Source organism: Papilio machaon, chromosome 14, assembly GCF_912999745.1.
Source record: "Papilio machaon chromosome 14, ilPapMach1.1, whole genome shotgun sequence".
NCBI classification, from domain to species: domain Eukaryota; kingdom Metazoa; phylum Arthropoda; class Insecta; order Lepidoptera; family Papilionidae; genus Papilio; species Papilio machaon.
Genome location: NC_059999.1, coordinates 3,262,538 through 3,550,895, shown reverse-complemented (window position 1 = coordinate 3,550,895; position 288,358 = coordinate 3,262,538). Strand labels below are relative to the sequence as shown.

General features: G+C 33.0%; 8 protein-coding genes across 14 annotated transcripts; 4 read left to right on the top strand and 4 right to left on the bottom strand.

Annotated features, from left to right (window-relative positions):
• The first annotated feature begins 67,113 nt into the window (after positions 1–67,113).
• LOC106719883 (proteasome subunit alpha type-3) lies at positions 67,114–69,950 on the top strand. The gene is made up of 5 exons (XM_014514355.2): positions 67,114–67,289; positions 67,457–67,663; positions 68,199–68,447; positions 69,092–69,204; positions 69,737–69,950. Exons 1-5 carry the CDS (start codon positions 67,269–67,271, stop codon positions 69,912–69,914), a joined length of 768 nt encoding a protein of 255 aa, XP_014369841.2. The 5' UTR covers positions 67,114–67,268; the 3' UTR covers positions 69,915–69,950.
• A 1,056-nt stretch (positions 69,951–71,006) lies between these two features.
• LOC106720010 (apoptosis-stimulating of p53 protein 1) lies at positions 71,007–261,487 on the bottom strand. 6 transcript variants are annotated; one of them, XM_014514538.2, is made up of 18 exons: positions 261,225–261,487; positions 226,199–226,253; positions 217,812–217,965; positions 211,887–211,976; positions 180,347–180,405; positions 104,357–104,503; positions 99,275–99,401; positions 82,714–82,886; positions 75,978–76,186; positions 75,026–75,200; positions 74,119–74,940; positions 73,643–74,008; positions 72,899–73,534; positions 72,716–72,798; positions 72,427–72,542; positions 72,113–72,214; positions 71,656–71,858; positions 71,009–71,319 (listed from the first exon to the last, which is right to left on the bottom strand). In XM_014514538.2, exons 2-18 carry the CDS (start codon positions 226,205–226,207, stop codon positions 71,287–71,289), a joined length of 3,504 nt encoding a protein of 1,167 aa, XP_014370024.2. In that variant the 5' UTR covers positions 226,208–226,253; positions 261,225–261,487; the 3' UTR covers positions 71,009–71,286. The 6 variants fall into 6 exon arrangements, with proteins under 6 accessions (XP_014370021.2, XP_014370022.2, XP_014370023.2 ...); XM_014514537.2 differs by lacking the exons at positions 180,347–180,405; positions 211,887–211,976; positions 217,812–217,965; positions 226,199–226,253; positions 261,225–261,487 and adding exons at positions 164,545–165,037; positions 168,217–168,328 and having other exon boundaries at positions 71,008–71,319; XM_014514539.2 differs by lacking the exons at positions 211,887–211,976; positions 217,812–217,965; positions 226,199–226,253; positions 261,225–261,487 and adding an exon at positions 208,865–209,271 and having other exon boundaries at positions 71,011–71,319.
• A 3,238-nt stretch (positions 261,488–264,725) lies between these two features.
• On the bottom strand, positions 264,726–266,905 carry LOC106719950 (inositol-tetrakisphosphate 1-kinase). 2 transcript variants are annotated; one of them, XM_014514443.2, is made up of 6 exons: positions 266,835–266,905; positions 266,517–266,643; positions 266,326–266,424; positions 266,107–266,204; positions 265,477–265,776; positions 264,726–265,209 (listed from the first exon to the last, which is right to left on the bottom strand). In XM_014514443.2, the coding sequence occupies exons 2-6, from the start codon at positions 266,640–266,642 to the stop codon at positions 264,726–264,728; spliced, it is 1,107 nt and encodes a 368-aa protein (XP_014369929.2). In that variant the 5' UTR covers position 266,643; positions 266,835–266,905. The 2 variants fall into 2 exon arrangements, with proteins under 2 accessions (XP_014369929.2, XP_014369927.2); XM_014514441.2 differs by lacking the exon at positions 266,835–266,905 and having other exon boundaries at positions 266,517–266,766.
• Positions 266,906–267,393: 488 nt separating this feature from the next.
• On the top strand, positions 267,394–269,096 carry LOC106719790. The gene is made up of 5 exons (XM_045680959.1): positions 267,394–267,542; positions 267,620–267,885; positions 268,265–268,396; positions 268,469–268,902; positions 268,940–269,096. The coding sequence occupies exons 1-4, from the start codon at positions 267,425–267,427 to the stop codon at positions 268,886–268,888; spliced, it is 936 nt and encodes a 311-aa protein (XP_045536915.1). The 5' UTR covers positions 267,394–267,424; the 3' UTR covers positions 268,889–268,902; positions 268,940–269,096.
• Positions 269,097–269,593: 497 nt separating this feature from the next.
• On the top strand, positions 269,594–280,899 carry LOC106719825 (CLK4-associating serine/arginine rich protein). Its single transcript, XM_045680909.1, has 17 exons — positions 269,594–269,791; positions 274,010–274,084; positions 274,162–274,259; positions 274,476–274,654; positions 274,849–275,010; positions 275,141–275,247; positions 275,561–275,733; positions 276,168–276,334; positions 276,429–276,525; positions 276,693–277,037; positions 277,337–277,378; positions 277,518–277,637; positions 277,882–277,948; positions 278,464–278,536; positions 279,091–279,196; positions 279,528–279,608; positions 280,131–280,899. The coding sequence occupies exons 1-17, from the start codon at positions 269,768–269,770 to the stop codon at positions 280,684–280,686; spliced, it is 2,472 nt and encodes an 823-aa protein (XP_045536865.1). The 5' UTR covers positions 269,594–269,767; the 3' UTR covers positions 280,687–280,899.
• On the top strand, positions 270,282–271,253 carry LOC106716176 (putative nuclease HARBI1). The gene is made up of 3 exons (XM_045680911.1): positions 270,282–270,567; positions 270,655–270,787; positions 270,989–271,253. Exons 1-3 carry the CDS (start codon positions 270,443–270,445, stop codon positions 271,151–271,153), a joined length of 423 nt encoding a protein of 140 aa, XP_045536867.1. The 5' UTR covers positions 270,282–270,442; the 3' UTR covers positions 271,154–271,253.
• Positions 271,943–273,433, bottom strand: LOC123721641. The gene is made up of 5 exons (XM_045680910.1): positions 273,356–273,433; positions 273,060–273,265; positions 272,786–272,971; positions 272,453–272,597; positions 271,943–272,177 (listed from the first exon to the last, which is right to left on the bottom strand). The coding sequence occupies exons 2-5, from the start codon at positions 273,255–273,257 to the stop codon at positions 271,996–271,998; spliced, it is 711 nt and encodes a 236-aa protein (XP_045536866.1). The 5' UTR covers positions 273,258–273,265; positions 273,356–273,433; the 3' UTR covers positions 271,943–271,995.
• A 1,965-nt stretch (positions 280,900–282,864) lies between the features above and the next one.
• On the bottom strand, positions 282,865–285,548 carry LOC106719966 (homeobox protein DBX1-B). Its single transcript, XM_014514462.2, has 3 exons — positions 285,299–285,548; positions 283,396–283,613; positions 282,865–283,168 (listed from the first exon to the last, which is right to left on the bottom strand). The coding sequence occupies exons 1-3, from the start codon at positions 285,546–285,548 to the stop codon at positions 283,013–283,015; spliced, it is 624 nt and encodes a 207-aa protein (XP_014369948.2). The 3' UTR covers positions 282,865–283,012.
• Positions 285,549–288,358: the final 2,810 nt, after the last annotated feature.

The following is a 288,358-nucleotide window of genomic DNA, read 5'->3' as shown; positions in this document are numbered from 1 at the left end:
ATACAACCTTTATATGTTTGAAATTACGCACCCGCGAGTTAAATATGAACAAGCACTACGAGAATTGTTTAAAGAGTACTTTTAAAACAAGTTCACCGTTAGTTCACTGTCTTATTTTGTCATGGAAATGTAATTTAACGTACTAAAGTCAAATTGAAACATATAATTATGTTGGTAGTAAAATAATGCAGGTGTAACACCAAATCTCTTAGATTAACAGCCTCTTTCTTGGTCTATTATCACATCATTGTTTATTTTGTTGATACAAACCTTATTTCTTTCACACCTGCCATTTTATATTTTTCTATTGTTATCACACAAATGTATCCGGTTGTTGGGGCACATGCTAATTAAAATGTGTTAGAAATGACACACAGGAACGACGCGCGACGTTTTTTATTTTCGGTCTTCGTCCGCAAAAAATAGAATTGCCTAAAACAATCATATGAAAAAAAGTCACGTCTCAGATTAGAATCTTTGTGTACAGGAATAAATTTGTCGTCATCTCTTCGAGTATTTGATTGAAAGATTAAAAGGCGAGGGAGTGTCGCAAGTGGTGCATTTTAAACTAAGAACTTGCAAAGTTTGCGAGAGAACATTACGTTGCACTCGCGTACCTGAGCAAAGTGCAAGATTTCAAACATTCTATTATTAAACTGTCTTTTATAAAGTAAGCGTGAATAGAATTTAGGTTATGGGACCGAACTTGGCTAGATATAGCAGATAAAATTTTATGCACGCGTTTCTTGAATATTTTAAAATAGAATTAACTTCCAAAAGACTAGATGTAAGCTTTAAGATCTTTTAAATTTATTTTCCACATTATTAAAACGCAAAATTATTCAGATGCAAGTAAACTTACTTAGTTATAGATTAAAATAAATAGATGAATGCAAGAAACTAAGTTTTATAAAAAAATACATAGGAATTGAAAACCTCGTTCTTTTTGAAGTCGGCTAAAAATACATAATTATAATTTGCAATCCCCTCAACAAATTTCTGTATTTTTACACCGTGATTTTGAATTAAAATAGAAAAAACATAACTTATTTAAACATAAGGTATGTTAGGTATTACTTACCTTTATTGCCAAACTTAATAAGCGATCGATTTCCTTTTGTATTGCATTTAATGGTAGTCCAGAAAAAGCAGATACTGTAAGCCACATCAAAAGTTTCAAATTAGCATGAGTGAACACGTTTGAGGGATAATAAAGTAGAGGTAGTTGTCGACTAGTATACCTTAGGGGCTAATTCTGCTTGGCGAGTAATGATTATGAGTCTGACGCCGGCCGCAGTATGCAAATGACCATAGCCCTTAGCATGCCATAGAGGCGGACCAGCTGCCGCTTCTGTACAATATTATTTTCGTAAATAACAAGTTTCGAATATAAAATGCAATACACACAAGACAAATTCGCTTCTTTAAACAATAACTATAATTTTCTGTAACTGATAACTGAAGTAAGAAATCTATACATATAAAAGAAAGTCGTGTTAGTTACACTATTTATAACTCAAGAACGGCTGAATCGATTTGACTGAAAATTGGTGGGCAGGTAGCTTAGAACCAGGAAACGGACATAGGATAATTTTTACCCCGTTTTCTATTTTTTTATTCCGCGCGGACGGAGTCGCGGGTAAAAGCTAGTTATTAATAAATACGTAATAGCATTAATATATTAAATCTACTGACTTTTTGTATAATTGTACTGGCATCGTTTTATTAAAGTAAAAGAAAATATAGTTAATTAATTAAATGACTAATTTATGTTGAACGTAAAACGTATCTTTTAGAAAGATTAACTAAGAATAGAAAGCTTCTTTCAGAAGTTAATCGCCTTTTCTTAATAAGCGTTCCTCTGAGATCCAACAAAGGAATGACAAATAATTCGTTTATTCTAGCTTTTGTAAATGGCTTTTAAGGCAATGTAAATAGGAAATATTTAATTGAATTTTTGTTTCATTAAGATATAAAATGAGAATTATAGCACAATTTCTGAAATGACATTGTTTGTGATGTTTAAAATTAAAAAAAATCGTTTAAAATTCCTCAAGATTTTTGGTCATTCAAATATATCTCTGATTGTATGTTTACTTACCTACTTTTATCAAAATTTCGCAACCTATTAGCCATTGAACAATTATTATGTATGTAATTTCGATAGATTTGAGATTGAAGGATGCTTAATTACTGGAAAGAGAACATTTTCAGTTGAAAATTGTGTCAAGTTATCGGAGAATCTGTAGAAGGACAAGTTAGATACAGAAAGAACAATTTAACCATAAACATTTTATTGCTACGAAACAAAAAAAAATTGTTTAAACCAGTCATTTGAATATGTAGGAATGTTTTTTAATGTAAATGAAAGTCAAAACAAATTTAATAAAAAGCAATCACGCTGCGACAATTATTTAAATTTGAACATAATGGGATTCACCGCCTCAAAATTCTTATCATAATTGAATATCCTCTAATGTAATGGAACGCATTACATACAACATTAAGCAGGGCTACATGCAAACATAATTTCGGTCAGCACGGGCGTGGCAATCGCTGTGGCCGCCATGATTTAAGTGACCGTTTTACATTTACGGCTTTTATCACGATTTTGTTGTATAAATTGAGACATTCCGTGGTATAATACCTTTTTTTACCGATTGTACACTAAGTTTTCGACGACTACATTACTTTCAGACAGGTTTGAGAATTAACTGCACTTTAACACGATTTTATAACATGGAATATAATAAATTTATACATTATTAAAGATTCTTGAAGACAAATATTGTTGTCCCCAATAGTTAGGACAATAATGGTCACGAGTATTCGCATTCGAAGAATTACAGTAGTTAAGTAGTAAGATGGATTCAATTTTGTATAGTTTTTTTTTTAATTTACTCATATCCTAACATAGAGAGCGTCTTAGAGGTTAAGCACTTGACTTCTAATCTGCAGGTCCTCGGTTCGAATTCCATACGTATATTTGTACATGCAACCTGGAAATATCTGCGAAAAAATGTAAAGATATGTCAACCAACACGCAATGGGCGAACGTGACCGGCCTAGTCACCCATAGGGTAGGCTCCGAGCCTGTCATTACAGACGTCCAATGAGCTGATAATATTAACTATCCCTTTACGTATACGTCCATGTTAAAGCTAATATCTCCTCAATAAAACTCTCAGCTGAAAACTGAAAGCTAAACGAATGCGAACGAAACGTAACTCAATGTTTAATTAATTGAATTGTCCAAATTACTCAAACAATTCCAGGTATACGACGAAACAAAACAAAATCCATTGGGAAATCGCCACAGAGCGTGAAATTGCCAAAAAACTTCGAAATCCATCACGAATCAAATGACACTTTGAAATTGTAAAGCTAACTGAAGAACGAATTGGATGGACTGGGAAAACAATTAGCGGGAGCAAGCGATGCGAAAAATTGGAATAATCAACGGATGCCGTGTTGAATAACGTTTCAAATTTAATAAATGTAATTTTTCAAAAGCGCCCCACTTTATAGCACTCCAGCGGAGCTTGCCCATACTTGCGCGTTAAAAACGGACCTGCCTGTAAACAATTTTTGTTCGCAAAAATAAACGATTGAGTGATCCAATCATTTTATACGTTTTTCTCTTTTTAAAGTGCCCATTCAAACTGATGTTTTCAGAATATAAATAGAATTCTGTTTATCTATACATCTCTATTTTTAGTTAGAAATGAGACATATACATAACTTGACAAAAAACCCTTTATGATGTGAAGATATGTAACAATTTTAAGAACTTCAGTACTAAAAATTCTAGTCATTCAACAAAACACTTGGCTAGACGGTTGCAAATTAATATTTCATAGCTCAATTTTACAATCAATATATCCGAATTTCGTATCAAAGCTAAGTATTATTAAAACTTATGCTATTAACTTCTAACGAATACTTACACCGAGCGATTAACATTTTAAAGGACAAAGTTACCGATAGCTATTCGCTGAAAGCCCGGAAATTGAGCATAACGCAACCATTAATATTTCAACAACTTCCTAACGATTAAAATCGTTTAATATTCCGGACGAATGTCTATCTTAATAGAATACAATATAGTCTAAATTTCCAAAGACGGATATAACGTTTTGAAAACCAATATAACTAATTGCAAACAGGTAAAGGTAGCTACGAATATAAAAATACATATAATAAGCTGTTAGGACAGTATGAATACAATTCTGAATTTGTTTGACGATTTTATTAACTGCAGAATTAAAAAATAAAACTAGTAATAAATTATGTTACTCTGGGATAGTGTAGTTTCCCAACAGTGAAAGAATTTTTCACATCGGTTCAGTAGTTTGGAAGCTTAAACACAAACGAACAATAAAATCTTACCTCTTTAATATATTAGTAGAGATTTTCCATTTTCTAACATGAAATGTTTCATGTTTTTTTTTTAAAGATTGCATTACTCAATATATAAAATTGGTAAAACAAAATAGAATGGATAATATTTTGAAACACTTAGTCTAACGTTAATTTTGTTTTGTTAATAAAAACACTAACTTTCTTAGTAGTAGAGCTAGGAGAATTATATTGAGACAATTTTGTGGTTAGACAAAGGAACAAGGGAACATAATGATGTGACCACCGACAACCAACAACATGAATAACAATAGGGATGTATCTATAAAAGAATTGGAACCTACGAAGACAGACCTAGTCAGAAAAAACGCGAGAAGTCATACACATCCCTTCTTAACATTCATATTTTTTGTAGCCGTGGTCCCATTCTAATTAGCTTACAAAAGAAGCAATAAAATTAATTACTCACAAGGGATTCTTCACTTTGTTATTTAATCAAATAGATTTATATTTTTATAAGAGTGAAGATTCATTAAAATAACATTAAGAAACATTTTAAGAACTACAATATTAAAATGCATTTTTATAAAAGTTGAACACAAAACTTACATCAATTACAGCGCCATCTGTTCTAGAAAGGCGTGCCAGCACTTTAAAATATGCGTAAATATTATTTATTTTATTCAATGCTCGTAATTTATGCATTCTTTAATAAAATAAAAGAATAAAAAATTAGGAAATTTGCCGAAAAATATATTAAATTACTTAAATCTATCATCATCATCATCATCAGCTCACTATACGTCCCCACTGAGGGGCTCGGAGCCTACCCTAAGTTTGGAGTGACTAGGCCATAGTCAACCATGCTGGCCCAGTGCGGGTTGGTTGACTTCACACATTTCTTTGAATATCTTCTCAGATATGTGCAGGTTGCATCACGATGTTTTCCTTCACCGTAAATCTATGCAATATTAAAATTAGTTTCATTAATTTTCATTTCTTTATTTTTCCAAAAAATAAATAATATCTTAGATAACTTAAACTTGTTGAAATCTTGTCGTGATATAATTCTACTAATAAATATTTGTATGCGACAAAAATAGTCAATAAATTGAAGTGTGTTTTTATCATTAATTTAATTTCATACGTTTGGTAAAATTTAACCATACACTCGTTTACACGGCACTGACCGTTACTATAAAATGAAAAATTTTATCCTCCCAAACGAGAACGTAAAAAGACGCAAGCCGAGAAAATGAATTGCTTGAAACTGCTTGAATTGAAGAAGAAAAAGTAAAAACAAAATTATATAGACTGACTCTTCGTAATAAAACAAACTGAAAAGAAAAACATGAAGGAATCGCAGAAAACCAAGTTAGATACTTAATAAAGCCAGAAACAGAATAGCGTCAACCACTTCAACATCCACTAATTTAATATTTATTAATTTATCAAGCACTTAGTAATTAAAGCGGCAGTGGTACACAAACAAAGAAAGTTCCCGGGAGAGACTACATCGAAGTCAACTACGACTTGACCCCAAGTTTAATTATAAACTGAACGCTCAAGTTCCGAGGACAATCGCAAACTTGGAATCATGATGCTGGTGTCAGTCTACATAGTTTTCGAGATACGTCTGTATTTATTGATGTTTTGGGTATTTTAACATGAAAAGTTTAAATATTTTCAGGCGCTTTACTACTATCATTGGTTTTGTCTCAATTCCTCGTTCTCTCTTAGTTCTTTTAGATGTTCTATACTCAAATGTAGTAAACTTTATTTTTTAACTATTAACTTTAGTGACTTTAAAATAAAAATACATACGTTACGATGAGGATTATTTTCTGAAATTCGCTACTCAAAATAGATTCTATAAGAAGATAAGATAGTGTTAGGACTGTTGAGGGTAGCCACACAAATGTTAGGACTGTTGAGGGTAGCCACACAAAAAAAAGGATTTATAAGGAAGCGTGCGCTGCTGCTCGAGGCAGTCTCTTTCCATCCGTCATTGCGGAACGTCTGACATTTTTGTTTATTTACGTTCGGTTTGAGTTTATCCTATTGCGAGGATTATTTAGAAGTAGAGTTAAATTCACTATTTCGCTATTAATTTATTTCTTTTAAAATACTTTTGCATCAAATATCTAACATCAGAAGTGGGATAGGATCCGCGTGATTCTGTCCACTTTGCTCACTCTGTGTTTGTGTTTGCATTTTCGTGAAAATAAATGCAAAGAGAAAAATGTCAGATCGTTACCGTGATCATAATAATCGTCGTCGTCGTAGTAGTAGTAAGTTGAGTCGATATCAAAGTCGTGCCAGTGTTCGCGAAACATGGGTAGCGTGGACCAAGCCATGTATTTTGCATGGGAATATGTGGGTAGTGAGGCGAACGCGCTGTCTGTGTATTTCACAGCAGACGGGATTGTGGGACGATCTATTCAATTTATACTGCGGTAAGATCGAACCAATATTTTTATATTTCAAATTTTGATGCCAATTAAGACATCTGACTTTTTAATTGATGTAAAAATGTGTTCTTTACTTAAGACTGAAATTGAATACCTCGATCAGTTCATTTGTGAGGGTCAGGTAAGGCCGAGTCGTGATAAGATTAAAAACCTTTGCCTGAGTCAGATGGATGTCATTATGTCGTAATAGCCATTGATGCCATTTATGAGTGTGAGACGTTTTTGTATCAGGAGATGATGCTTTTAGGGTATCTTCAGGACTGACAAACTGCGGGTTGTCATTAATATCATGTAGAGGACTGACTGCGGGACGCTTGTCCTACATGGTGCCACGGTGAGGAGAATCTGTGCTGTTTGATGATCCGATGTAGTTGTTACTGGATCTGTGGCTGTTTGATGATCCGATGTAGTTGTTACTGGATCTGTGGCTGTTTGATGATCCGATGTAGTTGTTACTGGATCTGTGGCTGTTTGATGATCCGATGTAGTTGTTACTGGATCTGTGGCTGTTTGATGATCCGATGTAGTTGTTACTGGATCTGTGGCTGTTTGATGATCCGATGTAGTTGTTACTGGATCTATGCTGTTTGATGATCCGATGCAGTTGTTACTGGATCTGCACTGTTTGATGATCCGATGTAGTTGTTACTGGATCTGTGCTGTTTGATGATCCGATGCAGTTGTTACTGGATCTGCACTGTTTGATGATCCGATGTAGTTGTTACTGGATCTGTGCTGTTTGATGATCCGATGTAGATGCTACTGGATCACTGTAACCCAATACACTGAGGCAAGTTTAATCTATAAGGCCTGTGGCAGTGTGGTCCCTGAAACGCGCACCTGAGCGGTGCCTGTCTACAATCAGCGCCAGTGCAGCGCCTGTCGCGAGCAGCGCGCCCGCATTGTGCTTGCCAACGAGCTGGTATCGAAAGAATCCATTCCATTGTTACAGACGAATTCCAGTGTTGAAGATGCTGGAAGAACGAGCCCGAGGACGGTCTCATGTCAGGAGAAGCCGTGTTAGGACTGTTGAGGGTAGCCACACAAATGTTAGGAGTGTTGAGGGTAGCCACACAAAAAAAAGGATTTATAAGGAAGCGTGCGCTGCTGCTCGAGGCAGTCTCTTTCCATCCGTCATTGCGGAACATCTGACATTTTTGTTTATTTACGTTCGGTTTGAGTTTATCCTATTGCGAGGATTATTTAGAAGTAGAGTTAAATTCACTATTTCGCTATTAATTTATTTCTTTTAAAATACTTTTGCATCAAATATCTAACAATAGATATTATATTTGGTTACACTAAAGTTAAAAAATAGACCAAGTATTGTGTAAAACTATGTAACTGCTAGCTAATAAGGTTATAGGGAAGGTTGTATATAATACTAAAATATATTAAGATTTTTTCGTTACACTTCCAGAAAAATAGTACGATATAACTTCAGTGATGTTTAGATAGGGCGGGCATTTTAATTTACCTATCAGATAAGGAATTTTAATTAAAACAGCGCTATTGTAACAGCAGAGACACTATAAAAATCATAACGTAAAACGACGGGAAATAATTTTTAATTAAAACTCATTTTTCTCAAAAATTAAGTTGACTCATAATTTCTCTACTAAATGAATACATTTGCTGTTATTTCATCTTTTTTCTGAGAAAAAATAATTTGAATCTGTATATTTTTTAATCCTCGTAACATATTGCGTCTTTGACACAGTATTATTAAAAATACTGTTACGAGTACAACAATGGACGTATTCACCAAAGGGGACCTTTGTCCTGCATTGGCCTATATACAAGAGGCTATCATCGCGTTTTTATTAGAACTGTAGTACTCGATTGTTATTCCCTGCCAACAATGTTCTAAAGCGGAACTCATCTAGGTATTGTGTTGCATGGCCTATAATAAAAATTCCCGGTCTAGCAGTGAACGAGGAACAACGTGTTTAAAGCTTAAAATGCAGACGACCTAAATCCGACACAATGGGCCGATGTTTTCGGGAACACAATGCTCCGCCATCGCTCACTCCCGGCGCAGTTTGTTCAGGTGTTCGCGACTTTTGAGCTGCGAAAATTCTAGTTTAAAAATTTCAGTTCGAGACCCTCCGGCTTTTGTGTGATAAGAATAAGTTCATAAACCTAAAGCGCTTTCTTCCATCATTTTATGGTTCGCTACACGAAATTCCATATTTCTTTTTAACTTTAACCCATTGTGAACTGAACCAGCGAGCTTAAGTCCACACCTATCTCTCTTTCATAAAGAACTTCATATTTTTCATATTTTATGCTCTCATTCTGTTGTATTTTTTGTTTATTTATCACGAAATCTTTCAAAGTCCCACATAATTCAAACGTACTTGTATTTTATCACAAAATAAATTTTAGAGATACAAATTGAATTATATTCTTTATTAGATAGCTTGCTACATTAGTTCATTTACTCGAAATAGAAAAGCTTATACGTTCTCTTAAGAAACATTTGGAAAAGTGCATAGTGTACGTATCTTTTCAATTTATCTTAAGTATAGAGTTCCGTTCAATTTCTGCCTCTAACAAAGACTTTGTAGACAACAGTAACAGTAAATAGAGAGGAATATGGAGGAGAGAATGTATCCGCTTTTATTGAAGCTAACGTTAAAATTTGCTTTTAATGTCTCTTTGTCAATGTTTGCTGTTTCTGTTGTTTTGCGTTCGTAAGACATACTAGTATTTTTATCTTTCCGTTTATATACTAATTAAAACTTGCTAAACAATTTGTGAAAATGAACACATCAAAATATTCTTGTAAATTTGATTTGGAAAAAAACACTTTTTTTTACAACTTGAATTAGATTTTTTATACTGTAAATGATTCTAATCGCTTAAAATTAATCATCGTAGAATTCGGTAAAACCAGAGGTCCGATGTTTTTACCGCACGTTACCTAAATTAAAACACGTAATTTTGATACAATCTAAAGTTATAATTTTGTTTAATGTCTAAATTTTTGAATTTTAATTTAGTTATACCTTTGTAAGGTTTCAATTAAACATATTTTGTTAAATCTATCAAATACATTTAGATAATCATTATTATGTGACACAACATAATATCCGAGCTTCATGTAAACCTCATTCTATGATGATTTTTTTATGTTGAAATATTTATGTTTTCACGAAAATAATTTCGTGTCGAGTAAATATTTCTCAGCAGCTAAGATCTTAATTCAGGATAGTCCCTTACGGCAACGAGGCGACGTGTAGTTGCTTTATTCAAAAAGCTTTCGTCGAGACAGTCGACATATTAATATCTAGATTCGCATACGTAGTAATTCAGTGGTTAAAGCGATTATCTGTCGTTAAGCATAAATTCCCGACAGAATAGTTCGTGTTAATGAAGTTCTCCGTAACAGGTGTTACGTGCTTTGAAATGATAAACTCTCGATGAAGTCCTCTTATTTAGAATCAAATGTGCGAATGGAAATTGAACTGCGAATACAACGTTTTAATTAAGTTTCCTGATAGTTTAATGAAGTGATTGAAAAGATTGCTTCTTCTATTAACATTGAAAAAAAATTAAAAACGAAGACAAATTAAAGCTAACACTTTACATGCTTATTAAACGAACCTTAATAGTAAGCAGGAACCTTTGGAATTTAAGTTTTTCATGTAAGGAAATAAGGTCAAAGAAGAGTGATTTATACGGAGTAATCTTACTAATATTATAAATGTGAATGTTTGGATGGATGGATGTTTGGATGGATGGATGGATGGATGTTTGTTTGAAGGTGTCTCCAGAATGGCTTAACGGATCTCGAAGAAATTTGGCATAGTTGTAGATGATAGTGTTTAAGAACACATAGGCTACTTATTATGTTTTTTTCTTAATCCCACGCGGACGTAGTCGCTGGTCAAATTTATCTTTTATAGTGTTGCCATCATATTATATACGTTAATAAATAAACGAATAACATTGCACAGATTTAAATAATGAAATGTATATAAGATACACACAAAGACGTATGTATGTACGTATATATAAGCATACATATGTAATATTGAACAGTGGGGTTGTTCGGAGTGCTCTCAAAACTTGAGAGCCGGTCATTTGGTCGTCAAAAGCACCGCCGGACGCAATGGCCTTACGGCATGCGCAAGTGCTTCGTTTGAATATACTATTTTAAGGGAATAAAATACGCTTCCATTTTATTTTACGGCATACGGTAAAGATTTTTTTTCCAATAATACATTTACTTTCTGTATCCGAAATAAATTTGATATAATCAAAGGAACTGCTGTTATCTTTACTTCTTTTTAAGAGACTGGATTTTTCTGGTATTTGAGTTTGATGCTTATTGCTATTTAATAACAATAGTTCCTTGTATGTCTATTTGAAAAGCCAGCAATGTAATGTGTACTTAATAGTTGCAGTGCAAACATTAAAAACAACTAATCGATTATTTCAACTGTAGGTATTTAAACAAATGGTCGGGTAATGTATGTTCAGTTGTATTGACCTAAGTAAACACCAGTATATTCTCAATAAATCAAGACAAAAGACAATTAAGGTAAGGCCGGGATCGATACAATTGTGTAAATAAAAGTTATAACAAGGAATGAGGGACAGTCTCTCTAGGGAACGAAAGGGATTGAACAACTTGTAGCAGGAGTGTACAAGTAACGAACACAAATGTATATTCGTATATACATCACGTGTACGAAATATGATTACATACAATCACATTATGTCTGTCTGCAAGGCCGCGTTTGTTTCGAGTAACATGCGGAACGGGTCAACCGATTTTAAAGGGACTTGGAGGGAAAATGCACGCGGGCACATTATACGTTTTTTTCTTAATTCTGCGTTGACGAAGTCGCAGGCGAAAGCTAGTTCTAAAATAAAAAAATTGATTTATGTTATAGCAAGGTTATTTGTCTTACGAAAAAAGCAAACTAATTAATGTTAATAACTGGCATAACATTATCTAATAATTTAAAGTAATATTTTATTTTTTACCTTTCATATGAAATAAACCAAAAAGGTATCCACGATTGAAAATTTTAGGATTAAACGTTGTCCGACTCTCCCTCCTGTTGTATCACCCTCTTTACAATATACTAATGGACATAAATTAAGTAATTAGTCTAACTGTAAAATCAATGTTTGTGTACCTTGACCAGACAAAATCAATGATTAAAGGGAAATTCTTCTCTCATTAATATCTTAATGGAAATTGAAAAAAGTGTAATTTAAAAAGACTTTAGGATTCTTGTAAATTGGTAATATTACTCGTAATTACACTTAGTTAAATTCAATTTTTTATTTATTTCTAACTTAAATATAACTAAAACAGTATTGCAGCGATAACTTATTTTAAAACGTAGTTGTAAAACTTTACTACGGAGATAAAAAAAAAAAAATTTCACAGCATTTTTATTACATTACTTTTGAAGAACGTAAATACGTTTGTAAGCGTCGTAACAATGTTACGTTGTGTATTAATTTTGTTATCCATGGCCAGGGGTAGCTACACAGTCATTTATTGGTTCCTACATCTGGCATCGAGTGTAGCCGTGACGTATAAAGCGTCGCTGAAAAATTTCATTAGGCAGCTACAACAGAGAAACAACGACCCTTTGTCCTATATATTGACTGAGATTGATTGTCAGTCGGCATGTGCTAAACGAGTTGCACGACGAAATAAAAGCAAATGTTCGCAACCCCTGTCGCCGTCCGTCACGGACACAAATCGTTTTATTGAACTCCGCTTCGACCATATTAACTCTAAGTGACACGAATTTATTTGGCACAACGTTAACTCATTCAACGCAATTTAAAGAGAACGAATGATTGCTTACATTCCTATAATATGTATTACTTAGATACCAGTATTATCTTAGATATTCAAGTTGAAACGATAGTATGTCACATTGCATATTTAAATCAATGTAAAATATTATTTCTCTTTAACAATACCTTTATAACAACGTGTTCTTGAATGTGACTTGTCACAAAAATAAAAAAGTAACGTTTAATTTTTTCTTCTGTGTATTACAATATTTTTAAAAGGCCAATAGAAAAGGTTTCATTTATAAATCATTTTTCGTAAAACATTAAATATTTTGAAGTCCTTCATAAAAAGAAGCTAAGGTAATTCTTCAGAGACGAGGTCTGGAATTAAAATGAATATTTAAACAAATGAAGTAAGTCTGTGAATACCAAAAAAATATCTAGCAACGAATTTAGAAACATTTTCAACGTATTCAGATGTTCGAGTCCGTCCCTGGGCCCCTCGAGTGCTACAAGTCCGCATTTTCAACGAAATACAAGCTCATATTTATTTAAAACGATATCATTAGGTATGTTCTTAGCTTACTTCTAAGATAACAAGCATTGTTGAAAGTCTCTTGAGCCCCCGACCCTTTCTCACTTTGACAAGTCACCCGTGAAGATTGCTTAGATCCCTAGCGACTGGTCCTTAACTTGAATCAGCCTTATCGCCAAGATAGGATTAATTGCGGAAATACCGGAGATAACGGCGGAGTTATAACTACCTAGCACTGAGCTTTACTGGTATCCTTCAAATAACGAACCTTTATTGTAATTTCGTAGGTAATCGTTCTCACTATATCAATATCTGCTATAACCCATAACTATAATTTACATTTTTAAATCAAATATGTAAAGGAGTTTTTTTAGACCTACACTGGAAAAATCAACTGTTTTTCTTGGTGCGAAAGTAATCTAAATATCTATTAAGATGTTTGAATATTTCAGTTACAAAGTAACCAACAAGTAATTATATAGATTTTATTTTTACTCTACTTTATGTTTTTTTATGTATGTGGGTGTATTAGGCCTATAGCCTAAACGACTGGACCGATTCGGACCTGTGAGGTGTTATTCGATTCCTGTTCTTCCGTGAAGTGTCATATTAAATCAGCACAAAACAGATACCGTAGATGTGAGAAATGATTATCCTATATAATTGTGAAAAAAACGAAATTAAAATTCAGTTCATTAAGTTTAAATTAAAACATTTTAAGTAAATCTTACTAATCTTACTATAATATTATAAATGCGATTGTTTAGATGGATGGATGGATATTTGTTTGAAGGTATCTCCAGAACGGCTCAACGGGTCTTGATGAAATTTGGCACAGATGTAAAACATAATCTGGATAAACACATAAGCTACTTATTACGTTTTATTTGTTTCCGCACGGACGGAGTCACGGGCGACCGCTAGTAGGTACAGCATTGAATTAATAAATGTATTTAAAACAGAATTATTATCCATATCTTCCAGAGAAAAAATACACCAATGCTTTGAAATACTTATAATTATAGAGGTCGATTTCGTAGTGAATGGTCAACAATGTGAAATGGAATTTGTTCAGTTTGTAGAATGGAGTTCGATCGGTACCATACAATGTTTGGTAAACACATAGAACTTATTATTATAGCTGGTAATCGTACACAATTTGCGAATGATTTTTAGTTATTTAGGAATAGTAGCAAATTAACTTGTTAATTATGAACAAAGATACAATACAATTCGAGATATCTTACTTTTATTAGTACATTGATGTGTTTGCGCTTTTCGAATAATTTTATATTTAAAAAAAATAGATTTAGTTTAATGCTAGGAATAAGATTTAATGGACATTTCTACAAACAATAAAACAATGGGAATAATTATCACAAAATGTATTCCAAGTTATTCTTTGGTAGTAGCATAAAATTACACATATAAATCATCAAAGGTAGTTTATTTTGCTGTGTAATGATGCTAGAAACATTTGGTATAAGCAAAATTTGCAATTCTCAACGCAAACATTTGTGAAAACGCATCTAGTTATCATGAGGCGAGTCAACTTCACGATATTAAAATCGGGTCCGCTCTTTCTTAGTAGTTACTGCGGGTTGCATACTCTGTGCAAATGTTAACTTTGCTAATAAAATTAACTCCGCAAAGGGCATTTACACGCTACTTCATTCCATGTTATGTCTTTGGTTAACTGCGCTTAGTAGCTGGTAAATTGAACTACATGTATAGCTTCACCATTATACAATACTTGACTAGGGGGCGCCTCAATCGTCTGTTATATTACGTAGGTTTATCTTTAAGTAAGCTAAGAAATTACTTTTTTTTTATAAAACATGGCTAGATTTTTTCTAGCTATGTGGCCTCTAGAGTTAACTAGGGGGCGGGTATCAATGTATTTGTATAGTATAAGAATACTTCAAGAACGTTTTGTTCCATTGTTATTTAATAATACATGTCAACATAAGTTACTTTGAGCTTCTTCGACTCTTTCGACAACGGACATCTGTCCCAAAACAACATGCACTATAAATAAAAGAGCAATTAATAAGCAAAGATGAAACTGAACGAATGAACACAAGAGAAAAGAATACCTTCTCTCCCCGAGGAACGTCTAATGCGTCCCGCAAAATTCCATCCGCAGTAAAGTCTCGGAAATGACGGGAGAGAATTTGCATGGCTGATTGCCGTCCGCTGCTCAATCAAGGACATTTAACAAAATTAACTAATTGAGTGAACGTCCCGTCCCCTCGCCTGCTACAACTTGCCGACGATAAATTGACTCAACAACAGCGACGGCGCCGTGTATCGGGAGAATCTAATAAGCGATAATAAGGTGATTCCGTGCGGTTCGCTATGTTTTAATTTTGTTTACTGCGGTTCATTTTGGAGAAATTTAGGATAATAATGTTATTAGCTCCAGTATGATACTTTTATTGGAATTAAATATCTCGGTAAGAAAGGCTAAGGAAGGCCTTCCAGATGAAGTTAAGGTATTTTAGAGACAACAATAACTAGACTTCTGGAATACGTGAGTAAGATCAGCAGTGAGTTATTAAGGCTTGGCAAAGCGAGGACTTCTTCATGTCTATTGAGAACTTGTTTCAACTATTAATATTAATTGAAAAAGTGTCACTTTATTTCTTTTACCTTAGATGAGTTAAAATACAACAAGAGATAGTAATTTTTGTAAAGTGTTGAAAACGAATCGACGCCTACAAGTTAAAAGCTATCACAAAAGCTTTGACATAATGGAGTGCGAAGTTTCCAAGAGTCGAAGGAATTTGTAACTCAATCGGCTAATTAGAGTTTGTTTTGTAAGAAGCGGGGAGAGTCGGGTAATTAATAGACTTGCTTACGAGAATGCTTTCTACGGAATTGGATATAAGTATTATCACTTATCTTTTCCTTTGTTAGAAAATCCTTTTACAATCTGTGTGAATACTTTTAAAAACACTTCTTTCGAACCTTTTGACTGAGAGTTACTAATTAACAGCATAGTTTAATTATCTAATTAAATAAAAGAATAGAGGTAAGACTACTTTAGCAAACAGCGAACCTCAAATATGCATAATAATAATGGAACGGAAGAAGTGAGTGCGTGTTGCTCTACGGAAACTACAAAGGTTTTTAGAAAAATAAATATAAATTTAAGTGATATTATAGACTTAAATAAGTTTAGAATATTTTAAATAATATTAAACTGTAATTACATTGAAGAAAGATATAAAATCATGTTTCTCCACTTACAGGAACAATTTACAGGCCTTGTTCGCTCGTAAGGATGTCAAGACCATTATTGATAGATTCCAGATGATCGTCTTTCTTTTTGTAGTGGTTCACTTGACCCGTGGAAGCAAAAAGTGGAATCACAAGGCTCGACCTTTTGTCGGTAAATCGTAGTAAAAGATTTATTTTCCTAAAGCGAGATTGCCATGTCCAAGATAAATGTCGACTTGATATTGAAAATGATATTAAACCTTTTTTCTTTTGCCTTTACTTAATGCAAGAACTTTTTTTCAGACTATAGGATATGCATGCAAATTCTAAAATCGTTAGACACTGTATTGTTTTTTTTAATAATTATTGTAGAGTGTAGTACTAGTACGTGATACATGTAAAATGAGCTTTTAATAACGGTTCGTTAACATTTGCCAAGAAAATTATTCAGCAGTTAACATCAAAGAAGTGTTATTTAATTACAGCCCAAGTCTTTGAGTGGTATTGTTGACACGTGGCTTTTGATCTTAACCGAAATTACGACAACCTTAATTATAATTAAGTACCTATTTGATTTTATTAATTTAATGTTACCTCAACAAGTTTAATTAATGAACATAGGAAAAATAACTGTCGGCTCCTTTCGTTCGGTGTTACAAAAAGATTTTCTTCGTTTTTAAATATCTACTATAATCGTTACAAAATATTCCTATTTGTTTACATGTTTCTTTCGAACTGTAGCATTTCTTGCTATTACCACACTTTATCACTTTGTTAATTAGTCGTAGAGTTACAGGATTCAAACTAAGCGCTGCACGTTGCTATGCACGAAATGCAAATCTCCGGCTAGAAAGTTCGGAAATAATCTCTGTTATCCGGGCCTCGGAATCTCAATAAAGGCACAGTGTGATGGGACAGACGACACGTTTTGTTCTTATTTCCCACGCGCCTCTTAACAACGGCTAGCTTAGTGACTTTCGAGTATTACCATGATCCTAATTTGCCTAAATATTGCTGTAATTTTACTGATCAAGTACAGGTTTCGTAGTAATAGAGGACCATTTCTTTTAATCTTGAGATCTAATACTTCGTACGTAGTACAGTTAAATGTTCAGTATTGTATTTAAATTTTTATGAAATTTAGAATACGTAAGATGTTTATGTTATTTTCCTACTATCAACTATAGATACTTTTTTATATTAACATAACCTGAATGAAGTCCATTACCGTTGTGAGATGCCCTGGCAATTCATTTCAATGAAAGAATTCATCGAGAAGTTTCAATAAATCGAATTATTCGAGTAGCGTGCGGCACGGGGCGGCACAGCGCGGCACGGTGCGGCACGGGGCGCGGACCGGGGGCACTCGGCACAGGAAACCGTTTTATTTGCTCCGCGAAGCATTTTGATGACATTTTTCTTTTCCTTTTAATGTGTTTCGCATTCGAGACGTTCCCTGTCCGTCCGGACGCATTCAATGATCGATTGACGCATTCACTTTGAAACAAATCGAATCCTATTTATAACTTCCTATTTTTAGTCTATTTTAGACAAATTAATGGCGATGTCTACAAACACGTCAAAAATATCATTAGTTTTTTTTTTAAGAAAGACTGTACTTATATATTTTTTTATAACCAAAAATACTCAGTTACAGAATTGGCTGAGTTTTGATAATTATTTAAAATATTAACTATCTAACTTTAAAAGTTTCTTTATCAGTAGAAATTACTTAGGAATATACTGCGCATAAAATATGTATTGAATTAAAAGTGAAATGGAAAATAATTCGCATTTTAGAAAGCTCTACTCGACTCTGGATAGCGCGGAGTGAGGAGCAATGACTTGTGTAGTGGCAATAGCAGTCCGTCAACAGAACATCAAATACGCGATCCGCGAGATTACCGTATCCAAAAAATAAGGATATAAATTAAACGCTTGGTAAGGACACTCGTCACAGCAAATGTACTGAATGGGAATAATGGAGAATACTCGACGGGCCTGCCTCTAGAAAGGAGTGCTTATTTCTGTTTTTATATTTCATTATTGGCTCTCTCATCTCATATTGCACTCCATTCGGATTCATAGAGGCCGCTATAAAAGATTGAAACGTGAGAGGGGCATTTCAATGGAGTAATTGCAAGTGCACTTTTTTTAATTCAATTCCTGTCGGCCACGCTAAAGCTGGAATGCACTTCATTGATATCACTATAAAGTAATGAGTTTTTTTTTATTTAAATCGTTTGCTAAAATATATTTTTTTTATATTGACAAACAAAGTTTTGGATGTTTTTATAATATTCGTTCTTAATGATGTAATAGACATTTTTTATTTTAATTAAAAACGCAACGCTTGCAAAGGCCTCAGTTAAGTAAAACCAATATTTGAGATAAATATCAAATTAAATGAAAAAGATGTTATATTTACTTTTAATATCCTACTAAAATTAAATCCTGTAGACCAAAATATTTATTTTTAATACGATATAGAATTTGTGTTAATAATACACTCGTCATTTATAAACAGATAATAAACTGCAGTTTGTAGCGATAAGTAGCGCCATATAACACAAGATTAAACAGTACTTTTTCCAGGAGATGACGAAGAAAATGAGCAATTACTCGACGTCGGTTGCTGGAGTTTCACTAATGAAATTTACAGTATACCGAATTGCAAAGTCGGTAGAGACTTGTTGGATTCAAATTTTCAATTTTATATAGGATATGTGATAAAATTTTGTATTGTAAATGATTTTTGAATTTATTGTTATGATCTTTTCTTATCACTTAAGGCTTAAAATCTTTTAAAGTTTCTATTAAATGCGCCAGTACATTGAAAACAGTTTAAAGTTTAAAGAGTACCTTTTATATATTTGTAAATTATAGTAATACAAAAAATAAATAATAAACTACGTAATAGGTTAGTGTTTATACTTATACAAAGTATTACCTTTTAATTATTTTTTTATTTGATGAAAATTATTTTATTATATGTTGCACCTCTCCATGCAGTTTTCGTCTCTACATCTATATACCGAAGTATAGAGTATACAACTCAGGCGCACGGAAAATTATCGCCGAAATACAATTAAATTGTAACGTAATTTATTTTAATTTTAATCTACGTCTACCCGCCGTATCTTCGGCGAGGCATTTGGACCCTAATATCTGACGTTAATATTCATTTCGCAAGAGAACGCGTATATTATTATAACGGAGGTAAGCTACTTAGTAAACTGTAATTATAAGTGACTAGTGCTATTAAGATTAAACTTTACTACTTTTGATATTGAAATTTAGAAGGCAAATTTAATTATAACACTTTATCAAGTAATGAAAATGTAATATCAATTAAATTTTCTACTTTATGGTTAGTTTAAAATTTTCATCTCGTTTATCAATGTTGCAGTTTTGTTAGTAACATCAAAGAAACGTAAATTAACAAACATAAAAAATCACGTTGAAAATTTTAGCTACAAATAAAAGTAAGTAACCGAAATAATCTCAAGCTCAAATGTTACGTTCAAAGTGAAAATTGCACGTCTACGAAAGTAAATGAAAATGATTTGTGACAATTTCATTAGAGTGACCTTGTCTAGACGTTCAAGTGGCCGCTGACTTTCTTATGAATGTATACTGTACCAACAAAATTAAGAAATTGCGATGCCGAATGAGAAAGCAAATAAGCTTATAATGCGGCGTTGCTCTACAAGAATTTCATTACGATGACAATGTCGGGAACTTCAATTTTCTTGCGAGATAACGAGCGTTGTTGAGATTGTTTCAAGCTTCCAAGTTGAGGCCACTTTGACCCGCGGCCCGTAAACATCGCCGACATTCTCATTAGATTCTATAAAGGAAAACACTAACATTTATGCGAATAAATTGAAAGAATAAACAAACAACGCCAAACGATACGGAAAATCTGTTTAAAAGCATTCTTATGATTTTATAATTTATTTTTAAGAAACTAAGGAGAGTTGATAAAGACAATTTGTTCTGCTTGTCTCCTTGATTGCTCACCTTATCCTCACTAGACCGATTACTTAAAAAAGACTAGTTTTTAACTTTATGTAGCTACAATTTAGTAGAAGAAAGGTAAATAAAAAATGGATTCAACTGAAGGAGAGATTTCTGTCAGCAAATATGAAAAGGAACAACAAATAAAGTTAAACTTTTTTTTTATAAAAATAAGCAATAATGCGTCACTTAAGTTTCATATTATTAATGTCGCTTATTGGAATAATGTGGTATAATATATTACATGAGATAATAAGGTATTGCTTGAAGCACAAGCAATGCCTCGCGTTAATTGCGTAAGTTCACCCGCATATTGATTACAATGGTTGATTCATTGTCCGAACAAATTGGCTTTAACACTCAAACCGCTTGAATTAAAGTACACACAGCTAGGTGAATGATGTCAGTAGGTACGTATGGATTGTGCATAGGACCAATATTGGAAAAGCACTCGACTATGCGCTAACGAGATGCCAGTCTAATGAACTTGAAATCCTGCGCTTCCATTTTGTATAATGGGCACAAACATGAAACTGTAAATAGGTGAACTATTCTATTGAACAATTTTGAATAACAAAACACAAAACATTTATTATAATCAAATACAATTTAACATTGTTAGGTCCAAAACCTAAATAATTATAACTACGACATAACTAAATTAAAGTTAACATTTTATTTATATTAAATATACAACAATAAAAATTATCGATAAATCTTAGCTTCATACCACTTCTCAGATCAAAGATCCAATGAGGAATTTTTAGAATTATGCGTATGTAAAATCAGCAGATTATGTTCAAATGCATCAAAATCATATCTATTTCATTTTAGTAGCTTCACGTTTTATCATTTGTGATGAGGCGCGACCGATGTGCTTTTCGTTACTGTATAAACCCCAAATACGTTTGTGGGAATGAGTAGATATTTGTAAATCGGATTAAGTGGGCAAATATCCGTGCCGGCCAAACCTATTGACGGTACGCCAATATTTTATGAGTTTATTCGCACCAGTTCAACTTAGTGTAGCGTAACTCGAAGCTCAGATTTACAATGATCCTATAAACGAAACGTTATTTTGTTCAAATATTATTTCGCTTTATTATATTCCCGCTTATCTTCATGCCAGTTTTTATTTTTTTTATCAATGTCCATATCCAACAATATTAAGATATTCTTTGCAAATTAAATAATATTCTAATGATTGAACAATTTTTTTAAAGAATTAAAATAATAATTTAATGAATTATGAAAGTATAATTTGAAAAAAAAAGTAAATTTGAATTTGTTTCTATTTGGAAGTTTGAACGTAGTTAGATTGTATACAAAAATTTTATACAAAGGCTATACAGTAAGCAAAATAAACTAGAGTCGGTTAACCGCTTATTAGAACTTGTTACACCAAATGGTTGTTATTTTTCTCTAAATATAAAAAGTTGTTTTGTTAATAAAAGCATCTATAAAAAATTTAAATAAGTGGTAATTAAATGAACACGTCATATGAATATAGTACAGTCAGTCTCTCTTGTTTTTTTAATAACAATTTTTTTTAGAATGTTCCCAACTTATATAGATTTGTGAACAGATATAGTTAAGTACATTATCTCGTCGAAATTCAACGAACGTAAGTACGCTGTACAACACTTCGCCCCAGACGAATGAAATGGGGTTTTATTTTACAGAATTCCGAAGCGAAAATTGCGAAATTTTTCCGCTCATGAGAAAAGTTTCAATGTTATAGTAAAAGTTAGAAGGAGCGCTTGTGAACCAACACGCCGCTATTATTTGGTTACTTGGTCTTGTATGACAATTGGCTACTTACATTCTATAGAGATTATACTAATGTTACCGTAGTAAACTTTAACGTGCGCTTTTAAAAGTTTGTCTTTCGTTTTTCATACCGCATTTAGTTATTCAGTTTTCTTTTTCTCTCAAAGGAAGAACTTGCGTGAATTTAGGATTAAATAATTGAACTTTTTTTACTTTTACTTCGGCAAAAAAACAAATTGTTAAATTAATGCAAATTTTGCTATTTTATAATTACAGGTAAAGTATACTCAGCAAGATAAAAATGTAATATAAAATAAATTTGTCAACATTATTTTTAATCATGGTTGTGTTGAAAAAGATGAAAGTTATTATACTTTAAAATAAATAGAACTGGAGAGAAACATATGGTGTTAGTATTAGCAGAAACGTAATCATAATATCCACAGTTGTATTATGAAACGCAACAAAAATAAAATAAGCATTCTAACTGCATGAGAACCATTAAAACAGTTATTACAATTTTGTTCAGGACTTAAATTGATTTAAGTCGTAATAAAGTGAAACAGTTTAAATGTGACTTGAGTATATTCGTCATTCATTCATTACCATTTCAAATGGCATCTCACTTAAGATTATGTGATGTTTTAATAGGTCAGAATTAGCATATGAACGGTCGGGTCACCACTTTGCTGAAGGATTATGTGTTAATAGTATCTTAGATGTTAATATCTCATGAAGGGTTAAGCCTGTATGTTAGTAATGGATTATTCAAGACGTGGCCGAGGTACAAACGGCCGAGGTCTCAGCGCGTTCTAATTGAGTTTTGATTGCTAGATTTAATACGGGTACACGCTTGATTGCATGTCACCCAGCTTATGTTCTTCTAACACTAATATCGCTGTTATAATATTAATTTATGGACTACAAAAGACGTAGAGAGTATTTAAACTGAATTCTTTTTAAGTTATTTAAATTACTAAATTAAATGTTAGAAATATATTCTACCATCCCCGCCTTTAAAGTAAACAGCTTATTTAAAACTAAAGTTTTAGATTAACTCAGATTGAGATTTAGTTTTCAATTTTATTTAAATGCGAAACTTTTTTTTATAAGTTTCATTAGTTCTTGTTTATTTTAGTTGAAAAAGCAAAGCAAATACAATAAATACGAAGATAAATCGATGAGCTTTTAGAGCATCGAACTCGACAATATGCCGTCATTCTGTTTTACGATCAGGGGTGAGAATAAAAATGTCTCCAACAACAAAATGCGGTAATTTCATGCCGCCATAGTTTTCGGGCGACCTTTCGTTTGAAAATTCAAATATGGAAATAAGTAAGAATAGGGTTAAATTAAAGCGTCAACTGCTATGAAATATTTTCAGAAAAAAATTGGTATACAAAATTTGTTAGAGTTAAACACCATAAAAACTAGATAGTTTGAGTTCTATAGGCATTTAAAACTCGAGTATTTTTAGTTTAAGCAAAGCAATGCAATAATCATGGAATATTAAATATTAAACAAGAAATTTGAAACAGATTCCAGTTTTGATACTCCAGTTGTATTTTAAAAGCCTATTTAGCGGTTCGTAATGACTTTTCATTCGGTGGCCAACTGTAAAAGGTTGAATGGGTATAAATTTAGATCGAGTACAAGTCATAGACGCTATGAATATAACTTTATTTTTATAAAAATAATGTTAACCGTTACAATTTTCATCGTGGTCAAGTACGTTTTTCGCTATTCGTCGTTTCAAGCATTCATAAATAATATAAACGTTACAGTGATATTTTGATGAGAGCACTTACTATTTAATATGAATTTACTTAAACATTAAAAATGTCTTAAATTTATTTATGCGAAAAATAAATAACATAAACAATGTATAACTACATTAACTTTTTTAAGAGTAATTTACTAGTAAAACAGTTACAGTGAAAATCGCTTACTCTAAAAATGTTACCGTGTAGATTTCTAATACTAAATCACACTAAGTGATGCTTTTAGTGACCATTGAATAACTCTGTGTATGGCCATTAACGAAAAAACTACAATACATTTCATAACACATTTTTACCTCTATAGAAACTTTGTCATTAAAATCTTTTATGTTGTTTCGCTTATAACAAAACCCAATCATCGAAATGCAAAGTCCAAGTAGCCATGGTCAGGTACTCGTGTTGAGAGCGGTATTATGAACCGTCTGCTCACTCCTAACTCTTGTTCACTCTCCAAATTGAAATTCAAGAAAATGCTGCCACTTAAAGCAACGTTGTCCTTTTTCGTAGCGATTGTTCTGTACTCAACACGGCTCTGTGAAACTCCGGTATTGTTGATATGAAAATCTTAAATAACAATATAAAAAGGCATCTGATCATAAAATTGATAATTTTATTAAATTTAATTTTGTAATGGTTGTCATTCAATGAAGTCATTAGCATTTTGTTTTTCATTGAAAAACAAAAGAAATTAATGTCATAATGAAAATGTCATGTAAATAGAACGTGTTTTGTTTTGTAGAAAAAATTGGACAGAAATCGAGCAAACCGAAACATGTTTTTATTGCTTCTTTTAGCAATATTTTTATAAAACTCATGAATACGAAATTGATTTACAGAAAAAACATACAACTCAACGATACTCGTATCAAAACATAATTGTAATTTATACAATGAATTTTAGGATATTTTAAGTCTGAAAAAAAATTGCCCCAAGCCCGTGGACTACGCTTATTTTGGCCGTATGAACGAGATTAAATGAGAAATAAAACATAAATTATTCAGCAAAGGCGGGAGCACACGTTTCATCTTTCACATTGAATAAATATTTGAAGGGAAAGACTCGTTTAACCTTATTTCATAAATTAACAACGTAGATTATGCTTAGAGAATATACTCTGAGGGTTGATAGAACCAAGTATACCTTTCATCTTGTGTCAGTAACAAAAGAAATAATCTTAGTGTACGTACGAATCTATTTGAAAATAATTTAACAGACGAATTATTTTATACCTAATAAAATTTCAATTGATAATTTAACACATATGGTATTTTAAGTTGAAATTCGGAAAGTATGAATAGGAATTATGTCTTAATAACTTATATCTCGTACAATATATGTAGTCAGTAGCCATAATTATTAGCTATAGAAGCAAATCTACAGTTCTAATTTCAACAGTCTCAGTATCGCATAGTTGCTGATTTTTTGCTCTCAACTCCGGTATTTCGTGCTACGTTACTCAAACATTGATGTCCCAGTAAATATTTTCCTCCCCGCAGATGGTTGTTGACACGACCTCACTGTCGGCGGACTCAAATCAGTTTGCTCGTACGCCCTAGAGGTGAAGATGGACCGAGAATGTAAAAGTTTTATAAAAGAAAATTACGTAGAGATGACTAGAATAATTGAAGCTATCTTTAGTTTTAAATTTGAAAAAATTAAACTGATATTAACAAAACAAAAAAATCCCAAATATAACGCAAACAAATACACGATCGCAAGACGAGACAATGGCCAAAGTAGTACTGAATCTTACCACGGTTTGTACTAACTGTAACTAACTAATAAATGATCATTCAAACGAAGAAAAAAAGAGACAAATTAATTTAAAATAATATTTAATTAAGAACTTCCTATAATATCTGGCGATCTCTTGTGTCGAAGGCCAAGACCCACTTTGGGTCGCTGCGCCAGCGGAGCAAGTATATAGGTAATATATAACTTCTAAATTAAATAATTACAAAGTTAGATAATAAATTGGGGCTATACAACGAATAATTGTAAAACAACAACAGTGTTTAGTTTAATCAAGACCCCGATTGCCTTTACTAACCTCGTCTGAATAAACTTTGGCGGCAATTCAATTAATGCCGGGATAACAACAATAACAGTTTTCGGTAATTATGTTTGCAGTACAAACTCCTGCAGGCAAGCCTTCGCGCCATAGGAATTTACATAAACAAATGTAAATGCAATAGTTTAATTCTTGCATAAAAGCTATATTTAAGATGCATACATTGATAAGTATATGATCGTTACCGAAATCGACCTGGAAGACATCCCAGTCTGTAATTATTAGGTTAATAAGAGCTTTGTAACGCTCCAATGTGCTAGAACAGCTAATCCCTTAATCCGTCCCAATTCAATGTTAAATACAACTAAGAGCTTGTGCTATTTAGTAAGTACTATGTAAAATCAAAAAGCACCAAATAAGAAGGTGAAAATGAAATTTAAAGATGGGAAATTAAACAATAGAATACGAAAATCTATTTAATTTAAGTAAATCTACAAAATTAAATTACATTACGAATAAAATTACATTAAATTGACATTGGAATTAATAATATTTTCCACTAAAAGTTTATATTTGTGTTAATTCATCAGAGCTGGTTACATTTCCGTTATTAAAATAAATGAAAATATTATGAGGCATCCTCTTTTATCTCTAAAGTCGTAGCCATTTCACCATAGCAAATACGTGCTTTGAGTTGCATGGCACCATTTCCACAGCTCTTAAATGGATACGTGCCCACGTGTAAGTCACTCTCCTTCGCTTTAATTCTTGCTGTCAAGATAGCAGGCGATCCTGAGAAAATTTCCCCTTTGTAACATCCATACTAATATTATAAATGCGAAAGTAACTCTGTCTGTCTGTCTCGCTTTCACGCCAAAACTACTGAACCGATTTAAATGAAATTTGGTACACAGATAGTCTAGAGCCTAAGAGAAGACACAGGCTACATTTTAACGCGATAAAGGGGTTGAAAGTTGGGGTGAAATTTTGCATGGAAGTATCGCCTACTATCGTTTACTGAACCGATTTAAATGAAATTTGGAATACAGATAGTCTAGATCTAGATCTTTGTTCTGTTCTCTGTTCTGTTCTTTATTCTGTTCTCTGTTCTGGTCTCTGTTCTGTTCTTAGTTCTGTTCTCTGTTCTGTTCTTTGTTCTATTCTTTGTTCTGTTCTCTGTTCTGTTCTTTGTTCTGTTCTTTATTCTGTTCTTTGTTCTGTTCTTTGTTCTGTTCTTTGTTCTGTTCTGTTCTCTGTTCTGTTCTTTGTTCTGTTTTGTTCTTTGTTCTGTTCTTTGTTCTGTTTTGTTCTTTGTTCTGTTCTTTTGTCTGTTTTGTTCTCTGTTCTGTTCTGTCCTGTTCTCTGTTTTGTTGTTTGTTTGAAGATATCTCCGGAACATTCTATTATGACATTCTGCTCAGATGTAGAACATAGTATGAAAAACATATAAGCTACTAATAAGTTTTTTTTTTAATTCCGCGTGGAGGGAGTCGCGGGCGACAGCTAGTCTTAGATAAATGAAAAACTCCGTTCACTGTGACCGGAATCACATTGTTGGGAACAACTGAGATACGAATTCTGTAACTAATTTAAAATGCTTTTAGTTTTTCTTAAGATTAAATTAATTACTGTACCAATTTACAATTATACCTTTTACATTGAATGAGTTAGTTCAAATTTACCATGAAAAGTAGCTGGTCTAAAATCAGGGTTAATACTACATTGATAGTTTTCTGCAAGATTGAATCTACAATGGAAAAACTAAAGTAAGATTATAAGAGAACCAAGTGTCGAAAGGTCATAGAATGAGTCTACATGGAAAACTACGTAGTGTGGTTAGTCATCAAATCGCGATCCTATCGATAGGTTTACATTCATGGGAGTCAACTGTATATAACAGGTATATTGTGCACAGTTCCAATCTGACGAATAGAGTTACATACCTTATGAGATCTCTTAAGCGATGTAACTTTTTTCGTGTGATAAGTCAATCTCTTCGTAAACAAATCAAATACTAAACCACTATTAAAGATCTAGATGCACATTTTTGTAAATAAGCAGTTGATAAGATTCTAAGTAGTGTGCACAGGACGGGGCTGGGGCAGCTAATTACACGAGCATGTGTATCACACGGCGAGGCGTGTACATGATACGGGCATTAAGTGTCCCCCATTGTCTGGAGGGTTGTCTGTCTCGTGCATCAAGAGCTCGCCTTTTTATTGCTTATTCTTTGTGCTCTTTGTCATCCAAGTACGAAACGTGGGCGACTTCATTAAAGCTAAGAAAGTTTTACCATGTTTGAAAATTATCCTTAAAGTAAACAACGATTTATGAGTCGGTAGTAAATTTTGTATCATAAGTATATATATACTTATAGTTTAAGACCTTTCATAACCCTTGCGTAAATCCGTGAAACCTTAGAATATAGTGAATATAGTGTTAGAACAGATTAAATTTCCATTGCTTTTTCTGCTTTTATATGTATTACTACATACAGTGTCCTTGATAATTAGATACGGCTCCATAAACATTGGGCAGAGCTTTATTAAAATAACAAAGCTTCTACTCTCGATCAAGTGGGTACAAACGAATGTCAGAAATCAATACGATTCGTATTCACCTTTGGCGCCATTGTAATAGTTATCCCACGCGCAGTTCCAATTTTAATTGAGAGGAGTCTGTATTGGGGACCGAATGACGTAGACTGAAATAATGACTTGCGAAATACTAATTTAAAACACGGCTCTTAGTCCGATAATTTTCTGCCACTACAAAGTAATAACTCTTTTAATTTGATCTTACATTAGTAATAGTTGGTATATGAAAGAAACATCATTGTAATAAGGCATTTCCATCTTGCTTCCATGAGTAATTTCATGACGTCATGTATATCAAAGCAGAGGACATAACATCTCTTCATAAATTCTGAATTCAATGTACGGCGATGATTTGAACTCTCCACAGTTCCGCATTCACTAAGATACAGATTCGAAATTAATTCTCAGAGCAATTCTGGATATTCAGGAATGGGATGAGGCTTAAATTGGATATGCATTGTGAATATCGAAGTGGGTCTTTGCAACCCTAAGACTATGACCAATGATGGAATATATCTTGCAGATTTTTTCACCAAATTAATCATACAGATATCTGAATTGCAGCAGTAGACGTAGACGGAGAAGTTCTTTTACTTGATAATACTTATATTATTGTAACTAAGTTGCTTTTAGTTAACCAACCAAAGATATTGAAGATTACGTTTGAAACTTTCGGATTTATAAATTACTGGTACAAAGATTAGCTTTGTACCAGTAATTTATAAATCCAAAAGTTTCAAAAGAAACAAAACATGCATCACTGGTAGATTTCTATAAAACTTCATAGGGTGAACGTGCGTGTAAAAGAGTGCATGAGTGCCCACTCTTTTTACTTACGCTTTTTGAAATTACCTAGTGGTGGGGTGCGCATTGAACCAATGACGTCATTCTGCGTGCGTAAGGTTGCAAGTGGGCAAAAACAAGTGAATCTTAAACATGGCGTCGTTTTGATAAAAGAAAGTTTGCATATTGATTACGAATAAATTAGTTGCTTTGTTCTTTTTAATGTAACATTAACAGCCCCGAAAGAAAACTTGCTTTAGAATTGAAAGAACAATGATAAGATTTTTTAAAATTCTGGAATGCATATTTGACGTTAAGAACCAAGAATTGCGAGCTAATGCTCCGCTGCACGATGTGAAACTTTTACTGCGCGTTGCTTTTATAAAGACTTAAATTTCAATTTCATCGGATCACCGCGAGCGTTGCCAGAGGAGGCCAGACGAGGCCAGACAATGCCAGGTCGCGTGCTGAAGCTAATTTTTCACCGGAGGGATTTAATCTGAAGATTAAGTTGGTTTCAGGTTTTCATCGACCATACCAACATACGTTATAAGTGAACGGTTTATTCTAAAGCCTTTTCTTTAAACATTGCAAGTTATTCAGTATTTATCTTGAAAGAATTCCTCTTGTTAAACAGATTAGCAAATATTATATAGACATTCTAATATCTAAAATTTACAATGGCTTTATAGAATTAGTGAAATTCTTAAATACGTGATAGTTTGATTTTAAAGGTAATAGAAAGGCCATTAAGTGACCATGGCTATTGACCATTGACGTCATAATATTGATATCATAACATTTATTAAATCAAGCATTTTTACCAGTTGAAAAAAATACATCACAAATATTTTCTATCACTTTATAAATTTAAAACAATAATTCATTCATTCAACTAACGTAAACAATTTTTACTTTTTAATATAACATTTTTTTCAGCAGGCTTTCGCTGAAACAATTTACAGTTTCATCCGGTATCGTGGAATATACGTGAACGGGTTTCGGCCACGATGTATTTGGTTGAATATTTCATATCTGAATGTGCAAACGACTACTTTATGGTAAGTAGCACTTACTAGCATAAATAGAACTTATACGTGGAAATAAGTTATCAAATCATACATCGTATGTTCGTTTCCATAACACTATCGACTATTCCTTTGCAAAATACTCACATCCGTAACCCAAAGGGCTAATTCATCCACAGAGTTGATTTTCGTCAGTATTTTTTTTTTTTTTTTGTATAAAATAAACGAACGACTCTCAAGTATATGAAAAGAATATTGTTGTAAAAAAATCTGACAGTATCTTAACTGTTAGTAAATTAAAAAAAATATATATTAAACAGCTACTTACCACACTGTAGCCGTAAGCTTGATCAGGAACTTTGCTTGAACTACAGCCAACTTTAACTTCTTGGCGATGAAGAATAGTTCCATTATGCTTGTGACTGATTCGTTATTTATTGGCCTATTTTATAAACCCCTAGTACCCGTTTTAGACGTCTTTGCATTTTACATAAATAATTTCTATATGAATAGAGGCACCAATCACCGAGCATGCCTGGTTGTCATTTCCAGGTACGCCATTTTACATAGCAACAATCGTTGCATTTATCTGCTATTTTGAAGTCAGAGACTAGATTCATTTTTAGAATCGTACCTTGCTATATATTTCACGTTTTCAAGGTTTATGTTTATTTTTTAACTAACTGTGGCTCGCGACTCCGTCCGCGTGGAATTAACGAAAACATAATAAGTAGTCTATATGTTCTTCCAGTCTGTGATCTACATCTATGCCACATATCATCAAGATCCGTTGAGTCATTTATATACAAAATTGTTTTTTTTTTGTTTTCATAAGTTTATAATAGCCAAAACATACACAAAAACCGTGTTAGTATCGCTTCTCATTTCCAAATAAATTTTAATAAATCAAATGTATCTATTTCTTAAAGTTAAATTTATGAAAGTTTTTTTACGAGTAAAGTCGCCAAATAATATCGGTGCGGAAAAACTACGTAGTATTTTCAATAAAGTAACAATGGATGCTTAACGAGAGCTAGTTTTCATTGGCGTTATTGCTTTTGTGCAGCGACACGGACAGATTACACGAATCGCGAACGCTGCGGGTTTCTACTGTTGAAAAACTTGTACAAAATTATATTTCCCACTCTCTCATTCGATTCGTAAAAACGGAGACAACTATATGTTTTAATACAAGTATTACGACAGTGCAAATTGACGGTTAAACTACAACAGTCATACAGCAATACTTCATCACATTTTCCAGATATAAAGCAATCAAATTAATATCAAAAGCGCTCGCTATTGGAAAACAATACGAATCATTTTATGCACGGTTGAAGATCGGTGTTTTAAAGTTTTTTTTTTACTAAACAAACATTGTTTTAATGATTAAATTTTGTTGTATCTGTCTGTGCTAGATATAAAAAATCATGAGCTTTTTGCCCAATGATTTCATAACCAACTAGCTGTCACCCGCAACTCCGTCCGCGCGGAATTAAAAAAAAACCTTTATTAGTAGCTCATGTGTTCTTCCAGACTATGGCCTACATCTATGATAAATTTCATTAAGGTATGTTGAGCAGTTTCGGAGATATCTTCAAAGAAACATCCATCCATCCGCATTTATAATATTAGTAAGTAGTCTATCGATAAGTCATTTGATTAATATTCTCACATTTTATGTTGGTACTAATGTCTTTGTTAACAATAATTTCTTAATAATAAGTTACATATAATTTAATCCAAAACATATCTAAGCATATTTTATATTTTAGAATTTCATAGCTAACGTTATCACGTACCTGAATAATACATTGCCGTGTCAGAAATCGCCGTATGTTATTTATTATACTGTAACGAATTTTTATAGCTAATAGCCGGTTTATAAAAGCGTTAAAAGCTATTTTTTCACTAGAATAACGAGGTTTTAGTGCGCGTTGTAATATTTTTATTGATTCTCAACAGAACGAAACAAGGAATCGTTCGGTTTTGATGTCCGATTATAACGTTGATGGCGTTGTTTTATGAAGACGTTAATATATTTTTGTTGATACTAAATCGATTCGGCGTATGGTATGTTATGATTAATTTCGTTCTTCCTTATTTTCTTCCTGGATTATCTTTTACTAGCTGTCGTCCGTAACTCCGTCCGCGCGGAATTTTAAGTAGCCTATGTGTTCTTCCACACTATGTGCTACATCTGTGTCAAATTTCATCAAGATCCGTTGAGCTCGTTCCTTAGGTACCTTCAAACAAACATCCATCCATCCATCCATCTGAACATTGCATTTGTAATATTAGTAAGATATTAATGTTTCTATGAGGATATTACTCAAAACAATGATTTTAAAATATGGTTGGAAGTAGAATTTTTGTTTGAAGCAAAATATTAAAGCATTTTAAAAGGAGTCATAGCGATCTCCCCTCGGCGGTGTAACCAGGTATTTGATAAAGCAAAATGTTATTCGGGGCGCGGGGCCATCAAAAGAGTCTCGCGTTCGCAAAGCGCATCGGGTGCCTCGCGCCGTTGCCCTGTATTTGCATTATCTAGATTCGGACAGCTCGCTTTCATCTCACGTTTTGGATATTTCAAATACAATTTGCGATAGAAGAATTCGTTGGAAATTTTTCCATGTGCGGTTCCGTTTGCATTTCCGGATGAGATTTTGCTTTTGTACAGAATGGAATTCATTTTTTACAATTCGTTCAGGCTTAAATCACAAAATCCTTTAGTATTTTTTAGATTTTTAATTATGCAAATTTTACAGGATTCTTACAAAGCAACAACACACAAACATTAAAAATATATCTAATTAAAGAAAATTAAGAGTCACAAATTCATGGAAAACGTTTTGTTATTAGGACGATAGTAAATTTGTGTTTTATCGCTATCTCAAAGATGATCCCATCGCTTGTTGCCCTGAAAAACACCTCGCTTCATTACAACGGGTCATGATCGGATTTATAAAAATGATATTTTTGAGTTCAATTGCAAATTAATGAAATTGACAATCAACCTATTTCAATGCACATAAATCTGTGCCAAAAACTAAGTTCAGTTTAGCTTCGTTAAATAAAGTACGCTAACATATCTGTCTAAACGGATTACATTGATCAAACAATCACAAAACTTAACACGTTCAATTCTCACGACTCGCGGCAAGTTCACTTTTATACGAAAATGTCGTATGACATGAAACATATTAACTTTAACACACGAAAAATAGCAAGGTATCTTGAACTAGCTGTTCCCTGGTCGATACACTTGGCAAAGTTTAGGTGAAAACAACTCGCTTGGTTCTATTGCACTGCTGGGCCACGCAAAGCGTACACCTGATGCTCATAAGAGAACAGAATAATTGAAATTGTGTTGATACAAGCGAGCCGTTAATAATAATGCAGCGGCGATGTCGCGACATTTTAATGTATTATGCAGAACCGCTGCTACGTGTTAATGGTCCACGATGAGCCCTGGACATAAATTTGGGGCTTTTATCCCATTTTTGCGCCGTTTTGCAGAGCAATTTGTTAAGGCCGTGCATACGTTTAACTTTATTACTTCAAAGACCCCTCACACGGGTTAAGTGGAATATTTAAGTTTTACACTTTATCATTATTTATACAATTTTATGTTACGTTAATTAAGCACCTTTATTCAAATTTCGTTTCGTATTACGCGTTTCTTTATAGATTTTGCTAAATGCTTGCATACCGCCATTTTGCGTCAAGATACTATGTATTGTATTATATATGGCATCAAGATAGTATTTATAAATAATATGCACAAATAACAGACCATTTCGACTACCTACATATTTCGATTGAACTTTCTAACTTAAAAACTCGTTTGTTTACAAAATTGTGTCACAGTCGTGTGAACTACACAATAATAAATTACATGTCGTGTAGATTTCGACCACCAGATTTATAGCTTACTAATTCTGTCGCTGAAAAAAAATGTACCAAAACGTCCTAACCAATCACGAATATATCATAATTGTATTCTGTACATTAGGTGAATTCAGTGTAAATTCTGTATTGCTGTTTCTTTTCTCTCGAATGGAATTTACAACAACTTTGTAAGTATTTGTACCCAGAATTGACGCCTATTATCAATTTATTATTACAAATCTGTCTACAAAAATAGAAAACAAATTCATAATAAACCTTAGTATGAATTTACTATGCCCATAAATTTAAATGTACTTTCATTATGATGGACCATTGTTATTTTATAGGACGGGACATTATTCTAAGTGATTTCCCGTCTTTACTACTCCGTCCGCAATAAACGAATAATAGTTGTACATACTAATAATACAAGATCGCACATCTTTTTATTAAAGCGTGGTATAAAACTATTTGTTTTATGTCAGAAAAACTATTACCCTAATAAAAATTGCTATGAATCGATGTCCATATTCGAATGAATGTGAAATCGAATTCGAATGAACAGGGAAATGAGCCTACGCCAGTGTTTTGGAAAGAGCATCGATTCCCTAGTCAAAGCCAAGGCTTCGAGAATAAAGATTTACCTGATGATACGACGACTTACTCTTTAAGAAGAAGAGTATGACATTTCTGAAGTAGTTTCCTACGTCCACAATACCTTTTAATTCAAACACGCCTAGCAGTTATTACGGGTGTGAATACAGATGAACTGTAGAGTCAGAGGTGTAAATTATCATTTTCAATTACTCGAGCACAATAACGTCTTCCATCAAAAATGATCGTTCGCTTCGAGACCAGCATCGAACAAACCGTATAAAATTTACTACTTGTTTTGTCGAAAGGATGTGTTACGCCGTTTTTAGTGTCGATTTTACGATAAATAGAACCATTTGTTCTCGCCTATTACGGCTTGACGACGCATAGAATGGCCACTCGAGATTGTGTGCGAGTGGCTCTATAGCCAACGGATGTACTGCAGCTCGAGCATATCCCGTTATTGTTTCAGTGACACAAACAAACAATACCACAATCAATACAGCTATAAGTTACTCGTCTATACTAATACTATTTCAAATATTTCACATCGATATTATGAACATGGTGTACTTATTCGACAATCTTTAATTTTTCAGACCGCATTCTCATTTATCCATTAAACTGTTGTTTAACTCACTAGCTAACTTCCAATATCGAATCATATACTGACTGAGTTACTGATAATGAATTATTAGAAAAGAGTGACTATTTAAAACGTAATCTTACGAATGTTATAAATACGAATGTTTGGATGGATGGATGTATGAATGTTTGTTTTAAGGTATCTCCAGAACTGCTCAACGAATCTGGATAAAATTTGGCACGGATATAAAACATAGTCTAAACGTAGCCAGTAGACTAAGTAAGTAATAAGTAAATTAAGTTTTGTTTTTAATTCCGAACGGAGTCGCGAACTACAGCTAGTTTACACTAAAGACAAAAATTTTATAACACCTACTATCTACAACTACAAGCCTATTACTTCTAGCGGAACAATGTTGCATATCGCATAAACGCATAAAAATACGCCGCAATATATTAAAAATGTGTTTGCTTATAGTACGTTTACAAATCTATATACATTTTTACAGTGAATATTGAATACAAATAAAAATCTAATTGATCCCAGCACTCAATCTAACCCCGCAGAGCTTAAAGCTCGCATGTAAATGTTTGTGCCGACGCTACCGTGTTTTATACGATATCTGTTTTTATGGTGGTTCACGTAAATATGATCTAAAATTCGACACTTGTTTATAAATATGTATATTGATTTTCTGTTACTATTTAAAAAAATAAGAAAATTATGTAATAGTTATAATGCGTTTACAATTTAAAAATGTAAAATATCGTTTATCTAAGGTTTTTTTTATAGGGGTTCTTTTTATTTCATCTTTTCTATATAATTTTATTAACAGGTCTGTACAAATGCAACCTTCCCTAGACCCATTCTTATCACGAAAGGTAACGGACACATTTAGATTAGACGATGGGACAAAACAATATTCAAGAGAAAAACTTATTATTGGCGGTACCTGAAAAATAATAAAGTAGAAGGTGAAAAAGTATCAAAAATTAAGAAATATTGTACAACTCCGTGGAATCTAATGTTATAAATGCGAATGTTTGGATGGATGGATGTTTGTTTGAAAGTATCTCCAGAACGGCTCAATGGATCTCGATGAAATTTAGCGTAGACGTAGATCGTAGTCTGGAAGAACGCATAGACTACTTGTTATGTTTTTTTTTTAATTACGCGCGGACGGAGCCGCGGGCCACTACTAGTTAGTTCATAAAAGTGAAAATGTAAAACTTTACCATAAATTAAGTTCTTTTGAACTTTTAAAAAATACAGCGAATATTAAAAAAAATATTATTAAGTAACAATTATAATGCTTATCAATTAGTTAAAAAAGAAATCCTACACTTTGCAATGACAATTAAGTAGCTAGTTGGCAAAGCCTATAATAATTACGGCAAAGCCAGTCCAACGGCGAGTGGATATGATGTGATTTGAGCTCAGTAAATTGTCGTACCTAATAAATGGCCACCAATTTATTCCCTGTCGCCTTTATCACGCTTTTCTGTGTTAATTGAGACATTTGCACAGTAATGACTGCCTGTTATATTTGGAAGGTCGCGCGTAGAACGAACGAATTGATATTTTCCTTGCAAAATTTGAAAATTTTTAAGAAAAATCTTTGTCATTATGCCTTGTATAATTAAATTAATTGTGTGATCTCGAATCGGTAAATAAACAAGCTCAAATTAAAAATTAATTAATCATATTTTTAAATAAGTTTATTGAGAATTGATTTTCTTCAATCCAATACCAATATGTTGACACGTTGCTGAAATACGAGTACGTTAGTTTGTGTGACAGCAAATGTTGTTTACAAAAAAAGTCCCAAAGGATTGGTTAACTGAACCAAAACAAAGTATCAATCGAAGTATATTGTAGACAGTAACTTTGAAGAACAAGAAACCAGTGGATTTAAGGTAATATGTGACTTCTTATTTCAACATCTTTCGTGCCTTTTTATTTATCTTTATTTCATGCGGTAAGATACACACGATGTTTATAAGAAAAAATACAATCTCATTTTGAACTTCATATCAAAAAATTACAATTATGTGCAGCAATATTTTTATAATGTTTATCTGTGAAACAAACGACGATTAGTTCATTAACATCAGTTCAATGTTTTTATATTAATATTTTCCTTTTTTTTTACACGTCAGGTCAGTAAAAGGTCTAAACGAACGTTCAAACGTTTATTTTCATTTCGTGCTTGCCCCTTTTTCACCCTCGTCTTTCACTGATACATCGTTGAAGGGTGAACGCAATACACCTACTCTTTGCTTTTTTATTGAAACAAAGGAATTTTTAACAGGTTCGAGCAGAAATTTACTGCGTAATTTTATTTTGCACTTTTTACATTTTCAGTGATGCTAAAAATATTATGACAAATGTGTTTGATAGCTGTTATAAATATTTAGTGGATAATTTCAAAACACTAACTGTTCTTTTTTTATTTTTAATGAAAAAAAATATTCTTATAATAATATAAACACTTCAATAATCCAACTCGAAGCTATAAAATTAAATAAAAGGGAACTGTATTTGTTTATTATTCTATTTACTGAAAGCCTTTGTAAAAAGATGATTGTGTCTTGAAGGCGCCGTTCGCCTTAAACATCCACTTGAGCCGAGCCTGCAGCGGGATAGGGATTCAATTTAAATCCCTCTAGAGATCTTATTATTACAGTAAGGTGTCGAGAGCTAAGTAACCGTGGCATCTCGCAATGCCTCTAGACAGGCCGATAAATTAGACAAATCCGATTTGCACGTGCACGAGGGGGAAGGGTGAACGGTAAAAGGAGGGGGAACTCGTTACGGAGTTTTGGTTATCGTATCTCTTTAGACAAAAGACATCAATCATAGCAATGCAATTATCTCGCGATCCCTTCCCCTAATCAACATTTCACATCTTCAATTTCGTAAGATATATAATTTTAAAAATGTCGTCTGGAAAAAGTGTTATGTATTTTTTATTTAGTTTTTAGTGGTTTTTAAATTATGTAGAATAAAAAATTAAATGAAACACTTAAATTTTAGAATCGTTATTTTTGTTATATAAAACTTTGATAAAATGAGACCCAATAATGTGTAATTCTGATTAAACTTTAAACACAAGTTCCTAAAATCGTTAAGTAAAGTGTAAGTTACATCATAAAAGGAGCAATAATTCATAGAGTTAATCATCTGTTGCGCTCATCAGTAATACAGTGAACGGATGGAAGGTAAGCGAGTGAAAATATAAGGAAAAATAAAAGGGAAAGCGTAGGTAAGCGATGCAGAACACGTCCATAAGAGTCGGCTGATTTCTGCGTCACGTACGGAAAAAAGAGAACTTTTATTACTTCCGAGTGCCGTAATTGTTATGGAGAAGTAGGCGCTCTTACTCAACTTTGCCTTTACTAAGTAGTAACGTTAGTTAATGAAACGACAGTAGTAATGTTTCTTTTATTTTCCACTACCAATATAAAACAGACGTATAATAAAGCCGGGATCAGTGAATTTCATTAGATCGGATTCCATTAGGGGACAGGAAATTGTTTTCTTTTAGCTGTGATTGAGCTTTAAGTCGATACTGAATTGTATTTTAGCCGAAACACATGTACACAATATATTGCCGTCCCTATCACTCTCTTTGATAAAAGCAGAGTTAACAATATGTTGTGTACAGGTGCTTTGGTAGTGGAATTTAATGTAATGTACATATAATTTTTAAGTCTATAAAGCTTTTACAACTAAGAGATCTAAGATTTAGGTCATGGGCGAAGCTAATTACTTTTACGACGAAATTAAACTCATTGTAATAAATGAGATTAACGTAAACGTAATTTTTACCGAATTTTTTATCGTCAACATAAATATTCATATAAGGCAGACTTAATAAATACGTTGTTGCGGAGCGACTAGCCATTATGTGGTTTACGAGGCACGGCACGCTTGACCTAACCTCAACAATCTTTGATTGAGCAATTTTCTCCGACAACCACTCTTTACGCGATAACTTCGTTAGATTAACACGTTAGTACTTTAACATAACACGCTATACCTGTTCTTTTTTTAAAGATCAGACGTTAATAAACACTATTACTTGCTAACAATGGAGGTTATATCAAAATTCCATAAAATAAAAGATAATAAGTTTATGTAATCACTTTATAGTTTTTAGGGTTGTCGATAAATATTTCTTCTACTATTTATTTACATTTTGTGGTCTTGTGGACTTTGAAAGTGTATAAATTAAGTATTTTTGTGCCTACTACTACATTTTTATAATAAGTAAAACGGATTTTACAGTCTGAATCTTTATAGTCTGAAAATCTTGAAATTAAATTGAAGAACTAATACAACGTAGACAAGCCGCAAGTTGACGCATATCCTACGCCATTTCGCGGAGTAAGAATGTAAACTATGCTCTTTAAACGTAAACTTTTATACGTACGGAATTCAATCACGTGCAGTACGTTGAAGTGAATGTAGGATTACCAAAAATCCAAAAAAAAATCAGGATACACTGTTAAATTACTATCACAGAGTTATAACAATATATTGTTACGTTTACCATAATCCCTTTCATTGTTTTTAATAACCAACTGCTCGACGTCGTTAGTGTTTCCGCCTTCATAAGGCAACTGCTACAATAAAGCTATCCTACGTTTGTGGACCTCATGTTTCCATGTCCAACACCTTTAAGTACATGTCTGTATGTTTGTGATTTTTATGTATTATAATTTAATATTGTATTGTTAATTAAAAATCCGTTCGTGATAATATTGTTGATTGATATTTTTCTCATTGATATTTTAGTTTATAATTTTTCTCCACACCACACGTGTTTATGGTCACCCTACATACACACAGAAGAGTTCGGCACCGCGACGGCAAACTTAGGAAAGTTCAAACGGACCAAATGCGCTTGCACTAGTCGATTCCCTCTGCGGGTAACGGAATTTCCGATCAGGCTCAGGACGCGGACGGGATGCGCCTCCCAACTTCAATACGGTTTGTTTATTTTCTTCATATTGCCAGTGTTTGTTTCAACACTTGTCCGCCTTAGAAAATATGTGATAGATGCGAACGAGTGATGTAATACATTGTACGTTTCGTTTTATTATTATCTGACAAATAAAAAGTCATCGTAAAGCAGTGACTACATAACACCAAGGCGAAGTACACCGCACAGAGAATTTATGTTTTTATTTGTTGTAATTATAGCAGCAAACAGTAATATCGTAATTGCGACGGAGCGGCGTAATGCATTTTTGTTCGCGTTCGCCTCGGAGCGGGCCTCTTCAGACATCTTTTGGAGGTTTTGTAAAAAAGTCGTCATATTCGGCGCGGCGCGCTTGAGATAAAATCCGCTACGTCGTCGTCTCGAGTGGTCACTGACCCCTCCACTTGGCTGAATATGCATCCACTTAGAATATAAAAAATTGATCGTTTTCTACTGCAACCCTTAAATTGGTTCTATTGTTTTGCTTTATTTGTTCGTAAAATTATGAAATTTAATGATTGACAGATTTTATACCGCGAGGAGCGTCTTGTGAATCTTATCATGAAATCCACCCTTTAATTAATGCATAACTTTAAGCAAGTACTATTAAAAAACCGGTCACCTTAGACAATTATAATTTGGACAACTGAAATTAAATAATTAAAACCTTAGGGAATATGTATCACTTAAGTATATTTGATATATAATACTTTATGAATGATGATGATTCTTCAATTAAAAAAAAAAATATTTCTCGAAAATGACTAGTTAAAATGTTTTTTCGGTGTCGATACTTTTTTTTCTATTTATAAAATAGCAAAAATTCAAGTTGTAAAGTACAGACGAGCACGAAAAGATAATTTATTTTTTATTTAAATGAAATATCCTCGTCATCCCAAAAGCAAGTTATGATAGGGAATTAACTTAATTTTTAGTTTAATTAAGTAATGTTCCAAATTTGAATTGAAACTTACTATTCATTAAAGTATGCATATGAAAGTAAAAGTTTTGCTCTCTTTTTGCTCTTTATAATACAGGCGAAAATATTATTATTGATAAGAAGATATTTTGATACGTAATAAAATACGTAACATAGAAAAACCAATATGAGAAAAATATCCTAACATTTTTAAACGAAATTCCGACCAAAGAAAAGAAATATTCAGCAAGTTTAGTCACTCGAAACATTCCTAATAAATTATTCTGAGATCAACAGGCCTGAATTTGACCTACAATCGGCCTTTTTCGTTCATAAAGAATCCGCTTAAGACTCTTACAGTAGATCTCAAGGGTTTCGCAGTGATCATGCTGATTTTGCCTATTTAATAATCGATTATTGCCCAAGGGTAAGGCCGGATTACCATATCAAAAGAACGCATGATCCCATGTTCAACGTCAATTTAGTCAAACATTCCCTGGATCAAAAGGCGCGAGGCGCAAGGATTTTTATAACGTTTAATATTTCAAAGAAATATCTTGAATTTGTATCAAAATTGTAAACTACGAATCGCACAACTTATGGTCTCTCCTATTGGCACTTATTTTGAGGTTATGTAATTTTTCCGCACACTGCTCATTATTTTTGGTACGTACAATTCAATAAAACATAGAAATTCCAATCATTAGTTTTATACATTAAGGGTGACGGTATGCATATCTGACCTTGCTCAAAATAGCTACATATTTAACAAATCATTAGTTTATTGAACATACAAAATAGTTCTCCGAAATAAATGAACACTACTCTGGACGTCACGTATACACAAAATTTGTTTTCAACAAGATTGTATTTATTACAGGTCGTAGGTGCTTTAATTATTTTTTTACAAAAGTCTTTATAATATAATACATATTGTCGTTGATGGTTTCATATAATATCTAATAGCAGAATGTTATATTAAATTCGGCAAGGTACCACAGAATATTGTTAGAGGTGCTTCAATATTATGATGTGTTCCGCAAGGGTTATCCACATCCTTTGTGCGTCAGAAATTTTAGGCTGTGAGCCTTGTAAGCGGCAGAGCGGCCGGATGCGTCAACCGCTAACTATTATATCGCAGAGCTCTACACGGCTAATCCCCGTGGATTATTTTAGATGGAAGGATCTCGTATAATCCACCTAAACTAAATCCAACAGAATTTACCTTAATATAAATTGCATTACTTACATCAGACGTTTGTTATACAATTTTGTAATACAAGAAAGTGTAGACCCAAATTTTAAATTAGTACTATAATTTTGTTTTCATTTAAGGCTTCTTATTATGGGTTACTTATAATAAATAAAACTATACAAGTTAATTAGTTTTTCTTACGTGCCTTAAAGTAATTTAAAAGAAAATTAATAACCTTATGTCAATATCTATAGCTCTCAATTCCGCTCAACTGCAAACTACACTTTCAGAATAGATACTAGTGTTCTCGATAGGAAAATTTGAATAATATATACAATTCGCATTATGCACCATTATTGAAAATACAAGACCGAATATGAAAACGATCTTCAATTGCCGTTCTATAAACGTAGACAAGAGGGGTTACAATATAACGAGCATTGTTCACGAAGCTGGCTCGGAACGCTAACGCGCCATCCTCGAGTCTTCTAACAATTTCTTTCCTATTAAAATTCTTCACCCAACTTTCTCAGACATCGTCTTTTAAATATAACTTATTCAAATCTGTCGCTAAACCAACACCTAATGGCTTTACAATTACATAAAATTCCGCAAAATTTCGCACACAAAATTATACCAGCCCCGAACGTTGCAATCCTTTTAACAGTTGATTATAATTTGCATAATGAAACCATTTCAATTCAACGAACAGTATAATTGCGAAAAATTTGACTCGCCTTAATTAACACACTAATTAAGTATTTATGGATGGAGATTTATGTGCGAACTTCTTTTATATAGCTACTCGTATATAAAACAAAGACACTGCAGGTAAAAAATAAATCCACTGAATTGTTACAAGATACGAAAGATATATCAAGCATGCTTTGATTCTCTGTTGGAGATAATAATAACACAATCATCGAAGAATACAATAGTTACACACGGTTTTATGAATTAAAGACTATGATTTTTTGTTTTATCGATAAATTTTTAAGCCCAATCAAGTCCTATTTAATCGAGCTCCGTTTACATTTGACTTGAACCACATTTTTCTTCAAAATCTATCAAGCTAAAAATGAACAATACTTTGAACTGACTCCTGAACTGTAGGCCTCCCACTTTTCATAAGTACCTAGAGCAAAACTCAAATCAAAATAAGCTATTAAAATAATGGCACAAACAAAGCGACCGCGTAGGGTAAGGTGTATTGTCTATTACCGCTACACGTACCTCTAAAAAGAGATTGGTATGAAAATTTATATTCATAAACGTAGTAAGACGTTACAGGGGACGTTGAATTTTGTAATATTATCGAGGGAGGCTCCCTCTCAGGTAATCGACTGACAAATGTCTTAGATATTTTACCGACTTCATTTCGCGCATGCCGGGAATAGTACGCGTTTTCTAGCATAACATTTGTATTTTTTCGCGTACCACGTCATATATCTTGATTTATATAGTCTCAATCTTCACCGTTATACAATTTATCACTATGTTTTATATAACAGTTCTAGAATTTTTGCATCTGTTAGGAATAAAATATAAGGTTAAGAAGTGACGTTTGTGTAATTGATTGTTTCCCAAAGGATAAAGACTATAAATAACTTTGTTTAATATAAAAATTATATACTGTATTCGCTATGTATTTGTCGTATATGTCATATAATACATAAGTTGTCTCCTTTTTGATATAGATTGTCATGTATTTTAGAATGTAATTTAATTAATACTTCATACGGATATCTTTAAATTTAATACTTTTTAAGAGGGAAAAGTGTTGAAATTCAAAAGTAATATTAAGTCTCGTACACGGGGTGTCAATAAGGTACAAAATTAGGAGCAAAATTAGACGTCCCAGACGAGACGTGGCTAGAATTGACAATACGGCGGGGTGCAGAACATAATAAATATCCTTCCCTCCGTAGATAACTTTGTAGATATGACACTTATTTGTAATCACCTTTATGATCTTCAGGGTTGTTTTTTCAATTTGAACGTTATTACTTGGATGATTTATAGAAAATATAATTAGCCTTAGTTAATTCGATTAAAACGTAACTTATATGTAAAAATCTTCTAATATCAATAAAGACATGTCTATTAAATGTACGACTTCTACGACTATCAATTTATTATCTTATCGAAATATACATACAAGTATTTCGATGATTTACGCACATTAATAATGTTACGTCTTGCAATTTAATTTAATTACGAATTTAATTTTGAATAGAAATGAGAATTTTCTACATTTATTATGTATTTTCATTTTCTCGAGACAACTGAAACATTTTGACATTTTATAATCGGACAATGACCTGTCTGAACATTAAACTTTTACGGAGCGACGACGTCATTCTCAAAAAGATTTCGTATTACACAAAGTAAACGCTAGTTAGATAAATAAACAAGATCCTGCATCTCCCCGGGGCAATGTACACAAAACACGAGATTTGACAAAATATAAGGAAAGCTTCGGGAAACAAAAACATTTTTCTTACTGTAACCTCGTGTTTACAGCAAGTGTTTGCCGTCCTCGGGCCCAGATGTTATTCGCCATAAGCCTCTCTTATTAGGGATTCCGTATGTACAACCGCAGGACTACTAGTATCTACAGAGTATTTTTGTCTCAACGACTTTATTAATATCAACCTTTCAGACACAAAAAATCATAATGCCTCTCTCTGTTTTGTTAGGGGAAAACACGGTATTAACGTTTTTTTTTTTTTGTTAATTAACTTTATTTTTAAGTTATGGTAATGCCTTAATTTTTTTAAAAGACGCATATTATGTTTTTGGGTTGAGAATCACAAATAAAGCTGTACTAATATCTCAATAAAGTATATTTCAAAGACTTCAATTTTCTACAAACTATTACAGCCTATGAATAAATATTTTTATTAAGATTATCCTTGATTAGAGGATTAATACATGAAGTGTACTTCTTTAATGTGAAGTAGAATCTCTCTTCTCTTGATAAAAGCAAAGTATTGTTTGAATAGTCTAATAACTTCTTTAAAAATATTGCTATCATATATTCATGATAATCGCCTAAACCCCCATCATCATTAACACTGACGTTTCCTGTTTGGCATTATTATTATTAGTCTTTATTCATTTTCATAACGATGTACTTCCGTTCATATGAATTTATGAATTATAAATTATCTAGTGACAATCACAATCCAAACATCGTAAAACGAAACATGTTACGACGGTATATTTTCGTGTGTTCTCTGCCAGTGACATCGGCTGCCGTATTTTTAGAAGCAAAATATGTTAGTATTTGATAAGTATCACATTTTATTTAATATTATAGGAATTTTGTACTACGTTTGACGGTATTAATAATCATTTACTTAAATCTTAAATTTATTAAGAGAGCGGGCTTTTCATTTAGAGCATTAAGAGGACAGAAACAGACGTACATGTATGCGTAGATGTATGAATGTAGAAGAGGTGTCAGTACTGAGGCACATTAATGTTCTTAACTACAAAGTATATATTTATTCATTATTTGCAGGGTAAATACGTGATTAAAGTAATAACACGGTTCAAAACTACAAACCATTCTTGAAAGTACAAGTTGATCATGAAGTACTAAAAAACGGATCATCAACATTGACTTACCATTGTGTCGTGTTGAAGGCTCTAGGTGTTTTTGGTGTACATAAATAAAATATTATTCGTTGTCTGTGTGAGCATAGGGTGATTTTTTTCACGTATGCTTGTTGTTTAATATGAATTTATACCTCTTCAGTTGTTACCTAAAATAACCTACACGGCTTTATCAATTCTAAACTGTGAGGTGTCATTAGATTCATATTTCCCTTCAGAGTGTCATAGAATGCTATAAATCAGAATATATCATTCATACGAGTAAATGTTCTCTGTTATATCATTTCGTTATCCTTTTCAGATAAAATTACGTTGGTTACATTGGGATGAGACTTTAAAGAGGAAGACGCAAGCCATCAACTTTGTTATGGGAAACATTTGCGAGAAACAACTTGCAAAAGACATTCTGATCATGTTTAAAGACTTGGGCAAAGATTGTAAAATCAAACACGTAAGGCAATATAGCATATTAGCGGTGCATTTATTTTAACATTTAAAAAAATATTTTAAAGCTTTATACTATCGTATTCCTATTTCTACATCAATTCTGCAGTATAGCAGGTTAGGTTCGGACCCCACCATGTACCAATATGTTTTTCGATTTTCAAATTTCATATGTAATTTTATTCGACATTCTTACGTTGAAGGAAAACGTCGCAGACCTGCACATATATTTGTAGAAATTCTAAGTGTGTGTGAAGTCCATCAAACCATACTAGGCCTGCATTATTGACTAAGGCCAAATCACCCCAAATTATTTATCTCCTTAGAGATAACAACATGTTTTATGTAGGGATTTTGGACTCAGAAAAGAATGGTAAATAAACTTTAGCGATGTTAGGTTATACTCAACATAGCACTTCTAAAGTAAAAATATGCTGGTTCGCGTGGGATGAATCAGCGAAGAAGTTCTCGCGAGCCATCAACATTGTTATAAAGAACGTTTGCTAGAAACATTTCGCAAAGGAAATTCTCACGATGGGCAAAGGTTGAGGTAAAGATTGCAAAGCGGTGAAGAGTAGGGGTAACGAAAGAGGAGATACTATCTTTAATTTTATTATCAACTAACATTTTAAACCAAAATTCGTTACCAATTAAACAACAAATTAACAAATCTCCCATCTTTTCTCGTATTTAAGTAGATAAATACCAATACGAACAGAAAACTTGTAGTGAATTCGACTTTAATTTTATCCAGTACTACGAAGCTGAAATAGGTATGGAAGCGAAAAAATCGAGAATATATTTTACATCCGGTCAGGTGTCGTGGAAATCCTGAGGGAAATCTAACTTTCCCGGAGGCGCAGACAGCAATCGATTCTATTCAAATTTATGACAGAGAATAACGGGCTGCGTATATCATTTGAAGGGGATAAAACTGTTTCCATATACAAACCATGTTTTGGTATATTTTTTTAGTACAATAATCCTCGAATTCTAGAGTACTTACTAACATTTTGAAACGAATGAGTGCCTCTATGATAATTATTTTTCGCTTTGGTTTGTAACGTACAAACAACGTTGTAACATAACATTATTTTCTCAATACGTAGATATTATCGATTATTTTAAGATTGAATATACATAAGTGCGGCCATACTGCTCCAAGCTGATGGTTACGACAGGTTCAAGGATCATTGTTGGGCGATCTGCAGTTGACATTCGCCACATGCGGACCGCAGCAGTCGTCAATAATTTTTTGTAAAATTTTGCAAGCTAAGAATTTTTAAAAACATCTAATTAGTAATATTCCTATTTATTGCAGATTAAAATACTTATTTACTTATCTTACATAAGAATATAATATACTTTAAATTATATATGTTGAAAATATTTTCCGAAATATTACTCTTATTAATATTATACATTCGAATGTTTAGATGGATGGATGTTTTTTTGAAGGTATCTCCAGAACGGCTCAACGGATCTCGATTTAATATTCATATAAATGTAGATCATAGTCTGGAAGACCACAAAGGCTACTAAGTTTTTTTTTTTAATTCTGCGCAGCCAGAGTCGCGGGTAACAGCTACTTCTGAATAATATAAAAATCTCAAACAGAAATATAAACAAAAGTATTTTCGTAGTATCATAACAAAAAGCAAAACAAAATCAAACATTTAAATTGATTGGTGAATATTTTTCACGATCTTTATTGAATTTCACAACTCTATGCGAATAATATTTCGCCAACCCTATCAATAGCTGTCTGCAACTGGCAGGTTCGGCGTCGACTTCTCACGAATTCTCACCCTTATTTTATTGCCTACCGTCCAAGATTAAACTTTCTCCAACCTTTAAGAATCTATTCAGTAAAACACCCTTTAATAACCTTCTCTAAATATTTGACATAAAATCGAGTATATATTAAAATGGGAAACTTTTTTTCTTTCAGGATGTTTTAAGTCAGGATTATAATGAAATGTTTTTTATTATAATGGTGAGGTTCCATTGGCATAATGACTGTGTAACAACAATATTATCATCACTCATTCTATTATTAAAAAAACAATAAACAGCAAATGTTCAATGTTCTTACTCAGGTGTTATTAGGTCGAATTATTATTTTTTTTTTTAATTAATCATTTGGATGAGTTTTTTTCGTACTCATTATATTTAGATTAGACTTTGAAAGTATTGTTTGTGCATTGTGAAAAAAGTGAAAATATTAATAACCTTATTGTGTACACTTTGCCCCTCTATGAAAATTAATTTCCAAACTTTTCTTGTTATAATACAAGTAAGATACATTTTCTAAAAGAATTCACTCTTAGATTATTTTTAAGGGAACTGAATAAATTTTTCTTGAGGGTAACTAGCATAAAGAAAGAAGTATGGAGGGAGAGCCGCAGGCAACAAATCTCCATTTTACGGGATTAAAGCACCTCGCTGTTTTATATAATAGAGCCGGTATAAAGAAGGCTGAATATTTTACTCGCAGCAACTAAGGTTTCACCTTTTGCAAGTAATGGTATCGCATCAGTCACTGTTTAACTTGTTGCTTCCTCATGATGGATACGCGTGAGAAATGTTTACGTATTTTACACCCGATGACTTCGTTTAAATTCGGTAATATTTTATTGTAATCTAATTTTATTTATATTACAGTTTTTAACAACAGAATATTACCACTATATTCCTAACAGGAAAAATAAACATTAATCTTAGAATCATCAAATTTACTTCGTAACAGTGAAAGCGCCTGATAGAAAATATTTGCAATTTCTCGTTGTTGCATCTTAACATTTTAAAATCAAAAGGTCATGCATCAAACAACTGTAAAAAACGTGTGTTGGATTGATATTATAGGTATTAATTGTAGTGTTAAAAAATGCTAATTCGTAACTTCTTGTAAATAAATAATAAGTATTTGGTTTACTATTAAAAACGTAATATTCAGTATCATAGGAATAAACTAAAACACAAACACAGGTTGTATGGAAAAACAAAAAAGATTTAAAAGCCGAGATGAAATGCCCGCGCAATTTCTTGTATAAATTTTTAATATAACTTACGGAAGTGGCATCAAAGTTCACGGATGTTGTAAATTTTATTTGATCTTTGTTGTTACGGAAAAATGAATTACCTCTAACTTTTCCTCTTTCTTAAGTTATGAAAGGAATACGGTAACTAAAATGAACAAGAAATAACGTACAAAGTCCAAACGCTTAAGCTTCTCACAACATAACTTTCCTAAACATTATTCTTAACATAAATCTTTAAACGAATTTTTGGGTAAAATTATCGATGATCTTGTTTTATTTACTAGTCCACTTGTATAAATACTAAATGGAAATTATTTGAATTGCAATCAGTTCCAATTTTTTGTGGCAGTTTTCTTAAGCTTTAAATGCGAATGTTTAGATTGATGGATGGATGGATGTTTGTTTGAAGGTATCTCCGAAACGGCTCAACGGATCTTGATGAAATTTAGCACAGATGTAGAACATAGTCTGGAAGAACACAAAGGCTAGATATTAAGTTTTTTTTAATGTCGCGCGGACAGAGTCGCGGGCAACAGCTAGTATGTAATAAAATCATAATGAAAACTGAGGTACCTATTTATTGTAAAATAAATTTGTAAAAATTCGGTGTTTAAATTGTTTCATTCGACCTACATTCCGATTGTTTGCCAAAGAACTTCATGTCCTAATATGTACTAGTAATTTCTTTACTCTTAATAAATTAAATTACTTTGATATACATATTCGTTAACTTTAAAGTATCAATTACATGACGTTCAGAAATTTGGTGCAAGCGGCTTAAGAGTCTGTTAGGGTACAAAGTGGCGGTAAGTAATTAAACTGAACTTAATTAAAATCCCTATAATGCTGCAAGTAAGCCCCACGAACAACGGACATTGACCAACTTTGGCTACAAACCGACAAACTCCATGTAGCCAACTTCGTTCATAATTCCCTTTGTGGAAGAATCCAGTTTGCGTTCGCGCTTAAGATAATAAAATTGGTCAAGTGTAAACTTTTGCTTTTATTGTTTCGACGTTTTATATACTTTCTTCTCTGCATTTTAATTAAAAAAGTACAAGAAAACAAGGTGCTTTATAACATTTTTACTTTTACTAACGTTGACTTCTTTAGCGGTTATCTTTTTTCCATGAAAATTGTTTCTTAAAGTCTACTTCACTGGTTAGCAAAGTACATATTAAATAAATATTTACTTCCTTACTAATATTATAAATGCGAAAGTAACTCTGTCTGTTTTACTTTCACGCCTAAACCACTGAACCGATTTTAATGAAATTTGGTACGCAGATAGTCTAGAGCCTCAGAAAGGACATAGGCTATTTTAAAGCGAAAAAAGGGTTGTAATTGATTGAAAGTGGGAGTGGAAATTTATATGGAACTATCGTCATTTTTACAGATAGAAGTTAATTTGATATAAATAAATATGCCATTCAAAGCTTGCAGAAATTTTACCCTCAAGGATGTAAAATAACAATAGGGGATAGTGGATGAAAGTTTGTATAGGAATATGTGAATGTTTTCTAAGCTTAGTATGTTTTGTTGAAACTTTTATAATTTTAAGTAAAAAATTAGCCTAAGTCATTAATTAAAAATGCCACCCAAAGACAGTATTTCACGAGAATGAAGTCGCGGACACAGCTAGTATAGCATCATATGATTACTGCGCCACTATTTTAGTTGTTGATACTTCGATCATAGACACCATAACTGAAGAAATATTTTTTTAATAGATTATTACATATCTATACTCACTTGTTTATGCAGTCATCATCATCACAGCATCATAATATAAAACAACTACAAACAAACAAACAAAGTCTTCGAATAGTTGAAATACAAAACACAATCAATTTAGTGTCGGTGTGAGACAATAAACCGCGTACATTCGCCGTATAATTCTATTAAGGCTGACTTTCTCATCCTTACTAAATAGGTCATGAGTTTGAATTGCTAGTCTGAGAAAACAATAAAAGGGCAATAAAATGCTTTGCCAAATCTGTACTACGTCCATCCAGCGTTCTATTTAGAACACAATAAGGTACCGTTTTCCGTGCATTGCAACTAAAATTGTTTGAAAGCACAAGAGAAAACCTTTTAAGTAGGCATCCATTACACGTTCGTAATACTCTTACATATTTTAATTTATATTTTTATATCAACACAGATAAGCTTTTATCAAATTACGTGATAGATCTACAGTTAAAAGAAAAACGCAACAAGAAATTAGTCTAGTTACACGTTTCTATAAGAGCATCACTCAATAATAATGGCGAATTAATAGGTTAATCTTACTAATATTATAAATGCGAATGTTTAAATGGATGGATGGATGTTTGAGGTATCTCCGTAACGGTTCAACGGATCTTGATGAAATTTGGCACCGATGAAGAGCATAGTCTGAAAGAATACATCGGCTACTTATTACGTATTTTTTTAATTCCGCGCGGACGGAGTCGCGGGACAGCTAGTTTAAAATATTAATAAGAAATGATATCAATATTATTAATATCAGGGCTATTAATTCAGATCAAACAGCTAATAATATTAAAATGTTATGTAAACTGGTTAATATGTGTATTAAACAAAACCAGTAACAAAAAAATATTTTAATATCTACTAATATAATTGCGAATCAATTAACTTAACCGCTTATATTTTGCACCGATCGAGACAAGCTGGCAAACACTGATATTAGTTTTCTGTGTAAGCAATTTTTGTAAGTGTCCCCTGTTATTCCTACGTAATTCCGGGCAGGCCCCGTCGCCCGAACGTTGATGCCACGTGTTACTCGTTTATTGAATTCTAATAAAAACGTGTAGGGAGCTTATAAATCGTACAGTCAACAGCAATATACAATATGTACAGCCGAGGACAATAATATTTCGAAATGTAATTTATATTTTTATAGCCTTTGCTCTGTGAAATTGTTTTTGTCTGGCTATTGTGTTACAATAATGATTACCAACTTGATTAATAAAATATGAAAAAATAATATCTATATTTCTGTTTTTTAACTGATTACATTTGTCACATGAAAATAATTTTACAAATTATTGTCGTTACATTTCCGCACTAATATTTTTTTAATAAATCGATGATCACAACTTTGAATTATTCGATGAATAATTTTAACACAGAAACGTTGCCCAAAATTATAAATTGTATTATCAAAAAGCTTAACAGATAAAAATAAATAGTATCTTACAAAAGAGTGGTAGTCACCGGCGGCGGGTTGTATTTGAGTTAGTAGCGGTAGATTCAGTCTATTCGTGCGGGGGCAGGATAAATTTATTTTATGAACTAATTTTCCAGCGACAACATTCCTTATATGTCTGGGAGTCGCCTCGGGCAGAGTACGCATTTTTTTGGACACAAGCCCACGCCCTGTGTTTAATGAAAACTCCGTACCGCAATATGCCGCGAGGGACCGCTTTCACTGATTGTGGAATTTTTTTCATACTTCGCATGAATATTTTTATGTGAGTTTTCGTGGTTTACTAACGATGTCTGTCTGTATTTGCTTTGAAATTATATTTTTTTTATTTTTTATATTAATTATAAGATTTCATATAATTTGCTTTATAATTATTACAGTTATTCATATATTAGCACTTTTACTGAAATACGCGATTGGTGACATTTTTTAATATTATAATGCGCCCACTGCTCATAGACATCCACAAATGCAGATTCGTTGCCTATCTTTAATCGAAGGAATAAGGGTCGCACAGAAAGTCTGCGTGGTCGTGGTATTGCACCGGGTGAGCTGGCACATTAGTGCAACAGTTGTTTTTGTTAATAACGTCTACCACTGTTCTGGAATATATGAGAATCACGGTCTTGAAAAAAATAACAAATTTACCGACGGAAAATCAACCCTACGTGCAACAGTAAATGATCTTAGACTTGAAAAAGAAGATTATTAAACTAAAGTCAGGATTCAAAAGTAATACAGATGTAACAAATCAAAATATCCAATCTTTTGATTGGTTAACTGTGTGTTTCTGAGGCCTAAATGACCGTTTAAAACACAAAGTTATCTCTGTTTTTTCAATGATTATGATAGGGATGACGATATGTTTTATACAGAGTTTTTGGTCTCAGAAACTAAAGGTTAGTCACGGAAATGTCTTTCCAAACTCATATTTTGTTATTATGCTTAACCCATTAAAACTTAAACCAATACTAGTGAAGGATATCAAAGATTATATCGAGCTGTAATATCAAATATAAAATAAAATTTTATTGAAGCCAGACTGCAACTGCTGTAGACAATGGGAATCGTAAAAGTTTTATTTTATCAATATTACCATAATGTCCACAAAGCTATTCCGTGCCATCGACTCTTGAAGAATACATGCTTGCTACTTACAATTAGAATACATTTTATTTTATAGAACAAAATAAAACAACAACACTGGCCAAATAAATATTATTTCAAAATATGAAAATTTCACAACACATTAATAAATATAGAAATGAAAAATAAATAGAACTATTAAGGACTGAATGCATGTTAAATAACATAAATAGTGAATGATCTATGCGTTAGTTCTGAAGCGCTTTTGTGATTTACAAATATTAAAATATTGTAGTAGTGCAAAGGAAGCTTAACAGTGCCACAAGGTGAGCGCAGGAATTTGCAATAAGCTCTACCTTTGTCCCGGTAAAGCGTTCCGCGCCGTCCTTTATTTCGCAAGTTCCTTGCATTTCATTCACTGTGTACGACACCAAATATGAGAACCGAAACGATTTACTCTTTATTTAAATAAATAAAATTTTAAGGCTAAGTATTCTACAGCAAGAAAATCATAAAACTATAACTTTCAATACGCAGGGACTATTTCTAATTTATTAAAGTATGTCTATTAGAAAACAATTTAGTAATCACTTTTTTATATACGAATGTGCTAGTAAAGGATAATTTTATGTATACGATCAAATAAGCAACTAAGCAGGTTCCCTCTTAAAGTTTTTAATTGTTCCATCATTCTAAAGGTCTTTATTAAGAGTGGCGCAGTTCATTATTTCCCTACGGTTTTCCTCGGCCGTCACGGCTCGTTACTCATGTAAAAACTTCACTCTTTCACGATCAATATCGGCAAATGATTTAACTTTGAAGCGGCCGTCTCTAATCGCCAAGTTTAGATCCCTGTTCAAACGCTTTGTTAGTCGAGAAATCGCTTCAAAATTCGATTAGAGTCAGAGTATAAAACGTTCTGAAGGATTAATAGAACATATTTAATTAAAACGAGGTTGGACGACGTTTCCAATTTGTAAAAAAAAAAAACTCAACTGTGTTGTCTTACTTTTCCTGAAATATTTTATTGTATAACAATTATTCTCTATATAATATTTCAAAAGCAGTTACAATTTAACTTCGGGATAGAGACGACAAATCGACCTTTACAATATCGTTTTCCGATGAAAATGGAAACTTTGGTTCCATATAACTTGGAAAGTATTTTCAGGGTTTAGAAAAATAATTGGATTGGTATATTGAAGGAAACCAATTACAAACCGCAAGAGAAGCCATTCCGATTTACTCAACAACGGCAATTACGACAAACTTTATTCGTATTAAATTGGTTTAGCCAAAATATACCCTTTCTAAACGATACGCCTCTAACGAAATCCAATACTTTGCCGAATTATCCAGAAAAACGTTACAATCCGGTTCTGACATATGAATTATTTACGACAATTCTATTAAGTTATGTTATTCAGGCGCATTAAGGAAATATGAATATTCTTATATATTTATGATACCATGAAATAATTTATATGACTAACAATAAAATTATCTGATTTTAGTGTCGATAATAGTAAATCTACTTTGTTGAAGTCCACCTATTCAATATCCTTACAGCATTTCTATTTGAACCTACTAAGTATTTTTTCTTTCATAATTGTACTTGAAACAATAGATTGGAACAATAAGCCGGCGTCATTATTTCCTGCCCATAGTGGTGTTTGTGCCCTGAATGAAATATCATAGAGAAAGCTTTGACAAAACCAGCGACTGTCTTTAGTTAGACGTCACAGAAAAAGCTACATTTGTAGTTATATTGGCTTTATTTTTTGATCGCATGTAACGTTTATGATTAAACATTTAAAAAAAAATTTAAGATTAGTGTACTGTGTACTGCGACCAGTACATGTTTTATATTTATACATGTATGTATTTCCCGACTTTTCCTTAACATCTCGAGTGTATAATGATGCCTTAAAATCGCTTTCCGAGCTCCAGAAACTTACGTATTAGCTGGAAACTTTTTCCTCGCAACGCACACGGTTGGCTTGCCGCTAATGGTTGACTGTTTCTTACAAACTTTTAGCGGAACGAAAAAAAATAAGTTCATTCGTGTCGCTAAAGACCCCGTCCGAAGTTTAAATCCTCTTTTTTCATAATTCCAGACGAAGTAATCCTTAAACTTATTAAAGTGTAAGACAATAAGTATGTGGTGCTAGGAACTCATATATTAGGGTGGGAAGGAGCCGGATGGTTAGGGAGGGACGCGCCGAACCAATATTAGCTTACCGCCGTACGTGTGAGACGGGAAAGGAATAAGAATCAAGCATTTCTACAAAGGTGGAGGGATGCCCACGAAAACAATAAGTTACTATCTTCGTTAAAGAAAACACTGAAACGCGTTTTACTTCTGTATGATTGAATGTGTACAACTTAAAACAGTAATGTGCATGCCACCACACATCTTATTTACATATTGTTCACTATTTCAATAGAAAATTAATAAGAAAAAAAAGATAAACAAAATGCAAAATACATACGTATTATAATTAAATTCAACTTATTTGTACCTAGACGAATTCATAATAATTTGGAGCAGAGTAATACGCCACGAAAACCCCAATATTAATCATAATTCAGAGCTGTCTAATCAAAGTTCCCGCAATCACAAATGTAAAGTAATGTTGGTTTACTCACTTTGCCGAGAGGGTATTAAGTTTGGCGTGTCTCTCATTTCTGCACAACTATACCCATAAATTTCTTTTATACTCATCATTTTTATAATCTACCGAGAAAATAGTTCGTGACATAAATTTACAACGAAAATAACAATGAAGTGTAAAATGAAAAACGTAAGATCCCTTGAAACCCGCTATCATCGATAATCGAAGTCTTAACTTCTACATATAAACATGTTTTCTGAATATTATGACATTAATCGTTGGTTTCCGAAACCAAAATCCTTCTATAAAACGTATTGTTACCTCTGGTTTGTCAAAGATAATGAGAGGGATGACCATAATATGCTTTAAAACGGAATTTTGGTCTCAAAAACCACCGATTAATGAAACGATGAAGGTTTAAAGATATGTCATATAATATACGTACTGGAGAGTGGTTGTACTTAACCCTATTACTTCCATTCCATCCATCATGGGGCCTACTCTATTGACACGAAAGTCAACACTTAACCTGCCATGAAAAGCTGGTATAACATGGGACACGTTTCACGTCGATTTAATGTTTTATTATTATTTATATTTATATTTAAGCGTGATTCAAAATAACCACTATATAACTAACTTCATTTTAAAATAATAAGGATACAGTGGGAACACATTTTGTCTGGTTAATTCGCGAGACATTTTTTCCAAATTAGATCTAGAATATTCCATAAAATAAGTTTTTTAATGGAAATAAAATGAACGAAACATAAAACACGTTTACGATAGAACAAAAGATATTTTATATGTATAAAGCGTAAAAATTGTTGTAAAAGTATATTGTGAATAAAAAAATACAACGTATTAAAATAAAGTAACTTTATTACTATATTACATGTAAACCCAGCACGAAATAAGATTTATGGACGTTTTAACCCCTACGTAACCGCGCGTCGCACTTGATGACTCATGTCAATCTTAAAATTGTCTCTCGTGAGTTTTCAGTGACGCATATTTTTTACTTTATAAGGTTACAAACGAGCAAGCGGCCACCTGAATTCGCCGAAATGGCGAAGCGTCCGCTACCCATAGACATCCGTAAGTGCAGATGCGTTGCCTACCTTTCATCGACGGTGTAGGAGACGCTCAGAAAGAAAATATTTCCCTTACCAATCCTCATCAAATCCACCTTCCCTTCCCATCCTTTCCTTCCCATCCTTTCCTTATAGGAAAAGTGTGGGAAGGGATAGAGCACTTAAATTAGACCTCCGGAACGCACACTCATCAGACGAAACATAGAATTACTTCCACTTCACGCTTGTCTTCTGTGTGGTTCTGGTATTACACCGGGTGAGCCCACCAATTCATGCAACAGATTTTGTTGCTGGCGTCTACCACTGTTATTATTCATACATATTAATAAAACTGGAGCGTATATATGTAATATCTATTTGTGTTGTATATAAGTCGCTAATATTGAAAAAAAAATATTTGTAAAATTTTTGTCTGTCTGTCGCATAACGTGATTTGACGGGAAGGTAGCTGATACATGCTGGAATTATAGGCTATTTTATTTTCGGCGCAGACGAAGAGGTCGCCTTCGAACTAGTCAATATATAAATTTATAGGCTATTTCTTTTTCGTAGCAATGGATAAACAAATATTACAAAAACAATGATCCAATTAGTTCTAAAACAAACTAATGAGTGCGGATACATATTCAGTGTTCGTAGATAATGAAAAACAAAGACACGGAACACAATAATTCTGAAGTCGCGGCGAGCTAACTCCACCATTCATTTACAAAGTAAACCCCAAGTCGAACCCTCGAAACTCATTAAAAGTAAATCCGGGTGCATTTTCTAAAGACGTTGAATTAAAGCTTCTCTTAAAGAAATTTTCTTAAAACTGCAAGCGGTAAGCGTGGCTCATTTGCCACCATTGAGGCGGTTCTCTATAGTTCAATGCGCTACCTTCCGTTTAAATAAATCTTGAGATTGAATTGTAAGGCATTCAGTGGAATGGAGATTGAACGGACTCTTGTTGCCATTTTCTAAGTTAACGTTTTGCCTACTAAATTGCTTCCTTACCCCACGTAGTAAAAAAGGGTGATAAATTTCAATCTTCATTTCAGGATTACGGCATTTCATTCGTAATTCTAGTTCTTAAAGTCTTTTCCATAGATTTTATATTAATTATAAAAGCTTTTATTTGATTTTTAAAATAAAAATTCAGACTCTTTATTCAATGGCAAAAAACAGTGTAGTCAGATTATAAAGTTATTCTGCATATTGCATGCAACATTGCCAGTTATATAAGAGAATGAAAATTCTCTATTCAAATCACGCGCTTCATTTTATCCCGAGCTTTAGCAGACAAACAAAGATTTCAATAATTTAGCGAAGTGCTAGTGGCTGTTGTAATCCTCTGACAGTAACACAAGCGCAGAGGGGCGCGGGCGCTCTGCCTGTTTATTTAATAACATTGTACCGTTCCGATAAGAGCGACTATTGTATGAAGTAAAGACATAGTCGAAGTACTAGAGTAATAATTTCATTTTATACTAAACACAAACTGGTTTTTCTATGTTTCTTCATGTTGTGTACGTTTTTGTCTTGTATTCTTTGGTTGTTAATCTACAAATGCTGGTTATTTATTGGATAAAAAAATAGATTCATGTATAATTTTAGTTCTTACAATCACATTTTTTGTATATTTGGATATGTGACTAAGTAATGACTTATGCTACAAATGTGATCAAACCATTTTCTTTTCCAAATGGAATTGAAACTTTACAAATTAATTAAACAAAAGATCCATAACAATCGTTAGTAATAACTTTAAGAACTTTTGAAATTTCTTTAAATGTTTTCGAAGGAAAAATTTAATCAGTATACAGTCTGTGCCAAGTCTATAAGTTATAAAGTCTTTGTCGTCTCCCCAATTCTCTGAATGGGAACTGCTTGGCAAACATAGATATTAGTTTTCTATGAAAGTACTCATCTTGAGTGTATTCTGTTATATTTCATTTGAGTAAATGCATAATTATATAAGCCTAATACAAATCTGACTCGATCAAACTTTGTGTTAAGTAGAACTCAAAGTTACCGAGCAAATCGCAAGATGAAATACCGTCCTAAATATCTAAACATCTTGATGTTCGGTGTATTGGAAAATGGCCGACCTTAAAAATTAATGGATGTTTTATTGCGAGGCGTGTTAAATTGTGCGTAAACGCGTTGAAAACTTTCTTTAACACTCAAATCAATCTTGGATATTTTATGTTCTGCGTATTATTATGTTTTAGGGCTATATTTATTTATGAAATAGCAAACTATAAAACTAATTATCTCTTAGGGTATTGCTTATGAAAATGTCTTTCATGAATACCATTTCTTTTTTTAAACACATATTAAACTTAGAAGCTTAAATTTACCAAGACAAAGTTTCTCGGAAAAATGTAATGACAAAGACATAAAAATATAGAGTGTTTTTCACATGCTTATAGTTTTTTACACATATCTTGCTCTTTGATCTATTTTTTTTCGTAAAAATTGGACAAAGAAGTAAGAAAAACGTGTGTGTCGCGAAAAGCGAACTTTCCTTTCCATTATTCTCTTTAGACGGCAGCGAGATGAGGCAATTTAAGTTCCGGTAATTTTCAGAATTATTTCCTTTCAAAAGTATGAACATAGAATTTTCAACAAATTTATATGTGTGTCATAGTTGCGAATGAAGATTTCTTTTGAAATTTTAAAAAATTCTAAAAACATTTAATAGTAACAAACACTATTTGTTACTGGGGTTGAAAAGATACTGGCATGTTGTTGTAAATTAGAGGTCATTAAACCGTAGGTTCTAATTAAAAAGTTAAAGTTAAAAATATGAAAGCAATAATCTAAAGGAAACAGGAATATTCCTCAGATCCTCAGGCTCACAGAGCACATTCGTTGCATGCGCAAACTGGACAGCAACACGTCAGCGGTTGCGGAACACGCCCTTACCTCCAACTCTCATTACATTAGGTTTGACCGAGTGAAAGTCTTGGCTCGTGACAAAAACTTCGTGTCACGTAAGTTACTCGAAGCCATTGAAATCCGACGTCGACCTAATTTTAATAGAGATAAGGGTTGGTCTCTGTCTCCGGCGTGGGAACCCGTGTTGCTGAGACCGAAGCAGAAGAACAACGAAGATGGTGTTGAATACGTGTCGGACATCGTCAGTACGTTTTGCGCCCCGTTTAATGTTAACAACAACAGTGACTCGTCAATTTTGAACTCGTCGACATCGCCGTCGCCGACGCACGCAACGGCCACCGCGCCCCCCGCGCCCGCCGCCCCCTCGAGCCGCGCGCTACGCGCTATGGCCCGCAGTGCGAGACGCGACGCGACCGCGAAGTCCTCGAATTGAACACTCGCCCTGAAGATGGACCCCCGATGGGTCCGAAACTAGTCGGTGCCGCCACCGGACGATCAAAACGTGAGTTAAGCCGTTCTTAATTAATTAATTATTCCTCAGATATTAAAGTTTACTGCGTTTATTAAACATTATACGGACTATACTAGGCTTTATTATTTGCTGCAAGATACTCATTTTAGGCTGATAGCATTAATATTAAATAATATAATGTCCATTTTCTCTCAAGCCATTTAAAATTAGGCATCAACCCACTATTTTCATTATCTTAAACATACTATCTTACCTGTGAAACAACATTCCATTTAAAGACTTTTTCTTTTCATTTAAATTTGAATCAAAAATGTTGTCAACAATTTTCAATGTAAAATTACATTGTCCTTTCTTTTTTTCGCGAGATTTTAGTTATGCTACGAAGTCAGGCCATTATTTGAACGGGCATAATTCCACTACGTAGATAAAGGAAAAAAAATGAAGGGTCGCGTTAATTAGGATGTCAGCTACGCAAATAATAATCCCAGTGAGGCTCATTTTGTATTCTGGTCCCGGCTTGTGATTATATATTTTTTTTTATTTCAATTGTTTTTATTTGCTTAAAAAGGTACAATTTTACAATTCACAAACATGTTTTCTTCTCAATGATTTTTTCAACGTAAATCAATTGAGAATTCAAAGTTATACAGTTTACTAGATTACTAGCTTTTTTACGGTGTCTGCACTGTAGTAACACTATATTACAACAACAATGCCTCCCTTTCGTTTTTATACAATACGAGTGTCATTTTAATAAGTTGGTGGCAATGAAAATATCAAATATTTACGATTTTTGTTGAAAAATATTTCTTGAATCTTGTACAATTTTCTAGGAAATAAAAGAACTATCTTAAAACATTTCCGGCGATCATACTTACAGATACATCTTCTCCCAGGAAATAGAATATTTGATGTGATACGAACCTAACCTGCATTTTAACTTCAAAAAGATTTTTTAAATAAAATAGTACATTCAGTTTGCTTCCATTAAGTTTAATTTCGTTAAAAAAATACTCCTCATTTCCTTTCGTTTTAAATAGTGAAAGATACTAAAAAAATTACATCTGTAGATAATTATTTTTCTTCGTATGATTTTTTTTTTTTGTTAAAATATTATTTTTTAAATTGGATCCTAAAACCATGAACGTTGAAAATTCCGTAAAGAAAACTCACCATTATTAAAGAAATATGATATTAAATTTATAAAAAATATTTTACTAATATTATAAATGCGAATGTATGAATGGATGGATGTAAGGTTGGATGTTTGTTAGAAGTTATATCCAGAACGACTCAACGGATCTTGTTGAAAATTGTCATAGATATAGAACATAGTCTGAAAAAACACTTAGGCTACTAATTAAGTTTTATAGAAATACAAAGTGAAAATATATGAAAAACATTTTAACGTAGCAAAAATGTAAAAGGAAAATCGCTTTCTTGGTTTTACGTAATGAACATATGAAGAAAAGTAAATGGTGTGTTGAAAAACATTTACATTTAATTTTCTATTCATACATATACTATCTGTTCAAATAGTACGAGTAAAATGTAAACTACGACACACAACTCCACGCTTTTGGAAATTTCAATTTATAATGTTGGTACCTTCTCACTTTGAAGCGCCTTCTTTGAATCGAGGCACCTTTCTTTTGTAGCTCTCTCGTCGGGTTCACGAAAGGTCGCCCGAAATTTCTGTGAAACTAAAGGCGCGGTAAAGGAAACAAAACGCCCTTGAGCTCTCGCAAGCATAATTATCACGCTTCTGACCTGAGACACGTTTCTTGTTTGTAGATTCTATTACAGAATAAGATTTTCTTATCCTAGATTTGTATCTAGCAATGTGCAATGTGCATGTATTTAATAAACTTGTGTCTAATTGTTGAGAGGTTTACAACTAACAATGATTTTTTTAGGTTATTATGGCGGAAAATATATATTTCATTTGGCGAATTCATTTCTCCGTTTCATCTAATAGTAAAAGCTCATTTAGTCTTATTTATCTACTTCAGATAAATACTTGAACCCTTACAAGAGCCTGAGCGCGTTGTGTTTACCTACATTCTAATATAGAATGTTTACTAAATAAGACATTGGTTGGTATCCTTTATTAGACCCAATTTCCACTTAGCAGCTAGTCGCGACTCCTCCATTTGAATAGAGTCGCGTGTGTCATTTCCATTGGCGTGGCGCGACGGTTATACACAATGACAGCTGCGCCAGAATCGAGCGGTTTGTTGATGTGGAAATAGACTCTAAATTAATGGTTTTATATCTCGAAATATTAACATTTCGTACCATATAAATAAAAACACGTTTTTTTCAAGATCGTCATGATTTCTATTTATTCTGTTCTGCCTTTTATTACTCAGTTCTATTTATTTCTTTTGCGTAGTTGTACCCTTTGTGAACCTTTATACCTTGCAGTTCGTTGTTGTGCCGAGCTACAAAAGATCACTAGAAATTTTTGATAAACATAAAATACGTTGATACAAAGAATAGTTGTTTTAGTTTTTTCTGTCAAGAGCGAATTCTATATTACAAATATCAAAGAAAAATACGTTTATTTCAAGTAAGTTAATTTTGATAGCTGAATAAAATACTAAAAAAACAGTTTGAAGATGAAATCAAAATTTATATTGTATTTCTACCTAACTTAATATTTTCTTAGGTTTGCAGCGGAATTATATATTTATTTCATATTACATCAAAACTTTGACGACATTTATTTAACTCAATTTGTAACATGATGGTAGACATAGTTAAGGTTTAAATATTATAGTAACTGGTATAATATTAAGGGAATTTGTATAACGTTGTTAATATAACGTTGATAAATTAATTTTCGTAATTATCGTTGAGCAAACATATCTTATCATACTAATATTATAATTATAAATCCGAATGTTTAGATGGATGGATGGATGTTTGTTTGAAGGTATCTCCAAAATTAATCAACGGATCTTAATGAAATTTGGTAAATATGTAAAACATAGTCTGGAAGAACACATAAGCTAGTAATTAAATTATTTTTTATTCAGCGCGGACGGAGTCGCGGGCGACAGCTAGTTATAAATAAAAATGAAAATCGGATATACTTTTCCAAAATTTTGCACACACAATGTCATTGTTACAAAAAGTATTCAGTGAGGTTAGTACATTTTGTTAAAAAAAAAAACAACTGAACGATCTCAAACTGAAGGACAAGAACTGAAGGATCTCTACGTGAAGCCGGAGGTAAAAAGTCATCATACATGATAGCTCTCGCCTCGTCGTTTAATGAAATAAAACGTACTTTTGCATAATCCCCTTCAGTTTTCCTCTAATTGGATAAAAATTTGGCAAAACTTTTAGTTGTCTCCGTCTGCATTATTTTTCCCAGTATAATTCCAGTACGCAGACAAAAAAAAACTGAATGCCACGTTAATTAGGATGTCAGCTTTGCAAATAATAATCCCAGTGAGACTCATTACGTATGAGATCTCTCCACGACCAAAAATTTATATTTTCATTTTTAGGCTATGTAATTTTTAAGACTACTTGTAAATATTCCATATAATCATAAGCCATGTTAAGTATTCATACCCACACATTAATATTATATACATCATCATTCAAAAATGATTCCGAAAAGGTTAAAGTTCCACGAAATAGACTACAAGACTAACTGTGGGTTTCTAATACCAAAATCTCCGTTTAAAATATTTATTATTATATCTGTTTTTTCAAAGATAATGATATGTTTTATTCAGAGATTTTGACCTCAAAAACCGACGGTAAGGAATATTTTTTTAGACAAACGATAACTGAATTCTCGTTTCTAAAATAGAAACAATGCAATTTTATAAGAGATGTCTTAAATTTGATTTTTATGGAGGAGTATGAGACACAATAACGGATGACTATGGCATCAAGTTAAATTATCTGTGAGCACCATCGATAATTCTTTAATTTTTAAATATAAGCATACGGCTTGAAACGTAAAGTGCACTCACGGTTATATTCGTGTCATACAGAATTTTTAAATCTCGCTGTCATATACTTCGAAATGCAAAAGATTTTTAGCGACTGGATTTTGTATAAATTAACACCATTTATATCTACTCTCAAAAATATGTATAAAAGAATTATCAGTAATTTGATGTAAATTATATGCGACAACAACTTGTGCTAAATCTATCTATATATATAAAAGAAATTGTGTTAGTTACACCATTTATAACTCAAGAACGGCTGAATCGATTTTACTGAAAATTGGTGGGCAGGTATCTTAGAACCAGGAATAGGACATAGGATAATTTTTACCCCATTTTCTTTTTTTTTATTCCGCGCGGACGGAGTCGCGGGTGAAAGCTAGTAAATAATAATATCGCTTAATTCCTGATTTTGCAATTTAACTGCTGACAATAGGGAGTATTTTCAACATTCCCTCTTTTCAACGTTCTTTTGTAGAGTTATGCCACGACAGACATTATTTGAACGCATATACTGTGGCATAGACAAAGAAAAAAGTCGCGTTAATTAGGATGTCGGCTAGGCAAATGACAATCCCTCAAAGCTCATTTTGTATGCGCCTATGAAAGCTGACTGTCTACCAAAATTATGTTGATGTTTTAAGCGGATGCAATCAGACTTAAATTAACTTAACGTCACTCCCGTATCCAATTTATTATTAACGAGGCACCGTTTTAAAATTTAATTTGAATTATTTAAATTATAAATCTGAAAAATGAAATATTTTATGGCAAAATTAATGGTATACTTTTTTTTAGAACAAAGAGTATTTATTTAAAAAAAAATTAGATTGACATTTTGTCTGCAAAAGCAGAGCGTCAGTGAAAATTTGAAGAGTCGGGCGGTGTGGATTCCGCGATAATAAAGTTGTCGCAGTTTTTGGGCGTTAGAGCGCGGGTAGCGAAAATGTGTAAACACGGCCGTAAATTTCTTTTGACATGGTAATCTGCCGTTCGCCGCCTGAAACGTCGCCCCTGGAGCATTCTATTATATATACTTACCTTCATACATACCGCCTAACTTTTATAGTTCAGTAAGCTAAAAGTTTTTTTTTTTAATTTTACCTGTGAATGTTACTCTAAAGAAAGACGTAAATAAGGCATAAAGTTTCTTATGATGAAAATGTTTAGAGGATGCGATCTTGTTTTTGAAAATTTGTTTTGAAATTACTTTGTTTAAAGTGAATAACGTGCTTTATTGCCTCTTTTAATAAAAAAGCAATATAGCATCTATTTTCTTTACTTTATGCTTACTCATAGCAAAATCCAATATCACGTTAAACTCAGTGTCTACTCTTTACCAGAGAAAGCGCTTTAGTTTTACGAAGGAAAAAACGCATTCGTATTCAAGTCAACATTTACTCTCCGTGGAAAATTTCTCGATTCCAAGAAAATAAAACAGTTAGGCAATAAAAGTAGTACTGATCTGGCATTGATTTCTATTCCGGAATGCACGAATCTTAAATATCATTAGAGATCAATCAATTCATCTTTTAAAATGATTCAATTATTTATTTCATTGGTTCACTTTAATGCTGTATGATTTATTATATAACACAACGCATTTATTAAATAACATATTACATTGGTTCAAAGTTGAAATGGTTCATATTATGTTTCCATCCTTGTCCAGCTTTACTCAAAATAGTTAGTATAACAATATTGAATCGGTATTAGAATGTAATTAGAACAATATAGGTTTAATATTAATAATCGATATGTACATGCAAGGACATTTACTTACATACTATACTATACGTATTTACACAAATGCTATCACGGTTTATATACCAACTTTAAAAACAAACAAAATTGTAACATTTTGTAAATCACAACATAATAAAACAAAATAACATCATTTTTTGGGTAGTTTTCTTTAATTCCGCATGGCGTTAGTGTCGAAGTTATCAGACTTGCAAGAAATGCTGCAATATGTGCTGTCTAAAAGAAGTATTAAGCATAGTTGGAAAGGACTAAAAAATCTGATAAATTATCTCTATTTTAATTGCTTACTTTAATTTTAGTTTACTAATATCTTATTTAAAACGATACATAGATAAAATTTTATATTCCCTCTTTCAATCTGTATCGCAAGATGACAAGCAACAAGCCAAGCAAAATCATTCTGTCATTGTAATTTTTTTTGCCGAACCGCGGTTAAGTTTCTAACTTATAATTAAGACTTAACAAAACAAGTGTTAATAACTACTACTTAGAAACGTTTTATTAGTTAAATTATTACAACAAATTATTCAAATTAACAATGAGTTCCATTGGAACAGGGGTAAGCACTAAATTCTACTCCAAGAAAGTTCTTGCTATTAACCCATCATTCAGTGTGAAATAACACTTTTCTAACTCAAGATTCTATATTATATGCATTTCCAAAACGATTTTTTTTATACCTAAAGCTAAAGAAAAAATGCTTAATCATTTTAACTTTGTTTTCAGTACGATCTTTCTGCATCACAATTCTCACCTGACGGTCGAGTTTTTCAAGTTGAATACGCCGCTAAAGCAGTAGAGAACTCTGGCACAGTCATCGGACTTCGAGGTAAAGATGGAGTCGTGTTTGCCGTTGAGAAGTTGGTGACATCAAAATTGTATGAACCGGGTGCCAACAAAAGAATTTTTCATGTTGATGAACATGTAGGAATGGTAAGTTCATAATTCTATTATTATTATGTTCCTGTTTTATTCTCAATTTTGTGATGCAAGCAATGATTGTCAGCCCTTTTTATATGTAGGGTGAAAAGTTAGATTATATCACACTTGTAGCAATAAAAAATCCCATGATGATTGAGAGCAGTGTTCGTTAAAATGTGGTCCTAAGATTTACATATAGAACACAACTGTGAAGAGCAGATCTTCAAATCTGTTTTTGATTACTTAAAAAGATAAATAGTACACAATGATAATTGAACAATTCTAAATAATTTAATATAATGCTTGGTTTAAATTTTGCCAGTACAGTAGGAGAGTAGCGCTCCAAATTAGTGCTGACATGTAGCTGGCATAATTTAAACACTAACTGGTGTCAATAAGCCCGTACAGTCCATGCCAGGCCAGAACTACTGTCCTGTTTTACTAGCATAATGTAAACTTAGTATGAAAAAAATAATAAATTGATGTGTATTACATTTTTTATTTTAATGTAGTTCATGTATTTAAGTGTTAATTTTACTGTTTTCAGGCTGTTGCTGGCTTAATCTCTGATGCAAGACAAATTGTTGAGACAGCACGCACCGAAGCATCTAACTACAGATCACAGTATGGCATACAAGTGCCACTCAAATACCTTAATGAGCGTGTCTCAATGTACATGCATGCATACACTTTGTACAGTGCTGTCCGTCCTTATGGCTGCTCGGTGGTTATGGGTTCATGGTCAGAACACGAAGGTCCGCAGATGTACATGTTAGATCCCAGTGGTGTATCATTTGTAAGTATCTCTAACTGTAGAATTCCACTCCAAATACATGTTGCTAACATTCTAATTTTTTATAATACAAGACTGTAACAGTAGATGGTTAGGTTATTTTGAAATTTTGCCTAAATTTTTCCCACGTTCAGAGTAACTTATGATAGCTGATAAAAATTAGATGATTGTAGAAATAATTGTTATGAAATCTAATGTGAAGTGGAAACAATTTTCCATTTTATGTGTGCGTACCGGAGTCCTAATTTTAGTCTCCTTTCCCTTCTCAAAAGTATGGTAAAGGGAAGTGGATTTGACAGGGGAAATACACATAGTAAGGCGATATAATCATTCTGTATATCCCCTCCTCTGTTGATTTAAGGTAGGCATAGCATCAGCAATTGTGGATGTGTATAGGCAGCAGTCACTTTGCTATGTAGGCATATTCAGGAGACTGCTTGTTAGCCACCTAATGATGTCCAAAAAATAGAAAACATTTTTTGTATATCACTGTATTTATCAAAGATCTGCAATATTACCTTGATTAAACAAGTGTATATTTAAATAGAAATTTGGTACATATACTGTACTATATTATAATATGTTATAAAATATATAAAAAACCATTTGATGTTTAATATGTTTGTCATTTTTATTTCTAATTTCAGTCATACTTTGGATGTGCTGTGGGCAAAGCGAAACAAGCCGCTAAAACTGAAATTGAAAAGCTTAAACTTGCTGACATGACTGTTAAAGAGCTGGTGAAGGAAGCAGCAAGAATGTAAGTATGAACTACTTCTTCAAATGATGAAAGATTAAAATTGTTGGAAATCTCGATCCTACCTATATGTTTTGGCTAACAATGTCATAGATTTCGATTTGTTCTCTCTGTATTCAATTTTGGAACCTACATATACAGCTCTTGCAACCATATTGAAAAAAAAGCAGTTTTCTGTATTTTTTAATTTTATATATCTTTTATCGCAATTTAGACTCTTTCTCACTGTCAGATTTTTCTGAAATTTGTAACAGTTTAAATGACAGATAACATTTTTGCACAACCTGATGTTGGTATTAAATAATGTTTCCGGAGCTGAGTATGGTACACTATGATACTTGCAAGATGGCCGCCATTACAAAATGGCGGATGAGATTGACGTATTTTAATACAACCCTCTTACATGATGGGCATCAAATAAAAAGATAGAACAATGTAGTAAAATCCAATTCAAAGACTTAAAATGAATTGGCTTTCAAAATATCTTTTTCTATAAGTAAGTACTTGTTTTATGCATATTTTTGTTTCGTTTTAGCATTTATTTAGTCCATGATGAGTTAAAAGACAAGCAGTTTGAATTAGAGCTGTCGTGGGTATCTAAGGACACTAGAGGCCGTCACCAGCTGGTGCCTCGTGAGGTGGCCTCGGAAGCAGAGAACCAAGCTAAACAGGCCCTGGCTGATATTGAGGATTCTGATGATGGTGAAATGTGAGACAATCTGTTAGTTAATAAATTTTTATGATCAGTATGTCTTTGCATTTTGTATCTCAATGGATTGATTTGTTAATCTCGTCTATAAGATATGGTGAAATAAAACATATTCTTTTTTAATTTTTTTATTAAAAAAAACATCACTATCAAAACGGAAATAGTTTTTTTTTCAACATATATTATTATGGTGTTCATAGATTGGGTGTAGCGCCATCTATGTAATATTCCTAGAATTATCACAATAAAACATTGACAAGAAACAAACTCTATATACCGCCATCTATTTAAAGTATTTACTACTATAACTGTAAACTGACAGATTTGATGCGATTTGAGAAAAAATATCTGCAATTTATAACCTTATGATTATAAATTACATGGTACAAGTACTTTGATACAGTATTTATGTCCAATAGTTTATAATCATTGTAGCTGTAATCTTATAGCACCACTAACTTATCTGGACCCAGGGTTGCCAGGTCGTCACCTGGCAGTCCAACCTACTAGCCGGACAGACCATCCAGTTTGGCTGGACATTTGGGTAGAAAGGTCGGATACCCCATGTTATGGCAAATGTAAAAAGCCTAACAAAAGCTGGGCAACCGTTTATTTTGGCCGGACACGCAATCAAAAAGCCTACCTATGTCCGGCTTTATCCGGACGCCTGGCAACGGTATCTGGACCAGTAACGGGGCTGTTATCGCGGTAAGTTATTTTAACAGATGTAGAGCCCACATCTGTTCCACGAATGGACCACCTCGACCACGACCACCCAAAAGACAGGCGTGAAGGGAGTCATTTGATTGAAACAAGATTTAATTTCTTCACTTTGGAGGTTATTCTTATCCAGAGTAAGCATAAAAACAGGTGAAAAGTATAAAATAAAACCTTGTTCCAATGGTATAAAGCTTAATTTTATTTGAGGTATTAAAAAATCAACTGCTCACCGTCTGGTCTTTCTGAACCCATGAATCTTAATTCTTAAAAAAATCTTTAAAGAATAAAATTACATCACCCGAGTCGTTTAATTTTCTGTCATGTAAAATGGAAAGGGATGTTGGTGAAAAATAAAAGTGCTACCTTATTATGTATCATTTTGTATTGTCAACGTGTATTTCACAATATTTGCAAACGTCCTAAGCATAATATACAAACTGTTTTACCAATTACTAAAATGACTCGCGTATTTATAAAATGTACAATATAATCTCATTCGTTTGGACTTATTTTAAATATATACAAAATATTAGATTTCATAAAAGTGTATACAATATCTTTAATTAGATTAGAGTGATATAAATACATAAAAAATAATAATCGCTACTGTATTTACAACTTGATTACTTAAGAATTAATTAGGCCTTGTATCTCCGTTATTCCTGCTGGCCGGTTACTCTTGGATATAACTGAAACAATAATACCATTAAATAAACATTAATATACACACAAACTTATTCAAAATGCACTTTATACCCAAGCAATGGGCACGAGATTAAACTATTATGCACATATATAAATAAAGCACAGGGAAGGCGTTAGGTTAGAGCGTGATTAGGCGCCCGCCCGGGGCGATGGACATAAGAGGGCGCCACAGGTCTGAGAATTACATATTGTCATATAATCCTGTTAACCCGACCTCCAAAGACGAGAGCGTCGTAGAAATCTTTCCCAAAAGGGACGAAAACCATATATCAGTCATACCTACAAATGTACACATTGAACAACACAGAGATGGCACTCACCCCGAGCAGGTTCCGCGGCACGTAGCCCTCGCGGCCGCTGTCGTCGCGGCACCACCACCACTCGCGCTCGCTGTCGTCTCCCTTGCGCAGGACGTGCAGCCGCGCGCCCGACTCGAACGTCAGCTCGTCACCTCGCGCCGCGCTGTACGAGAACACCGCGTACACCAGCCCGTTGTTCATTATGCCCAGCTTCTCTTGGACGCCTGCAATTATTTACAATCAAATTAAGTTATATCTTGCACTCCCCCGCTTCCTACTACGCTCCGTTTCACCTAAAATTGTGATCTGCGCAGCCACTTGCGAGAAGTTAAGAGCCGCCAAGATATTTGAAAAGACCTATACGATATTGGAGGTTCTATTTTTTTTTTCAGTGTATTTTTTTTAGATTCCTACGCAATCTAAGCAAAAATTCTTCTCACATCACAATACTTCATAGTTTATTCGAGATTCTACTTACTGTAAAGATATTCCGAACACCCATCGAAGCCCTCTTCGTCCTCCTCACATTTCTCGGCCGCTGTTTCTTGATCTGACAGAGTTGTTGCAAATATGCAAGCGCCTGGAAAAAATTAAACGAATTCTCTAATTAATAACAAGTAGAATAAATTATAGCAAATATAAGACGTCTAAAATAAATGTCCAAGAGCGTATTACGTATAAAATCTCCGCGTAGTTCGTATTTTGTTAGTGCAACATTGTCAAATTTTAGGTCCTACTAAATAAAATCCACTTCTCTGGTTCACAAAGGAATATAATAAAGTGTGTACGTACCATTATCGACGAGGAAGCGCACCATGGGCAGGTTGTTGCAGGAGGCGGCGCAGTGCAGCGGCGTCCAGCCGTCAGAGTCCTGCGCGTTCACGTCACACCCCAACTCCACCAGGAACCTGCCGTACAGGGATAATTACACCATGTTTCGTTTTGGTAAAGCGCTTTGTAAGAACTGGCACAATACAGTCCTCACATGTATATGCCTAGCGCTTTTACGTTCCGGCAGCAGGTTGCAGTAAATTTAGAAAGTTTTAGTTATATTGCAAATAAATTTCAAATTGTTACTTACTTGACTATTTCGAAATGTCCCGCACATATGGCGTTGTGTAGAGCAGTGATACCTTCGTCGTTGGCAGCGCTTGCATTTTGCACCTGAAATATTTTCAAGTATTATATTTGAATTATTAATTTTTATTTGAAAAAAAAAATATGATTGAAACATATTTTTTTAATTGAAAAATAATAAATATACCTGTGTCGCAGTTTTCTTAACCAATTCTAATTCACCTTCCAAACTGGCGTCCAAGAGAAGAGCGAGTGGGTCGAAGCTGACCCGCCTCGTGAGCGGCGCCTTGCCGCCTTGCTTCAGGTTGCCTTTCTTTGACCGCCTCAGCACATTCTCAGCTCTCTGAGAATCCTGACCGTTCAAATCCACAGAATTTATTTGTTCCGCGATATCCGACACACCGTTGTCTTTGCTATCCTCTTGTCTTTCATTAGAACTCAATGATATGTTGTTATTCAGTGATCTATCGACTTCATCCTTTTTCGTTTTATCTTTTGAGCCGTTCTGCATTTCATTGCTGTCTAGTGTTAAATGATCCATTTCGGGGAAGAGAAATGCCGGTGGCATTTCAATGCGTCGGTTAATACTGACGCTGATGCCATTCTTGGCGTTGTTGAGGTTTCTAAGCTTGGGTTGTTCGCTTAACGGAGGTTTCCTGATGGTGAGGGGACGCGCTTTGATGATCATTTCATTTCCGCCACTGCCGTTACTAGAATCCTTTTGGTTTAGCGCGGGTTCGCTGTCATTTGATGATTCTTGACCATGCAATTGAATATTATTCTCAGGAGTTTGGTCGTTGTTTGCCGATTGTCTTGGCGGAGTCTGAAAACCGTAAAATTGAAATATAATTTCCACTTTTCTTTATTTCTGTATTTTCCATAACAAAATTTTCGCAAATATGGACATAAAGAATAGATGAAGAACAGATACCTTGATGGTGGGTTTGGGAGGTAGTGCGGGCTTGGGGGACTTGTCGGCCCCGCTGACGTCGGGCGTAGCGAGCGGCGTGCTCGCGCTTTGTGGCGGCGACAACAAGAGGCTTTGCGAGGACGCGCTTGCGTTCTGACCGCTCATGTTCGCGGTAGAGCTACTCGAGAGCCCCGACGCCGTGTTCCTAACGATCTGGGGTTGGGAAGTCACCATGTTACTAGCTACGTGATTCGGTACAGTAATGCTTTGGGTCTGAACAATTTGCGGTTGAACGGGTTGGATCTTTGTCGAGGATGTCTGGTAAATGGGTGATGGCTTCCCGCTCGAGACCTGAACCGATGTGGGTGCTACGCTCGATACGGGTTTCTGGAAAATGATGGTGTTATGTACAGGCGACGTGATTATGATACGATAATGATAAGAGCAATGTAAATGATATCAATGAATGAATAAAGTGAATTTAAACGAGAGCTTACCCCGAATCCTAGGGAACTGCCGGCGACGGTCGAAATCGGCGAACTTCCCTTTACGCCCTGTTGATTCTTTCCCGAATTCGTTTTCGAACCTTCATTGCTTTGATTGTTCTGACTTAACCTAGAGTTTTGAGGATATGCATGGTTTTCCTTCCCTTCCTGGTTCCTGTTAGAAGAGTCAGATTTTTGTAATTGATATGTATGTTCTTGTTGATATGTGGTTTCCGTTTGACTTAGAGGCGTGGCCAAGCTTTTGTTGACGACCGATAAGGGCGTCGAATGCACCGTCATGTGATTAATATTTGCGTTTTGATTTTTAGCATCTTGCACATCGACCACTTTGCCGTTCATTTCTGGTTTTACTTTGCCGTTACCCTGTGGAAATTTAGTGTTGTAAGGTAACGTTTGGTATTTAGGATCCGATTTGCTCGCAGCGAATTCGGGGGGAAATTCTTGTTCGTTGATTTTTATTTCTTTTCCCGTTTGGTTGCTGTTTGAACTGCTGGTGCTGTTCGGACTGTATTGTGGTTGTTTCGAGTATTCGGGGTATTTTAAAAGGAGGTCGTACATCGGTTTCTGATCGTAGTTTGCGATGCCTTGTTGGACGAAGTTAGGGTCATGTTTATCCTGAAACTGTGCTTGCGCGGGGTACTGACTGTCCTGTCCGGGTACGGGGTGAGGATAGCCGCCGTTGAACAGAGGATTCATCATTTGTTTTTGGTGTAAGTAGTGGGCTTCATGCTGCGTGAGGTGGCTTTGTATATTATCACTTTGAGTAAGCTGTTTTAATGGCACGTTATTTTGTATCACGTTTTGCTTCAAAGCCTGAAAAATTAATTTTTATTTTAAACTTGCTGCTGTTCGTTATTCTCTTTCTACTACATATAGATAGTCCCTTTTTCGTAATTACCTGGAAGTTATTGTTATGGTTAAGGCTCTGCGCGTGGGGCACGTGGTTGTAGGGCTCGACGGCGGCCACGTTGCCGCGCGCCGGTTGGTTCTTTGGTTGTCCGCCCGCCCCAGCCGCACCGCCCGCCCCGGCCGGGTAGCTCGGTAGCTGCTGCATTGGTGTTGGGTTATTCGTTCTGGAAATATTATTTAAATTCTGTTTAAATATAAATCAATTAGTTTAACACCAGGTTAAAATATAAAAAAAATACACGAAAACTGTAACGGGAACCGTACATTTTTCCCAACTACTACTTCAAACCGTATTCTACCTCTGTGGCAATGTTTATTGTGTGCTTGTATGCATTATGTTCCCGTTTGATAGATTTTTCTCTTTTCTCATAAACTCATCAACTAAATGAATACGGTTTTGAAAGCTAGTACAATATATACGCAGGAGTTACGATTATTTATTAATGTGAATTCCGCGAAGTAATTCGGGACGTTGCATATGCTTAACAGAACTTTAATGGCGGTTTGCGTTCATTCAAGCTCAGTGTTTCGCTGTAGTTGGAATGAAACGCGGCATCGGTGCGAGAGTTTCCGAGTGCACTTGTAACAGCTTATTCCCAAGCTTTAGTGTTGACGTTAATTTTAGTCACGTAATGGATTTTCACCGTAGCACTAAATATATTGAATTCACAAGCGGAATTTACTTGCTGAGAGCAACATTAAATTATTTAACGTCAAGTTATGCAAAATTGAATATACAGAGGATTAAAGTTTAATATTTGTATTGAATAATATCGGGACACTGTAACCAGAATTGCTGAAATATTAATAACTGCATGTATATCATAGAAAAATTAAAGTATTCCTACAAATAAGTTTATATGCAGTCCTACGTATAACGAACATCCCTTTTTTATTATTATGCAAATACACTTATAGCTGTAGTAAAAAATGTTGTTTACCTCTGGTGTTGCGGCTGCTGCGGCTGAGGCGGACGAGGCTGACGGTGCGCCGCGGCGAGTTGCCGGTTGAGCGCGCGCTTGCGCAGCAATCGCGCCTGCAACTCCGCCACGCGCCGGTCAATACTGCGCATCTCTTCCTGCCGCGCGCCCAGCGCCGCGCGCTGCGCCGACAGCCGACCGTTCTGCTGCTCATTCAGCTTGTTACGGTACTACAATATATTTACAAAATTAATACAGGTTGAAATACAAAACACTCGACATGACAAAAAATGAAAAAACGATGGCAAAGATTACGAAAAAAAATAAGAAGCTTGAAAATGTCAGGCAAGTACCTAAATATTTACTAAACTTGATAAATAGTTTTCCCTTCCATAAACGTAAATAAATTGAACACTATTCGTTACCTAAGTAAACTCCGGAGTCCCTATAGAAAGTAAGAAGGAGGACAGGGAGATAAACACTAAACTACCGTTTTATTAATATAATGCGATAGTTTGTAACATATAACGTAAGATAAACAAATTCACGATATACAAGTTTGAGAAAACAAGCTGTGTTTATAACACAAACATTGGGTTCCACTATAAAACACGAGTTCAAGTGAAACTTGCTACTTGGACGGTGATGTACACAAATAGTCTAGCATGAATCTTCAATTATGATAAAAATTTTACACGAAATTAATATTGTGATAATGACCGCTTGATTGAAAACATTAAGCGTGGGTTACTGAGACCAAAATCTCCCTTTTAAACATATTGTCATCTCTATTATGACAAAGATAATGACAGGGATAACGGTATGTTTTATACAGAGATTTTGGTCTCAGAAAGCAATGGTTATCATACAAAAATAGTTTGTTTAAATGATGACATTAAATCAAATATAAATAAAACAAATCATATTTCGCTGACCACTCATCCCTTTGATACGAGTTTCTAAATCCGCACCAAATGATGCGGTCGACCCAATAAATTTGCAGTACAATAGAGTGTGAAATTCGTAGCGAATCAGTCGGCTCTTCACAAATACGGTCGCATTGCACTTCGTAATCAACACGCCGAGCACAACAGAGCCGCTATCGAACTCCCATTATTACGTACCCGATATAACTGACCACGAAACGTTCTAGTGCTAAATCAATTCCAACTGAATGACTTTTTCCACGTCAATGAATTTTCTGCTCGATATTAAGAACAACTTTTTCTGTATCCTGCGTATGTGAAGGACAAAAACGAATATTGAAATGAAGTAAATACTGGCTTCTTTAAATTATATTAACTGTTGTGTGATTTTGTAAGTCTGTAACTTGTCTCGTAAATACGCTAATGTTATTAAATTCCAGAACTTCGATCACCGGTCTCAAGGAGTTATTCCGGTACTACTTAGGTTTAAACTATGATTGTGACATTACTACTGTATACAGAAAAGAAAATGTTGAGTGAATAAGAAATCTAAAGAGTGTTAACACAAATGTATATCATCCCAACATAATTGTTATCTACTAATTTTGTGCTGAAAGGATATTTGCATTTTTTTAAATAACTTTGGCTATTTATTCGAAGTCCGAATTGATTTCGATTATTACTAATGTGGAAGTTAGAATATGATCACGAGAGTGTTTAAATTATGTATCAAAATAGCTTAACTAATTGTTATATTAAGTATCTATAACATTGGTACGGTAAACTGAGGATAGGTGTAATTTACACAGCTAAGCTTCAAAGTAATTAATGTGGGTTAGGAATACCTTACGACTCTTATGGGATTACACGTTACCTCAAAATTCCCCTCTTGACATTTCCATGTCGTGTTAAAACATTATCAAATTATATTAGGAACTACACACATAAATGAGATACATTTATTTAACAAAAAAGATTTCTTTTTAAATTCGAATTTATTCTCTGTAACTGTACAGTAATATTACATGTGTTTTGACAGTAACAACTTTTTGACTTATTTATTTCAGCCAGAAATATTATTACGTGCCTAGGCGAAGGCAACATTTAATATCTTATACTACGATAAATATTTCACGAAATATTAATATTAAACGAATTAATATTCTACATACTTGTCGCAAACGATATCTACAATTCGGCTTGCGTTTCTTATACCTGAAGCACCAAGAGTTCATTATGTCCTAGTAACATTTCACTAGATATTTTAGTAACACATCACCGTTTAATAATAGTCCGATCGTTATGTATTTGTTTATGAAACACCCACGTTTAATAACTGTCTAAGGACATCTCAAGCATGTAAGCTAGTCCGGAGTCGGGACACTAACTGAATTGTCAAACAGTCTGTTTCAAAACGCTGGCAGACATAAAATTAGTTCAGTGACGTGGTACTCAGTGCGAATATCGTCAGGTGTTAATTGTAGGGATGATTTGATATTTCTTATCTTGTTGAAAGCAATTTCAGTTATGATAGTTAACTGCTATTGATTGACTACAATATTTTTAGAATCTGTACAATTTCTTTGCTATAGTAACCATTTTTAACTAACTTAATAAAATTGGATCAAAACTGTGACTCACAACTATCTATAATTCATCTGCTCGGTATGATGTGTGTTCATGTGGCAATGAAAATTTTCATGCCAATTAATTACAGAGTTCTTGTACTAAAAAAATGTAAGAATTTAGGACTTCTGGTTTTTGGTATTTAAATTACATGTTTAATGATGTCATAGTTATAATGTAATAGGTCCCCTTGAAAATGGCAGTGTATCAAGTCCATACGAGTTTGACCTTACTCCCGCAACCCACTTGGCTAGAGTCGTAGTAATACGACGGATGAAATGCCGACAGATTGGAGCTAGGCGTTTGAACAAATTTATCATCACGGCGTCAATCTTCGGATAAATTGAAGTTTATTTAGTTAAGTCTTTACAATATTAAGTTAGAAATTAAGTTTACATTGATTGTGTAATTAAGTAATAACACTTAAAAAAAAAACAATTTCAAACAAAATGCACTCAAAAGTAACATAAAAAAAATTCAAACAAAATGCACTAAAAAGAAACAAAATAATGTCATGAAAACTCTCTAAACTCTAGTAGTTAGTAGTAGGGGCTCAGTTTTCCGCAACTCCACGACAAGCGCGTATTTTGCGTGTCTCTAAACTCTAAAGAAAGTTCTCTTCTTTCTTGTAACATGTCTATATTGTATAATAATTGTTATTTCGCAGTCGGTGTCGGCCGAAGTAAATAGGTGACATTTTATATTTGAGATGTATTAGACATACTTACGTTTATGTCCCTTACTTAGGCCGAAACCGACTCCAAAATAACAATAATTATACAATATAGACATGTTACAAGAAAGAAGAGAACTTTCTTTAGAGTTTAGAGACACGCAAAATACGCGCTTGTCGTGGAGTTGCGGAAAACTGAGCCCCTACTACTAACTACTAGAGTTTAGAGAGTTTTCATGACATTATTTTGTTTCTTTTTAGTGCATTTTGTTTGAATTTTTTTTATGTTACTTTTGAGTGCATTTTGTTTGAAATTGTTTTTTTATGTTACTTTTGAATGCATTTTGTTTGAAATTGGTTTTTTTAGGTTACTTTTGAGTGCATTTTGTTTGAGATTGTTTTTTTTTGAAGTCGGCTATTTTTTTTTCTTAAAATTTTTGTTTTATTTCACAATTTTTAGTGAATTTGAAGTTCAATTACAAATTTCCTTAATACGTATAAGGACATAAATAAGACAAATAAAGAAAAGGACTTTCCTATTTAATATGTGTGTACTTCAATTCAAAAACTAATTTAGAATACACCAGATAACCACTTATCCTTTAAACAATGAAATAATTATCAAAATCGGTATACAAATTGAAAATTAACGAACTAATACATCGTAGCGTGCCTTTGTACTCTTTCAGAGTGCCGGCGGGCGCGGGTGCTAGCGCGGGCGCGTGTAAATCAAAATGTATGCAGACGCCATTTGCGTTCACAGTGCTCCCGCGAGCTGCGCGTCTTCATGAGGCGGGCGCGGGCGCGCGTGGCGCGGGAGTTTCTAATGGCTCAGTCCGCCCGTATCGTTCACAGTGATATAGCGTCTGTTAGGCGACTACGCGTGTGGTTCTAAACCATTTTGATTCACCCGCCGAAGCGTCGTCAATCGTCATGGATATCAATACTGAAGAATTTATATCTGCAGTACAACATCGCACTGCTATTTGGCAAAGCAAACATCTGCAACATTTAATAGTAATAAATCAGCTTAAAATACATAAAATTCTCCAAAATTTTCTCTTCCTTTATTTAAATCGTGTGCGCCAAACTTCATATATTGAAATTTCCATTTCAAGTATGAATTTTCCATTAATAAAAACAAATCTTCATCCATGTCTTCTAAATACGTAGCAAAGTTTGAGAACGACCTATCACATGTGCAATGACACTCCTAGCTCGATCGCCACTGTGAATACGCAGACGCCAAGACCCGAGCGCCCGCGCCCGCCGCCGCACCCGCTAGTGCAGTCTGAAGAGTACCTTTAATTTTGTCCAGCCGCGCGCCGCAGTAGCATTTTTCGAATGCGCGTAGTTTTTAATAATTTAATATCTTCCAAACTATTGATCAGAATTACATAGTTTAAAGGCTAATGTAATCTGCATTTAATACTCTAGCCATCAAACATATTTATTTGGATAAGGATTCATATCGAATATAATATAATAGCGCCGTAAGCTTACGACGCTGTTTTTCGTGTGCAATTTAATCGAAGTTTGTTCATAATAACATGGTTTTTGTGAGACATCCATAGATGATAGATATATGCCACCTGAGACTTTTATTTAGCAAATTTAAGGATCTATAATTACTCGATACATCATTTTAATGTAGGTCATATAGTTTGACCTACGTAAGCCCAGAAAGCAAATTTGTGCTATTCATTGTAACGCGATGTAGCATTTTTCGTTTCCGCGTAATTTTATTCTTACGATATCTCCTAAACTATTAGACAGAATGATATAGTTTCAATTGCAAATATAATCTACATTAAATTCTCTTGATAATGAACATATTTATTTACATAAGGGTTAATACTGAACTTGAATAATAGCGTCGGAAATAGGGCATGAATTTAATTAATGTTTCGAAAGAAAAAAATGGTTATTGTGAGAAAACTATAAAAGATAGATATATGCTATCGCGGACTTTTATTTAGCACATTTAAAGAGCTACAATTCGCCATACATCATTTTTATGTAGGTCCTATAGTTTAGCCTACGTAAGCGCTGAAAACAAAAATGTCCCTAAATTCCGCAACAAATTTTGAAGCTATATTCAAAATCTACTAGTCTTCTAGTTATTTAAAAAAAAAAACAAAAAAATGGGACCCACCTGCAAGCACTTCCTTTCGATTAAAATAATTTTTATCAAAATCGGACCACCAGGGGCCGAGTTTCGCGGTAACACACATAAAAAAAAAAAAAAAAAAAAAAAATACAGTCGAATTGATAACCTCCTTCTTTTTGAAGTCGGCTAAAAACTGAGCGATGTGAAAATAATGCCTGATACTTCAAGCCTCTTTAAATAAAATTCAGAGACGTAGTGAGGTTTTTCTTTATTAAAATTGGTTTTACAAATCAAACGTAGTACTCGTAATACAATAGTGGGTACTCAGAGCTCTTAGCCGTAATTTTTTATACCTGCGACGAGCGGACGACTAAAAGGTCAACGTTAATTTATCCTGTTCCACTTTTATTGTGAATCAAATTAAAATGGTACCGTGATAACTCAGTAACCGTCTTTGATTATTACTGTCATTGTGAGTATGAAAATAAATTGTTTGAATCGTTTTGTAAATTTTAGATCTAAACCGGGAAAACGAAAGTCGCCGACCAAATCATGAATGCTTTTTTTCCGTTTTACTTATTAATTTAGTAGCTATGATTTAAGAGTAGCTTTATAAAACAAGTTTATGTAGTGCTTTCTATGAAATCTGATTCATAGTATCAGAGTAAATCTTGATTCCTTACGTTCCGACATTGACAAGGGCTCGCAATTTGGAAAGGGATTCCATATAAGTTTATTTGCAATAGCAGAGTGCCGAGAGAATCTCGACTTAACTTGATTGTTTATTCTTGAATAAAACGTCCGTTTCAAAGATTCCAATACATTGTTAAAAAGGTTTTTGATTGTTAGCCTACTTAACAAATCTATTCACCATTAAACGGACTCTGGTCAAGAATATTAATGCACTATTTATGATATTTTATCTCTTTCTTATTTAAACTATGAGTAGAACTATTTTGTAACTAAAAAATAGAAAAAAAAAAAACAGAATTAAGTCAATGTTAAAATATGTTAAAGCTCGGCTCACTTCTAACTACTACATTGTAACATGATGTATCAACAACTACGATAACCCTGGAAGAACGCAAATACTTGAATTTAGCATATTTGCTAAAAAATCTTTACATCATATCAGTAATTGTCACGTTTGGAGGGTGTCTGGTAGAAGAGGAAAACTACCAAACAAAGCCAAAATATAGTTTAAGTATATCATTTAAGGCAGTTATTTACAAAGTGTTCCTTCCTAGGTGATCCCCAAAACAGCTTACATTCTAAAATGGATCTATCAGAAAAAAAAAATGGGAATCTTGTGTTTACAGTGTGCTCTGTAATTCTGATAGTATTGCCTTGTGCAAACTTTTGTTTACGTTTGTCCGTTAATCCATAGAGGAATTATTGTATTGTGCATATAGTTTATCTCACCATAAGTTCGCGTCGCAGCTTGTCGAGCTCGTGCGCAGCGGGCGGCGGCGGCTGCGCGCGGCCGCGCCTTAGCTCCTCCAGCTGCCGCGTTAGCTCTTCCACCTTGGCCACCGCCACTGACAGCTCCTTCTCCTTCTCATTGAACAGCGCACGGATCGACTCGAGGTCGCTGTCTGCACAAACACACAACGCACCATTACTACATGTTTCCACTGAAGAGACACATATTGTCAATGTAACAGGATTGTAAGGCGACTAAGCAATACTTAGTTGATAATGAAAAGATCTTGCACAATCATATTTTTAGTATCCGTCAGCATTGTTTGGTATATAGCATCTATAGTCCATATACGTTTTTAGAAATAGTATTGAAATAAATATTAAAGTTAATTTTATGTAAATAAAGTAAAGAGTATTGGTATGAAATCAGATGTCGGCTACTTACAGAAGATCGACATAAACAACACTCAACTTAACTTTATAATCACAAATGTATTATATAATAAACACTATCTACTATCTTATTCCTTAATAAAACTTAATTAACAATTTAATTAAAAATTGCTTCAGCGACATTAACGCAACAATAAAATTTAAATGGCACTGCAAAGAAAGACGCAGATACAGTTTCTCAGAAATTATAAACTACCCACCAAGATTATATTTTTTCGGGTTATTTATTAGTCAAAAAGTTAAGATTGAAAAATTATTAACAAGTAAAATCCGATAACGATATAAACTTTAAAACTTAACATGCCATAATTTTTTTTAAATAAAAGCAAAACTTTTTACCACATCTATAATTGTTTTAAACTTGTACTCGTTAGAAATTAATATTTTGTAACAACTAATATAAAGTTGTATGAATTTTATCATAAAGAAAAAAACTCTGATTATCAAAGGGACTGTACACTTGAAAAAACAATGACTGTATTAACTTTGAAGAGAATAATCAAAAAGCGCTGCAGCGCCTTACATTTTATAAAAGCAAAGTCGTCATTTGTAAAATAGTCGCAATGCATTAAGCAAAGAAAGCGTTATTTCACAGTTTGAACGAGCAGCTGAGACCAATTTAAAAGCTCCGAGGGAAATACCTCCGACCTTTCAATTACTGAAGACAATAAAGAGAGCTTTATCTATATGAGGAGACGAGCTTCCGTTCGTGCCTTAAGGCTCAATCTAAACCCCATCGCGTTACTCGTTGGATACTCGTCGATGTATACTCGTTATTTAACGCCCGAAATCGGTCTAAAGTTCGATTTGATCGATAACTCTCTAATCGATTATCAAGTTTTTCTATTATGTTTGTGATTCTTCGATCTATTTTTAGATCGATTAAATTTGTAATTTTTTAATACATGGATGATCATATAAAAATATTGTCAATATCATTTTTTCAGTAACAATTATAGTTATTTGAAATCGTTCCAAAATGTAATAACAAGAAGAGATAGTGTATGAGTACATACATTATGATATTTATATTGCAGTCTATCGTATTACTTTTTTAAGGTATAAAACGAAAAAATAAATGAGAGAAAATGGCTCAAGTATTTTGATAGGGATTTTGTACGCGGATGTACCACGATCTCTGTGACCCTTACAAATTGATTTAACTTAGCGTCCTTAAGGAAATTTTCTTTCACATTCTTTACTTGAAATATACGTCTTGAGTGTAGTCTATTTTTAAGATCCGTAAGAAAAGTGAAACTTACCTAAGAAAGTTTAACTTTTTCACCATTTTGTTCTAAAAATATTTTTAAAAAAACTTTTGGAAAGAATTTAGAAGCACAAATGAAGACGTAAAAGGACAGAAGATCTTACCTTTTATTTAAGTTAATTATTCTACACTCAATATCATATTTAACACAATTTCAAAATACTTAAACAATACAGAACAATGTGTTTAGTATAGGAGAAAAATTTGTAGTTTAACGATCAAACAACTTTTTCTACTACCACAAAATTCACAGAATTATTATGCCTGCCTTTAGTTTTTATTAAATTAAACGTATATAAGTAACGTATACCAAGAAGTATTTATTTAAACTAAATAATTTAATTGAATATATCGGTAACGTTTTTCAAATTGACCTTAAAATACCCGATATTGAAATAGGCGAAGGTTGTTGCATGCGCAATGCCGGAAATTTTATCTTGAAAGTAATAAAGCGAAGCATTTATTTTCCGTGTTTTTCTTTACAGTATGCACAAAAACTTTACTGTATTTTCCTGATTTTTTTTTTTTTTTTTTTTTTATTTATTTATATTAAACAGGGTACAAAATACAAAGTTATATTAAAAGTGTCTATAAACCCATAGTGGGTTTGTCCAGACACTTTGGTACTACGCTATGAAATATAACTGAAGGTATAAGTTTAGATTAATTTTTTAAACAACAACTAAGTGAGATCGCTCATACCGTCATATACAGGGTGCACAACGGGTAATAATTATATAACTCTCAGGATTTAAGATAGTAGTCTTTAAGTATGTTTTTTAAATTTTTGTAGTTTATGTTATTTTTAATTTCAGAAGGTAAATTATTTATTAATGTTGGAATTATATATTCTGATGTACGCATACCATAGACATTGATATGTTCTGGAATTGAAAATTTTTTATTTGTTATACTCCTAGTTGTAAGTTTATGATTAATTGGATGCTGAATTTCAGTCCGAAAATATTGTTCTACTAACAAGTTATATTCTACTTTTTTATGTACTGGAATTACTTTACAATGTTTAAATAGTTTTATAGGGTCTTTAGAATAATTCTGTTTTATTTTCGCTGGTGTTATTAGTTTTAAAATTTTATATTGTATATTATATATTTGATTTAGGTATGTTTTATAAGTTCGTCCATAGCTACTTAATCCGTATGATATTATACTTTCTACAAACGCCATATACATAGTGATTAGAACATTGTAAGGTATTCTATCTTTTATTATATAAAATTTAGCCATGATTGCCCTTAGCTTATCACATGTCTTATTTATATGTCGCGACCAACTAAACCTATCATCTATAACCAGGCCAAGATATTTATGCTCATGGACCTGCTCAAGAGGCACACAATTAGATGTGCACTTTCCACTGTGGAGACACGTGTGACTGTGTGCTAAAATTTTAATAATTTTATTCGGAGAGCACCGATTGTGGCTCGAATGCACATGCATAAATTTAGTTTTGTCAGCATTGAGTACTAAACCAGCATCATGCGACCATTTACAAAGCGCTTCAAAATCCGATTGTATCTGGCGTTCAGCCACCGCGATGTCTCTGTCAGCAGCCATCAGACATGTATCATCCGCAAACTGGTACACAGTGCAATGTTTAATGACCATGGTGATGTCGTTGACGTAGGTCAGATAATGAAGCGGACCGATAACAGAACCTTGTGCTGTTCCTAACGTAACAGGTACACTATCGCTGTACGACGTTCCCACTTTTACTTGGTAGCTGCGATCATTAAGATAATTTTTACACCACTGTAGCAGTTTTCCTCTTATGCCATTATTATCTAGCTTCTCAATTAACAGATCATGTTTAAGCATATCGAAGGCTTTGCTATAGTCAATAAATATTAATATGACATGTTTTTTTGAATTAAGGCAAGCATTAATATCATCGGTGAATTTAGATAATAAGAGAGTAGTACTTTTTCCAGCTTGAAACCCATATTGCTTCTCAGATAAAACTTTGTGAGATCTGTAGAAATGTTGGATTGTTCCGGTTATATGCTTTTCAACGATTTTATCAACTACTGGTAATATGGTAATGGGACGATATTTATCGTAATGCAGAGTACTGCCTCCTTTGTGGATAGGTCGTACGATACCAGTTTTTAATTCTTTGGGATAAACCCCCGTTTGGATACTGACGTTAACCAATCGCGTTATCACATGTACAATTTTATCCGACAAATTCATGATGTCGACTGCTCGAAGTCCGTCCACTCCTGGGGCTTTTCTAGGGTTAAGATTTTTAATTATGTTCCTAATATCTCCGACCTTAGCTTTCTTAAAGAAAATTGATTTGTCAAGAGGCCTTACATACTCGGATTCGTTTAAGATTTTAATATTACATTTTGGAATTAACCCTTGTACATTATTTTTAAACTCTTGGGCGAATTTATCAGCGATATTTTTATTCGTACCATCTTTTCTAAATGCTTTAGTTATTACGTCATCAACTGTATTGTTTATTTTTCCAGTCATATTGTTTATTATTTCCCATAATTTACGAGTATTTGATTTACAATTGTTTATTTGATTTATATAATACGCATTTCTGGTTCTTTGTACTATTTTATTAGTTTTATTTCTGATTTTTTTATATTTAACTCTAATTTCTTTATTTGTCGGGTCTTTAACGCAGCGTAAGAAGCACTCATCTCGCTTTCGACAAAGATTAATTATATTTTTATTTACCCAGCCATAGACATTTCGTTTAGATCTACTTAATTTTTGTTTGTATTCAGCTTTATTATAACAATTAATGAAATTATCTTTCATATATTTATATATTTCATTAGGACAATTCATGGTTTGTATGGGATTCCAATCAACCTCATTAACGTATTTGTTAAATATTTTGTTATCAATTCGTTTTATGTAAACCGGAGCATCCTGTATATGCGTATCTGAGCATAGTGCGACCGTCGTTAATCTGTGGTCGGCCAACACTATGCCGAGCACCGCGGCATACGCGTTTCCTAAGCGGGATCTCACGAATATATGATCAATACAACTTTTTGTAACTTTAGTTTTATATTTTTCTATCCTTGTATAATCTGATATCCCGCATAGGAGACCGTGTCCACTCATAACATTCATGTATGATTTTTTAACAGAATTTTGAAGTTTTAGATCAATATTTATATCACCCAACAATACAAGATCTGTGTTATTGTAATTTTCAAGTAACATATCTAATTCAAATACAAATTGATGTTTGTTAGTGTTAGGCGGTCTATACACTGCACACAACGTTAACGGCACTGATGAGATAACAACTTTACCTAACAAACATTCAAAATGGCGAGTTATTACATTGATATGCGTAAACGTATAATAATTTTTTATATATAATATTATTCCACCGCCTTTTTGTTTATTTCTTAATACCGTATACATTGTGTAACCATTTATGTTGTAAAGAGATTTTATGTTATCACTAATGTTTGCTTCTGTAATTATAAGAATGTCGATGTCCGTGCCAGTTTCGCTAATAATCTGTTCTACCCGCCAAAAATATTTTATCATTGATCGAATATTTACATGTGTTATTGTTATTTTATTTTTACTAAACGGTAACCGTCTTTTATATTCAGAGAAATTTACACAATCAAAAATTTCTATAATATTATTATCGACAGAAAAACTATCCATCACATACAAGAAAAATAAAAATTATCTATGGAGTTCCAAGGGCCAGTACGAAAGATTATTAAATATTTTTAGACAAAAGTGTTTGTATATCTTTAACGGTTCTTAATCTGTATATTTTTGAATTTTCATTTTTTCGTGCTAGCACTTTGCCCTCCTTAAACCAGATATATTTGTAACTATCTTTAAGTTCTTGTTTAGTCTGCCATAATAAGTGTTTATAATACGGTGTAAGTGGTTCACGTACAATTATTTTTTCGGCTGCCGGCGGTCCCGTCAGACCTGGTACTATGTCCGCTGCGGTGATGATGGTCTCGCGTGTTGCTGTGAGGAAACGTTGGCGAATAACGTCATCCCGTAGCCTGACGAGGACCGGTCTGGGGCCTGGTCTACGCAACGCAGGTCGTTTAATGGATATAATGTCATGTTTAGGCGCCTTAAATTTTTCAGCAATATTTTGAATAACTTCGTTTAGTTTTAAGTCACTTAAGTCCGGGATTCCGACAATCTCAACTGTATCCCCAAGGTGGTGTTGTTCAATTTCGGTAAATTTTTGTTCGAGGGCTTCGAATTTTGTTTCTAGATAGATATTTCTATTTTCTATATTTTTCTGTTTCCTCTCCACTTCTTTCATCTTAGTTGAGATTGTATTAAGCGACTCAGTGAATTCATCAATTTTTTCACTGCAGTACTGCACCGCGCTGCTCAGCGATTGCAACTCGCGTGAAATGGTGTTACAAACTTCCTTTTTGATGTCTTCCACTAATTTTTTTATATTTATTGACGCTTCCGGTGTTTGGATATGTTCCTCTTCGTCTTCTTCGTCGTCTTGTAACATACCATAAGATTTTCTACGTGAGCAATTTACATTGCAATCGGTACATGCCCATTCCAGATTTTCTGCGGCTTTAAGGGCATTTAACTGCTTTGCACTTAGACCCGTACATTGTGTTACGGCGTGTACAACTTTTTGGCATCTACTACATTCCAAAATAGGGCTCTTTTTGGTCAAAATTTTACTACAACCAGCACATTTAGCCATAATAATAAAATGAGGGTATTTGCGGGACACTCACTTAGCGCGGTGGGCTTATCTAACGGCGATCGCGCGAGTACAGATACTACGATTAAAATACGGAATTTCGTTTTGTTGACTTTTTTCACATACTAATGTTATAAAGAGGAATGATTTCTATTTTCGTCGTGTTTGAAACGAAATAATAACAAATAGAAGATACGTTTATAAATATACAATTTATAGAACAAAAGTTGACGAAACAATTTTCACTTTAAGAATAATAGAAAACGAGGTATGAGAAGAAATACAAAGGTAAATGAAAGTTGATAGTAAAAGCTAAAATATAGTAGAAGTTATTGATTTTGTGTGGAGAGGTGAGTCATCGTGTGGTTTGAAGGCTGGCACGGGCAATAGTCGATACAATCGCCCATGTGATTGTCCTCTGACACGAAAGCTTCGAATTCATTGTTCAAACATAACGATACTAATATTGTACTATACTAACCTATAAACTGATAAGTTAAATAATCTCTTATAAAAAAGAGACATTTTTTATAAATGATATTGCCAAGCAGTTGAAATTGTCTTTGGATATTTTTTACTACAAAACAAAAAACTATTAGTGTTACTTGTGTGTGTCTTACAAAATGTTAATGTCAATTGTGATGCTAATCATAATGTTGGTCTGAACACATCTTACTTCTTACTAATATTATAAAAGCGAATATTTAGATGAATGTATGGATGGATATTTTTTCCGTGATCCCCTGATATCAGGGGTAAGGGGTAATCAAGGTCAGAGACTTTGTTACTTTTCATTTTAATACAGTTTGGTTTTCACTACTTAGTTTATGTTTTTAATTGTGTGCTAAGTAATGGCGCAAGCATTGTGTTATTACAATGTGCGGCATTCTCTCTGTGTATGTAATCATACACACAAGGAACCGCACTAGCATGGATATAGACGTAGAACACAGTCTGGAAGAACACATAGACTACAATTTTTTTTAATTCGCATGGACGGAGTCCCGGGCGACAGCTAGTTAAAAATAAATCTAATGTAATCAAATTTGCAAGCAGTTTTATTTTAGTATGATCCTAATGACGGAGGTATACATTTGTTTCAATCCAGCGCTTTCACTAAGTAATTGGGTACTCGAATGTCTGATGAAATCGAATGCCCAAATCCTTCACGAGGCGAAAATATCATCCAGATGTCGAAATCACTTTGAGTAAGAAAATCTTCATTATGAGAAAGTAGACAATTTGTTACTATAATTCAAGTTCACGAGAACCAAATCTGTCATTATTTACAACTAGCTTTTACCCGCGACTCCGTCAGCGCGGAATAAAAAAAAAAAAGAAAACGGGGTAAAAATTATGCTATGTCCGTTTCCTGGTTCTAAGCTACCTGCCCACCAATTTTCAGTCAAATCGATTCAGCCGTTCTTGAGTTATAAGTGGTGTAACTAACACAACTTTCTTTTATATATATAGATTTGAGAATTACAGTTTAAGGAAAAGAGCAGCACACGGAGCACAACAGACAATAACCGGAATAGTTTTAAATTAATGAATTAAGAAAATAAAACAAATAATAGGAAAATTTTACACATTTTTCTATAAATCGAGCAAGATACAGAGATGGACTCAAATGATCCAATACAATATTGTAAAAATAATTACAATTCAAAGGATATTCACCTACGTAACGTTTTGCTCTAAATGTTATTGTAGATTGACCTATCACTCGTCATTGTTTTAACGTCGTTTATTTGATTACAAAAATTACGCAGTGGTCATACAAATGGTGTTTAATTTAACCTCCCACTATTCGTTCTATAACTGGGTCATATTCTCAGATCAAGATCGTTCTATTTCGAGTGCAGACAAGTGACATTGGACCTACAGTATCATTTGTATTTGCGGTTTATTCTTTACGTATACTGAAATTGTGGATAGGATATGTGTGATATAACATTGTTTACGTTCAGTTATGCAATCTATAAACTGAATGTTTTTTTTTGTGTTAATACACCACTATTTTTTTTTTTATATATTTTGCACTGTTTGTTTTAGGAACATGAGAAAATAAAACATGCTTCTCTATTTTTAAAACATTCAAAAATCTTTATACTACATTGCTTTCGTACTTTTTTCGTTTCGTTGAAATAAAATCTAATATTATCAAATACAAAAGTTTTTAGTTAAATTATTTTAGTATAATTTCTTTAAAAATACATCTTGTACAATTTAGAACGTCGATCTTGTAAATTTTAAGCAAGATACTAAGGATGAAAGGTCAGATGGCCTGAGGATATGGCCTACGCATCGTAAAAGTCGAAACATGTTTTATATATCTAGTGGTCTATGTAGCAATAATACAAGTTCATGATCCTCTTGGTCGGCTATAAAAAAAATCCATAGTCTCCTCATGATCTTTATGAATGAAGTAGTGTATTTCCATGGCGAAAATGTAACTCAAATATATACTCAATAGTAATGACAGATATTTTTATCCAGATAGTATATGCACTCACATTAATTATATAATGTTTTCCAGGAAAAAAATCACATCAGTATACACAGTTTTATTATTAAAATATAACAAATATAGAAAAACATAAAATATATAACTAAGAAATACCTTATTTGAAAAAGAGTAGTGTAGTAATCTGAAGGAAGTTGCACAAAATTGAAAAAAAGTAAATATGTTGGAGGAGGCCTTTGCCGATAGGCAAACAGATAGCTGCAGAAAATAATTTTATTAAACTTTGTGACTATAACATTTTCTTTGTAAGCTAATCTGAATAAAAGGCTATTTTATTTATTTATTTATATACACGGTTTCTGAAAACATGACGATTCAATGCAACTTACCACTATCTAAAGTTATTTAGTTTACGCACTAGAATGGCTTCAAAGTTGATGAATGTTTTCACAATTTTGCAAATATACTAATATACACTGTATAGACAGTTATTGACATGTTACACTTAAACATTTTACGTCTGATCAGTTCATAATGTGGAGGTCGATTGAGTTATTTTAATATTTAACTGTAACCGAGTGATATCCAAATGGAAGCTTTGTTATTTGACCAACCGAATTGCTACGGTCGTTACTTGCCAAATATCCGACTGAAACCGCCCGATAAATTCATACGATACCGCTGTCATCCATTAACTACTCGTATGTACTTTTTATATGTAACGTAAACTGAAAATAAACTTACAAGCATATTTATATGTCCAAATTGTATTCCCAAGTTACGGAAGCTTATCGTCCTTGTATAAAACCCAAAACGTGTTCCAAACTTGAAATCTTTATTTCGACGTATCTTTTTTGTAACGAAAGCTATAAATAATAATCTTTACATCAAATTATTTGCATCGCATATAACAAAAAACTTATTGTTAGCAAGTTATGGAAACAGTTTTGTCAGCACAATTTCATTAACAAATGAAAGTTTCATAAAAAATCCTGCGCTACGCCGTATATAAAGAGGAATGGCGTTTTAAGGAATTAAATTTCCATTGTTCATGTAACCTACCTTTTTTAATTAAGGAAAGCAAATTATTTTTGTAATTTGTGTTAATGAGCGTCTACTGTTAAAAGCATTTTATCTCAGAATGTAAAACTGTAGTCTGACATAGTGAAATATTCGGCAGCAAATATTTTTAGAAATTTTTATACAAGCACTACATCATCACATTAAAAAGTATTAAAACAAAATGTAGGTCGTCAAATCTAGTTCAAAAATTAAGACTTAAAATGCTCTTGTAAACTACACGTGAGTTTAAATAAAAAAATCTGTACATGGAAATTTGTGCCACATTGACTCATTCCTTTCTGTATCTCCACTTTTATTGTATTCCAATTTTGATCATCTAAAGCTAAAAGTCTAATATTAAAATAATGTACTGTTACTTTCGACTTTAATATTCTATCTTGTGGTATTAATAAATCAAACGTATAAAATGAAAAAGAATTTCTTTTCTACTGAGAATGTAGCAGAAAGAATTATGGTTGTGTTTTCATTCTTTTGAATCTCTGAATTTATTATCAACAATGCACAGAAAATATTGTTGAAAGCGAATAAAATTATAATAAATATTGCATAATATTTATCTATTAATAATATAAGTTAACCAAAATATAATAAAAAGACGTACAAAAGTACGAAGAGTAAACAACCAATTAAAAATGTCACAACTTTTCTAAAAAAAATAACTCATGTCTAGGCACCACAGATACCAAATGTTTGGTAGAACTCCTAAACTTTAACATTATAAAAAAGGTGTAAAAAAATTTTCATACTAGATTCTTACACATAAATTAAGAATTCTTGTAATCGAGTCAAATATATATATAAGAAAGAACATTTAAAGTACAGACATTAAACTACAATACTTGTATAACACAGTAAAAGCTTATTTAAACGTATGATTTGTATTCACCTCTTGTTCAGACCCTATTCAGAGATGACGTACAGAATGTTGAAACATGCCAGAATAAAGTATATTAATGTACTCTACACTACATGTTATGTGACTCTGATGATATGAATATAAAAATCTCAACTAATGACATAAAAACACACTTAGTAATGTAGTCTATGTTTCTGATTAAAAGCAAAGCCTCTATATTTAAGATTATATAAATTTACGGTAAAAAAAAAAAATCTTTTTTGTGAATGTGGCCATAGTTTGAAGTTTATTACAATAGTGTTGCTGTGCCACAGGTATCGATCGTACGTCGGCAGCCACTAAATAGTGGATAGAAAAATCGATTACTAGCCTCAAGGACATTGTAATATGGACATGGACATTGCTATTGTGTGTATAATCAATCTATACCTTATCTTATATATAAAATTCTTGTGTCACAGTTTTCGTTTCCGTACTCCTCCGAAACGGCTTGACCGATTCTCATGAAATTTTGTGAGCATATTCAGTAGGTCTGAGAATCGGCCAATATCTATTTTTCATTTTTTTTTAACTGCGCGCGGACGGAGTCGCGGGCGACAGCTAGTTTAATATAAGAACGTATATCGTAAGAACATTAGCTGTACTAACTTATTACTAATGATTTTTACGCTTTTGAAATGTAGTAGAATAAACTACTTTGATAACTTATCCTACATCACATTTTTCTTTCCTTATCTTTTATTCTGTTCTACGGAAGGAAAAGATATTAATTACAATGGATGCATGTTTGGTAACTATTGAAGAGTTATAAAAATATATCGGATAGTTTATAAACGGTGTATTTCTTTTTGGCTGAAGGGATATATTGATTTCTTTATATTTTATTTAACTTCTAGTGAGTTTTCGTAGGACAAAGACGATTACATAATGTATGTATGACATTACGTTTACAAGAAATGTCTAAACCAGGGAGAATGTTGATATGTTATGTCAAATATATTTATAAGTCGAGAAGTTCCAGAAATAAAAACATGTTACAACTCCCGCAATAAATCAACGCAAAGAACACAACGAAACGTTTTGAAAAAAACACGACTTTTAGAAACATTGTGGAATACTAAGTTTTCTAATATTGCTTTAAATACAATTAGTAAGCGTTAACAAATAACTTTAGTGTATACATATAATTACTTTGTTTTGTTTAAATAAATACGTATATATTTATGTTCATAACTTTGGAATTTTTAGAAGGGACTTAATATGTGTTAGCGAGACTGTTTCATACAAATGTGTATAAAAAGACGAACGCTGTTATGTTCGTTTAATAGACATTTAAGCGCTGAGAGTAGATAATAAAACACTATAAATCCATTAATGAAAACAAAGACAGACATAATATAGTCATAGGCGAAATTGCGATAGTTTAAAAACAGATACAACTCAAGTCAATTTCAATAGACAAAGTGCAGCTAAAAATTCTACGAACGACCAGCTCCTAATGGAAATGTCGACTCAGCTGCGTTGAGATTTTCTATTCGACACCGGAGAGAATGCCGCCTAAATGGAAACCTCATCAACTAGCGGCCGAATGTATTGTTTCGTTCGTGATCTCCGAGCTTCGTTCACAAGTGAAAGACAGGCGTACGTGACGTTGCAATTTTTCGAATTTTCCTTTACATTTTGAATACAATCGATGTATCAGATTGGTTTCTTCCGGACAGAGCATTGGATGAATAACTTTAAATTTAATAGTGACTAGAATTTCGACAGCGACGTTAAATAGGCTAAGCAAATTTTATTCATGGCCAGCCAGGATAAGTCCAATAGATATACTTGTCCACTGCTTACCGCGTCTAACAATTAAATTACGTCTTCGTTAATCGACAGTTATTTAAAGAGCAGTAAAGCTACACTGAGCTAAAGCACGTTCTATGTCAAATTTAAAATAAATAAAAAATAAGTTATGAAAATTTCCAATCATTTGAAACTACTATTAATAATTTCAATTATTCAGAACGTTCTCTTTGATCTAAAACAGTAGTATAACTTGCTATGTTCATTTCTGTAGGGAAGTCTACTACGGTTCTTTAGTTTTATTTTCTGATCAATGTATCGGATTATGTAAGAACAAATTTTCGCTTAATCAGAGTAAGTTATGGAAAGTAAAGTTTGATTGTCATTTATTTCCATGGCTTTGAACTGAAAAAAAGTAATCTTTATAATATTAAAAATTATAACAAAATAAGAAAAGTCGAAACACCATACCTTATTTTATCAACATGACATGTAACAGCCTTAAAGAATAGTATATTTAGAAAAATATTTAGCAAATAAAAAGAATTTTAACACTATGTAAAATGAAAACACTTATTCAATAAGAAACCATTTACGTTTAACTTAGGCATTCAAAACATGTAAGAAGTTGGGCGATAAATTATCAGCCGAAACAAATGAACCAAGTTTTAACAAAGAGGTATTTGGAAACGGCTGAAGTTAATAAATTCAGTGTCGGCATCCCAATGATAAAAGGCGTTGAGAAGACGTTTGTTTCCACGTTGATAGGTTAACTGTCTTACATGGTATTTAATTTGTTTTCGATAAATTTTTAGTTGAGCATATAATTTTGCTACCTTGAAAAAATATTTTTGCTTCAGGACGCTGTTTCAAATAAATATTTAATTGCTTATTATTTGCAGAGCGGCTACTTTCAATGAATTTTTTAATAATTTAAGATAATATCTAATTACATTGTTAAGTATTAAACTTTCCTAATTAAAAACGAAATATTGTCGGAAAATCTTAATAAGAAATGAGTCGACTGAAAGATGTCATACTTAATTGAACGCCGCGAGGACTCTTATCGCGTCGATTTTTAATTAAGTTTCTTATTTCCATTCGAAAGGGCCGGCGCCGGCGTCCGTAAATAAGGCATAATGTTGATGGTGATTGGTCACCAGCAATACACCCAGAGCAGGTGTACTTTATTACGCACGTACTAAATTACATTCGGTATTTGAATTTATTCATTCTAAATTAATTTGTTTCTTTTTTTGTAAAAGCTTGAACATTTTGAACCAAGAGTTATTTATTCCCTTTGTCAAATATTAACCTCAATCTGTGGAAAACCGCTAAGAAAATTCAGGTTTTAACGGAAAAAAAAATTTTTTTTCGTCGTTTTATTTTTTTAAACTAATTCATATATAAAATTAATATTATTTATTAAAATATCTATTTTACTGACCATTCCTATTTTTTTTTTGTTTCAAAGTTATCGATATAATATAGCGCATGTTCGCATATTCTCACTCGCATTCTTATAGATATAAGAATATATATATTTAAAACCCCTTATAAATGCGGTGGTAGGTTATCTAACCTACCACTGCATTTACAAGGGGATTTAAAGTGAGATTTTTGGTGTTTCAAACAAAGGAAACTTACACAATACGAAAGAATTTTAAAGGTTAATCTCGACTTGGTACAAAAGGGTTGGTGTTGTAATAAAAAATTAAAATCTGCTATCCAATATAACGGGACTCCTTTTAAATAAATAACGTACCAAATCCTGGTTATCTGTCGACAACTGGTAAATTGGGGATTTCTTTTTGTTGCTATTGTATGAAACATATATTTTATTGATAAATACACATAAGTAAGTTGCACGTTGAGTATGTTATTCTGTCTATTTTATACTATCATTAGTTTACATAAGCATTTATAGATATATATTTTCTACATAACATATAAAAATAATAACGAAATATATTATATAAAAATAGTACACCACCGACTGCAGAATGCCATGATTCAAGCAACCAGTGGTCAAGTCTGCAGACAGGAATTTCCTCTCTGTGCGCACGGTTTCTAAAATAACTGCCATTTGTACCTTACTCTTAATCCAACTATTTAGTGATAGCTTAAGATATTAGTCAAAGCTCTTCTTCACTTCTCTCACTATCAACCCATTCATCGATACTACTATCGGAATTAATTACCATCAATTTGTATGTTATTTTTTTAATAGTTTAACTTGTGAAAAGATCTACAATCTTTTAATTATTTTTGATATTTTCATTGTTTTTGCTCTATTTCCATAAGTTTTTGAACTAATTCTATTCTTCATTTAAAGATAAAGAAAGGTCGCAAAAAAGTTGAATAAAGGAGGATAATAAAGAAGTCTTAAACAAGTTCAAAGTCATTAAACAAAGGAACTTGTTAACAAAAGCGATAAACAAAATGGTTATCCGATAAATTTAACTTGTTTACAACACTACTTGAATCTATACATTATCGATGTTTGTGTTAAACAAGTTCATTCATCTTAAAAAAACATACATCAACCATAAATTTATTTAAAAATATGCAAAAGGAGATTGGACAAAAATTGTCTATGAACCAATAATAATGTCTTAGATATTTTTTTTTTAATAAAACTAAATTTCTTTATCCGTTGGTAATTATGCGCATGCAAAATAACCTTCTTAAATTGGTAGCATAATAATTTTCTAGTAATTCCAATGAACATTGAGCACAAAATACTTGGTGTATAAATAGCGTATTGATAGAGCCCAATGACTCTATTGTATTCATGTAATTTGTACTGATTTTTTTCATGTTATGGTCGACCAACAACATACATATGTATGTAGTGGCAGTTATTAAAATGTCCAATCGTTCCCACAATGTAATTAAAGCTACTGAAGCTTGACCCTTACTCAAAGAAGGAATTAAAAGTTTTTTTTTTTACATTTAATGTGATAATGGTCAGTGACTTTGAATTTTAAGAAAATATAGAATATGTGATTCTGTATTGGATAATTAGAAATAACTGATTGAACTCTGAACGTCATATTAATAGTTAATAACTTCGATTGTTTGCTTATCATTAAATTAATGAACGATGAATCAATGATAAGACAAAAATTTTGTTGCATACGTTTATATTTAATTTTGGAAATAGACGAAATTGAACCTAATACCAACGTACGTAGATGTATATTTGTAGAAGCTAAATGCATATAACTAATGCAACTCACATTGGTATATGTCATAGTGTATGTATGAGCTTGTTGTATACCTCAATAGCTAATCTGGCGCAGCCCGCAGCACCCCAGCATTAATTATCCGATTAACGTCGACAAGTTTCCGAGCAAACGGTATCCGTTTTGCGTTGGATTTTGGGAACTTAAGTCATTATAAACAATATATTTACTAAAAGCAATGTTAGCGACTATGCAGCTGATGCCTTTCAAATAAACAGCTCCAACTTTCTCGCTACTTACGAGAATCGGAAGGTCTTTTGTTTTACTAAGAGCTTATGTTTTCAACGTTTAGTAACGTTCCTAGGTTTGAGGAAGTAACTTACAAGTCTTTATTTACTGCACATTTCTTAATCAATTTTATGTGGCACCTAATAACTAAATATATTTTGATACAAGTATTTAACAATGGAAAAGGACAGTAAGGTAAATTCCAAATTTATACTTAATACCTAATACTCGTATCAATAAAAATAACCTCCCAATATCATGAAAACAATGCAAATGAAAACTTTACAAGACTTATTTGGAGACACACATTGATAAACTAGACGGATAGTTTTGGTATAAATAACAAATTGAACACGCTGTATGACAAATTCATAGATCCATCAGACGAAAATAGTTACAAGATCTCTTAAGTTTATTTTCGTCGACGTGGATATTATTTGTGTATACTCACTGAGAGCGATGTTAGCCTGCTTGTTGCGGTCGAGTTGTCCGCGGAGCGCGCGAAGTCGCCGTAGCTTCTGCTCCTGCGCCTCCACGCGCTCCCGCAGCCGGCGTAGACGCTCACCCTCCACCGCAACCTAACACACAAATATACAAATATATTTTAATAATAATTGATGATAATCATGGCATTTTTAACTCTAGACACAGCAGTTTTGAATATGGAACACCCACTTAAATCAGTTGCCATAATAAGTGAAAAAAAAATCTGCTCAAGACTGTCTTAAAGTTATAATTATCATTTGTTTTTGATATTTTACTCAAAATCACGTTGTCAAAAGTAATTAAATATTTGAGTAAGTTTATGTATATTTACGTGAAAAATATATCAATATTCCGGTCGGTGCTTAATACTCGTAGACGATACGTAAGAATTATTTATCAAATGGACGAAAAGCTCAAAATATTACATAAATTACTTACGAGACAGAATAAGATATAACATTGAATAGAAAGATGAATATAGGAAAGGGAAACTGTCTAGTAACCAATTTTTAACCATTTTGAACGATAGTAGACGATGCGGAGGTGCGCGCTTTGTTGGGGGTTTCATGTCTCGTTTAAAGAATACCCGTGTCAAAGAGCTGACGGTAACATGCGGGAGAGCAAATTGTGCATACTGAATATCCTATTGCTTTGTACATCACTGAAACGTTCAACACTTTTCGTTTCAAAAAGGGAAAATCGTGTTAGGATAAGATCAAAAAGTATAATTTGCAAAACTGATAAGAAATAGTTTGTTAAATTTGAATCGTTTTAACTTAATCACCGCAAGTTACTAACGCCAATAGTATTTTTCTATAAATAAATAAAAAAAGGCGGTTCTAATCATGTTAATTATTTGAATAGTCTCGAATATCCGTTCAACCATCCAAAGGTCATAATAATTTATATTTCAATTTGTATTAAAGTGAAGGAGGGCTCCTTTAAAATGCCCAGTTTTATTTATTTTATAGGCTTATTTACTGCGTGAGAAGAGTTTATTTCTTTTAGTAGGGGCGATAAATATCGCATTAGGCTAACGCAAACTCGGGACTCGGCTAAGAGATTTATTAACACCGGGTTTGAAAATTAAATTTTTCGGCCTTATCTATTTGAAATTTATCCTAAAAATTCCGGGACAATTTTGATGGCGAAATTGTTTGTAGGATTTGGAAATAAATATCAAGTTTATTTTTTTTTTTACTTTAGTTTTTTTCAGCACTTTAGATATAAATAAATTATAGTAAAGTGAAAAAAATTATAATTTGAAAATTGTATTCTCATCAGCCGAGAATAATTTAAAAGGTAATTTTTTTTTTCAAAAGGTTGCATAACAGATTAAAAGATAAAATCTGAGAAAGAATAATTTTACGTAAAGCCTGATAACCTGCCGGCTTGTTAATTTTGAAATAAAGTATGGAAAAAGTAACTTAATTTCACTGCAGTGAAGCTCAGCCTTCGACGGTTGACGTCACGGCTTAGTTCACTGGCGAGGCGCTTCGTTGCCGTTAATTAATTCAAATTAAATGTATTTCCAGACAGTGCTAAGGTCACGTGCATATAAGATATGAATGAGTAAAAAAATGATTCTTGTTTACATCACTGTATTATTCAACAAAATATTCAAATATAAAAATTACATAGTTGCAGTTGATGCTGACTATAAACTGCACACGTTATTGTAAAATCTAGCATTCGACTCAGCTAGTGTTATCATTTATATATACCACGTATAAAGATTTGCAATCTCCCAATTCAAATACGGATTTCACACGTTTCACACAAGAGAGCATAGAGAGCTTTGATACTAGCAAACGGTTTCAAAGATTTGTAATGTACACAAGCTCGCATTGAACCCGCAAAGAGGTTCGAGCACTCAATGTAAAGCCGTCTTTAAAGTACGATGCAGTTTTAACGTTCATAAAAGAACGATTATAAATAAAGTCTTTTGACTGTTGCACTTAAAGTTGTTAAGTGGTCTGTCTTCCTTAGTGTACTTCCTTAGCGCTCAATTAACGGTTCTAAGTACGCCGGCAAACTAAAGGATTATTTAATGGTATTTCACCCGCAAAATGACAAAATGAACGTTCCGTGTAAGGAGGGATTTAATTATTTTACACGTTTACTAGCGCAATGGGAATAATGTGGCTTGTACATATTGCGTGGAATTCCTACATAAATACATATTATGTACTAGCTTTTGCCCGCAACTTCCTCCACGCGGAATTAAAAAGAAAAACTTAGTAGCCCATGTGTTCTTCCGAGATCCGTTTACCGTTCTGGACATACCTCCCAACAAACATCCATCCATCTTTCGCATTTACTTTTAGCTAAATAAATATATTATTTGCTATGTTTAGATAAAATTACTTTCGATTATTCTTTGAGGTTTTTTGTTCTAATGCGATAGAATTACGTTAAAATCTCGTAAGTTCCATATATTTCAACGTTTCAAGAATAAACTTGATATGTTGTATATTTGTAAATGAAATATGTTGCGCGCAGGCGATATGTTTTCATTACCGCTCCCATGTACGCTTTATCCAAACAAATGGTGTGGGTTGTTTCCACTTAGCTTTGCAATGAAACTCGTGTGTAATGTATGCTCGTACTGCCAAATCATGTACTACCCACGCTGTTCTGTGGCCTGTTGTAATTTTCCTTTACTGTACTCTACTGATTCTGGCTTACATGCCTTGATCTTTTTGAGCTTGGTTGAGCATAGTTGTATCGAATGAATTATTGAAAGCAAAAATATCGGTGGCCGAATTCTTTACAAGTTTATTTCTACGAATTCTTGATCCTCGGAGGATTAAAAACAAAATTTGATAGTAGCTAAGACTCTTCAATGATTTTTTAAAAATAGAATTAACTTTCCCCTTGGTGTCAACGGCAACATTCGTGGCTAATGAGTAAGTAATGTTACTTACTAAAATAAAATTAAGTAGGTATATAAAATTCGGATACAATTGAGGATTAATAACCTAAAGATTTTAAAATTTGTATTGAAACTAAATAAAGTGTAGTGTTATATGTTACAATTTCTTAGTAGTAAAATATTATCTTACTAATATTTATTATAAATGCGAATGTTTAGATGGATGGATGGATGTTGGTTTGAAGGTATATCCAGAACGGCTCAACGGATCTTGATGAAATTTGGCATAGATGTAGATCTTAGTCTGAAAGAACACATAGGCTACTTTATATGTTTTTTTAAATCCCGCGTGGTCGGAGTCGCGGGCGACAGCTAGTCTTATACATATTCTAAAACATCGAGAAAACGATTTAGCAAAAAAAGCTATACCCTTACTTGTCAAAATTACACGATAAACATAACCCTCCTGACGGAGTAATCAGTCGGGTAAAATAATTAAAACAACAGATTGTTCTGAATTTCAGTAAGACTATTTTAATATTAACAGAAGGAGTCAATTAAGAAGAGAAAACTAATTCATTAAGCCAAGTTAATATAAAGTTCTCATGAACTCTAAAGTAAGAGAAATTAGCTCTTGTTTTTAAGGCTGTAAGTCTAAAAATCGCTGTTTATTTACTGTACAGATTTATTCCATTGAATATAAAACTTTTTATTCGCATTGAAACTCAATTCCTTTCGTAATACTTAATTAAATTCCTATGATAAGTGTCTTAATTGTATTATTAAATATAAAATGACCATTTTTTATTCCAAACAACATAAATGTGTAACTAGTAATAGATTAATGTCCATAATAAACTATGCTATACGTATTTACAATGACCATTGTTATAAACTCTGGCGACGGACCAACAAATCGACATAAATATTCCTATTGAATACAATCGAACAAACACGTAGTTATTTGGCCTGCTAACTAGTAAACAAAAAAATAATTGTTGTGTTTTTTCGCAAATTCAAAGATAAATTATTTAACGTAATAATGTTTGGCTTTAAAGAAACAAACAAATAAAAATAAATATGTAATATTATCTTTGCGTAGAACTTAGGGTTAGTGGCAATTAAATTCTAGCTAAGACAACCTTTGCCAGTTTATGAAAGTTTACCTACTAAAAACAACTACTGTTTTCTATATATTTTGCGGCACCTGTGACAATATAAATAAGTTGTTTGTATTAAAGGATACAATACCTTCTAAGATGTTTCACGAAGAATGCCTTGGTTAAATCTTTTAGTGCTCGTTAAAGTCTTAAACTGTCGGCTTTAAAAGCATCTTTGCAATAAGTATCTCGAGACCGTTATTAAATTCCCAATCGGACGAGACAGAAGTGGGTCGTCTGGAAAGGATTATTTACAAAGACATATTCAGACTTTAATTATTTGCATACGTTATATTAATGCAACCAAATAGACTTATTAAAAAAATTAATAATTAAGGGACTCTTCCTTAGCTTAAATTTAATATTACAGGAAATCTACACAAAAGGGGTGCTTATGTAAACCTTAAACTTCTCTGAGTGAGTTTGAGCATAATAAATTGTATGTATGTACGAGTACGTAATTACGTCTCAAAAGTTTTTTACAAATTTAATCCCAAGTATCGATTGATGGAGTCGACATGTTTGTATTTTTATGGAATAATTCTACGTAACTTAACTTTGAATTATTTAACTCGAATTTAAAGATAACTTACAAATTAGGGAAAGTGGAAAAACAATTTTAGTGTCCTTTATCCTTATTATCGTAAAGTCTTTGAATGTCAAGTTGAATTATATTTCAAAGTAAATTAAGCAGTGAAACAGTTTAATATTTCCTTTATACTAAATTGTCTTCTGTGTAACAACAATGAAATCGTTATGACGGCTCTAGTATAAGTGAAATATGACTTTAAATTACTAATGTGGTTGTTGGAGTTAAAATTATTGACAAGTAGAACAAGGGCGCAAAGGTGGAACTGTAGATGGTACTATACAACCTTATGTACTAAAATATTTACTAAATTGTATTGTGTTCGAAATATACCTACCACTGGAAACAGACCATTTAACAGTCATAAAGGCATTATTAGACTTACTTCTCTTTATACTAAATCTACTGATTTTGTCGACATACCTGGTGCTGGCGCGCCTCTTGCTGTTTGAGGTACCTCAGGCGCTGCTCCTTTGCGCAGAGCAGCTGGTGCTGCGTGTCGATCTGCTGCTGCTGTCGGAGCGCCATCGCGCGCAGTTCGCCCAGCGTCAGCTCCACCCCTTCCCCCAGCTGGTAAAATAAAACAATAAAACATTAGGCAATCACAAACATTTGGAACATACTTAGCAAATGTTTTATAAAATGTGATTAAATAGGGATTGACGTTTTAACTGTGTGGTTTGGTTATTGACGAGTACGTTAACCAAACATTTTATTGCAAAACCAAACTATGGAAATGTGGAACGCGAGAGTAGATATGTATGTAATATCCAATAGTTCTCTAATTTCAATAACGTTAATTCATATTCTGCCGTACGAAATGGACCTTTTCGCTTTTCAAATACGGTTTATCTTATTAAGTTAGTATCGTTAATGTCAACTTTGATTTCCAATAAAATAGGACAGTGCAGTTTGCTTGTGTTTGTCATTTTAAATATGATGTCTGCTTTATTATGCTTCTTCATTAAATATGTAAATCCGTTTTCCTTTCACTATCTCCAACAATTTTTCGTTCCGTTTGTATGAATATTAATTTATTTTATTGTTTTCGGGCCAGTTTTATACTATTAATAGTTCTAGATTAATGTTTTAATTTTAAGTAATAGAAGTATGTAATCGTAGTTACACTTTGACCAAATAAACAAATTACAATGCTGACCATATATAATATTGGCTCCCTCGCCCATATTTTTTTAATATAACGTAACATCATAAAAATCCACTAATATCATAAATGTGAATGTTTGGATGGATGGATGTTTGTTTGAAGGTATCTCCGGAACGGCTGAACGGATTTTGATGAAATTTGTCATAGATGTAGAGCATAGTTTGGAAGAACACATAAGCTACTAATAAAGATTTTTTTAATTCCATGCGGACAGAGTCGCGGGCGATAGCTATGTTTAAATAATTCACAAATCTCTTTTGTTACGATTGCCCACAATAATAGCATATCAACAATAAAGTTAGAAAACACTTCGTAATATCAACAAATCATATGTAAAAACTTGCCCCGATGTCTTTATCGGAACATTATTATCGTAGAAAACAGATTGTCGAGTCACCTCAATATTGTCAAAAGAAAAACTTTTACAATTTTTCTCCCAACGTAGGCTTACTCAATTGAAACTTTTCCCTTGTAAGGATAAGCAAAGATATATGAAACTGGGGATTCGGAGATTGCTTTTCGATAAATATGCGTTAAATTGCTAATTTGTTGGAGATTTATATCAAAGTTTAAGAACTCAAAGATAGTCGAGATATCAAAGTTACACAGAGTTTAAGTACGCATAGATTTCTTTTGTGAACTTATTTTTCATGAAGTTAATAACTTCCGTTTATATGTCTACTAAAGTTTTAGCTGGGATATCAAAAATATAAAAACCGACATGATGATGATTAATCTAAATCAATGTTTGATTCATCTAATTTATATTTAAAGATGTCAGATTTGATAACATGCCATCAAAATAACATCGTATTGCAGATAATTAGCCTGCTTTAGCATAAAACCAGAGCAAAGTCTTACGGCACCCACGGGTAGGTTCCGTTACGTTCTGAGTTCGTCGCTCGTGGGCGACGGTCTGTGACGTTTTTAATATTACATGTCACAGGCGGAAATTTTTATTTTTAGATTTAGACCGAACAATTGAGTCATTTTATTAAGATTTTGATATTTTTTTTATTCCTATTAACTTTGAACAATAGATTTGTTATACTCACGGAGAGTTATTAAGCTAATGGTTTGAAAATTACTTAATTAAAAATAATAGCGAGTTATTTTTTGTATACATAAACTACACTCCAACAGTTTTTTATAATCGTGTAATATATTTGTATCATATGTAGGTGTGCAAACTAATAACGGTTCTTGATTTGCATACATCAACTCTGTACGCGGCAATAGAACTAAAGCATATAATTACGGTTACGGCTTTAGAATAATTCGCTGCAAACAAGAAGTCCGCAATTCTGTCGAGGATTAGTGTTAGAAGCCGAAAATATGAGTGTCCCGCTGAGATAACTAAGGCTAGAAGTTAAGGCAGTGGCTTAAGTCCATCGCCAGGCTTTGATATTGCATTGCGGATTCTGATTGTTTGAAACTCCCTCTATAACTCAGTGGGGTCGCTCCATTATTTTGGCTCATTCAGCTTGTATTCAGTTGGTTTAAAATAACTTTGTGTAAAATTTAAAAGCTGTTAAAACTGACTTACGTCTGTGATGTTATACTGTAAGGATCTTAGACACACTTTAGACTGTTTCGATTAACGAGATCTTAAAGATAATTGTTTTAAAGAAATTTTTATTGTAAACCAGTTTAAGATCAGTTTTAGAAAAATCTTTGTACAAAATAACATCACAATATTTCATTAATATGAAAAAGAATCTCTATAAATAACATAAGAAAAAAGGACATTCAATTCGATATGACACCTCGAAGGCACGTCACGACTTCAACAAATGGAATGTCTTATTTCAGGTGGCCGAATAAAATTGCCACTTTCGGACCTTTTCGTCGCGGCATATCGGCGGAATTAAAGCCGTCTGCGGTCAAGATTTATAGGCACCGCCACTTGTTGATAGCGCTGCCATTCTTGATGTATTGCCAAAAAAATATCGTACGACCTCTGAATACCGGCCTAGAGTATTTATTGAAATAAAAAATAAAACATACGAGAGGTTTCGTAAATTGAGTCTTCTTTCCAGACCAGAAACAACATTATACAAAATAGAAATGTTAAACATTTCATCTAATGTAATTTCATCATGCTATAATGTCGCTAATGAAATTCCCTAATGGTCCTAAAGTAAAGCAACTAAATCGTAAAACAAGGGGCTTACAGAACATAAAAGTAGATTTATATTCGTCACGAGGTGTGGACATTCCATGGACAGGTGATGGGCTCGGTAGTATTGTAGATTTATATAGGTAGAATACCAAAGGTATTTTAATTTAAATATCTATATACGTAATGCCTAAGTCTAGTCTAGTCATAGTCTAGTCGGAGATTGTAGAAATATTATATAGGCAGAAAAATCTAATATATACATATAAAATTTATGTGTAAGAAGACCAATGATGATATTACATATTAAGTATATATATATATATATAATAGTAATTAGTAATTGATTTAGTTTGTTTAACAATACAATCGTGACACCAACAAGATACACAATCGCTACTCATGGACGTCATCTCGGAAGTACCTACACTAACAAAGATAATTTCAATAATTCCTATTTACCATAAGGAAGAGCTATAGAGAAAACTATAAAAAGACTAGCTTTTACCCGCGACTCCGTCCGCGCGGAATAAAAAATAGAAAACGGGGTAAAAATTATCCTATGTCCGTTTCCTGGTTCTAAGCTACCTGCCCACCAATTTTCAGTCAAATCGATTCAGCCGCTCTTGAGTTATAAATAGTGTAACTAACACGACTTTCTTTTATATATATAGATATCATAAAATAACAAAATCCGGTAAAAGATAACATTACAGTCAAGAAATCAAACAAACGGTGCTAACATTTTCATTAGAAATTACAGAACAATAAGGAACTTATTAAAATTGAATAAAACTTTTCACTTCGTCAAGTTTAAATTGAGTTTTATATTTCAGTCGAGGCTTAGTTCCTGGAAAGTTAAAGTCGATGGTCAATTCAAACGTCGTGGTTACCTTCATTGCTTTATAAGTTTTTTCCACGGAAATATTTCTTTGACTTCGAACGGTAAGCCTTGTTCGCTATTCATGTATTCGTTGCATAATATAAGAAATGAAGTCGACCATAAAGGTTTTGAATAATTTATGCTACGATTTCTGCATTGAACTAAATAAACGGGCATACAAAGCAAATTTATATCTTCATATAAATTCTATTGATTTAAGGATTGCTATGTTAGTTACAGTAAAAATAATAGAGAAGATAATCTCTTATATATTCCCAAGAGGAGAGTAACAAGAGGAAAAAACTTCAAGTTAATTAACAGTAATTTTGTAATCTGCTTCTGGTTCTTCTACCTATAGTCTTGGTAGTATTTGGTGAGCGTATTTGTGTGGATAAAAAACCGCAAAATTAGTTCGCACTAAAAGACTTTTTCGTTGCTTGAACATTTGGAAACATGAACATGAAGAGGTATGAATGAGAATGTTTCACAAAAATAATTTGTCCTCAACGCAATCAAACATAGTTCAAAGTAGAACACCGAGTAACTCATTTAAGTTTCTCTGGGAGTTAGTAAATAGTATGCCTAGTGGCGTAGTGGCATATGTTCGCCATAGTTCTACAACTGGTAATCATTTTGCTCGAGCAAGGGGCGCCTCAAAGGCAAGCTTTCGCAAATTAATTACCCGCTGGAAGTAAATCTGTTTGAGTATTATGCAATATTTAATATTGTCTGAAGTATTTTAAGTATCTCTCAATAGAGATTAGATTGGATCCTTCATATTCTTCTTAATTAATCTTACTAATATTATAAATGCGAAACTTTAGATGGATGGATGGATGTTTGTTTGAAGATAACTCCGGAACAGCTAAACGGATTTTGATTACATTTGGCACAGATGCACATAGTCTGGAAGAACACATAAGCTACTTATGTTTTTTTTTTAAATTCCGCGCAAACAGATTCACTTGCCACAGCTAGCAGCAGCTAGTAATAAATAGCATTAAAATTTTGCCATTCACTGTCTATCGTAGTCGAATTTGTAATTATCGTTTCAGACCTTATATTTGAAAAAGAACTTACATATTTACCATTCACTATTGAAATACGAAAATATGAAACTTTGAAAAGCCGTATGTCATTAAAATTCACATTGCTCGAGAAACCTTATTAAGTAAATCAATTATGGAGTTGACTAATGAACATTTAATTAACGATTAATACGTTATAAGAGTTAATCAAGGAGTTAATTCAAGGTAGAATTTAATAAAACCAACACGAGCCCTGTAAGTGCAGCTATAAAAACACCATTTCGAAAGTAATTAAAGCTATTCAGAGTACAAGAGCTTAACAAAGGAGCCAAAGATAACCGTCTACAAGGCGCTGAATAAAACATGTTATCGTGTGAGCTCATCCTTACGACGGAAATGCGACAATGTCGTGTGAGGTTACCATGAATATTGAAAAAGAAAATAATACTCCTTGAATACAAAATTAAATCTTACTAATATTATAAATGCGAAAGATTACACTGTTAAGGGTCTCTCTTTGGCATAGATGTAGAACATAGTGTGGAAGAACAATTACTACGACTATTTTTTTTAAAACCTGCACGAATGGTGTCGCAGGCAATTGCTAGTATAAATATAATTCTATGATACAAAATGGCTTTAATACAGACTAGAATTATATTTAAACTGACAATGTTATAAAATAATAATATAGGTAAACGTACAATATACAGATACAGTAGGGTAAAGACGGGCAAGACGTTCCTCAAAAATTATTGGAAATGAAAATTATTCTCAGTTTTATAAGTACAAAGTTTTTTCCTGCTACTCCACCAACGCAGAATTAAAAAAAAGAATCAGGGTAAATACCTTCCCTTCACTAATTTTCAGTCATATCGGTTCAGCGGTTCTTGTGTTGTAAACGACTTTCTGTTAAAGATAGCTACCACAATGTTTATAGCATTTATGTAAGAAAAGATAGTGTGTAAAAAGATTTTTTTAGTTTATAATAATTCGTTCGAGAACATACACACTATGTTAATCATGGCTGTGATACATAGTACGGTCGATTTGCTTTATTTGTGCAATCATAAAGCAATTATCTAACATCTAAATTGCTCAATAGATGTAACAATTCATCAAGATGTTAATAACTTAATAGCGGATATTAAGCCGTATTGACTGTCACTCAAATTGTGTAGTGAGAGATAATTGAAATCAGATTTCTATTACGTCACAAGGATTTCGTTAAGATATTTAATTTACGGTAGATTAAGAAATTTGATATCCTAAACAGCTATCACGGTTAATGATTCCTTTTGAACCCTCATCTTTAAAATAGAATTAAATTTGAAACAAATAATATTGTACTTGTCAGAGACGTCAAACAATAACTTTACGATGTTACAAATAATATGACGGGATTAAGTTACCATCTAAGAATCTCTAAACATTTCTATATTTTCCTCATTTTATTTTAGTTATGTTTCCTATGTAATGCTTTACTAACCGTGGGTCTCTGAGACCAAGAACACTGTATAAAACATTGCGACAATTACTTTGTGGTCGAAGTCAAACGTCATCAGATGAACCTATTAATTTATTTCTTTGGTATTATTTAAATAAATAGGTAAAATACTTTTGTTCCATAAAATTATTTAATACAATCTTATGATATAAATTATAAAATTTCAATTATACTAATAATAAAGTATTAATTTATTTTTTGTTATAATTATTTTTTAATTTCAAGTGTTTCGTTATTGTTTAACAAAGCTTTACTGTGAGGAAAAACGGTCAGTATTTTTCGCTGTAATTCGTCTTTGCTAATATTAGGAAAGGTCTCGCACAAATGACCACTAATGGATTACTTTCTTCCATTAACAACACGTTTCAGCTTATTCCGACTAATTTCAACAAAAACGACTAGATTGATGATCATGGGGATTATTTAATTCTTCATTGATTTCAGTTTCATTTATAAGGTGTGTTAATATTTTTTTTCATCAGTAAATTGACCATAGGACATATAAAAAAGCACCCTTTCAACACTATTTTAACACTTTAAAATGTAAATTTTATATTTTCATTGTAACGTTAACTTTTTAATGTGACGTAAATATGATCTTAATAATATTATAAATCCAAATGTTTGGATGGATGTTTTTTCACGAAGACGAAGACGCAGGAATAGGTTAGTTTTAAATAAATAAAAAAATGTTATAATACTTCTAACTATAGTAATAACTTGTTCGTTGTCGTTGAAATAGTTTATGCGAGTGATTCGCGACTTTATTATAGAGCTATAAAAGTAGCGATATGAAGTTTTCTTTATCGCGTGCCATAACATGTTGATGTAATTGCCACGTCGCTGTCGCCTTGACCGAATTACCATTCATTTCCATTGTTTTTACCTTCAACACAATATCCATATTATATATGTTTAACTTTCATTACTTTAATACAGGTGAGTGTGCTCATTGCATTAAGATTACTGATCTCACACTCTATGGTGTACGTGTTTTGTCTTAATATAAATTGAATTTGGATCGTGGTTTAGTTTAAGTTTTCTATTAAATTACCTTAATACAAAGTATCAGCAAGAAATCAATATGTAAATATGAAAAATATGTAAATAAAAACAATTATTAATTTCTAATAAAGTGATGGCATATTCTGATGGATTCCTAACTTTATTAAATTTCCGTCAAGTCTTCAACAACCTTGGGCAAAATTACGTAACTGCATTACCATAAACGTTATCGTTACCACGCCTGTAAATTATCTCGTCAGCTATTTCTCCCTTACCTTAACATATAGGGTGTGAATTTCTTGCTTGAATATTGAAATTTTAGGATCATAAATCTGTACTGTATATTTTCGATTTCTAATATTAAACGCAAAATAACAAAGATTGAATAAACTGGATTTTAAATTTTCTCTCTAAATCAAATTGATGTAATAAATGTATTAAAATAATTACAAGTTTACTACGTATAACGCTTAACCTTCTTGCTTGCCTACGATAAGGCAGAAATCGTAAACATTTCAGGTGTTTTAGCCTTATAAAAATTACGGAAAATATATTTAAAAAATAAATAAATAATAATGTAATTTTACGTAAAACAAAACGTAAAGTTAATAAACACCTGACCTAAGCAAAAATCAACCAGACAGCTTTATAAATATATTTGAAAAGGGTATGAAAACACAAAAAATAGAAAAAAATAAAAATGTTTTATTCTCTCAGAAAACAATTATTTACAGACCCTTTTTGAAGCGGGCAACGCATACGTGGTTTCCTGATACCCTTCCACAACAAAAGCTTTCGACCTTAGCTTCCTACTTCACACCGTTTTGTTCTATATATTCCTTACTCTTTTATCGTCTACTCAAAAATAATTCTTATTCGAAAAGAAATTCAAATAATTGTGTCAACTAAAATAATACACGACACAAACTTTCAATACAGACATTTTATAGGTAAGTAAACTTTACAATTTACCCATAAAAAGCGAGAAAGCGCACTTGCGGTGTTCTTTGACCGCGGGTGCGCCGTTTCCGACATTTTTCCGCACTTACCCTGTAAAACTTGCGCGAGTCAAACACTAAGTGACCGCATTTCTTATTGTGAAAGTGGCCAGAGAAGTTTCTGCCTAAACTTAAAAACTCTCGTAGATTTAAAGTCAAATTAAACGTAATATTGAAATGTTTGCTAAAATTAAAACGCACATTTATTGTTCGCAGATTTTTGGGACTAAGTAGGTACGTCCTTTATTTTATTTGTTAAAAATGTACATGCTAATTAAATTTAAAATTCGAATTAAGACAGAGCAAACAAAAATAGACAACGTATAGCAATTTAAAAATTAATAAAAATCAGATAAAATCTTATCGCTAAACATTTTCATAACAAAACTGGACACTAATTTTATGAAAATACCGGTGACTTTAATTAAACATTATGTGCAAAAGGAGTTTAATTAAAATGTTAATAGGTTTACTATAACGGCGTAGGCGCGTAAGTGCCGAAATGAGAGCTGTTACGATACTATCGGAATATTAACTACGAGCTCGGACAATCTCTTTGCTTTTGTAACAAACTTCAATCTAATTTAGCTGACATTTTCGCATTATAATACGTCCTAAATAACGAAAACAAATGATATCTACACTTTTAACGACATTTTTTGTACCCTCAATTTATTTGAACAAACAGTGATAACAGTATGTCTCAATAAGAGTATTTCGAAAGTAGAATTTCACGGTTAAAAATAACGTTTATTTTGTCTTTGTCGTATCATATACTGATCAAAAGTTATATAATCCCATGTTTCTATTCATATTTTTGAATATTTCGTTGGTTTTTCTAATTCTCTAACTTATTTCTCATACTTATAAATGTTAACTTAACAAAACAAATGACAATATCTTGCATGATTTAAATCATTAGATTAATTATTTAATTGTGAGTTAATTAGTATCAAAGATTAGTCAAGTATTTATATTTCCCATGAGTAACTTAAGAGCTTGGATACTTAACTCAAGCTGAATACAATATACGGACCGCAGAGAATTCGACACTTTGCGTCCCATTGCTTCACTTGTATGAAACCTATTTAGTTTTATTATATTTTTTCTTTCTTTATTTACTGCATAAGAACAAATATTTAATCATATAAAATTACTAACCAAAAAGGTGTTTTATTATTTATAAGAACTGCTTGACAAAGAAGTATGCGAAGGTATATTTTACAGAGAATCTTTTTAGAACGATAAAATTTATAGCACATATAGGCATACAGTGTCTGTATTCAATATTCTTTCGCAGAGTGGGCCAAGGGTCTATAAATCCACTTCACGCCTCTGTTTTGAATGAATAGAATACAAAATAAGTTTTATTCTTTTGTTAAAAGTCTATATTCTTTTCGTTTTCTTTCGTCGCTATTTTTGAAAAATAAGTCAACATTCATTCATTTTTTAATATTTCCATCTAATTATAACCAATAAATTGTTATTTTTAATTGAAAATATGTCCGAAACGTTCATGTTGATGTCATAAATTCAAATCCATTTATTGAGTCACATTTTAACTTTGAGTAGTAAACTTTATATCTAAATATTAATTTTTGTTAGTAAAAGCTCAACTAAATGTAAATGTAAAAGCTTTTAGTAAAAACATAATAGTCCATTTACGAACATTAGATACATTATAAGGTAATTACTAATTAACTTAATCACTTTCCCTAAACAAAACAAATGCAATTTAAAAGCTAAACGTATATAAAACGAAATTGATTGTGATAGTTTGTTTAATATTTGTGTAATCAATTTTACAATATTATTAAGCTGAAGTCTTCTATAGCTTTTAATGTTAAATATAAAGATTTATATCAAAAATAAAAAACTGTTTTTTTGTGATGAAAATGCTTACGACGACAAGACTTTTTATTGATACGAACAAGATAAATTTTACATCAAAAAAAATTGAAGAAGTAAAAAAAAATGTTCAAAAAACTGCACGAAAAAGGTTGGACGTAACCCCGAGGCCGCAACATACTTTAAAGTTATATAAATTTTAAACACATAACTTCATAATATTTTATTAAATGTACTTAATTGTATAAAAAATACATTTATTAACTATTTCTTAGCAATATTCAGTTATGCTATAAATTTATATTGCAATTTAAAAAATGCATTGACGCTGACTGTTATCGAATTTAAGTCGTTAACTTTTACAAGCTATTATAAATTGCTATGCAACCAAAAAAACTCAATTATTACTTTAAAATTCCAATTAAATTTCACAACATTAATGTAACAATAATTTCAACTAACAAATAAATGAGTTCACAAACAGTAATAAGCAAACATTACTTTGTAACGAGCGTACGGCAAACTTTATAACTTAGTTAAGCAGAACTGAGTTGTTACTTGATGCACTGCGTATTTTATTATTATATAGCATACAATATAATATATATAAGCTTAGTAACTAGCAACACATATATTTTAAGTAGATTTTAGTAAGAATTTAACTTAGTTAGAAACTTAAATTTATAAAAGTCAATAAATTTAAATTAATAGGAGTAAGTAACAAAAACTAATAACTAGCGTTATTCTATCAACATTGGTACACAATTTGCTATAGAATCAAAAACAGAAGAGAAATAAATGACTTTATTAAAATGTTATACTTTCAATATTCTCAGGAACGAAAATGCAAAAAAAAAATCGTCAAATTTTGTAATGTTGTTATTAAAGAAAACCTTAAAAATTTCCCTTCTGATTAAAATCTATAAATAGGAATAGATTCATAAAATTTATAATTACAGTAAAAGTTACATTTGTTTGGTTTCTGTTTGCTACAAATTTCATAGAAATTTGCGACTGGTAGCTATTATTAAGCGAGTCTACAGCTGAGCCTACTCAACAGTACAGCAAGTTTGTAAACTAAAATGTTAAATTAACTTATAATTTAAGTAACAAATAATTCAAGTTAAATTATGTACCAAATTTCTTGCTTTGAATTTCATAATTTCTTCGCTTACTTCAGAATGTCATAACTACCGCATTCAGTGTTAAATTCGATTAGTATGGGAACTACCTTGGTACTCAATTAATACTCTGAGTGCGGCTGTTACACACGCATGGCATAAAGATGTAATAATTTGTTAGCAGCAAGCCATACCCTTGATTTCCCAAGATATTGAACAGAGAAATCTAACGAAGCATCAAGTGAATTCTAGTCCCCTAGAGATTCCTATCTCTTTGGTGGCACATTTCGTTAAATAATTAATTTAACCAGGCTTCTTTTGATTACATAAATAAAGATATTTTTAAACTTTATACAGCTTCCAATAAGTTTATGAGCCATATTTCTTACTTATACTTGTCTGTAAACCAACCTTGCGAAATGTTGAATAGAAAAAACATTTCATAACCGGTCATAAATGAACCGATTTCTTTTATTTTATAATTAAATCTGAAAAAATGAAGTAGATGCTTATGAGAAACTTTACAAGTTACAAGTATTTAATTTACGAACACATCGTGAAAACGATGGTGAAAAAGTGTTGTACATAGTTGTTTTGACAGAAAAGTTCAAAGATTGCTTTGAAGATCACTTATATTTGAAGGTCAGTACTTTAATTTTTAAAATTTAGCAAAAGATACTGTCAAAAATCTATTTTAAGAAGACGACTTCTAATAACTGTGAAAATTACTAGTTGTTTTTGCAATATAATATTTTTACGTAATCTTGCGTCAGGAGATAATAAATTAAATTGTTTTTATTGGAACGAAGTTCCTTTTATTTGTATCATATTAGCATACTAAAAGTCGTTGTGTAAAACTTGTACCGAATATCCGACAAACTTACCCGCGTCACTTTTGGAATCTAATAAGCTTGGTAAAGCTCTTGCTACATTTAAATTGTCCTTTTCCTTTGGATGAAGTAGACGATATTATAAAAAAATATCGGTTCTATAAAAGATATAAAATTGTACAAGTTCATAAATAAAGATTATATAATAAGCTTTAAATAGTTTAACTTACATAATACAGTAACTCATATATGCCGATACTGATCACATTTAAGAAATAAAAAATATGCAAATCAACATCGAATAATTATCCCACAAAAAATCCTAATTACTAGTCGTGTACTAAAATTCACACAAAGATATAACGCTCGTAATAATAGTTTCCGCACCTTCTATTAATATAAATCCACAATATCTGATAAATGATCTATATCAATATCGTAGTCTGTGCTTCATAAGAAAATACTGTATAAAGGCAAAAGAATGTACGGAGATTACATCTCTAAAAGACTATAAGTAAAGCTTACTGCATTAACAAGCCACGTCCGAGGGAGTGCTGAAACACAATTCTCTACTCAAACTCTCACATGCTATGTGACCGTAATTTATTACTATGAAATTAGGACGGTTTTCTGACCAGAAAATATATACAGTTGAAGCTATGTTGAAACGACACTTGGAAAAAAAAATCTGGTTTTGTGACGCGACTCAAAATAAAGCCCCATTGTTGTTCGCAATCACGGCAACCTTAATATGGCGACCGACTGAAGAAATTTATGGGTCCCTTATTTTCTACAGGAATTACAATCCCTTTTATGGTTACGGGATTACACCAGCCGTGCTACCTTTTTCTTTATCACTAGACACAAAGTGGTGACAATGTCGTATCACCAATTTTCAGTCGCCATGTTGAGATATCGGATTTTTTCTAAACCGAGTATTAAACAATAAATATATACTCGTAAACTTAATTTGTTTGATTATTTTACAAAACGTACCTTCAAAAAGACCTTCAAAGTTTGAATGATTAAATTTCAAATACATCTATAGTCTATTTATCAAAGTTATATTTAAAACCATATTGTATCTAAATGTTATATTTAGAGCAATCCATAATATTTTTATATATTAATTATTTAACTCTAGTCGTAAAAAAAAATAAGAGCAAGAGTTCATTTTGAAGAATAAACTTATATAACCTGTATAACTAACTTGTTTTCGCATTCTTTATGAAACACGTGTGCGCAATATAAGGTGAAAATTGCGAATGCAATTTTGCAAGAATATTTTTCGAAACATTTAGCTTTATTGAAAACGAAAAAGTTACCGAGTTCTTTGATTCTTGTGGTGTATAAATAAACGTATCAAAGGAGTCAAAGAAATAACTAGAACACGTTTTATTACGTATGGGTACTTACTGAATGCTTTAACTTGAATTTTTATTTTGAACTCTTTCATTCTCCAAGGGAACTAAACTCAGCAATTGATGTTCAGATAATCTGAACCTAAAATACGTGTGAAAACGTATATTATGTTCATATTATCTGAACGTATTTTAACGATTTTACATTATTATTTTTAAAACAAAATACTCACGACTATATATACTCGTATATGTAGACATAAGAAAAACTTGTATCAAAACGTACCTGGAAAAAGAAATTAATTTATCAAATCTTAATAACTTTAGATGGATGGATGGATGTTTGTTTGAAGGTATCTATGTAACGGCTCAACGGATGTTGATGTTTGGCACTGATGTAGAAAATAGTCTGGAAGATCACATAGGCTACTTATTTCATTTTAACTCCGTGCGGACGGAGTTGCGGGCGACAGCTAGTTAATGTCATAAATTAAATACAATTAAGTAAGTTATTTGGTAATTAAAAGATATTTTTTTTAAACTCATAATTAATTCAGAAAAAAAACTGGTTAAAATATAAATGTCAGATTAAAGCCGTTAGGAGGCTTAAAGGAATTGATCAAAACATCTAACAAACCAAGGTAGTCGAAAACAGAATGACCTGCGAATTTTCAATCATTAATTATTCCGTAAATTAATTATGACAATATCGCAAATGAAGGAATATTTTATTATAGGTTGTATGTACACATTCAAATCCTTGAAATATTTGTTTTGGGCCTAAAGCTTTACATTTTACTTTTATGTTTCAAAAGATCTAATCGTTCTGGTGAATTAATAAAAACAATAGCCTTGTTAAAAGTTTTTTCAAACAGTGTAATAAGAATAACATATTTTGCTCGTCGAGATAGAATTTTATTTTGAATTTTATTCATAGCGTTCCTTTCAACGCTACTTTCTTTCAGGCTTTTTTCTTTTACTTTGTCGTATTTTTATGAGCAAAATGTATATAAAGTCGTCTTTAATAACAAGTGGACGAGTCCTACCTTTTCTCGAGGATTAATTATTAACAGTGAGAGCTGACTCCTTTGAACTAAATTAGTAGAGCACGCTTACTGGTTACTTTGGTTCTTTTCCGTTCTGAACGTCCCTAATAAAATGTCAACGAACTATTACAGTTCAATGATTTAAAGTTCACAGTTCCACCATACAGATTTACATGTTTCTTTAGACCGATTTTTTTCTTTGAAGACGTATTTTAATTTCAGAAAGTGAATAGTTTTCACACTAGTCGGAAATGTAAGATGGCGAATAAAATATCCGTGTTAAATTTATTAAAGTTATACCGACGTACTACGTTGAAAACGTGAATTAGTAATGAACAAACATTAATCTAGCCATACGGAATAAACTGCGCCGGTATGAACCTAAAATAATTTAATATACTATGTATTTATGTCGTATATACAAGCAAGTGCACTCTAATATTATTAGAGTATGAGTAATGCGGTAAATTACTTTGATTTTTATTGCTGCAGTGATCTAGAACACATTAGAGAACTGCAGTATAAATTCCGAAGATTTTAACCTGATTTTGCAATATATTTACAATATTAACATTAAAACATTTTCTATATATATTTTTATTAAAAGATATTGCATCTTTTAAATCTTTCTCGAGTTCCTTCATAATACTATTTATAAATAAAATAACAGTAAATCTCTATTTCAAATTTAGAAATTTATTGTGACGAAATCTTTTTAAAAACATACAGTAATTATATTGTTAATTAAAATGCGCTCCTTTACATAAAAACATGCAATTAGAAATTTTACAGTTGCCAAAATACGGAATACGCTAGAATACAACGATTTCGCGCGCCTAGTTTCCATAACAGTTACCTCTAATTAACACATTTGCTTCATTTCTGATGATAATAACGCAGTTAATAACGCTTTGCTAATGCAGGGAATATGCGCTGTGAAAGCTTTTACCCGTAATGGTACTTTGACATCTTTAAATTTTGAAACGGTATTATTAAAACGTTAATTCGACAAATAACAATAAATATATTAAACAAACACCTAAAGGATTTTATCTTTTGATTCGATCTGTTTTGAAATCAAGTAAAAATACTATCATATTGATGTTCTTTAAAACGAGCTTTAACTATTACTGAGTAACTTATAAATTTAACCCTTGTAAAATAGATGCTTTTAAAATAAACAACATTTTCTATTAGAACTCGACAAATAAATAATGAACGAACACGAAGCACCCGCTTTAACTTCATAACTGATTACGATGAACTAACTTAATTCCTTGAGCACAACACTTTAATATTATTATCTTATTTTAGTAGATCTCTTGTATTTACTTTAAAATTAAATTTAAAGTTTGCAAGTCTTAACTTAATTATAAAATGTTGTAGTGTGTGCAAAAGGTGTTAGTGTGATCTTGAATTTCAGCTGTCGGTACACATTTGTATATAAAAACACATTTTTTTTAATGGGGCCATAGGAATACTGTTGTGATACAAGTGCTACGACAGTGGAGACTCGCCGTTATACCGACTGATGACGCAATCAATTTAAGTTTTTTTTTTGAAGGCGTCTTTATTTGGATTTTGTTAGTATAGAAATCTTAAATATAAAGCTAAAAGTAGTTTATTAGAAAACCAATTAACAAAACAGGAATAAATTTAAATTGCTTATAAATTTTAAAGAGTGAAAATTAAGTTGTATAGTTAATAATTGTAGTATAAAATTGGAATAAATTAATTGTTCAATAAATCTTAATCGTATAGCATAACCGACGTCGAGTTCCAGTTACATGGCTTCAGCCCGCGCCGTATTTATAATGGCGATTAATTCAAACAAGAGATTAAAGTAAGATAAGCCGGATCATTTATTTTTGTCCATATTTAAATGACCCCAGGATTATACCTTGTCAGGATTACACAATTTTTTTAAATAAAATTTATACAGACAAAGTAGCTGATGTTTTTAGTGACAATTATCAAACAATGACGCTATTAGGTTACAATAATCAAATTTAAAACACAATGTTGAATAGTCTGTGTTATTTTATTTAAGCATTGTAGCGCTACACGTCGACGTAGCACCGTAGCATCCGTAGCACTTGCAAACTTCATCTAATGAGAACCTTTCGCATGGTTTTACTATTGTATTGATAAATTGATCTAGTTTCTTTTTCATATTTTAATGAAAAAAAAACTGGAATAAGATGAAATAATCTTTGTACAACAAAAATATTTACCTAGTTTGATACTAAAATTTTGTTTTAAACTTTAAATGGCGCATATTTTGTGCATTTGACAGTGTTCTACATTGTTATTTATACCAAACACACTTCGTTTCAAAGTTCTTTATACAAAACGCTTCGAAGGGTGTCACCTGAGTGTACAAGGCCGCGACCCGCAAACATTACATGAACAAAGTAGCCACTACACTCGCGCCCTGTTTTCATTTCATAGCATTCATAAAGAAATGACTAGCGCTTGCTTTGTAAACGACCTTTTTCCAAAGTCAAATGCCAATAAAGAAATACAGAAACTTTTTTAGAATTTCACAATTTGTTTATGTGACTTCAGTAAATTTTCTCAAGGATTCTTGTTCTCAAGCATCTCTTATAAAGGATACTTGAGGTAACATTTAAAATTACATGCTTTATAACAGAAATAAATTTTTCGGTTTACATTCCATAAGTTAATCACAGATATCAACTTTATGTTTTCCTTATTAAGCTTCATAGAGTGCATTTAAATCAAACCCCAAAAACAGAACTATCTGGAATAAAGTTCAAAAGCAGTGAAACTATCCAATAAAACATTCAGACAACTTTTGACGCTAGGAGAGTAGACGCTATAAAAAGAATAAAGCATTATAAAACTTCATTCATACAGAAAACAATTAGCTATGAATTCTTTGAAAACGTGTGAGTAGAGGAAAGCAATGCCTGTCGCGTTTCACAATAGACCGGCCCCGACTCGCCACTCCACGCTGTTTTGTTCAAACTCCATTCTTTTAACAAATATTATAACGCCTTTGTTTCCTCTGATGTAACATTAAAATGAACACTATGAAATGATATTCTTGGGAACTAATTATGATTATTATATCTATTTATAAAGTTACGTATTACTATTTATAAAGAACGTTAATAATTAGACGGCGACAATATTGTATTGTGTATATTATGCGATATTGTTCTCATGTGACTTTTTCTTTGTCTTTTTGATAAAAAATTCTTTAAACCTTAAAATTAAAACTTGTAAACGAGGCCTATGAAAAATCTTGTTGTAAAAATTTATCGATATGACTCATTCCTTTAAAACCAATAAAAGTTTTAAATAATCCAAATTTTAGTCTTTTTAGGTTATCTTATAAAACATTTATGCTGTTAACTTAAAACTGAATATGATTGTTATAAAATTAATGTATATTTCTTACGTTCTGCGAAACACAGTAGCTTAAACATCTTTAAGCGTCTAAAAATAATTGAAAGTCGATGTTCAACGCAGACACCGTGTTCTCTGTGAGTGACGTAATCTTATCTTAAATGCAAAGGAGGTCCACAGACATAGACAGGGGACAAGAAACTGATTATACAAGACTGTCACTATTTCCTACATATAAAAGCCTCTTGTCATTAGTCCGATAACGTATGGTTCAAATACACAATAAAATAAACATTTATACTCATAAAAGATGGGCGAACAGACTGTCTTGCATTTAACTTTCCAAATAATCAAAAGATTTAACATTCAAAAATATACATATATTGTTATTTTTAAACCCTACTGAATCAAACTATGAACTTAAACTACACTGGGATCAATTTGATTATAATAAAGTCATTATAATTGCTGGAGCCGTTGTGAAGGCATTTATTCTCTAATTGCTGAGTTGTGTATGCTATGTGCACACACAACTCAGCACAATGCACACAGCAATGCACACATGTGTTAACCAGGAAAGAAAATCTTGTCACCTAAGGGTTTGCATTAAAATATCAATTATTTCCTTCTAATTATTTCACAATTCAAAGTTCAAACAATATTTTATCGTAAAATACATTTTCACCAAGTCATCTAAATTTAAATATGATTAAGAGTTAGAAATTACGCAATAAGATTTTCAGTTCCATCTGCCAAGTAATTGAAATTTCCACGATGTCTACTTGAAAGTCAACTCAACGTTATGAGATGTAATAATTGTTGTTAATTCATTTGTTCATATTTAACTGACTTTATAATTGATCAAAAATAAACCGACGAAGTCTTCTTGATATCGAGGAAATTACTTCATATCAATTGGTATTTCTGCTATCAATGTGTGATAATAATAATTTGTAGATTCCTAAGCAACTCATAACTCGCCAGCGCTAAAAAATGGATGTAAAATAAAGAAATGAAATCCGAAACAGAAAGAGAGAAATCCTGGTATCTAACTATATCTTAGCCATAGATATTAATAACCATGCCAAAAACAAATAGTCCGAATTTTGAATAACGAGTTACAGCAATCGCCTAAAAACAACCACATAAAAATTTGGTATGCTACAAAAACTGTATTGAAGGTTCGCAAACGTAAATGCGTGCGAAAAATTATATAACTTACGATTTAAGTCTATTCAATTCGTCATGACTGCGTAACTTATATAAAATACACTACCTTTAGATATAAAATATATATTTTTTTTTCGCCACGATATGTACAAACTATCCAAAGCCTATTGTTGGCCTTATAATTCTAATACAATGAAAATAACCGTACGTCACATTTCTAAGAAAGGTTTTTATATCCTCTATTGTGGGTTTAAATTGCTCATTACTGGCTACTGGATTGATATTGATTATTGTGTATCTTTATACATATTAAGTTAAATTCTAGGTAAGGAGGTTTTAAACAAATGTTTTAAAATACACATATATTTATTTAAATAGAATTTAATAAAGTCAATATAGTTAATATTTGTTAATTAATGAACGGCATAATTCATGCGTATTTGTGCAAATAAAATATTAATCAGAGTGAGTTTTACGAAGTGTTTATATAATTAAATTTGTGTAAATGCTGTATTTGCAGCCATTTGAGCCGACTTCTAAAAGAAGGAGGTTATCAATTCGACTGTATTTTTTTATTTCACTCAGTAGTAGTATTTTTGTCGTATGTTTTATTTTTAATCTCTCGTTTAATAAATGGCTTATGATATACGTATAAGTTGAGTACTTACGGTCCCCCGTTTTCTTTAACTTGATATCTTTCGCGTTTATATTTATAACCAAGATTAATTAAAATAGATTATCAGAAAGCAAAAGAGGACGGAAGATTTATGAGGCAAAGATAATATAAGTGGTTGTAGGAAAACTCTTTGCTTAAGAATATTTCAGATCTTTTCATTTTATCACTGATTACGCGAATATAGGGCCCTTAAAAGAGCAATTAAAGATATTTTAGATTTACTTTGATAAATTTTACGAGCGTAACTTGAAAGTTGTTTTAACCAGAATCGAGATCAACAAAAGCTAGCTACCAAATTAAAAATACATTGTGACAAAAGATTATGTTATAATTAAGAAAATATGAATATTTAACTTAATTATTTAAATTCAATAAAATATATAATAAAAAGTATAACAAATACTTTTTGTGATTTCCGTCGTTACTGTCTAGATCTGCTAAGGCTTACATTTGGTGAGGATTTACATCGTTTATGTTTCGTAACCCTGCAACGCGCAGTCTGAAATCAGTTTAATGTCTTGAATAAGTAAGCAGACACAACAACGTAATGTTGCGATGGATTACTTACTTAAGTTAACTTGGGATTTAGTTATAATAGGAAACTTTTTTAAAATACAGTCGTAGACTTTTTTATATAAAAAGATTTTATAAAAGGTACAAAACTGATAAGACAATGGTATATAATAAATGTGGGCTACTGGTCTATCTCAACTATTAGTCCAGTAGATCATAGCAAGACAAAAAATATAAATACGTAAATATAACGTAGTGGAAGATGCTCAGACGCAGTAATATAATCTTACTAATATTATAAATGCGACTGTTTGGATGGATGGATGGATGTTTGTTTGAAGGTATCTTCGGAACGGCTCAACGGAACTTGATGAAATTTGGTACAGATGTATAACATGGTTGCGGACGAAAGCGAAAGCGTGCCCGCAGCCCCTCTATTATGCGTTGGAGGAACAGAGGGGTTTAGTGGGTATGCTTCCCATCTGGAAGAGAATCCCACATAACTACCGCGCCTCCCCCGGGGCGCGGTAATGCATAAGGCATTCCCCTCTGAAAAAAAAAAAAGATGTATAACATGGTCAGGAAGAACACATAGGCTACTTATTAAGTTTTTTTTCTCCGTGCGGACGAAGTCACGGGCGACAGCTAGTATAAGAATAAATGTCAATTACATGATTTTCCTTTTAATAAAAAAAATGATAATTGTGTACCGAATTATGCTGTTCCATTTTATATTATAAGAAGTTTGTACTTGATTTCACAGGGTTTTGTCACTATAAAGTAGTACTCTAATCTAATGAAATGGCCACCCCTGGTATATAAAGTAAACTTTAATCTACATTTATAAACTAAAATTATAGATTAACTATATGGCCAGCTTTATCTCATACTTTATGCAGATTTGGTTAAACTTCAGAACGATAATTGCCGGATGGAAAGGTATAGATTGGATAAACCTACGCAGTGTCAGACCTGTATTTAATGCTAGTTATTTGAAAGTGACTTAAATAGATATCGAAACTGTTAGTGAACACGTATAAATGTTATAATTAGTTAATTTGGAATTGTGACTTCTCTGGAAATGTTACTCTATAAAGATCAGTTAGAAAAATCAAATGAACACAGACCAAAGGATTGTCCTTCAAGGTAGTTGAAGGGCAGATTAATATATTATATAGGTATATTATTTTTACTAATACATCAGGGCATGTTAAAGAGCTTAACATGTATAATGAGAGTCGCAGTTTGACATGCTCGCAATTAGTAATGTATGAATTGCGGCCCGCAGCGACCGCCGGCGCCGCCACGCCGGGGAACTTGGTAAATGATTGAAGCGCACAAACTTAATCCTAGCTGCATTGCATTGTGTACATAATGTAATAAATTTTGTATATGCAAAATTTATACTAAACCTGTTTATATAAATCAAAATCAATGTTTATTCCCTATATAATATTAAACTATATGATAGATGACGTAACATTAATTAGAATGTTGTGAGGATGCCAGAGAATTTTTATAATTACATAATGTGAAAATATAACATACTATTGTTGGTTCAAACAAATATATTAATTTTCAATAATACTTTAAGTAGCATAAAGATTTATATGCGATGTTACCTAAGTCAAGATTTCAATTCTGATGACTCAACAATGAGGTAATTGTATAAAAAATTACGCTAGTATATTTTTAACAGAATTAATTTTAGGCACAATCCTAAAATTGTTACCTTCATCACTACATGTTTATAAACATGAGTTACAAATGTTTACAAATATATTAAAAGCGTGGTAAATCTTCCAAATATTTGTATACACATACACACATTACTTTAAAATACATGATTTTAAATTTTATAGTATCCTTTTAAGACACCCAGGTTACTAAATATAAAATGGTTATCGTTACTTGAAATCTTTAAAGTCCAAAATAAAACTTAATTAATTTACAACCAATACAGGTTTCCTATTAACAGTATTACTATAAGCTCTTACTTAGTTTGATTCAGTAAATTACTTAGAACAAATATCATAGCAATTTAATTAGTACATAATTACCTAATACCAACAATAATAGCAATTGATATCAATTTTGATACCATTTCACTAGACGATAAATCGAAACATTTAAATAATTTACGTTGTATTGAATTTAATTTTTGTTATTTTAGATATCGATACCTTTGCCTTTACGTTGAAAATTAAAAAAAAACTTTTAGGTTACAGTATGTACAGCTATGATTTGATTAGAACCTTGAAACTTTGAACGTTGGTCAAAATTTATATAACTTCTACATCTCCACAATCCAACTCACTTGCATTTGCTGGCATGTGTAAAAAAAAAGAAATATATGTGTATTATACTTAAAATGCAAACAAGTATTATCACCTCTAAATATTTTCTAATAGAGGTTAGTAGTCGTCGTGTTTTAACCACGGCACGGAGATGTTAACTCTGTGTTAGAGGCTATTTTACGGTGTAAACTTGTTTAACGGCCAAACGCCGCACTATAACTTCGTTGTTGTTTCCATTTCCCATCAACTTTAGTTATACGAATTAAAAATAAACTACATTTCAGGGAACGGTTTTTGTATACTATTCGATAGCGCATTGTTACGGCTTAACTAAGGAATAAAATAAAGTAGCAATTTTTTTATAGTTACAGAAGGCGACACACAAATAACGACATCAACTAAGACAAAAAAAAATCTCTGAATTAATTACTGTCTACTTTAGATGGGTTGTATATGTTATTTGTAACTATTTTCGTAAATGCTATGTTAAAAATTTTAGCAAATTGTAATATTTCATCATTTTAGTCGTTAATAATCTGCAGCTTACTAAGGTCATGTAATATTTATAGGGTAGAGGATGGCTGCAGTGAGGGTACGAGTTATACAATATTGGAACACTAAAGCCGAAGAGAATTTCTAAGATGTCTCTGGAATTCATTAGCATACAAATTGAAACGCTGAACAGTGGCGATTGAAATGCTATTCGGAAGAAATTTGATATAAAATCCTACGATCGGTGAAATTCTTATCAAAAATGTTAAAAGGAAATTATTGATTAAAAGAAATGGTTTTTCATACTTTTAATATTCAATTTTTATAATGCGCTGTTTACAATATTTTGATCTTTTAACACGTTTAGAAAGTTATTGAAAATTGACCAATATTTTACATAAAATCGAAAATTGTGATATATTGACTACACTTACCTCTTGTTTGTTTTCCACTTCTCCATCAGTTTCCTTGATACCTAACTGCTGTTGTTCTATTGGTGGTTTTCTTGTATGATTAATCACATCTGGCTCATTTACATTAATATCACAACTTGCATTTTTAGCTACATAGTATTCCATACCAGTTTCATCTTGTGATTTATCATCAGATGTTTTACTTTTAAAACAAGATATCGTTTTTTTATCTTTTTTCGTTTCATCTTTATCTTTACTTTTAGTGTCATCTTTTTCAGAATTGTTTCGGATATTTTCATCCTTCTTATAATCTTTTATTGCCTTCAGCCTTTTCTTTTTACCATTCCATTTAGTAATTCCTGACTTTGATCGGTGACTATCATCACTGCTGCTCACACTATCTAAACAAACTGGATTTACTAATATTTTCGTTGATTTAGTTTTACGTTCAATCTTTCTAAGATTAAGTAGGTTTCCTGATGAATCCATAAATGATGGTACTGTGGTTAAAGATACTGGATTTTCTTTCGTATTGGTACAGTAACTATGTTTGGGTTTAGGTAATAGTTGAATGGTCTTCATAACATCGGTATCGTGATGACGTAATTTACCATTGGTACCGAGTGGGCCCATAGTGACAGGTGGTCCTCCGTTAAACAGTAGTGCCGTCTCCATTGGTTGACATACACAAGCTAACATTTTCAACTGGTCATTTGGACATACTTAAGTCTATTATCACTTACATTTTTGGTGTCATTGATATTATTTTATAAGATTCTACATTAGTGCATATAAATTTTTTACACGGCTGGAAATTAAAAAGAATATCTAATATGGAAATGTAAATTTATAGTAAAATAAAATATCGCACGTCATAATAAACCCTTCCGAGTTGCGTTCTAACAATGACATTATATTTCATCTCCATGACTTAAGATGCATTGTTTCTCGTTGAACGGATATAAGCATCTCATTCATATCCTGATATGTAAAACGGTACGTGATCTGACCCTCGTAAGGAAACTATGGCAACATTTAAATAATATCATTTAGGTTTTGAAATTGCTGTAATAGTCATTATAAAACTATTGTATCGCTCTAGCGTTTTAAATTGAAAAGAATTTTAGCTCACAAAACCTGTCCCAATTGCATGTTTAATCCTATTGATTTATTTTACAAGTCATCATTAAGCTTGTAATTTTGAATTTTGTGGTAATTAATATCGTAACTTCTTAATAGAATATACATTCATATAGTTATTATTTGCAAATATTATACATTTACATATGAAAATATTGTATCGATGGCAACATATTGCACGATATAAGACAATACCTAATCTTCATATAAATAACATTTAGTTTCCTTGTAACATATTTTTTCAACGGATCGCATTCCAATTATTACACAGAGCGGGATAAATTATTTATATTCTAGCAGTTTTGCTTTATTATTACATCTATTGAAAAGTTTCGTTTATTTATAACGATAGTGACTTTCTAATTGAGGTATATTTGTCAAAATTAGGATTGTTTTACAGTTTTTACGACCGAACCTTTTCGTGGGCCCTCTTGATCCCACATCCTTACTTGATGTTGTAAATTTTGTACTAAGTCATTTTCTACGCCATCTATACGTTCCTTTGAAGTAGTACTAAAATTATGAAGGTCGGATTTATCAAGTGTATCCTTTGTACATTAAAGAGTTATACATAGTTCATGTCTTAACACCGCACTCAGAGTCGTAAAATTGTCATTAATGTGTTCTTTAGTTTAGATTTAGTAGTGTCATCTGTAATTTGTTCTAATTTAATTTATGAATTTTAAAAGTTGATGTTCTATATGTCTGCAGATAGATTTTTTAATTCGAATAAATCAGTTATCGATACTGCATCCCTAATGAACGAGATAACGACTTTCAACGGAGCAACGCATATGTGAATGACGGGGTAATGTCTTTGTGAAATATGGAGTATGGATGCACGAGTGGCTGTCTATCGAAGCTTCCCCAATTAGTGCGAGATTTAATTATCAAGCCCCCATTGAGAAGTCACTCGGTGTACAACCTCACCCACCTTGTAACCTCTCTTAAGAGCAACGCGTAAAATCGTTTCAATTAGAATTTCATTAAGTCGTTGGATATATTACAAATGTCTGACCCAATTTTCATCACCACATTTTATAAAACAAATTTCCTCTCACCACGCCTGTCTGAAACGAACTAACGAGGCTTTCTCCGAATGTACACTTTAATTTTTTTTTATGATTTAAAAAAACATTTCAATTTATAAGAACGAAAATCTTTATTAGTATTAGTTTTGTTAGCGCAGTGCAATTCTTCACTTAATTGTGTTATAGGGTTAATATAAATAATAAAATCTGATAAAGCTATAACTGAATCTATTCAAACTACATAAATAATAAAGGTAATGTAACGTTAACTTTTAAAAACTACGTATTAAGATATTCGAACCCAGAACAATTCTTGAATATTTTTATTTTTCGTAACAATCAAAAACATAAAAATGAAAAAGATAAATAAAAGTCCTACGAAAAAGTGACAAGACATTCTCGTAAAGAACCTAATTCTGATGAATGACTAATCAAGATACTTTCGTAGCATCCCTAAGAGATCTCTTGAGACCACAACAAACTTTTGAGCCGCTTTCAGCAGTCGCAAGCACGACTTCTTTGCCCTTTATAAAACAATCTAATACAAACTCACTAATACAGATCTCAAAACGAACTGTACAAAACTTTGTCGTACAAAATTAAGAAGAAAATAATATACGTTTCGTATTCGTCTTTGATTATATATATGTATATATTATCGAAGCATTTCGTACTTCTAACAAGATTTATAATTCAAAAAGTTATAAAAACCTCTAAACCAATAAAGTATACTAATACGAAAAGAATTCCTTAATATTTTCCGAGCGAAGTTGGAATATAGTTGTAAAGGTAGAGGCTGACAATAGAAGCCGGCGGATAATCAAATCAACACCTTCGTCACGCCACAAATCGAATATGAATACAGGAATTCGTTCGAATTCGTGAGATTCCTGTACTTTAGACGTTCGACAACGCAAATATATTGGTCCGGGGGAACTCATCCGACTTTTACTGTAAATTCAATAGAGTGGTAACATTTTTTCCTAGTCAAATGTAACGGAGAATTGGAAATACCTACTGTAGGTAAAAATATACTTACTCAAAGTTAAAAGGTCTGCCTTACCGTGGGTTTCTGAGACCAATACCTCTGTATAAAAAAATCGTCATCTCTGTTCATTATCTTTGACAAAACAGAAATGACACTATGTTTTAAAATGAGATTTTGATCTCAGAAACAGACGATAAGTTATTTAGAATGATAAATATACACTAAGGTTCTCCCATAGTTTCCAATTAACGAATCAGTGCGGCAATAATTTCGTTAATTCCAAATTTGAATTCCAGGAGATTTATGTATTTGTCTGATCGATTGTAGCAGGAAAATCATTGAAATACTTTATACTATCGCATTGTTGGAATATTGTCGATGGGCAGTAATAAACACTAACTACCACTTTTTACACCTAACATCAGACATTTGGCAACATCTTGGCTCAGTAACAACATTCTTTGTCATTAAAAACTTTAATAATTAATTATAACGAATGTTCCATAACATATATATTTCCATTCTAATATTCATATGTAAACATTGTATTGATGTTAAATTTTAAAATGTAACTTTAAGTGAACTAGTTTAGTATTTTTAAAAAATAACGACAAGAAAATGTCTCCATAAATAAGACTATGAATGGACGGTGGAAGAGCAAGAGGACAGCGAAACGACGACGTTATTGCAAAGGAAAATGTGAAGGAAATTTTTAACGTTTTACCGAAGAAAATATTTATTAGTTGTAGGAACAACATATAACTATTTTTTGGTGTAGATAATCTCTTGTATATTTTATTGAAAAATAAAATAATAATATACAAATAATACTTATAAGTTGGTATGAACGTTGAAATAAAAAATACTTTTGTCGTCAATACCGAGAACAAGAAAATCGATACGGACAAACATTTCCGATAGAATTGCAACACGGCACATCACACCAGACTACAGTCAGACAAACTTTTATGGCCAGAGAGAGAGTCGCTGCAATCGCGGTTATTTCATTCAGATAATATTTAAAACAGTATTGAAGAAAAGGCATAGCAAGAAAGAATCCGACGAGGATCTCGTGGCATCTTTTCGATACACAGGCGCTCCCTATGTGGTAGCGAGATATAGTTTCAGTTTTTTTTACCAGGCCAGACGAGTTTACGTCACTATGTATAGAAATCGAATAAAACAACGACAATGAAATCTGATCGAGAGAAACAATTTAATTTCCATGGTTTACAGAAAATGAACCTGTCGTTATCCTTAATAGAACTGCCTGATTTATTTTGTATGCAAATTAAAATTGTAAATATAAATCACTTCATTCACAATATTTATGAGATGAATCCGGACGTATTTTGGCAAAGTATTTTGCTTTCAGGTTGTAAGTAAAAAAAATGTTTTATTTATTTAGAAGATGACAATACTTTTAGCACACTTAAAGTTAAGCTTCGAAGAATATTTTATTCATATTAATAACATATAGATACCAAAAGTAAAGAGTGAGAGTATTTAAAAAGTATATAATGAAAGTATATTACTAATGGGAATCGAAGCCAAATATGCGGCTACGAGAAGACCTTCCAACCGTTAATCTATTGAGCCGTTCTACAATAATCAACCCTATATCATTTTACCCGTCTCCAATTTTAATATGAAAACTAGAAGCTATTCAACCGAAGCTATTCAACCATTTAAAAGGTCCGTTGAAAACTATGACTTATTCCCAAGTCATAAGGGACATTGTATGTTTAGCGTTATTCGACAGCGTTACTGCGCTCTCGTGTTACTTGCTCTGCGACAAGTGTCTCATATGGACTACGAACCCGCAAACTAGACTAACTGGAATTTAAAATATTTGTAAGATCTGCTTACACCGCATAAACATGTCATCATTGACTTATTTTTTTTTAATTCTTCAAGGCGATTATTTATCACTCGTATGAAACAAAAGAATATAAAGACTGTCGTCGTAGGCATTTCGGATCTTTCAAGAATCGAGCGTATCTTTAACACTCAAAGGCCGGTAATGCATCTGTAGTTCTGGTGTTCCGAATGTCAATAGACGTCGGTGATTAATTCACATTAAGAGGTTCGCTGCTTATTTTTCCCACTATTCTAAAATCATAGCTATCTGATAAATCTAAAAATTATAATCTGAATTCAACCTTAATTAACTGAATTCAATTTGAATTTCCGTACATTTACTACGTTAAATAATATCGATATCAAAGTGAGTTGTTTATTACTTGTAATCAATTTCTTCTCAGCTAATACTCGGTTATAAAACCGTGTTCGAAGTAATTACAGATATAAACTAGATCAGACTTAAGAAAGTATTTAATTGGCGGCTATAGGCATATAAATTGCAATCAGCGCTTGGAGTTCCATACTCCTGGTATACTTATTTATATTATTGCTTGACTTTTGCATGTATATTTAATAATTTCCATGATATTTTGCCTTATATACGTGAGTAATCTGAATATTTATAAATAAATAAATGGTTACACGGTTATTGATTCATAAAAAAAAATCTTTTATAATTCTGTGGAAAATAATTAAATTCCGCGTGCAGGCAAAAATTAAAATTCTCAGAATTTTTCTGAAAAATGACCCAATTAATCGTTGTATAAAATAAAATTCATTTAACCGGAAGAATAAATTAAGTTAAGTAAGTATTCTGCTTTTTGAATATGTCCAATACATACGTAACGTAAAAAATCGCAATGATATGTTTACAAATCCTTACTTTAAGAAAAAATAAGCTTGGAAAATAATATTTTTATGCAAAAAAAAATGTAACACGAAAGTGCTGACCGGATTTCATTTTTGCAATACAATGCTTGTCAATAAGTACTTGAAGCTTCAATTACTAAATTGATGAACGATAAATCCAAACAAACTCTATAACCGGATATATCATACAAAATATAAATATATACTGAAGTGGTACGATTAAGTATACTACGTTCAAAATTAAGGCAAAAGGTTGGCCACCTGTTACATTAACCCAAGTGAACTTTAGTGAAATTTAGATTTATTCCATTTAAACTGTCACTCCAGATGACGAACTTAATTGTTATGATAGCAGTAGAATATTTACCTATATAACTAACAAAATCTGGGAATCACTATAGCTAGGCAATTATGGCTTTTAATCATGGCTACATAATAATAAAAAATATTTTTTTCTCACGACAACTTCTTAAAACAAATATAGCATTGTTGTTCTCGAAATCGAATCCTTGACAAAGATCACGTAAAAGCTTTAAAAGGAAGTTCAAGTGGTAACATGTGGCTATCGTATGGATAAAGTTTTTAATGTAAAATGACTACACTTAAGTTATCGATGAACATTATAAGATCTTTCGGTGAACTTGTTCTAAATTTATTGTCGAAAATTCTAACAGTATACTTCAATGTGTTTTGATTTAACGACTATTTTAGTTAATTTTTGAAGATAATTACAAATATAAATTCTTTTTGGAAAAAATATTATCAGCTTCAAATAAATGAAATCGTAGAAAAAGCCTTCTGATTTATCACAGTGAACTGCAAGATTCAGATTAATTTTACCTGAAAAATCCAGTATAACAATGCATCCAGTAATCAACATTAAAGTTTGAGCTTAAAAAAACTTATATTTGTAAATTAACTCAAAAGTAATATTACAATTTAAGACATAATCAAATTTGAAAAATTAATATTTCCAGCCATGTATAAAAGTTAAGTTTAAAAATAAAACGACAAAAACTTCACTTTAACCGTGCGATGTATTGAGTTCGGGGTGCGAACGATCGCACGACCAACCCCTACGGAGTTCCCGGCGCTACTGAACTGATGAACTGGCGCAGACTACGGGCGCCGCTCGTACACAATGAAACCTCAGATGCACCCCCCGCACCGGACCTCTGACATCACAAAAATGCACATATTTCTAGCAAAAAAGACTACAACGGACAAAAGAATGTTAGAGAAGCACTTGTAACGCGACCACTTGAGCCAAAGTTTCTCGACTCTTGCTTTATAATGATACTGTTAATGGGTGACAGGGATTGTTACCTGTCGAAGTTTTTGTGTTAAGCTTACCAATAATTACTAAGCTTTCAAAAAGACACACGACATATGTGTAACATATAAATGTTAGAAAATATAATTAAGCTTGTGTTGTGCCGTGACCAATTTTAAAAACTCAGGCATCAATTTTAACTTTTTCTTTAGTTTTTCATCAATTTGAAATTTAGTATATTTCAGTTCAATAGTAAAGAGGTCCGCGCCAGTTCAATTGATATAGTTGCATACGAGCGTCTCTACTATAATTGAACGATGTAGCAAAACGAATGAACCAATGTTAAATATGATAAAATTGTATGTATAAAGTTCAAAACATTCTCAATTAATATTTTATCACAATAAATCTAAGTACTTCTAAATTAATTCAGTTAAACAGGACTAAAATATCGCTGCCTGTGTTTGATCAGTCTCATTATATGCTAATCATAATAAGAGATCTTTCGTCGAATACAAGGAGGCGTTTACACTTTATTAATTTAACAACTGAGACTTTAATCTTAAAATAACAAATTGGGTTTAATAAACTACAAATATAAATAAACACTTACCTTGACTAAAAACTCTCAATATTTCTTAATTTAAATTTCTTCGATGACGCTTAAGAATGTTATTTATTTAAAATATAGGTCGTTAAAATCGTAAATAGAAAAATAAACAATCGTCAAATAGCAGCCAATACCGTGACTAACTTTCCGTGCAATATGAATTTATGCAACTTCAGAGCGGAGATAGCGGATTCGACGGAAAGGAAGTTTTCATTTCTGTTTGCATAATAAACATACATAGTACGAGTTGTCGGTATTTGTTTGCAATTTTTCAATGTTTACACAACTGCATACGCCAAATGTTTTACGATGAACACTGTTGTAACATCGTGCTTATAAACGTCTATTTACACAGTCGATAACACTGTACAAAACCTATTATTGTCATCTCTTATGTTATAAACTTATTATCGTACAATTATTTCGGCAGTGGAATCCCACGGTAAGTGGTAAACTCAAAATAATGACTGCTTTCTATATCGTTTAAAATTGCCTATTGGTTAACATCAATGATAAAGATTTTTTAAGGTTATTTAATTATTTTGTAACTCCAGACCTTAACAAAAGTAGTACTTTAATGATACTTCGAACTAACAGGATGACTAGTACCTGAGAAGGATGCGCACCTGTCTGTTAATTCTAGTGGTGACAGGAAATTCAACCATAAACAGTAAACAATAGGGTTTAAAATAATCGTCTTCAAATAATACCGGACTGTATCTACGTATACTCAAGAATGTGCTATTGAGAAAAGGGTGGGCCAAGGTAAGAGCTTTATCGATGCATAAAGTATGTTGTTATGAAGTTTGTGGGACGGACCTTTAGGCGCGTTGAAAAAAAGAAGAATTTAACCTTATTCATTGAAGTATTCTCGGCATGTCTTTATTTACACCTGTTGTAAAATTCACGGCCTTCAACGGGCATCAAGGTCGGGCGGCAGATTTTATCAAACCGCTCAGCGGGATTCGCGCTTAAAATAATGTTAATTTAGACAACTCTTTTCTTTACTTTACCGTGCGTTGGATTTCTCGTAACATAAACAGTGCCAAATTACCTGGAAAAAGAAAATAACAAATTAGAACAGAAAATAAAAAGAAAGAAATCATTGTCAATGGGCTGATAACAAATAGATTCTAACGACTGGCAACCTGGTCGTTTACTGTTTAAAAGTAAACACAATTATAATTGAAATTTAAATTTAATTATTATTTACTATAAGGTTTAAAATAATAAGCCGTAATAAAATGTGTTTACGATCATGTGAAATCTATACCTACTAATAATACAAATTTATCTAATGTTGTAATTTCTGACGATATTCTGTAATTCACAATAGTATTTTTAAATTTTTGCATAAAATATTCTAAGTAACGATTTTTACTTTAAAACTCCAACAAGATAAATAAATAGTGGCAGGCGAAAAACTAAAAGGTTTGTTTAAGAAAAAAAAATATCACATTTTTTAGGTTACGTATTTATACGTCTATTTAAATAAGACATTATTGTTGACCAAGATTAGAAAGCGCTAAGAGAATACGGCACTTTGCTTGCACTCTTATATTTTATAACAAGAGAGATATTGATCATCGTAGAGTGCCATTTCCAACTTCAATAGAATTAATGTCAATTCAGTCGCTGCTCTTTTATAGATATTACAAAGAACTACTAGTTGTTCGAGCGATCTGTGGAAATAGGTTTTGTATAGTTCACCTCTTTACTTTTCAACTATCGTCAGTTTGTGTTTGAAGTTAAATCTTTTCACTACTAGCATTTACATTTCAAGCCTAAAGGAGTGTGCCAAGTAACAATTTATTTGTTAAAATATAGATTTGATAGGAATAATAAATCAGATGAAAACATGTATGCAAGAAATTACTGGCTTGTCCGAAGAAATGTCTTGTTATTAAGTGATCAATTTCTTTTCCACTCTTTAAAAGTAACTAAGTATTCGGTTGATGGAAACACATATTACAATATGTTTAAAAGCAAGTACCCGGAAAAAAGACTATACTAAATATATTAACCTTGTAAAACACTACAGCATAAATCTTATTAATTACTTCATGAGAATAAAGTATATAATTTCAAAATTAATTAACATGTCCTGAAGTATTATTAATAATAAATTAATCTCGTTGAACATAATCTCTTCCTAAATTTATTAGTTTTAGTAGGCATAGAAGATTATATGTGTAGAACATTCACTTTTACGTGACTTTCTTTGACTCTATGTGATATTATACGAGTATTTTATCGTGTCATTTAAAACACCTTTAAATAAAAAAGGACACAAATTAGCCCAATTGTTCGATAGTTTTACAGCCTTGAGCTACTTACTTGGCTGTAAATATGAGAGAGCAAGAAGTTTAAAACAAATAAAACAACAAGTTTAAAATAAGTTGGTTATATTAATTTAACAGTGAAAATAGTTTCTGTGCAAATAAACAAATGTTTATTTGAACGTTCTTCACAGTGTTTATCTAAGAGGACAATTCCGGGCCATCAGAAGGACGCAGTGTAGTGAAAATGCGATTTAACTGAACCCTTACGTAACGACGTGCAAATATGGGTACACACAATGTTTGAGATCCTTTCCTTGACAAAACTTAACTGTTTCCTTTTAAATTTAGCTAATGTTACTAGCCATATAAGGTTAATGTGAATTTCTTCATAACTATTAGTGAATTCTATCATTTTGTTTCTCTCATTTTTATGTTGCGACAAAATAAATATACAGATAAGACAAAAACCAATTCACTAATTCTAGGTACACGTGGCCTCGCCATCATGGGTAGAACGAACATAGGGTTTTAGTGGGCATGCTTCCCATCCGGAGGAGAATCTCACATTACTACCGCGACCCCCCCCCCCCCGGGGTGCGAAGTATGCATAAAACATTCTCCTCTGAAAAAAAGGGTAGGCTAGTGCTCCTCAGTGATGACGTTTATGATCTAATAACGAAAATTAAAATTGTAGTAACAATTTTAATTTTCGTTATAAATTTCTAATAATTCTAATATAAATTTTCGTAATATTATAAAATAAATAGGATAAGAAATATCTCAGCTTCTTGATAGTGAAATAAAACGTTATAAATGTAACGAATTCGGAATGAAGACCTGTCGTACAAAGTTACGTCGGCCCCATCGCATCGGTCCATATGTTTCGCTGTCGGATTTTTTGTTACCACGTAATTTGTGAGAACGTAACGAGCCGTTTACGACAAAAAATATTGTCGGCCAAAAATATAATATGATCTATGAAAAAAAAACACCTATTTTGTAGTATATTTTATCTTATTTGATGTTTGAGTACTTTTTATAGATCAATAAATAATCTGTATTCTCAGTATAGATAACATCGTAGTATTTTTATACTTTATTTTATTCTAATGTAGAACCAGACAGCCGTTTCATTGGCAAATTTATTTAGTCACGTATTAAATAAAAATGAACTCTAAAAATTATTACTGCACCGGTTATGAAAATGAATTATGGATAAATAAATCCGATCTTCATCTCTACGTCAGAATAAAATTAAAAAGTAAAGTCCATACTCATATCAAATTAACTACAAAAAACGCCATTGTTATGCTCTACCCGTGACAATCGGGGGTCAAAAGTTTCGGTAACGGGCCACCCAAATGACGGCTTATCGTTTAAACAAAAAAAGAATAAGCCTGTATCTTATGGTTTATCATCTGTTTATCGTCTGTTCACATTTGAATTTCGACTGCCAAAAACTCCTATTTTTTATGCACTCTGAAAAAAACTAAGATGGCAGATGAACTGGCATTAAATGTTTTTGCACAGATCCGTAGTTCGGCCAATTCATTTAATAAAAAGCAAAATACTTTACACGTTTTGAATTTTATGTGACAAACTTTAAAAAAAAAAAACGATGTTTTTTTCTATAAATTATCGAATATATTTTTTCTTAATATTTCTTCAGTCTATGTACCAGTTTTTAATGTACATAAACAAATAGCCGCTTACTTTCTGGAGCAAATATTTCTTTCTTGACTTTAATATAAAAGTTGGAATGCCAGCTAGCCCACATCGCTCCAATACCTAACTGGAAAATAGCGCCCTGAATACTTTTTGTACTAGTTATTAATTTTAGCATGTCACTTAATATTAAGAATTAACTAGTATCCAACCAAGCAGTATTCATCAAATCCACGCTACACATATTCGGTAAAATGTTGTCAAAGGCTGTCTCAGAACTAAAATAACTAAAAAGAGTTTTTCAATCTGTCCGTCCGGGTGGAATGTAAAAAAAAACTTAATAAGTAGCTTATGTGATCTTCCAGACTATGTTCTACATCGATGCTAAATTTCATCCAGATCCGTTGAGCCGTTCTAGAGATACCTTCAAACAAACATCCATCCATCTATCTGAACATTCTCATTTATAATATTAGTAAGATCTTACAGCCGAGAGCAAATAACTGTCAAATATGTGTCTATCAATTTAATTACTATTTGCTTACTAATTAGTAATTAGTAAAGTTTTAATAATATGACTAATCTAAGCGATCCCGTGGTGGAGACATTGTCTTATACTAAATCGACATGGTATGACGCTCTTCTTGGCTAAAACTACTTCTACTGATATTATATTTAACAATCATTTTGTTACTATAACATTAATAATCATATTGACGCCACGTTTCCTACAAATGTGGGCCCAAATTATAAAGTAATTTAGCCGTCTGCTGTTTATTTTAAGTGTATAGTAAATCTTTTTAAAATACTACAGCGGTATTTTCATCGGATACCTCTGTTAGTTATCTAAGACTTCGTCTAAGTGGCTCCAGGGACGTCTACTTTCCATAAAAATTCTGATAAGGGTAAAGGACTATAACAAGAACCTCTTCGAAAGACATGAAATTCCTTGAATTCCTTAACCTTTTACTTACGTCGTAAACTTTGGTATTCGTTAACTTGTTTAACATATTATTCCTAAACACATATATGTAGGAGAACTTCACAGTGTATAAAATATAAATAAATTTATCATATCGTATATATTTGTCACCTTGTGATATAAAAAAATCTCCATTTGTTTCTTGGTATTAAAAACTATTTATTCACATTAATTACAGTTGGAGTAGATAAAATTATTATTATTGATATGGTAACAATGGTATTGTTAAACGTTAAATTTGAAATGTAATTTCAGTGAAGTACTTTTAGCTAATGAGACCGTCACATTATATCGATTCAGTGTAAGATATCTCTTCACCTTTTATCTAATCTTAAAAACCTAATATATTATCTAAAAAGTTCTATAATAATGTCGAAGATTAATAACCATTCATATTATCTCAACGTTCCGTAGCTACGAACTGCTATCGTAATATTACAGTAAGAGTCTGCTTGTAAGATTAGCTAAAGTTGAAGTTACAATTTTGATTTCACGAGTAAAAATTAATGAAGTTAAACGACAACTTTGATAAGGAATATTTGTAGAAATTATTATTTTCTGTTTTATTCTTAAAAACTTTACTTTATTCATATCGGATGACTCGACCCTTTCCTACACGAGGCAACTTAAATCTTCTAAATCCGGTGATTTTAGTCACTCGCAATCTGTTTTTTAAAATCGTCGTGAGAAAATTCAAAACGGCGGAGCAAATCTACGAGTATAAAGTTGACATCTAGTCGCTATGCCTGTACTGACCGAATAGACGATTCGCATCAAAGATTCAACGATATGTGCAATTGTCGCGATGCAAAATTAGTTTCGATCATTTACGTTACCTTATGTACAATGGCCCTTACGGTGCATTCTACAAAATCTAACCGCTTCTTTATATTACAAACCAAAGGCGAAACTTAAGAAAAAAGTTAAAAAGAATCAAGTCGATACTAAATTGCCAGTAGGTACACAGGTAAATGTGTTCTCGCTTAATTTGTATTTTTTATCTCTTTGTTTCTACTACATAAGTACACACAATAAACAGACAGTAGTAAATATTTGGTTTGCGCCTTAGGAGTATTAACACGTCTGATATTTTAACGTTTCAATTAGTTCCCGCTAGAAACGAAGTTTGCTCACCACTCGGAGCTACGAATCGACGCTCTGCAATGTTTTATGCTTAGGTGGATTAATATTGACAAAGTCTAGAGCAGAATAAAAATTAAAAATAGATATATGGAAACTTTAACTATTTCAAATATACATACGTCATTTTATTTTAATTTTAATTAGACGAGATAATTTTACCAACGGAAAACATTAATCTACATACTTCCTGGTTATCACTACTATAATTTGGAGTCCCGAAATTTGATTATTGATTTACAAATTGATCATTTAATAGAAGCATACAAATTTAATACGTTGTGACTGGTGAGATCTAGAGGATGTAAGAATCATAAAGGAATTTTAATTCTGTCACACAAGTCATTGTGTGAGTGGCGGTGTGTGGTGGAATTTCACGCTTCTTAATTTAATACTTCCTCAACTAAGGCCATGTTCATATAAAGAAACGGACTTTACGTGAATTTAACAATTTACTAAGGTAACGACTGTTGAAGGCACAATTTTGTCATATATGAGTAATGGTAAACTGAGGACTTAGCACGAATATCCGTAACGTCATCGACGAAATTTGTATTAAAATTTCATACAAATTTTGACATATTTCGTCGACGAGTTACCAATGCGCGTGTCGTAAATATTCGTAATAGGCCCTATGAAGTTAAATGACTGCAAACTATCAACATGTTCGCTGCGCATATTAAACGAGTCATATTTTCCACGTAGAAAATGAAACAAGCACATATTTTCTTTTTGCCGTATATTTACTGTGAATAAGCCCTAAGCTATAAGTTTTAGTTGGTTCGACCGGTTTGATTGGGTATTTGTTAGTTTACATTTCGTAAAGTTTCCTCCCTAACCTGTTTAAAATAAACCTTCAAGTTGATGATAACTAACGATCTGTTTACTAAATTTATCTTCATGTATTAAATAAAGATGCTTAATTTAGTGAAGAAACTTTAATTATTCGTTATTATATTTTCTATATACTTGACTACTGGATAATACTGGATATAGACAGATTTTTTCTCAAATTCCTACAAGATTAAACTATGAAAACCCGCCATAAACACTCGTCTGGATCATTAAACTCGCCCCAAACAAAATTGATTCATCTTAAAAATAAATTGCTTATTTAGTACACTATCAAGTGAACATGTTACAGAAATAACCAAGTAATTTTTGACTCTATCAAAAATCTATCAACCTATCTGATTCCCCTAATATCTCAAAAGCCGAATAACAAGATAAAATAAAAGAGGCATTTCTTTTTTTTTTTATTCTAAAAAAAGATTATGTTTGTACTAAGGCGGTTAGTATGGTTCACAATATTATTTTTCATTTTTGACGTTCAAAAAATGTACGTATAATTTTAAATGTAACTTCTAATGGTTTCAAATTTTATGTGTGAAATACCAACAACGAAGTTTTTAATACGAAGGAGTTTTTAATACTAAAGTGTGACACTAATATTTGTTGAAGAATTCGTAAAAACTTAACGGTAATTTTGAAGACGGAAAACGAGTCTCATGGGAATAATTCAGATAAACTGTCGACCTAATTTAATGTCGCCCAAGCCTACCATTCTTTGTGTATTGGCAAAAACTTAGGATATAAAACAAAGCAAAGCCGGAAACATTATAAAGAAATTTTATAATAGTAAATTTAATATTAAAGCTAAGTAGTGTGACAAACAATATTTGCACACGGCAAAGAAAGTTTAAACGTTAACAATAAATGAGATTTTGTTTGTCTCCGTACACGTTCAAATTAATTTTGCTCGGTGATAAAAGAAAATTGTTTTCATACTGCTAAGGTGATTAAGTATGGCTAACTCTGATATCAAACAATGACCAATCAAGCATCAAGCAAAAAATATATTTGAAATTTTATAAGATTCTATTTGTTTTATGTACCGATGCCCAAGGGTTAAGCACTTGTAATCTGCAAGTCCTGGGTTCGAATCCCGCCATGTACCGATGTGTTTTTCGATTTACACATATGTACATTTATCCGATTTTTATGGTAATGGAAAAGTCGACCAGAAGTCAACCAACCCACACAAGGCCTTGTTGAATGTGGCCGAGTGATCTCTAACTTAGGGTAGGCTTCGAGCCACTCAGTAGGGACGTATAGTGTGAGATGATGATGATGATGATGTATTTGTTGTAAAAAAAATCCTTTCCATCATCACCCTATATCTCTTACCTTCATTTTTAAGTTTAAATAGTGCAAAATTTACTCTTAAACTTTACCTATAACAGTAATTTAATGACTAAACATTTGTAGGTTTAAAAAGTTTATTTTATTCATGCAATCGTTTACTTTTATCGATTCAATATCGTGCATTGTCAAAGGGTTGCGAGTCTTATCATGGCATTACCGTTTCCTGTAGCACTATTAAAATGTCATTAGTGCTCCATTTCGGTTGACATCGCAACAGCCGCTACATAATGTTGGCCGCACAAGAAATACATTAAATTGTACGCCGCCCTACACACGCACTATAATCAACACTCACGAATCTTACATAGAAGCGTAGGCAGAGGTAATGAATCTGTATTTAATCATTTTTCTATGTATTCTGTAATTAAAAAAAACGACAAAGTGTTGATGTCCAATATCTAATTAGGAATTATATTCTATTTTAAACTGGAGCATACTTTAATTAAATTATTAAAACTGAATAAATTCTGGAACGCTTTCAATTACGCTTTCTATTGAAACATCAAATGGAGTCGTTACATTTTATTTTGCATAACTGTTCTCAGGAAAAAACCATCGAGCGGCTTATACAAAGCATCTTTGTGACTTTCAGCTACTTTGATGCAGTCGCTTATTAAAAAATATACAGACTTGTCTCTTTTTTATTATTAAAAGCGCCGATGAAATTCGTTGCTTGTTTTTAACTTGAAAGCGGTTCTTATAGAAAAATTGGGCAACCAACTGGAAAACAGAGTAAATTGAGATTTGAAAAAAACTGGTGATGAAATACTAATGAAGTATTAAGGTTACCACTTACCAACACAAAAGATAAAATCAAATCACTTTTAACTAACAATAAAAATTTACAAAAAATATATTTATTTTTATTTTGTAAAGACAAACAACGAAAACCCACAATATATGCTGTTAGTACTTTGAATAAAGTATATGTATCGTTATGTAACACGCTATGGATGCCTTTCAATGTTAGCACTTTCCGCATCTGTGACATGACTGATGGGGAGGTCGAATGTCATTAATGCTAATAACTTGGTCGCATCGGCTATTTGATGACGTAGGCAATGCAATGTGATACATTACGAACTCCGACATAATCATCTATCATCATCATAGTATCATTCTAGTACTTTCAGAAAATTCATTTTTTAAATGTAAGATTATTTCTTTTAAGGTTTTTCGAAGAAACTTGTTTTTCATATCAATTAATTATACTTTTACTTCTATTTTGGTCATCTGGATTTGGATATATCAGTTAGTGTTGTCTATTATTCATTTGTTTGGACAAAATAAAAAATGTTTATCGACATTAATTTTTATTTAATTTCAGCGTAATATTACTGTTATATATAAATTTAAGGGGACATCGTCTAAACGGCTAAGGGTTTCACGAGAGAAAGTCGACATTTATTAATTTAAAAGTTCTAAATCAAATTCGAATATCAATCAGGAAGTTTAAATAAAATTAACACCGGATAAACTACTAATCGTCCGTAGTTTGCAAATGGAAATTGATTATTTAAACAGAGCACGTATGTACATTTCGTGATTAGATGCATGTTCGCAATATTTGATTTAACGACAATCAATGTTGAATTAATACCGTGCAATTCCACTGCCTTAACACTTGTTTTAAATCATACTCTCATTTTGTCTCTATTTTCTTATAGAGAATAATAGGAATGAGTATGTTTTACACAAGTATTTCAACAGTCGAAACCCACAGCTAGAATAATGTAAACAACAAAACTTGTTAATACGTGTGTGTGAATGAGGTTTTAAAAATCAAATCACAAATGGGTTTATACGTTATTTACGGTCGAATCTCGTCTCCAATTATGTCGTAAAATAACACCTGCCCGTTTTATAGAACGTTGCGTTTGCATACGTGCTGTGATAAAAATTTTGTTGGCTCGTTACTTTGGCCCCTCTGTGGTTGATTACTATGGTCGATCTTATGGTCGATCTTATCCGTTTAGAAAAAAAGTATTATGATTAGAGATTTTTATCTACGTTTTTATTAAATTAAAATTGAACAAAACGCATTTTAACTATAGTTAAATATTCAAATCTTTCACATGTTCAATTTTACTGAAAAATGTAGTTCCTTTCTCTCTCGATAAACTTTATTGGTGAACCGTTATCTTACTGCATATTTATAATATTGAAATCTTTGGTATAGGGTCATGGAAGACGTACACATGTAATGTCCCCGAAGGCGTCCGCATTCCGATCCTTAAAAAATTCTCGGCCAAGCGACACGTGGACGCCCGCTTACACTTTGTAAAGATTTATCAAGTAAGGAACCAATTTTTTACTTACGAAACATTTTAACTAAAAATTTACGTGATTATTAAAATCGATATTGAAAGTAATAGTTGTTTAATTCTACATTTCTGCTGCGGAATTAAGCAAATATACTTGTAGTTATAGAAAAAAAAGCACTGTATTTTTTTATATTGTAAAACAATGACGTATTGAAGGTTAAGTTTTCTACTAGTCTTTCTAATACAACTGAGGATTCAACTTTAAAAAACATGTTTAACATTTTTTCCTTACGAAACAATTAATCTTGTGACTGGTTAATAGTCTTTTTAAGGCATGTTTTTAATTAGCAAGTCCCTCAAAGCTTCTAAGAATGTACAAATGTAACAGAATCGATGTCCTAAGCCTACAATATATCTTCTTATGTGAAGCTTTGGGTAATCCCGAGCTAAGTGTAATATATCGTGAAGAAAACAAACTCGCTGGGATCTTAGCGGCTTTGATATTATAAATCCTCATTATTAAGACAAACCCTTAGAGGTTCCGTAAAACATAAAATTTATATAGAATATGAAATAATGTGTAATAATAAATCATTATCAATTTAAAGCATAGCGTTCCATCAAATTTACAGTAAAAAAATTATGCATTTGTTTATATAAATTTGATTTTCTCCTGGGATATAATTAATCTGGTCGATTAACGTTGATTTATGGCTCGACTCTCTTCATAACTCTTTTTCGCACCATGAATTTTTCCCGCCATTTCATATTATTTTCTATTTCTCCAATTTGCAAGTATAATATAATAATTATGTAAAACGTATTTTTATGTCGTAGTAGTTTTATAGGTATTTTTACACTACTTTATATTTAAACTATGATTTAATCAAAGTAACCATAAATTGGCTTTATTTGAAGTTAAAGTTTTGCCTTAAAAGTCTTTTATATTATATTTAATTAATTGAATTATTCAGTTAATTTAAACACAAACGACTTCTTTAAATAAAATCCTTTAAATCTATTAACGCTAAGTTTTAAATAAGTAGGTGTAATATTTGTTTACTATTACTCTAGCAAGAGTTTAGTCTAAGCCGCTTTGAACCTATTGTTCCTGGCTTGTTGCCAAGCTTACCGTATTATTATCGCACTGTTGCATATCCATATCAGCTTTTTTTGTCTAACCTCCGTATATTTGGCAATACAATATTTAGCTCTTATACTATTAACAATCTTTCCCAGATATACCAAGAAATATACCAAGAATGGAATTGTACATCAACTAACTTCTTTGAATTAACGTTGGTTTCTTAGACTAAAATCCCTGTATAAATCAAATCATTTATCCTCAAATTATCTTCCACAAAACAGAGATAACAATATGTTTTAAACGGCGACTTTGGTCTCAGAAACCATTGACTTATTAACATGACTTATTGTGGTAATCTGTATGTAAACGACAGTAATTTTTGGATACGTTATATATATACGTTTTTGTACATTTTTCGATTCCAATGAAATGTTTTTTTTTTTCAACGGCGTAAAATTAATAACAATCGTGTATCCAATCCCGGCAGTTCTGATCGGGGCTTAGAGATCGCGTCATTAACTCCGTAATGCTTGATCAGTCAGTGCCGACGAAGTAAATTTTGAGCCGTAAATATCTCCTGAACATACCCGCTCTCGAATATTTCAGAAGCGGGGAGTCGCGGAATTTTCCATGATACGAAATTGACTGGATTTTGCAACACAAGCAAACGGCAAGGTCTGTTAAAAATATAACTCAGTAAATAACGATGTAATGTTTGTGATTGAGAAGCGTTGAATTAACCTCCCTATGGTACTGGATTCGATTCCGACGTACAACTACTGTCGTGAGTTAGTAAGCGATACCTGATCTAACATAATTTTAAAATTAGTTGGTTTTTTAGTACAATATTTCAAATAAAATAATCCCAAATATCTAATACATAATATTTAATACTTAATATTATACCTACAATTCCTCTTTTAACTAAGAACGATGTAATTTCACATAAGGGAAGTCCTTTGCTCCTTAAATACAGTTTTCACTAGTTAAGGAGCCAAGGCAACATTGAATTTTGTAAACTTAGTGTGCAATAATAAAGATTTTCATTTCATTTCATTTTCATTACGCGTATGATAACTATTCTAAAGATCTCATAAAATATAAAGTTATTATTTTTATTGATATTACAAATTACTGGGTGCAACGATGTAGTTAAGTAATATTTATGTCGGATTATGATTAGGAAGCTTAAGTCCTTGTGATAAACAAGTGGCTCGTCTAATGAAAGGAAATGAGCTCTTCACATGAGAAAAATTTATAATGAACTAGTTAAGTTGAGAATACCACTATACGGAAATGTAATCTAAAGACCACTATGTCTAGCACAAGTCTTTATCGCGCGTAAAGTAAACCAAAAATCTCATACTAAATTTGATATAATTGACGATGATTATAGGAAGTCGATTGTCGAAATATTCGTGTTAGACCCACACATGAAGGGAACTATGAAATACAAATTGAATGAAGTTAAACATGCTCTATTAATCCAGAGGAAAACAGGTAAAAAAGTTATCGGATAATTCGCAAAATATGTTGAAAATGAAGTAATTGAGAATGTTATTCAATTTGTAACCGTATAACATTGATATAAAACTTAAATTAGTGCAGTACGATATCAGACCTTATTCGAAGCATTTTAAATCGAGGCGCATGGTACATTTCTAAACGAATATTCACTTAAATATTCAGCAGAAAATAGACTTTTCTGTGTAGTGGGAAAACGGTAGCGTACGGGAATTTCATAAAATCCTTTTCCGCCAAATTATTAACGCAGTATTTGAGTTCGACGGTCTCTTAGACTATTGCTAACAAAATTCTGTTTTTATATATTTATGTAAAGTAAAAATGAAATTATTTATGTGATATCTATTTATCTTAAATATTTACATACAGACACATCGATGGGTACCGGGAATAAAGCCGCAATCGTAAAAATGAAAATGTTCAGGAAAAAATATTTAATGAAATTATGGAATAACTATAAAACCACTGAATATCTTAAAATAAATTATATGTCACCTTGTTCGTTATTTTTTGCCTAAAGTACTGTTGCAGTTACAAGACTGTATATTTTATCCAAATAGGAAAAAATCGGTAAAGATCATATTGCTACTATTTATGTCGAAAGGTTGTTCCCATAATAGTCACTTACAGCTTTGTTCCACGAAAAAAAAAATGAACGTTGATACAGTAATAACATGTTACAGCTTTTTTCAGTGTATTATAGGATACACGATGGATACAGTAACCATAGTTTGTGTTCTTATTCCTTGAACTTGATGAGCGTTTTGTGGACGGTATTCATATTTTACTGTATATTCATCGTTGTATGTTTTTTTTAAATCTTTTATCTTTGCGTGAATATCTTATTTTTATTGACAGTGCTTTTATTATTATTTTTTTTTTACTAGAAATATAATGGATCATTTAAAGTGGTAGAAATAAATAGCATTATGTTATTATTAAACAATCATTTATTGAATCAAAGTAGCATAATTAAAATGACAAATTCGTGACTTTATAAGACTTTTTTACTTATATTATCCATGAAAATTAAGAATTCGTAATAAAAAAGGTACTTATGCTTAACTTTAAAACTTGTGCTATTTAAATTAAATTATTTTATAAAATGTACATACTCTAATTATAATAAACTAAGACTAGTTTATTAGGAACTGTAGGAAATAAACTCATCTAAACCAACATTCGTATTATCTTAACATAATAAAAAAATTGGGTACCAAAATATTTAAAGCAAAATCACGTCTAAAGACTTGACTCCTGTAGCGGATCCTGTACCTCAGCAGCTTCGTCGGTTCCACATGCCAAAGATTTATAGAAATCGTGATAATATTGTGGAATATCATGACTGTTACAAAGACTCAGTAGATCAGAGTACAGAGCTTTCGACATAGGAACCGGTTCGTTGTAAGCTCCTTGTAATTCAGGAAGAGTTGCAGATTCAGCTGTAGAATACGTAGAAACAACGTGTCCATTTCCTGCTCGCTCAAACCTGGCCCTTCCTCCCCTTGTGCTCTGTACTCTCCTCCTTACTCTGCTTGGTAATGCACTTTTCTTTTTCTTTTTTTTTATAAGAGAAGGGGGCAAACGAGCAGCGGGAACACCAAGGTGTTCATCGACGCCCATGGACATCTGCAATACCAGAGGAATCGCAAATGCGTTGCCGGCCTTTGAGATGGTGATACGCTCGCTTCTTGAAGGACTCTAAGTCGTACTGGTTTGGAAATACCGCCGAGGACAGACCATTCCACAACGCGGCCGTGCGTGGCAAGAAATTTCGCGAGAACCGCACTGTTGTGGAATGCCAGCCATCCAGATGGTATGGATGGTACCTGGCGGTCTGTCGGGTCGTCCGATGACGAAACTCGGCGGCAGGAATCGTTCCAAATAGTTCTTCAGAACACTCCCCGTGGTACAAACGATAAAAGATGCAGAGGGAACTGACGTCCCTCCGCAAGGCCAGAGTATCAAGCCGATCGGTAAGACCTCGGTCGTTACCGATTCGAGTCGCTCTCCGTTGTATGCGGTCAAATGGAAGAAGCTGGTATTGGGGTGCTCCCGCCCAGAGGTGCGAGCAGTATTCCATGTGGGGCCGAACTTGCGCCTTGTACAGTTGTAGGCGGTGGCCCGGCTGGAAATACTGCTTCGCCCTACTGAGCACACCCAGCTTTTTGGAGGCCAGCTTGGCCTTGTCTTCCAAATGACCGCGAAACTGAACGTCACTCGATATGTCAACGCCGAGAATACCGATACTGGCTGAGGCAACCAGGGGAGTGCCCTCAAAACGAAGATCTACGACAAAGGGTTGTTTTTTTAACGGTAATGGCACACACTTGTGTCTTTTTGGGATTGAATTCAACGAGATTTCGTCGACCCCAATCCGAAACTTCACCCAGTAGGGTCTCCAGTTCAGATACAAGTTTGGTCCGGTTCTCATCGGCAGTAGCCCAAGAAACATTGGCACGGGCCGTATACAGTGCGTCACACGTGCTATCGTCTGCATAACAATGAATGTTGCTAAATTGCAGCATGTCATTGATATGCAGAAGAAACAAGGTGGGCGACAGTACACAGCCCTGTGGGACACCAGCGTTGATTGGTTTCGGGTCAGAGCACGCACCGTCAACAACGACCTTGATGCTCCGACCCTCCAAGAAGCTAGAAATCCAGGCGCATAGTTTCTCGGGCAGCCCGTAGGAAGGCAACTTCGCAAGAAATGCTTTGTGCCACACCCGATCAAAGGCTTTGGCCACGTCCAAACTAACCGCCAGGGCCTCCCCCTTGCCCTCGATTGCCTCCGACCATCGATGCGTGAGGTACGCAAGAAGATCACCAGCTGAGCGACGTTGTCGGAAACCGTACTGACGATCGCTAATCAGCTGATGCTCCTCTAGGTACCTCATAAGTTGGCAATTGATGGTCGTTTCCATGACTTTCGAGAACAAGGTGGTAATGGCGATCGGCCTGTAGTTGGACGGATCTGAGCCATCGCCTTTTTTTGGGATCGGGTGGATTATGGCAGTCTTCCACGATTTCGGGACAACGCCTAAGGAGTAGGAGAACCGGAACATGCGCGTTAAAACCGGTGCCAACTCAGGAGCGCAAGTCTTAAGCACGATGGGGGGTATCCCGTCAGGCCCACTCGACTTGTGAATATCCAGAGATTGCAGCGATTTCCGCTCTGGATAAACTGGATTTCGGACATAGAGGTCTCGCCGCATGGGATTTTCGGCGGCGAGTTACCTTTGTCATCCACAGTCGAATTGGCCGCGAAAAGAGAGCCCAGGAGATCGGCTTTCTCTTTTGCGGTGTAGGCTAGCGAGTCATCCCCCCTGCGCGGAGATGGTAAGGATGGCATACAGAAGTTCCCCTGCACAGCCTTGGCAAGAGACCAGAAAGCACGAGTTCCCGAAGGAAGGTGCACTAGCCTCTCACCAATTTTTCTCAGTAACGACTCACTCAGTTACTCAGTAACGACTCAACGATAGTTTAGTAGGTACAGCAATGTTTAGTACGAATCTGTTAACATCAAAGTAGGTACAGTAATTTATAGTGCGTTTAATGTTTACATGTTTTATTCCCTGGAAGAAAGCCGTAATTACAATTGCTGGTCTAAAATTGAAACAAAAATTTCACTTTCAACATAAACGTATTGTTCCAGTAATATTTTTCTAAACGTTTACCAGGAACAAACAATTAATGTACAAAGTGATTTTTCTATTTTTGTCATTTTTCATCAGAATTAAGTAAAAAAAATATATAAGGTGTATTTAGGTCCGTAGATACCGAATCTGACTTAACCCGAAGACTGTCGCAATATCCATTGCGACATTATTCCAACTACCCATCGACATGCCTCCAATCTCTGACAAGTTATATAGATGTGACTAACACCATGTACCGGAAACCCTACGTACATATATACCAAATGCTATTAGAAGTTTAACAAATAGTTCGTTAGTCTTACCTAGGAGGTTACTAAGGCCTTACAAGTGAGTTAAATTTTACAATTTATCAATATGTAATAAATTTTACTGACCTAAAAAAGAGGTCACAGCTGTTACCAGTTATTACGAGTGCGTGTTAAATTTTAATGACGACTTTCCTCGCTTAAGTTAACTTAATTAAGTTACTGCGAAACGTATGAAGACGCATGAGAGCCGTCGAGAAAACTTCCGAGGTCGTTGACCTTAAGCATAGTTCACACGCACTAGTGCTTGTTATATTTACATTTACGGTAAACGATAATTTTTCCACATTTTTATTTTAACCAATCACAAGTTTTTAGCACAAAATACTTTGTTAAAAGTAACCTTAATTTTTATTTATGCTATAGGCTCTAATATTATCAGAATAAAAAGTTGAACTACAAAAAATACCTTCTTCTCAACCGCGTGACGCTTACTGCTGGGCATAGACCTCTCCCAAAGATTTTTAAATTACTGTCAATTTTCTTTGCGTTTAGCTTTTCAATATAATCATGTAGAATATAAATAATATAATATAAATAGAATAGAATATAATATTAGAATGTGTCCAACTTTCCTTCTGTATTCTTATTTAGCACTACAAATGTTTTTAATATTGCGTGACGATGCAGACTCAACTTTACATATCGACGCTGGAAAGCATAAACGCTGTAACCCTTGAAATCGCGAATATGTTTTTCACACGTTAATAATTTCAACCATTATCAAACGATAATTATTTTATTATAGGTTAGCACAAACTACACAACATTGCTAAATACCGCATGCTTGTAGGCGTATCAACTCACGAGTTATGATTTTTTGGCTCTCTTGTAAAGTTCATACTTTCGGGGTTACAGCGTTTACGCTTTCTAGCGTCGATATGTTGATTCCATTAAAATTGTTTCAGCAAGCGTTCTGATAATTATGAAAGGCCTTCTATTTTAACAGCCATTTAATGAACTTCTGAATTAGACAGAAAATTCTCTAAATATTTCAATCAAACAAAACGACATAAAATGAAAACATTAAATAAATAAAAAATAGAGCACTATCTGTCATGGAATAGAATGTGAAACTAAATTTACTGCATCAATTATGTATTTTAAATGATCCACGATATATTGCCTTCTCTGGATACGTGACATGAGGCACAATCAAATGCAACGAGAGCAACAGATTGCTCGTCTATTCAATAGAATAAATAATGTTTACATTTCAAATAAATATTTGTTACCCTATATTATTTTTATTTAGATTGCATTTGTTTTCAACACTGTTTTAACAAGTTTTCATTGCCACATTTCAAGTACAAAAGTAAAAGTTCATATGCTACTAAAACTTTTATAGACCTCTTTTAATACAGTTAGATTTCAAAGGTGGTTATAATAAATTGATTATGTATGTCTCCACGTCGTAGTGAGGCTTTCGACAGCGATGTTATCTGCTGACTACACTATTCACGTCGCCTTTATGTAAATTAAAGCAGCGATTCACAAGATTACGCTGTCAGTTTATACCCTGAAAAAACGCAGTTAACATTGGTCGTGTAACGAACGCGACGTCGCAAGCTGATAATCTAGGCTAGGTTTAGGGGGGGGGGGGGGGGGAAGATACCATTAATATGGTCTTATTCGAAGTAGTTGTATATCTATTTTAATTTTTTCAATATTTTAGGGGGGGGGCGTGGTCAGAAGTCCCTTTCTACCACGCACTGGTATGATACTTTTTTCAAGATTTTCACTGCCTACATATCTGTAAAAACATACTGTTATCTCTGTTTTTCAAAGGAAATGAGTTGGATGACAGTACTTATTGTTTTAAATGTTATCGTAATGGACAATACATTTCCCTTACCTTAACACAGTAATCTTGGCATTTGGTTTGACAAAAATGTTCTCACTTACCTGAAAAAAAGATAAAATAAAATAAATTATTTTTATGATTAAACTCGGCGTTCAAAGTCTCGACTCTTGAGAACCTCCGCTTTACCTTGAAGTCCGATAAAAATACAGAAAGGATAATTTCTTCATGAAATCTATTAATCTACTTTGTGTGAAAAATATTACCATTATGAATATCTCTCTTAATAAAAAAGTCTCAACATTATATTAAGAAAATTTCCATTAAAAAATGAAAGAAAGAAAAATGAGTCTCATAATGTTTAGTCATTCGAAGACGGCCCACGACATCTTGTAAATGAGTAAAAATTAATTAGTTTGTTACTAAAAGCACGTCTTGCCCCTGAACTCTAAAGAAAAAGAAAAAAAGATAATTAGGTTAGAGAGGAATGCGAAATAGATTGATGAGAAACCGCCGAGAAAAGTAATAATTCTATTTAAATTAAGCGGATATTATTTCAATGTTAAATAGAATTCTTTCTTCTTCTTTTCAGAGTTAAGTTTTTAAGCGTGCTCTATTTTATTTCAGGGCAATGACCTCAAAAAACGACATTTAGTACAAGTTTTAACATAATTAGTTTTACTAGCGTAACACTTTACAATCTAATTGTTGAAATCCGAGTTTATTTTCGATGATATTTTTAATAAAAAAAACAACAAATCTTTCGGCTAAGTTACTTAATCAATTAATATGTTATCAACTTTGAACTGACAACATTATCACATGTCAATTAAATTTACTATTTAACGATTGCATACTCAAGGCTACTTTACATAGAATCTAGGTACGTAATAATTCTTCGTTCAGAGAGAAGATATCGAAAAAAGCTAAAGCACCTAAGTATTTACCTAATTTCAACAGTATCTACATTAAGATTGCCATTTCAAAATAATCAAAAATAAGGGTAACGACACCGGAGAAGGTAATTTTCAATTTTATTTGAAATGTTGCCAGGAAACCAATTGAAATTCTGAGAACGCTTGGCTCAAGTCCTCCTGAATTAAAAATAAACTTCATTAGTCTGAAAACATTCTCCAAATAAATTATTAAAAAGACCCCAAACGTATAAAACTTGCACTGAAAACTTTTATTCAGTAATAATCTTCTAATGAAGTTTGAATTTTTTACATCGCATAAAATATAAATTAATTAATTTGAAATAATTCCATAGTATTAGAATAAAAAAAAATCTTATAAAACTATAAAGCGAAAAAACTGTTTATTTAGTTAATACAAAACTAAAAAAAAGAAAAAAAAGAAAAACAGAAATATCTAATTTAAACTTTATTGATTAATTCGTTAATTATTTTCATTTCAAGTATAATTTATAAATCAATTAATAACCTGGCAACACCGCCGCAACGAACTAATCTACTCCGTATATAATATTACTTTTAATTGCGAAAATGTCGCTAAAAGGGATTGAAAACATTGTCCGCGAGTTACAAAAAACGGTTAATTTGCTTGTAAATAAAATTGTGTCGCTAGAAACGAAAATAAACGAACAATCAGTGATAATTAACAAGTTGTCTCACGCAAGTGTTATATCTCCTACCGTCAAGTCAGTGCAAAATTTAACGGACGCAACAGCCGATAAACAGCAGCGCGTAATTCGAAATGCTCGCATACAAGCATCCGCTGGTATCGCGGAGCTGTGCGGCGCAGGGAACAAACGCCGCAATGAACGCGAAATTATCAATGTACCGCTTGAACGTAATGCAGCGCCGAACAAAAAACTTAGCGGTGATAAACAATCCGCGCAAGTTAACGTAATTGGAAACAAATCAATTGTTCCAGAAACGTCTCCGTGTCCCGTCTCTAGTGATGAGGAAACATTGGATAAAGAAAAGGAAGGAAAAACTGTTAAAATTGACAACGGATGGCGAGTCGTAAACAGAAAGCGTAAGAACAGAAAACGCTCAACTGTAGTCATCGGTACTGCTCAGAACAATGACTTACAAGCTGTGGAACGACTGAAGCACATTCAAGCGTGGTGTTTCAAGCCAGACACTACTACTGAAACTGTTTTATCCTTTCTAAATAAGATCGGTAAGTCTAATTACACAGTGCAAAAACGCGACATAAAATCAGATAGGCATGCATCATTTATTATCGGCATACCGGAGAATATGTACGAGCAGGTAACTTCGCCGAATGTGTGGCCAGCTGGCATTCGGTTTGCGGAGTGGTTTCTGTTCCGGCCCCGAACACCACGGGGCGAACACACGGACTAAGTCTTCGGGTAAAACTTATAAACACGTTGTTGAATATAACGGGATCGCAATCAATCCGCTCACTAACGCAGCCGCGCCTGTTCATCATAACGTGACTAAATCACTTATTATATGTCATCAAAATGTTGCTGCAATCGACAAGAAAACACACAAACTGGAAGTTCTTCTTCATGCGGAGTTAAAATGCGACGTGCTCGCTATCTCCGAACACTGGCTAGAAGAAAAACATTTAAAATGTGTAAACATAGACGGATACACCCTTGCTTCGAGTTACTGCAGAAGAAACGTCGCCCACGGAGGGACCTGCCTGTTTGTAAAGAAGAACTTAAAGGTTTTGGAATTTACCCCGATCACGGAACTCTCAACGGAACGAATATGTGAAATCTCTGCTTTAGAATTAATTGATTTTAATATTTTAATTTTGTGTGTATATAGAACAAATCTGGTAAGCTCTGCTCAGTTTTTAAAACACTTTGAACTTTTACTCGAACGTTTGTTTGAAACAGATAAGCAGTTCATAATCGTAGGCGATTTTAACATCGACTGGCTGGGGGCCAACTGTGGCGACCTTCAACACCTGAAGGATTTGCTCTCGGTTTATAACGTAACTAACGAGGTAAGTTTTCCTACGCGCGTTACGGCCGTGTCAGCGACGTGTTTAGATCACGCATACAGCAGCCTGCCGGCGGGAGCGGTATCGGCCGCGCCGGTGCAAACGCACCTCAGCGACCACTACGCGGTGCGCGTCACCGTCGCCTGCCGAGCGACCATCGCGCCCGCAGCACGCTCTCGCGTCGTCCGACAATTAACGCAGGTAAACAAACTTTTCTTTTATGAAGCTATAGTGAGTATAGATTGGAACGAATTATTTTTCGCTCGAGACCATTCTATAAATGAGTTAGTTAAGTCAATTATTAACATCATCATCATCATCATCATCAGCTCACTATGCGTCCCCACTGAGGGGCTCGGAGCCTACCCCAAGTTAGGGGTGAGTAGGCCATAGTCAACCACGCTGGCCAAGTGCGGGTTGGTTGACTTCACACATATCATTGAATTTCTTCTCAGATATGTGCAGGTTGCATCACGATGTTTTCCTTCACCGTAAGAACGTCGGATAAATGTACATATGTAAATCGAAAATCGAAAAACACAACTTATTAACATATTACGAAATAAATTTAATATTTGCTTTCCCTTAAAAAGGAAGAATAATAAAAAAATATCGTGGGTCACTGAGGATATTTTAGACTTAAAAAATCTTCTGTTTGAGACTATCGAATTGCAAGAGAAATATTCGGAAGTAGATTTGAGCCACTGCATTAATAAATTGTCAACTCAGTATGACGAGCTTATAAAAACAAACAAAAAAGGCCATTACACACAGAAAATTTTAACAAGCTCCAATACTCAAAAGGCGTTATGGAGTGTAGTCAATACAGAACGGGGTATTAAAACAAGCGAACCAGTCAGTTTCTGTGATGTTGTTAAAAATCCCTTTGGTCAAAAATTTCAGGACCCGAAGGCGGCGGTGGACGCCGCGAACGCGCGGTTCGTGGCGGCTGCGGCGGCATGCGGCGCGGTGCTGCCGGACCTGCAACGGGTCAGCTCGGCGCTCGCCGCGCGCCCTCCCGCCGACCGCTCCCTGAGGTTTCTCAAGTTCACGCCGGAAGAAGTGTATCACATTATTGTATTTCGCATTCCACACAAGTCGACTAAAGATGTGTTCGATATCTCAATGGAACTATTAAACATAGTCGCGAAGCCCTTGTCTCCGTGTCTATCGGAGCTATTCAATAGGTGTATCGACGAAGGCGTATATCCGAAGTCATTTAAATTAAGCAAAATTTCACCACTGTTTAAGGGGAGGGGCAAAAGGGATGACATAGACGGATATAGGCCCGTCTCGGTTATCCCTGCCCTTGCCAAAATATTCGAGAACGGCATCAGCGCCCGCCTTACGAAATACCTGTCCGATGCGGGTGCGCTGTCCGAACGACAGTACGCCTACCGGGCCGGGCGCTCCACCACGTCGCTGACTCGCGAACTCATCCGTCGCGTGCTCGAAGCTCGCGAACGTAAGCTTCAGGTTGCAGTCCTATGCTGTGATCTGTCGAAGGCTTTCGACGTCGCTGACCACAGCGTGCTCGCGTGCAAACTGCGCTATTACGGTATAACCGGGAATGCTCATGATTTACTTACAGACCTGTTGAAACATCGGGAACAAGTAGTCGTCGATAGAGGATATGAAGTTAGATCGGACCCTCTCTGCACGAGCACGGGAGTAGCGCAGGGTTCGTCGGTTTCTAACATACTCTTCTCTTTGCTACTAAACGATCTGCCGGAAAATATAACTTCGGGCGAAACATTTATGTATGCGGATGACGTGGCCGTCGTCGTGTGCGCGTCAACGCCGGCCGAGCTCGAGCAGCGGCTGAACGCGACCGCGCGTGAGGTCGCGCAGTGGCTCGAGTGGAACGGCCTCGTATTGAATCTTAAAAAACACACTTCGTACACTTTGGAATACCAGGAAGTACATGCCAGGAGCTTTCGGTCTCAATCGGTAGTACTAGTATCAAACAAGTAAGCTGTACGTCATTTTTAGGTTTCGAGATTGACCGCGGTCTCACGTGGGGCTCGCACTTAGACAAGTTATGCGCTAAACTAGGCGCCGCGTGCTTCGCATTGCACCGGCTCTCGCGAGTCGTCCCCGCTGATGTCGTCCGCACCTGCTATTTCGCGACCGTACACTCGCTGCTGCAGTACGGCACCGAGCTGTGGGGGCGCGCGGCCGACAGGGAACGGGCATTCCGAATGCAAAAACGCGCGGTTAGGGCGATCGCTAGGGTACCGCAGACGACTTCGGCAAAACCGTTTTTTATTTCAAACAAGATCTTAACATTACCGTCGTTAGTTATTTTCCAGGTGGCGATGTTCACCCGTCAAACGCTACGCGACTTCAAAACGCAAAAGGAATCCGGTAGCAGCAGTATGAATACTCGCGGCGCAGACAAGATAGCTCCAGTGGCGCATCGACTGGCTAAGACGGAGAAGTCGACTCACGTCATGGGGCCTGCTGTCTACAACCGCCTGCCGGAGCACGTCACAGCGGCTACCAGCCTCGCGTCTTTTAAAAATAAACTAAAATCATGGCTTATTCAGAAAGCTCTGTATAGCTACGAAGAATATTTTGTCTAAAATTATGCATATATATATATATATATAGTAATTGTGTGCTCATCGTCATTCAAAATATTTGAGTAGTGAGATTTTGTTTTATAAAATAGATATTATAGCTTTTACTTGTATGACCTGTAATTTATATATTACCAATAAAATTGTAATTGTAATTGTAATTGTAATTGTAACAAAACTTTAACAAATATAATTAAAATAGAAAATAACAGTAAGCGACACAAAGCATCCATTGTACGAGAGTTTCCGTGTTTTACGAAATAGTCAAATTAAAAGTTTTAATTTTGTCGTTTGCAAATTTCGTTCGCACAGGACATTTCCATATTTTTGTTTTGTCAAAACGGAATTAAAGGAAGCACGAGTCGTGTGTTCTATTCGGGACAAAAGGCGACAAAGGCGTGGCAGAAATGTGAAGCTAGAACTCTTATTACTTGTATTGTTTGACCTTTGTAACTTAAATAAAAGGCTCCTGGTGTTGTATGAAAAGTATTCTAGTAAAACTTATTTAGTAAATATCCAAAAACAAATAAAATTAGAACGAAACTAAGAAGGAACACAAACGTGGAAATATAAAATGCAAATATCACACAAGGTGCTGATAAATAAATTAAAAAAATGAACATAAAATTTATTAATTGAATATATTTATGTTAATAAATTAGACTTCTAGTTTCAATAATTATTAAATTAATTAAATTAAACTTATTAGAAATTAAAAAATAAAACCTAACCTTAAAAGTAAATTAAATAAAAGTAACCAAGAATTTCGAATTCATGAGCACCAGTAAAATAAATAGTAAAGTTTTACCTTCATTTCAAACATGTTTTCGAGATTCCTTTAATAAGTTTATTATAGGAATTAATAATATTAATAATAAATTTTCAAAATATAATAATTTAACAATGTTTTAACGTAGTACAGACAGACAGACAGACAATGAAAGTTGCTTCTAGCTTCAGGCGATGTGAACTCGCATACGAGTAATGTCACATCGGTGCCAAGAGCGAATTTACGACACACCTCACATATCAATAATCGATTTTGGACCTTAAAACTTAGGAAATAAGAGTGAATAGCTCTAAACAAATATTCGCCCGTCTAGAAATCGTCTGTGTAACAGGAAGTCCGTGTCATTTCTCAAGTATTCCCGCGCTACTGATTAAAAGCTAAATTTTCCTTGATACTCTCAGTTTAAGAGAAATATAGAATTTTTACGTCTTCATATTGTAGCACAGTTTAAGACTCTTATGTATCTTATGACTTTATCTCTTATATAAGAGTAGTATAATTTAAATGGAAGTACAAAAAGATAATTGAAGCTTTTATGAATAATTTCGCCGGAAGAAATGTTTTGTTGACTGCAAGAAAACTTGTAAAATAATTTTTCTTTGCAAATGGTCTGCACAAACATACAATTTTATTCAGTACTTTCAAAAAATTGTAATGTTAAATAATTTCCATAGAATTTTCGAGAATATTTCGGTCACAGCACTAACTTGATATAACTCTGCGATGACTAAGTAAAGACAAGTAACCATGGCAACGTAAAACAAGAGCGGTCTGCACCTCAAAGTTATTCAAGTTGCTTGCGGTTCGCTGTGAGCCGTCTCCAAAAGATAGTTTAAATACGACGCAAACTTTACACGGCAATTAAGAGTTGAATCTATTCAACATTTATTTCACTTCTTGAATTCAGAATGCGGCTTGTTATTATATATTCATTAGAGAAACTATAATGTTTTTTTTAATAAGAAATAATTAAATTTTATTATAAAAAAACTACATGAGGATATTTTCATCACACCCATAATTAACTTACCATAATTATGTTCTAATTCTATAAAAAAATCTAAAACATGTTTCCTAATTGAATGAATACTGTACGGATTGTTAACACTAAAGATTGTACTTGATATACGCTTCATTGACAAAAAAGTAAAAAGAAATCAAGCTACGAGTATCCTCTATTTTCTTCCAATTTGAGTGTTCAAAGAAAATAATTCTAGGAATACTTTCATGAAGAACATATACTTTATTAATTATAATATAAAAATATATTTGAATACAAGCTTTTGTCCGCAACTTCGTAAGCCTGTAATAAAAAAAGATAGCCAATATTAGTCCCACGTATATAATCTACGTGCCATCAAAAGACCCGTCAACATCAGACCAGCCGGATTTTACTCAGAACAAACGCGGACTTATGAACAGACAGGCAGATACACCGACAAGATTATTAAAAATTAACCATTTATTATAAGTAAGTAATACAAATAGATCGTATAGATGAAAAGTAAAAGTTTTACTTTGACATTTCATATAGACAGAGCGAAAAAAGGAACCTAACGAAGCAGATTTCGAACATATTACAAAATTCGATATAAACTTTTTCGCTTACAAATTAAAAGTTACATTTTGTAGTAAAATCTGTTTACAAATACTCGTAGAATATTTGAGTACGGCTAGCAAACAAAATTAACAACGCTCAAGTAAATTATAAAAAATTGATCGCGCTCCAATTCCGAGCTTTGTGTCAAACGCTTTGAATAGTTGCCGACAACCGTCCAAATTTCGGGATCCGCCTTTGCATTACGGGATGCGGTTAAATTGAATTTCACAACATATTCGAATTTTATTTTACCGATTCTAAAAAAAAAATATACTTATAGGTACATTTAAAAAAAATAATAGCGAATACAATACCACTATTTCTAGATTAGATTATTTACTAGATTACTAGTTGGACCATATATACAGTGATATAGGTTATCGTGAACATTATTAATATTATAAAAGCAAATATCAATTGCTTTTAGCCATTTATTTACGTGTGCGGTAAAAAGAGAACCGATAAGGAGCGTATAAACATGGTTATTTACATTACGATAACCTAATTTCGTGTTCTTAACCGTAATGTATTTTTTTGATAAAGTAAATAAATGCTGTATCGATGTATAATCACTGTCCTCTATAAATGAACTGGCTGTAAGACCTGGTATTTTGTGCCTATTTGATTTTTTTTTATATTACAAGGTGGCAAACGAGCAAGCGGTCACATGAATTCGCCGAAATGGCGAAGCGACCGCTGCCCATAAACATTCGCAAATGCAGATGCGTTGCCTACCCCCAATCAACGAAGGAGAAGACGAACAAAAAGAGAATATTTAACCTTCTTTTTTATAAGAGGAAGGAGGATTAAAGTAAAACAAACTTTTCCTAAGTATATTTATTATAAGGCTGTGCTAATAGATACAGTGTGACGAACAATCACACCAGCAATTAAGTTGTGTTGGTTTTGTGCTATAGTTATTTTGTTGTGCTAAAAGTATAAGAGAGAGATTCCAAGTTCTGCATTTTAAGGTGACATACCTACCATTCCCTGTATGAAAATTGTAGATTTTTATAATTTAACCATATATGGAATTCCTCGACTAAAAGCAAAAGCGTAATTATTGCTTGAACACAGTCTGTAACTCGGGGCAGCAACGATTATGTTTTTAGTTACCAATGCCCTCGGTACTCCTTGCTCGAATAGTCGTATAATGACGATGAAATGTGCAGTTCATACGATCTTGATATTATAAATGACAATTAACAGAAAGGATTCAAAGTACAAAATGCTATTTATACAATCACTAGCTGTCACCCGCGGCTCCGTACGCACGGAATTAAAAAAACGTAATAAGTAGCCTATTTGTTGTTCAACTAAAAAAATATATTACTTTAATAAGGAAAATGTAAATAAAAAAAAACTCAATGCGTTTTTGAAAAATTCCTATATTTAAAACTCCCTTGTAATTAAAAAAAAAAGGGTGAAAAAGGAATGTAAATAGAACTAACAATTGACATAGGAACATACTGGCAACTCGCAACGTTAGTGAAGAGAAAACAATACGCAACGAGTTAAAAGAACAAAAGAACTAGTCGTGTGCATCACCGCCTAATTGGGGGGCCGTCGGAGAGCTAATGGCCCGTGCTGTGTCCACTAAAGGATCTCACTAGCTCTTGTATTAAAACCTTACATATAATAATATCTAAATGTCGATTTATTCCGATATAAGTGGACCTAACGCAGTTTAAAAGCAGATGATGTGCTTTGGAAAATATGATAATTGTTCTGATACTAGTTTAACGCATATTTAAATTAATAATGGCAAATAAGGTATGCGAAACAGATGTCAAAAAAACGTATGATAATTTTAATATTCGGTTTTTAATGTAATTATCATTACTTTACTATGCTATAAATCTAACCAGCGAGTAAACTAACTAGTTTAAAAATATTATTTCTCCATAACCGTTTTGAACGTTTAAATATTTTAAACGCTATATAATTATTAAGCTTTTCTTAAATAATTAAACTGTCCGAAACTTTAAGAAAAATGGTAAAAAATTAAAGTATTCTTTATTTCTTGTTAATGAACTGTCAAAACTTTAACGATACGGATAAAGCGCAACAAAACGCTTTTTAAAAGTTACCCACAAAGTTAAAGGAACGAGGCTAAAATTAATACTTAGTGGAGAATAAAAGCAAGCAAACCTTTTTGAGTCCGGCGAGACGCAAGGCCCGCTGCAGCCGCGCGGCGCGAGTCGTTGCCACGTACACTATGGGCACTGCCTCCCCGCCTTCCAACTCAATGTCGAAGTCGTTAACTGCCTCGTACAACTTATAATCCTTCAACTTTTTTGCTTCCCCCTTCATTAGTTCTATAGCATCCCTGTCTTCACTTATCTCGCCATTTAAAATTTCCTCGGCCGGAGTACGAGGATAATTGCAAATGTCGATGTTAACTTTTGGATCATTTGCGATGATAACCTTTAAATCACTTTCATCTTCTGGGTAGCTGATGTAGTAGTTATCATTCACAGTCTCATCTTTCCCCTGTTCGCTGCAGCAGTCTTCTATCACGACGGATGGTATGCTCGGATTGGACGTCGTGAAGGAATGGCCGTTCCAACTCAGCCCGCTGCTAAGGCGACCGCACTCCATTGTTTTTAATGTAAATAATCACTCAATGTCTTTTGTTATTACGCTGCAATAAGAATGTGGAGTATTCAATAGTTGTATTATGATTGTCTGTGTCTGATGACGCGATGGGCGTTTACATAGAATCCGATTTCATGAGCAATGTGTTACTGCAACGCTAAATAAACAATTAGATAACTATCCGTGTTAATTCCGTGCGTAGAGTCGACTGCTTTATTATTTTTTTCGACATATGGAGTATTTTTAAATGTTTTTACAATGATGACGTAATAAAGAAAATAGGAAAATCTTCCTCTTCTTTTTACAATCATTGCCGGGAAAATCTATTATGAGAATTACTGGTGCACTAAATGTAAGCCACGAATCCACAGCGAAATCTTTCACAAAATATACGAAGTGAATTCGTTGGAAATCCGTGAATGCTGGTGGACGTATATTGCATTCTTTGCAAGGATTTTGTCGAGAATTTGGTTTTATACATATCATCCTTTGAAAACGGTCGCTGTATTTGTTTACGCTTTGTTATAAATTCTGTACAAATAACGTTATTTGTATATAACTGTCTATGGTTATAAAATTAAATTAAATAAAAACACCATACGGTGTAGTTTATATAATCCATTGGAAAATGTAATCTATGTGTTTTTTTCTAACATGAAATGTGTTTGTTTTTTTATATCAAAAAGTGGCAAACAAGCAAACGGCCATCTGGATTCGCCGAAATACCGAGGCGACCGTTGCCCATAGACATCCGCAAATGCAGATGCGTTGCCTACCTTTAATCAACGGAGAAGAGGACGCACAGAAAGAGGATATTTCTCCTTCCTATGCGTCCCCTCTTCCGCCAAATCCACTTCCCCTTCCCATCCTTTCCTAATAAGAAAAGGGTGGGAAGGGAAAGAGGCGTAAAATTATAAAACAGGATTGTGTTTTTGACGTTCTCGATTACAAACTCTTAACTTACTCATAGCATAAATTTAATTAAATTTTCACAAACAATTTTAAATAATTAAACTTTCAGTAATAAATCCACGTTACAATATTGTATATTGAATAAGTAATATTGTTAAAAGTGTACTGTGACAGATTCAGATTTAGCTTTGAAAGTCGAACAAATGTTCGAAGCAACTGTTTAAAAATGAGAACACGAAATACATGATGTAGGACATATGTTCGCCGTCTTAAAAAGAATTGCATCTATTATTTAGACAATCTATTTCTTATAACGTACATTTTCACAGCCTGCTCTAAAACCAGTGCAAAAACGTATTTAGATAAAGTATCCTATACTAATCATTGTTATTATTATTTTTAACCATATTTATTTATTCATCTTTATAATAATAAAAACATATTATATAAAAAAAAGTAAACACCGACTGCAGAATGCCATGATTCAAGCAACTAGTGGTCAAGGCTGCAGAGACAGGAACCTCCTTACTTTGCAAGCGGTTTGTAAAATATGTAACTGCCTTTTGTTTCAGACCCTTAATTCAACTGTTTTATTATAATCTATTATTAAAGTTCAAATCTAACAATACACAAATGTCATTTTAGAATTTTTGTAATACAAAGATGGTATCACATCATACTGAGAAAATCAACCTCGGCAAAATATGTTTCGGACAGATGTTATGATACTAATTGATAAGGGTAAAACATCCCTCACTTAAAACAAAATGTTGACTAAACCAAAATAAATTATAATTTTCAATACTGTTCAAATTTTTAAAATGGATACGAAACCAAACGGAAACGTGTTTGAAAACCATAAAGACATGATTTGTTATTTTGAAATATTTAAATGTTTTTTTTTTTTTAATTAAGACATCGAAATATTAATTTATCTTTTTCTATTTTGCTACATTTATACTAAAATTTACAAGTAAAGAACAGAGTAACTTATCTTATGACTTCTCATAACAGATGTAACTCTTTTCGCCGGAAGAATATAGGTATATTTGCATGACTTATGACCATTTGCGTTGCGTATTAAAATAAATCGGTCCGCAGACGAGACGATCTAAAACGTTAATGTCACGAATGTAACAAAACCGCGCAGACGGAGTCGATGCACTCGCCTTATGTCCTAAGGAACAATTTCCAGACACTTTATACTATGTAGACGCCACGCTATTATGACATTTAAGTCAATTTACTATCTACCAGAATCATGTGAATAATTTCTAGAATTACCTATGTTAGACGTGCAATTCGATTCCCATTGAGAATGGAAAGTGCCACTTAATTTTTTTCCTATATTTTTAATACAAATATTTGAAAAATTATCAACATATTTATACGTGGAAATAAATGAACTGAAATAATGTGCTCATTGATAAATATATATAAATGGATTTTAAATGTTTAATTTAAATAAGGTTGGCAAAATTATCATTAAATTATTTCAAATTAATAACTCAAGTTTGAAAGATTTTTAAAGGTATATGAATTTAGAAAGTGAAAATAATTATAACATATTATGAATAAATTTACACCCACAATTTTTATTCGATTACTCTGGTTGCGTAAATAGATCTCTATTATCGGCCATCTGTACTCTGAATACATGTGTATACAGAGAGGCTAAGGACACTAGGAAATCTAGATTGTATTACTGGCAAAATATAGATAGAAAGTGGGATAGAAGAGTACATACTTCGATTAACATTAATTAACTTATTAAAGAGTTACATAGTGGATTACATTGGTAGAAGATATCGTAGTCCAGTTTCATACTACAGCACCACATGATTACGTATACCCAAATTCAAAAGCATAAGTGGATGAATGAAGTGACAAAGATTTGTCAAAACCGTGTCATAAAATAATCTGCATTACTTGCATAATATACTGTGAAATAGTGTAAGGGAAGTTTAAAAACATTGAAAAAAAATGTTAAAAAGCTATACTTGTTCAGTTAACAATCATAAAAAGACAAGGACAGTCGCTGTCTTGCAGCCGCCCGTCGTTAACTACCGTGTAACAATATTTACGATATGCACAATAGTCGGTCTGGGTAACCGCTTTATAAACATTGACCGTTATCGCAATAACTTTAACCAATAACTTGACTCATTATTTATAGTTAAAGCAAACGAACACATTTATATCTATGGATTTGTGTTTAAACACTGTTTATTTGTATTTTAAGATAATATTAATCAGGAATTGTGACAAATAATTTATAAACAGGAATTTACAGTAAGGAATACACTGCATTACTTCACTGTTATTGTATCGTATAAACAAGCACTTGTAACTATTAATGAACGATTCAAAGAGCTTCTTTGAACATTTGCGAACGTTGAGCACACGAGCGGCGTACGCGCCGCGCGTGTTCAATCGAGACTGAAGCGTTCTAAATTTGAAATGAAGTGGATTTAATAACATTGCGTATATTTCGTCTATTTTCTTTTTTATTTCTTGATGAATGATATTTGATGATTCAGCCAGTGTTATCAATATGCTGAAATCGGTTGGATTAGTATAATTTTTATATTAATCCAACCGATTTATATTCATATTCGACTATATTATATTTATAATCTTATTTATATTCGACTAGTTAATTTACATGTTGCAAATTTTTTTTTATGTAATGCTGCAACAATGTAAGCTTACAATCACACCTTAATTCATTTTTCTATCCAACAATTTAATACCTTTAACACTAACGGTTATTTATTACTTTTTCGGTTTTTTAAAAATTATGAATTCTGAACGTAATGTTAGAGTTAAAATTGCATGAAGGACTTCCAGTATCCCTACGCTAATGGAATATTCCCCAGTCATCAATTCAGGACACCTAAAATTAAACAATACTGTGCAATATTTTCGCTGCATGAATCATATATTAACATTAAAACATACATGAATATGTTCGTACAGATTTGTTGCAAACACATTTACAATGCTCATAAATCTTATTACTCTGTATGTGACCTTACCTTGATTTTCGTATCGTCGTAGTTTGACACAGTGCCAATACATCTGTCTCGAATGAACATACGTCGTGTAATCTGGTCGTTCAATGAAGGTGAAATTAAGATGTGTAGTACTCACACTAACAAGCTATCCCAGTTGTATTGCCGGCAGTGGATGTCAAACATGACCTATTTTTCCACGCCACTATGTGTTTTTTCCAAATACTCGCCATACAAGTCAGTTGCACTGAACGTGATAAAAACGTTATTCTGGACAGTTCGTTATCCCGTGTCGTTTTTTCTGTGACAATTAACAAAATATGCAAACATGAGTTGGGAGAAAAGTTTTTTTTAAATCTCAATGCAAGATATTTTCAATTTTGTATGGAATACTTGATAACGAATAAAAGTAACAGCAAAATTATTTTATAGAGTGCTAGCCTAACAAAATGCAATAAAATCGTTTCTCTCGTGCAATGAAAATGTCATTTCTTGTTGTGTGCTGTCCGCGATAAGACGTGCTGCTTCTTCTGAATAAGTGCCGACATTAATAGCTTTGAAACTACGTCAAGATTAAATAGAAAATTGCTGGACTCTTCAAGATATTTAATTTATCGAAATAAATATTATTTAGTTCAACGTTAATTATTTCAAAAGTGAACTTTATAGAAGAAATAATATGTAACAGCTGTGTAAATTAAAAAATAATTAATTACGAAATGCCGTTGATAGTATAATTAAATTAAATTTCGCTCTGAATCGACAGACCGCAGATTGAAATCACCGACACGTAAATAAAGGGATTATTTTGTGAAATTATTAATCATTAATTGTATAGTTTTCCATCCTTTTGAAATTTAAACAAAACGAGCATTTCATTTAAGAAATTCACAACAAAAATTATTTCGGGAGTGACTGAAATGAGGTACATCGATTTGGAGATCGAAACATGTTGAAGAGACCTCACAGAGAGTGGGTTAAGAACAAAATTGTGTGAACGCTCGGTCTTTGTTGGCATAGAATAAAAAAATAATTATAATTTTAAATACGCTTTACGACGATTTGAATAGATATTGTAGTATTTTATTTTTAAACCTGTTCTTTTGTAGAAATGTTTGCGTTGGCGCTAACAATACGCAGTCGGGCGTCCACATATGTCATCGTGGGTAAGCCGGGTGTTGGATTAAACCTACATTCATTCAACCAAAAAGCGACCTTATGTCACATTTTATTCATATTTTATCAAGTTTTTGTTATTTGTTTATAAAAGAAAACTTTTCTATTTTAGAAATCTAGCTAGAATATAAGAAAACCTTTAAAAAGCAAGTATATTATTATTACATTCCTTTTTATAAAAATGAAACATTACAATAAAAGTCGCAATTCATATGCTTGCTTGTTACAATACGTATCTTTTCGCTGTTAGTACAATATCTTCTGAAAATATTAAATGAACGGTTTTTATTCAAAGTAGTTTAAGATGTGACATTATAAAAATACCTAAACATTTGACAATTAAACATGTATTTCTTTGCTAAACTGTACTCTTATTCTTAACTAATTGCCAAATGCTAACCATAATAGAAGGTAATTTAAAACATAACAGTTTTCAACGTTGATTGTATATTTTTAATTATTTATTACTTCTTGTCCGTGGGAAAATTGACGAATTGGAGTAAATCCGTTTTTCGACTGTTGAATACTAAACAAAACAAAGTAAATACTCCAATTAACTTAATGGCAATGGAATTCAATACGCTTGCTAATGACTCACGAAAGTTTTCCTCATAAATTCCTACATTGCGTGCGCATTCGCATTCAAACTGGATAATTTGAATACTGGCCATCTTTCGGCTTCCAGACAGTAGCGCCTAGGAATTAGGTTGTCTGTCGAATACTTAAATGAAAAATGTCTGGACACGCGAGCCGATACCGCACGCACGACTTTCACACGCCATAATTTGATATTTTACCACATAAGTTAAATTTTATAGCAACTTTGTTGTGCTAACACAACCACTAAGTAGTAATAAACAAAATTAAAACTAAGTTTTAGCGTATCATTTCGGTCCTATTTATTAGTATAAAGCAAAACGCGAACTCCCACAAGTGCTTCAAAAATAACCTTTTCATTTCGAAATAGAAATCGTAATGACGGGTCATTACGGTATCACGTCGCGAAGCTCAATCCATTATCCACTTTTAGCGACGTCACCGGCGACTTCGGTACGGCGACAGTTCCTTTTCGACTGATGAATGGCCCTCCCATCAATTGCAGATCGCTCGGCCACTTCATAAATATGTACACGACACTGTGCCATCACTTTTTATGAGCTCAAAAGGATCCGCTTGCGTATGATTGATGATCGGATCCCCCGACGAGTGCGATCTTATTGATTGACTCAATTCGAGCCGTGTGTACGCGCTTGCTTACTTTTATAGCCACTTGGCATATTTTTATCTAAATCGAAAATTAATATGCGTAAAGAGTAAAAATTGTTTTCATGAAAATATATCAAAAATCACTTTTCTTTGCAGTAATCTTTTACTTATTTTAATATTTAATGTTCTTAAAAACCATACTTGTGCTTTTGTGCGATAGGTATATTTATAGGTATATATATTAGGTCCTTACATATGAAATTGGCGTTTTGTATGGGAGGAACAAAAAGTCGAATATTTTTTAATATAATATATTTAATTAATCAAAGTATGAACCATTATTTTCTATGCACTTTTGCCATCTCATAGGTAGTTCATTGATCCCTTTACTAAAAAAACCAGTCGGACGGGAATCAATAAAATCTTTGAAGGCGATTTGGACTGCCCCATCGGAGTTGAATTTTTTCCCTTGCAAGAAGTTATCCAAATTTCGAAAAAAATGGTAATCTGTTGGAGCAAGGTCCGGGGAGTACGGAGGATGTCTTAGACTTTCCAATTGAAGCTCTTCTAATTTAGTAGCCGTCTGTTGCGCAGTGTGTGGTCTAGCGTTGTCGTGAAGCAGCAGTGGCGTGGAGCGATTGACCAGCCTAGGTTGTTTAGCCGCTAGCTTTTCAATCATGGTTTGCAATTGCTGACAATAGACATCAGCCGTAATAGTCTGGCCAGATTTGAGAAAACTGTAATGAACACAATACCGGCACTAGTCCACCAAACGCTTACAAGTAACTTTTTTGAGTTTATTTTCGCTTGGGGCAGGATTTGGCTGGCTGGCCAGGATCCAACCATTGCGCTGAGTGCTTCCGATTATCGTAAAGAACCCATTTTTCATCACAGGTAATGATTCGGTTTAAAATACCTTCATTATTGTGCCGGTTTAGTAATGTAACGCAACAGTCGACGCGCGTTTGCCGGTTTGCTTCAGTCAATTCGTGAGGTACCCACCTTTCAAGCTTTTTAATCTTCCCAATTTGCTTCAAGTGAATTAAAACAGTTTTATCACTAACATCGTAGCCTGCAGCTAACTCGGACGTGGTTTGCGATGGATCCGCTTCCACAATAGCCTTCAACTCTTCATTATCAACTTGAGTCTCAGGCCGTCCACGGGGCTTGTTCTGCAGATCGAAATTTCCAGAACGAAATCGTTGGAACCAAAAACGAACTGTGTTTTCTTTTGCAACACGACCGCCATACACATCATTCACCCTTCGAGTCGTTTCCGCAGCACTAGTGCCACGGCGCAACTCGTACTCGTAAATAATGCGATATTTTAAGTTTTCCATTTTGTAAAATGAGTGACGCAAACAGAAAAAAACAGAAGAAAAAAAACAAATGAATGACGGTCATCGAACCACAAATACATGAGTCTATAGCTGTACAAATTTGAATTTGGAATTCCTTACCAAAGAGGAGAAATTCGTGATTAAAGTGGCCAGTACGAAAAACGCCAATTTCATATGTAAGGACCTAATATTTAAGTCGTTATAGTCTAAATACTTCTTCATTGTATTTCGCTTAAATTTTAACTTTGTGACACTTCACTAAATATAATTAAGGGACAAACAATGCCATCAAATTGCAAATCATAAACAGAATTTTACACAACACATTTGTAATTTGATATTGTAACATTATCTTGTTAATGCCGACTATTGTAAACAGTTATGTACAATGTAATTTCTGTTGACGATAGCCAGTTGTTTGACAACGTAAAGCAAATAGAGTTTGATTACTGGCGCCAGATTTATGACACAATTCATTTAAATATTACGCTACTCGTATTTTAGCAATGAGAAGATTTTACCTCAGACTGATATAATTTATTATATTCTATTCTATATATACATCAACATCAAGACCTTTTATACTGAGGAGAGAAATTACATACAGAAGAAAGTACAGAAATTCAAAGGCAGAATTTCGCGTTACTATTGCTTTAGATTCTGTCATCCATACATTCTGTCTAGAAGTGTTTCCACACTCTGCCTTGTCTTAAGATTTGAATAAACCTTTATAATCAAACATAGAATAATAAACTACATACGTATACATATAAACTAGATAGCCGCAAGTTCTTCTATTCATTCTGCAAATGTGTTTAGATACACAACACGTAATCCGGTTAATCGTTTCAGATTTAAACAGACATTAATTCGCGTGGCAGGAAAGTGAAACAGAGAAAGGCGAAAAACCTCCTGTGATTATAGCGGTGCGGTATGTTGATGGAAACGCATTTGTTGTTACCCAAGGAATAACTCTCGTGCGGCGCTCTGTTGTACGACACATTCTCCCTTACCAAAGAATTCCTTTTTGAATCTACAGCTTTATTTGGGAACCGCAAGTGTAACATTTGTTCCAAAAAATTATTATAATCAAGCACTTAGAGAATAAGTTTCTAAAATTAAACAGAAATTATGAATAAAACATTCTATGGATAAAATTAAACCTTATCGCAAAACGGATGATCAAAAATTTATCAATTTTCAGATTTCATTTCGAAAACACTGTTAAAATAACGGTGACAAATACATTGACAGATTAATGCTGACCCATTTTTGATATATGGGTGTATCCGTAATGTCCAGAGTTGGATTTAGTCATAGCAATGGCCGGCCTCACACAAACATTAGTACCTACGGAACCATATTGATGAACTTTGAACTTATTGTGCTTGAGGCACTCACAAACGTGACTAGGCTAGGCTATCAGCAAGAAATCGATGCCACAACTTCGCTCTTGTTGGGGCGGGAGCAATAAATTCTTACGTTCCACAAAGTTCACGCTAATATAGTGTTACTGAATTTGGGCATTGAATGTTTATTAGGATTAATGGATATACATTTTTGTGCATTAACATAAGATAAGACAGTAAGGTAATAATTTATTAGGCGACACTAGAAACATGTGTTTTTAATAGTCGATATTTGTGTGATGATCACTAGCATAAAATTATATCACTTGTGATGAGACTTACAGATATAATCTGTGATGAATTATTCGCTATTCACTATAGTTGTGATAACTATATTAAAATAAATATTAGTCGATACAACTATTATTATCAAAGTTCATAACTATTTTGCTATCAATGATTTAAATACTTCATAAAAAGTAAATGTTATATGTATGTAGTACTTGATAATTCAGCGAACGAGCTTTCATAAGTACTAGTATTCCGCGAGGAAAGCTATGCGATACGAGAATAAAAAAGCTTCGATAAAAATGAGCGCAACTCGCTCGACTTTTTGAAATTCCGACCACGTTATTTACATTGAAATACGTTTGTTACGTCAATTGGAATCGTATTGCGGTGGAATTGAATAGAAGATTGTGTGCAGGCTAACAGCTGGAGGATTATTCTCACCAGTGGCTTGCGATAGAGCCGAGCGTGAGCGTGATCCGTCGCGGGCTCTCATTTCACTGAATTTGCCGCCAAATATCCTTGAAACTGACAAAATCCCTGCGTTTTTATGCTAATATGCAATATTAATTATAATTATTATTACTTCTATTCCGATAAAACAAATCTCTCTATTGTATACAGCACCACTAAATTAATAAACTATGCACTACCTTCACCTTGTCGGAGGTTCGAATCCGCCTTTCGACTTGTCATGAAACATATAAAGCAAATCGTTGACGTTTACATTGTGAAATGCTTTGATGTATTTTGATTCTTCGAATAAACTTTACCAACACGTGCACTTTTGCTGACACTTGTTGTAGTGTATTCCTTACAAAACTTCCTTTGAAACGAAGACAAACGTATGGGTTATTTGCGCATTGCAGATTTTACATACATGTTATCAGAACTTATTACGAAATCTGTCCTCTTTGGAATTTATAAAAAGCCTTATACAGTAACACAACCTTTGGAAATTAGTTTTTGCAGAATCTATTGTAATTGTAGTATAAACTTAACAATTAACAGTTGTAATTAATATTGCATGTCGTATTGTTACTTCGACGTCTTGTTATGTGATATTACTGTCCGTCGAATACCGCTCCCATCGATGAGTTAAAGTACTTAATAAAAGTGCAATTATGCCAATTGTGATCATGATATCAAGCACATTGTGATGCGAACCCGTATCGTCATTTGTTAATATTAATAACGAACAGACGAAAGGAGAAGGGCTTTTGAATCCCGATTAAACAATTACAAACAAATAAAATTCCACTACAATAGTTTTGTTGCTCTAATTAATAGTTATTATTTCAGTTTAACAATATCTTGATTGATTTTAGTTATTCTATGTAGGTAAAGAAAAGACTCAATAATTTGAATGAAGCGATTGTTACGTCTCAAACTAATCACCGTTATTCTTCTGGAGACAAAACACTGGAACTTAATTATAAATTATGTAAACGTATAAAATAATTTTACTGATTACTTTGGACATAAAATATGTTTGGAAAATGTGAACAAAAAAAACGATACATATAAAAAATAACCTTTATTCTCCGAACATTACGTACTAACATGACAATATTTATTTGCACATAAAATAAACGTTCGTGTCCCGGCCGTCTTTACGATATTGCTTAATAAATTCCAAAAATGGCAAACAAAAATAATTTACGGGCCGGGTAACATGTGTTTAAATTATGTTCTTACTAGTTGTCGTCTGCGTCTTCGCATGAATGGAATTAAAAAAACACAAACTTAGTGATCTATATGGTAAACAAGACTGTAATATATTTCTGTTCCAAATTTCGTCTAGTTCAGTCGTTCTGGCATTACGTGGTAGCAAACATCAATACATCTAAACTTTGATATTAACGAAGATGAAGTGTTGGAGACACTTTCAGTTTGACCTACACAGTTTGAACTGCAGTGTGACTGGTTAGTATAATCGTTCATATTTAGGCAAAGTTTAAACGGTAAGTTAAACTGCACACTTCTCAGTTTTGTCTACAAATCTACAGTTTTTACTGTGCAGTTCGACTGTACGCTGAAGGTGTTTAGCGGGCTTAATATTAATAAGAAGTATGATAAATTTATGACCGGAACCAAGTATGTATGTCGCGGAATTTGATACATGTTTTCGCCTAGACGCATCGCAAACTTCACAACTTTGTGTACATGCTGAAAATTCGCATACCAGCTTTTCGTCTTTATCATAACAAGGGAATTATTCGTCATAACAGGGTCATAATTTGCCGTAATTTAATGAAGGAGTCAATTTTCATAGAAATTATTGCTTTGTTTAGTTACATATACAATTAAAATTGATTTCCTTGTGTTCCGATACCGCGAAAATCCTAATTTGTTGGCTTGATACTCACCGACGCCAAATTCTCTTTAGAAATGTTTATATAATATGAACTAATGGTTAATAACCTAACCATAAAATGGATACATTTATTCATATTTACTTTAAACTATTTTTTTATACACATTTTCTTCAAAAACAATCTTAACAGTGACATACGCCAGCAACAGCATTTGTTGCACGAATGGGTCGACTCGCCCGGTGAAATACCACGACCACACAGAAGACAAGTGTGAAGTAAAAGCAATTCCGCGTTTCGTCTCATGAGTGTTAGTGCCGGAGGTCTAATTTTATTCCTCTTTTCCCTCCCACCCTTTTCTTATAAAGAAAAGATGGGAATGGGAAGTGAATTTCACGGAAGGGGGGATGCATAGGAAGGAGATATATCCTTTTTCTGTGCGTCCCCACCACCATCGATTAAAGCAACGCTTCTGCAATGGCGGATATCTATGGGGAGCGGTCTATTCGCTATTTCGGCGTCTCCATTTGGTATATAACATTAACATTTGCTAACAATAAAGTTATATAATTTTGTTCTTGAAATGAAAATTTCTAAGTACAACTTTATGCCATTACTTTTTTCATACGTGTATGTGTCGTGTAGTGTAAGTGACAAAGTGAATTAAAAGTGGAGTAATTTTTTAGAGTACCTAAGTTTCAGTTCCCCAGCAAACTATACAGTGGACAAAAGAGACTTACTTTTATTTACTGCACTTTATTTTAATTATACAGAAATTATATTACTTAGAATACATTTACTATTTATAATCTCATATTTATGTTGTACTATTTTGACTATTTTAACCTCTTTTAAGATGAGGTCATCTGGACCTTTTAAAAACATGTGATGATAATCAGATTATGTTAATCCAACTATTTTTCTGCTAATATAAAGGGTTTTTAAATTCAATCAAAGTCTTATGTAACAAACGTAAGGACATAGTCTCAAAGGACATACTACAGAAATACATTTTTTTTTATCCGTGCGGATGGAGTCACGGGCGACAGCTAGTGTAAATAAAATTTGTAATAGTTCTAAATTTGAAGTAAAAATTAATATTAATTTATTAAAAACTAAATAACTCCATTTACACTCGTAATAAGCATATTTTATAACTTTAGTCGAAATTCGTCTTAAAATTTATTCGTAAATTTGTCAAAGGCAAATGGAATGTATTGATCAAAGCGAGATGTCCGTACAAGTGTGACTGAGATCTTTACTGAAATGTCAACTTCTTTGATTACTTTGCCATGCTCTTACAACTCAAACGAGATTAATTTTAACATATTACGTTTGATATCAACTTTCATAATTCTAACTACCTAATAATTTCGTTTCAAGTTTTGTATGTAGCAAACATTACATATACGTAAAGTTTCTAATTAATGAAAGACAATTTAACAGTTCAGATTGAGATATTCAAGAATATCAAATGATTTAACTTCTATAGAAATACAAAGATAAGAGAAGTGTCATAAAAATAACGAACTATCGTTGAAAATATTATTCGATTTCATTTGAGTTTTTTTTAGTTGCGTGACAACAAGTCGTTGGAAGATATCCAACTAAAAATGTGTTTTTAGAATTCACTCCAATTTTATATTTACGTTTCGATGTTAATAGGCCGATGTTGACATCTCTGTCACACAACTCGCGTCCAAATTAGTAGAATATATTACAAATAAGGCAAAAAAAGCTTTATCAGACAAATAGGTACTACAACGTAATAAAATAACCGTATCAATATTCCTAAGTCGAGTGAAACTAGATCCAAGTTTCTTTGACATGAATCTTAATGACATAAGCCTAAATAGGGTTTCCGGTTGCGATTAACAAATTAAACACGATTGAAGCGAGCATTCGCGAGCGTAGGCACATCGATCACGGCTCGCGAGCACTTGAGAGCCCTTCGACCAGAGGGTCTGTCTTCCACTCGTACCGGGTTAATCGTCGTCGAGAGTCATCCAACAAAAATTGACAAAGCCCTCATCTGCTTCCATAATTATCTAAACTAATTTGCTCCATCATACACAGGACAATTTTACGTTTACTTTTTAGGTTAGGTTTCAAATTAATATTTTTTTATATAAAGAAGAGGGCAAACGAGCAGCGGGAAAACCAAGGTGTTCATCGACGCCCATGGACATCTGCAATACCAAAGGAATCGCAGATGCGTTGCCGGCCTTTGAGATGGTGATACGCTCGCTTCTTGATGTTAACACAGCAAATATGTACTTCATTATGAGTATAACTAATTAAATATCTCTCTAGCTTTATTTCTAGTCAAATATCAACACATAAAGTTTTCTCTGAGTAAATAGGGGTAACGTAAACTAAAGCAAGTCAAATCTTTATTTCTTTGTATATCTCAATGCAATGTTAAAAATTTCGGGTCGAAGTTTACACTACTAATTGGAACTTACATAGACATACAAACGAGTCAACATGCACCGAAAACTATTTCAACATCTGGTTCATGCAAGCGTGGAGCGTAAAGCAGTGGACATGTCCCTTACGTAGACTTATAACGAAAAGTGGATTCACAAATTATTCATGTATTTGTTCATTCTATTCGGAATCTAAACTTAACTTTTTAATTATAAACCACTTCAGCATGTTACTTGCGTTAAAGGCGTTAAAGTGTAGAAAAATACTCTTCCGCACATTTTTAACATTTTACATTTTTTTTTATCCAAACAACTAATATTTTTGTAAAAAATTCTCACCAATTGGGTCAATAAACACAGTTTACACATGACAGAATGTCATCGTTAGGCAAATTCAAATACAATTTTTCACTGAAATATTCACGAAACCGTTTGATTACAAACTTCAAACAAAAACTGTTGCTGTAAACAAAACGAACAATACTAAATGCAATATACATTCAATTTGATCTTTAACAGTTTAATTTGCAGTCAATACAATTTATACATATTAAACACAAAACGACATTTTACAAAATCCGGATACCTTCGAAAGGGACGACTGATTCAATTGATTTGAGACTCCCACAATTTACTTCGTTAAAGATCAAACCAATGGGACGGATCGTGTCTTCACTGATGGGTATTATTATATCATTTGTGAAACGTGAGCTGAATCCATAAATCTTCCTTGCAAATGGACATCTTTCGCCGTATTTCGGAAAAAAATATAACGTTATATTTTTTGTTTCCGTTCCAACTATTACAAATGATAGGAAGCTTAAGTTGGTGTTACGGAGAAAAAGTAGACAAGCAGAAAAAAAACTCCAAGGACTTATATTAAACTAGCTGTCACCCGCGACTCCGTTCGCGCGGAATTAAAATAAAATACTTAATTAGAAGCTTATGTGTCTTTCCATTATATGCTCTACGTCTATGTCAAATTTCATCGAGATCCGTTGAGCCGTTCTGGTACCTACTAACAAACATCCATCCAAACATTCGCATCCATAATATTAGTAAGATATGATATATGTGGTCAGAGTGAGGGAAATTCATACATATTTTAATTCAATCTATACTTATAATATAATCAATACTGAGATCCTTCTAACCGACAAGTAAGTATTTAATGGTATATGCAGGTTTTATATTTTATATCAAAATCTAACCGTAGAACTCCACTGCCGTGACATTTGAATTAAATCACAATTTACCAACATGTATTAACATAAGTATCACGACACTGGAATTCAACGGCTAGATAAAATCATTAGAAAAACTTACCAATTCCTCAGGTGATCCCGGTTCCTTCATACCATTGCTCTTATCCGTGCTCCCCGTCTCTGTAAATAAAAATATCCTGCTTTAAATATCAGATAGGAAGGTTTGTGCAGAATTGAAAAGGATAAATACTTGATACGGAAAACATTTAAATGGATGCCGACGCGCATCTCTTTAAGTGGCATTTTATACTACGAGACAAACGAACGTTTTGCTATATCATAACGTTTCTCATATCACTTAATATTTAAAAAAATATCCAGTTGTCGTAGTAATATAAAAAACAATGTTCTTCGTAACATTATTGCGAGCAATTCCAACCATTTCGAATAAATGCAATTTTGAACGGAATATCGGGCATTACGCGAAGCTTAAATTATCAATAGCATTGCGTATAAAACGCTTTTAATCCAAATGAACATTCTCATTTATTATAGGATAATCTTTCGACTGAAAATTGAATGACCGATACAAGCGAGTATTGATTTTATAAAACATCCATCCTAGTCTGTATTATTTCATGTGATTTTAAGTCAATCTAAAGTAATTAACAATCATATTGAGAGGTTAATCTTACTTATATTATAAGTGGATGGATGGATGGATGTTTGTTTGAAGGTATCTCCGGAACAGCTTAAAAAATCTTAATGAAATTTGGCACAGATGTAGAACATAGTTTGGAAGAACACATGGGCTACTTATTACGTTTTCTTTACAATTTCGCGCGGAAGGAGTCTCTCACGACAGCTAGTCATTTTATACATATTAAGAAACATGTCAATAATACTTTGAGCAGTAGTATATTATTAAGACGATTTTTTTTATCTTAAAAGTAATTGATTGAAACTTCCGATAAATTATTGCATTATCAAATTTTTACGAATTATGGAAAGTGCAACGTGTAATTGGAATAAAATGTATTAAATCTATTTAAGGTCTTAAAAATAATAATACCAATAACTCATTACATAACAATAACTGAAAACGAGGGCTCTCCAAAAAATACTGCGGATAAAAAATGTTGTCTCAATTCGAAAACCATTTTAACTGCAATTTTCATAAAAATAAACCAAGAGTCACGAGAATTACATTTTTAATAACACCGCTGGCAATTTTACTTTAAATAAAATTGTTTTTTGAATGTTTGTATTCGTAAATAGGGTCATAAAAGGCGCTGATTGAGGCTGCATGTGACGCAATCAGAGTCGCTTCAGGCGCGATGAATCGAAACAAATTAATAACACGCCTTGTTAGCGACGCCCGCTGTTGCATTTTAATATGTAACTTATTTCCCTGGAACAATTCGATTTGATGAAACCTCAGCATTAATAAGTTTAAACTACGTATAATACTTCTTAGTAAGAGTAAGTGTATACATTGTTTACATCCACAAAGATCTATTCAGATTAAGAACAGTTGTTGCTATTTATTTCGCATTATCATTCGTCATACATACGTAAGACTATAAATTTTACACTTCCACAGTAGTTCAACATTTTAGGTTCACGAAATAATTACATAATTTATTTGCTACATGTGAAAACTATTTTTTTAAATAAATATAACATTATATACAAAACATCAAGCAAATTTCAGTCACAGTTCCAAATTAACTAGACGAGTTCGTGGCGTGTTCATTTAGTCGTCGTCAGAAGCGAATCGCTTCGTCAATAAACTTTGTTACACGCTAAATCCTCGCAACACCAAATTCTAGTTCATTTAAATGCATATGAAAGAGGATTACCACTAGTGCTGTCGAACTCACTAAAGGTGACATATACCTGTCGATTGAAATTTTGTATTATTTAATTACTTGTTTAAAGGTAGTAATTAGTAAGTAATTGAGAAAATTTTATGAGAAAAGACTTTCCGCTTAGAGATGTTGTCTTTTAGTAGCTAAATTATTAAATTGAAAGTATATTACGTCAAAATTTTTGTTGCTATAAAAATTATAAATTAAAAACAATATTAATTTTTAAATGAAATATTAAACTTGTGTATTGATCGTTGATCGAAAACTTATGACCTACATACCTACATATACTCACAACTCACGACTGTAACCCAGAGGGGTAGGCAGAGATCACTAACCTCCATTTGGTGTGGTCAAACGAACCTCCGCAATCCACTTTTCGCCATTTCGGGAGACGTAAAGTGATGGGTGGCGCGCCGCGTTGCCGTCATTTTTTCCCGGGAATACACACATATTTGAAATTTCTTTTCGCTGATATGTGCGTGTTACATCACAATGTTTTCCTACACCGTAAAAACGTCGGATAAATGTACATATGTAAATCGTCTAAAATCGAAAAATACATTGGTACATGGCGGGATTCGAACCCAGGACCTACAGATTACAACTCAACCGGCGCTCTTACCCATCGATATAACGACCGAAAATATTTAAATTTAAAAATAGCTTATTACCCAACACTATTAACTGGGAACGTGGAAGTTAATCAGGTTGTGCATAAACCGGTGACAAATTGCATCGCACATTTCGCTTGGTGGCTCATTGTAAAACCGGAAATTAATAACAGAAAAATGAATTTGACGTTTAATTTGTGGTCAGTGATGTGTCAATAATTTCGTTTGTGTTATACAAACAATGGATTAACATATTAATAATGTTTTAGTAGAAAAAGTTATTGTATAAAATAAATTCGAATTAAGGTAAAAAATAAGAGTTATGTGATGGAGCGTTGGTGGCTCAGGGGTTAAGCACTTGACTTGCAATGACTCCTGGGTTCGAATCCCGCCATGTGCCAATATGTTTTTCGATTTTCGATTTACATATGTACATTTATCCGACGACGATTACCACTGGGCCAGCGTGGTTGACTATGGCCTAATCACCCCTTACTTAGAGTAGACTCCGAGCACCTCGGTGGGGACGTATAGTGAGCTGATGATGTAGTATTGTGTAAGATACCACCAAGAGGTAACGGAAATATACAGTTTTGGTAACTTAGATTTTTTTAATTCACAGAATTAAATTGACCTTAAAGTTTTATGACTGTTATATAATTTGCTTCTCATGTTGACATCGTAAAAATATTGTTACGTATTAACATACTGTAGTTATTTCATGAACCAGAATGGCTAATGCAAATTTTCGCGAAGTAATTGTCACGTTATGATTTGTCTTACCGCAGCTATAAGAAAATTTTCTTACGTGTTCGCTTACGTACAACCGCACTAGTTATATCACGTAATGTTAACGGTGATATTGTCTTCATGGCATTATAAACTATAGACTTATAATCATAAAGGCTATGTTTCCTTCCTTATATCTTGAGAAATAATTTCCGCAAATTTTATACAGTTACCGCTGAAAGTAAATGGTAGCTGGAGGTTACGCAATGGAACGTAAATTGTTTTTTTTTTACTTGGCGCGGTGACTTACTGGTTTCAGAGGTCAAAAACCGGAGCTCTGTTAAAAACTGTCATCAAAAACTAGTAACAACGTGGTTTACGTAACAAGCGATAAGATGTCTGAACGCTTTCGAAAACTTTCGCCAGTAAAAAAATCGGCTACCGTTTCGGACCTCTCACCGGTCACGTTCCTTGTATAGAGGTGACCGAAGGGGTTTTTTGTTACGTGATAACTTCAAGTCTCGAGTTTGCCTTACATTTCATATTAGCATGAACAAGAGGAAAGTTCCTAAGTTACGTGAGAAATCGTTATCAAAGCAGTGAAAACATGATTAATAAACATGATGTTAGAACATGTGGCTTCTAAACACAATAACCAACATCTTTGTTAATTAATGATGAACATTGAATGTGTGAAAGACGATATGCGTAAGACGGGGGTAAATTCAGATATGACGGCTGATAGTATGGAAGTGTAGTTCATACAATAGACTAGATAGGAAAATAGACAGGAAGATAGACAGACATAAATAGAGACAGTTTACTATCGTTATTATTGATTCATATGAGAACTGTTTCTACATCAATCAATTCAAGCTTTAAAGATCACGATCAGTTTTAGCAGAGCTGTCTCATGATTGCTGTGTCCTTCATAAACACGCTTGGGTCCAAAAGGCGTCAGTCAGGGTTGACGGACTGAATAAAAAAACATTAAGAAACATTAAGCTTCAGTACGAAAGTTTTATGCCACGAGTACAAGTACAGTTAACAATACAATTCGAAACTCAGTAAAATGATTGAGGCATTTAAACTAATAAAAATACATAATATAAAAGCCTGTTAGTATCTTTTTAAACCTTTGTTTTCTAGAACATCGTATGATGACCGGAACTATGTGAGAACTTTAATTGAGTTCTCCACTTTCTTAAACCACTTTGTATTATGCAGAGCATTGTACGAAAGGTACTATGCTAATTTTGTAACAAGGGTTTTAAGTTTTAATTAAAATAGGTGAGATTAATTTCCCTTTAAACCTACACGTGTAGTTACCAACACCACACTTGGTTTCGAATACAAATTACATACTTAATTTAATAAAACAGACACGTTTTGGTTATGTATTAATTAAAATAATTTTCAATTACCTTGTAAATAATTAACTTTTGGGAAATGTTTATAAATGTAAGTTTTAATAATTAAATATCAATATAATAAAAACGTAATATGAACCATTTGCAGTAAGTAATTTTAAAAATTACTTGTACAATCAGGGCCTTTCGCGGTACACATATGTAGTGGTGTACCACATTCAGAAATATAACTTTGTTCCTTGTTAATGTTATTCCCGCGTCGTCACCTCATTGCTTAAGAAATGTTCAAACATCTGTTTCTTTAACATTGGATACCACCAAATAATAACATTGTTTTTTCCTACTTTGTTGAATCCAAAAAATTCTTAAGGAAATATTTTATAAGGTCTAAAGAATTAAAATTCTTGCACGCTCAGTTATTTATTATTTGCAATAATTAATTGGCATAATTTCGCAAAGCGTTATTTCAAAAGGCACATAAAAGATTTATTTACCGAGCCCTTAATGAAAAATAAACAAACCATCATCCGTAACTTGCACAGCTGTTGACGAGCGAATAGTAAATAAAATTTGCGAACTCTGCAATATTTTAATAATTTTATAATACCTTCGCAGTTTAAAATCATATTTTTTAAAGTTAGTTAAAATGAGGCTTAAACATTGGCCTTAAGTGCGCATTGAAAATAAATTGTTTTTTATAATTTAAATATAGTAAACTCACAAAAAAATTACATAATAAAAAAGAAACAGAAAAATTGAAAGAGCGTAATGGCCACCATGTGTATATATTACTATCTTCACATAATTTAGACGTTGAATTGAAATGAAATAAATAAAATAACTATATAACTACTGACTGATTGTATGGAAATAGATGTGTTGATAGAATCCCAGCTATCCTCTGGTTGTGTTAATTAAGGCTTCAGCGGCCGGCCGCGGCTGACTGCGCAGGCTTCGTTACGTGTCTACTGGGAATGCAGCCGGTGCAGCGGACGTAAAACGTTTATGCTGTCTTAATTACGATCTCACAGTGTAAACGTTTAATTGGCGTATGACGCTGACAAAGTATTCGACAGGTGAATTATAGATGTACATTTCAATAATATTATTTGCAAAAAAAACTAAAGATTATTTTAGTGAGCAATTCATATATATGTTTAAAAAATTATTGTTCAATTTTATGACTATTGTTTTATGTTATTACTTTAAATTATTATAAACTTTTAGTTCTTTGTAATTGATGTAAATTTGGTTTATCCGTCTACGGAAGCTTTAACATATTAACCTTCTCCATTTAGAAGAGAAACTACAGAAATTCGAAACTAATAGACACGCCATTATCGATAGATACAGAAAAGTAAACAAATATATCTATGGAGAATTATAACGAAATATTGAAGGGTTAGAACCATCGGTCCACGGTTAACGGGCACAATAATCGATTGAGTCTACACAAAGTTTCACTGGCCATCAATAACTACGATGTCTAAAAAGAAAAATAGCGAAACTAAATTATTGAAAGATCTATATAACCGTATCTCTTTCTCAAAATCCGGCAACGCATCTGCAGTTCCGCTAGTTTTTCGGATGACCATGAGCGCCGATGATCATCTCGGAGTGTCCGCCATTCGTTTACTCTCTTATTTAAATAATAATAAGAAACTTAATTTTTTTATTTCTTGAAGTTTGTTTTTGAACGGGTTTTACTAATTTTATAAATGCGAATGTTTAGATAGGTGGATGTATTGATGTTTGTTTGAATGTATCTCCGGAAGGGCTCAACGGATCTTGATGAAATTTGGCACAGATGTAGAACATAGTCTGGAATAACACATAGAGTATTTGTTATGTTTTTATTTAATTCAGCGCGGACAGAGTCGCGAGCGACAGCTAGTTCATTACAAATGAGCATTCATATTCTCATTAGCTTACTAATTAAGTAATCGGCAACCACTTTTCGCACGAACCTTAGTCTAAAGTAATTGAGCTGGAATAAGCCGCCGAAGTGTGATACCATGTGATACTTTAACGTATACTTCATTCAAAAAACTTAAACCGTTGGTATTCAATCGAGGGTATCCAAATTTAAAAGCGTAAGAAACAAACGTAAATAAAGTTGTACTCGTCTGGGAGAAGACAAGGTCTTGGTTTTTTTACAATAGTTTTGTAGGCGGAGTTAATAAGCATTCCTAATTAAAGTTGCTCGATAAAGATTACAGATAGCAGGGAAAATGTTTTAAAAGTTATTTAGTAGTGATTTTAAAAGGTAATTGGAGAATCATATTTACCTTCAGTCGGCGCATGATAATTGAGTCGGAACCTGTTGCCGGTGCGTATTTACGTCGCATAAAATTTAAGAGGAACATGACTCGGTATAAGGCAATAAGGCGATTATCGTAACGACTGTTATCTTCTCTGTATCATTTAAAGTTACGTTATTAATTTCAAAACGAAATAGTAAATTATTATTTAACTATAGTAAGTAAACAACACAAAGCTCTATAATTTTTATAAAGCTGATTTTATAGTTTAATATTCCTAATATGCAACGTTGAATGTTTGTCCAAAATTCAGTCGGAGAAAAAAACTTCAAAATAACTACGCAACAAAAGTAATTACTTATTGATGTGTTACCCAAAAAACAGTATCGATATCATGATTTTGTAGGTGGCGTTACCAAATAAAAAAAAACAATCAACCAAAGACACACAGATAAAACGCGTCAACGAATAAATTGATCAGCAGTGCTTTAGTCACATCAATCGGTTCACTGTCTCGCTATGTCGAATGACTTACTCTCTTAATCTCTACTTTATTTTTTTACTTTACACTTATTACCTCAAGTTTGTAGGATAAGTCAAATTGTATCTAACATTATAGTCTAAGTAACATTTTGAATGCAAAGAAATAATTTGGAAAAATAAATTGTATGCTGTTATAGCACATGTTTAAAAACATTATCTATAAATGAATTAATTTTGGGACATAGGTAATTTATGTATATTAAGGACAAATAAACATTAGCAAAGAATGCTGTCGGATTCCCTAATCAGTTTTATTACGATGATCTTTTTTTCAAATTAAAACGTTGAATTGTACATATACTCGTAACTAATAAAGTAATGTACCTACAAGGAATTACTAGAACAAGCTTTAGTTCTTATTCTATAAAAAAAGACTATTCTAAACTACCAATTACTGGAAAACTATTACAAACAATAGACATGTCCATAGACATTTAATAACTAAGAAATGAAAACAAATTCTAAAACGGATGTATTTCAGGTTTTTTACTATCAAAGCCGCTTGTAATTATAATTTTCCCCAGCGGCGCACAACGTTAGTCCATCCATAGAACGCCTAGGAATGCTGCTGAGCTGCCTATCTGCTTCATAAATATGGAGCTAGTGATTATATGACATACTTAAACTTTTTGCTAGAAGCATATCCGCGGCTTAGGAGACTTAGGGCCCCAACATCTAAGTATCTACAAATGGTGGATTAAATAATTACACGTGTTGAACTATTATTTAAGCAACTGCATTTGTATTTAGAATGATCCTTTTAAAAAGATTTCCTTTCTTAACTATTACGTAATGGACATCATTGTAACTGTTTTAATGCGGATATTTGGATATGGGGCAATGATCGACTATGCATTAACTAATCTTTTAAAAGAAGATACTTTTTAAACTCCTTTAAGCAATTTAGGTACATGAAAACTTATTGCTTGGAGCAACTGCCACATTCCTGTACTTCACGAATGCCTGTAGGCAAGAAATAATTTACTGAGCATTAAGATTCCAGAACTCAAACGAAAGTACGATCGAGAGTTATTGTGATATGAAAAAGACAACAACTAGAAGTAGTAGAACTCGTACATTATTCGTTTGAAGAATTATGTAAATACTTGTAAATTAACTATCTAATATAGTTCCATTATTTTGTCAGGAAAATATACTGAAGAAGTTTGCCAAAGTAGAAAAGTAAGGATTAGCAAAGAAACAAAGAACGATAAAACGATAAACTAAAAAAAAAAATCACGTGAAAGAAAAGTAAGTCATTTGTTACAGAAAAATAAATACTCGTATTAATGTAATTATTACCTTAATGCATTAATGATTATGCGTACTAAACTTTACTCTTACTTAGTAGTTATTTCAAACAAACTATGCAAAAAGCTTGAAAGATTTCAAGCATTAATCGTCTATAACCACTGGTTTACGTAGACAACTTAGTTGCGTTCCAATTTACGCTAATGGTTAGGAAAATACGCCCCACTAATGTGCGTAAAAATGTTGTACAGAAATAATAGTCGTCTCTTGCATTTTATTTAATGAGTTAACGCACGTCTAGGACTTTGTAACATAATCAATAGGTGACCGTGCGAAAACGACATTGTGGAACTTGGAACCTATGAACTTGAACGATATTAGCTATAAATGGTATTCGAGTAAAGAAATGTACAGAAAAGCCCCTGATTGATTCCACTCTTCATGAGAACAACTAGTCTTGAATATAAAAGTTCTTTCCTTGCGTTCTTGCGTACATAAATACATCGATCGTGAAAGCACTTATGTAGCTACTGGTCTGTGTACTGTACTCGTAATAATGAGATTTTACTACATGCATGAATCAAATAGAAAGACAAAATCCGGAGGCGTAACTTTAGTCCACATTTGCTTCACACCATTTTCTTACAAGGAAATGATGTTAAGGGGCAGTGGATTTGGCGGAGGCATTATATCCTCCTTCAGAGAAACCCCTTCCCCATCGCTTAAAGCTAGACAACGCATCTGTAATTGCTAATGTCTATGGGCTAAGGAATTCAGGCAGCCTCTTGCTCATTTGAAACCACATAATACGTTTATAAAACATTTAAACTGGAGTTAAAGTCTTTATATACGAGTTAAATTCTTATATATTAATCATTTTTTCATACATTTATGTATCCCAATTGATTAATGAGGTTTAGAGTAAGTTGTTCTTAATTGAAAGTATAGTTCATTTTGATTTTACGTTTTTTATTGAATTACTTAAAAACGACGAAAGTTTACTAGAAGAAGGTCTTTAGCTACCAATTTCGAGATGACAGTAGAACAAAAAACATAAAAAAAATTGTAATACAGGAACAAAACATATAAGATATAGTGGTAGCATATTAAAGTCGGTACTACTCTGAAGAGAGCCTCGAGGGCACGCGTCGGCCCCAGAACTCGTTCTAGACGAGCCTTTATCACAGAACACTATGTACTATGAACAAACAGACAACAGCAGGTAAATATTTACAAAATATTCGTAGCCAAAAAACGTATTACTGAATATTTAATTCTTATATTTCACTCAATTTATTTAAACATTCATTTTATACATTGATACACATTGTATAGTAACAGGTTTTACACATACTACCATGAGTTAGCAAACATATTAAGGTTACCGAGTAAGGCCAAATAACATACCGATACTGAGTACGACTTGAATTGATGATATGATGTTTCGATTTACAACTCGATGACTGGAAAGGCAGCTCATTAAATGAGTCTCTTTCAGAGTCTTTGATAATGATTTAAGAAAAACTATTGTGTCGTAAAATTACGAGAAGAACAGTAAAATATGTATTTACAGATCTCTCACTAATAAAAATGATAATATTTAAATAAAGCTACTTATTTTTCAAAAAGAAAACTGTGATAAGAAATCCATGTTGAATAATTTTACTTTATTTTAGTTTTGTTGCATTTAAATTAATATATATAATGAAGCTCTTGCAACTTTATTTTTGTGTAAAATCATATTGTTTTACGACGATGAAAACAATAAAAATATTATGTTCAATAACCAATACAGCGATATAACGTAGCTTCAATTCCCAATCAACATGGGAAATCCAGTAAACGTTTCCATCGAGAGCAATTCCCATAGCAATTGATACAATAACCTAATGACAATAGCAAGATATCGTAAGGCAATGCATACCAAGAGGAATAACTTGTAAGATCGTGACTCGACGATTTAGTTTCTATACGAAAGTTATTACCCGCATATTTATTTGAGTACGTGGGTTCTTGCACAACAGTTGCCATTATAAGTCGATATACATCGCTTATGCTTTGGTGTTGATATACAAAGCTCGATCATGACTCATGCATCCAGTTATTTGCTATAAATACGATTCGATTACCAAGTGATAGGTTAATGTTGAACCAATTAAGTTTATTACTAAATATGTCTTTATGTTTTATGATCTATTCTCAATCGTTTCCACTCACGAAATATCTAAACAAAACAATGTTGTTGTCCCTGTTCCTTTAAATATAATTAAAAGGAGGTGAACAGGTTTTCATAACAAGAGCGTCGGTGGCGCAGTTGTTAAGCGCTTGACTGGACCGGACCGAATTTACTTGTCCAGGTTCGATCCATTCCTTTAACACACGTGTTTTCGATTCGACTCGATTTCGAATTACTTATTTACATTAATCCGACGTTCTTAGCGTGAAGGAAAACATGCAACAAATGGTGCAATGCGACATGCACATATCTCCGAAGAAATTCAAAGATAACTTATGTGTGTGATATTAATCTGCGTGATTGACTATATCCTAATCAAGCCTAACTTGGGTTGGCTCCGAGCCCCTCGGTGGGGACGTATGTATGCTGATGATAAAGCTAGTTAAATTAAATTAAGGTAACTCCTAAGAAAATATTAATCAAGAAATGAAAAGTGTACCTATTTATGCAGTCCAAGTTCCGAAAAGGTGAGGTATTTCAATAATAAAGTTAGACTAAAATAGGGTAACTTCATTACCCTGTAACAACAATGAAATTCTAAATACACGTAGCAGATACAATAAAGGTGAAAGTTGGCCATTTTAGTGGTTGAAAAACAAACTAAAACCCGAAATATCCTGTGACCTTTATATCCTTACAACGATCCGCTTCTAGTCCCAAGTAAACATTGAACGAAAAGAACAAGCCATTTACAGCTAAGGCCCATTTCACATCAAATATTTTAAGAAGATAAAACTAAAAGGGAACATATTCGATTACATTACGTTTAAAAATAAGCGACAAAAAGTACAGAAGATGCATATTATTTAAATGTAAACGCTAAGATTGTCTCGTCACAACTAGACTTCTCAGAGTACAAGCCAGTCGTCTTCAATACTTGGTAATTATATTTCAAGAAAGCTCTACTATAGCTTGAATCAACAATACAAGACGCGCTTTGAAGCAAACAAGAAAGTCTCGGTTCAAAATATTGAGAAAAGGATTCGAAATAAAATAGTTATGACACGTGATGTAACTAAAAGAACAAGTCGGTTTAGTAAGATTTAACCGCAATGAACCATTTAATACTAAACGTGTCTACATTTGTGTTTATTTTCAGAAAATCTTTAGATATAACCAGTCTTGATTCAAAGTAGATATTATCATTTGTAAATATTGCCCAGCTGTATTTACATAATTCGCAAATGCTCTCAATTGATACTACACCGTACAGAACGGCTAACAAAACACCTGTTCACAAACAAGGATCGTAATTCTATCGTCTCAAAACAAACAGCATGTGGACTATACATTACGCTGCCACAAATATAAACAAAGGCACCTTTGTAATCAGAACAAGCGATGTGCGATTAACATTCTAAACGTTACGTTAGTGTTACGTATAATGAACACCAATGAAGATTAGGCATTGCCAAGAGCACTGCGTATTACAAGATTCAAACTTTATAGAGACTCGTAGAAAACATCAGGTATATACGTGTAAGAGTGTGTGCCACTGTGGTACTAAGGACACACAGAAACACACAGTGTGCGCACAGGGTTGTTTCCCACTCCCAAATCACCGATATTTAAAATGATATTTTTGCGCAGCGTACTTATGCGAGCCGCTTTAAAGTTTGCATTTCATTATACTTACGTAGACAGGAATTAAGTAAAATATTTACACAGTTCGAGGTCGACAGGCGCTTGCTTATATATTAGGGTACTTTGCTGCGTCATTGGCTAACACGATTTATTGACCAAATCTTTATACAGTTCGGCCTTTGTTAGCTTCGTTAGTTCAATATTAAACAGGTTAGAGGTATTAACGCAAATCTGTAAAATTTAATCTTTCAAATTTATTGAAATTAATGTATTTGAAGTGAATATATAAATATTGTTAAATATATTTATATTTAACAATATAGCTATTGTTATATACATAATATTATTTTTAAAGACTGGATTTAACATAAATATTGCGTCGGGATTTTGTAATTATTTGAAACAAAAATTTTAAATCATAAATATACATACAAACTCATACGTACAAACTGACAACAATTATTTAATCATGATTAATTGTTATTTGTGAACATTAATTATATTTCAGCGTCATAACGTATATTAGCCGATGTCAATGGCCTAAGAGTAGAAAAACAGTTAATCATTGGACACGCCCTAAATAATTTCGGTATCGTACGAATCTCTACCTACGCTATATCACGAATGTTTAGCAACGGACTTTATGTAGGAGTATGCCTGGGGCCAATTCCGCCGGCCACTAAATCATGTACACCACATCTTTAGTATTCCTATACAAGCTCACCACTAATACTAAATATTAACTATATTATAGGAAGTTATCGTATCTTTAAACCTACTATTACCCGTACTAATCAACTGTTACTATAAGCTGCTGTAACACACCCTTTCGACGAAGTAGTGATGTGAGGAAACATCTCGAAGTTTTAGGTCGTACTAAGACAAAACCAAAACTTTAAAATCAAATAAAAATAAAATATTCGAGATTGTTTTGTTTCTTATAATTATTTAGATGCATGAATAGTAAGTAGTCCTTTATCTTCGTTTCAATTCTATCGATATAACAAGAGCATCCCTATGACTACAGGGGAATCTTGGGTGTGTTAGGTCGGTCGACAGCTACACGGGCCGACAGCGGCTCTCAACGTCCCGACAACTGACAAGCTAAGCTTCGTTCACTCCGCTTATGAGACGACTGGAAAGCCACAATACGGACCTTTCAAGCGGTTTAATAATGTAAACATGTAACGAAGGTACTCGTACTATTTGTATTAGGCATGTCTTATATCTAACAAATTAATTTTTAATGTGTAATTTGTGCTTCTCTTATATTTATTTATTTGATCTTGCTATGAACACCTTGAAAGGAATTATCACTCTTTGATATTTTAAAGATGATAGAAAAAAAAATACGAGGCAATTTGAAATGAAGACAGAAATATCTTCTTTGGTTTAATAACCTATTCTTCGTCTATTATTCTGTCTTTGCACATCAATGTACGCAAAATATTACATCGATATTGATGTACCAATCGACGCCAGTTGACGTCCGTTCCAGCTGACTCTTTCTGTATAATGCCAGTGGCGCCCCCATCTCCATCGTACGCACAACTTGTTCTTCAAACGTTACACAAGTAAAAGTTGCAACGAAACAGAGCGGGGCTCACGCTTCTTCTGTCACTGTGACCGGTATAGGAAGTAGAAAGTGTGACTCGATTTAATAATCACGGAATGGCTTCGCGTGATGGATTAGCAAATAAGGTTTACTATTTCTACCATTTTCATTGAGCACCCATTTTTATTATTTCTAAATATAACAATCTAGTTATTCTTAAAAATAATACGATTTTTCCTAGGCAAGTTTTTTTTCTTTTGTTGAAAACGGAAAGTGTTAATATTTGTAAAAACAATTATTTCTTTAAGAACTGGCTGTAGCTCGCGACTCCGTCCGCGCGGAAACAAACTTAATTAGTAGTCTATGTGTTCTTCTCGATTATATTCTACATCTGTGCCAAACTTCATCAAGATCCGTTGAGCCGTTCCGTAGATACCTTCAGACAAACATCCATTCATCCATCTAAACATTCGCATAACATTAATAAGATTTATTTTCGACATTGGTATATAGGATAAAGTAAACAGCAAAATGAAATACAAGTACGATATTGTAATCCCGCTACAAGCCCTGTAAGAATATCTACCGTCACATTTCGTTCCGTGTTGTGCTCCCATGAAGATACTTAGGTTACATACGATCTATTCTCGGAAAATTAATCAGTCTTATGTCTTATAATATATAGGATTTTCTAAATAATTTATTCCTCATTTCTGATTTATTTTTACATTTACCATTCAAATGTACACCACTGTAATCGGTGATCGAATAATAAATGTTGATATAATTTTTTTTTAATATAACAAGGTGGCAAACGAGCAAGCGACCACATGAATTCGCCGAAATGGCGAAGCGACCACTACCCATAGACATCCGCAACTGCAGATGCGTTGCCTACCCTCAATCGACGTAGGAGGAGACGCACAAAAAGAGAATATTTAACCTTCCTATGCATCTCCTCCTCTATCAAATCCACCTCCCCTTCCCATCCTTTCCGTATAAGAAAACGGTGGGGAGGGAAAGAGGACTAAAATTCAAATGTAATGTGAAAAAACTCGTAGCGCTAGTTACTAAGTGGATGAATAATTTAATTCCAAGTCTAAAATAGGAGGCACTCAATAGTCAACTGACCTGAATTTCATTCCCTCAAATGGGCACATTAAAGGACCTAAGAAACTTGGTCCGCTGACCTCCAAACTTAAATTAGATGTGGACACGCGACTGTCATTAACTGTAAAGAGGTTACGCAAAATTAGCTAACTTCATTAACGACTTTATTTAGACACTCAAGTACTGACAACATTTGAATGTAAAACTACATTATTAGAATGTTATTAATATTTAACTTTAAACAGCACTAATCTAAAGGTTTTGGGTATATAGGTAAATTGAATTTGTAATATATCTTATCGTAGTTCGGCTATGAACACAAATGAATCAACTTAGATAAACTTAAAATCGTAGTTGAAATGGCCAATATAACTTAATGTATAATTCTGATTGGATATATTTGAAAGACAATTCCGCAATTTACCTATTTTAAATTTGAAATTATTTAACCTTAAGTTTTAAAAGACACTCGGATATCAAGAATCTCTAATTAATATTTCATATAAAACTCGGGATGAAAATGTCACTGTTAATTACCAAATATTTCGGTAAAATTAGTTAAAATTCAAAAGAGACGAAAACTTAATTAAATATTCCAATTTGAGCGTAACCGACTTAATGTGGGAGAGATGAAGAAAATTTATGCAGCAAAAGTGAATGGAGACGTTAACAAGGTACGCCTGAGATACGAACTCGTGTGTGATGTCGCTTTAGAATATTAGCGTGTGTTTACACTGCTGAAACCGTACAAATTTCCTTGTTTTTCGGAATTAATGTTAGGAATTAATAATGTGAAGTAATAAGTTGCCGGTATAAATACATTATTATTATTTTGATAAGATCGCATTACGGAAGCTTATGCATAATCGTATACCAATAATCATAATATCTAATATCAGCGTGCAATAAAAGGTTTGACATATTATGTTCAAGTAAAATATATTAAAACTACTGTATAGGTTTTTATTGTTTAGCCTTTAACGTTTATAAAAAATATTTCACAGTTGAAAAGCGTTAAAACATATTTCTTTATGATTCAAGCTGTCAATAAAAATGAGCGATGCCTGTAATCTTATTTAAAAGAGAAAATGGATCTTTGCTTCCCTCCGGTGACCTAATTGACACTCTGTTAGTCCTCAATGAGAAAAATATTATGGAAAAGGTGGATTCTGAATTTCTGTCTATAAAACTTGATATTTCTAATATATATTCATACCTCAAGGAAAAGATAACTTGAGTGTTCAGTAAAAAGCGATTTGCAAAGAGAAAACAAAAACAGAAATTTAAATTAAAAACTAAAAATTTAAATCTAAATTCATCATACTTTTTTGGTTATAACTTTTCATCTCTACAACTAAACTACGACAAAACTAACCCAATATAAATGTAAAACCATTCAAACATTTCAAAGGTTAAAACAAACAGTTGGCCAACATCGGAACTTGAAATCGTGAGCGAGACAGGCGTGGAAGTGACGCCATTTGCATATTGCACTTACGTAGCTCCTCTTCACTTAGGAGTCACTTTAACAGACGCCGGCGGTGACCTCCCGAGTAGTCTTATAACCGAGCAAATGAAACGACACAGCAGTTTTCAATGGCCGATAATAGAGGGCGAAAGGAGATGGTACAATTAAAAAGAACGTAATGACGTTTAATTTTTTTGCTGAATTCGACGTTAAAGACGTTATCAATTCATCTATTTATTTTCTTGGTCCAATAGAATATTCACATTGCCCAAAGGACTTAGTGCTAGAAAGTTTAAGAAAATATTTAATGTTTTTTTAAGCGCAAAAGTAAAAATATGCTACAAAGTAGTAACATAAACAGATCAATATCCTTAATTGTCATTTATTATTGTTGATACTTAGGTACAATAACAATTTGAAAAATAATAAACATAACAGCAAATCGTACAAACAAGTCATTAACAAATAATGGTGCCTAAACCGGAACACGGAAACCGTAGAGCGTCTATAACGGATATTAATATGACGTCACAGGCCCTCGACGCCCCGAGCCGTGAATCCGGCCAGGCCACACGAAACAATGCCCGTACTATACAAATCAACAAACACACACAGAACATTCGAGACCTCGGGAATTTTGCATTTTATTTTACATCGTACATTAATAAATAAAAAATATTAATATGCCTGGTTAACTACAGTTCTAGACGGATTCATAACAAACAACTTTTTTAATTAAGAAGTGGTATATTAAAGAAAGGCAATATTAAAATAAATAAAAGAAAAACGTGTCATATTATCCAATTCACTTTAACTATTTCATAATAATATTTAAAAGATCTTTATGTAAAACTAATTTCCTTATCCCATTTAAAAGATTAAGACAAACACATTTAATACATAAAAAAGACTTCTGTAAATAAACAAGGAAGATAAATGCTTTTAGTTTAGAATTTAAATTGCGTTTCGAGATAATGAAATTAGAGATTATCTCCTAACGAATGCATATAATATGTTAATTCAACTTGTGTTTTTTTATTCTATATTTATTTATTGTTGCTTTCAAATATCATTTAACTTCAGAATTAAGAACTTTCATAAAGTCTTTAGACTTTGTCTAACAGAACTTATTGTAAATATTTGTGTTAAATTTTCCCTTCGTTTTTAGGCAACAAAATTTAATCGTAACTTAATTATAATAATATATACCAGTTAAACAACAAATCGCTTAAGATGCTCAACAACTGTATTAGTTACTTAGACTATACGAGTCCGTTTTAGAACGTCTTTTCCGCTACGCGTATCGATATTGTTCGTGACTGGTCTCACACGATTGATGACTAGAAGCAATTTATGTACCATTTCCACAAGCGAGGCCACAGCTGTTGATAGAAACAGCAGACAGACTTGTCGCTTAGTGGAAAAGGGTTTTAAATGTAAGTTTCTTCGATGTAACTCAGTCCTGTGACTCGTGACTCGCGCCGCTGCGAGGCACATTACACGCGGCATGACCGCGCTCTTGCCGAGGTAATAACTCTACGGACAACTTAGCGTAATTGCATGAAATCGCTTTTGTCGGAATTTACCTTACTCAATCTGCGGTGGGTCTGATACTGAGACTGGCCGTGTACGATATGTAAATAGATAATTGACTGAAAGGAAATGAGGCCTGTGTTCAATAAGACTCTTAACTAAGAACCTCAAGAAGAGTCCTAAAAAGAGTACAGTAAAGGTTTCCTTGTAGCAACAATTACTGTGTGTCAGCAAGTAATGTACTTCGGAAAAATCAGCCTTAGATAACGTTTGTCAAATACCAATGTCATTTAGCATGAACGATGTAACATATCTTTTTTTTTTTCATATTATCAATATGTAAAGACGTTTACAATTTATACAAATCTCAATTTTCTACGAGTTTTATTACCGTTTAAATTTACATACGCAATGCTTTCGAACATTTTTAAAGCTTTTATATCTGTAGTTGACGAATATAAAGATGTGATTCGGTATTCAGTCAGCCACTTTTCTCTTTATACGCCCCTAGACACGCATAGAAATTCTAACTCAATCGCCATACAATACAGGCGTGGCCATAAATCCTTATCTGTGGATAAGCCGCTACCCAGTTCACTTTCTAACAACCACAATTCAGTTGCGTCACGAGAATATTGTTATGTATCATTCACATTACGCGCTGTCTTAGAGCATAGACACACGACTCGCTTTGTTGCGCAACGATGTAATTAAAACATATATTTTGATATAATTACACGTGAAAGTTACTTAATTAGCATTAATAATAGCTGCGATAACAGTCATAATATGAAATCTTAATGATGCGATGAAATAAGAGGTAAAATGAGAGGAGTATTCATTTTTTCGTATGCATTTTTTATATTTAAAGGAATAGCTTATTTAAATTTATTTTATTACTAAAAGTTGCATATAATATTTCTGCACGCATCAGCTATCTCCCCGTCAAAGGCCCTTCATAAGGCGCATCTCGATCAGGTCCGGAGATTACCCGAAGCAAAGGTAAATTTGCGGACAGACAGACAGACAAATAAAAAAATTAAATTGGTTTTCGCTACCACCAATGCAAATATATCATGAAATTTCGTTACTAATATAACACAGAGACAATCCAATTTTATTATATGTATAGATAGGTACTATTATTTTTTTATTTTACTAGTTATTAGTGACCTAGTTACCTCTTCAAATTTCGGTCGCTAGCGCACGCCAATCGACTCGGAACAGTTCATAACAAAACATTGAACTGAACCTAAACGATCCGCTTTATAGCGCTTCCTGTTTAGGGGCAACCCCTCGTGGTACCGAATGAGTCACGTATGTCCGTCGCACGCGACTGTACTGCCAATATGTACAGGTGCGCACGAATTAATATTTTTATTGACGTTCATGTCAATTGTAACTTGTCCTAACAAATGCGCTGGAATTGTTAAAAATCTATTTTGTTTTGGTACATTGACACGAATGTTACATGACTCGTTTTATGTTAAACTTATAAAACTACACTTTTGTTCGAAAGTGTACCTAGATAGTATCTTCCATTGCATAATATTTGTCGAAATCAGTTTAAGATCTCTTATTTTTTAAATTGGTATAAAATTCTTGCTACTTTTTATCGAAAGACCAAACGAACTCAATTCAATGTTATACGAGTTTTTACATATAAAGTTTTGTTTTTGTTAGACATATTTCTCGTTTAAACTCTTAGTTCCAGGTCACTCATGTCGTTACAAATACGTATATTTTTGCTATAAATGAACATAATGTTTCCTAACAGTTAAAAAGTAAGGTTTGGGGAATTTTATATGTACATATGGAAATTTTAATTTTTTGTCCGTTTAACCGTCTTACGCAAGAACCAGTTTATTACAACATTAAAGTTATCATGAATGTGGTGAGGGAATTCAAGTAGTCTTTAAACGGCATGTCTGTTGGTGATCGGTGAAAAAAATCGCAGGTGCGTTAATTGGAAGGTATGAGACAGTAGACCGGTCGCGGCTCTGTTCCGGACGTTTAAGGTTACTTGCTCGACCACATGTAACGAACTCTTAACGAACTGTTGCCGGCTGAAAGATGGATACTGAATGCTTACACTATACAATGCAATTTACATCGCGCAACGCCCTGGCAGCTTTAATATGACAAATAATAGCACATATTACATCTAAAAACTGGTCGACTTGTTTTATTGAATTCGCTTTATTAATTAAGCGTGTACCAATTTTATAACAAATTCATCATGAAATCCTTATCTCTTAGTGATCAAGTTGTGCTCCCGATAGCATTTATTTCAAGGGGTCGATAAATTATTTGGTGCGGATACTTCTTCACCCATCAAATAATTGGATTTTATTAGTTACTAGGGTACATTGCAACTATAGATAGTACGACCGTCTATACATATAATTAAATTGTATGTATGTATTTTGAGATGCTGATGACGGAAAACCAATTCTTTTTTGTCGGTATGTCTGTCTGTAATGTCAGGTTCGGGGAAACTCCGGAAAGGCTGGACCGTTTTAGACGGAACTTTGACGAGAAGGTGCACGCGGGAATATTATATGCTACTCTTTTTAAATTCTGCGCTGACGAAGTTCCGAGCGACTGCTTGTAATTAAACTTTTACATGATTTCACTTTCTTTTATCGCTCAAATTTAATTTCACTTTACAGAAATTAAAACTTATGTAGTAGTTATATATACGTATACAAAAATAAAACTTAATATACCAACATCAATGTTACTTTCCCTCACTAAATCAGCGTGTACGTTAAAATATAAATGAGAGAGTAACGACACAATAGAACAAGTGGCTCATTAAAATAAGATTGGAGTCGTATTTAAAACGTTACAGCGGCTTCATTTATTCCTTCCACATATACTGTGGATAGAATGTGGTAAAAAAAATAACTCCAACTTGTCCCAGAGATAAGCCATGGTAATCCCCAATGTATGATACTATACTTTACAGATTTACGACGTAGGCTCCGTGACCTTATTAATTTTATGGGACCACTTGACTTCCAACTAAAACTAGTTTCGAAACCACGCTGTAACAGAAACATCTTACGCGCGTACGCATAACCAACCAGATATTTTTTTATAAATATCTTAGAATTGAAATAAGTTTCGGGATTCTATGTAAATATGGTATTAAGAAACAAAATCGAATCATCATTTTATATTAATTAATTATTAAATCATTAATTTTACAAACTAACAATTAACAATCAAATTGAAAATCACCTTAACGTTAGAGAGTAAGACAAGTTAGACAACAACAAAACTAATTGTTAGTACGTTTGTACAAGAACTTAGAAGTTGGTGACTAAAGCCTTATCTTAGTTTAAAATCTTACTATTAATTAATGAAACTCTGTTAGAGAAATTCAATTAAATAAAACTTTTCGACATACAATTTGTTTACTGTTTACAATTTCCTAGGAAAACAATTAATTTGTTAAAGTGAGCAGTATCCACAACTGTCTATTAACGCATTAATAGAAAGTATAAATAGGAGAATGTCTTAAGAGATTACCTTCTTAATCTTAGTATAATATTAAAATGCGAATGTTTAGATGGATAGAAGTTTTAGAAGGTATTTCTAGAACGGCTCAACGGATCTCTCGGTTTTTTCTAACTCCGTGCGGACGGAGTCGCGGGCGACGGCTATCATATTATGAATATAATCTTTTATGTCATTTGATTTTAAACAAAGTTTCAAAACACCATACAGGTAGAGAAGTGATGTAGCTTTGTCAAATAAAATAGCTGAAAATGGTCGTAGTGTTAGCTCTAGCAATCGCCGACAACTGGCAAAGGGCAAAAGCAATTAAATTTTCTAATCCTTTCTCAGCATGTCTATTCTCTAGAGGGAATACTTTGAGGGATAGAGTCCCATTGTACAATTGTCGTGAGATCGCCGATAGCGGCTACAATGCGACCTCAACAGTTTAATGTTGCCATTAGATTGGAACAATTCACAATGGCACGTGAGAGGAATCGCACGGGAGTTTTTTTTCTTAGCACGATAGACAGAGGGTCAAAATGTAATTTTTCACAGCTCCGGATACTAAGCATTTAACGCCTTCGCTATGCTAACAAATTACATTTAATTATTATCGGTCGATATAAATTCTTAATGAAGTCGTTTGATTTATTACAAGAAATAATTTTTATCTAAGTTGATTAATCATTTTATTAACAGTCCTTTTCTTAATAAAACAGGCTACATATTAGTCGTATGCCGAAAACACTATACATCCTTTTTCACAAGGTTTTCAATTCTATTTATTGTTCAAACTTCAATTATTACCCAAGGATGCAAATGACGTTCACGTCAAAAAGATTGATCATGAAATCCTTCGAGCAAGGTGGTTTCCAATAATGCGAAAGGGTCGGTAAAATAGTATAATGCTCTTAGACACACACATAAACCGTTACGTTCAAAAATCTCATATACAACTTCTTAAAGATTTATTCAATACTAAATCTCTACATTGTTTTAATTTAACCGTGATTCATTCATAATAAAAACATTCCCATATAAAGGTATTAAATAATTTACATCAAAACATATGATAAAAATTACGTATTTACAGAAACAGTTAAGTAATAAGTCGATAAATTGGCCTCGATAAAACATACAGCATCAGATAAGGAAGGCAAATGACCAGGGGAAAGCAAGATCGTGCACCGCACGGGACGAGTGGGCGCAGCGTAGCGGCATACGCAAATTTGGACACAGATAAAACCGATCAATGTATTATACGTGGAAACATCGGGAAGTTTTTTTTATAGAATAACGGGACAAACGAGTACTGAGTCGTAATGTCAGGAACTGCAGATGCGTTGTTGCCATTAAAAGTAGTAGGTACTGGAATCTTCAGGCTTATTGGTTTAGATAAACCGCTAGAGATTAAAACAAGCGACTTCAACATTGTTCTGTCTTCCTCTTCAATCACAATGTATTTCCCCATCAATAATTAAAAAATATAATTGATTTCTTAAAAACTTTCCAACAATCAAAATCGTTTTAATCCTTTTTGTAGTAACATGAGTATTACAGCTCACATTTCATAGGTTAAATATTATCAAACGGTATCCAGAACCAGACGGCTCCATCATGAGTCCATTTAAGGGTCTATTAAAGGCACTTTAGCGCGTTAAAGTCTCCCGTTCGAGTCTGTCGCTTAACTAACGGTTGATGTGAAAATGGGCATGAGACACGAGGGAAGGTGACGCCGGCCATAGAAAGCTTAACATAAAAAGCGGGTACGACGGAAAGCGAAGCTTAATAGCTCGTTAATTACCGGTTATGAGTAGACATTGCCCTACTTAAGTGCCCGGCCAGAAACAATACCTTATATCTATTTGCTAAGAATGTTTTTACAACCATTTGACGTTTTTTGTTTACTTAAAATAAAGGTTTTTAAAGCTTTAGAGTGAATGCGCTTTGTTTAAATTTGCTAAGAAATAAAATATGACCGTCTACCTGAATCTATAGCTATAGGACCTTTAAAAGTGTATTTATTATTACGTAATGAACAAAAACTTTTCTTACTTCAATAATAATTGACCACATGACAGAAAAAAATAATTTTGTTTTCTGCGATGAAATATCACTTTTATATCACGAATTTAAATTTATGAATATCCCTGAATCAATGCACAATACATTGAAAAACTTTTAGTACATGTTATGCCAAAAGTCTGTAAATCGTTTAAAATTTATAACTTGATTTGACTTAATTAGAATTTTAATGAGTGTCCTATTCTCCAAACCGTACATGAAACGACTAATGGCCTTATGCTAAAACTAGTTGCAGCAATTATCTACCGATCTATTTGAGAATCCAAAATACTTATCATTATATCAATCTCAAATTAGAACTAGTTTAATGTATCAAGCAGTCCAATGGCAAAATGTTACTCTTACAGTAGCGATACGGACACTTGCCGATTCAACAAACAGGTTCCGATCCATCCATTTGATCTTGGACGAACGTTGGCCAACTTTCTCGAGATTCCACACCATGCGAGACGCGTCAACTGACATCGACTGTATCGTTGAAACGTGCGAGCTTTTCGCCTTGATTCGCATAAAATTACTTTAACGTTATTAACACTAGAAGCTTAAACCACTGATATTAAAATAAACCCAAGATGCTAACAGTTGTAAAAATATCGTAAGATTTTGAAAAGTGCGATATGATTAAACGTTTATTGACCTGTAAGACTGAATGAAAAAAGAGCATACACAGGGAATTCATGTCGCTAAAAAGTTTTGCAAGGGACCACCTGACAGATTGCATGTGAAACAGATTAGTGACGTACTCAATAAAGAAAGCAGGTGATAGTACTCTTACCAAAAGCGTCGTTCATTGTACAAGAAATCAGTACAATAACGTAAAAATAATTCTGTTTAACAATTTTATCTAAACTTTAGTTAAATATGAAAGAACACGGTAAGCGATTTGATAATCTTAGCTCTTAGACTATTGACGATTGCAGTTCGTAAATTCGCGATTCGATAATCTTAGCTCTTAGACTATTGAAGCTTGTGGTAGAACAATGTGTAATCGTAGTTAGTAAATTATTACGAATTAATAAAATTGATACAAGAATAGTTAATCTATCATACCATATATAGAAAGGCGGTATGTTAAAGCGTCAAATCTAGAAATAAAGTAGAACTAGACACAAACTAGAATAAATAAAATTTGTGTAGGCGTCATTCTCAATAGCAAGTTTTTTATGACGAGGTTAAAGACCTATGGTAACCGTTAATAATAATATTGCTTATTGTTTAGCTTTGAAACTTATATTGAAAACTAGCTGTCGCCCGCGACTACGTACGCGCGCAGTTAAAAAAAAAAACTTAATAGCGGTATGAATTTTTTCTCGCCTTTTAAACCTTCCCTAGACCTCCACGAACATTTCAAGACTAAGATAAGAGAAATCCGTTCAGCCGTTCTCAAGTTTTAGTGAGACTAACGAACAGCAATTCATTTTATATATGTATATAGATAATCGATGTACTCATCAAAAAAAGAAATATTTCTATATCTCCTACAAAAAACGATATGTGTTTCAAAACGTGTCTCATTAACATTCTAAAAAACACCTGCTCTTAAACCTATCAATAATTTGAAACTATCAAAACAAGTTTTCATAAAAGCATCAAACATTTTCATTTAACGTAGAAAGTAAAAAATATATCTTAATTACTTATCTTGACTTTTGACACTGGACAAATTTTTAAATTCATGCAAATTAAAAAGCTAAACTTTATAGAGTTATGTCACTATCGCTACAGTAATTATCGTGGATCGTTAGTTCCCTTTTCTACTAAGCGACTAGCTGCACGTGACTGTTTATTGATGAGAGCCCGTGAAAATTATACAAACATTGCTCACATAAATAGCAGTGAGCCGACTAGTTGCTTAGTGGAAATGGAATTTTATTCTTAGAATAATTAGATCTAATAAAATATTTGTAACTAGTAACTGACATGGTGGTCATTATTAACCCTCGTGTTGACTTGCCTTAACAAATAAAAGTTCTTAATAGGCAGCTCGTTTTTCAAGTATTCGGAGGAGCCAGTTCCGTGCTCTAACTGGATGCTAATTAAAATCTATCTATTTAACTCGCTTAACGATATAAAACTTGTTTTTTTACGATAACATATTTCTCTATTCTAATATTTCAAGATCGAGATTTGATTTTTTTCTTAAATTCATAGTTATAACTTTGCTTAGGAAACATAATATGGGTTAAAGTTTACTTTGAAAGAATTTTATACTGGACATTTACCTACATCAGTTGTATATTTACCTAAGATATTGACCGTTAGTTTAAAACACTATTATTGGATAAAATAACAAAACAATATTATCTATACTAATATTGCAAAGATAAAACATTTGATTGTTTGTTTGTATTGAATAGGCTCCGAAACCAATGGACCGCTTTGAAAAATTCTTTCACTACCGGAAAGTTACACTATCCCAGGGTGACATAGGCTATATTTTTTACTAGATTTTTTTTTATTCCGCGATTTTTAACTGACTGGGAAAATTACTAGACAGAATGGATTTTAACCGTGTATTTTAACCCTTATACCAGTCAAATACTGAACATAACATCAACGGTGAAAGGTCTAAGTGCAGGTCACATGAAACATAATAACAAGTTAACGGTAGCCTTTTATATAAACCGGAATATTAACTCAAAAATACTGCGAATTACGTGAAATACGTTACTTTATCATAAATACAAAACTATGTTTATTCAAAGCTTCATTTGTTTCTTTCAATACGGATTTCACTGAATTTCAAACGAATGCTATGTGTGTCAGCCCTTCTTCTGTTTCTGCCAATCTTCAACTGTTTTACATAATAAAACTTCTTATAAGGATATAAATTCGAACATCTCATTTAGTTTTAAAATGAAGAGACAGAACAGTGTAATCAGTATCATTATTACTAAAAACTTTGACGTTTTCATTTAACAGTATAATAAAATTTAATTAACCAAGTTTAGAGTAATCCCGTTAAGCCAACATCCAAAATCAAGACAAAACGTTATAACAGATTTGGCGTTATCTTTAACGACAGCCTCAAAGTCGGGTTAAACTAAGCACCATTCTATGTTTTATATTCCATTTGTTATTTTTGAATCTACATAAGTTTGCATGACATATTTAAATAAATTTCGTGCTCAGTTCTTCAAACAATGATAATGAAACAGGGAGAATGTAAGCGTGTTATGTAAATAGGCACCTTTGAATGGAAATTCTGAATCTATTTAATGACTATTGTAGACTACGAAATGAATACATATAGCTGTTTTGTTTAATGAAACAAATAGTCGAATAAACTTGATAAATAACTCGATAATTGCCAATATCTTATGTGAAATCGTTTTAGTTTAGATACATATAAATATTATACGATCATTGTAATCTTATACCAAGACTAAAATCTGTATATTCTAAGTACGCTTTAGTTCAACTCGGTAGCGAACGGCTAGATTTCCGTCTCAACTGAACCACGTTTAGTTCTAGTCATTTCTATCTCTTAACAAAACAAATTGTTTCAAGATAGAACATACGATCGTAATATAAACAATATTGAATACTTCTACTAGTTAAAATATCTCTAGCAAATAATAGAAATGCTTTAATTATCTAAAATCAAGCTATTCAGTAAATGCAGCAACCCACAAAGATCTAATTCTGAGCAGCTTTGGCATGCGATCCGACAAACAGAACATACCAAGTTTCGATTTGTATTATAAAAATGTCTTTCAGATCAACCGCAAAATGTCTTTATTAATTAACCTTAAAATGGCAATTAAAGGTTAATTCAAAAAAGATAATTATAAAATGACGTTAACACAAAAGGAAGCAAAATTGTGGACAAAGTTAGCGACAATGTTAATTATTGTAAAACTATTTAAGTAGTATCTTAAGCATTTGTTTTTCTCGTGATTAGATATAAGAAAAGGAACAAATGGTTAAGCGAATGGTAAACACAGTATGTCATAGTCATACATTTCATTTTGCTTAAATATATACATACAATTTTTTCTGTTTGGTATGCATAAATTCCCAAGGATCTCATTTCCTATGGGAGTATATATATAGTTTTTGTATATAGATTATATAACTTAATTTATTCTTTTAACAAAGCTACAGATTAACTTAAAGAAATTTGAAAAATGAATGACTACAAAAATTACATTTACCTTCCCATTTATCTGCCCTTGAATATAATATTTTCAACTTAAATACGAAACATACATTTTAATTGCAAATCGAAAGTAAAAAGAAGTCAACAAAAAAAACAAGTATGTTTAACATAAACAAATAGGCTTTTCTGATAACACCCTCTTTAACATTCAGGACAATGCGTACACGTCTAAACGTTCATACAAGTTGCGCGTTGATGTCCTTTTTAAGGCAAACATTCTAAGTTATATTAGAACACGCACGATATACATACGAACTGAAGAACTCGCTTTTTATATAAAATTTATACCGGTATTCGTGATTGAATTTATCTAACTGTAAATCTTGATGTATTACATCTGCCGCAATAGTTACATTTTAATTACACGTTCTATTGTATTTTAAATTATTGATAAAACGACATAAAAATTGCAATGAAGGTACTATCAAATTATTTATATCGAAATGTCACGTACAGAGTGTTTATTGTTATTGTTTTTGCAATCGAATTAATCGTTCAAAATACTTTGGCTATGCAAATTTCAGCATTATTATTACGTTAATTACGATGTTCTTTTGATTATCAATGATGCATAGGAAAGGAAAAACTATCAATAAAATAAAGTAATAGCAAAGAACGTCATTTTTACAAACACTTTCGTTGAAAATGTGAAGCCTTGTACCGCACGGTGCCATAGAGCGCCCCTTAAAGCCTCCGCTCTAAGGAGACCCTATTTTATTACTAGAAACTAGAAAACGCGCTACGTATTTGAATGGCTTACCCTCTTTCACGTTGATATGAATCTTAAAATCCTTTACGGGCACTTATACACAAAACACAAGCGAAAAACTTATAAAACCTTTTTTTATTTCACCACCGATTCGAACACAGGCACTTTTAACGAACTTACGGTGTAGAGAAGTACATGGCGTGATTTAAGCCAACATTCACTCAATACTAGAGCCTCTAGAGGCACATACGCGAGGAACAATCCAAACCAACACTTATAACTGACACAAGGTATTCCTGTAGCGATCCTTACGGTATCTGACACCAATAGTGACGTGTTTAACACAACATTGATGAATTTTGACCGTTAAATTCCGGATAAAACAAACGCCGTGTTACGTTGTTAAGTTAAAACTAAGTCTCTCAGCGAGGCAAAGTAAAGACCGTTGATCCAGTTGTACGGTCGATACGGCAGTGAGCTGTTTTACCGACGCGTTACCTCATACGTCATCAACCGTCTCATTCGTATGTTAGCTTAGGGAAAGAGATGGCGTTATAGCGTCTCACAGTAGTGGGAGAAGATACTCGTACCTGCACAGCGAAGCCTCTTTCATTACACATAGTAACAGGTGAATAAACGATATGTGTGAGTGTTGTTGCGAGTTTTTGTCGTAGTGTGAATGTTTTCTCGACTGTGGTGAAGTGATAAAATGGTATTTTGTTCGATGCTATTTTATCGGGCCTCTGCCACGGTAACGTTCTTGCCAATATATAATTAAGGGTAATTATTGAGGTTAAATGTCGCCGTAAATGTATCTAGGTTATGAACATTTATCGCTTTAAATTTTCGAATTGCGGCGAGTTTAAATTATTTCAAAGGTTAATAAATCATAATGATTGAGTATAATATTAATTTGTTTGTAGATAGGTACATTTTCACTTAAAAAACACTTTATCGAAAATAAGTTATGTACTTTTTTATGTTTGGGGCATGTAAATTAGAAATGAAAAGTGTACTTTTGTAATGGATGTACATTATAGATTAAAATCTTCTCAAAAAACTTATCAAGTTAGGATATTAACTAAGTTGTTCATACATTGTTTAAAGAAGTAGATTCTACTGCAAAATGTTCTCACGACTGAATATAACAAGACAACTTAAAGCATAAAAGCACCATGTATAGGCTGAAATATAACACAGGATGTTTTATTTATAAAAATTAATCTTGTTAATTAATTGTCAGTTTTTCATTCACACTGCTTCGCATACAACAAGTTAGTGGTGCGCCGAAAAACATTGACAAAAACCTTGTAGTGCAACACTCCGTATACAGAACCCGAACAGGCCGACGACATAACTTTTTCGTTTCATAAACATATATTTTAGTTTCCTGTTGGGTTGGTCTTACTACATAAGTGAAGCGATTCACATCTCTTAAATATATTCCCTTGGTTGTGTTTTTTTTTTAAATTTAAAAACCACTAAGATATCAATCTGATCGCATAGCTCTAGGTGCGAGGTGCAATTCAGGAAAAATAAGGAGTGTTCAAATTAATAATAATTCAAGTATAAAGATAAATGGGATAATTAATATTGTAAACCAAATTATAAAATACTAATGTTTGTGCTCGGGTTAAATTATTTGTGTGTTTTTTGATCTATCACAATAGCTAAAAGTCGTGAAAGCATCTACGAAGTAATAAAAATATCGGATCCAAAGCTTCCTCTTTTAATCTTGAACCTTTTTCTGAATTCATTGTTTTTTTAATAAGACGTCTCCGGAGTCTCATGAATAAATATCGTAATTAGATTTCCGATATAACGCTCGCTGCGAAAGGACGTTCTGTAGAAGGAAAACTAATAATGTCTAAAACCAGAGACGTTCAATTCGGATGGAGTGCTTCTACTCATTAATCCTTATCCATCAGTAAACTAATTTCGAGAGAGAAAAATTACTAAAACAAATCGTTTGAAACAGAATTTATCGAAAAAAAACGACGTTATTAAATCTTTTTTATTGCGACAATAAATCTTACTATCTTACTACTACTAATATCATAAATGCGAATGTGGATGTATGAATGTAATTTATGCTTGTTAGAACGTATCTCCTGAACGGCTGCATAGATCTAGCTGAAATTTAGCCTAAATGTAGAAAAAAATCTGGAAGAACAGATAGTCTACCACTTAAGTTTTTTTGTAATGTCGCGCGGATGGAGTCGCAGGCTACAGGAATCAATATCATATTACGTTATATAAGAAAAAAATACTGAGCTTATAACTATGAGAATAACTATAGTCGGTGTTTCCGTTCAGTAATGGAAGGAACCTTTAAGAGTAGTGTGAGTAAATTGATGTTAAATTAGTGCAGACCATCTTTGGACCACCGCTAGTAAACATCCGGTGGATTCTTTTTACGTATTATATGTTTTTTGTGTAAATCAAACCCATAACAGAAATAGTAATCATTTCTCTTAACAACTAAAACCTTGAAGTGACAAAGTACGAGTATAATATGAGAAGCGCCTTGTTGCCAGAAACAAATAAACGAGGCAATTACGACAAAGTCAAGCCGGTATATAAATACCGCCGGCATTTCTGTACTGCGTCACGAAACTTCGTGATAAGTTCCTCTCCCCATGATTGTGAGAGCGCCTGCCTAATTACAACAATGATTAAAAACATGACCTACAGTCTGCCACTTTTCTGAGATAAATTCTATAACAGAAAATTGTCCTACAATCAATATGTATATTTTATATGTATATATAAAAGAAAGTCGTGTTAGTTACACTATTTATAACTCAAGAACGGCTGGATCGATTTGACTGAAAATTGGTGGGCAGGTAGCTTAGAACCAGGAAACGGACATAGGATAATTTTTACCCCGTTTTCTATTTTTTATTCCGCGCGGACGGAGTCGCGGGTAAAAGCTAGTTTCAAATAAAATAGCTTTTGCCTGCGCTTTTTTACCGCGATCACAGAAATTTGCATATACATATTGTTCCCACTATAATGGTTATGAAAACGTATACTATCCTAACTTGAAATACAACTTAGTATTATAACTTACCGACATCGACGTACTTGAGTACAAACTGCACTTCCGGACCCAGCGCCTCCGCGACTTCCAGTGGAAGCTCCGAGTCCCTCAGCACGTGCACTGAAATAAACAAAACAACTTGAATAAGCAAGTCATACGATCATTTTACGTTTAATATAGAAAATATGGATATGTATCTTATATACAGTATTATATGTTTATAAATAATAATTTAATATATTATCTGATGCATCAATATTTTTTTAACATCTTTATAATTATTTTCATACAAAATCTGTCGTCTAACCGCAATTAAATCACTTGTACAGTGACCTGGAGTATTGTGATTTTTTAACACTATCTAGCGTAATTAAATAAACAAAGCTATTTTATTTATTAAGCTTAGTCACTTTATTAGTATATAATATCGTGTCAAACGTAAGCACAGTGTAATTTAACCCTTTTTCAAAACGAAAAAGGGTGCCCATTCATTTTATTGTTAAGTCCATTGTGTTCCAAAAACTCCGGCACTTAACTTTCTTTTCACTTATTTTACCGCATTTTAGTTTATTACTGCCATAATAGTGGTTGTTTTTTTTTTTAAAAAAAAGCAAAGAGAAACAAATAATAAGTTAAAAAAGGACTAATAGAAATGAACCTTCAAATTGTTGAGCTGCAGTATCACTGTATGTCATTTCAGTAAATAAATAATCTCAGCTAAGAATGAATATTTCAAAAAAACATTGACCTAATTTTTCATAAGAGATTCCTGGTGTAAAGCTTTTTGCTTTCAAATCTGTCCATAACACGACATCTCTAAAGAAATGTCAAGTCCCATTCTTAACAATGACATTTTGGCCACAACAAACAACGTTCATTATCGTTGAAGGAAATTATCTGGGTTTTATATAGCAAATGGAAAATAACTCAGATCTTTGCGATCTTTTAAAGCTCATTACGTAACAGAGGTGATCTCTTAATCAGACTCCAACCTACTCAATTGTTTGACTCAAAAGACAATCAAAAATTTTCGTAGTCGCATAGTAATACATCTTTATATGCACATTGAACCGCGTATGCTCGCATTTTATAATTAATTTGTCCAGGACAAAAGAAGTAAATCCCACGATAATTGTATGAAAAAAGTAATTAAACTTTTCACGGAGCGCCTGTGCGAAACATGAAAGCAATAATTACCATAACTTACGACATAATTGGCGAAACTATTTTAAAGTTAACGGCGCTGTAAAACAATTTATTATATTAACGTAACGAGCTACAGGACGAGGTTACAAGAATAATTACAGTACTGAGTGTGTAATAAAATAAAATCAAGCTCAATGTGAAAGTGAAGGTCGGGCTAACGACTAGTTATAGAATGTTCCCAGGCCGAACCAGTGGCAATACCCCTTTCTTCGTCGCGTGCTTACTTGTATCTTTATATATCATCGAATGTGAGTTCATTACGCCAAATTATGGTCATTGCAATGCAATTTTCAATCGCATGCTTCCTTGATGAGCGACTCCATTAACGTTCTTTCTTGTATGTGCCTCCTACAAAATAATTATGTGAAAACAAAAACTCACTATATTTAAACTCAACGATAAAATCTTTGCAAATGAAGGTTAAACAATAAACATAAAAATATGTGAAACAGGCATAGCGGACTAAGAATAAAATAATTAAACACAGCATCACGGCACCACGGCACGTCTTTACTCCGATGACAGCTCCGATTCTAATTATTTTATAATAATGTCTCACGAAAAGTAATTTAATTAGAAAGAAGATTTTAATTTTGCTAAAACTTCGTCTTAACAATGTTGTCTTATTGATTTACAAATTTTCTTAACTTTTTAAACATTTTCATACTTAAAAAGTATAAACTCACAAAATTACAATAATTTCAATCAATTAGAGATGTCACATGCCTTGTTGTTGTTTAGTGGCCACGAGGAAGACTGCTTATTATGCCCGATAAAATATAACCAACCTGTCATGTCGCTGCGAACAAGCTCAGTAAAAAGTGGGTCAGACAATTTACGATGTCTCTCCCCTGCCCACCTCATTGGCGTAATACTGTCGTGACATTTTTATACCATTAAGTAACGAGACAAGTGGGACGTCCGCGTAATGGCAAGTTATTACCAAGAGGTACACATTTGTCAGGGCAATACAGTGTACCTAAGTAATTGTACGATTACTGTTATAGTACCAGATATTACTAAGCACCCACAATAATATAAATCTCACAACGACCCAACCACACAACTCATCAAATTCTATGTCGCGTCTCGTTCGCTTATTTAATTAAATTAAATTGATACCGTAAATCGTTACTGTTAACAGCGGCAGATCCTACAACAACAATATTTGTTGGGTGTACGAATGGGCCGACACGCCCGCTGAAATACTACGATCACACAGAAGACAGGCGTGAAGTGGAAGCAAATTCGCATTTCGTCTTATAAATGTGCGTACTGGATGCCTATTTATAGTCCTCTTTCCCTTCTCACCGTTTTCTTATAAGGAAATTATGAGAAGGGGAAGTACATTTTATGGATTAGGGGTAGCTTAGGAAGGTCCGTCGATTAAAGATGGGCAACGCATCTGCTATTACGGACGTCTATGGGCAGCGGTTGCATCGCTATTTGCTGAAGGCCTGATTTTAGTCCGCGTTCCCGCACTTTTCTTATGAGGAAGTGATGGGAAGGCGAAGTGAATTTCGCGGAAGAGTGAACGCATAGGAAGGGAAATATCCTCTTCCTGTGCGTCCCCTCCTCCGTTGATTAAAGGTAGACAACGCATTTGCAATTGCGGATGTATTGCATTGTTAATTCGGGTGGCCGCTTGCTCGTTTGCCACCTTATTATATTAAAATAAAAAATAAACTTTTCGGTCCATGATGATCTTTGTGATGTCATTGACCTTATTTGTATTATTGTACACAAATTATACGTCTTGTAAGAATGATAGGCTAATGATAATTTCAAGTATATTTCAATTTAAAACATTACAATGTAAACAATTTTATTGCAATAAAATACTTTAATTAGTATAAATTTAACGCTGTCAAAAATACATAACAAAAAAAATAAATTCTCCAGTTAGAAAGGCAATTTAGGTTGAATCACGTTTATTTTATTTGGTAAAGCTACAAAGAGCATAATTTATATATTTTTCCTTGTTTTAGTAACCTTCCAACTTTTAACCTCTAACGATCCAACATTTGCATGTTTATTAACGCTGGTTAATTAATTCTTTTGGACTATCTAATGACTTAATTAATTAAAAAAAATTGTGGAGCATAATCCAAGCTTAATACATTTTTATCAGAAAGCAAATTAACTAAGGACTCACTAGTTTTTAAATGATATCCGCTAGTCATCAGTAGCTAAAAGATTTACATATCCATTGACAGCGTTTGGATTAAAAGATCCTAAACCAATGGAAATTACGGAATATATGAGACTTAGACGAAGCACTTTCTTTTTTATTTGACCCAAAATAAAATCTAGTTGTAATTTAACTAATAATTAATTATAATAATAAGTAGATAATATAAATAAGAACTTGTAATACGAGTCATAGCAGTTTAACAACTCGGCCATCGTATGTTCTCATGATTTTTTCTTGGTGTAATTATCAAAAAATTGAAATTGTATAAAATAAATATACGCATTGTCCAATAAATAAAGTTTAATAAAAGCTGCTGTCGTTGTCGGTGAGAACAAAAGAGGCGGCAAAGGTTTTATGTCCTTAACGAGAATTGCATAATGACATAACCCTTTATCAGTAGTGTTCTCTCTGTACCCGGAAAATGCGTGTAAATATGTATGTATGAAAGTGGTAATTATTAAGGAGGGGACGTGAGAAATCGACAGAATTTAATATTAACGTATCCTATAGGCATAATTGTGATTTGCATTGAATTTTACTCTATTATTTTATTCAAATGAATAGAGAAAGAATTGTAAGATAAATAAATAATGCAAAACTGTGTGGGGCTATTGGGTAGGATGTCCCTGGTAGAAAAATTTACATTATTGACATTAAATAAAGGTTTTGAAAGGAATACCAAAGAATTTCTATGAACAATTGAAAAACATGATTGTACGTAAGGAAATGTCAAAACGAGTATTATAATGAAAGCACATGTAGCTCTCTCGTCCACCTCTCATTGGGAGATACATCGAAACAATTTGAACTGTGGTGCGTGGAAGAGTGAAAATGACATTTCGGACATATCTTTCCCACGGGCGAATCCATGGTGAAAAGTGTTACCATGATTACAGATACCTATAGGATATTATTTTCTAAAAAAAATATAATTCCAAAAAACATGTGGTAAATCTTAATCATAACACAATATATGTGCACGTTTGGTTTCTGTTTAGTATGAACAAAAATTTGAAATTGAATGAGTCTTTTCCATTGTGCCGATTTGCCCACCAATAGATCGGTTCAATGGGAATTTCTCCTATTGGGCTGATCGAATCCATCCAATAGGAAGAATACATTCCATTAGATCGATTGATCCATAAGCTGATCGGCATAACGGGAAATAGCCACTTAAAAAAATATCAAATTACATGACTTGCTTGTCCGGAATAAGCCAAATTTATGACTACTCTATTCGAAGCGCAATTACAGTGGCGTCTCGTGTTTTTGCGTTGAGTAAATCGAGAGATAAACTTCACGTACTCTGAGTGGAGACGGTCGTTACAATCATCGATTTTCCAAGCAACGAGTCACATTGTCGTTACATATAACGGTTATGTTGTGTAAAGTCCTAAGTTTACTAGAATTTATATATAGTGTGTACTTAAGCATGTCATGCCTGTCTGGTTGGAAAAATACGTTTCAATTTTTATTTAAATAATGTAAAAAAATGTAAAATAATATAAACCGTTACACATTTTATTGGAAATGATAAAAAGATATATACGTTATTTAATAAAAATAACAAGGGCAAACTAAAATCTCTACAATATATTATTACAAATAACTTCATAAACCGGTACACGCAATTTTCATCTCGAGCAAAATTGCAATCACTTGCAGCAACATTTCCTCAGGGAATCAATCTTATATTAAATAGGAACTAATCCATTACGCTGATGCGATTCATAACCTCCCAGTGGAAAAGTGCTCTTAAGAATGAACTGACTTCATTGTGCAGTTGACAAAGGCCACACAAAGCGGTACAAAGACGTCTTCAATTATTTCCGTTACATTATAACTCTATAAGCCCTATCCCACGGGCGGACTTGGGACCATCAAGTACTGTTAAGGTGAATTAAAGTGACATCTTGCAATAACGGACCGACGGACAGTTTTTACCGCCCCATGCCTCACAGCGGTATTCGGAGTCTATCCTTGAATAGGTGATCAAAGTATACTTTTTCTCTGAAGCCCCAGTCCTGTTAGACGGAATCACAGACATTCTAGTTAAGGATTGTAGACTAGAGCACGTGTATGGGATGTTGAAGTGTTACGTATAAAATGCACATTAAGTTGTTATCATCTACGGGCTGATAAAAGTAACTTGAGAGGTGATACATTACCGCTTTTTACTAAATCCACATTGTAACATTTCGTACCTAGATTTTGACATTAGGAATTTTAATTAAAAAGTCCCATATTTATAGTCTTTACATGCTAAAACTTTCATTGCTTACTACATAAATACCTCTAAATCTATGTTAATAAATAATTTTATTTGCACAAACCATCAACATTTCCTCCATTAAATATCGATATATAGATTGCTTAAAAGGTGATTTTATGACGGAATATGCGGAGGAAAATCAATGTGGAAGGTGAAAACCTGATGCATGAAGATAACCCACACGAGTGTGACAAGGTCAGGTAGATGATGATGACATCCGAATATCGAGCCCTGAAATGTTGTTATGAAACACAAGTCTGTTGTGTCAAGAATGAATTGTTACCTCCATGTAGGGGGTGCACGCTGAGCAACAGGCAGGGGTCGTCGCCGGGGTCGCGGCAGCAGTCGCGAACGTCGCGCGCGCTTGTCTGCGGCGTCACCGGCACCGCGGTCGCCGACCAGCCCGCCCCGCTCTCGCACCACACGCGCACTATTATCTAAATTACAGACAAATTATACAATAAATAATAAATGTAGAAAACAACTCATTACGTATCTGTCACTACAACTTAAAACTCATATATTATATTGAGAGATGCTCGATTCAAAATATCGGATACAACTTACTCTCACGATGTTATAGTTCAAATCTCAATAATTAAATAAACTATATCATATTATTTAAAGTTATCAATATATTAGGTCCTTACATATGAAATTGGCGTTTTGTATGGGAGGAACAAAAAGTCGAATATTTTTTAATATAATATATTTAATTAATCAAAGTATGAACCACTATTTTCTATGCACTTTTGCCATCTCATAGGTAGTTCATTGATCCCTTTACTAAAAAAACCAGTCGGACGGGAATCAATAAAATCTTTGAAGGCGATTTGGACTGCCTCATCGGAGTTGAATTTTTTCCCTTGCAAGAAGTTATCCAAATTTCGAAAAAAATGGTAATCTGTTGGAGCAAGGTCCGGGGAGTACGGAGGATGTCTTAGACTTTCCAACTGAAGCTCTTCTAATTTAGTAGCCGTCTGTTGCGCAGTGTGTGGTCTAGCGTTGTCGTGAAGCAGCAGTGGCGTGGAGCGATTGACCAGCCTAGGTTGTTTAGCCGCTAGCTTTTCCATCATGGTTTGCAATTGCTGACAATAGACATCAGCCGTAATAGTCTGGCCAGATTTGAGAAAACTGTAATGAACAATACCGGCACTAGTCCACCAAACGCTTACAAGTAACTTTTTTGGGGTTAATTTTCGCTTGGGGCAGGATTTGGCTGGCTGGCCAGGATTCAACCACTGCGCTGAGCGCTTCCGATTATCGTAAAGAACCCATTTTTCATCACAGGTAATGATTCGGTTTAAAATACCTTCATTATTGTGCCGGTTTAGTAATGTAACGCAACAGTCGACGCGTGTTTGCCGGTTTGCTTCAGTCAATTCGTGAGGTACCCACCTTTCAAGCTTTTTAATCTTCCCTTATTGCTTCAAGTGAATTAAAACAGTTTTATCACTAACATCGCAGCCTGCAGCTAACTCGGACGTGGTTTGCGATGGATCCACTTCCACAATAGCCTTCAACTCTTCATTATCAACTTGAGTCTCAGGCCGTCCACGGGGCTTGTTCTGCAGATCGAAATTTCCAGAACAAAAACGTTGGAACCAAAAACGAACTGTGTTTTCTTTTGCAACACGACCGCCATACACATCATTCACCCTTCGAGTCGTTTCTGCAGCACTAGTGCCACGGCGGAACTCGTACTCGTAAATAATGCGATATTTTAAGTTTTCCATTTTGCAAAATGAGTGACGCAAACAGAAAAAAACAGAAGAAAAAAAACAAATGAATGACGGTCATCGAACCACAATTACATGAGTCTATAGCTGTACAAATTTGAATTTGGAATTCCTTACCAAAGAGGAGAAATTCGTGATTAAAGTGGCCAGTACGAAAAACGCCAATTTCATATGTAAGGACCTAATATCTTGAATTGATTAATTATTTTACACTTAGATATGACCAACATAAAATGTTGTAAGAGTAAGTTTTAATTAATGTTCAATTTCACTTATTTATCGCGATATAGCTACACGAGATACTTTAAAAGCTCGATACTCGTATGAAGGAGTTAGTCATGAATATTTAAATTCTTTGCAAAGAACTCCAATATACGACCTTAGTAGATCAAGAGGCTTAAGGGGCAAGTTTTAAACAAGTATAAAGGTAGTAAAACACACTGTTAAGTCATAGACATTTAGCGATTTTTTAAATTTTTTTTAGGAGTGCATTGGGTTAATATTCGGTTTTATTTCACCTAATATAAAGCGTAACTTCTCATTGTTCGTACATATTTTTTATTTATAAAGGTATTCGATGAAGAAGAAGATATTTATCTAGCCACTTAAACGAAGCATAAAACGCAAACAACTAAAGGTAATTTTTCTTGAACACAAAAAATTAATAAGTTGATAATACTATAACAATAATAGTTTATAGTACAGACCAATAACATGCTTGCCTACCATCTACAAGCTCCTTACATCCATTCTGAGAATCAAAATTGAAGCACATATTTGTACAAATAACGTTTTGTCAGCAACTCAGAATGGATGTAAGGTTGGGTCCCGTGGTACCAAAGATTGCCTCCTCATTGATATGGCTATTTGCCAACAGGTTAGACGAAGTAAAAAGAACATTTCTATGGCCTGGATTGACTACAAGAAGGCTTATGATTCGGTGCCCCATGGATGGTTAAGTAAAGTGCTGGAAGTATATAAAATACATCCTACACTTCGCACTTTCCTTAACTCATGCATGGGACAGTGGACCACAAGCTTTTCCAATCCAGGGCAGGGAAACCTTTCTACTTCCTCTAGCCGGATTGGAATCCGGCGTGGCATCTTTCAAGGTGATAGTCTGAGTCCATTGTGGTTTTGCTTGGCTCTGAACCCTTTAAGCACACTGCTAAAGAGTTCAGAGCTAGGTTACCGTCTACGTAGAGGGGGCGAGATCATATCACACCTTTTGTACATGGATGACCTCAAGTTGTACGCATCGAAGAAGTCTGACTTAATGACTTTGCTTAAAATTACCGACGATTTTAGCAGAGCCATTGGTATGACGTTTGGAGTGGACAAATGTGCGGTCATAAATGTACAAAAGGGGAAGGTTGTAGCTTCTGAGAATCTGCAGCTTACTCAGGATGTGTCCCTCGTTTCCCTCTCGGAGAATGAAAGCTACAAATATCTCGGTATGTCGGAAGCATTAGGTATTAATGACAAAGGTATGAAACAACTGGTGAAAGAACGGTTCTTTTGCCGCCTGAAAAAAGTTCTAAAAAGTCTTTTATCGGGTGGGAACAAGTGCCGTGCTTTTAACAGCTGGGTCATGCCAGTCTTAGCCTACTCTTTTGGCATACTGAGATGGTCGCAGACAGAACTGGATGCCTTGGATAGAAAAGTTCGTCGATTGCTTACAGCATACCGGATGCATCATCCACGTTCGTCTGTAATGAGGTTATACATCCCGCGGAAACATGGGGGTCGTGGCTATTTAAATGCCAAGACCCTGCATAACCGCGAGGTGCACAATCTTAGGGAATATTTCCTTAAGGTGAACGTGGGAATGTATCAAGATGTTGTAGCAATGGACAAAGGAGTCACGCCGCTTTCCTTGGCTACCACGAATTGGCGAAGGTTACCGGTACTAAGTGTCTCAGACCGCATTAGTGTATGGAAGAGCAAGGAGTTACACGGTAGGTTCCATCGCGCGTTAACAGGGCCTGATGTGGACCAATTATCCTCCGTGGCTTGGCTGCGCTTCAGCAACCTCTTTGGGGAAACTGAAGGTTTTGTCTTTGCAATCATGGACGAAGTCATCGTAACGAACAACTACCGAAAACATATTCTAAAGGATGGTACGATTGACATTTGTCGGGCATGTCGTCGTCCCGGTGAGTCTATTAGACATATCGTTTCCGGTTGTTCTCGACTTGCGGACGGTGCATACTTGCATAGACACAACCAAGTTGCCAAGATTATCCATCAGCAACTTGCCCTTAAATATGCTCTTGTGGATACTGAGGTACCTTATTACCAATACCAACCTTCTCCTGTTCTGGAAAATAGCTATATCACGCTCTACTGGGATCGATCTATTATTACAGATAGGACTATTACTGCCAATAGACCCGATATAGTAATAATAGACCGGTCTGAGGGTTGTGTAATGTTAGTCGATGTCACTATTCCACATGACGAGAATCTCGTGAAAGCTGAAAAAGAAAAATTACTAAAATACTTAGACTTGGCTCACGAGATTACCGCCATGTGGCGTATGAAATCGACTACCATTATTCCGATAGTCGTATCGGTGAATGGACTGATAGCGAAGAGCTTCGACCAACATCTTAAGAAGCTCTCGCTAAACAGTTGGATTAAGGGCCTGATACAAAAGGCAGTTATTTTAGAAACCGCACGCATAGTTAGGAGGTTCCTGTCTCTGTAGCCCTCACCACTGGTTGTTTGAGTAATGGGATTCCGCAGCCGGTGGTATACTATTTTTTATATAATATATTTTGTTAATTTTTTTTTTTATAAAATGTATTATATAAATAATAAGATAATAAATGAATAAGAATAGTTTATAGTAAAAAACAATCGTTAGGCCTTATTAGAAACCTGTTGGCCATTTCTAATACGATCAGAACTTGCAAAACACGTTTGCTAAACCTTGTTCCGTGTCAATATTTTTTTATTTATTCGTAATGAAAAAAAAAATTGTGTTAGACTTTCGTGTATTTATGATTTTATTTAAAAACCATTATTAGTGTTTACCAGATCAAAATTAATTATTACTTTTTTCGAGAAAAACAAGTGAAATATTGCAAATATCAAAAGTATGTCATACCAGGGGTTTCTGAGACCAAAATTTCGGTTTAAAACATATTGTTATCTCTATGTTTTATCAAATATAATGACAGGGACGATGATATGTTTCATACAGAGATTTTCGTGTCAGAAACTTACGTATAGGGAAGTTTTTACTCTAATTTAGCGCCTTAGATCTCAAAATTGAATGAGTTAGTAATAGAGTTAGTAAAGGAAAGTCGTGAACAAAAGATTATTTAAATAGAAAAACTATAATAACAATTAAAATTAAATTCATAAAGGCAGAAAAGTCGACACCAGTCCAAGACAGAAGTTGCCGGCAACAATGAGATCCCGACTGCCGCCTTCAAAGTAAATAGCGGTTGAAGTTTTCTAGGAAATTAAATTTGTAATTCTATGTTCTTACATTATCGCGTACCGTTCATCTTTATCTAGAAATCTTGTATTATTCACTTGGCCTATTTAAAATATAATAAATATATACATAGATTGTTTAGTATTTTCAGTTGTAAAGTGCAATCGATTTCAATACAATTACACTAAATAAAGAATAAAATAAATTCATTCTCAATCCGCTTAGATTCATTAGTCATAATCTGTTTAAGCGATTTTTCCAAGTGTCAAAATTAGCGTCGTTGTTTACTTTAAAAGGGAATCGTAATTAATTTGTCCAGATTAAGATAAGAGTTTTATCAGAAGTTTGGCAATAAATTTAATCGTATTTGAATACCGCAGACAACACGAATTCCGGAGACGTTTTGGTTCCGAGCGCTTCGTTAGATTGAATATTTTGAATTCATTTACAATAATCGGAGTACATACGAATGCTCGCGATAAATTTATCTTAATTGCGGGTGATTGCTGAAATCGATTTAATCGATATGTTTATTTGCAGTCGTTGAATATGATTTAATTTATTATTCTGAACAGTTGGCATCCCTGTCACAAATACATCCAAACAAGTTGAAACTATATAGTTTTATTTTGATAAATCAACTACATAATTCTTTAGATTTATATCAAAGACTTTAAGTGCCACAAATTTTTTTCATTTATTTTTCCATTGTTTATTTCAAAATAAAATGTTAATTTTCGATTCATGAACACGCTAGCAAATCAACTATCGGAGACCAACCTAAGTTCGACCCAAAAAAATCAACCTTCACAATAAAGCTTACTTCACAAGCAATCTTACTAATATTATAAATGCGAAGTTGACACAAATATAAAACATAGTCTGGATGTACACTTAAGTTTTTTTTTAATTCCCCGCGGACGGATTCGCGGGTACTACCTAGTTAGTAAATATGTAGTTCTACATATTTAATCCTATTTAAGAAAATTAAACAATAACTTAAAAAAAAACTTCGCTTTCATCAATGCACGCCCTTGACATGATTATGTTTATAATATGTATAAACAGTACGCGCAGGGCCCGTCAACTTGAAAGTGAAAGGAATACCAAAGAAGCGTTGTAAACTATTCCTTTCCCATGACTTAATGATCATTAACTCGATATTTACGACTTTAATGCATTTATGACTTTATTGTTAAAGTTAATAAGCACGGTTATTATTTATTTATTTGCAAGCTGTTTAACTAATTTTCTTTGTTTTCTTAATTGAAAATATCAAACAAATGTTTAAGAAAATAAATAACCATGAAATTAGTAGGATCGGCCGATTAGTGGTAAACCAAAATCTCCCGGAAGATATAAAGTATTTTACCTTTTGTGTCATAAGTGAGGTGACTAGTGTTTCCAAACTTATTCTAATTATAAAAATTATAAATTGAAATTAACTAATTAAAGTGTAAAAAATATTAAGATGTTAAACAATACAATTACGACATTAGAAAATAGAGTCCATTTTTCTCAACGGCTTAATACATAACTAAAAACATTTTTATTACACTCGTTTATTCCGCCGGCTCTGGAATGCGCTGTTCGTTAAATAAAAGCAGAATTTTCTCGCTTTCAAGTAAATTCTCACATTTAAATAGTATTTTTAACATTCACACGTCGAAGAAGTGTTTTTACAATTTAGTAGTGTTAACGTTTCCCGTTTTGTTCATTTTAAATTTTACCCAAAAGGATATTTAAAATGTAGCTGTAAAACTACGACTGTTGTTTACTTTACAAATAAGTCACAAAACATTTCTAATTTCTTTCTCAGTCATCGTGAAATTGTTTTTTAAATTAGTAAGTCTCGTTAGCGCATAAAAATTAAGTCTTAACGACACCACCGGAATAAATTATGTCAAATTTGAATACATTAGTGACAATATTAAAGTATTCAAACTCAACTTTAAGGGCGGTTGCTTAATTACAAATTTAAAAACATTGAAAATCATTGGAAAACTTCGACTACGTACTGAAGTATTTGTTTAAAGGATCATCTGGTAAAGTATTTTATATACTTTTATTTTTAACATATAAATTGTACATTGTAGATTTCTATAAAAACACTAGCTGTCGCCCGCGACTCCGTCCGCGCGCAGTTATAAAATGGGAGGGGGGGTTATGAAAAATAGATGTTGGCCGATTCTCAGACCTACTGAATATGCTCACAAAATTTCATGAGAATCGGTCAAGCCGTTTCGGAGGAGTACGGTGACGAAAACTGTGACACGAGAATTTTATATATTAGAAGAAGATGTAATATTTTTTACAAATTTTCTAAATGGAAACATTTCACGACAGAGACTTAAACAATTTAAACAATATACGACATATTCTGAAAGTCACAAATCGTATTATAGTTTCAAAACATGAGAAAATCCAGTACAGGAACCTTTCGTTTTGTTTTAAAAATGTAATGAAAATCATAATGAAATTATTCTATCAATTTATTTCTATAGGTTACGAACTTCTTTCCTCTACAAGTATAAATCAAGCAGTAAATCACAATTCAAAATCCTAGAACTACCTCTTCACGATGGAAAAATTACGAGACTACTAGTTCAAAACGAACAAGAAAAATAGAAGTTGAACGCTAACGAGTTGCAAAACTATCTGTAGAACTAACTCTGAGACTCCCTAGCTGTGACGTTACCGAGGAAAGGGGGTAAGCGACGCTGGAAAATCACATTATTAGAACTTTGCCTTACAGTTAGATGTTGCAAATCTTCGTAACATTTTTGTACGTCCAAAATATAAGCGAGTAACAAAAGTTTAGCAGATGCATAAATTTGTGCGTTTTTCACACACATTTAAGTGAATAATTTTAACAAACCCAATACTGTTATTTTTTGGTCACAAAGGTGAAAAGTCGTTGTGTGAAAGAGGATATGCGTAAGAAGGGGGTAAATTCAGATATGACGGCTGATAGAGATGTATGGAGGAGTAGTACATACTGTGCCGACCCTCCATAGGGATAAGGGCAGGTTGATGATGAAAGGTGAAAAGTCGTTATGGGAAAAAGTAAACACGTAAGTACGACTTTAGAATTTGATGCTTTAAAATAACTTATAACAAAGTGACTACCGGTAATGGTCTATAGCGCGGATGCTTATTTATGTCTTACATGTTCCTAAGTAACTTGTTATTCCCACAGTTTTACTAACAAATGTGATCCTACACAACAACTTCTCTAAATGGAATTGTATTTTTTTGTATTCTAGATCTAAATAAAGGAAAAAGAGCTCACTGGTTGGCATTCAATAAACGCTCTCGCTTCCTTTATTGCCTAGAAATACGTCCCTAGCAGCTGCGAGCTTTGCAGATGTTTGCGTAATTATTTCAAGGGGTGAGTGGTATTAAAGCAACCATTGTTTAATTGTGTGAGGATTATTCAAAGGTCGGACGTGTTATGTGGATCTTAGTGAAGCGGTTACTTACCGGAATCATTTTTCGGGGACATGTGTGGTTACGACTTAGTACTGCCGCTGATTATCTGGAACAACAAAAGATTTGTTCAGTATTGAATTTCAAGACAGTAATAAATAATCATAGCTGTTTTACTTCCAATTAGTTTTGAACACCTTCCCCTTTTTTAACAAAAAGGTTTTCCGACAGTACCAACAAATTTTTTAGTTTAAATTTTACTGATTCACTGGTAAAGTTAATATACTAATAACACACAATCATTTTTGATGTAGGTAAATCTTGACTCGACTTACACAATCATATAAGTAGATAATAATATAGACAATGTAAACATTAAAATGAACATGATCACGTAAATCTCAGTCCGCAAGGCACGTGTCCTGTCTATCTCAGTACGTGATGATTGTTATGTTCTTAGTTATTTTATCAAGGTAAATGAGCCCTAGGGCCAAGGTTCCGTAATAGCTCTGTGATAGCACCTTATCTAAGTTCCTCGGGCGACTAAAATTTTGTAAAATAAATAATTTATCTAGTAAAACGTGTTTTAAAATAAACGAAAAATATGTTCTGTTCATAGTCAACGACAAATGTTATCCTTAAGTTGTACGTACAGCTTTATACTTAATACAATAACGTATATTTTTCATTATTCGATTAAATGGCGCCATACAAAACCTTATGAATCATTAGAAAACGAATTTGATGTTAAATTATACATAGTACTCCGGGAAGCAAAGTAAATTTATCTTTCTCGTTAAACAACAAATCCCTGCATTCTTCTCCTTAAAAGAGTATTGTAGAGCGGATATCTTTCAGTGCTTTTGTCTGAAAAAAGATCATGAGAATCGTGCTCTTTACTAAGATTGCTTTAAGCTTGGATTTTTATACGGGAAGTTTTAAAAGTTTGTATGTAACTTTTCTTTCAATAGATAAAAGCACGACTTCTTACTCTTGATTTACTATGATTATAGTTATCTAATAGTTATTAAAGACCTCAATATAACAACAAATCACAAAATATCTAATGTATCCAAAGCAATTTAGTTGCAAATTTAATTGTATAGCAAGTAATTACAAATTTGTGTCCTGTTACATGGTAACCCCATTTGTACAGCAACAAAACACGGACGCTATAAGAACGGTACTTCCGAAATGTTAGTGAGAGGTATTTCCAGTCCCACCCTCGGCCGTGGCTCATTGTATGCAAATCAGTCCGCCGCTACCAAATATTTCACGCAGGCTTTGCCTCGGACGATGTTGTACCAAATTACGCGACCCCGGGACTATCCGAGGAAACATCGCCACTCTCCATTTGTCCCTTCCGAGTCGACGCTTTTGTCGTGTGGGTGTCACAATAAACATTTTCTTTGTCGCCCCCGTTCTGTCTGTTCACTAAACGCCTCGAAATGTGGTCCATTTAACACTTATCGTGCTGACCCTATGGAGATTACTAGGGTAATGCTTTGTCAGTTAAACTGTCACTGTTTCATATACAGGATGGATTAATTTAGACTAACTAAAGAAATTGGTCGTTGTGTAAGTTTTTATCATTGTCACGATATATTGAGTCAATAACATTGAGACGAATCGTCTTGTCAGTTCGTAGCATCATTATCATTCAGACTTCGAAGGCAATTTGTAGGATCGCAGACGTGTCCTTACCATGCGATGCATTCACCGACTGCAATTCTGAGCCGCCGTATATTTAGAACATAATGTTTCGATTCCCACCTATCTATTAAATATTTCAGTCATGTACACGAACTTACTATGAATCAATCTTAATAAACTTCGAATAAACGTGAATTCAAAGGTATTAAAATTCTATTTATTATGATAGTGGATGACAAAAAACAGATTTATAAGATTACTTATCTCAGATTAAACTTAGAAAAGTAATGTTAACGATGAATCTTTAATCAAAAATACTCGTATAAAAATGTTTATAAACAATTTTATTAAATCTCGGTACGGTTTATTACACGAAAAACTATCGTATCTATTTCATACAGTCCTAAAAGGTTTTTTTCATGGGTCTTTAAATGAGTAAACAGATTATTTCTCGAGACAAACTAGTAAAAACATCTTCATTGATATCTGCAGAGATATTTATTCTATTAAGTATTCTTAAGATATATGATACGAGTGACACATGTATAAGTTTCTTGTCATTGTTCCTCTAGGCTGCAAGTCGTCGTATGACTTTATGAATATTTAGCGTCGCGGAACTATTTCTTGGGTACTAATGCGCGGCGCGGGATCGAAAGCTGCGCTCTTTGAATGAAGCTTAATTGCAAATGCATTTGAATATTTATACGTTCAGACTGTAAACGACTGCGCTCTCAGGAGACAAACGCTTCTCAGTTATCTATTAGTATTTCTGGTTTCTATCTATAAATTGACTTTTATCTAAGGAATTGAATAACTTCATTTGACTATGAAATTGCACGGTTTCACATTATATATTTTGAAAATTAATATTAAGGTAATTAAGGTACGTTTTTAAGAATTTAAGTCATACCACACGCGTAGATCGTGAGACCCACAAGATCAGAGTTATTGAAGCGTTTTCTAAGAACAGGACCAGACACTTTTGTATACAATTAACATTCTTTTGGGATGCTTTTCTTCCCCACGAACCTTAATCCTTGTATTTATTCTGGACTTAGCTTCTTAAGCCCGATTTAGCTTTGGTGCGGTTTCTTTTGAATATTACTTCTGGAAAATGTAGGTTTCTTAAAAATATAAACTTTAACTCTGCCAATAATCATTTTTAAAAACTACACAAATGTCAAATTCAAAGACATTTCAGTATCACAATTTTTAAAGTTTATTTTTTCATACCATAAGAGGTCAAACAAGCAAGCAGCTACCTGAATATGATGAAATAGCGAACCACAAACATCCGCAAGTGCAGATGCGATGCCTTCCTTTAATAAACGGAGGAGACACACGGAAAGTGAATATTTCCCCTTATGATTCCGCTTCTCAGTCAAATCCACATCCTTTTCTTATAAGAAGAGGGAAGAGGGGGGAAAGAGGGGGGAAGGGAAAGAGGACTAAAATTAGGCATCTAACACGCAAAATCATGTTTTAATAACATTTTAAGATAACTTATTGTAACGCTAATTGTAATTTATGCTACGAAAACTATAGAAAGTAATAATAAATCATGTAGGTACTTAGAATGCGTCTAGTGTAACAATAGTGCTCTCCATAGATGTGAATGGCACTAGAACATAACGGTACGCTCTCGCTAACTGCATCCGTTTGTATGTAAATGCGACAATTTCATATGTAAAAACTATTTAATATTCCATTTCAAATATAATTTACTTCTATTGAGACTACAAATTCATCATCATTAGCTCACTATACGTCCCCATCAAGGGGCTCGGAGCCTACCATAAGTTAGGGGTGACTAGGCCATAGTCACCGACGCTGGCCCAGTACAGGTTGGATGACTTCACACGTGAATTTATTCTTTGAATTTCTTCACCGTAAGACTACAAATTATAGGATAAATATATTGAAGGAAAATGCTGAAATTAGTGAACACGACCTTATAAAATTTAAATGAATAATTAAAATGAAAATAAATTTAACTATGTAGATAGTTTTTATAGTAAGAGCTGGCAAATGTGTAATTCCCTTATTTTATTACCCATAGTGAACACAAACTAATCGCTTGCGATGTCTATCACATTTTCTTTCTGCCTCATCACTAGTTTGAGAAGGTTAAAAAGGTTTTTAATTTGCGGATTTTAAAGCTTGTATAGAAACGCTTGCATGAAATAAATATTTGATATTTGAATAAATGAACATTTCTAGAAAATAAACAAATATTTTACAGTACAGTATCTTCAATTTTAGGATAAAGAATTGTAAAATAGTTGTGTATCCGGGGTGGTTCGTGACCAGCCGCCCAATGCAATGTGTCGGTACAGCCAGCATGCGGTGGATGGGTCCCGGCACTTACGTACAATCATACTGTCAAGCCGTCCGTCTGTCCCGCACGCCCCGTGGGAAGCACAACTTTAGAAAGCGCATTTTTAAACATCCCGTTTTCCTATTTCCAAAAAGAAAACTAAACGTATTTAAACAGTTTTTTATAACAGTGGGTCTCCATTGCCGCACGACAACGAAACTGTGTCCAGTTTGTGTTCCACTTTAGCAAAAAAAATCTTTAAAATAAATGAAAATTAGTAAATTTGCATTGCAAAATAACCGTTAAATTTCCATTTCGTTTGTTTGCAATATTGGAAACTTTATTGATATTTATGTAAAATGTACAATAAAGATTTATTATTATTATTATTATTATTTAAAGAAGTACTAAGTCACAGACAACTGCTTGTTAAGATGAAAATAAATAAAACACAATAAAAAAATAAAATAAAAATTTAAAAATTCAACGATTCTTGTCACATATTCACTAAGAGTTACAACGATTCCTGTTTGAAGTGGACATGGTGAGCGACTGTTTTTTGCGATGAAATTCTCAATATGTCTACGTCCATTGAATATGAGTGCTTAAAGCAACGTCGGGTCGAGTAGCTTGTATTGCTAATTGAGGAAATAGTCAAAAACATATCCAAGGCCTTTTATCGCGAGATGAAGGCAAAAAGCGCGAGGTCAAGGTACTTACTGGTGACTGGTAATGTGAGAAGTCGAAAGAAAAACAAGAACAAAGAACAATTGTACAAATGGATTTCTGAATTTGTTTAGGCGTTTTTTAACCCAAAAAAACTTATACATGTGTTATTACGTTTGTTATTGTTATAATAATTCTTAGAAACAACCTTTAATATAATAATGAGCAAAACGTTACCTTGAAAAGGAAATATTGTCTTAAATTGTAATGAAAATAACAAGACATTTTCTTGATATTATCATTCAAAGATTAGCAATTCTATTGCTCATCAGAAAATACAATGATTGAGAGCTGAATAAAAGCAACAAACATCTCTCATACAATTCTATTAGTAGAAGTACCAAATAAAAGTATTTAAACGTGTAAGTACTTATAAAATACTACAACGACTGAATAAATATATACGTCTTAACTATAAATAGATGTAAGAGAACATTACACTGATTAATGATACTAAACTTGTCACCAATCCTACAATATTTATCATCATAATTAGATGTTTAAATGAAGCCTAATGACACTTAATTAAATATTATAAGCGACTTGTCACGATTCCATTTACGGCACATCATTGTTAAATCGGCACAAAACGAACAAACACTTCGGTGCCGACATCCTCGGCCTTCAAGATAAAATCCGAGCTCGACTATCGTGTCTGTTGAATGGAACGCAAAAACTCACATAACGATTTTTATTGTATACGATATACGAAGCAAGACGTTACCTTGGAGACAAGCAAAACGACCATCGGAAGATGAACCGTCTTGAAGGACAGATCACGAGCGCATCGCGTACAACCGCGAGAACAAATGGAAAAGGTCACGATAAATTGGTGCGGCGCTAACCGAACTTTAGTCTCCCACAAACCTATTATAGGAACCGGTTTTAAAGAATCCGCCTTGCGTCAGTCAGCCACGTGTAAACATTTTAATTGATGATATGCGGAAGACAAAAAGCCGCGATTACTATCGCGTTTCTAATTTCGGCCGAGGTTTGAATTCCATTCAAGTGTTAAACCACTGTTCAAATGTTATAAAACATTTTCATTGGTAAAAATGAGAAATAAAAGCTAGCATATTAGTTTGTTGGCTGTAAAATCATTTCAGTGAAATCAGAGTTATGTTATTCTCTATTGAAATATTTTTAGGTATCTAAAATCTATGTAATTTTATACTGAAAAACCAAATTATATCAAATCATTTAATTTCGTAATACTATTATTACTTCCACTCTACTACAATTATAAAGCTAACACTAATGCTACGAAAGACACTTCTTTAATCGTTATATTTTCCGAACACGCTGTATATTAAAATTCGTGATCAATTCATTGAAATTTAATTTACTTCGGTCAATAAAAAATAAGTTTTATAGTCGAGAGATATGGATAGTGTTACATAAACAGCACCTGTGCTGGCTGCGACTCCAGAGAGGAGAATAAATTGAAATGTCAGTGGTCATATCGAGACCGCGACGGGTTTCAACAGAAACGTACATAAAATACGTTACACCTGTTCTAAATTGAAAACTACAGGTTTGAATACAGATACGTCATTATTAAATATATATCTGTGGCGAGTTTTCTTTTAAAATACAGTGTGAACTCCATGTAATGTCAAAAGTTACACAAATGTTACAAAATGTAACGTCAAACGCCTTCAAAACGTCGAATTTGCTTGACTTTGTCTTATTTTTATACATTCTTAATAGCGTCACACATACTCTATTTAAAGTCGAAAATTTGGTATCATAAACCATTAGTTGTCGCCTGCGACTTCATCCGCACAGCATTAAGAAAAATAACGTAATAAGTAGCCAATGTGTTCTTCCAGACTATGTTCTATCAATACCAAATTTCATCAAGATACCTTCCAACAAACATTCGTCCGTCTATCCATCTAAACTTTCGGATTTATAATATTACCAAGATTAAGTTGCCGATATTATTACAAACTGTAGCTGTGTGTTATTTTATATGCTGTTTTGTTATTTTATATTGACGTTCAGTAAATTTTAAGTTTTAGCTATCATTTTTGTATGACGACATCTAGACTTTTGTCAAATTATCATAATCGGTGGTACGGTAAAAAAAATTGTGCTGCAATAAGGGAAAAATAATATTTTATGTTAATTAATAGCGGAATACGATTTGATAGTTAATACATTTTGTATGCAGACTTTAATATAGTGAGCGAAATCTTGCATTGGATTTTTTCCTTCATTTAACAAAAATACCACGTAATATAACGTATACCAATTCAGTGGGAATTTCAATAACAAAAACATTTTCACAATTAATGTTAAATTATGCTTATCAATCGGTTTTTTCATCTGCAAATCTATTATTATAACTTTAGTCTAAAAATCTTTTAATTTGAAAATAAACATTTGTTGTAAAAACGAGTCAATACCTACAGATTTATTACGTGCTATTAGTCACCGGCAATACTGCATTTGTCTGTTAGCAAATCATCTACATTATTTACAACGTTCGGCTGCTCTCACGACATAGATGTAGCATTTGCTATAAGTTACAATTTTTTTACTAAAACAATGATAATTGCTTTAGTAAAAAAACTAAACTACAACACACGTAGATCCTTTAGAATATGATATATAAAAATACACACACACTCTCTTGGCACAGTTCTGTTACAAAGCAAACAAATAATTGGCAAAAGTCGTCGTTGTACTGTATTCTAGTTCAGTAAATTGTTCAAATTTCATCGCTTCTCTGAAGCAATCGCGTCGACGGTTCTTTTCAAATTCAGATCACGTTTTCTTTATCCAGATTTGTATAACAAACAATTGAACGATAGTGACACGAAACTAATTTCAACATCTCGCATTCTGCGACATAAATTACTGCAACTAATATAAGATAGAGTTTAAAAATCTCAGTACTTGAAATATGTAGTTATTATAATATTGTAAAGTTAATTCTTATAAAACTTGATGTGACAAAATGCACTTAAAATAATTACTGATTATCTATTTACGATAACATTTTCTTCTTTCTTCTCTTTTATATAACGAATTAGCAGGGATTTTATTATTTTGCTTTAAAATAAGAGTTACATTAAACCCGTTACAGCAATTACTAACCTATTCTTGCTATTGGAATACGTAATTTCCTCGTTCAATTTCCGTCTTTTAACTAAACGTGCCTTATCACCAGTTCCTATCCTAAAGAAACGTGGGTAAACGATATTACGTCGCTTTTTAAGATAAAAGTACTCGTTTGTTTTCTAAATAATGAGTTTTATCGTCGTGTTAATAATTGCTTGATCGGTTATGGAGGGATGGAAGCCTACTATAAAATATCATTAATGCTTTGTACAAACTCCTTGTAAGATATGTGAAACTTCCATTGTCTTAAGTCAGTGGCACTAAGGTGCACTATTGGTTGCATTGCAATATCAGAGTTGAAACATGCAGTAAATCTGTCAACGTGCAAATTACAATGGTGAGGACTTCATAAAGCGTGTTGATGTTGAGATGCAAGTCGTGTGCAGCGAACGTGATGACCGCAACCAATCTTTACCTTTAAATCGACTTCTTAAAATCGTGTGAAATAATACTTAAGTAACTGAAATCGTATAAAAGTAATAATATTAAATTTCCCTGCGTCTCAATTGACTAGAATTAAAACATAAGGTATATCTCGTTACGATCCAACGCGGACAGAGAGGTAAACAGAGGAAAGTAAAATTTCATAATGGCGGCCATTGCGTTATTTCACTTTTTCGTTTATTTTGTGAAAATTGTGACTAAAGTGATATTATAAAATAAGTTTGTCCATGGTGGATATTAATCGGGTTTCAACTGGAAAGCAGGATGGAATTTTCATAAAATATCATATTTACTGTTTTAGAAGTTAATATAAACTAGTAAATGTCGTACTAAATGTTATTAAATTATAAGGCAATTCCCATTCTTAAAAGGAGCATAAAATATATCAGTATCTATTTGCAATACTTTTCAAAAAAATAACTTAATAATAGAACAACATAAATAACAAATAACATGTACTGACACCTCATTATGGCGTTCCCGCCATACGCCATAAGCGCGTGCAATATTTCCTCATATACCCGCCAAATAGACAGGCTCGTGACAACAGAACCTAATATTTCATAGCGCCGTATTGCTTGAGATTAGCTCGCTATGGTAGCTGTGACCAAATTTGTTGAATATAAATGCATTGCTGTAATTTTATCGTATTAAAGGCCACAATTAAATGTATTACAAACTAAGCACGTGTCGTAATAAATGTAAAATGCAATAGTTGTCCAAATTACTAACTCTACAGTCATTGAGTATCCAGGTTAAGATAAGAATAAGAGAGAGTAATGCTTAACAGCAGTAGTTACCAAATTTTGCAGAAACATAACATAAACAAAGTCTCTAAAGAAAAAAGTTTTAAAATAGTACAATACATTGTAAAATTAAAAAAAAAAAGAAGAACAAACATTTTCTACAAAATGACATACGTTTGTATAAACAAAATTATTTGTGTCGCATATTTACTTGATGTGAGGGTGACCGTTGGGATGTGTCCCATCTGCAAATGACTGACGCCGGAAGTGACATGGTCCATTATTCACTCATATAACAAACCTACATAGAACTACTGTTATTTACAAAAATACCTACCTTAGTAGTACCTTATATTGTACGTGAAACTTTGTGCTTTAACAACAAAGTAAACCAAAAATATTTTTATACAATTAAAAGTATTTTACATCGGATAAGATACATTTACAATATACAAAAGATACGAGTATCAAGCAATATTAGAGTGAAAATGTACTTGAAAAACAATAGACTACAGTGAGATATTATTCTATACTGCTGTACTTTTTATATTATATGAGACATTTTGGTGCCAAATCACTTTTTTGTTATTACGTTCCACATTCAGTATTACATGTAAATCAAGTAATATATAGATAATAAGATAGAGGTCAGACGTGCATCGTATATCTATATATTTCTTTCGTTAAATCTGTTAGTATTCATTGCTCAACAGATTGATTTAGAAATATTTATAGCTTGTGTGTAAGAAAACATATAAATAGCCCATAATGTTGATATTTATTATTCAAATGTATTCCACGGCCTTTTCCAGGATTTCTTTTATTTAATATATTACGGTAATATTGTCTTTTTATATTACAAGGTGGCAAACGAACAAGCGGCCACATGAATTCTCCGAAACGGCGAAGCGAAGAAGCGAAGCCCATAGACATTCGCAATTGCAGATGCGTTGCCTACCCCCAATCGACGAAGGAGAAGACGCACAACAAGAGAATATTTAACCTTCCTATGCATCTCCTCCTCCATCAAATCCACCTCCCCTTCTCATCCTTTCCTTATAAGGAAAGAGTGGGAAGAGGACTAAAATTAGGCCTCCGGCACCACACTCGTCAGACGAAACGCGGAATTACTTCCACTTCACGCCTGTCTTCTGTGTGGTCGTGGTATTGCACCGGTCCAGCCGGCCCATTCGGTCAACAGATCTTGTTGCTGGTGGCGCCTTCCATTGTTAAAGAACGTTGTCAAACATTCAACGTTATTTTAATACGTACATGAAATAGAGATCAGATTCTTAGAACGTTTTGGGAATTGAAACTCCTACTATCAAATTGTAAATCGCTATTATTCATTCCTCACATCATACCCACAGGTTGAACACAGATTATTATTTTTCACATTCCTCAAACATCACTCACTATATAATTCTACAATCATATCTACCAGTACTTGGTCGTCTGCATGTCCCCAGTATAATTAAAAAAATATTACGAACCAAAATGTAGGTAGGTAGGATATGAAGGCCAGGGAGTGGAGGTGTCACTTACGGCCAAACCTACTGGCATCGAATTACGCTGCTTGCGGTTTGCGATCGACTTTTAGCAAAAAGTATCGAGGGTATCGATTCGTCGTTGTTTTTTAACTGTCACTTCTTCTTAAAGTTTTGCTCGATACAATATCCAAACGAGCAAAATCTTTATGCGCCTATATTATTACTTATCTCACCTTGACATTTTAACTAGCTTTTGCGGAATTAGAAAAAAAAACTTAATTAGTAGCCTATGTGTTCTTCCGTACTAAATTCTACACCTGTGTCGAATTTCATGTTAGCTCTTCTGGTACAATACATAATAAAAAATATCAATTTATACATCAAAACTTTCACATTTATAAAAGCTATATATTTTTGTGATACATTACTGTTACTTAATCATTATCCAATTTGGTCAAAGTGATTCAGCCCTGCAACATATGTAACTTAAGTGCCAACTACAAAAAATATCATGATATTATCTTGCAGACAAATCATCACTAGATGTCGTGACTTGCGAAAAAGAAGCATCAAATTACTTGCGCTGAATGCCATCATCTAAATTACTTATATGCTGTAACATACAGCGAATTAAAGTGTTTTTTATGTTACACCAATGCTTGACCATGAACCAATCGCACGTACAACAAACTGTCAAAACTTATAAATATTTTTATCATTGCGATAATTATTTATGTAGCCTTGAGACATCATGAGGCAATTGCATAAAAAATTAGTAATATTTAAGAACGTGAAGTCTGGCCGTTTTGTTTAGTCCATTAACCTCTATAAATGGACAGGCTATAAGACGTGCTATTTTGTGCCTATATAATTTTCGCCATTTTGGCTCTCATGGTTGCGGTTTATATAACATCAACAGAGACGTTTAAGTCCTAAAAAGCTGACATTTTCAAGCAATGATCTACCGATTTCTAGAGATCAGTAGGCTTCGCCAACTCCTTTAATTTATTTTTAAATTAAAACCTTACTTTATTTTTTTATTTAAATTAGGACAAAATCTTAAATGTAAAACATGGGAGGTTCTAATTCTAGGAGACCATAACGCATAATTCGTATACTACTGCTTGTTAAGCTGTTAGTTGTAGCTTTTTGGCATTGTCTAATAAATTGTACTATAATCCTAGTGGGTGTGCCGTAGTACTGTATGCATGTATCCGTAGAACAATGCAAATACGTCGGTGAGAACTTGGCATTATCAGATTAAACTTTAACTCCCAGTTTATGTGTAACGTTGGGCGCGCCATTTAGCGGCGCAAGACTTTTGCAACAGGTACCGAACCCTGATACCTTTTCTTTGACCTTTTCTCGTTCTATATTATTGATACGTAACTTTTGCATTTCAAAATATTTATATCTTTCAGGTTATAATTTCAGTATTACAAATCAAACAAAACAAAACTATGGCATTCTTGGTGCAGTTGAAAGTATAGAAAGGTGAATGATTTCCAATTGGTGAGATACTAGATAACCAGGATCGCACCAATTGGTTGCTTTGTTGTACCTTGATTGATTATTTCAAATTTAAATATCTTTAATTAAACGAGTACTTGCTTAACTATCCGTGTTCCGATCCTGGTCGAGTTAGAGAAACAAGTCCTATACACCCTGATTTTCAATTTGGCAGCATAATTTCATTTATTCATTCAACATATCCAAACTACTACTAATTTTGTTTATTTTTCTGCAGTTTGTACCTATTTAGAAGTGGAACACATGATCCCGCATTTAATTGGACACCCTGGCCGTAAGTTGAATAGCGTTCAGAGAGCGTTCAAATCTCGACAAAAGATCTGTTAGAAATCAGCTTTTCACGAGGTCAACGACACGTCCGTTCAGGATGTGCACAGATACAAAACGAGTGTAACACAAAAGACTGTGTCTCTGTACCGTACAATACGACACTGTTTTCAATCTAACCACAACACATATAAAGGTATCATTTGCCGCCTGCCCCGTGTATGGTTGCAAAGAAAAGTCAAATGAACTTTTCAACAGGGCTGTGAAATTAAAATAATAAATTGATTATGAATATACCAAAGTCACGTATGTACAGTGGGATAAAGACAGAAAGGCAATGGCGATGATGATGTTGATTACGAATAAATTCCTTAATACTTGTAGAAACTAAAATTACAAATGCAAAAGCAATAAGAAAGTCTCGAAAAATATACACGCATACCTCAATTCTCTAAACCTATCCGCTAATTTCGTAGAATTAAACTATATCTATAAATACAGATACATAGATAGAAAAGATCAATATAGAAAAGAATTCGTTTAAAAAATTTACAACCCTGTATTGGACAATGAAACCACAGAGTATCGATATGATACAAGCAGCTGAATGTGTTGAAAATACGTTTACATTGGCACAACTGTTAAACAAAAACCTGACCACCCAACGATCGGAGATATAAAAATATTTGCATGCAACTTTAGACGACGATTTTATCTGAAATTGTGCAGTAAATGTGAATTTTACTGCGTTCTGATATCTATAATTAAAGTCGTAGATAAAGGAACTATACTAGCGTAAAAAGACCTTAAACTACAGATAAACATTGGTGTAAGTACCATTTAATGCTCAGCAATTTAATAAAGCTAATAGAAAATGTAAATATATTTTTACAACGATTATGTTTTTACGACAACTTTATTACCAACAACCAAAGTATACCAAAGAAAGTATGGATGGATTGTGTGAAAGACGATATGCGTAAGAATGGGGTAAATTCAGATATGACGGCTGATAGAGATGTATGGAGGAGTAGTACATATTGTGCCGGCGCTCCATAGGGATAAGGGCAGGTTGATGATGATGACAACTTTATTACCAATAATAGCCTAAAAATAAACACTATATTTAAAATCTCCAATTTGAAGAAATTCATCAAGTGAGAGATGAGAAATTATAAAATTAATACAATGCAGAGTAATGAAACAAAGTGAAAAGTACACAACAATGTAACAGAGGAATAGAAATAAAAGGGAAAATATTACAATAAATATTCTTCTAAAAGAACTAAAGCCTTCCAGATATTTACCGTTTTACTTTTGTCCTTTACAAATATTGTGTAGGATATATGTAATTTACTGCATGAGTCTATATTAAAATACTGTCTAACTTCTGTCCAATTTTTCCTCAATGCACAGAGTATAAAAATATGAAGAGTTCAAGGATTTGACATTACATAATTGACAATTAAGCCGTAGAACTATTTATTCTGCTAGAAGAATATTGACACATATTTCATAATACCAATAATTTAAATCAAAAAGTGAAAGTCAATAATAACTGGCCAATAACCCTATCGTGATAGAAATCGGCCCCAAAACTTATAAATAAATTCTTGGGACTCTATAAAGTCAAAGCATGGATAAAAAATTAAATATTTTATACACAAACAACAATTTAAGTTTAAAAAAGAACTTCTCATTAAAACAAAAAAAAAATTAAAATCATGTTAACTTAACTCCAGGAAACTGTAATTATCTGACGTAATTTTTTACTTTCACATCTCTTTATACACCGAAATATTTTTTTATTCAAATGGTAGAAGGTATTTGTTTGAAATAGAACCAAATAGATCCACCAATGTATATCTATAGAAACTTGATATAAATAATGCCGCTTGTTTGAGAACTTTATCTCGACTGAGGAAATCTAAGACAGCGCGGGAGCTCCGATGATCTCAATTTCACTTTGATCTCGTACAAATATGAAGCGATGTTATGTTACGTCTTTGGCAATATTTCTACCTCTCTGACGACTGATTGCTCAAATGCTTCAAAGGCTCGACTAAAGTGACGATCCAAGATAGATTATCTGTATGTATGCGATAAGTGGCGTTAGAGACATGCATTGTGCATGCTCTCACTACCAGACTTGATCAGAGTTACGCCGTTATCACAATTAGGGCTGTCAAAAAGTACACATAATTTACAAGATAATACACGACAAGACGACGTCTTTAATTGCTTGTGTACTAGGTAAACAATTCGGATGAAATTGAGTTTCTGATGATTGTGTTACAAAAATGACAAAAAAATACATTAATTATTAAGTTATTAAAATAATTTAAGTTTATAATCAGAAAGCGTGACGACACGACGTCGACGGCGCCATTCTTAAGCCGCATTCACATTTGCCTGACGTGTCGTGTCGTGATGCTTTCTGTCGTGATGGCTACTGTTCACATCTATGTGACGCGTTATGACGCATTTTTAATCAGTTCCGTTATAGCTCTCGGAGAGTTTACACATTCGCAATGTTTTTTCATGAATCATCCGATTCGGATTCAGATTATGAAGAAGATATGCAGTTATTGGCACTGGCAACACTTCTAATAAAACAAAAAAAGAGAAGAAGATATTGGATACATCCAGTAAATACAAAAATATAGTTTAGTTTTAATAGATTGATCCTTATATTGTTTACATTTTGTATCATAAATCGCTTTATATTGTCGTACGTACTCGATCAGCTCGTCGTCCATACCTTCTGACGCGTCACAACACAACACGTGCGCGTGCACACTAGTCCGACCCGCTGTGTCGTGTCGCTGCGCCGTCCCCCGCACCTCACCCAACTGACGCGGACCGGGATCGCTACTGACGCGACACGACACAAGCCATCACGACACACTGCGTCAGAGAAGTGTGCACGCAACCATATTAATTGTATGAGACCGATACCTTTCTGACGCATCACGACACAACACGTCAAGCCGCATTCACATTTGCCTGACGTGTCGTGTCGTGATGCTTTCTGTCGTGATGGCTACTGTTCACATCTATGTGACGCGTTATGACGCATTTTTAATCAGTTCCGTTATAGCTCTCGGAGAGTTTACACATTCGCAATGTTTTTTCATGAATCATCCGATTCGGATTCAGATTATGAAGAAGATATGCAGTTATTGGCACTGGCAACACTTCTAATAAAACAAAAAAAGAGAAGAAGATATTGGATACATCCAGTAAATACAAAAAGATAGTTTAGTTTTAATAGATTGATCCTTATATTGTTTACATTTTGTATCATAAATCGCTTTATATTGTCGTACGTACTCGATCAGCTCGTCGTCCATACCTTCTGACGCGTCACAACACGACACGTGCGCGTGCACACTAGTCCGACCCGCTGTGTCGTGTCGCTGCGCCGTCCCCCGCACCTCACCCAACTGACGCGGACCGGGATCGCTACTGACGCGACACGACACAAGCCATCACGACACACTGCGTCAGAGAAGTGTGCACGCAACCATATTAATTGTATGAGACCGATACCTTTCTGACGCATCACGACACAACACGTCAGGCAAATGTGAACGCGGCTTCAGGCAAATGTGAATGCGGCTTTACTGACGACGCCATGACAGTTTATCGCGTTTTGCGCGGGACGTTGAAGTTGATTTTTGAAAACCCAAAATACACAATATAATTGTATTTTTCATATTATGTTTTCAAATAAATCGTACATTGCTTTACAGAATAAGACATTTTTGAAAAATGTTGTACTCAAACTTATTTCATCAGTTAAAATCTTGTCATATTTAAAAATGAAAAAAATATAAGACCAACTGAAGAATCCACTAATTGCAAATTAAGCATATACAAAAAACGAAAAAGAACATATTCATTTCCCATTAAAAGATATGGAATTGATTTACGATGATGTGATTTTATATAGCTTTATGTGAAATCGTGAACTCAATACCCTTAGAACTTAAGATTTAACAGTATCGTTTTAGTGCTAAAAAAAACAATGAATGTTCATTAGTAGACTGAATTATGACTGTAATAAAATAAGCTTTTTAATTAACGACAATGCATAACCCATGTTTAAGGTTTTATTATTTTATATTTATTCCTTTGAATATTCCATTACAGGATCAGTGATCAGCACTTAATTGCTTGCAGTTAGAATGTGGCAATTAAAGTACCTACCATCTGGCAATTTTCACATACCAATCCCCGCTTTTATATTTACCTATATATAGATACAATATAATACATACAAAATAAATAAAATAGGCCAACTAGGTGACAATTACTAGAGTACGAATTAGTAAGGTGATGTGAGGTGACGTGATTAAGGTTATGTAAAGATTTGCTTATATTTTAGTTATTAATTTCAGCAAAAAATATTTCTTCTAATGTCTGTCTATTTGTATTTTTCTTATAGTAGATTTTCACTGCTGGAACACATTTACACACTGAATTTTTTCTAATCTCTGTTTTGTATAAAGACAATGGGATCCAACTGTTATCCCAAAATCAAAACCAAAGTGTCTGTGTCATAGAAATCTGTCTACTCGATTTATATGCTTGTGTATAATTCTTAAATTTTTATAATGAATATTATACTCATACATTTAACTGTTAAATTGTAAAATCGTTTTAACTCTACAAAGTTTCTGAGTCTCCCACGCTCGATTTACTTCTAATGGATTCTAAATTAATTTTTAATTGACTTTGTGTTACTACTAATCCCACGTGCAAATCAGTACAAAGTTTCACATAAACAAAGTTTGAATTCGGTATTCGAGTCGAACTAAGTTTCAATGTTTACATTCAGTTGTTTAGATAATTATTTAATTGTTAAATTACTCAATAAAGCCAAACAAAAAACGTACTAATGAAAATAAGATAAAATCAGTAAGAAAAACTAACAGATTTTTATACAAACCGATAAAAAAAACCTGTGGCATAATCCAAATGACGTTTAATTTTTTACGTAAGTATTATAGAAGTCACTTTTGTAACTAAATTTATTTTCGATTAAAAGATTTATGTGACAAAAAGCTTACCATTAAAAGTATCTGTGCCATATCGAAAGGGGATTGAATGAGCTATTCTCCGCGGTTACAATCGGCAAGACACCCTGCTGCGCTATACTGATAAACCTTGAACACTTTTTAGTCACTCTTTGCCTTATCGCGAATAGATACGAACCCTCTCTATTATCGGGTTAATGTACTATATTTGGACTAATGTACTAACATATTATTTTGATCTCATTACGATTTCAAGTTCTCTGTTTGACAAACGATATATTTGAATTAAAAAAAAACTATTATTACCTCCAAAAAAAATATTTAAGTTAAATTTTTGTTTAATAGAAAAACGTTTAATGGAACACTCATAAGGATAGTAACAAAACACCATTTTCAATTTATAAAATTGACAACGCAGTATATAGCGGAGTTGAGTAAAAGCCATATTTTCCAATAACATCAGCAGCCAGCAATATTCTTTCGTGCTCGTAGCCCGCTCCATTTTAGCATTTTATTACACAAAACGGTTTGTTACATGCGCGCGTGCCGCAAAATTGATTCCGCGTGTCCTCACGTACATGACAAATTACTATTGCATTACCTCTCTATTCTGTTCCAACGATGAAATGCTATTTGGTCGACTTCGTATTGGAAACATCAAAACGTAAGAATGCGAACGTATCGAAAATGGAAGTCATTTTAGCTTCCGTGTGACGAACTTATACCAAAATGAACGAAAGAAAAAAACACGCAAAACGAAATAACTGTTGAGTATATAAAATTTAAATAGTTTTGTAATGTTTACTTTCGATGTATGCAATGGATTACAAATTTATTTATAATAAAATAATATGCTTTACCTTCTAACTCAATTATCTTCATAGAGGGTTAACTGCGTTCTTGCCGAGAAGCCTTACAAGGGGTTGCATACCCCTTACTCTACTAACAGAGGGGTTGTAAATACAACACGTATTACATTGAGGTTGAAGAAAACATTGTTTTCTTTCAAAGGTTTAATATACTCATATTTCTCTTTAGGGTTTCAATACATAAGCTACTACATATATCAATTGAACGTGCAATGTATTTTTTTATTGATTACTAGCTTTTACTCGCGACTCCGTCCGCGCGGAATAAAAAAAATGCACACAAGATAAAAAAGTTCCTATGTCCGTTTCCTAGTTCTAAGCTACCTCCCCTTCAATTTTCAGCTAAATCAGTTCGTCCGATCTTGAGTTATAAATAGTGTAACTAACACGACTTTCTTTTATATATATAAGACTAGCTTTTACCCGCGACTCCGTCCGCGCGGAATAAAAAATAGAAAACGGGGTAAAAATTATCCTATGTCCGTTTCCTGGTTCTAAGCTACCTGCCCACCAATTTTCAGTCAAATCGATTGAGCCGTTCTTGAGTTATAAATAGTGTAACTAACACGACTTTCTTTTATATATATAGATATAGATGTATTGTCTCGGGAAAACATATGTTATTCCAAATGTTTGAATTACAGTCTAGAATCCGAATGACCAGGGTAGCTTAAATGAATAAAGACGTTTTTGATGATATTATGAAACAAATTAATATGTATTTAAAATGTACTGTTACTATGTATTAAAGTGTATAATCCTTGACTTTGGCAAAACATGGTTTAACGATATTATCATTACGGTAATAAACCTATAAAAAAGTCCAGTCCAGTAAACATTGGTTTATGTTAACTTAAAGTTTTATGAATGAATTTGATATATTTTATGGTGCAACATTCCAAACAATTTGTTATGTTGCCGCCGCGAATAACACGACCTCTTGACAAATGCCCGTTTTGTGCGCGACAATTTGCTCGGGTTTGTTGTATGAATCATTTGGAATATACTTTTATCAAATACCAACATATGACATAAATTAAAACTAATCTAAATAACAGATAATTAATTGGATTTCAACAAAACTAGGTTAGATGAAAACTTTTAAGCTACTTGTAGACATTTAAATCTTTATAATCTGTTTAATCCCTAAAAGCCAACAGAAAACATTGACAGTCATTGAAACTTCATTAGAAACCATAATTAATACGTAAGTTGCTATTACCGCAGAGTTAAGAAAGCCTTACAACTAAATGTCTCGTATAAACGGACTTCTTATTAAGTACATCCTATCCTCCTTATACGCGAGTTATTTGGCCAATGAAAGATTTACTTCTGCCATTACTTTTATAATCAATAACTGCGATTTCATTTGTTATTCTTAGCAGTTTTTTTAAGTTTTTAAAATCAATTTTACGCGTTTACAAAAGATCAAAACCTAGATCTTAATATTTAATGTACTATTTATTTCTAAACCAAAATTGTTTTCTATCATCGTGGTAATGTCACAATATGTTCGTCACTGTACCCTTAATAGTGTGTTAACACTGCTGGTAAATTGCTTTATTAGTGTAGTCCGCTAGGGACTATATGTGGTTGTGTTAGAGTTACTATAACCATGGCAACTAAATTCGATATAACGTGAAGGAAATTAACTAATTTATTATTAAAATTACTATTGGTTTTTCATTCTTCGGTTTATTTTTCTAATGCCTATCTTTTATCATTGTTGACAATATTATACACAAATTAATATTTGTTCTCATACGTGTTTCAAAATCAGCAATCATGTTTGATGTAAACAAATAAACATTTTAAGGTAAATACTAATCAAAGGTCCCATTTGACGTATTTTTTCGAAAATTTTAGCATACATGTACTAATTCAGGCACAGAGCATATCGCCTACCACCGTTATTCCCTAACGTTACATTATGTAGCAAATTCAGGTGGATGAGCAATCAAAACTTTTAATGGCGTTATTGTGGCATACATTCCATATTTACGAGAATGTTCTATGCACGAATATGACGCTTTTCTCTTTAACGAAGCATATTAAAGTAAAGCACAAAAGATTTCATTAAATATTGTTATTCATATAAGGTTTATTTGTTTTATGTGAATGGAAAAAGACAGACGAGAAGTATTTTTGTTGCAAAACTTTGTAGTTGTTTCAAGTGAGTGGCAAACAGCGCAAGGCACAAACATGTCCAATGACAGCCGTACATATTTAAAAGGCAACTATAATTTCAGTTAAGTCTCTTTTTGACTCACAATGTCTATTTAAATCTCTATTAGGAAATGTATTTACTAACAGAGACAATAGTTACAAACCTTATGGTTTAGCTTACCTAAATCTATTTCCGTTTTATCTGATTGTATTAAATAATTATTATTCTTCCGAGTTTAATGAAACTGAGTTTAATGACTTGTTTGCAGATATGTTCACTAGCTGTATGAAACACAGATCTTCAAGTCTTGTCCAATCTGATCTGCTCTTCTCACTGAAAAATATCAAGTAGAAAAGAATATAAAACAATAAATGGAAAGCAATTTTTATCTCCCTAAATGTTAAAGAGATGCGAATATGCAGTATAAGTTGACAATTTGCAGTGCAGACTGCGTGCATTGCGTGCGGCATGACTAAGCGCTTATCGTTTATGTATGAAGCGAGTACATACACGTTGTTAGAGCGACGGCGTCGTGACACATCGGCGATTATTCAAAGGCACTGAAATCAACATCTGTCACTGATCGACGATCGCAAGGATTAATTTGCATAGCAAACGGCTTTACATAAATCCCTACGTGAGGTACGGGCCTAATTGTAAACTACTCTTGTATTACCAACCCATTTTAGGGTCGCCATTATCCATTAGGCTAGAGAATGTTTGTTGTGTCTTAGTAAGATTGTTTTCAACAATCCTACAGATTGTTAAGGTTAACTTAAGGTTAAAATCATTTTAAAATGAACCACAAAAGCACAATTTTTTTTTTGGAAAAATTTAGTTTCAAAACTAATTTTTTATTTGCAAATATTAAAGTGTAATTATCCGACAGCTGACTAACGGTGAGGCCATTGTAAAAATACCCATTATCTTATTCTTGTGCAAAAATAAAACAAACAGGTGGATTTTTTTATATCTCAAGAGATGGTAAACAAGCAAGTGGCCACATGAAATAGCGACGCAATCGCTGCCCATAGACATCCGCAATTACAGACGCGTTGTCAGAGGAGGGGACGTACAGAAAGAAAACACAACCCCTGCATACTAAAGTAATTTAGTTTTAGTAAAGATTAAAATGCTAAGGTTTCTAAACTGACAAGTCCTGTAAAATGAAAACAGTTTCCTTGTTACCTACCAACAAATTACATACAATGGCTTATTAGGGATATCGCACTAAGTTATATTGTCTATTAACTCAACCGGGAGATTAGCTGACATTTGTCGATGAGTTATGCGCATCCCTTCACCCTAGGGCATCCGTACACAGAAATCATAAATATTTAAAACAATACGCGGCTATTTACGAGCAGTAAATCGCCACAGTAAATAAATCCATGCATACGCATCAGGGTAAAAACAGTTGAAGGGCTCTTTCGAAACCAATCAAAGATAATATGAATACAAACTATGTATTTATTAAAATAAAACGTACTAATTTAGATTATACAGATATGTAATCTTTTATTTCATCAATATTGAATAATTATCTCGGTTTTACAATGTTTGCTTCGGTTATACGCTTTTCAAATTTTAAATAAATAATTTCTTTTAAAACGCAACAAGATTGAGAAAAAAAAGTATCTAAAATTTAATATTAATATAACAGAAACAAAACACTTCTAGTACTTGCCAGTATTCTTACAGTGAAGTAGGGCCAATTTATCACAGTAATATCTACCTAAAATTGACGAAATCACTGCTTAAAAATACATTAATATGAACATTGTACGGTTAAGTGTTGTAGGAAGGCATAAATCTTACTAATATTATATAAATGAGAATGTTTAGATGGATGGATGGACGTTTGTTTGAAGGTATCTCCGGAACGGCTGAACATCTTGATGAAATTTGGCACAGATGTAGAACATAGTCTGGAAGAACACACAGGCTACTTATTAAGTTATTTTTAATTCCGCGCCGACGGAGTCACGGGCGACAGCTAGTTTTGTAAATTTTACAAATGTAATAAAGAAGACTTTAATATTAGTAAGACAACACATTAATTTTAGGACAATTGTTATTTTGAACCTTCACATTGCATTCCCTTCATTAAATTTGCGTAAAAGCAGGAATAGTTAAGTGCGCATAAAATTTACGACGCATATATTATCGAATGCAAAACAAGCTTTCCCCTTTTTGGTAATTCCAATTAAATGGTCAGTTACGAAAGGCGATTTCCCTTAGCCCGGGGGCCATTGTTTACGGTACCTGCCCTAACGTATGCTTCCTTGTAGAGTGGTCCATAGAAAACTTAACTGCGCTTCAAATTTCATTCCCCACTCGAATATATAATATAATTTATTCGAAACGTTTTAACATCGCTGTAAAGTTTTGTGTGGGCGTCAAACTGCGTATTCGCAGCTACAGATTCAATAATATTAAAATATAACGATTGAATTGAAAATAGCGTGCAAGGGTAATAAACATTTCATTGGGACTTTTTAGAATTTTACCGTATTTACTAAAATATATTAAAATAAAGTTAATTTAAATGCTATCTGTTTTATACATGAAAGAAATCGCTGTCTATGTTTGATTATAAACCAATTTGAAATTACAGTACATGAATCGATTTTAAAAGAGATAGGCTACTTAAATGTATGAAGGAAAAGAAGATAAATAATAGTTAAAATAATATATCATATCTTACATAAATTTATTTTATACGATTAAAAATACAAAAGTATTACATATACTTTATGAGGAAATCGTATTTCTATGTTATTAAAACCATGAGTTATTCGCAATAAAAATTTAAATGTGCTATTATTAAATAGTAAACCTGTTCTTCGTAAAATATAAAACAATTGAGTATCACTTCCCGTAGTGTTTGATCGATATGTGTGGGCTGGAAACGTTGCTTTCTCTTGAAACCTACGTGTTTCTATCTTGAAGTTGTGTCGTAGGTAGTACTGCGAATTACTGTCATTCTAACTTCAGCCAAGTTTATTATCTCTTAATCTCGCTACAATTTATCTTCACTGACGTTTGTAAATGCGACTTTAAAAAAAATTAACGCCTGTAAAAATTTAAATGCATCGTGAATCATTATTAATTTAACAAATCAATTCAGTAGTAACAAACTATTATAAATACATACAAGATATACAAAAAAAATATTTAAATTTGAGTGTTGACTTCGTTGGCTGAGCGTCAGTGAAACATGAAATGTACACGTAACTTTATGTTAGCAACTAACTACATTTGTTAATGATACAAATGAATTTCGAATTTACATGTTTCAATGTCTCGGTTGTCAATTTGATAGAGCCCATGGCGACTGCGGTACGGTTCATTAAGCAAGCCCACGCGCGCTGGGAGCTGTAAAAACTGCCCATTGTTTCGATGTTTCGTAACATATTTATTTAAACATACGCCGTGACAAGCAAGCATACCTAAATTATTTTGACTATTAGTAAACTTGTTGAAGTACTTGTAGAGTTATAATTATGAATAACTAGCTGTCGCCCGCAACTTCGTACGCGCGGAAAAAAACGTAATAAGTAGCTTATGTGTTCTTAAAGACTATACTCTACATCTATCATATTTCATCAAGATCCGTTGAGCCATTCCGGAGATACCTTCAAACCATCATCCATCCATCCATCTAAACATGCGCATTTATAGTATTAGTAAGATTTATGAACACAAATTGTCTGCGAATTAAAAAGGTACATGTTTATCTTCCTTTCTTTGATATTCTATTCTTTCCGATACTTTTATGACTGCATTTTTTGTAAAAAATCTTAATTTATTTTATGTTCTACATATTTTAAAGTCTGCTTTTCTCTATCAATTCTCAACTATAAATCCCATACTACTTGAGTGACTTAATTCTACGACTGCAATTTAAATCTTTCAAGATTTTTCATTCCTATTTATTTCGAAGTATCATTCTTGTAACGTCGCGTACAAAGAAAAGCCTTTCATAAATGTATTACTCTTCTTTTCATGTCAAGCTTTGCTTGTTACTTTGTTAATTTTACTCCTGAATAACTTACAAAATATATATTTTTTACTTTTTTAAAATATTTACAAACCAGGAATTTCAGTTAAATTGTATTATAATAATTTAAATATAGCAAAGTCAAAAATATAAAAGCTTTACATTATTTGCTCTTTTTTCTTTTAATAAAATCCTAAAGTTTTCGTAACATATTGACAGAGAGGCACACAGTAAATACAGTTGTGTCAACCGTCCTAAAATCTAACAGCTTTCTTGTGTAACGTTTCGCTTTTTAACCTACTTTTAACACACAACTTTCATCGAAACTACTAAACTTACGCCCTACGGATATATTTTGTAACTAGATTTTACACAACGAATTATTTGCTCTAAGTGAACTACATATTATTTTTATTATATTATTTAATACACGTTAGTTAAAATATTGTACAAGTACAAGGTGTATAGATAACAAAGTTAAATATTTTTACTTAAAAGACTGATCTGCAAGGATTTTTCGACAACATCGTAACATCAGGTATGATCGTGGTCAAGCGCTTATTTTATTAGCCGACTTCAAAAAGAAGGAGGTTATCAATTCGACTGAATTTTTTTTTTTTTTATAATGGAGGATTACAAGAAATTGCTGAAATTTACTTCCAAATTCAATCAAAATTATAGTGTCTGTATTTAATACCAAAAAATAAGACAACTACCGAAAAAAAAAAAACAATTTTGAGGAGACTTTTATGGGAATATATCAACTGGACGCGGGTATATTCAAGACTGCTTTTTTATTTAATTTTTTAATTCTGTGCTGAAGAAGTAGCGCTCGCTAATATATAATAGATATATAACTTACTAATTCATAAAATAAAGTAGTTGAAAAGTTAAAGGTAAATATTTCATGGTCTATTGATTTCGCAAAGAGTATGTATAAAATTGGCCATCGATTCAAACCAACCGACACATCCGTTACTGCACCGACAATATAATTACGTTTCGCTCTACGTAACACGATTTTTATTACTACTTTTTATAGTACATTAAATTGTATTGTATAAAGCATTGTACATTACCCATATGCCTCTTAAGCAATTTATATGTCTAGCTTGTGACCGGGATAAAGAAAAAATACCGAACGTAATTAATCCGATCCACATTGAGCTTTGGTACTATATACGTCCATCTTGTTTTGCACTTTAAGATAATTTGCTATGACTAAATGCATACGAATATTTATTTATATTTAAGTTAAAGTCTATTAAAAAATAATGCAGAGACATTTGTTTTTATAATTTGAAGTGATTTTTTTTTTCTTCTAGTAAAGAGCACATTTATATCATTTTAATAGATTTTTTTACTAAACTAGTGCAATGTAAAAATAATAGAAAGAAAACATCAGCGGCAGATTGATGAAATAACCTAACCCTAAAATATTAGTGTCTGTGATGCAAGTAAAAAGTAGTTCCAAATGGATCCACTCAACCGGAATAAAATGGCTTTTACAAAATAGTACATTAATAGGACGCCGTGATGAAATCAACTCTCACAATAATTGAATATAAGGGCTGACATACCCGGACTGCTTCAAGCAATATAGGCTATAAGCGGTCGGCGTTTGATCAGCAGTTAACGATCGCCATAAACGAACCACAGTTAGCAGTCGCTACTAAAATCGCTGCCAACCACTTAAAATTGTCAATGCCGACAGATGGAAGCGATGCGTGTGAATTGGCCCTTATTTTCTTTTGTATGGAATCTGCTTCAGCCGATTGTTAAGCGTACTTGAAACTTATTATGTAGTAGTTAGTCGTTAAACCTATATTAGATTAAAATAAAATACCCATACACATAAAGAAACGCAAAAATATATACCGCTCTATCACTTGACTGAAAACAATAAAAAATGTGGTTCCAAAACATCACGGAATAACAAATGCTTAAGAATATTACCAAACGAATTCAATTTACTTTTTTACTCAACAACTATCTTATAAAGCGCCAAGTCCAAAGGCAATACGGGTACTTTATTCCAACAAACAAGTAAACATGCGCAGCGAATCTCTTAATTACTTTCAATTCAAGAACGCACGTGTTAATATCTGTGAAGTGATAAAATGGAACTCGCTAACTACAAAGTTATTTAACAATTTGCCACACGTAACAATAAAACGTATGCCGAGTTGTGTCAGTGACCCGTACTACAAGCAACAGTTAAATAATTAACGAAACAACGGTATTTGCCTAATCAATTGTAACATGCCAAGTACCAAAGAGGTAGCTTAAAATAAAACCTCCTTGGTCGCTTGGCCTTAACACCAAGTTAAATGCGTTTGTAAATGGTAATTTATTTGTAAGGTCATATTTAATTAAAAAGCTATAAATTATACAATCTTATATAAAAACAAAATTAAAAATTAGATGGTAGTTTGAATTGCCTCTGTCGATCATTATTCTTTATATTTTAAATATATATAGAAATATAATTAGACAGTGAAGATAGAGAAAAGGTAAGTTTTTCGTTGCGTTACAACAATATTAATATAAGTCTTTTAATCAGTGTATTTGAAATGTAAATCAAAAGAAAATCATATTCTTTAAGGATCCAAAAAATAATATAATGGAGTATTATCATTTTATACTTGTTTTCGACAAAAAAAAATTATGATATATAACATCTAACATTAGTCTACGGTCTATGCACCATCATGACCGGCTAGTCTATGAATAAAGATGGAAGTAAGAACAGTTTAATTGTTGACTAGCCACGTACAAGGCTCAGACCACATTTCGCGTATACATCTAAGCCGTCCGACTAGATTTCACTGTATTTGATTACCACGATTATTTCTTGTCCACTCTCGGATCGAGATATAATTACTATGATAATTACGGATCTCTCTACGCTTTTTATAACACCGCTTTAGGACATACGAAGTCGGTTATCCTAGTATTTAAATATGATCGATTAAGCTCGCAATAAATTTATTGGTACCATCTTTATACTCTTTTAATTCACTTTTACAGCAACTCTACAAAGTATTTACGTCTGGCATAATTCATGGTTACCAATAAGCTACAAAAGTAAGATTTCTGATGTCACAATTTACATACGATTCATCTGAATTCGCAAATCCTTCAATCTAAATATATTGATCAAGTGAAAAATGTCATGGACATACTTGAATTTTACGTAAGGTTAATAAAAAATGTTGGCAAGTCATCCGGCAGTAACTACAATAGCCTATTGGAAATCAGAGTGCAATAGTTTCGATGTCGCAGACTCATTAGATCGTAGCGTGAGGGAGCTAATGAGGCGCGATGCTATCGTGACCTGCCGCGGCCACTTTCACTTGCAAGGGCCAACGATTGTATGACGCAGAACTGACGTAACTATATAACAATAATATGTACTACTGTTAGAATACTTGTGGTTTCTTTGGAAAGCTTTATAAATACTGTAAAAAATCTAATTATCCGAAAATTTTAAGGACGGACAACTATAGGATAAAGAAGTGAAGTAAGGAGGTTAATAATTTAGTAATAGAAGACACGATGATGTAAGAAGTACCTACATAATACCTACGAGATATTATAAATTAACTATTAAGAAATTAAATCTTTTATTAATCTCCGGTATTTTATATTTTAGTCTTTGACAAAATGTGAGCGCAAATTATGAGCACGCCTGGTTGGAGACCATATTTTAACTCGTGGCTTCTACGGAAATACTACCTCCTCCATATTCGGATACGCTCTCTTCTTTGTTTAGAAAATTTATACACTATTGCGTATTGCTCGGAATTTATGAGGTCTCGTAACGTATGCTCTAAACGTGTTTTGATATTTATGTGACATATAGGCCCGGTTCTAAAGGTTAAATATAAAGAGGAGTTCCAAATGTCCTTCTTAGAGCAACGTTTATTTAAATATTTTATATTATTTTGTACATTAGGTTAGATTAAATTAAACAATGATATAAAACGAAGTTTGGACAAGTTTTACCTTTTTATTCTTCTCTTCTAAAACTCTTGAAAAACTATACAGAAATTGAATTTTTGCTGTGAAATATTTAACATTGAAAACTTGCTAACCTTTTCCACGACCTCTTAATAAATCAAATCAAGCAAGTCTAAATGGAATCTAATCAATCAAAAAGGTGTTATAATTATTTATTACATTGTAAACATGTTTAAAATAATATAACGTTGTAGTTAAATGATGTTACGAAAAATAACCTCATAAAAAACAAATTCAAGTTTTACTCGGTAGGCCATCTGTTACGCACGTTATGTGCGCCCATGCAATGTCAAAACTTCCGACATAGACATGAAATATAATATTTTCTCCTACCATGCCTTAAATGCATAAAAGCATTCATTGATAATAAATGTCGCTGTATAAATAAACTTCTGATTGTTTTAAATGTTTAACATAACTATTATAATTGTAGTTTAATATATAAAAGTACAGCGACCGAAACCTGCGATGGATTACAATTGGAAAAATGCAAAATCAAAAAGTACATTTCAGTGTGACTAATAAAGGGTATAAGTTATAAATTTTCTACAAAAATGCGACTAATGCGATCATTTTTCCTAATTAAGCTAGATATTAAGATATGCGCGAGAGCACAACTAAATAAAATAAATCAATTAAATAAGTACATTAACAAAACTAAATTGGTCTTGATAAAAAAAGAAGAAAGCGGCGACCATTACAAAAACATGACGTAATACGTTACGTCATAACAGTAGCGATGGCAGATAATTGGCGGAATTCGGCCAGTTACTCACTAGCCGTAAAATTATCACCAGCCATTGACACAGGGCAGGTGCACATTCTGGTTTTACATTTACGGTCATCGATAAAGAAACGATAAAATAAAATAAAAAAAATGCGAACGTAAGTGCGGGTCGCTAAATAAAACAGTGATAAAAGCTGCATCAACGACGTTTTCGTTATTACTTCTAAATTAATTAAAAACAAAAAGCCTTGTTAACAAAATGATTTAACTGTAATGAATTTAATCACAGTTTTGAGCATTTTGGCGATTTTTCTTATTAGATTTTTTAATTCTTACCATTTGTAACTGTTAAAAAATGATTACACAGATAATAAATAACATAATGTTGAAAAATCTCTGTTAATTATTATTACCATTACGGTTGTTACAGATTACATTTCATTTATAACAATCTACGTACGGTGTAATTATTTTTACTAGCGAACCGCGTTATAACGATTCAACTTGGTCTTTATACTTGTTGCCGTTATAAGAAAATTACAAACATTTAACAGGATAACTACAGTATCGGGCGTCATTATTTTAATGTTCAGATCGCATCAGTTGAATAAAAAACTCAGTAACACGATGTTGCTTATCAAGAACAGAAACGATTAAAAATTACCATACAGTTCCGTCACATTTTTGATTGAGAGATAACACAAATTTGTTATTACGCGAATATCTAAATAAATACCAACAAATGTTTTGGGTTAGTAAAAATATAACTTCTTTATTGTAACTTTACGATACTCATATTACGATTTCGAGCAATATTGTCCAAATATTACAACCAAAAAAGCAAACATGGCATTCGACGCCACCGCAAATAGATGTTATATTTGTCTTCGTCGCTGTGTAAATAATCTAGCCTTCCAGCGGCGTAATCACTTTTGCAATAAATAAAAAGAAAGAAATTATTTGTAAGAAACATTCTACGCACAGAAGTAAAACTCTATACAATGTCCAACTCACAATTTGTGATTGTAGAACGTTTGGAGTTTGGTCTAGTGACAGACACTTTCCTTGCTCTTATTGTATAGGGTACACAAAAGCGATAACGGCTCGAGGAACAATGATCCCCGACAAAATTTATGCTTTTTGGAAAGTACACCAAAAATTTAATTAGTTCTGACTTAATTGACGATGATAATACGATGGTGATTGTTTAATCTTTAATGTCTTGGGATGATTATTAGGATAACTCTTATTTATAAATTTTCATACACACGCGAGTAACAATGATTCAATTGTTTCAAGGAATTTATTGTTTTATATAGTACCAGTGCAAATATAATAAACTCTGCCATATTGTAATGTAACAGAGCAATTATTTTAAATTTTTCATAGAAACCGACTATGTTATAATAACTTTATTCATATTCTGGACAATCGAAGTTGTTTGGATAAGTAGACTGATATACCTTTTTGTATTTAAAAGTTTCCGTTTTCGTGTGTCCATACGTAACATTTAGTATACATTGAAGTACATACAAAATCATGTGACGTCAAAAAAAGCAATCACTTGTTAACAGCATTCTGTGAATTTGTGCCAACAAAAGAAGAGTAACAAATCTGTGCTCAACAAACACATTTAACACATCAACAGTCGCAAGTGTGAATTCGCGATTGCCACCACGTTGTGTCAATATTTGCCTCGGCACCAACCTCAGAGGTGCCTCGAAGTATACCACACGCCTACGCTTTATTTGCAAGCCTTCGACACGCATAAAAAACATTTCAACCATTTCGCAGCGATCTGATAAGACATAAAACAATAGAACATTTTTCTACTTTCACGATTTAAATAGAACGGTATTATAAATTAGCCGTCATATATTTTTTATTACACACATACGTACAGTTATGAAATAATGAGACAAAATTACATTTAGAGAAAAAAAGGATGGAAGAAAATGGGAGGTGAGGAAGAAGAAGTGACAACCGTTGGATATGAAATAAATCCATTGAAAGATTTACTATAACACTGTTTTATAATTTAAAGCGATTACAATTTGCTCTGAATTATTCCGACACAATTCACATGATTATGAACAATGGTTTCCTGCACTTGATCTCATAAATTATGTTCTAACCTAGGTACGAGTAATTTCTCTCCGTGTCGCTAAATGTAGGCCAACCGGTGACAAACTAGTATACGGTTTAAGGTTAGAAAATATTAAATTTCTGATATAGAACTCTATCACTAAGAACATTGTCAATGAAAATTAATGAGTACACATATACACTGAATGCATTCCATACACGTTTTGTGGATTAAATTACACTTATGTAGTAGTTTTGATGTCATTACAAGGTCATTACATACTCAGGTTATTTTATTCAATGTTACGTATAAAATAAACGGTAAACTTCTAAAGATACCGAACTTAATATACGATTTTTCATAGTGAGATAAGTAACTCGTATACTGTAATACGATGTGTAAATACTGCGATAAATGGTATCGATATGCATTAGTAGCACAATATCGATATCATAATGTCGACACAAATTCGATGCGATCGCGATTAAACAGCGCATTTGCAAGCGAATTTGTTGCCAGTCGGTTAGAATGCGATAAAGTAATCTTATAATAACATGTATAAAAATAAACAAACTGTATTTCTATGAAACCCTGGTAAATAATTTCTTAGTTAGTATATACTAGCTTTTACCCGCGACTCCGTCCGCGCGGAATAAAAAATAGAAAACGGGGTAAAAATTATCCTATGTCCGTTTCCTGGTTCTAAGCTACCTGCCTACCAATTTTCAGTCAAATCGATTCAGCCGTTCTTGAGTTATAAATAGTGTAACTAACACGACTTTGTTTTATATATATACATTAAAACTTAACTACAATTAATTTGTTAATTGTCATTAAGAATTAGAACGTGACCAATACTTTTTTAATTATCTTTTCATCACTTTTAGGTTTACGGAACTGCAAATGTCGCACATAACCTTTTTGTTAGTTATAATATTCCTTTTTCAAATAAAAACTCTCAGTACAAGCTTTCATGAATTTCAAAAATGTTAACTCACCGTTAACTCAAATGTTGCCATGGCAACATCGTGAAACAAAGGAACAACGCTCTATTCATACGTCGACTGAAAAAACAGCAATATTTGACGTTGACGATGTACGGACTGAAAAATTAAATTTTAATAACACTTACCGACCGTTTTATAAAATTATTCATACTTTATTTCTATTTAAATTTCCTAACAAAGCCGAAATCGGGATCCCAACGTTAGATTTAACTTAGCTGGGATATACAGGCATTGCCTTATTTTAACGCATAAATATTGTTTTATTAGTAATGTACAATGCAAGTTACAAGTTATAAGTAATTATTCAATTATCAACATTATCCCGCACATCGCAAAAATTTCACAAAAGAGTGCTAATTTTACGTCAAGTTGAGTTCAACGCCTCTAAAATGGTTACATGTCATGTATGTATTTGTGCAAATAGTTAGTCAAGCGATAATAACTTAGTAACTTGGCGTGAACTGAAAGTCGGGGATTCTATTCTCAAACTGACTTTCACGAATAGTCTTTTGCGTTTAGGTAAATTTTAAAGAAATTCAAAGACACTATAATTAGTTCGATTATCATCACATTTTAGGTGATTAGGTATTAATATGATTAGGTCAAAAGTCACCTATCTCCATTTATTGCTAACTATATCTTCTGCTTTTTAAAACCTTACCAGAGTATTACATTTACTGAATATAACACAACACAACTAGCAACAATACTCATGAATATGACGTAAAAAACTTTAAACAGAAAATATAGACTTAAGAAAAGGTAATATTGATATGTGATACATACCCATAATCGTATATACATTATGGATGTTTATATTGTTATACCAAAACAAACAAGAGCAATGAGGCCGGATACAAGCTGGTCTTTCCATGAGGCCTTGTCTACGCACTTGTTTAAAAAGTATAGGAAGAGCAACCCTACACAGCGCGTCCGATCCCATTAAAGACGGCCGACAAGCAAACTAGTTTCACTTTACAGTTAACAGACGAGACAGTTTGATTCTGCGACGATACTGAGACGAAGGTCGCGGGAACTCGAGCGATACTAATTCGGAATTCGTTTTGTAAACCGATGACAGTAGCGACAGGAAGGGTTGCCATCTAAAGGATATAAATTTATTCGATTTTTTATAGATCATAATTGATCCCATAATCTCATCATGAGTATCGGAAGTTGTATAAAAGACTAGCTGTCGCCCGCGACTCAGTCCGATGCAACATTATGTTTTATAGAAGTCGTCACCAATTAAAAACTAAAAGCTTTACGATTATAAAGAAAATTTAATTAATCTTTGCATATGTATAATACGCAGCAAAATAAATATGTAAAAGCGAATGACATAAACCTTGAAACTTTAAACGATGCTTTAACTGCTAACTACCAATTAAGAACGAAATAATGATTGTTTTTCATGTACATATTCATTTTGAAGCGACATACGTTATTCAACTCGGATGCGTCAATTTAATAAACAATTTACGATAATATTTTTATAACAATGACGACCTTACCTTCAGCAATAATAGAGATTATGAATACAATTTCAACATATTAATAGTGAAATAAACTTTTTTAGATAATTAATTGAATGTAATAAAATCCTTTCCGTAAGTTCAATGTTTATCTAATAAATGCGTACAAAATCTTAATTTTAACTACGTGATGTAAAAATTTAAAATGGTGTAAACAAATTTATTAAAAAAAATATCTAAAAGCAATAGACCTTTATGACAATATCATACAACTACATCATATAGTAAGTCATCAGGTTACAGCTGTTTCCGATTCGTTTAATGAAAGAATCCGAAGATCCAATTAGTGTAAAACTTGTTAATAACAATGCTGGGAGGTATTTTGAAATTATTTATTTACCTTTTTAAAAGAAAGATCAATTTTATAAAATTGAACAATTCTGCTAATGAAGCGAAAACGATTTTTTATTATTGTCCCTAGGTGCCTGTATGGGTTACTAGGGTTGTAACGAAACCACGCCTCCGCCTCCGTAAGTGCGGAACTTTGCATCAAATCGTACCTCCGCATCTGCCTACGTATTTTTTTTTTGCACAGTCGTTACTGAGGTTTATTTACGTTGACTTATAAGGAGAGAGTAGCGACTATATGCTATACGTCCACTCGGTTAAACATTAAATTCGACGAGGAGAAAACGAAATGACAACAAGGTTAATAGTAACCTCCGCATCCGCAGAGATTTGGCGCTACACCTACGCTTTCATTAAGAAGGCCTCCGTTAAAACCCTACTATGTACTATGCCAAATACCTACCAACTCGTAAATACAAATAGGTATATAGGATATTTTTATAAATTTACGATAATGAAAACGTCTATACCAATCATATACAATAATGTAAGATATAAAACTGAAATAAAAGTAAACAATACGATAAACCATTAACTTAACTAGAGTGCCTTACTTTACTAACGATCCAATTTGCATACGCGTTAAATGTTATTCCGACTTTCTCGTTTTATTGTTAGAGGCATCAGCGATTTGAAAACTGATAAAATATATCAAATAAACTTAATTAACTACACTCTAGTACCTAGTCATTGTTAATTATGAAGTTGAAAAATTATGCAATTTTCATAGATTGAAGAAAAAATTAATTAAAATGTTGTCTGAAAAATTCAGATATTGTTTTTCGCAATATAACGTAAACGAAGGTTAACTAAAAATTAAGTGATAACAGTTAGAAAAATAGTTTCCCGACCATTCCAAACGAACCTCTTTTTTTGACAAAAATATGAAGAAAAGTCCAGTCATGGGTTCGAGACCGGCATTCCTCGGCTACGAAAAATCTTAAACTTGTTAGGCTCAATTAAAAACTTACTTGTGTTAATATAACACGTGTGTCCTTAATTTTCACAATAACAACACATCATGGCACACATTCCAAACTTGATTGCTTTAGTAGGCATCATCGGAAAGCCGAATATCATAACAACGCAAAATAATCACGATCCACGAAATATACCATCGATTATTAAAAAATAAATACATTCACAGTCCACCAAAGAAGCAGGAAATCGGCAATTTGTTTTAAATGAATTATCATTATACACATACACTTTTTTTCGAAAAACCGGTACGCAGTTTAAAAACGTGCGACGTTAGCATAACGCGAAAATACGAAAGCGATGCGCGGGCGCGGGCGCGCGACGTGCACTTGCCTCGTGTGCCCACAGCTGACTGAATCGCAATTCGGAACAACGCAACAACAATAATTATACCAGGTTCCAATTTTTTTTTTTACGACCACCGTTAGCCGGCGATAGATCTCTGTATCCATCTTGTGGAACATTAGATTCGCGATACGGTTATACTTCCTGTGTTAAGGCGCCACACCACGATAAGTGTTGCGGATGTTTTCTTCACGTAATGCTTTATAAATTGTGCAGATTTACCACTACTGGAACTAGATGTGATTTATGCACGCGACTGTATCGAATTAACAATTGACCATTTTATCGTTACGCATTCTGAACGTAACTGTTGTCGCAGACCGTGTAATATTGTAAGCAGCAAAATATATACAGTTTTATATACTCTGGTATAACAACATCTTTAACAATTACTGTTATATACTTACTCAAAAAACTCCTTCCATCCTTTACGTATTATATACCTAAAGAAACTTACCAAATACTAAAAACATGGAGCGAAATGAAATCATCGAAATCATTGTATATAATATGGTTTTATGTAATAAATGAAATATTTTGTTTTGTAAAAATATATTATAATTGTAGAACTTATGTATACAATGTTATAGGCAAACACAAGTTTATATGCTATATTAACATATTACAATTAATATATGAGAGAGCACATAGTTTATATAATAGTTAGAATATATAATACATTCGAATATCATTATAGTATAAAATAGCACTTAAGTCTTAAAACTAGAAAACTTCAAAAATCAGTCTCAGATAAATAATACATCCGACATTGCTTCATGGAATGTTTAGAAACATGTTACATACATGTAAATTTAATTTCCAGATCAATACTAACAATATAAGTAAGGTTACATACCTTAAATGTAACATGAAATTAACAGTACCTACAACTTACTTCTTTTTATTGTAAAGGAAGAAAATTAAACGACAAAAAGTCTAATAAAGTACACTGCAGTAACGAATTGCTATCTCGTAAACAAATAATTATTAATAATTTTGATTTCCGCAGTCGTTTCGTAAATGTGCCGCAGATACCGAAATCGTTACTAAATAATTTGCCTAAAATTATTTGCCCACGACTTAGGAGATTATTTAATTAAATATTTATGTTTTTTTATTTAGATCATAAAAAAGATACGTTTTTACAGATGTTTCGGCAGTGTAAACTCACGGAACATATTCATACGGAACATGTTCGAAATATACCTTTCTAGTATGTTGGCACTTTGGGCAAATCAGACATGAGTTATTCGATATATTGTAGTCATTTTTTAATCGCCTTGGTACAGTCGCAGAAGTTTGCGGTACTCCAGTAAAAAAAGAAACAGAAATAGCACCGGTTTTTTTCCAATCCTATGGAAGACGTCTAACTTTAAAATAAAAATTTTTAAACATGCGATAATTGACGAATAAAAAGTTTAATAATAAAAACTACCCGAACGCACTGAGTTCTTGAAAAAAAAGCAATAAACAATTTGGAATTTGTAACTGTTTATAATTAAATCGAACTTCGCTACAACAATACTTGTATATTAAAATTTTATTAAACTCCGTTTAAAAAGAAATATTACATACAATTACAAAAATAATAAAATATGGTAATAACACATCCAATGTAACATATATTATTGTGCGTATAATTTTTTTTTTAATATCTAAGATTTTTTAACAATTCTAAGACAAAAGACAAGTACTGTTATCGCCAAGAAAATTATAACATCACAAATGTTCAAAAGAACACCATCATTATAGATCTCAAATAATAAGACATTTAAACTAGGGTCCGGTTATAACATAATTTATACAACTAAAATTAAATACTATTTTTTATAACAATAACATATTGGTATCTTAAATATTAAATTTAAAAAAAATAATCGTAACCATAAATAAATAGACCATAGATAAAGTATTTTTATTACTCATTTTTATTGTTGTACTCATTTTATATTTAATTTTCAATTATTTGTAATTTTCATTATATTTATTTTAAGATATTCCTGCAAATAGGGTTGGCGACAGGCAGACGGCCGGCCGTAAAAAATTAAGCCAAAACTATAAGATTTGTAAAACCTTATACAAGTTTGACGTCTAATCGACAACAGTAGAATTTAGAACTATCATTTTGTATTGTAAATTACAACATCGAGGGAATTTACCTGAAAAAAACAGTGCTACAGAGACCTTTTTTCACTTCACATTTGTGCTCCGAATTAGTCGTAAGTACGCAATCAGCATTTTCATAATAGAGTTCAGTGTAACACTTAAGGGACATTTAACTTTTATGAGAATTTTATCATATGTTTTTACCTTCTATTATTTAATCACTCGTAATAAATTATATTATCGTCTCATAATAATTAACAAGAATGAGAGGGATGCCGATATGTTTTTCTAAATGTTTCGGCATTGGAAACTCAAAATCAGTATATTCTTAATCATTAAACATAGAGATATTAGTTAAAAACTAACGGTTGTCCTCAACTTTCTCAGCATAGAAAAAAGCCTGAATTACTCTCACACATAAGCAACATTTCAAATTAAGTCCCATGAAAATTGGTCTAGCTGTTTCGCACATTACCCGAAACAAAAGCAAACTTGCCAACAAAGAGTCAAACAAAAATTTTAAAAAAAATCCCTTTAAGCAATCATGTTCACAAAATAAGATTTTTATCAACATTATATAATCTAATATTTAAAATACAAGTATAATAGCATATGGTAGTCATATATTATATAGTTTATAGTATAACATTTTTAGCAAATACACAATTTACAAGTGAAATTTTTATTTACATATCATGAAATATAAATTCCCAATATTTTTTTCGCATCTACATACATACTTAATGCCCAACATTCAAACATTGGTTATGAATTAATTGGCACAACAATAAATTGTAAATAAGACAAATTTTCTTGAACAATAAAGCATATACGGAAGTATTTAATATACAAAATCTTAATTCTATGTCTTCAAAATATAAATTTCAAAGAAATATTATCAAAAAAATTGTTTTTTATCTCATTAATTGAAATATAGACAAAAAAACATGTTTTACGCTAATGTTTACTGCAAACTGACAAGAGTAATATGAAAATAAAAATAAGAAATTACTAATGGCAGTTCAATAAATCAATTAAATTTATCAATTTATATTCATACCGGTAACGCTTAACCTAATTGTACTTTGACCTACATTAATTAATCCATTTGTAATATGATTGTTATAATAATTTCTATTATCACTTGTACTTGTTAAACTGTCTCCATTAGACATTTTATTAACTGATTCATCAATACAATCTAATAGATGATCAAAGAAATTTGGAAAATTATCATAACTCGGAAAAACATTAATATCAATAACAGCATGGTTACCTGTTACATTATCAATAACAACATCAAAACCAGTCAATAGTAAGCCAATTTTTTCTCTCAATAATCTTATAATGGGTTTTATTTTATTCTCGTCAAGAGTCAATTTAATGTCAGCCTTGTCATGTGGATCTAGTATAGATAGAGTTGACCGACTGTCCGCTTTACAAACTTCACCGGTTGTGTAAAATATGGGTTCCAATTCTTCTGATGCATTAAAGTTTTTAAGACTGGGACGCTGACATATGTGATATCTGAAAAAAAACCATTAGCCTTTAAAAAAAAATACTGTCCTATTGGTGTGAAAAAGGTCAGTTGCAATAAAATTACAATTTTTTACTTCATTTATTTAACAATCTTAAAAAAAACTTCAAATCAACAAAGCCTTTTAACCTCAACTTACTTCCATTTAACAAAACACAATGTCTAGGAAGTAATGTTGCGAAAAAAGTGTCTAAAGTACACCAATGGTCATTGTTAAGTTTGAAATATCTGGAATTGAATAAAAACACCAAACTTACCTGTTTCCCACTACAAAAACTTTATGTAGAACTGCATTATGATTTACAAAACTCTGGACAACACACGGAGGCTTGCAAGCATTTAAACCTTTCTTGTTAAATATAAGAACCATTTCATGAGCAGATTTTGAACCATGTGCAATTGTTGGTTTACATATAACAGGAAATGTAACTCCCTTTTGCCGCATAATCTGAATATTTTGTTCTATGTTACAAGTCTGAAATTCTGCAAAATTTGGTGTAAATATTCCATGTCTCTGCAGTGATAATTCCTCTTGTAATATAGTATAATAGCAGTGTCTGAAAATGTCAACGATTCTTTATTAGAAAAATATTTAAAAAAAAAGTATGCTATATGCTAAAAATGCCAGTATCTGTTGCTGAATAGTACATACAAAAGAAATGTGTGAGAAAAGTATCCTTTGTTTATGCTTTGTTTAAAGAATTCATAATTTAAATATTGTTGATACAAGTGGAATAATTCAAAGCTTTGATCTTGCTAATTATATGAAATATCTTTTGTTTGAATGTAATAGGATCACAGGCAAATAATATCTCATATAATACTGCCATTCTATGACGATAGACTGGTGTTAAATATGTAGAATTTGAACTTTTCATTACACTTACCTGTTTAGCAAGATCCTTACATTATTAATTGGATCAATTACTGTTGTATTCGGATGATTTGATAGATACTGCTGTACATTACAAATGATATGAAGTGCCTGCAAAAATAAACAAAATTAGTTTTTATAAAGTTAAAATTTCAATGCACCAACTTAGTCACCGCACTATTAGTCACGATTTAAATGACGTAATATTTAATTAATAAATTCTGTATAGTACCTTTAGATCACCTTGATCAGATGCAGCTATAACGTCGGTCAGTTTATGAAGAAAAACATCACACTCTGTTTGATCTTCGAGAGATTTTTCCAAATCCAGCTATAAAAATTAATTACATCAAATAAATAAATCATGAACCAGTAGAACGACCATTAGTACAGTAGTTAAAATAGTAAGAAATAGATAATTACCTTGATAAGGTTGTAACCATGTGAATTACAAGTTTTAATTAATTCCTTCCAGTTTAACTTTTGACTCTTTTTCTCCGATATCCATATCCCAATATTTTTACGACAAATACTTTGTTTATTATTCATCCTGCTACTTGTTTCCTTTAACTTTATTATGACAATTAAATCACAACACACTTTTTTTAGTTGAAAATAAATGTAATCAGTGTTCTTAAGTACAAAAGATGAAAACTCTCTTTCAAATATAAAATTATTTAAAATTAATCATTAATTTTTTAATAATTATAAAAGCAGGCAACCAATCAGTCTGACTACGACCTGCAAATTTATTTTTCCGAGGAAGTGGCGGAAAACGAAAACACACAACTTAACAACATAAACTTAACCGATATAAACTAACTCAGAATAACAGTTAACGGATAACCGTTGCCTGTTATAACTTATTGCGAGACGTTAGCGAATTTTATAAAACTGTAATGATTTTCTTATTCAAAAACGCAACATCAGAGTTCGATATTTATATTATTAACTAAAATGTTTGTTGTTGATAGCAATTTTTTCTAGTGCCACCATGTTTTGTTTTTCAGGTAGTAGCGATACAGGAAAATATCTCCTCTTTTAGATTTGGATACGTCTAATCCTCCATTATTTTATAGAAAACGCAATTATATAGTCTACTTTCCTATGTCTATGGTGAACTGTCGTTGTCATTTGTCATCCAAAATCCAATCCAAACCTTGTTTTATTGTTGCTTGTGTTCTAATTTTAAGGTTATTAAATTAAGAATTATCTGAGTCTTACACTTTTATATCTTCTATTTCTATAGTAATATGAGTTTTTAAATAAGAATATAACATTTTGTATTCCATACGTTGTTTTTTTTAAATCTGTTATATCTTTCACCGAACATGTCAGAAGATGGTCTTCTCGATATCAAGTTCCGATTTTTGGATTTATTTGCAGAGTTAGATGAAACAGAATTAGATGTAGTTGAAAACTGGATTTTATCTCGTGCTTACAGAAAAGGTTTACATTTGCATTTTTTTATTTGTTTTTATTTAAATTTGAAAGCAAAATTATTGCCCATATTCTTACCTTTCTAGATTTACAATTTAGAAAGGATCTTGACAGTAAAGAAGAGGAGTTAATTAAAATTGGTAAGAAGTTAAGAAAGCTTGTTCCTTTTGAAGGAGAAATGCCATCAGAGAACATAGTGCCCCCCATCGTAGGAGATCAGGCTGACTGCACCAAAGCTAACACATGCCATATAGACGAGTTTTTATATGATGAAAAAGATGTTGAAGACTTGATAAAAAGTGGAAAGCTAAAAAAACATTATTGTATTGATTGTAACTCTCGAAATGTCAAGGTAATATTTTTTAATAAAAATGTTAGTCTTAAAGTTTGAGACTGGAAACTCCGAGATTATATATTATCTCGTAGTTTTCAATATGTCGCTAGTTTTTAATATGACTTGTAAGATTAAAAACTGACAATGTTAGCAATGTAATGAATTACTTAGAATACAAATTAAATCTACTGATATTGCCATACTGACTGTCAGCAAATGGAAATACGAAGATATAAAAAAAGTTCTGAACAAGTTATTAATTCGTATTGTATTTCTATATTAATATAACATAGAACCTAAAACTAAAAATATTTTTTAATGTAATGGGATGATTTTTTAATGTGTCTGTAATGTTGGTTTATCATAAATGGGTTGGTTTAACTTTTTTAACTTTCAGGAATTGATCTATACTTCCCATTCAATGTCCAGACAAACTCTACTATTTATCTTCAATGTTCTATTGCCTGCAGATTTAGAAGGGAAACGGTTATTGGATGTAGGGTCAAGACTCGGAGCAGTGTTATATGGAGTAAGTGTGAAAAATGTAATTGATATTGAATAATTCTTTGTGATGCTAATAACTTTTTAACTTATTTTTTAGGCTTACCACTTCTCAAATGCAAGTTCAATAATTGGAATAGAAATGAACAAGGAATGCTGTGAAGTTCAAGAAAAAATTATAAGCCAATTTTCAATGGACCGAAATAGGATTAAAGTTATACATTCTGATGTAATGGAGAAACATGATATTGTCCAATTATCTGATATAATTGTTATCAATGTTCTTGATTTTTTTGTTGATATTGAAAAACATAAAGAAATGTGGTATTTTTTCAAAAAACATATTAAGAAAGGTACCTTTATTATTACCAACAGAAGTATGGCTGATACTTTAGGTTACTTAGATATTTTTGAAGAATTTATGGAATGGTTAACTATTTGCAAACCGTATCAAATAGAAAATGAAATATTCTTCAACACAGAAATCAATAGTGAAATATTTCTCTATGCTGTGAAATAAATAATTACATTCATAGATATTTTTATTTAATTACATTTGCCAAGCATTCATTTGGCCACACCAAATGGAGGTCCGTAATCACAACCTACCCCCCTTGGTTACAGACATGAATTGTGTTATTTATTACTTGTAATTACCAATTACTTTTATGATCTATATGCATTGTATGAGACTTAAGGTTACTTGTACTGGACGATTTTCGTGATTATACATTTAAAAAATATAGCTTTTTAGTTACTACTAAACGGTTTTTTGATGAAAAAATAGCGTATTATTTATTTATTATTTATTTATTTACAATACAATAAAAAAACCTAAAATAGAACTATGTCCCACAAAATTATATAAAATAATTTGACTGTGGGATCAAGGAATTTAATTTAAATTTAAATTGATAATATATAAAATTAGATTAGTATGATAATTAAAAATTAAATTAAATTTAAATTTATATAAAATAAAATTAGATAAGTATGATTATTAAAATTAAAATAAATTTAATGAAAGTATAATGAAATCAGTTATGGGAAAAGAAGTTATGCAATTGACCATTTTCTTATCACTTAACGTGTCACCTATTTTCACCCTATAATAATAGAAAATATATTTAACCTACTAATTCAATTTATTAAAAACCCAAGCTTAGCATAAAGCTTACTGTTTTTCTTTGATTTAATTTACACTGTTGACGTTTTATACTCTATGGCAGCGCTATCGGAATAAAAAATGGCGAACTTATACTGATTTCCACCGATTACTTTTATATGCTCATTACTGATACTGAAAGCGATTATATTGCAATTGGTTGGTGTTTCTTGGTGAAAAACAGATATAAATGGTTTTCTTTCTCGGTGTTAAAAGTATTATCAATATTGTAAGATGTGGCACGAAGCTCGTAAGCAGGGGGCCTACTCTAATTCAACGAAAAACGAAATTTCGTCCGAAACTTCGTGTGTTTGCTACTACAATTCCATTCGTTCCGCAACTTCGTCCGAACGAAACAATTTGACGTTTAAGTTCTCTAAACCTACTCTAATTCACAATGTTCGGAACGAAAATTTGATTTTGACAGATAATTCTTCGGAAGTTTAACCTCGAAATTGACGAAATCAAAAGTGTTACCTTTTGATTTTCGTTTGTGTTGAATTTTTTTATTAATTCGTTTGAAATGGCTGCGAGGATGTTTTTGATTGAGGGTGCTTTACGAGAAGAGCGTTTAGAGCGTAGAAGAAATCGACGCCGCCTGCGCAACCAGCTAAATATTGATGTAATTCCCGACATAGAGTTTGTCGGAAATTATAGACTCAGTCGGCAATTATTTGAGAAGTTGTGCCAAGAAATAGTGCCTCTATTACCTCGAAGGACAAGGAGTCATGGAATCGAGCCTACTGTTAAGGTACCTAGTGTATAGTTTTTATAATTTTTATCATCCTTTTTAAAAACAATTATTAGCATTTTTTTGTTGACAATATTTTTTTTTAGATCCTTACGGCCTTGAATTTTTATGCTCGGGGTAGTTACCAAGGGTCTGTAGGGCAAAATTTGGATGGGCCAATGGCACAACAGACAGTTTCTCGTTGTCTGCAGGAGGTGACAAATGCTCTTAACGCATCTGATATTTTAAAAAAATATATTAAGTTTCCACAAAATAGAAATGAAAGGAATTTTATTAAGCGGCGGTGAGTAGCTAACATGTATCAAAGTTTTAATTTTTATCTATATTTGCTAAATTTATTTTGAGTTAATGGGTTTTTATGATGTGCCAGGTTTTATGAGAAATATGATATTCCTGGAGTGATTGGGTGCATTGATTGCACCCATATAGCTATTGTCAGACCATCGGAGCATGAGGAACAATATTTTAATCGAAAACATTTTCATTCGATTAACACACAAGTTGTGAGTATAAGAGTAAAATATAAATTATTATTTTAATGTCTATAATTACATACCTAATGTGTGAAAAGATTAAATTACATGAAGAGTAGAATAATCAATTAAAATATAACATTCATTATATACATATGCTTGATTCTCATTTTTTACTTAGTCTTGTATGTTTCTTTTTAAGTGTTGACATAGTAACATTAATTTTTCTAGATTTGTGATAGCGACTGCTATATTACAAATGTGGATGCTTCATATGGTGGAGCAACACATGATGCCTACATTTGGAGAGAGTGTGACATAAGAACCCACATGGAGAGTATCCAAAATGAAACCGTTTATTTACTAGGTATATGTGTTAATATTTTATTGTCTTAGTATGGGCATGTAATGCAAAGGAATGAAGACGCTGTGGTAAAAAAGGCTTAAAACTGAATGTGGAGGGATGCTAGGGTAGAGGAAGGACAAAAAGCTATGGAAACAGATAATGGGATGAGGGCAAGCGGATGATGATGTGTTAAATTATAAATATTATTTTATATTTTATAAACTTACAAACATGTTTTATTTACATAGATATATTTTATTTTAGGTGATTCAGGTTATGCTCAAAGGGAGTATATGATGACACCTATAGATAACGCTGTTGAACACTCTCCTGAGGGGAGATACAACTCTGTCCAAAAAAATGCACGCTCCACCATTGAACGCACATTTGGTATATTGAAAGGTCGATGGAGATGTCTTCTTGCGGCGCGAGAACTGCATTACTGTCCTGAAACAGCTGGTAAAATTATAATAGCCTGCTGTGTTTTACATAATTTATGTATAAAGGATGGTATTGATGTTCCCGAGTTGACAGAAGTTGAACTCCAAACAGAAATGACTAGGCAGCCGGCAGACAGGATAGACAGGGCTCCACCAATTGCTTCTTCAACTCAAGCACTACAGGCAGGTCAGAGGGCAAGGGCTGTATTAGTGCAAATGTTGGAGAGGAATAGGTGAAATAGTGTATGGTGCGGAAGGGCAGTCAGGTTTTAGTGGGTATTCCGGTCGCCTTCTGCGGCCGGCGAGTCCCACACTCCCTACGCCATTGCACAGCCCGGCGTAGGGGTGCGTAAATGCATTTCCTGAATTAAAAAAAAAAAAAAAAAAAAAAGTGAAATAGTGTATAAAATATAATAGTGAATAAAACTCATTTGCCAAATTATAATACACTTTTATTTTTCTAAAAATTTTCTCATCAGTCCACACAGCTCTTCCAGGGCAACCCTGATGCCTGCAAGCTCAGTGTTCAAAGCTGTCTCTCTGCCTGCACGCTCCTCTTCCAATTGAAACAATCTCCTCCTGACATCTGAGCCAGTAGCCGATTGTCTCCTTCTAGATCGTGCAGGTTGTGAGGCTGCAAAACAAATTTCCAATTATTATACATTGACAGATGAAAGTCTATGATACTTGAATAGTACATATGTACATACATACAAATTGTCGTGCCTGTTTCCCAGCTGGGTAGGCAGAAAATGTATATCAGTATTAGTAAAATAATTTTATCTATTAATAATGTGATAAGACCCCTATTATCCATAGCAAAGATAGACATAAATCAGTTAAAACATTTTGCTTTATCTACAACTTTTTTTTGCTAGCAGATACTAAATATATTTAACAAATGCTTACAACTTCTGGGAGTCTGAGATTGAGACATCAGCTGTGTGGACTGAATATCCTCCTGACTGGGTACAACATACTCCATTACTTCTGGCAAATCCAAACTTAATTGAGACTGTGGTGGGACATGACTGGAGGTGGATGGTACATTAGCCTGAAAATATAAGAGATTTAGTATTAGTATGTATTGATTAAAACATGGTTCTAATTATTATAATAATATTCTTTGTATTATTTTTTGATCTAAAATATAATTGAAAACTTTAACCATTGAAATACAATTTTGAAGTAAAACCATTGTTAAACAAAGGTGAAAAAATTGAGAATTTTAAAGTTATTAACCTCACTGAAGGCCGGTACTCTGGCTGTAGTTTGACGTCCACCAAACCCATCTCCCATTATTGACAGGACCTTCACCTGCCATTGGGAGAGTGGTGGTGTGAGCGATGGTCCACCTCCAGTTGCTGAAGTTGATCTTCGAGAATCAGCAGCAGCTTTTTTGGCAAGATGTTTTCTATCGAACCAAACCTGCATGATATAAAAGGATGAGATATTTTATATAACTGTTTATTTGGCACACAGTGATTTTTTTGACAATTTATAAAAATAAAGGTACTTTTTGCCACTGCTGGATTGTTTTTGTACAACCACCCATAGAATTGAGTGAATTGCACAATTCTTGCCACAGTCTCTTAGTTTGGACATTGCCATCGGCACCCCTCAATCTTCCACGAGCAAGATCCCTATGCTCGTCCAAGAAATTGAGAAGTACGTCAATTTGCTCTGGAGTAGCTGAACCCGTATGTGGAGCCATTTGTTAGACTGAAAATATGTACTTTTAGATTCTTATTATGAAGAAGAGGCGATAATTATAGTAAACAAACTAATAAATATAATATGAGGTTTACTTACGAAGTTTATTATCCAAAACAAACGTCGAGAACAAAGTGCAGACTCAAAGTGAGCTTGGAACCTTCTCACAAAATATTTATCGCGATAGCAAAGTATGTGAAAAGCACTTGTAAACATAATTAAACACTTGAAGAACAAACTTTACAAAACTTTTTCAAATACTTGGTACAAAAAATTCTAAATGACGTTTGTCAACATCGTGAATATATGTACAATTTTAGTTGTCGTACTTTGTTACCAATGTTAAGCTGAAATCGGGCTCTTAAAATAGGTCGGTTAACATCGTCAGTGATAAGGTTCTTTAGAGTGTCTCTGTAGATTTAATCGAAAAAAAATTTAGTACGTAAATGTTTATATTTGGTACATGAAAATTTAAAAAAATGCATTGTAAACTACAAGCTAAATGTATAAATTGAAAATAAAGCCAAATAATTTTACTATTTTAAGATAATACGAAAACCGGAATTTGCCGCAAATGACACATAAAAAGACCATCACAATGTCGTTCACGAAGATCGTTCACGAAAATTGTCTCTGGATCCGAACTTCGTATGCGTGTCCGAAAATGTTATAGAGTAAGGTCCATTGCGAAATTTCGTTTGAAATTCGTTCGTTAACGAAGTTTCGTTTCGTTGAATTAGAGTAGGCCCCCAGGAACGATTGATCCGCGGTATGATTGTGGATTACCAACGTAGAGCGGAGCGGCGCAAAGATTTCTATGAAAAAATTGTAATTATTGCTCATATTCATTAATGATACTTTTTTAATTAAGTTAGAAGATTAAGACTATTTACTGAAAATTTTAGAAGGCTGAACCTACTCAGTTTCTGCAGCTTCATGGACGACCGTGTAAAATACATTTGGATCCAGCTATTGCTGCCGCGGGGGAGGGGCCTGCTATAATGTAAGTTGAACATAACAAAGCAAAATTAACATTTAATCATGTAATTGTGATATTATTTTATGTATTGCCATGTCACTTTATCAGAATTATTTTACATACCGAGTTGTCGGTAGAAAACAGTTAAGTCTTGTAAGATATTAAATTAGAGATTTTTTTCTGATGGATCGAAATGTTAGTAAATTTTGTTTTTCAACTGTGAATTATAAAATCGTACAGGATGCCATGGCAGGGTGACAGCAGTAATATGATAGACCGTTTTGATGTAAGAGCTCACTTGGATCACATAGCAGAAGTAAAAAATCCCGACATACCACCAGATGAACTTGATCAAGAGGAAAGGCAATGCAATTATGAAAGATATAGGATACTTGCACAAAACGCATTCTTAGGAATAAGTATGTATAATATCAATATTTATAGAAAGTTGCTTAATTCCAGTTGAAGTTAAGAAATATGCTTCTGTAGTCTATTAGAAAAGCATCCTAAAATTGTCAGCCTTTAAAAAAATTAATACATTGATTCATAAAAAAGTAAAATTTTCAATAAGTATAGCTACTTTAGTCAAAATATCACAAATTAATATTTTCAGGTGAAGACAAATTCTTACAACAATTAGCTATAGAAGAACAGTTTGGTGTCACCGTTGACGAGAAAGAGATGCAGAAAGAGAAATTGGGTGAAAAGAAAGGGATGGGTGCTGCTATAGCCTACAATTATAGTGATCCAGGAGCAGAACCGTCTAGTTCTAATGGTAGATTCAACCCTACTTATTTTAAACCTCAATCAGCTGTGATGCTTAAAGGATATAAATGGGTACCTATTGGGATATACATTTGTTACTGTATGAGGGTATTCTTATGGCATTTAGTATTAAATTCCAGGCCCTGAGATTAAACAAATGGATGCAAAAGATTCTGATGATGAATCAGATTTAGAAATTATTGATGTTGATTTGAGCATTGATGTCAACAAAATGGAAGCCTCACAGGTCAGTTAATTTGCTTATCAATTTAAAGACTTTGAAAATATCCATTACTGTGGCATATAATGTGAAATATATTTTAAAAAAAAATCAAAATATTCCATTTTCACCTTTAATCCATATTTTAATGCATTTTACTAGTTTTGTTATAAATTTTGATTTCACATATTAAATTTAACTAGACTACTTTTGTCACTATTGGTTTAATATGTAAGTTTGTATTCAGTTTGTAGAGCTTTTTGTTTGATGGAAGGATACAGAAATAAAAAAAAATATATAAATTGTCAAACTATTAACTGCTCATTTGTATGGAGCACAGGCACACGAGTTGAATTCAGTGGGTCCATTGTTTGGAATGGCGGGATGTGATCTATTCTCATTCCTCACTGGGGATGCTGATGATGCCGAACATCAGAAACAACTTCTAAGAGAAGAAAAGGAAAAAGCCATGTACTCCGGGAGAAAGAGCAGAAGAGAAAGACGCGCTCATCGGTGAGAATATTTTTCTATTTTTTTTCCATTGCCACACTACCACTAATGTTTAAGAGCCTGATAATTTTACATTACTTTTCTTTTAATGTCACTTATTTGTAAAAATAACTATTTACTGGCTCTTCAAGCTGTTGTTGATTAATTAAGAATGGCTTAACTCACGTGTGATCGTACGGTGACGGCACCGACTAGTTTCGGACCCGTCGGGGGTTCATCTTCAGAGCGACTGTTTATTCTGATGACTTCGCGGTCGCGTCGCGTCTCGCATTGACTCAGTGGTCCCAAACTAATCGGTGCCGTCACTGAACGATCACACGTTAGTTAAGCCGTTTTTAATTAATTAATGTGATCAGTAATTAAAAATGGACCAACAGTGAAGAGTATAGTAGTAAAATAAAGGGTGGAGTACAAATTATTTAAATATGTGATGTCAGTGACAAGAAGTTAGCGACACGTGTGGTGTCACCACCGAGCTACGCAGCGCCGCAGCCCCGGCCGGCCTCGCGCTCGCCGAGCCGCTCCCCGAGCCGCAGTCCCTCCCCCGCTGACAACATTGAATTCATCACATCCTTCGGCGGAGAGGATGATGAAGTTAAGCCATGTAAGTCATTAAACTTAGTTGTGCTCATATTTGAAGAATCCTTATATCATTTTAACAATCATAATAATAAAGTTATTTTGTTTATGATCAACAGTTCAGCCTCAGAAGACGCTGTATGTGGATAAATTGAAACATAATCTTAAGAAGACGGAACTGTATGCTGAGGTAGCGAGAAAAACCTCGAAGGCAAGGTAGAGTACAATTGATAGTGTATTAGTGAGATTTCTTAGAGATCTTATAAACAGAGATTTTTAAAGAAATGTACCTTACATATTCATGAACTCTTAGATAAGTTGTAGTTTTATTGTTAAAGTGGACATATACTATGTGTCTGGTAAATAAAATAAATTTGTTTCAGGTCACCATTGAGAGATAAATACACGCGACCGGTAATGGGAGCTCGCGGGCCAGAGACGAGGTCGAGGACGAGATCGCGAACGAGATCGTATACCCGTTCGCGCTCTCGCTCTCGCTCTCGATCCCGATCCCGTTCCCGATCCCGTTCCCGATCTCGCTCCCGATCACGATCTCGTCACAGCACTCGCTCCAAGTCGGGGTCTCGCTCGTGGAGGAAGTCGAGGTCCCCGAGGTCAAGATCTGCATCTTCAAGGTCACGCTCGAGGTCGTACAGCCCCTACAGGAGGTCGCGCTCGAGGTCAAGGTCCCGTACGTTTAGAAATAAACGATCCCGCAGCCCTTCAAAGTTTGTATTTCAATTTTCATTTAGAGATATATACTCTACATATGACATACTAAGATTAATTTAGTATAATTTTATAATGTTAGTGCTTTTCATTAAAATTTCTAAACCTAAATCAACATTTGATGAAATATCTATCTATATATTATATACTATAAGCTTTGGTTTCTGATAAACCAAAGCCACAGCTAGAATTTCATTATTTGAAATTCTATTTCTGCAATATATTAATTAAAAAAAATTAAAACGGATCCATAATTCAAATAAGTATCTAACAATGTATATTCTGACCTTTTTTACAGTAATATGAACCGTAATAATTCGAGGTCGATGTCGTATGAAAGGTAAGCTGAATTTATTCAACTTACCACAGATAAGTTAATAATTCGAAGAATAAAGATACTTAATACTACACTTTTATAAATATTTTTTTTCACTTTTTAATAGTTTTATTTTTATTTCTAATAACATATAATGTTGCAGTAATGAGAAAGGTCAGAGCAAGCCGGTGCCGAGGTACTACGGTCGTCGTAAAGAGGACAAGTCCTCGAGTGAACTCTCCGTTGACTCCGGTTCTAGTGACACTGATGATGACAAACATAAGTAAGTTCTACTTCCTTCTTCTGTTGTTTGTCTTTTTCTATCTACTTCTTTTTTTCTGTAACCTAGAAGGTGGGTATTGTTGAAGTGCAATTTTTTTAAGGTGTTTGAAATCAAAACTCGTAATAGATCATCAAAATTTGATGTTAATGTCTAAAAGTAAAAAAAAAAACATTGACTTATTATTTAAGCTATGTTGAAATTATAATTTTGACATTTAAATTATATTTTGGTGTAATGTTTTCAGATCGTCGGTGGGCAATAAGTCAAACACAAACCAGAATCAGTTACGATTGTCTGGATCCAGCACCAAAGTCAGTAAGAATCATTTGCACCTCCATTTTGTACGCTTTCATTTTTACCAAACATATCTCTTACACAAAAAACGTAGTTATGGCAACGTGAGAACATGAAAATGCTTGAAAATCTTATACATTTAACTAATTAATGTACTTGGACATTTAGGTTACCCTTAGTGCACATTTAGTTTGAAAAATCTACACTAAGAGTCCACTTAAGTGTCCATGACGGAGTTAGTATCTAATTTGCAATAATTTATTTTATACAGGATGTCCTGAAACTCAAAGTAAAATAGTTAGCGATGAATTTTGGGACATCCGTAGCATATTAAATAAGATTACAAACGATAAAACTAAATCATTACTAAGTTAATTGTTTTCTGGTTTTTTTTTATCTTAATTTTGCTCTTTTTTATTTATTACAAATATTCTAATATATGTATTATATGTAATTATATTTTAAAACCATAAGAACCATTAATATGGTTTTTAAACCAATGCAATCTTTGTTAATTTACTCTCTCTTACAGGGCCCTTCGAGAGAAACTCTTACATTGAAAGAGAAATTGAAACGGAAAATGCAAGCTCAATTATCAAAGCAATGTGAGTTAAGATTTTATTATTTTGACATTTAAAGTTTCACAATGGCCATGTCCTGAATAAACTATTTGGAACTTATTTCACAGTAACTTGGTAGATCCCACAACAACAATATTTGTTTTGTGCACAAATAGTCCGAGTGGATTGGTGAAATACCACAATCACACAGAAGACAGACGTCAAGTGGAAGTAATTCCAAGTACAGTCTGATGAGTGTGGTGTCAGAGGTCTAATTTAAGTCCTCTTTCCCTTCCCACCCCTTTACTTAGAAGGAAAGGATGGGAAGGGGAAGTGGATTTGGCGGAAGGATTACGCAGGATTGTAGCAAAAATGACATATCTTTAAATAATTATTTTGAATAAACTTAGTCATTGTGTAAATTTAATAAAATTATTATGCAATAAAGGGACAATAATTGCAAGTAAATTGCAATTAAGATGGTTGCCATGGTAACGGTTACTTAAGAGTAATTGGCTAAGGCCAATTACGAAGGTCTTTGTTGTCATTTGACCATTTGAATGTTCATATTTGTAATAGAAAATGTTGATTTGTTGTAGTGCGGGCTGACAAGCGAGCTGAGGCTGAGCGTGCTGAGCGCGAGAGCCGGCGTCAAGCTCGCAGAGATGAGGAGATGCGAGATCTGGTCATCAAACTGCGCCGCAAGTCTGTACACTTACATACATACATACATGGCAACATTTGATAGTATGACATGTATGGTGACGTTGTCTTGACTCACTTTGAGATGGATATTGATATTGTAGTTGTGTATTATTTATTCTTATACTACGAAGAATTGTCTAACTTGATGTTTCGATGTGTTCTTTTGTTTGTTTTTTTTTTTTTTTTTGAGTAAAAAACTTCTATGTTATATATTTATTTTGCTATATAATTTGTCAATGTCAATGTTCTTGGATTTAAAATCTTATAAATGTAGGTTTTTGTCATATATTTTAGTTTGTGAATGTTGTTTTTTTTTTTCAAAACTAAACAGGCAACGTGAGATAAGACATCTACAGAATCGACGTTCCAGTGACGATAACTCTGACAGAAGTCGTAGCGGCTCATCTTCGAGGTATTATTATAATTTAAGTAACATTTCTTCTTTGACTATGTAATTTTTTAAAACTAGATCCTAGTATTTATGCATAGCATTTTGTTAAACATAGTAATTTGCTATTTTTATTCTATAGGCGCTTTACCTTTGCTTTTTATTTATTTTTTAATTACAAGATATAACACTTTTTACACACTAAAGCTTATATATATCAAAAATAAAAATACAAAAAATTAAGTTTCATGCTGAAAAATATTACCTGGGGTAAGTAATATTACCCATACTTAGATCTTACTTTTGCTGTGAAGCTGCGATATCAGGCTAAGTTATGAACGCTTATAAATAGTTGTTAGAAACTAAGAGGTGAGTATTTAGGAAAAAAGAGTTGTTAGTTTGACGAAAAACAGACCAAAAAATAATCATGACGATATTGTGAGGTCTTTTCCCATTGATTTTTTTTTAACTCTTCTCAATAATTTGTCAAATATTATGTCATTTATTCAGTTATAAAATGTAATAACTTTTTAAATTGTTTTACAGAGGATCACCAGATGAGAAGAAAAGAGACTATAGTCGATCAAAATCTCCATCACCAAAACCGAAACGAATACCAGTATGGGAGTCGGAGGAAGTTGCACCACAAGCCTTTAGAGCTAGAGCTCAAGAAATTGGAGATAATTCTCATTACCAAAGGGTAAGAAGAAGATATCAAGATAATACAGAAGAATTTTACAATAGACAACATGATAGAAGATGCGAAGAAAATAAAATACAAGGTTACAATAGATACGAAAGGTATCCTAATAAAGAACATGGCCGTTCTGAGTACAATCGTTTTGAAAATGATAATAATAGGGAAGATAATAAGAGTTATCAAGATAGAAGAAGACCTTTCAATCCTCAATTCAGAAGTAATTATAGAGATCCGAAGTATTACGGCGAAGGACCATCACAATGGCCGCCGCAGTACCAACATGGCGACAGAGAAAGTGCGGGAAATTATTGTAAAAGTGAGAGAGAAAGTGCTGGAAGTTGTAAAAGTGAGAGAGAAAGTGCGGGTAATTGTAAAAACAAAGTTAAGCTTGTCGATTATTAGGTTAGAATTTGAAATTATATATACTTTTAGTTTGTGGCAACTAAATACTAGATATGGAAACAAATAAATATGGTCCATCTTGTTTAACAAATGTATGGATCAGTGGATTCTGGTCTACGGAATTACTGTGAGAAAATCCTGGGAGATAAAGGATGTATTAATTTCTCATTTAGTAATTGTTTTTTTTAATTGGAATTATTTAAAAGTGTTCTTAACCAGAAATATATAAAGTACTACTTCAAATATACTTCCATATTGTATTATTATAAAGTAATACCCGTTTTAAATTGTACACTTGTTCTAAAAAAGTAGACGAATTTTGTTATAATAATAAAAAATTTTAAATGATTATTTTTGTTTTATTGAATTTATGCCGTGGAAGTAAAAATTGAAATTCTTTGCATATGAATAGGTTTTAGAATAAAACTGAATTATCAATAAAAATAATTGGTTGTAAATAGTTTAGCTATTTAAATTGTACACAAAAATAAATGATATGAAACTTTTTATTATAATTAAAATTAGAAAGAAATATGACTTTCATTTTAATCACCTTTAAAAAAGCTAATGAACAAATCATCGTGGCAAATAAAACTCTGATTCTCAGTCAGTACTAATTTTTAATAACCTATCTGTTATGTACCGAAAAATATTTAAAACTAGAAAAGTATCTTAAATTATTTAAACATAATATAATCTCTTTTAAATATAATTCTGAAACCATTTATCCTTGTTACAATTAAATATTAAAAATGAAACATGAAGAAACAAAACCAACATAGCCATTTGAAAATTTATATCTGAAAATGAACTAAACGAAAGTTAGATTGATTTTGTCTACATATGTCGAATGTTTTGGAAGCCCTAGTTACTTTACAATTAAAATTACGTCACTTTAAATAATTAACATAACGATAACAATATACAATTTATTATAAAATAATTTAACGTAACAAAGACTCCTTTTCCACTAGACGAAAAGAGGCATGCGACTGCTATTTTTACGAGCAATCACGGTAAAACAATTCGACAAGTATCATCAGGCAGTCGGAAAATATGTGAAATAACGTCATTTTGACAGCGTCATTTTTGACCGATGAGTAAATGTATTTTTTTTAATTAATATTTTCTAGCCTGGATACTAGTCCTTTTGGCCGTGTGAACGTTAGTGAAAATTAATGTTGCCATTTTTATATTTTTGAAATTCCACAAAAATATGCGTGATGATAAAAAATGTAGTTTTATTTTCTAATACTATGGGTTTGATGACACTAAAATGCGACTACTCATTGTTGTTAATGCTGAACGTAATTATATTAAAAATATAATGTTTACTTTGAGTACTTAAATAATCCTAAAACTGTATTAATTTAAACAGTAAACAGTGCAATACCTACGGACACTCAGAGAATAACTTGCAAATCGTTTCCTTGATTTTTTTTTTTTTGTAATGAACATGGAAGAATATCGATTTAGACATTTTTTGCTTACTGGTAACCCTATAAATTCATGACCTGCCAATGGGTTAAATTAGGGTATGTTCCGATATGGACTGCGAGCACTGCACAGTGCTATCACTGTAGAAATATTCGTTCCGTTATGGACTGCCAGTATACTGCCGCAGTACCCTAGGGACATATATGACGTCATAGATCGCCGCCATATTCTACTGTGAGCACTGGCGTTTTCGAGGTAAGGTACTCGCAGTACTTTAATCACGTGATCAGTCAAAACCACCCGAGTGCCTGACATCTTATAAACAAAGCTACAGTTTAATCAGAAAATGTTAAAGTTCTGTAATTAGTTTGGATTAATAAATAAAACAATGGAAGAATTGCAAAAATTAACCTTATTAGACTGTGTTGATAATGAAAAACATATTCTTTTTTATGAAAAAGTACTTATTTTTATTACATTATAAATTCAATTTATAATTAATATTAATTAAAATATTTTTAATTTTGACAGTACTCCAAAACAGTTTTTTTTATGTACTAGAAAACTTGAATACACTCATTTGAATGTTGCGTCAAAAAATGCGGCTGACACTATACGAGATTGCGTTCCGTTTTAAATCGTAACCAGTATAACTGGCTATAAAGGAACGGCTTCACAGTATACTGAATTGACGTCACACTCTACAGTGGTCGCAGTGTATATCGGAACACACCCTTAATCTGTTAAAACTGTCAAGATACTTGTCGGACTATTCTACACTACAGCTGCTATAGAAAGTCTCTCGTGGAAAAAGGGTTTAAGTTACATTGCACCAAATGCGGGCAAAATAACTTATCAATCATATAAACATATTGTAGAAATCATATTGTTAGTCGCTAAGAGTGTCAACGTCAATGTCTTCATTATCCTCGGCGGTGAGGGTAGCATCAGGGTCCTTTATGGTACCCAGAGTGCCCCCCAGGCCAGCGCGGCCCTCTTTCGTATGCCGCCACTTCATTCGACGATTTTGAAACCATACTTTCACCTATAATAAAACAAATAGTTCTAGGTTATGTAACGCATAATAAACTACCGGAAGAAAATTTCACCGTTTATCTTTAGCCGAACATAAGCGGAAAGGAGTTAGGCCTTATCACTCATTCATATACTATTTAATATCCAAACAGAATTTTATGGAAGAAAATCAGTAGCAACGGATACTTCATTATCCTAAATCCTTGATACCATAAACCAAATTGTATACATACAAACCTGAGCATCAGTGAGTCCCAAAGTGGCAGCTAGCTGGCGCCTGTCCGGCTTCGTGATGTACTTCTGTATCTGAAAGCGTCGCTCGAGGCCTTTCCGCTGCAGATTGCTGAAGACGGCGCGTGACCAGGACCGCTTCCTCTTGCCGCTCGATGAGACATCGCAGCGCGGGGAAGATGTCTGTTGTGGCGACGACGCCCGCGGAAGTGGTAGTCTGTATACTGGAAACAGACGTTTAATTAGATCAAAGACAACCGAAGTATATTTAAATATAGTATATTTAATTATTAGGTGTCAAACGAGCAAGCGGCCACTTTGATTGGCCGAATTAGCGGAGCAACCGCTGCCCATAGATATCCGCAATTGCAGATGCGTTAGCCTACCTTTAATCGACGGAGGAAGGGACATAGAAAGAGAATGTTTCCCCTTCCTATGCGTCCCGTCCTCCGTCAAATCCGCTTTCCCTTCCCATACTTTCCTTATAAAAAAAGGGGTGGGTAGGGAAGAAAGACTAAAAATTAGGCGAAACGCGGAATTGCTTCCACTTCTTGCTTATTTTTTGGGTTTTGGTATTCGAGCCGTTCAACAGATGCTGTTTTGCCTTCGTCTACCATTGTTTAACTGTAAGAATGTAAGAATAAAGTTAAAGGACTAACGTTTGAAATTATCTTTGTCGATCATCAGTAGGTACACTGTTAGCTAATTCCGATGTCCAGCGCAAATAATACCGTCGGAAATTATTATCACCACATAATGTTGGTAAACAGTCAGACTTTTGTTTAGGATACTCTTCTTTTCGAGTTATGTACAAAAAAATTAATAGTAAAACTAAAAGTAAATGCAAATATATTCCTTCCTTCTTGAGTCTTTCGAGACTTCCGAGTATTAGGATAATTAACAGAAACTTATATAGAATTTTTCTACTCAGGTATTAAATCTGCCTTTTACACTAAATACATTGATAATAGAAATCAATATTACTTGAAGTGTTGCTACACACAGAAAAATGCACATCTTATTATATACCTACTTTAATTAATTTTTAAGGTAATACATAATAGTTATAATATTAATGCGTATGAATTTGATTAATTTACCTAATTTTACAGTAACATAGTCGTGCGCGTCTAGTAGAAGAAATGTAAGAGGGCGCCAAGGTGCACATGAGATGGATTATACGTCACAGCTTTTCTTTTAGGAAAGCGTAATAATTTCTGTATACACGTAATCATTAGATCAACTTAATTTCAAACTAGTAATTATCATCGTCTGAGATGAAATAAATGTTGTTTTAATTTTGTTTATACCAACAATCGGAAAACTTTTCAAGTTTGGTGAAACTAGTCGGTTCTGACACCGGAGAAATGTACGTGAGTGTTTTAATAGTTTCCTATTTTAGTTAGTTTGAAGAATACCTCGTTCTCAAAGCTTCGGAAGTTAATTAAGAGATAAAAATATACTTCTGAAGATTTCTAAATATTTTTACATATCGTATAAAATACTATTAACGAATAAAGTATGATCTTTATTACAAAACCAAATATTAATCGAATATTTGTGTGTTGGGATTTTTAGTAAGGGTTGCACAATTTTAAATAAGACGAATAAATCGCATACGCTGGAAAAGCTTTGTGCAAAACAAAATGTTTTGGTTCTTTTTTCTGAAAAGTCGGTTGAGTCCTTCATTCATTTTAAGTAAATAGCTCAGCAAGTAAAATACGTATACATAATTTCATTTATTATGTTACTGATATATTGTCAATAATAAGTTTTGTAAGAGTTGTTTTCAAGATACTGTTTAATTTTATTATTGTTTACTTTAAGTATTTTTAATAAATAAAATAAAAAGTGAAAACAAATGTCAGATTGGGCGCAAAAAGACAACGCTGTAAATAAATCACCAAACCTGTAGTTGGCCTTAGGGCCGGGTGTAAGTGTGCGTATGGCACGGAGAGAGGCAGCTGCAGCAGCGGTGGCTCGTCCCGGCAGCAGCGGTACAGAGCGGCCACGCAGCCCGCGCATGGCGGCTCCTGCGTACGCACACATTCCGCCACAGGCCCACTGCCACTAGAACTTATTGACTCATTGTTACCTAAGATACTGTCCACACTGAACTTAAGTTTACTCGTATTCACATCACTACTGATAGACGTCATCGCATCATCACAAATCCGTCCACATTCAACCAAGGTTCAACCAACACTAACAACTTTAGGGTTAGTTTACCGGCGCTGGCGCAAGCGGGAGGCGTGTCCGGTCGTAACGAGTTCTCTGATTGGCCGATATCAATTGGGCGTGGCGTACACAGTGATGGAGTGAACACTTGACGAACACTAGCTGATGATATACGCCTGGCTGCGGTTTGTGTACAACAAACTGCCTATTTAATGTGTTTTATATTACTTCGCAAGTTCGATTTAATTTTACGACTATTACTGCGCCGCTTACCCGCTTACGTCACGCACAACTCTAAGATGGAGTCTGTTTAAACTGAGTGAATAGGGCTTTTAGTAGGAACGCGTTTTTCTCGTCTGTTGGCCTTTTCATTCTATGAACTTCAATCAAAACATAAATATTAATACGTAATCCTTTCGAAGGAATAGAATTAGACGCAACTTACAATTTTTTAATGGCATTCAACTCCAATAAAAAGGAATAAAAAAAATCTTTCCGTTATTTAAATGAACAATAAAAATACGAATTTAATTATTTTACATACATTTTTAGATTAAAAGATGGGAATTATCTAACTCTAATATTGCTGCGTTACCTACTCTAGTTTATTAGTGAAATGTCTATGGTCAATTTTCCTTATTTGTTTCAAACATTGTCATGAAATACCAGTTCCATCCTAGCTTCCTGAAAATTACACTTGATTACCTAAACCCACTTCGCCTATAATAAATCCTGAATATGTAAAATATAGCTATAATAAAGAAAAACCTAAGTCACTACTTTTAAGTAAGTATATTTTAGTCAAGGATTTTTACACTTTATAACTTAGAAAAGCTTAAGAACATCTGCCCAACAACTTGATAGGAAATTTAATACAACACGAAACAAATGAGTGTTATTAAATTAATTTTACGACTTTTATACGTTTTACGGCTTTAATAAATTACTAACGACAAAAATCATCAAAGCTTAATATACGGGCTTTTTGTATGAACAGTATTTAAGTAACTTTACTTTTATCAAGTATATATAATGCACTTACCAAAGTATTTTATATTTTAACGAATTGCCTCTCCCTTTTTTGCTACTGTATACTGTAGCCAGATTTTTATTTGTTCTATTGATGTACTTGTAATTTGTAACTCTAATATTTTTAGTCTACCTAAAAATAAAATGTGTTTTATTATTAATTACTTACTCTTCGAAACGCCAAGATACAGGCTGTAGATTTTTTTTGGTTTTGAAACTTATACTTTACTAGCTGTCGCCCGCGAATCTGTCCGCTCGGAAGTTAAATAAAAACTTAATAAGTACCCTATGCGTTCTTTCAGACTATGTTCTATATCTGTGCCAACTGTAATCAAGATCCGTTGAGCCGTTCCAAAGATCCATCCATTCATCCATCTAAAATCTAAACCTTCGCATTGATAATATTAGTAAGATTTCAGTTTAAGTTATTTTAGTATTTTTTTTTATATAATACAAACAAAAATCCTTACTGCACCTTCGGTAAGTAACAAAACGTCATATTTTATATTTGGTGCATACATTTTGTGTATTTCTAATTCAGTTTACATTACGATGCAGTAACTTGATACCGGTATTGAAATCTGTTCAGCTTTAATCAAGGTTGTGTGAAACGATATGATAATTTTGTTCTAAAAAATCCTTTTAGTCACAAATACTTTCAATAAATTACTTTTACTTATTGATGGCTCCTATTTAAAAAGTGCCAATGTGCAAATTGACAACTTTTCAGGAGAGGCTCTCAAATTTTCTGCCATATAAGAAATTAGGCCGCACAGGGCCTTTTACTTCAGCATAAAAAAACAGTTACAACTACAAATGTATATTTTGTTTAATGTATATGGTTAACTAAACTAAGAGGAAGCTTTTAATACAAAAAAGTAAAAATCATCAAATTGTTACTTTGGCCCATATGCATAGAACCCATCGTTATACTAGTTATAGAAGTCGAATGTTATTATTTACTTACCTACATCTAGTATAACATGCATGCTACATAATTCCGCTGAAATAGCGAAGTAACCACTGCCTATATACCTACATCTGCAGATTGTCGACTTTATCACTAGCGGATTAGAATTTTGACCATTGATTCCAAATCTTTGTAAGGACTAAACACTGGTTTTTAGCATCAACTGACAGTGTGACAGTAAAATGGTGCGTAAATTCCATGCCTATTCGTCTTAAGGGTAGGTACATATATGTCATAAATGGAAAGTGTTGATGATGAAGTCTACTAAATAACTATTGTATGCTGGTATTCAGATATGCCAGTAGTAAATTAGGACCATTCCGGTTCCCTGCCAGGTCCTGTTTAATCCATGCCTCATTTAGTGCTGTAATGAGTTCTTAATAACCACCAACGTGTTAACACGCTCCTAGTTCACCAAACCCGGTCTGGATAACATCAGTCTGGCATAATCCATATTGTTAATCCAATTTTATTTATATACCAACATTATATGAAAATAAATCTTACACGCGTGTTAATGCCTGAACACACAGCGATCAATTGAAGCGCATTGTTGCCTCTCGTAGTTTCACACGAGGGCGAAACATTGAGGTAGATTAGTAGATAGTGCAGTATATACTACTATTATTTCAATACACTCTTGTACTCACAAAACAGTACTAATCTGTCTTGGCATTGTCATTTTAAATAATAGCAGTACTACCCTACTATACTGCTTCACTGTGATGGCCTCGTGTGAATGTAGCATAAAGCTCTAAAATCGATTACGGCTCGGTTTATTTTGCCTGTCGG

Bases quoted from the DNA above. Each gene is read 5' to 3' on its own strand.
- LOC106719883 (XM_014514355.2), top strand. From the start codon at position 67,269: ATGAGTTCCATTGGAACAGGG. The intron at 67,664-68,198 runs GTAAGTTCATAA...TACTGTTTTCAG, and splicing joins TTGATGAACATGTAGGAATG to GCTGTTGCTGGCTTAATCTC. The intron at 69,205-69,736 runs GTAAGTATGAAC...GTTTCGTTTTAG, and splicing joins GTGAAGGAAGCAGCAAGAAT to CATTTATTTAGTCCATGATG.
- LOC106720010 (XM_014514535.2), bottom strand. From the start codon at position 128,482: ATGTTAGCTTGTGTATGTCAACCAATGGAGACGGCACTACTGTTTAAC. The intron at 104,504-127,804 runs GTAAGTGTAGTC...TTATTTTACCAG, and splicing joins AAGTGGAAAACAAACAAGAG to CTGGGGGAAGGGGTGGAGCT. The intron at 76,187-82,713 runs GTGAGATAAACT...AATATATTGTAG, and splicing joins AGCTGCGACGCGAACTTATG to TACCGTAACAAGCTGAATGA.
- LOC106719950 (XM_014514443.2), bottom strand. From the start codon at position 266,642: ATGAATAATAAACAAAGTATTTGTCGTAAAAATATTGGGATATGGATA. The intron at 265,777-266,106 runs GTAAGTGTAATG...TGACATTTTCAG, and splicing joins GTAAGGATCTTGCTAAACAG to ACACTGCTATTATACTATAT. The intron at 265,210-265,476 runs GTAAGTTTGGTG...GTTTTTTTTCAG, and splicing joins GTTTTTGTAGTGGGAAACAG to ATATCACATATGTCAGCGTC.
- LOC106719790 (XM_045680959.1), top strand. From the start codon at position 267,425: ATGTCAGAAGATGGTCTTCTCGATATCAAGTTCCGATTTTTGGATTTA. The intron at 267,543-267,619 runs GTTTACATTTGC...TTACCTTTCTAG, and splicing joins ATCTCGTGCTTACAGAAAAG to ATTTACAATTTAGAAAGGAT. The intron at 267,886-268,264 runs GTAATATTTTTT...TTTAACTTTCAG, and splicing joins GTAACTCTCGAAATGTCAAG to GAATTGATCTATACTTCCCA.
- LOC106719825 (XM_045680909.1), top strand. From the start codon at position 269,768: ATGTGGCACGAAGCTCGTAAGCAG. The intron at 276,335-276,428 runs GTAAGTCATTAA...TATGATCAACAG, and splicing joins GGATGATGAAGTTAAGCCAT to TTCAGCCTCAGAAGACGCTG. The intron at 276,526-276,692 runs GTAGAGTACAAT...AATTTGTTTCAG, and splicing joins AGAAAAACCTCGAAGGCAAG to GTCACCATTGAGAGATAAAT.
- LOC106716176 (XM_045680911.1), top strand. From the start codon at position 270,443: ATGGCACAACAGACAGTTTCTCGTTGTCTGCAGGAGGTGACAAATGCT. The intron at 270,568-270,654 runs GTGAGTAGCTAA...ATGATGTGCCAG, and splicing joins AGGAATTTTATTAAGCGGCG to GTTTTATGAGAAATATGATA. The intron at 270,788-270,988 runs GTGAGTATAAGA...TAATTTTTCTAG, and splicing joins ATTCGATTAACACACAAGTT to ATTTGTGATAGCGACTGCTA.
- LOC123721641 (XM_045680910.1), bottom strand. From the start codon at position 273,257: ATGGCTCCACATACGGGTTCAGCTACTCCAGAGCAAATTGACGTACTT. The intron at 272,598-272,785 runs GTTAATAACTTT...TTATATTTTCAG, and splicing joins GAGTACCGGCCTTCAGTGAG to GCTAATGTACCATCCACCTC. The intron at 272,178-272,452 runs GTAAGCATTTGT...TTTGTTTTGCAG, and splicing joins ATCTCAGACTCCCAGAAGTT to CCTCACAACCTGCACGATCT.
- LOC106719966 (XM_014514462.2), bottom strand. From the start codon at position 285,548: ATGACGTCTATCAGTAGTGATGTGAATACGAGTAAACTTAAGTTCAGT. The intron at 283,614-285,298 runs GTTTGGTGATTT...GTCTGTTTCCAG, and splicing joins GGCCCTAAGGCCAACTACAG to TATACAGACTACCACTTCCG. The intron at 283,169-283,395 runs GTTTGTATGTAT...GTTTTATTATAG, and splicing joins TGGGACTCACTGATGCTCAG to GTGAAAGTATGGTTTCAAAA.